The sequence below is a fragment of the Barbus barbus genome (assembly GCF_936440315.1).
Source record: "Barbus barbus genome assembly, chromosome: 24".
In the NCBI taxonomy this organism is placed as follows: domain Eukaryota; kingdom Metazoa; phylum Chordata; class Actinopteri; order Cypriniformes; family Cyprinidae; genus Barbus; species Barbus barbus.
This window is the reverse complement of record NC_136752.1, coordinates 9775936-10064293: the sequence shown is the minus strand read 5'-3', so window position 1 is coordinate 10064293 and position 288358 is coordinate 9775936. Positions and strand designations below refer to the sequence as shown.

Below are 288358 nucleotides of genomic sequence, written 5' to 3'. Positions count from 1 at the left end.
CTTTGATGAACAAGGCTCCTTTTAAAAATTGTAACCAAATAATATGCCTAGAACAAGGCCAGTAAATTATCTTTAGTCTCAACCTAAGTATGGTTCTGTAAGTCTCATCTCTAACACCATCAGGGTGAAGAGAATTAAGAAAAGCATCTCCCTCTTAGCTACCAACATAATATTTTGTTAATATCCATGAAATACAACTCATAATAGAACTATGATATCCTTGGACCTCACATTTTCCTAGTGTTGGGACAAAATAATATGTATGCACAAAAATCATATACTTCTGTGGCTGTTCCCAATAAAGTTCTTTCTCGGTTGATGAGTATATGATACAGGCAAACAATGCACAACATTTTGGTCTTTCCAGGCGGGAACAACACAGAGGTCCACAATGTTAATTGTTCCCCTTATGGAAAGAAAAAGTTATTAAACATGCAGATATCATATCAGTATAATGTAAATGTATTCGTGCAGCTTCTTCCACAATCTTAAGGCAAGCATTTGTAATCTGAAATTAATTGCAGAACAATTGCATCCCTGTAAAAGCTGCCATGTGTAACATTATGCATTATCTGGAAATTATTTTTTTTGTGCAGTAAAATAAGACACTTAATATAAACACATTAGATTCCTTGCACTGGCAACTCAGGCTCCAGAAGTCTTCTCATGTGAGGCAAAATTTGCCTTGCTTTACAATAAATGTATATGGATGCTTTGTCTTCCTTTAAAATGTTGACTAACGGTGGTCTTGGAGAAACATCCTCTCAGTTGGTTCATCTGATAATACACATATGTGACAATTAGTAAAAACAGAAATTACAAACAAATATCCATATTTCTTAATCTAGCATTTAATTGTAAATGCCTCTGTCACGTTAACCCTTTCACAAAAGTGGCCACCCCTTTGGAAGAGATGCTGGCCACAGTATAGTGTCCTTGGTGCTGACACACAGAGTCAGGAGAATCTCTGGGCCTCCAATTCTTCATCCTGGTGATGCCATCTACTGAGGCAGAGAATGCTAAAGTGATATTGAGACTTTGAGCACATACACAATCCCAGAGACACTTCTAATTCCGATTAACCTTTATTATTCAAAAACAATCCGTTTCATTGAGAAGTTTCATCTCGTTTACTCGTTTAGATGTGAGTGTCGATGGAAGAGGAGGAAGTAGGGACTGTGTCTAGTGGTGTGTTCTTTAGTTTGTATTAAACTGAAAAACTCCACCCTTGACATTAAATATTTGATATTTAATTTGATAGATTGATAGTGACATTCAAGCAGAAGTGTTATATTAATCTCATTAACTGTCATGTGTAGCTTGAAATCATTTTTCCGTTACCCATATATACAATTATATTTCGTTATGTATTTTATCAAATCACATAGGTTTGTAAGAAACTATTTAATTTTCCAAAAAGATTTTTAATTATAGTAATATAATGTACATGTTGATCAGAGGGATGTGGGTGGGATGTAATGCCAGAGTAAAGTAAAGCCAGAACTTACACAACAGTGTTCAGATCATCTTTTTTCCTGACAAAATCAATATAATGCAATATTTCTATCTGCTGAATGTAAGCTTTTCTATATTCCAAGCTTGCTTGCTGCACTGGGGACATCACATGCATGTGCGAGTCGTGAAAATTAATCTAGGAATTATTTGATTGTTAGTTTTTAAATCAGTGGGGTTGAGGCATCAAAAGTTACTAAGCTGTTTTATGGATAGTAACTGTAATATTATTACTGAAATCTTATTAGTAATTAGTTACAATTAATATTATAACAGTAACTAAATTACTAGTAATTAGTTACTGCCCAACACTGGATTCTATACACCACAGCAGGAAGGTGGAGGTCCCAGTCATTGTGGTTATCATTCACATACTTTTAAAACTTAAACTACAATCCAAGTTAGTTGTCTTCACAGCTAACAGTCTCTGACAGCTTTCCAGTAACTGGTTCAAATCAATTATTTTGAACACTTATTATATTGAGGTTGTTATAGGCTACATTTTATGTCAGCAGTGCTTTTACTGGTTGAGGGGTTTTCAGATATTTAGCGTCACTCGTTTATTCAAAGTCAGTGGTGTTTTTTTTGGGTTTTTTTTGCACATGTTGGCTAGTGTGAGAACACTTTAAAACACACTAACCCATATTGACCCACTCATCCACCTCTCCATCACACATCTAGGCCTAGTTTGTACAAACATTGTAAAAGCCTATCACTCCCAATCACACTTTTGTCCAGCAGTCAGTCATAGGGAGACATGAGGACACAGGGGAAGCCCATCTGGGACAAGAAACAGCAGTCAGGTAATTTCACCACGAAGGGAATCAAAAACTGATTGTTCGAAAATTGGGCTCTTTAAGCAAGCCAGCCACAGAAAGCATGTAAGAGTGTGATTCTCATTTGTTAAATAGAGACTGATAACAGATAAGGGGCAATAGAAAGGTGTTGGGACTTCTCTCTTCTCTCACCTTATCTCACTACACTACCTGAATCATCACATACAGCTACAAATAAATCATCCCGAAACAGGAAACAAATCTTAAAGGGATAGTTCGCCCAAAAATGAAAATTCTGTCATTAATTACTCACCCCCATGTCGTTCCAAACCCGTAAGACCTTCATTCATCTTCAGAACACAAAATAAGATATTTTTTATGAATTCTGAGAGCTCTCTTACCCTCCCATAGACTGCAATGTTATAACCAAGATCAAGGTCCAGAAATGTAGCAAGGACATCGGTAAAATAATCCACGTGACATCAGGGGTTCAACCGTAATTTTACGAAGCTACGAGAATACTTTTTGTGCGCAAAATTACGGTTGAACCACTGATGTCACATGGACTATTTTAACAGTGTCCTTGCTACGTTTCTGGACCTTGCTCGTGGTAATTACATTGCTGTTCATGCAGGGTCAGAAAGCTCTCAGATTTCATCAAAAATATCTTAATTTGTGTTACGAAGATGAATGAAGGTCTTACGGGTTTGGAACGACATGAGGGTGAGTAATTAATGACAGAATTTTCCTTTTTGGGTGAACTATATCCCTTTAATTGCCAAAAACCATACGTAATGGTAACTTTTTTTGTCCTCCTTCTGCTTTAAGTATGTACTACAGATCTCATTTTAATGGACTGAGAAAGATTTACTGGTTTACTTAAAGCCTTTATGTATAATGCATTATAAAGGGTTATTAAGGGATATAATGCATTATCATTATTCATAATGTGCGTTGTTATGCATCATATCATGTCGTAAATAATTATAACTGAATTTAAAATGCATAGTGTAACAATAAATTGATAAGTGTTATAATGCATTAACTGTGGTTACAATTATTTATGAGATTGTACAATGAATTATAAGGTGCTTTACAGGGCATAATTAACGTATTAAAACTACTTTTATAATGCATTATACATAAAGGCTTTAAGTAAAATGTTATCTCTAGTTCTTGCTGTGAGACGTTATTTCAGTCTTCAGCAAAGACACCTGCAAGTTCCCAAACACTTTTCGGAGGAAACATTGTTACATGTGGCTTTCCACTGAAAGGATGATCAGCTGTCCTTTATTATTTTATCTCATGGGTATAGACAGTATCCATAAATTAAAACAGATGCTTTGCTGCTTCAAAGCCCATGTTAGTCAGTGACAGTCATGTTTTTGGATGTTTCTGTAATGTTTCATATCAACGACTTCCAAGAAATCATAATTTCATGTATAATGATCTAGAAGAAATTCACATCAGCAAACAAAATCATTCTTTCAAGTTTTCTATGAGATGCTGTGTCAGTTTTCGTTTTCATTTTATATATATATATATATATATATATATATATATATATACTGTATATTATATGTACAGAATATATAAATCGTTTATTTGCAAAAACAGATAAATCCGTTTTTGAACATTTTCAAAAATCATGTTTCTTATTATGTTATTATGTTTTTATTGTGTTTTATTGTGTTAGTTAGCTGGGTTTTTTACTTATTTTTTTAACCCAGTCAAAATAACCCAACTGCAGTTTGATTGAGATTAATTGGAATGCACAAGGAAAAAACATGATTTCTGAGAATTGTTAAAAACGGAGTTAACTGTTTTTGCAAATTAACTCTTCATATATACATATATAATTTTATTTGACCAGTTTTTAAAAATGCATAGGAACTGTGATAAGAGTTTTGGTACTACAAAACAACACCAAAGTATTGAGCAAAATTACATTTCTTTTTTTCTTAACGTTTTTATATTACCCCAATCTTTAGCTTATTGTAATCTTAAACTTTATGCAGCAGTTTAAAAATTTCAAGCATGTGTTTTTAGAGCAGGTTATGTTTCGTGTTTCTTTCTTCTGTAAAAGGATCACTGAAACTTTGTGACACAGGTAAACGACTGAAGTACCACACTGAGAAACTAAACAAAAGCAAACATGAAAGAGAAACCAAATCTATGTGCTCAGAATGATCCATCCATTTACAAGGTGTTATACCTAAACCATGGGCTGCATGTGAACATCTGTGGGCAGACCGAGCTCTAACTGAAAGGTTGTCACCAAATCTCTGGTCGCTTCAGAGGGATTGTCCCTAACTAATGTAACTAATATACGATATTGTGGTATTAAGTAAGAACGACAGAGTTGCTAAATGACAGATGCGTGAATTCATGTTTAATGGGGATTGTCATTGCCAAATGTTTCCCCCTCATCCCTGAATCACACAGTCGTCCGTGTTAAGAGGTGTAAAAATACAGATATTACACTAAAAACAAATGGTGTAGACACAATTTTCACTCCGAAATGATAAGTAAATTTCACTATTAATTACAAAGTAACACACTGAAATAAAAATTGTAGTCTTGTAAAATGGACTCAAATAATCTTCATTTACAACTTCAAAAAAAATGTAATAATTTTTTTAACTGTATGTCAAAATCAAGTCTAATAACTTGATTAAAATACTTGAGTAAAAGTGTAATTGTACTTGTAATTGTAATATTTTCATTCAGAAATCACGAATTTCACAAGTAGAAATTTTCTCCTTTAGTATATTTGATGAAAATAAATATGAAAAAACTATGTAAAGAAACCTGACCAAATCACCATTGCTCTAAATATGTAAGATTTCAGATCACAGCTGATGTTAAACTGAAACCAACATCACCAACCTGTAACCTGATATATTTTCAGTTTAAATAAGAAGCAGATTTTACTGTGGTTTGACATTTGAATATAGAGGTTTTTCAGACTAATAATAAAGACCAAAGATTATTCCCACTTAACTGAAGTTCACTGACTTAAGAGCTTTGGGACCAGTAAACCAAAAAATAGATTTAATAACCAAGTTTGAATGACTGAATGATTTTATTTTATAACCCACAAGAGGAGTTATTTATAGTAGAATGTAAAAAACTGCTATTGTGTGTAGCTACAACAAAAGTAAATGAAGACTGTCAAGCTAGATTTTAGAGTCAAATATCAAATGTCAGCCTGTTCTTTGAATACTGTACATTATATATGGATTTCTTTTATGATGCTCTCACACTGATGTGCTATGATTCATGCTCTCCTACTTCTTTTGTAACTTGAAAGCCCCTGGTCCCCACCTGCTTTTATGATGTTTGGGAAAAGCACAAACATTATTCAGAACTTCTCTTTTTGTGATCCACTAAAGAAAATCGCAGGTTTTAAATGACAGTGATGAATCTTTATAACTATTCTGTTTACTATAATTCCTCTAAAAGAATATACTGCCATATCTGTAAAACATATTTAATTCGGTGTCTAAATAAAAGGAAATTTAAACACTTTGGGTGTCTATATTTGCATTGAGCTGATTTCCACTGTTTAAATTCACCTAAAGACAGAATGATACTAAAAGAAAAAATATATTATCTCAGCACCTGTCATTTAAGGGAAATTCCCACAACCAGTGCTCTCTAATATCTGACAAATGACAGAATGCAAAAGGTTTTTATTCACTTTCATTAACTGATTGGTGGTCAAAGGAAAATACTATCTTGTAAAAACAACAACAATGACTCGACAAAAATTCAATGAAAAATGTCCAAAACTAAAAGTTCAGAAATAAACAAAATAAATATCACAATTACCATTTTAATATCTAACAAACTACATATACTGTCCTCTTCCAGGCAGATTTGTAACATCTTTAGTTGATTAGAACTTCTTAATTATTGCCCTGATGGAGGAAATGGGGATTTCCAATGCTTTAGCTATTTTCTTGCAGCCACTCTCTATTTTGTGAAGCTCAATCTTGTTCGGTACATCAGAACTATATTCTTTTGTTTTACTCGTTGTGATGATGATTAAGGTAATTTGGCCTTTGTGTTCCTCATATTTATAATCTTGTGGAACAGGAAGTCATGGCTGGACAATTTCAGTCACCCTGGTGTGCTACAAAAAGTAAATATGAATGAATATACTTCAGAGATATTTTACTCATAAGAATTTCTAGGGGTGCCAATAATGGTAGCCAACATGCGTTGGAGAAAAACATTTATCTCATAATGTGAGTTTCCCCCACTTTCAATTGTTTTACTTCAATTAAAGTTTAGAATTTTGTGAATTTTTTGATTGAAAGATCAAAAAGATAAATGATGCAGATTTATTTTCACAGCCACCTTTGCTCATATTTACCATGGGTACCAATATTAGCGGATGGCACTGTAAAATAGAAGTGCGTGTACAATTTAAAAAATTTGTAAAAAATAAATAAATGTTAAATTGTTCAAGGTCATATCTAAAACATATATTCACACACACACACATTTACATTTATTCATTTAGCTGACGCTTTTATCCAAAGCGACTTACAATTGCTATATATGTCAGAGGTCGCACGCCTCTGGAGCAACTAGGGGTTAAGTGTCTTGCTCAGGGACACATTGAACAAATGAAATCAGTATCAATAAAATTAATCTTTGCAGAAGTTGCATCTGAAGTGGCATTTAGATGTTTTTTTCACATGTTAATGCAGCTTAGAGGGACATGGAATGCTTTAACTTGCAGTTAGAAATGCATAAATGTTTTGATATTTTAAACATGAAACATTTGAAATTATTTAAATAATGAAAAGATACTGTAAATATGAAATTTAAAGCGCAAGTAGGTGGCATCAAGTCACTGTTAATAAGTGAGTCATTGCGACTGAACCGATTCATTTAAACGATTGATTCATTCAGGATTCAAACACCATCATGTTGCACAGAGACGCAAAACAGTGCTGTAGCTGTGTTTGGAATATTTTCTGTTGTCGAAATAGCACAAAAACAGGCAATATGGTATCTAAAACTTAAGTCTCTTGATAGTAACTTATTGATTTTATTCAACAGTTCAATAAACTATATCACATTTGTAAGCATGCTGATTTTTTTAAGCGGCACTCTTCGTGTGATATTGATTAACTTAATGAATTGATATAACTATATACATTTTCTGCCCCCTTATCTTGAATTGTGATCATTCCTAATGCATATTAATAGACTGAATCATGCAGTAAAAGAACGCACTCTAAAAGCGCATGTGCACTAAGTTAGTCTAACCAGACTTCACATAGTGGTGTATGCGTGCACCCTGTAGGTCTGTTTTGTTTGGTTTTTGCAATATACTCGATAATGTCATTATGTCTCACGAGTTCGACCTATTTGCGCAGATTTGTACGGTGGCCGAGAGAGCTCAACGCGCTGCAACTTCAGAAAACACATGCAAATATAAAAAACACCAGCAAATCAAGAAAATATTTTCATCATTTTGACAACACATGCAAATGCTCACAACACATGCAAATTAAGAAACGCTGCAAATCCTCACAACACATGCAAATTGAGAAACGCTGCAAATGCTCACAACACATGCAGATTAAGAAACGCTGCAAATCCTCACAACACATGCAAATTGAGAAACGCTGCAAATCCTCACAACACATGCAAATTAAGAAACGCTGCAAATCCTCACAACACATGCAAATTAAGAAAGCTGCAAATCCTCACAACACATGCAAATTAAGAAAGCTGAAAATCCTCACAACACATGCAAATTAAGAAACGCTGCAAATCCTCACAAAAACGAGCTGCATTGACAACAATGGAAATGTTTCAAGGGGACCCAAAAAAAGTGACGAACCAGCTGGGATTTGCTTATTGTGCAGTGGCTATTGGTTGAGTTGTTGGTGAACTGAAAGGTGAGTGTTTTCTTATTGTTGTTGTTTATTTTAACACCCTGATTGCATGATTTCTTTGTCTTTTGGATATTATTAGATTAATCTTCCAGGCAGATTTGTAACATCTTTAGTTGATTAGAACTTCTTAATTATTGCCCTGATGGAGGAAATGGGGATTTCCAATGCTTTAGCTATTTTCTTGCAGCCACTCTCTATTTTGTGAAGCTCAATCTTGTTCGGTACATCAGAACTATATTCTTTTGTTTTACTCGTTGTGATGATGATTAAGGTAATTTGGCCTTTGTGTTCCTCATATTTATAATCTTGTGGAACAGGAAGTCATGGCTGGACAATTTCAGTCACCCTGGTGTGCTACAAAAAGTAAATACGAATGAATATACTTCAGAGATATTTTACTCATAAGAATTTCTAGGGGTGCCAATAATGGTAGCCAACATGCGTTGGAGAAAAACATTTATCTCATAATGTGAGTTTCCCCACACTTTCAATTGTTTTACTTCAATTAAAGTTTAGAATTTTGTGAATTTTTTGATTGAAAGATCAAAAAGATAAATGATGCAGATTTATTTTCACAGCCACCTTTGCTCATATTTACCATGGGTACCAATATTAGTGGATGGCACTGTAAAATAGAAGTGCGTGTACAATTTAAAAAAATTGTAAAAAATAAATAAATGTTAAATTGTTCAAGGTCATATCTAAAACACACACACACACACACACACACACACATATATACATACATATATATATATATACATATATATATATATATATATATATATATATATATATATATAAAATCAGCTGATTGCTGATATGGTACTGTGATTTGCTTATTGTGCAGTGGCTATTGGTTGAGTTGTTGGTGAACTGAAAGGTGAGTGTTTTCTTATTGTTGTTGTTTATTTTAACACCCTGATTGCATGATTTCTTTGTCTTTTGGATATTATTAGATTAATCATGACAAATTACACGATTAACGTTATTATGTAAGATGGCTAACTTAATCCTCAACTAAATATAATTTCAAGGTTAATGAAAATAAATTTGCAATGCTTCATTAATTTTTAAAACCAGGTCAAAATAAAAATGTCAGTATTTTAAAATTTATTCAGGCCCTTTTAGTAGGCTAATGAAAGAAAGGACATTTGCATGTGTTATGAGGATTTGCAGCATTTCTTAATTTGCATGTGTTGTGAGGATTTGCAGCGTTTCTTAATTTGCATGTGTTGTGAGGATTTGCAGCGTTTCTGAATTTGCATGTGTTGTGAGGATTTGCAACGTTTCTTAATTTGCATGTGTTGTGAGGATTTGCAGCGTTTCTTAATTTGCATGTGTTGTGAGGATTTGCAGCGTTTCTTAATCTGCATGTGTTGTGAGCATTTGCAGCGTTTCTTAATTTGCATGTGTTGTGAGCATTTGCAGCGTTTCTTAATTTGCATGTTCTGAGGATTTGCAGCACATGTGCTGTCAAAATGATGATGTTTTCTTGATTTGCTGGTGTTTTTTTCTATTTGCATGTGTTTTCTGAAGTTGCAGCTCTCTCGGCCACCGTAGGGATTTGGCTTGCATGAACTTCCCCAAGAAATGAATGAGTGAACATAACTTAAAAGTAACCCTGATTTGACAGCGTTACCCGCCACAGCTGATTTTTACCCGCATTTGGCGGGTTGGCGTGTGTTAATTTCAAACCCTGTATATATATATATATATATATATATATATATATATATATATATATATATATATATATATGTGTGTGTGTGTGTGTGTGACCACCCTGCTGCGTAGAGTTTGAGTCATAAAACTATCATAAAACTAAAATATTAAATTATTTGTATATATTTTATGTATTTATGTATGTCTGTCTATTTACATGTGTATGTAAGTTTAATTTAAATTAATTTAATGTGTTATAATGAGTTTGCACTGGACAATTGAGACAACTTAGTAATGCATCTGAATCATTGTCTGCCACGTATATAAGCCCTACTGTGTCACAGAGTATGCCAAGAAGACAGATAACAACTGACAATAGAGTGGGGGAACTATGACGTCACTCTTTAGGCGGATCAGCTGTTAGCATGAAACTGGTTCCCTCGACAAAAACCCAATAGGATTTTCCCATAGGCTTTTGGATAATCGCAAAAAATAAGCTCTGTGTTCAATCATAGTTCATGAAACTTACACGTGTTGACCATCGAGATAATCTTTACAAAGTAATACAAATTTTATGAATTTTGAAGACTAAATACAAGCACCAGAACTAAAAAGCTAACATTAGGCTATAAACAAACTACAGCACCACGGTCGCTCTCCTTCAACGTCACCACCACCATGTTTCCGACCACTTTTAAACTTATTTTTAGAAACATTTTCCATGATAATTATTTACTCTGGATGAATTTTAATCCAAAAGAGCACGAGACTGTAAAAGCGGGTTAGAATGAGTTCCTGTTCGGCGTGATGACCTTTAATGTCTCCGACAGCGCCTGTAGTCCCATTTAGCAACTTGTTAGCAACCGTCTTTTTAAAGAAACGTAACAGCTTTAAAAAATCACGAGTGGGGTGTAACTGGTGTGTTTTATGTCGTAGAATAAAACGTTAAAGTATCTTGAGCCTGTGTAAACCACGGACCTTATTTAAGGGATTTAACCAAAATACCATTCAAAAAACCCATTGACTCTGGGATGATGGAACCGGAAGTGCTAAAATGCTAACTCGCTTCCGGGTTTTCGCCTACAAAGTGACATCATAGTTCCACCACTCTATGCACGTGGTGATTCTACATCTGCGTTTCAGGGACAAATCACACCAGCAATGTGGCACAAAGACCTTAAAATTTCAGGCCTCATTGGTGAGCCAGGTCAGAAGGACAGATTATCATTTTCAAGTCTTGCACGTCAAATAGAAAGTGGGTTAAATAAAGGCTACCTTGAGCAAGATATTATTGATGCGGTCATCCGAGCGATCACACCTGGACTTCAGTTGCGTAGTTATCTTGAAGGCAAAGCAGACCTCACGCTTCCAATATTAAGAAGAATTCTCCGCTCTCACTATCAAGAGAAAAATGCAACAGAACTATTCAAACAGCTCACTGCAGAGGCCCAACGTGCTAAAGAAACACCACAAAGCTTTCTCATTCGTGTTCTTGATCTGAGACAGAAAATTCTGTTCGCTTCACAAGAAGATGAGTCTGGCTTAAAATATGACCCGGCTTTAGTTCAAAACATGTTCCTCCATACCGTGTTGACTGGCTTACAGAATGACCGTATTCAAAGTGACCTCCAGCCATTCCTGTCTGACCCCAAAATTTCAGATGAAGTGTTGTTGGAGAGATTAAATGTTGCATGTTCCCATGAGACAGAAAGACAAAATAAACGAAAGTCCGAACGCAGTGCTGCTGTGCATGTGACACAGTTAAATGAATCAAAACATCAATCAAAACAGACAAAAGTTGACCTGATGTCGCAACTGCAAAGCTTAAGCAGTGAGATAATGCAAATTAAAGAAACAATCCAACAGCCCTCACCTGCTTCTCAGTGTTTTGCTGTCAGTAACACGGGGAAGTCGTGGCCTAATGGTTAGAGAGTCGGACTCGTAATCCAGGTTGCGGGTTCGAGTCTCGGGCCGGCAGGGATTGTAGGTGGGGGGAGTGAACGTCCAGTGCTCTCTCCACCCTCAATACCACGACCGAGGTGCCCTTGAGCAAGGCACCGAACCCCCAACTGCTCCCCGGGCGCCGCAGCATAAATAGCTGCCCACTGCTCCGGGTGGGTGTTCACGGTGTGTGTGTGTTCACTGCTGTGTGTGTGCACATTGGATGGGTTAAATGCAGAGCACGAATTCCGAGTATGGGTCACCATACTTGCCAGTATTTCACTTCACTTCAGGCTCCAGCGATGACGACGACTCATCAGCCGCTACAAGATTTCTCACAAAGTTACCAGCCGGTAGCAGAGTGGAATAAAGAGCTGCCAAACCAAACATGGGGAATAAGTCACCCAACGTATGAACAACATCAGTATCCATTGCAGCCCCACTACCCTAAATCACAACAGAACTCAGTTTCACAACAACAGTATATGACATCACAGCCTCACAGTCTGCAACCATGTTCAGTGCCATTACAGCTACATCCAACGTCAACACAGTATGCAACGCAGCCATCAAGATATGCTGTCCCCCCACAGCCTCGCCCACCACAGTTTAATACAGCTTCCCAACAGTATACAGCAACATCGCCACTACCACAGTACCCTCAGAAGTTTCGACAGCCACGTCCCCCAAGGACAAGACAGTGCTTTTATTGCCAGCAAAGGGGACCAGAGGAACTATGCACGCATTGTTATTGTTGTGATAGCAGTGAGCACTTTTCAGCTGGCTGCAGAACCAGAGGTGTAAGATTTCAAAGTAGAACACCTTTAAACAGAAATGGGTTGCCTCCACAGGACAGGGAGTGACCCAAACAGCAAGAATGTCCCACCAACGTCCAAAATAGCACTTTGAAAATGTAGAACAACAGTCTGAGTTGTCTCCACTTTATCACATTTTAACTGCTTCATGTCAAGTTAACAAATACTCACCTGTCACTTCTCTCATCGGCAAACAATGTCTGGTAACCTGCTACTTACAAGGACACAAAACTGAGGCGTTATGGGACACAGGTTCTCAAGTATGTATTGTAGATGAACAATGGAGAAACAAGTACATACCTGAACTGAAATTGAAGGACATTACTGAGGCAACAGAAACTCCAGATGGCCTGCAGTTTGTGGCAGCTAATGGGATGAAAGACCCTGTGAACATACCAAAACGCACAGTTATGCAGATACCGTGTCAAGTTAAAATGCCATATATGAAGCAAGACACTGTTTTCTTGTTTGAACCACATGTAAACCCACAGTGTACAGATGGTCTAGAACCTCTGGAAACCCTAGTAACTCTTCAGAAAGGAAGTCGTCCAGTGGTCAAGATCAGCATACAGAACATTGCAGACCATGATATCAGGCTTGCAGGGAAAACTGAGCTTGGGACAATGCAGTCAATAAAATCTGTACTACCAACTGCAGTATCACATTGTGCAACAACAGCCATGATCAGTGAGGTTAAAAAAAACACCAATGCTAATGAAAGTAACAGTGAAGAATTGTGGGACCTAACTGCTGATGTAAGCCTCTTACCTTTTCACCAGCAAAATAAAGTAAAACAGCTACTATGAAAAGAATGGCATTCATTTTCAAGGTCAGATGACGATATTGGGTGCATCAAAGATCTTCAGCTAAGTATCTCTCTGACTAATGATACGCCTGTTGTCCGCATGTACACTTCAGTCCCCAAGCCACTGTATCAGGAAATGAAGGACTACCTGCATGACTTAATTGCCCAAGGCTGGATTGAGAAAACCCATTCTCCCTACTCTTCAGGGACAATCGTATGTGTTCGTAAGAAAGATGGCAGCCTTAGGTTGTGCATTGACTATAGAGACCTCAATAGGAAGACACTACCTGATTGCCAGCCTATCCCGAGAGTACAAGACATTCTAGACAGTTTAGGAGGTAATGCCTGGTTTTCAGTATTAGATCAGGGCAAGGCTTACCATCAAGGTTTTATGTCCCCAGAGAGCAGACCATTGACAGCATTCAGTACACCATGGGGTTTATATGAGTGGGTTCGTATTCCCTTTGGCCTCATGAATGCACCTGCAGCATTTCAGCATTTCATGGAAGAGTGCTTAGAAGGACTGAGAGATTAAATTTGTGTGCCCTACTTGGATGACATCCTGGTTTTCAGCAAGACATTTGATGGATATCTTGAAGCAATGAAAAAAGTGTTGCAACGTTTACAAGCCCATGAAGTAAAGCTGAAACCACGAAAGTGTGATATGTTCACGAATGAGGTTCGCTACTTAGGCCGAATTGTTTCCGCAGAAGGCAGTAGAATGGACCCTGCAGACACTGTTGAAGTAACAGCACTTAAAGAGAAAAAACCAAGCACTGTGGGAGAGCTACGGAAAATCTTGGGTCTACTGAGTTACTATCGCAAGTACATCAAAGATTTTTCACAAATTGCTAAACCCCTTTACGACCTTCTTAAGAGCAACGAGAAAAATGAGAGCACAAAGAAAAGAAACTGCAGAGTAGTAACCAACAGAAAAAGTAACGTGGTGCCATCCAGTAAGATGATTGAATGGACAGAGTACCATCAAGAAACATTGTCAAAACTGATTGATTGCCTTGTTCAACCTCCAATATTGGGATTTCCAGACTATTCAAGAGCATTCGTACTTCACACAGATGCATCCAACCAAGGTCTAGGTGCTGTCTTGTAGCAGAACCAGAACGGAAAGCTAAGAGTGATAGCCTATGGTTCAAAAACATTGACCAATGCAGAGAGAAACTACCACCTGCACAGTGGAAAACTGGAGTTTCTAGCCCTCAAATGGGCTATAACAGAAAAGTTTCGAGACTATCTATATTATGCACCTACCTTCACCGTGTACAGTGATAACAATCCCCTCACTTATGTGTTGTCCTCTGCAAAGTTAAATGCCACTGGATGCAGATGGGTTGCTGAACTTGCAGACTTCCATTTCACCATTCGCTATCGCCCAGGTAAAGAGAATGTGGATGCTGATTCACTATCCAGAATGCCAGTTGATATAGAAACAGCAATGAGAGAATTTACAGAGGAGCTTTCATCAGAATGTGTGGGAGCCACAATACAAGCTGTGGAGGTACAGCACGACCCAGACCCCCCCCTTACGTTAGTCTGTCAGTGTGCGCCAGCATGCATGGAGATTGGTGATGAACCCTACAAATCATTATCAAAAGAGGAGATCCGGCAAGCCCAAAGAGATGACACGAATGTCAAAGAAATCATAATTACTTACAGTCAGAAAGTAGACCTTCTCCAAAGCAGTGGCGGTCAGCCAGTCCTACAGTTAGAGGTCTAATGCGTGAGTGGGACAAGCTAGTGTTGGACGAGTATGGCATACTGCACCGCAAAACATCACAACGAAAACAGCTAGTGTTGCCTGCCCAGTTCAAGAGTATTGTCTTGAGGGAAGTGCATGATGAGATGGGTCACCAAGGTGTTGATCGCACAAGCAGCCTCATCAGAGATCACTTTTTCTGGCCCTACATGAAAAAGGATATCGAACACTATGTGCTGAGAACCTGTTCATGCATAAAGCAGAAAAAACCATGCAGAGAGATTAGGGCACCCCTCAAGAGCATCAAGACGACACATCCATTTGAGTTAGTATCCATTGACTTCCTTCACTTAGACAAGTGCAAGGGGGGTTACGAGTATATCCTGGTGATCATCGACCATTTCACTCGATTCGTGCAGGCATATGCTACAACTTCAAAATCTGGAAAAACTGTAGCAGATCGTTTGTTCAATGATTTTGCCCTGAGGTTTGGGTTCCCCTCGCGAATACACCATGACCAAGGCAGGGAATTCGAAAATCAACTCTTCGATCAGCTCCAAAAATACAGCGACATCACTGCCTCTAGAACGACCCCGTACCACCCGCAAGGAAATGGACAAGTAGAAAGATTCAATCGGACCATTCTGCAGATGCTCAAAACTCTCACAGAAAAACAAACTGAATTGGAAAGAGGAATTGAATAAGCTAGTTTTTGCCTACAATTGTATTAAAAGCGAAGTGACTGGATTCTCACCTTTCTACCTCATGTTTGGTCGCTCTCCAAGACTTCCAGTTGATGCGTTGGTTGGCCTCAATCCAGACAAAGGTTCCGTCGACCACAGTGAATATGTGGAGAGGTGGACAAAGGGTATGCAAGAGGCTTATGAGATTGCCAGTGAGCATGCAAAGAAGTGTACTGAGAGAAACAAAAGATGTAAGAAGTAAAAAAGTAAAAAGATGTAAAGATGTAAAAAAGTAAGATGTACTAGTTTATATCCTGGTAGCAGAGTTCTGGTGAAAAATCTGGCTCAAAAAGGTGGTCCAGGAAAACTTCGAAATTTCTGGGAAGATGAAGTCCACATTGTTATTCGCCAGGCTGCTGAAGATACTCCAATCTATGAAGTGAAACCAGAGCAGGGCAAAGGCAGATCAAGAGTGTTGCATCGTAATCATCTTCTCCCCTGTGATCACTTACCTCAGGTTACCACACAGACTCAAAATGCCACACTGAAGCGAAAACACCAACAGAAAAGCACAGCTTTACCTGTTGAGAGAAGGGAGGAACATGAGCCAGAGAATGACAGTGAAAGTGATGACGAGTACTATGTCCAAGTTGAACCCTACCAGTTCAGAACACAGCCGAATAGTCATCATCAGATGGAAAAGGAAACCCCATCACAACTGTTACATACTAGTGAGAAATCATCAGTTCAGTCAGAACAAATGCTTGAGTTGAAAGTGTTGCCACATCTAGCTGAACAGGAACAAGATGTAATAGAACATGTTGACTTACCTGCTGGAGAAGAACACTTACCTGCTGAGGAACACCACTTACCTGAACAACATTTACCTGCTGGAGAACACTGCTTACCTTAACAACACTTACCAGTTGAAGAACGACTATTACATGATCAACATTTACCAGAACATCACTTACCTGCACAGAGGAATCCTGCAGATGAACCATCTAGAATCCGACAACGACGACCACCAAAGAGGTTCACATATGAAAATTTTGGAGCCCCTACATGCTACAGTGTACAAAATGCAAGAAAAGACTTTAATCTACACCTCATACATACATGGACACCAAATATGAATTCTTGGGTACCAATGCAGATTCATTATTCTCAGCCCTCACTTATCTATTATCCAGCAAATTAAAGAACCCCAATGAACCTTCACTTGACCAGGTCTCAGGTGGCACGGCAGAACTGTACTGACAAACTGCCATCATATTGACACTAACTGCCTAACTGATTGCCCTTATCTGTTGCCAACAAAGGGACTGTGGCACTCATAGAATGAACTGTTGTTGGGCCGAAAAAAACAAAACATGGACTGTTTAAAGGCCCAGACAAATTAAATTAACTGAATGTCCTGAAACTTTCCTTGGAGCACCTCGGAGAATGGCTTGAAGTATTTGTTACACTTGAACTTGACTATTTCCTGTATGGACTTGATTCTTAATTAACATTCCTTAGTGCCTTGATTCTGGGACTGTTGTTTGGGGCACTAGCTCATTGAACTTGAATTCAGAAAAGCTCATAATGAGCTAACAAGGACTGTCTGTAAAACAGGAACATTATGATTGATTATTGAATACTGAATGTAAAAAAAAAAAAAAAAAAAATTGAGGAGAAGTATTGGAAAACATGACCTGGTACCTTTACAAGTGTGGAGTGAAATGATATGGACTGGTTTAGAACTTTGAGTGTATTGATGTCAGGACGACATTTTATTTTGTTGGGGAGAGTGTGACCACCCTGCTGCGCAGAGTTTGAGTCATAAAAATATTAAATTATTTGTATATATTTTGTTATGTATTTATGTATGTCTATTTACATGTGTATATAAGTTTAATTTAAATTAATTTAATGTGTTATAATGAGTTTGCACTGGACAGTCCAGCTGCATTAACTCTTGTCTCTGTCTCTCTCATTCACTGTCAAGAGAGTACTATATATATATATGTATATATATATATATATATATATATATATGTATATATATATGTATATATGTATATATATATATGTATATATGTATATGTACATATAATTTGCACAGACTCTCCATTTTTGAATCATAAACAGTTAGTCAGATTACAGACCAGCTGCAGAGTGCAAGTGACCAAAAAAAACAACCACCACACAGTGAGAATTTTTTTTTCATATTCAATGCCATAGAGGCTCCGCGGGGGTTTTTCCACAACTAATAATTGACTTTCTCAAGTGTTTTTTTTCTTTCTTTTTATTGAAAGCATGACCTTTTAGAACCACTATTTGAAGTGCTTGTCTGGATTATAGTTTCAGGGTAGAATAAAACGTTTGTTCCTTCTGAAGGGAGACTCGTGTGACTCAAATGCTCTAAATTTGAACTCAATTCCTTAGCTTTAGCTATCCTTACTGTAATGAGCACACTTCTGGGAATACACAGCTGAAGGAAGAGCTGTGTATCATTTCTTTTGCAGTCTCCTAAATATTCCCTCTGTATTGCTACTTCATTAAAAATTAATCCTTTGTCTAAATAATAATCATTATTGAAAATTGTAAATCTTAAAGCATTCAAACTATTTCAAAAATAATTCATAATACAAATTTTATATTATTAAAAATATAAAAATATTTTAAATATAAATAATCATTAATAAAATCAATAACACAGTAAATAAAAAATGTTCAACATGTTCAATATTTTAAACATTTCAAAAATAATAAAATTACATTCATTCGAATATTAAAGAGTTATTTTAAATATTTATAAATAATCATTAGATACTTAAAACAAAATCAAATAATAAAAAAATACTAAAATAATTAAATTATTCAAACAATTACTTTAAATATTAAAAAAATAATTATTTAAAAAAATATTAATTAATTTTGTATTATTAAAAATATACTAAAATGAATATTTCAAATATAAATAATCATATAAAATCAATAAACGACAAATAATTTGAAATATTTAATATTTTTAAAAAATTATTGAAAAATAAAAAAACTATTTAAATAGCAAACTATTTTAAATATTTCGAAATAATAATTTATTACTTAAAAAAAAGCTTAAAACAGAATTTCAAGTCATTCAAAATTTTCTTTTAAATGTTTCAAAAAGAATTATTGAAAATAATTATAAAAATAAAAAAACAAATATTAATTGTTCTAAAAATATTCTACATTATTTTTTAAAATATACAAAGCAATATATTGCTTTAAATATTTATTAAAAAATGATAATCGTAACAAATCTATAGAAAAGATTTAAAAAGTCTGCATTCACATTTGATTTTGATCATATGTCAACAAGTAGAGTGGCTTAAACAGTTTTCTCTTTTTTTTCTGTGAGTGATAAAGGTATTGTGTGTTGTGCGATAACTTCCCATCAGTGGGCTCTCAGCAGACCCCCGGGTTTCCCCCTTCAGTGTGTACGTCTCCATCTCTACTGAGAGAATGACCTCATTAGTCAATATCAGCCGCTATCTCAGGCAAAGCCCCCTTCCCACAGCCCACAGAGAGGTGGGTGGTCAAGCCCGACAGCCTCAGATAAGCAAGCGTATTTGAGGTGTCGAGATATTTAGGACAGCCAGTCAAGTTCAGAGGTGACTGGAGGGAGAGATAAGACGGACTGCAGCAATTGCAAAGATGGTGCTAGCCACACGTGCAACATTGCAGGCATGCTGGAAATCCCATCACCAAGCTAAAGGACATTTGTGTTTGTTTGTTCGCCAACAAACAAACACAAATCTGATAACGAGGTTAGATGGCAGAGAGGAGTTTTTATAACAATGATGTAAAACACTCGCTCATCAGGAATATCCAAAAACCTTTTAATCAAAACTCTCGCTGGTTTCACTGTTAGTCAGTGACGATATGAAATGATTAATGATATGCACCTCACGAAACATGAGTCTACTTTTGCACTTTATACCAGAGGTTTCCAGTAAACCAACAGTCAGAGAGATGATGTTGGTGATACAGCGGCCCTAAAACGCGCAACGAATTCCATTCCATTAACAAGGTATTAAACCACAAACGTTCTCACATTTCACATTTCTGGGCCATTTTTTTTCCAGTGACATTAAATGGTTTGGAAGGACATGATGGGGTGAGTAAATTATGGCAGAATTGTCGTTTTTGGCTGAGCTATCGCTGTAACTTTGAACATGATCCCATAAAATTTGAATAAAAATCAATCCGCCTGTATTATATTGGGTTGAAGGTTTTGCTGGAGCCCGTCCCAGCCAAAGACAAGGTGTACGGATGGCTAGCCCATCCCAGGACTCAAACACAGTGTCCAGTTATAATAATAATATTGTAATCATGATTATTGAACACTTAAAGGGATAGTTCACCCAAAAATGAAAATTCTGTCATTAATTACTCACCATCATGTCATTTCAAACCTGCAAGACCTTCGTTCATCTTAGGAACACAAATTAAGATATTTTTGCTGAAATCCGAGAGCTCTCTGACCCTCCATAGACAGCAATGCAACTGAAATATTACCAGACCCAGAAATGTAGCAACAACATCAGAAAAATAATCCATGTGACATCAGTGGTTCAACTGTAATTTTACGAAGCTACGAGAAGACTTTTTGTGTGCAAAGAAAACAGAAATAATTACTTTATTCAACAATTTTTCTCCCCTGACTTACCATCTTCTGCCATCTGTTGGCTGTGGAGTCAAGACATTTACAAATATGATTAAAAGATGAATATGAGACAAAACTACAGAATGTCACATTTTATTATTGGTTGATTCAACACATAGATGTTTTACCAGCTAAGAAGTTCAGCACTTTTAGAGTTTCATCCCTCTATCTGATGTGAGCATAAGTATTGGATCAGTTGCCTCACAGTTCTTTCTAAGTGATCAACTGTGTCCTGCTGCATTCATTCTTCAGATATTAAAAGCAGGGAATGTGTCGTATCAGTTATATCCATTACTTCTGCATTCTGAATCTTGCATTTGATGATGACACACAAACCAGGATGAAGATGAGGGAGCTGACTTTGAGAGAAAAGCATGCAATTTGGATGCTAAAAGAAAAGAGGAAGTCAATTAGAGCTCTAGCAAAAACAAAGGGCATGGAGAAATCAAGAGTTTGGAAACAACCAGCGACACCAGCAACCAACAACGACCTGATCGGCTGAGAAAACAACAGTAGTTGATGACAGACAAATAATAAAAGCTGTGAAAATGAACCCTAAAAGACATGTCTGTAAAATCATCAAAGTCCTCAGGAGACTTTGACACAGAATTACAGATGCTACACAGCAAGATGCAAACCTCTGACCAGCACCAAAAATAGAAAGACAAGATTAGAGTTTGCAAAAAAGCACAAAGGTGAGCCAGAAGAGTTTTGGAACTGTGTTTATGGACCGATGAGACAAAGATGAACCTTCATCTAAGTGATGGGAAAGCAAAAATGTGGAGAAAAAAGGGAACTGCAAATGATCCCAAGCATACAGCCTCATCTGTAAAGCATGGTGGAGGTGGTGTCATGGCATGGGCATGCATGGGTGTCTCTGGAACAGGCCCTCTCAACTTTACTGATGACTTAATGTATGATGACAGTAGGCGAATGAATTTTGAAGGGTACAAAACCATCTTGCCTACCAATATTCAAGAAAATGCCACCAGATTCATTGGGAAGTGCTTCATATTGCATCAGGACAATGACCCAAAACACCCTGCCAGTTCAGTCAAGGAATTTATAAGAGCAAAGAAATGGAAAGTCTTAGATTGCCCAAGTCAATCTCCAGATTTAAATCCGATTGAACATGAATTTCACCAGCTGAAGAGGAGAGTAAAGGCAGAAACTCCCCAAAACAAGCAACAATTGGAATTGGCTGCATTAAAGACTGGGAAAGTATTTAAAAGGATGAGACCAAGAGTCTGGTGATGTCTATGGGTCACAGACTCACTGCTGTGATTGTGTGCAAGGGATCTGCAACTAAATAATAGCTTTTAATCTTTTATATCTGCCTTATGTTCAACTGTCCCAATACTTATGCTCACATCAATGAGTGGGATGAACTCTAAAAGTGCTGAACTTCTTAGCTGGTAAAACATGTATGTGTTGAAGCACCCAATAATAAAATGTGACATTCTGTAGTTTTGTCTCATATTCATCTTTTAATCATATTTGCAAATGTCTTGACCCCACAGCCAACAGAGCAATTTTGTCTTTACTGTTCCAGTACTTATGGAGGGGAATGTATATCAAGTAAATTTTTCTGAAAATAAAGTTGCTACACCGTAAAAATGACTAATATTAACTGTAAAAGACTAAAATGCTATGGTAAAATCAAACTGTAAAAATCTAACGGGACATTTAATTAATTTTACAATGTCATTTTACAGTAAAATACCATACTGCTGAATGTACCGTTTTTGGATGTAAACAGAACGTCATCTTATCTACAATCAAAAAATGTAAATTAACATTCCCACATTTCCTTGGGAGCGATGTTTCATATTTGATGGCTTTTCATTGAGATATAGGTATGTTTCTTAGTTGTTGTTTTTTTCAGTTTATCAGTTATGTGCATTATGGCTACATCTGATGCTGGTGAACTAAAGTCTGTGTAAAGCAATATTAAATAACACCCGAAGAACACCTCTTATAATGTTGGGGGAGGGGCCATGCGCAGTGGCTCTACTGTATCACTGAGATATGATATCAGGCACGCCCCAAAAAATCCCAAACACAAAAATGGTGAGTGCTTAACGCTCTAACTCTACAATTCAATACTACATAATCATAGTCTTTGTAATGTGTTTTCAGAAAGACATTTGTAATGTTTAGAAACAATTCTCTGAATTGCCTTTACACTGACTTTAATGTTTATTGCTTTATTTTAGTGTTGTGCGTTACCTTAACGGTGTTTTGTATTTGTATTTTTGTATTTGACACTCTATGAACTTCTAAATGGGTCATTCGTGTCAACTCAACCCAAAGCTACCCAGCTCTAATTTTTGATTATGCTAATATTTTTTCTGAAGAAAGATAGTGATGATAGCCAAAATATTAAATGTCATAGATGAATATTTACCGTGTAATCCACTATTTTGTAGAGGGGGGTCAAAACGTTCATTTTCACCTGAGACTCAGAGCCAAATTACAGGGGGTTAAAAATGACTTCAGAAAGATGGCAGCATCATGAATTTAGCGCTGGGTGATATATTGAACGCGATTATCATGCAAATCTCATCAGTAAAGCCAGTTCTGTGATTAGCAGTAAGTCTCCATCACCTGCTTTCAAATGGAGCGGCATTTAAAGGGGTCATATGATGCTATTTTAAAGATCATTATTGTGTGTATTTGGTGTAACAGAATATGTTGACATGCTTTAATATTCAAAAAACACATTTTTCAAATACTGTACATTAAATCACTGTACATTACATCACTACATACTGAATTGTCTATTTTGCATATTGTCCATTTTCTAGATTTGTACTTTTTATTATTATCTGTGTCCTGTCCTGTCGCTGTGATTCTGTCGCACTGTGGAGCTACTGTCACTAAAACAAATTCCTGGTATGTGCAAACATACCTGGCAATAAAGCTAATTCTGATTCTGATTATTGCAGTTCCTCTATGCCCCAAACACGTCGTTTTCTACAAAGCCCCTCCTTCGACAAGCATAGTCTGTTCTGATTGGCCAACTGACCCAGTGCATTGTAATTGGCCGAACACCACAAGCATGGGTCTGAAATGTAACACAATGCAAGGTTCAGCTTTCAAAGTAAATATAAAGACAGTTAATAATGTCCTTAGTTTTACCATCAGTTCAAGCTGGAAAGGGGAACAGAGTCGGTGACAGACACAGTGATGATGCTTGTATATATTTGCAGTACACAAGCCGCGATTAAGACAGCTGACTCCACTGTGATGTGATGTAAATCATTCCTAAACGTTTGTGCTTAACTGAATGTTAACTACCCAGATCCAGCCCGTTTCCAGTCCAGATGGTGGATCAGCACCTAGAGAAGACCACAACATCTCTGAATGTCAGTGGAGACCATATCAACTATGTGCAACTCACTTGACAGACCTCTATTATAAAACTGTACATTTCTGCAATATGGACATTACATCGACAGTCATTTCTGACAGCAGATTTCTGTTCATAGTAAAAAAAAAACAAAAAAAGCATTTTATGTAAAGCTGCTTTGAAGCTATGTATTATTAAAAGTGTTTGTGTGTGTGTGATTTTGCTTCAGCACCTAACTATGTATATACGTTTGTTGAACATTCCCTATTCAGCATAATTCACTGCATCTTATCGAAATGATATGCATAATGCAAAACTATAGCTTGTTTATCACTCATTCTTTAGCAATATAGAAAATGAAATGCTTGACATTCCTTTGGCCACAGCAATATTGCTGCTCAGAGATTAGTAGTAGGTCTGTTAGTAAAATGTTGATATTAAATATTTACTAACAGGCCTAATTCTCCGGGCAAAAATAACATTGTGATGCTGCCATCTTTCTGAAGCCATTTTTAACTCCCTGTAATTTGGTCATTTTGACCCCCCTCAACAAAACAGTGGATTACTTGGTAAATATTCATCCATGACATTTAATATTTGGGCTATCATCACTATACATGTTTATCTTTTTTCAGAAAAAAAATATATCAGCTAAATTTGAGCTGGGGGAATGTCTGAAATTTGGTTGATTTGACAGAATTTGTCACTTCCCGCATGCAATATACTAATACACATCTAATCTTCTTTCCCAACTGTTGACATTCAAGACAAAATCAACTGTTTACATGAATACTGGCCAAGCCCCTCATTTGGACAGATTTTGAGTGTATTTGTGTGTAGTCTAGACCAAAAAATGTGCCGACAGCATGTTGCTAAACCACAGGGTTGCTGTCTCTGTCATTTTTGTACAGTTGTCTTTAAATAAGAAAGGGTGAGCAAATGCTTCATACACACAAACGTCTGTCAGTTTAAATATTAATTTTTAATGTTGAAAATGCCCCACAGCAATCTTACAATGCTGTCGTCTTCACCATCTTCTCTGAACATCAGTAGCAACAGCCGCCCAGCCCGTCTATCATAATTCATTTTATTTTTAGATCAATAATATTATTACTCAGTATTATTCAAAAGCTTGTTCTATATATACAATGTGGGAGATCTTCTCCAAAGCTCTTGTTAATAGTCTTCTGGATCTGTCTTCCTGAGTCTGTAGCTCTGGGAAAACTGTTAATCCATCTTCCTGTAAACAGACTTTGATGGCAAAAGAAAAAAAGAGAGTGACCCTAAAAGAAAAACAAAAACATCCTCACTCCATCCAGAGAGCAAGAAAAAAAAAAAAAAAACAGTATGGAGAGTCTTCTTTGCCTCTGTGGTCTGACTTGAATGTATCCAGTGAAAAACAAACTCCACTAGGTCGGCTCATAGGGCTTCTCGTGGCCTCTGCTTCTCTGGCTCCATAGCAGGAAGGCGAAAGGAGCCTGTGCATTAAGAGTCAAACACATCTTCACTTCCCTTGTTTCTCCAGTGCGTTTAAGGATGAGGCAGGTTCAGGCGGTCCTCGATCAGCGTGTTGTCGGCACCCTGCGTCTCCATGCACTGCCGCACGGTGGCCAGCACTCCATTGAGACGGCGGTCGAGCGCGGTGAGATGTGGCCCTGTTAGCACTGGAAAGGCGGGATCGTGGGCTGTGGCCTGTCGCATCGCTGAACTCAACACTCCACCTTTTAGCAGGTTTAGCCTGTTCCAGGTGGAAACACGGACCCTTTTGGATACAATGAGAGAGAGACTAATAACGCATCAAATTGTGTCTGGCTCATTCAAGAGCAAAAATGAAATGACAGGAAGCAACGAAACCACAGATGTTCGATGCACATTTGCATAACGCTGAGCTCGGCTCAACTTTGTTACATCATTTAATGGACACGGTTTCTCATGACACCTCAAAACGCCACCCTTTGATTGAAAATGAATGACTTGCGATTTATTTGTTGCGTGAAATCACTGTCAGTGTGAGAAGCCTTAAATTCCTATAGTCAGACAGGAAGTCTTAAACGCACATGTACAGTTAAAGCTATCAATATCTCATTAAGGAGATAAGTGGAGCACTAAGGCATTCTGGGAGCTAAAACTATAGAATATCCCCAAGAAAAGCCTCATTACCCAGAATGTTTGTACCTTTCGCATTTAATGTCACGTATCAGGAGCAGTTGTTGTCACAACAGGTGATTAAAGATAGTGGAACAACTGCCATTACTGAAATATATAACTGTACATTTCTGTTCAAAACTTCAGGATTTTTAAACTAGGAGTCTTTTAAGAGTCATTTGATCAGCGTGAAATATTACAATTTAATATAACTATTTTCTAAATGTAATTTATGAATTTTCAGCTTCATTGTTCCAGTCTTCAGTGTCACATGATCATTCAGAAATCATTCTAATATGCTGCTGATTCTTTAATGAATATAAATTCATTTGAAATAGATTTTGTATAAATATATATTTTTTTTTAATCTGTACAGTTATTAATGATAAATTTAATGCTAAATAAAAGCATTCTCTGATCCCTCAAAAGTTTAAACAGCAGCATATGTAGTATTTTCTTTTTGAAGCAATGTAAAAAAAAAATCTTTATTACAATATAAATGCAGTACTGGTTGCTTGATCATTTTTCCAAGGTAATTGCTGTTCAAAATGCAATTAGCTCGGAAACGATGTATAAAGGAATTGAAAACAAAACATTTATATTGGAAAAAAGACTACAGCACACCACTGATGGTGTCTTTCATTTAAATGTTTAACCTAAAATCTTGATTAAAAAAGAAGAACATTATGTGTGAACTATGTACATATACATGTTTCAGTAGAAACCTTGAATCACACTCGTGCAGGCAAAACCACTCAGAAGCTTGTTGCATAACTGAAGGTCAACAGCGGTCAGTGGTCAGAGTGAGAACAGAATGGGAAGCATTCATGATCACAGCCAGCAGATGAAGTAAGCCAGAAGTTAGGGACTGTCAGAAGTGTGCCATTCTTAGGAAACCAAAGTCGGTTGTAAGAGGAAGTCAATGTTTACTCAGTGTTTGTGTGTGAACTCACATGCAACACTGATAAAGAGGGGCGAGAATACTCCTCTCGTCTAGAGCTGGGTTCCCAAAACTGCAGGAAAAACACAAAAGTTCAAACCATCTTACGTGTGTCAAAAAACCAACAAATAAAACTCTCTCTCTTTATTTAAAACGGCTTCTCAAATGTTTTCTGGTAGAAGCCCAGTTATATATAATTACTTGGGTCTATCATCTTTTAGGTGACTAGATCTCTAGATTTCTTTCCTTCTACCTTTTGGCGTTGTCCAGAAGGATGAGCATACTGGCTCCTCCATCGTCTTGGAAACTCTCATAGTGATGGCGATCTGCATTACCGATAAGATAATCAAAGATGGCTGTGTCGATAACATCCAGGAGCCGTGGACCGGCATCGTAAGGAGGCATTTTCTTCACGGCCTCGCAGTAGCTCTCATCATACTCCCACCTGACACACACACACAGAATCATTGATCAACACAATCAATAAAAACAGACATCCTCTTGAACGTGTTCATCCGTTGACTCGCGTCTTGCGAGTCTCTGAGAAATCTCATTAGATTGTGTGTCAAATGTTTACATGCAGCATCTTTTGGCCCAGAGACATTGCATTACACGAATTCAAAGACAGCGCTGAGTACATGCACCATCTGCATCAGAATGTTATGATTGGCCCAGAGCCGTTGTAGTTTGAATTTCAACGGCTCTGGATTGGCCGGTAGTCTTACAGCCGCTTAGAAACAGAAGGGGGCTAATGGGAAATTTAAGAGCTCTGTACACTGAGACAGGACATTTATGTAATAAATATACATATAAAGATCCCATGCAGTTCATGTGAAAAGGAAGTAATCTGCAGAAGACTTTCAAAATAACATTTAGGGGAAAACACTTCAGTACAGGGACCAATTCTCACTATTTACAAGTTGCTTATTAGCAGGCCTATTGTTAACATATTGTCTATTTGTTAGTACTTACAGTGCGTGCATAATCCCCAAGCACCTTTTACCAATTCCAAACAACATCAATCTTAATAACTACTATTAATTTTGTATTTAAACATTTATTAGTGATATATGATTGTCGGCTGGAAGTGAAAAACTGCTTATGTTCAGATGTACATAATTATTAAGCAGGTTTTCTTTTAGAGGAAAACTGAGACAAAAAAAAAAAAAAAAAAAGATTTACCTCAGACTGAAAAGTCAAAAATGATTAAATGCCCATGAGAAGTGTAATTTTAATTAGGTGTACTTTCTGTATTGCACTAGTTTTGAATATTTCTCATGAGGGAAGATGGATAAAGTAGAAAATATTTAATAGTGCTGTAGGGATGACATTTTAGTAAGCATTTGCTTTTACATTACGGCAGAAAATAAGCCCTGCTGTGACCAACAAAAGTTTATGATTCTTACATGTTTTGTTTAACAAAACAATGAAAAAATTGAAGACAACTTTAATCACATTTGAAGCCTAAACACAACCACCATTAGTGATAAAGTTACAAAAAAAACAAGCTACACCACAGCTGCACGATCAACGTCACCATCACTAAACTTCCAACAACTCTCTTAACCTTTAAAAGCTACACATTGGAAAGTCTGAGTTAGAGTAGTTTGCAAGCGTATAAACACAATGCCAAACAAGTAGACTTGTGGGTAGATAAGTTTAAAGACACATTTCACCACTTACTAGCACAAGTGGGGTATTCCTGATGTATTTTGCATCACAGAATAAAACATAAAATATCTTGATCTTGTGTTAACCACAGACCTTATTTTTAGGCTTTTTACCAAAAACCAATTAAAAAACCCATTGACGATGGAACCATAAATGCTAAATACCAACTAAAATTTCCAGGTTTTAGGACTTGCTCCTGCAGCACTCTGCAAGGACAAATTTTGTGCAAACTGCAACCGGATAACAAATGCTTTCAATACCTGCATTTGGAGAACTGAAAGAGTTTCAGAGAACTTCAGACCAAAATAATTCATCCGTTACATTTTAAATAGCAGTCACAATATGAACCGATTAGTAATAGCCAATCTAGTCTTATGTTTCATTAAATGGCTGCATAAACCAAAGGTTTCCAGTAAAGTGACAGAGATAAGGTTAATGACATGTAAAACGTTTCATGCATTTCATACAGTTCTGCAACATTGATTAGCAATATACGGAGGAAATGCCCTCAATATATTCCAAGAGCTCTTCAATCAGGGTCAAAAACGAACACTTGCCAAGCACCAAATTAGAGTAAACATGGGCACTGGCTTCCCGTTTATTTGTTTGTCATATTTGGGATCATTTATTTCAGCAAGAGAGCCAGGCCAGCCAGAACACTCCAAACCTGTATGCATTTCTTTCATAGATATTCTGGAGTAGTGTTAAAAATATTTATTTTTCAATACATATTGATACTGAAATATCTAAAATGGTTTCAATACTCATGCATTCTCGGTCTCTTCTTACATACCTGTTGTTAAAAAAAAATACACATTTCACATATTTTACTCCAAACTTGCTTGATAAAGTCAGTCAAGTGTTTAAAACAACTTCCTTTTGTGATCAGATATGGCTCATCACAAAATGAAACCAAATATTTTCTAGCATTCTATATTGTAATATATGCTATGTCAGTTAGCACTGCATTATAATTACTTTATTCTTATGAATATAGGCAATGTTTTTATGAAAATGCCTGAGATGCCTAGAATAACAAAGATAAACCATATATTGTCGCAGTCGTGTTTATTGTCTTCTTGTTTAACCAGTTAAAGCGTTTTGATGTAGTGATAGCTTGATGCTTTTGTCCATATTAGGGATTTCCTGCAACGTCATAAATTATATTACTTTTGTGAGGCATATTTGGAGTTTTCTCTTTATTTTGGGTACAAATATGAAAAATAATACTTCCCTCTGAAGAAATTTAAAGTAAACATATACAAATATACCTCACTGTCAGATTCTAGCCTTGTTATATTTATCCTTCCATAAATAACTAACATTTTATGCCTTTAATGTTGTGGCAGTTGTTCCCTATTTTTCATATCGTATCGAAGTTACAAATTCCAGTATCATGACAACACTGACAAAATTATTAGAATTTTCATTTTTAGATGAACCATTCACAACAAGAACGCTAACTATAGCGATCAGGGCCAGATTTACCTCTTATCGTGACACAGGCAAAACTACATTTTTTCCCTATTAATATATAATATTACCATCCCAGCAAACAAAACTATTTCGTAATCAGTGGAAACCGTTACATTGTTTTCTATCGCAATAAGTGCTTGCATTCAGTCAATAAAGATCAACTGAAGTTCTTCATTTATTTGAGATCAGAGAACGACATCTTGGCCACATTACCACTTCAGGAGTGCATTATTTCTCTAATAATTTTAACGGCCTGGAGTCACATCCACACATCAAGACATTGTTCAGATTATTTCAAGACATTTGTCATGTTTCCGTCCTGAAATCTCATATGTGTTGAACAGATTTCTTACGCACCTCATAAACCTTCCTTTGCGTATTCCAAAACGTCATTTTAGAGCTAATAACAGAGGATTGAGCCAGGCTAATGCAGTTATTAATGCAGTCTAACGCACTTATTAGAGAGAGATACAGAGATTAAGCGTGTGTGAATATACCTGCGTCTGTGCGTTTCTCAGTAGCAGCGTCTACTAATAGCGAATTTTTAAGTTGAACTGCTTCAAGAACCTCCTACTGAATCTGAGAGCTGTCATGTAGCTTTTCAGCTGCGAAACTATTTTAATGATAAATTTGCAGGGCAGTTTCTGTCCGCTACTCCAAGTGTGTGCGAGTGCGTATCTGTACTGTTTGTGCGACAGAGAATGGGAGAAGGAAAGCATGATTTCCATACATAAAAAGATGGAAAACATTGAAATAGGCATTTGGATAATTTTTTACCCTATTGTTTATTTGCTCAATGTCTTCTGGGGTTTTGGTTCTTTCACTTTTGTAGCCGATAGTATAACAAAAATATTATATATTTTCATTGTGTTTGGGCCCCCCTGGACGAGCGAGCATAGGCACGTGCCTAGAATGCCAATGCATAAATCAAGCCCTGATAATGATAACAATATTAGCATGCATTTTTTGTCTTGTGTTTTTGTGTTCTGTCACTATAAACGCTCAAGCTCTTTAAAGTTAATGCTAATGCTAATGTTAATGTAAAGCTAATGATGCAAATGTTACTGTTCCTCTGTGTCATTATCATTATAGCTGTGGTGTGGACTTCACTATTCTTATAGAATTGGGACGACTATTACAATGATATAATTATAGCTATCGTCTTTGGGGTTCACTCCTTTTGCCACTTTCTCAATGCAAATTTGGGATTACCCGAGTACTCCCAAAAAAAATAAAAATTTCCAGACAAAGGTGGTCTTATGCAAACTTTATTTTAGAGTCTTACCAGATGCCAGATTTCCAACTGCCTTGCCAGAATTAACAGCATTTCCCAGACTCACTTTTGAATTGTTTACCATTACATTAATGATACTGGAAACATTCTTAAGACCTGGACAATGTAGTAACTCCATGGTTTTAGTTCTTTCAGGTTAACAATGTTTACCTCTAATTAATGAGTTTGGCAAGTTTAGCATTTAATAAGGTAGAAGCCAAACAGGCTTCCTTTTGAGAGGACCTTTTTCTTTTTTTTCTTCACATTTTACATAACTTATTTCACTTGTGCATTACTTTTATGTAAAAATAAAAATCTTCTGCTCAAAACTATAAACACAAAAGCAAAAGTAGTGTTAGTTTTGGTTTTGTGTTTGCAGGTTTGGAAAAAAATTACACCTCATTTCAGGAAACATGTCTTAGGTGGGAAAACTTGTAACCAAAAACCATATAGTCTTAATGCTAAAGTTTATTTTAATCAGCAGTTTCTGTGCCACGCAGAGCGTGAAAAATCTGCAGTTATATTCTGAATGCTGGACCATCCCATCCTTAGCCAACTCAAAGGCCAAGAGTTAGTATTGCTAAGTGAAAGTCCCCACTGACCAACAGTAACTCAACATGTACCTGTACACTCATTCTAGTTAAAGCATAAAAATAGCTGGTGAAGGGAGAAAACCAGTGAGAGAATTACAATACCTGGCGAGTTTGCCCTCTCGGTATGTCCGTCCCCATGGGTGTCTGTGTTTCTGTAAGGGCCAGACATCAGGGAGCCACAGGGTAACTGATCCCTCCATCACATCCCCCTCTGCACATGCAGGCTCAGTCTCACGGCAGTAATAACACTTCCCATAGAAACATGTATTATTTCCTACAAGAACAGAGACATTATCATCAATTACCATTATTAAAATGATGTCTGGAAGGACCGTGCTTCATGAAAGGAGTGTTTTGAAGGGACAAACAGTTGGTTATGAATCTTTTTATGGAATGGATTATGCTGCAGATCAGTAAAAGGTCAATCTGAACTCAAAAATATTGTTTGACTGATGAAACTGTTCAACAATGCAGACGTAGCATATATCATGTGCTATTTTTGGAACAATGGAACAAGATCATTCGATGGGTTGTAATTCCTTAAGCGCCATTCAAAATGGTAGCGACAAAAAGTGACACTGGGTATTGGTGACAGGATGTAGGCATGTCTAGCGACATGACAAATTCAGAAATGTTTGACTTTATGCAATGTGTGCCTCATGTCCCGAAAAGTGAAGCCATAATATTTAGATCGCCCCCTGGTGGCTGGCGGCAGTATATGTCATAAACCCTGCTGCCCTCTACATGTAAACGAATACACTACACTTTTTTTTGTTCCCAAAACACTGTTTCTGTCATTATCGGTAGTTCTTATCACACTGCTATATGTTAAAATGTTAATATTCTAGTGAGTTTGGTTTTAGTCTGTTATTTCATGCTATAAATAGGGTGTGTGGCGTCATGAATGTTATCTTGCGATAGGGTCTGCGTGACTTTGATACCGCAGCTCCAGCTCATGATCACAGCCCAGACTCGGGCTCCAAATGACCACATTGGCGCAAGATGACTTCTGGCTTTACTTCTCTACAGTGGAAGGAAGTGTCCAATCATGAAACAAACAAGAAATGTCTTTTCTGTGCTGGAAACATAAGTAGTGGTTCTAAATTAGGAAGGGATGATGAGAGAATGTGATAGAAAAGGAAAAGGGAGGATTATCTCAACAGACAGAAAGCATTGAAAGAATGACAGGGTGAAACTGACCGTGCATCAAGAAAGTGCTCAGCAGTTGATCTGTAGCTACTGGCTTAATCTCAGTGCGCAGATTCATAAACCTCCCCACCACCAGGGGCGCTCTTCTAAAACCTAGGATCCTGCAGGAAGAGATTGAGAAGCTCATGACACAAATATACAGCTGGTTATCAACACAGTTATGAATGTTTACGTTAATAATATTTACGTTGTCATATGCAGTGCGTGTGTGATTGGGGAATCCATGGGCATGGGCATAGGCAGACATGAGCCAAGATTACGTTGACTCAATTTGTGCCAAAAAGTGAAGCCAAAACATTTAGAACGCCAATATAGGTCATAAACCCCGTTGCCCTCTATATGTAAACGAATGTTAACAAATAAACTACACTTTCTCCCCCTCAAACACTGTTTCTGTCATTACTGGTTCAATTCGTGCTAATTTGTGTTCAAACTCCGTAGACTAAACAGCCAACTTAAGTCGCTTCTGTTTCTATTTCGGCTATATGTGTAAGGTAATAGCCACAATGAGCAGGAGTTATTCTGTTTACCTGATGTAATAGATTTAATGTGGATGTGGTTCAGATCGCAGTCTTTATGACAAGTGGGTCAAATAACAGGTCGGGTGTTCTGTTGAGTACAGCAGGTGCGGAGCAGGTGCGAGTTTACCAAACAGGATCCGTGCAGGACTCTGCTCTACGTGGTTTAGTGTTTCGATGACATAATGAATCATACATTAATCAATATTATGATTAGGAATTTTCAGTGAACTAATTGTGCACAGAAAAAAAATATATCTATAGCATTTGACTTTATTACTATTGACTGTTATTCTGCTAAAACTGCTATAGTTCTGACAATATATTAATATTATCTAATTTCCCAGATTATATTTTACACATTTTATTTTCTAGAATATAGATGGGCCTATAAAATACACAACTGTTCAAAATGTTGGGGTCAGTAAGATTAATTTTAATGTTTGAAATACATCTATTTATTGACAGCTATAGTTTTAACCATATATTATCTAATGCTATATACTATCATATACTATCTTTGCAGTTAATGTACACATTTTATTTTCTAGAATATAGATGGGCCTTTAAAACACAACGGTTCAAAATTTTGGGGTCAGCAAGATTTATTTTAATGTTTGAAACATTTCTTACATTTACAAAGGCTGCGTTTATTTGATAAAACAAAACAAAAAAACAAACAGTAATAATAATCATTTTTACAACTTAAAATAACTTCTATTTTTTGTTAAATAATGTGCTCCTAAGATTGCAAAGATGAATATTTCAGCATCATTATTTCAGTCTTCAGTGTCACATAATTTTGTCATATTTTGTGAAGTATATTATTTAATCTATCTATCTATCTATCTATCTATCTATCTATCTATCTATCTATCTATCTATCTATAGTGCCCTCCAAAAGTATTGGAATAGTGAAGACAAAATGGCTCTGTTGTCTGTGGAGTCAAGACATTTACAAATATGATTAAAAGATGAATATGAGACAAAACTACAGAATGTCACATTTTATTATTGGGTGAATCAACACAGATGTTTTACCAGCTAAGAAGTTCTGATGTGAGCATAAGTATTGGGACAGTTACCTCACAGATCTTTCTAAGTGATCAATTGTCTCCTGTTGCATTAATTCTTCAGATATTAAAAGCAGGGAATGTGTCGTATCAGTTATATCCATTACTTCTGTATTCTGAATCTTGCATTCGATGATGATACACACAAACCAGGATGAAGATGTGGGAGCTGACTTTGAGAGAAAAGCAAGCAATTTGGATGCTAAAAGAGGAAGTCAATTAGAGCTCTAGCAAAAACAAAGGGCATGGAGAAATCAAGAGTTTGGAAACCACCAGCGACACCAGCAACCAACAACGACCTGATCGGCTGAGAAAACAACAGTAGTTGATGACAGACAAATCATAAAAACTGTGAAAATGAACCCTAAAAGACGTGTCTGTAAAATCACCAACAACTTCCAGAAAGCTGGGGTGATGCTCTGACAATCTACTGTCCTCAGGAGACTTTGACACAGAATTACAGATGCTACACAGCAAGATGCAAACCTCTGACCAGCACCAAAAATAGAAAGACAAGATTAGAGTTTGCAAAAAAGCACAAAGGTGAGCCAGAAGAGTTTTGGAACTGTGTTTATGGACCGATGAGACAAAGATGAACCTTCATCTAAGTGATGGGAAAGCAAAAATGTGGAGAAAAAAGGGAACTGCAAATGATCCCAAGCATACAGCCTCATCTGTAAAGCATGGTGGAGGTGGTGTCGTGGCATGGGCGTGCATGCTGTCTCTGGAACAGGCCCTCTCAACTTTACTGATGACTTAATGTATGATGACAGTAGGCGAATGAATTTGGAAGGGTACAAAACCATCTTGCCTACCAATATTCAAGAAAATGCCACCAGATTCATTGGGAAGTGCTTCATATTGCATCAGGACAATGACCCAAAACACCCTGCCAGTTCAGTCAAGGAATTTATAAGGGCAAATAAATGGAAAGTCTAAGATTCTCCAGATTTAAATCTGATTGAACATGAATTTCACCAGCTGAAGAGGAGAGTAAAGGCAGAAACTCCCCAAAACAAGCAACAATTGGAATTGGCTGCATTAAAGGCTGGGAAAAGTATTTCAAAGGATGAGACCAAGAGTCTGGTGATGTCTATGGGTCACAGACTCACTGCTGTGATTGTGTGCAAGGGATCTGCAACTAAATAATTTTTAATCTTTTATATCTGCCTTATGTTCAACTGTCCCAATACTTATGCTCACATCAATGAGTGGGATGAACTCTAAAAGTGCTGTTCTTTTATTTGGTAAAACATGTATGTGTTGAAACAGCTAATAATAAAATGTGACATTCTGTAGTTGTGTCTCATATTCACCTTTTAATCATATTTGCAAATGTCTTGACCCCACAGCCAACAGAGCAGTTTTGTCTTTACTGTTCCAATACTTATGGAGGTATGGAGGGGACTCTATATCTATATATATATATATATATTAAGGATGTCATTTTCCGATCATTTCCACAATCGATCGTCGTTTAAACTAACGATCAATTAATCGATTAATCATTAACCTTAATACTGCAAAATGCGTCTATTGCAGTAGCGTATAGTCACCGGCATGACAGGATGTGCAAATGCTACTCAAAACGCCAGCTTCCTTACCCGAATGAAAGGGGTTTTTAGTCTAAATAAAAGGCTAGTAGCAGGATCGTAAAATGAATGGATGCGATTATGACCATTTGATAAAATGAAGTGAGCGCGGCGTAGTTACGCACGGAATCAATATTTTGTGGGCTGTTTCATATTCTGTCACGGAGACCGCTGAATGCGCCTTTTTTAAATGGTTTCATGGTGCTCATTGTTTTATTTTAAAACATCGTCGCAATGTATGCAACTGATATTATCGGGATTTAAAATAAAACTATCCCATACGCAAGTACGGCGCGTGGGGCTGCGACTCGCGGTCAGTGATCCGTTTCCAAAACCACCGGTGTTGCAATGGCAAAACACACTGTTACCCATTTGCAACATTTTAATGCGAGTATTATGACACAAGTAATATTACACAAAGCTTTGTTTATAATAGAAATAATTGGTTAGCAGGCAAATGTTACATAGCAACCATGTTTTTGGATTCATGCCGTTCGAGTGCATGCATACATTTAAATCAAGCTGTATGCGGCTTTGTGTTCCGTTTTGCCAGATGGTCACGAATTTAATATTATTTATTGTTTCTTTTCCCAAATCCTCACTGTCTCACCCTCTAGGTTCGCAGGTTTATTTTATTGTTGTTTTAATCACTGTTTTCACATCTCTTACTGTGGTAAACGTGAGGGGAAATGAAAGATTTCGTGGCCATGAATTAAGAATTTGTTACATAAACTGCTCCCGCATTTAAATTCATGTGTTTTCTAGGGAACAAATTAATGAAAACTGGACAGTGGCCACAAATTAATATGTCGTATGAACGAATTAACAAGTTTTATGAATGAATAGTAGCTATCTGTCAAAGCGAAGTGCCCGATATGCAACAATTATCTAGGGAAATTATAATTGAACATGACTTACTACATTTCAACACAAAAGAACTTGGATCACATTAAAAGCGTAGTTTGTATATTAGTAAATTATTTTTGTGACCCAGCCCCTTCACCGTCACTCACAGACGTTTGCACGTGTTTTGCACATGAGCCGCACGCACCCCAAAATTAAACTGCTTAATCGACCATCGCTTATCGACAATTAATCGATCGTCGATTAATCGTTGACATCCCTAATATACATACATACACACACTGCCCATCCAAAAAAAGTCACCACCTGGATTTAACTAAGCAAATAGGTAAGATCCTCCCATGGCTGATTATGTTATGTGCCCAAAGAATGAGGTCAGCTGACTACCTGAATATACTGAATGACCAGGTTATTCCATCAATGAATTTTTTCTTCCCTGATGGCACAGGCATATTCCAAGATGACAATGCCAGGATTCATCAGGCTCAAATTGTGAAAGAGTGGTTCAGAGAGCATGAGAAATCATTTTCACACATGGATTGGCCACCACAGAGTCCAGAGTCAGACCTTAACCCCATTGAGAATCTTTGGGATGTGCTGGAGAAGACTTTGAGCAGCGATCCGACTCTCCCATCATCAATACAAGATCTTGGCGAAATATTAATGCGGCTCTGGACAGGAATAAATGTTGTGACAATGCAGAAGCTTATTGAAATGATGCCATAGCGAATGCGTGCTGTAATCAAAGCTAAAGGCGGTACAACGAAATATTAGAATGTGTGACGTTTTTTTTGGACGGGCAGTGTATATATAGTGGGGAAAATAATTATTTGATCCCCTGCTGATTTTGTAAGTTTGCCCACTTAAAATAAAAGAAGGGTTTATCATTTTTATGGTAGGTTTATTTTAACTGCTAGAGACAGAATATCAAACAAAAAATCCAGAAAAAAACAGCATACAAATGTTACAATGCTGTGTTACAATGCTGTTTCATGCATTCAGAGTTATTTACACTGTTAAAGAGTTGGATTCTCATGCCAAAGTTTCAAAAAATGATTTGGAAGTATGACTGAGTATTTCTGTGGCAAAAACCTTCTGGGTTCGTACAAGTTTCGGAATTATTATTATTTTTTTTTTCAATCATGGCTCTCGCTGACATAAACGAGGGTGGAACTCCTTATATGGGCAATTCTCCCGGAAGAACGTGCCCGTGCACGCATCGACCGGAGCGAGAGCAAGAGCGTGTCCATCAACGCGCTTCATTCGGCTGCACTGCACAGACTCGCTCGGGAAGAATGTCTCTAAAGAAGTGTGTTTTTGGTTGTAAGGGAAAGATAACCTTGTTCAGCTTCCCAAAAGAACACAGCGTTACGTGAACTGTGGATGCAGTTTGTTTTTCCGGGGCAGCAACGGAGTTTCTCAAAGTGTGTTGGTTGACGAACGTTTTATAAACAAGGCCCAGTTCGACGCTGGATTTGCACATCGTTTGATACTGAAAGATGGAGCAGTCCCAGCTATCCCGGTCATGATTCAGAACTGCATATGGTAAGTGAAACGGCATCAACTGTCTCTGTTTTGTGCTCGGCTTTTTTCGGAGAGAATCATAAAGCTGTATCTTTCGTTTATAAATATGATAAAACTAAAGACTTTTTGGAGATGTGAAGGATGCAGTACTGCTCTATATAGGTTAACATGAGATTGGGTGAAACTGTGACATGTCTGTCTCTTGGAAACTCGATGTTTCAGCTCCCTCCATAGGATTAAGTTCTGGAGACTGGCTAGGCCACTCCATGACCTTAATGTGCTGCTTCTTGAGCCACTCTTTTGTTGCCTTGGCAGAATGTTTTGGGTCACTGTCATGCTGGAAGACCCATCCACGATCCATCTTCAGTGTTCTGGCTGAGGGAAGGAAGTTCTCATCAAATATTTTCCGGTACATGGCCCCATACATTGGCCCCTCAATGCGTTGAAGTCGTCCTGTACCCTTAGCAGAGAAACAGCCCCAAAGCATGATGTTTCCACCTCCGTACTTGACTGTAGGGATGGTGTTCTTGGGGTCAGCATTTCTCTTCCTCCAAACATGACGAGTCGAGTTGATGCCAAAGAGCTCAATTTTGGTCTCCTCTGACCACAGCACATTCTCCCAAGCCTTCTCTGAATCATTTAGATGTTCATTGGCAAACTTCAGATGGGCCTGTACATGTGCTTTATTGAGCAGGGGAACTTTGCGGGCGCTGCAGGATTTCAGTCCATTGCGGCATAGTGTGCTACCAATGGTTTGCTTGGTGACTGTGGTCCCAACTGCCTTGAGATCATTAACAAGCTCCTTCTGTGTAGTTCTGGGCTGACCCCTCACCTTTGTCATGATCATCCTTACCCCATGAGATGAGATCTCGCATGGAGCTCCAGACAGAGGGAAAATTACTAATATCACATAATTTAGGATGGATAGTGTGCACATTGGGATGCAGGCAACGATAGATTACCTTCCGCACTGTGATGACGGCAAGAAGTTGGGGTCAAACTTATCAAACGATTCATTTGCGTTAAAAAAATATTAAAAAGGGCTGTTAACGTGTTAACGCATGCGATTAATCAAAAAAAATATACGCGTTAATATATATATATATATATATATATATATATATATATATATATATATATATTTATATAATTAACACTATATACACAAGTTACATATTATTTTAAGACATTAGGTATTACATACACATATTACAAATATGAATGAATCTTAAGAAAAAACACTTCAATATGCATTCTTACCGTTTCTTAATTCACTTCCACCAACAATTTTCACCTAATAATAAACAATTTCTCCGAATCATTTAGATGTTCTTCAGATGACTTCAGATGGGCCTGTACATGTGCTTTATTGAGCAGGGGAACTTTGCGGGCGCTGCAGGATTTCAGTCCATTGCGGCATAGTGTGCTACCAATGGTTTGCTTGGTGACTGTGGTCCCAACTGCCTTGAGATCATTAACAAGCTCCTTCCGTGTAGTTCTGGGCTGATCCCTCACCTTTCTCATGATCATCCTTACCCCATGAGATGAGATCTTGCATGGAGCTCCAGACAGAGGGAAAATTACTAATATCACATAATTTAGGATGGATAGTGTGCACATTGGGCATATTGGGACGCAGGCAATGATAGATTACCTTCCGCTCTGCGATGACGGCAAGAAGTTAACACTATATACAAGTTACATATATTATTTTAAGACATTAGGTATTACATACACATTACAAATATGAATGAATCTTAAGAAAAAACACTTCAATATTCATTCTTACCGTTTCATAATTCACTTCCACCAAAAATTTTTCACCTAATAATAAACAAGTATACTAACTTTTGAAAGACTTTCTTTAAATCAAGAGTTTGAGAAATATGAGACGTATGATGTTGTAGGATTACAAATTTAAGAATCTGTTTAAGATCGGTAGATCCTGACGTAACATTATATGAAAAATGAAGGTGATCTACATTGTATTGGGCATTTAATGTGAACAATGGCATCTTTTTACTAATTAGATTCAATATAGTTTCTAGTGAGGGCTTCTGCTGGTGACCTGCTCTGATCTTCCAACCAAAAGTTAAAGACGTGAATTTTTTGAAAATGTCTGTGTGTGTTTGCACATTACCTGTCCAAGTGGAAAGCAGCAATTTCTGCATTATGCCGATCGTACCCTGCGTACGGCTCTCCTTCAACCACATAATCTCTAGTGTACCTAATAATAAGACAATGAAGAAGATAAAGACATAAGATAAAGACATAAGAGAAAAGCAAAAGATGACACAAAGATGCACATAAAAACATTGTTATCCATGTCCTAATGAATTCAGGCAAAAAAAAAAAAGTGTGCAAAGTGGGCAAGCAATTAAAGCTTTCTCTTGTGCACAAATGTTTTGTTTTAACCAGCTGCGACATGATTTTGCTGGTCTCCTGGTTTCAATTTCTGTGGTGTTGCATTGTGTGTACAGGCCTAAAATTTATTTTCATTGGTCCAAATTACAGTATATTGAACATCAGACATGTTCTGACTGGCTGTGATTGTGTGGTGTCACACAGCATTTTCACATTTAGTGTGGACACCGTTTTAGAGCAATGAGCCTAACTAGTCAATCCACTAACATAAATGCACATGTACTGCTTCCTCGTTCCTTTAACAGCAGAACGTAGTGAGCAAATATAAGATTATTTGAGTCTTCCAATATAAACCAGACCTTATAACCTTGACAGTATCCAACACACACACAACGCTCACTAAATGCAAGACCGATTTTTCAACATGGACTGTTGTCGGGTAGGTTATATAAAATTCTATATATAAAACCAAATATAATAAAGTGACTATTACACCCAGAGAAAACATGAATACTGTGGCCAAGCTGAGTTCGCTGCTCGGAAACCTGAAATAACATTTTTCAATCCAGAATTAACTGAAGTTATTGAAATTGAGAGTATTGCACTTTTTTGCATTTATTCTCTCTCATCATTTTGAAACTACTAACACTGCAGCTCATAAAAAAAAAAAAAAAAAAAAAAAAAAAAAACTGCCTATAAGGCTATATTATACTTTACTTCTTAATCTTGCAAACCTCAAGCATTAAACACTAGCATGGAATTCCCCTCAAAAAGTCTTGATTTTCTAACCTCTTATTTGGAAGATATCCCACACTCCACTTAGAATGGCACACAATATAATGTGACACGCCTGATTCGGCTGTTTGGAACCAAAATGTTCAGTGCAGATGGATTGAAAAAGTTCAGTCTGAATGTGAAGTCATCAGAGATAAGGTGTGTTTGATCAATGACCTTAGAGATTAAGGACACCAGGAGAGCTTCCTCACTTATCTAAAATCCCTGTAGATCCATGATAACTCTAATAGGCTCAGATAAGAGCAGACAGCTGAACTCACCTGAAATAATGATAGATCAGCCTTGTGTCCTAAGTGCACACAAGCAATTTTATTCCAGAAATATTCTGGTAACACTTTACAATTAGGGTGTGTTAACATCACCATTATTTGCATTACTACCTAATGCCTTAAAGGGATATTTCTGTCATTAATTACTCGCCCTCATATCGTTCCAAACCCGTAAGACCTTTGTTTATCTTCAGAACACAAATTGAGATATTTTTGATGAAATCCGAGAGCTTTCTGACCCTGCAAAGCCAGCCGCGCAACTGACGCAGCGCAACTGACGCAACGCAACGTTCAATGCCCAGAAAGGTAGTAAAGACATCGTTAAAATAGTCCATGTGACATCAGTTGTTCAACCGAAAACAAAAAATGACTTTATTCAAAAATTCTTCTCTTCCATGTCAGTCCAACGCACAATCATGAGAGTACCACGACGTGTGTGTGTGTGTGATGCCGCTGATGTTGAACACGCATGTGCTGTGCCTTGTTTAGGAGCAGAGGAATGCACACGCATGCATCATGGTACTCTCGATAACAGCAGCGGACGCTGATGCGGAAGAGAAGTTATTTTGTTTTGTCTGCGCAAAAAAGTATTCTCGTAGCTTCATAAAAGTACTAATGTCACATGGACTATTTTAACGATGTCCCTTCTACATTTCAAAAATATCTTAATTTGTGTTCTGTAAGTGGTTAAATGTTTATGCTGTTATGATGCAAGATTAATGTAAGCAGTAGGGCTGTATACCTTGGAGAACCTGGCGATACGATACATACCTCGATACACAGGTCACGATTCGATACGTACCTCGATACAGAGCGGTCTCGATACGATTTGATACAATGTGACACGATTCGATACGATTCAATAAAAATACATGGGCCAGAGCCAATTAGTTAATACATGGGCCAGAGCCAATTAGTTAATACATGGGCCAGAGCAAATTAGTTAATGCTGAACACATTTACTCAACAAACAGAACTCTGCATTTTTCTTCAATTTATTGAAGACAAAAGTGCATTATAACAAAGTGCATTTTGCTTAAATATTTGCAACTTTAAGTGCTCTGATTAATTGTACACAAATTGTATTAATCTGGAAATTACCACAAGTCAACATTTAACTTTCCAAGGGTACAGTCTGAGCTCACACAAGCACAAAATCTTCTTCTTATTATTCTTAACTTCTTATTAAATCTTCTTATAATTCTTTTTTGTGACACCATGTACTGCCATAACATATTTCACTATAAAATCACTTAAATGCTACATCTTGCTTTAACATTTTCCATGAGTTTTTTGAAACTCGCGGGCGCCGCTGCGCCCCCTAATGGCTGGGCGGAGTATCGATACTAAGGGCTAGAATATCGATACTGTATCTTTTTTTATTATATCGGTATGTATCTAAGAATCGATATTTTGAGCACACCCCTAGTAAGCAGCCTACTGGGAACACCCTTGTATTTAGGGCTGGGCGATATATTGCATGCGATGATCATATGCATCTCGTCAGTAAAGCCGGTTCCGTGATTAGCGGTAAATCTCCATAACCTGCTTTCAAATGGAGCGGCATTTAATATACAGAGCCGTTGATCACTGACAAGCTACGCAATATTGCGCTCATTATCGCAGATGAATTGCCTTTGATAATGAACGCGATCTTGTGCAGCTTGTCAGTGAACTACGGCTCTATGTAGTTAATGCCGCTCCATTTGAAAGCAGGTGATGGAGATTTACCGCTAATCACGGAACCGGCTTTACTGCCGAGATGTGCATGATCATCGCATGCGATATATCGCCTAGCGTAATTCAACTTTTTCGAACTGTAGGAATGATTATTTTATGTTCAAGTGGTGTGTGTAAGGAACTGGAAGCAAGCAGAGTATGGCTGTTTCTAAAGCAAGCAGTGCCCTCTGCTGTTAAAAACTAAGCTCAGAATGGATTCAAGAGAAAATCGCGATGTATTCGGAACATCTCTGAATCGATGCAGAATAATTACTCAATTTGCGATGCATGGATTTATTTTCCCAGCCCTAATTCATTTGTATATATTACTGTTCAAAAGTTTGGCAAGTTACAGTATGGACGCATTAAATTGATCAGCAAAGATATTTATAATGTTACAAAAGAATTCTATTTCAAGCATCACAGTTGTCACAAAAATATATAAAACAGCACAACTGCTTTCAACTTTGAATTTTCTGAAGGATCATGTGACACTGAAGACTGGAGTAATGATGCTGAAAATTCAACTTTGCTATCACAGTAATAGTTTATATTTTAAAATAAACTAAAATAGAAAACAGTTATTTTAAATTGCAAGAATACAGCAGTTTTACGGCATTTTTGATCATTAAATAAAACACAGCAGTGTATATGTAGAAATACATAAATCTGTAAAAGCTTTGTTCATTGTTAGTTCATGATACCAAACGCTTTTAACAAATGTTAACAAACTGACCCTCATTACCGATATCCTAAACAAGACAAATGAGCAATTCCAGCGTAATGGACGTGACATTCGCAGTCTAAACCTGAAATATAAATTCTCATAAATTGTATTATTTACCAATATATTGAACCATCTCTTTATATTTTTCTAAACCCCTTAAAATGCTGATGAGTCTTTGTATACATGTCAACAAGCTGAAAAAAATAAAACCAAAGTTTTTTGAGATAATGTAATCTTGTTAAAACTGTTTTCATAAAATTGGTATAGAAAAAAGTATCGTTCAGGAACCGGTATCGAACTCAAGGTATCGGTATCGAACATTTTTGAACGATACCCAGCCCTACCCGTCGGTATGCTTTAATATGAAGTGTCCGTAGACTACAATAGATTTACAATGCACAAACCAGAAGCAACAATATCTGCCGAATGGAGAAGGGTTGGTTATTCACAAAGCATAAAATATCAATTTTATTTTAATTTTCGTTTTAATGTTCAAGCACACGCATAACGTTTGCCACAAAGCACAGGCGATAGCCTAATGATTATGAAAAAAATTAGACAATTATTTAATAATATACTAATGTTTCTTGAGTCCTTGTCGGCTGCAAAGATAAAATTCAGGAAATCTCCACTGGACGTTCCTTTGGAGAGAAATGCATTCACAGATTACATAGCCTAATAAGAGAGTTTTTGATTTCATTTTGAATTGGTTCGTTTAAAAGTAGACTTTACTTAGATACAGGGATCTACAGTGTGACCATTTCAGTTGCATTTGTTGGCTAATTTGTACGAATTCATACGACCTCACTCGTACGATTTAGTATGATTTGTCTAAACCTCAGTGACGGGTAGGTTTAGGGGCGGGGTTAGGTGTAGGTCATTCGTAAAAATTCATACGAATTGGCAACTCGTAAAATACGTACAATTAAGCAAAAATCGTATGAATTTGTATGAGTGAGGTCGTACGAATTCGTACGAATTAGCCACCTCGTAAAATATGTACGAATTGCCGTGAGATCAGGCTGGAAGTGTCCGTAACGGTCACATCCGTAACGCATTATGATGGTGGATAAGAGCAAATAATGGAGATGAGCTGTTGATCATAATTAGCATGGCCATAAGTTGGCTTTGTACAGAAAGTTTCAAGTTAATTGCATTAATAATTACTATATGAAATAAACTTAATCTTTAAAACGTTACGGACATGACTAGGGGTGTGCGATATGACGATTTTTGATCGTGGACGATAAAAATGTCTCCACGATCTGCTTTTTAAGAAATATCGTAGTATCGTGCTACAGCACACATTGTCAAATACAGTTCTGGCTCCTCCGTCTCTATGTACTGTACAACACGACATACAGCAGTAGAGTTACTCTGACAGGACACTGCACTTATTCATGATCGCAAAAGTACATTATTTGCGCACAAGCCTTGCTGGTTAAATGTTTAATTCGCGCGCTGGTCTGATGTGCGCTTTTTCTGAGCACATACACCTGAAGCACGCGCACTAAAAAGCCTGTCTAACAGCGCCTGATTACTCAACTAACTTATTTTTTGCATTAATACTGTCAAAACTAGGGCTGCAACAACTAATCGATAAAATCGATTATTATCGATTATGAAAATCATCGACAACGATTCTCATTATCGATTAATCGGGTCTGCCCACAGTGCACGTCCAACTTCAGATGGTTAGTCAAATTACGGCACTGAATAATGCATTTCTATGGACAAAATGCATCTAAAAATAGTGGAGGAAACAGAATGAGATTCTGCCGGAGAAGCACGTGATCCAAGCTGCCCAAAACATGATAATTCTTTATTTTAAGCTTTAAGTTAATGCATAAGAGTAATGGCTTGCCCTGTCAGGCGCTTTGACAGATGCGTGTGCGTCCTCAGCGCAAAAACGTTCAGTTTACGGTCATATCCTTATCTATAAATGCCACAAATTCACGCGAGCATTTCCATTTTTGCATAAAGGTCCGTCCTGACAGTCTGTGTTAAGTTTAAAATACCGAATGAGCGCCGTCGCGGCGGGCGCGCGCACGCGCGTCAGACGGACAGAACACAGTAGAGAGGGAGACAATTAATAGGCTTTTCAGCGCAAACATATCCATTGTGCTGAATTATCTGTTGTTGAAAGTTAATTTAAGGTTTAAAAGTCAACATGCAGTGCGAATATTTTATGAGAGTAGGAACTTTAAAGGGATAACAGCGTGTAATTGTCTGTCTGAATATAAACATGAGACGCTCCATAACGGCCTTTTACAGGATAAAGAAATGACGAGGTGACTGTGATCAAAGTAGTTCCTGCAGAACATTACTCTTACCTGTTGGTTAACACTGAGTTTGTGTTTTTATTCGTCTTTATTATTATCTTTATTATTTTAATTTTTAATAGAGGTTTAAACTATATTCAATTTTTACAATGCTTAACAAATTTATGTAAGTTTAACAATGTGTTTATGTAAGGTTTGTGCCACTGCTGCTCTAAAGTAACAGTATTGGTGATAACCAAAATAATTTTTCGGCTTTCTGTACTGGTTAGTACTCCAATATGTGTAAGCTCTTTAGTAACAGTAGTAGGCTATTTTCAATGCTATAATATCATTATTGCTGTTATCTATGAAAGAAAACCAGAGCACTTTTTTTTTTTTGTATTTTTTATTTGAGTATTTTTTTTTCGCGATACCCAATTGCAGTCAAAAAGTACATAAACAATACCAGCAAGAATGCAAGCTGTTATGAGGCCATTTTTTATTATTATGTCCAATAAATGACAACAACATTTTTAAATTTAAACAAATTTTTGACAAATTTCTAAAATATGTTTTCTCTTTATTATGCTAAGTGGTCTAATAAATTAAGCACTGTATGTTTTCATAGCATTCAGTTGTCACGTTTGTTTGAAGGACATTGGGCAGAATGTGGAATAGTGTTTTTTTTGGTCAATATTTTTTAATCCGATTAATCGAAAGAATAATCGGCCAACTAATCGATTATCAAAATAATCGTTAGTTGCAGCCCTAGTCAAAACACACAAGGTTTACATACAGACTCAGTTGGTTATCTCTAAAATGAAAGTAAATAGTTAAGAGAGAAACGGATGTGTGCCAGTATATTAGATGTGTGCAGGTTTTAAAGGGACAGGACACTAAACATGCTGTTGACTGTCATTAAAGGGATAGTTCACCCTAAAATTAAATTTCTGTCATTATTTACTCACTCACATGTTGTCCCAAAGCTCTATTAATTTCTTGTGCTGAACCCAAAACAAGATATTTTAAAGAATGAGGGTAACCAAACAGTTGCTGGTCCACATTGACTTTGATAGCAGGAAAGAAAAATCCTATGGAAGTCACTGTGGACCAGCAACTGTTTGGTTTTCCACCTTCTTCAAAATAGCATTTATGTTCAGCAGAAGAAAGAAACGCATTCAGGTTTAAAACAACTTTTCAGTAAATGATGGTATAAAAATACAACATTATGACAGAATTGACAGACAGATGACAGAATATTTATTTTTGGGGGAACTATTCATTTAATGTTAACAAAACAACAAAACGCAAAGAGAAAAATCACTCACTATTCTTGACTGAAAAACTTTAATACAGTTGCTTTAGGAATCAGTCTATCTAGTGTTTTATTTTTATATTTGTTCATTCAATTTCATTGAATGCTCTGCTAAATGCACCTACTGTACCTGAAAATAAAGCACTGTTTGTTTTATTTGTATATTATGTGTATTTGTAATGTGTATCTTTGTTCTTATTTTTTAATAAGAAAGATAAAATGATGACAAAGATTTTTATCTTCGCCCACTTTGGCCTAAATATCTGCCATGCATCTTTGTCTTTCTAGTTTGGCTGTAATGCTCAGACAACTTGTAAAACCAAAATAGTAAAACCAACATGACAAAGAATCGTGATAAAATCGTGAAATTTCTCAAAAAAAAATCATGATATGATATTTTTCCTATATCGCCCACCCCTAGACGTGACACAGCGCTGAAGCATCCTGACGTCATAAATCTAGACCTTATAAATCCAAAAATCATCGCTGTTTAGACAAAGTGAGTATATTTACTTTTCAGACAGGCCTCCATCTTTCTACAAAATACTTACTGTTGACATAAATTTAAAAATGGGCAGTCTTTGATATCTCATTTGAAAATATGAAATACAGTCGAATGAAAATGTATTTTTACTATAGGTCCACCCCTCATATGTGGTGGATAAACATAGCGAGTTCCTTCAAATTTCTATTAAAGCATGTTAATGCAGTAAAATACAGACCTAAACACACAACTTAAACAGGGTTTTGTTCTTTTGGTAAAAACTTCATTTTTTCATGGTAAGGTTGACATTTGCATGGAATTGTTCATATCAAAGAAATTAAGACCATTTGAGAAAAGTTATTTTTCAAATGGTCAGTAGGTTCTTCAGCTCCACTGTTCCTAAACCAAAGGCTGGCATTTGTTTTTAATAAATTGGGTCACATTTTGAATTGCTTCCTGTTTGTATAGTTTTTTTTATTACTGTTGTTATGCTCTTTCTTTGCTCCACATTTTTATGCACGCTCAGGTCTCTGAAAGGTGCTGTATAAATAAAAATGATTATTCATTCATTTCTTTTTCTATTTCAGTCACCGGCTTTTTCGTTCTCTAACTCACTCACTCTTCCCCTCACTCTCCCTCTCTTTCTAAATCACTCACTCCTGTCATTTTAACCTCATTCACATTCTCATTACTTTCTCTCTCTTTCGTTCCCCATCTTAATCATCCCTTTCCTTACCTCTTGGGTTTGAATACCACTTTCTGTCCTCCGTCGAGCACCAGTAAGGCTTTCAGCTGGGTGCCTTTATAGCCCACGTCGGCCCTCTCCACACGAGCGGTGGCCAGGGCGTTCAGCACGGCAGCTAGCTCGGGCGTTTCGTCCGGGTACACCTCCCGTGGACCCACCCACTGGGCGGCCACTTCCCAGGGCGACTGCAGCGTGTGCGTGAGGCGAGCTCCCTTGGCCAGGGCCATGCTGGACTCCATTTTGCGGAAGGCCCGCAGGTCGCGGCGGCTGGCGGCCGATCCCTCCCCTCCATCCAGCAAGAAAACCTTGGCCAGGCCGAGGAGAAAGAGCACAGCGCACAGCACCACCACACGCTGCTTCAGCTTCATCACCTCCCGCAGCCGGATGCCCACCGGCAGCCCACCACACCGGAGTCTGCCAGGAGACACGCACTTACGCCTGGGGCATGGCACTGCCCGCTGTCTGACCAACACCACCACCGGTCAGGCAGGACAGGAGCGGGTCGAACCACCACAGTGTTAAAGAGTGAGGACGGATGACACTTCCTGTGAGAAGAGAGAGAGTGGTTGTCATTTTCAAGGAATAGATTTGTTGTAAATTTATTTAGTCGTGCAACATGTAGATGAGTTTGTTCATCAGAACAGATTCAGAGAATATTAGCATTGCATCACTTGCTCACTAATGGATCCTCTGCAGTGAATGGGTGCCGTCAGAATGAGAGTCCAAACAGCTGATAGAAACAATCCACAAGTAATCCACACCACTCCAGTCCATTAAATGATATCTTGTGAAATAAAAATCAGTGTTTTTGTAAGACACAAAAACACCAATATGCTTTTAACTCTTGCTTTGGGCTAAAATACTTAAATGCTTTGAGTGTGCATTATATTGTTTTGAAAAAGTCATCTTGTCTGAATCAGGAGAGAAATGCGCACAGATCAAGCACCATTTATAAGTGAAAACAGTTATAATCAAATATGCCTATGGATGTTGTTGAGAGGGAACAACAGGGTTTGGACATTTTTCACTGGAGGAAGTGTAATTATGGATTATGGGCCAGAAGCGATGGTTTAATGCAGCGGTTCCCAAACGCGTTCCTGGAGGCCCCCCAACACTGTAAATTTTGCATCTCTCCTTTGTCTGACACACCCAGTTCAGGTCTTGGAGCCTCTGCTAATGAGCTGATGATCTGAATCAGGTGTTTGATTACGGTGACATGGAAAACATGCAGGGTTGGGGGGCCTCCAGGAACGTGGTTGGGAACCACTGGTTTAATGTTAAAACATCCTGATAGATTTGTTGGTAACACTTTAGAATAGGTAACACTTATTAACTATTAACTATGACTTTTCCCTCAATAAATTCTTAATTTGCTGTTTATTAATAGTTAGTAAGGTAGTTGTTAAGTTTAGGTATTGGGTAGGATTAGGGATGTAGAATAAGGCATTAATATGTGCTTAATTAGCACTAATACATGGCTAATATTCTAGTAATATGCATGCTAATAAGCAACTAATAGGTGTAACCGTAAAATAAAGTGTTACCGATTTGTTTCTTACAAACATGCAGCTTTTCACGTCACAGGACATTAACTGATAGAGACACAAACTGGAGTCATGTGGATTATTGTGATGTTGTTATAAGCTGTTTGGACTGACGGCACCCATTCACTGCAGAGGATCCATTGGTGAGCAAATGATGCAATGCTAAATTTCACTAAAGAAACAAACTCATCTCCACCTTGGATGAGCTGAGAGTAAAATTTTTGGGTAAACTATTCCTTTAAAAGCACAATCTTTTACTCAGAACAGATCTATTTATATTGTACTGTATGGCTGCTGTGAGTCAACACAGACAGACATGACGCTGACAGGCGTAGAATAAAATCAGAGCACTTCACATAAGAGCACTCACTGATGTTGGAGAGCTTCCTCAGTTATAGAAGACGCTCCTGGTTGTGTCTGTGTTCGTGCTGCTTGTGTTTAATGTGACAATCTCTCTCACACGCCAACTCAAATCCTCCTAATATATGATTTGGAGTCCAGCCTGGTGTTGTGTGGAGGGTGGGGTGGCCACCTGTCTGCTCAGGTGTGTCTGGTCTGTTACTGTCTGGGCGAGCCTGGTTTCTGTGGCACCTCTGAGCACAATCTTGAACTACCTAAAGTAGGAAAAAGACATTAAGAATACAAAGCTTCTGGCACATCAATAATTCCAGGTGGGTGAAAGCATTCTAGATGTTTGATTATTAAAAAAAACACCCTAAAAATACATACAATGATTTGAATACACCTCTTCTGATGTGCATGTTTTTAATATCTGGATTAAAATTTCCTTTTGATATTTTTTCTGGGATAATTAAAAAACATCAGGGTTCAAACAACACCCAAAGATAGCAAACTTCAAAACATTTAGCTCCACTGCTCACAAAAGGACAAACTCAAATCTCAACAAATGCCAGCAATCAATATGCATAGCAAACACATGCAACATTCCTCATGCATCTCAGGGTCTACATTAAAGTGAAAGAGCCAGCCAAGCAGAAGAATCTCAGCTCAAACAGACTGCGGTGCTGAGCCCTGGCAAACACAGAGCAACACTCTCTCAACACTTCCTGATCGCAGCCTGGGGCTTATCTGGGTCTGAGAGCGCTGCCACTCCAAAGACTTCTACTAAACACACATACACGTTTACTACTGTGCTCTGCTCTCTTATATCTAGTATGTGGGATCAGCCCACTCATGACAACGGAATAAAGGCACACTTTTGGCAGACATCCACAAAACACATTGCTTAGATTATAGAACATTATATGAGACAAAAATGCAATGTTTTTTCTTTTTTTTCTAATGCTATATTGATCTGCATCGATACTCTCTGGTGCCTTTGTGAAGAGCAAAAATTGCATTTCTTTAGACTGGAGTCACATGACAAGTGCTCATCCAGGGCTCAATAATAAGGATGTTGTTATGTAGTCCGTTTGAGAGTTTCAGGCCACTAATCTTATTATGTGCATGCACTTTTATGCATTGCAAACGTATAAATGGGTTTTGTGTGATGCACTGAATGTAGTTGTGAATTCGGTTTATTTAAATACGTCACCAAGGTCAAGTTATCTGTCATGGAGTTTCATTACAGCTGTATAATTTCCAGCTATTATTGCAGTTAGGCTTCTCGAATTGCTTTTGGTCGAGCGGTATTCCAAGAGTGCCGATATTTAGCTCAACTGAACATTGCACCGGTGTTCCGGACCAGAGTATATGTGAGCAGAGAGAAGTGAGTGTTCAAAGGTTTAGTCTCTTTTGCTCACCAAGGCTGCATTTATTTGATCAAATGTAGAGTAAAATAGTAATATTTTAAAATATCATTACAATTTCAAACAACTGTTTCTATTTGAATCATCATTTACCATGCAATTTATTCCTGTGAATAATTTTAGGATCATTACTCCAGTCTTCAGTGTCACACGATCCTTCACAAATCATTTTGATGATTTGCTACTCAAGGATCTCTTAATTCTTAAATATTATTTTCAAAGCTGATATCAGTGGTGTTGCTTATGTTTTTACAGAACCTGTGACACATTGATTAAAGATTGCAAAAGAAAATGCAAAAGAACAGCATTTATTTTCAATAAAAATTTTGTAACACTAAAACGTTTACTGTTATTTTATTTATTTATTTTTGGTCGATTATATGTTCCTTGCTGAATAAAATATTTCTTAAAAAGTACTGAATCCAAAAATTTGAACAGTAGTTTATGTAACCGATGTTGTGATATTGCTTGATAAATGAAATGTGTGTGTGTTTTTATTTTTTTTAATTATCTATGGATCCTTTCCACAGAATGTGATGTGTCCCTACATCTCCACATTTTAGCTGTTATTCTTTATAATAATGTACATTTATAATAATATCCTTTGTATTACACTATCTCGGCATTAAATTGCGGTAAAGTAGTTAACACTGCTGTGTGAGTGTTTCTAATACAGCGCCTGAAGGAGAGATAGCAAAATCCTTCTCTTTTCTGACAACTGTAATCAATCTCCTTCAGATTTCTCCTCTTTTAGAAAGTCATAGAAACACTATCTTGTTTTTTTCTATTGGAGTAAATGGAATGTAAAAATGATATCCGCTGTAGCTTCCGTTCACCAAACTAAGATGATTTCTGCTTCTTAAAACCCTGAAATAAGAAAAGGGTCAATGCAGTGGTCCAGACTAGTCTAGAAGCACAGGACTCCAGAGATCTCCCCTGAGGAGCACAGTGGTCTTCTTGACAACACCCATCTCGCAAACTCTGGAAATGTTCTCACATGTAACGTTACCTCTAACAGAGAAGAGCGGTCACACACAAAATGTGTATTATCCATGCAAGAAGCTCTGGTTCACACACCAGCCAAGACCTCTGCAGATGTTTGGCCTTTAGTCAAGTGATCAGTCTGAAGACATGTCTCTCCTCATCAGACACAAGCAGGTGAGCAAGTGTACATTCATCATGAGACTGCATGCATATCCTGGCCACGCAGGCACTAATGACACACAATCAGCCATTCATACGAACTCCAGCTACACGCTAAACACACATTTCACACCTAAAACACAAACAGCTTCAAGTGTATAGTTATATACATGCAAATACAGCAGCTTTTACATTTAAGACGGCCAGTAAGGCGCTGTCAAGCGTTTAAACACACCTAATGCTGACTTTTATTACATTCACACAAATATAAGTAACCTGCTAACATAAGAGTTTAACAACTAAAAATGAATAGTGAAAGTGTGTCAAATTAAGCTCTCACGCCATTCTATGCATTTTATAAGCGAGAGTGCTAACGACGGCTAGCCAGCTAGCTCATAATTCCCTCGTTTTCTTCATATTATTGCGATAAAATAACCAAAGATATAATCCAACGACACAGTTCTGAGCTCACCGTAGGTGTACCTCTATTTATGAGTGTCTTCAGTATCTGTTGGTGAGTTGAAGTCCTAGTTTTTAGTCACAGCATATCCGCACGGCTAACAGTGAAACCGTGACATTTAAAGGCATCGACTCACCCTTGCGCTACTAACGACACATTTCAACAGAAAAACCCCAACGCGTTCAAGATACGTTTATCGTCAATATCCAGCCGCTTGTGGCTCAGCCTCCATTCATTGCTGCTGCTGGCTGTGTTTGTGTGTCTGATTCTCTGTGGCTCTTCCTGACACGCGCACGCACACACACAGACACGCGCGCGCACACGCAAACCCTGTAAGAATTCCGGTAGATGTTTTCAAATGTCACAAATTTCGAATAAACGCAATTATTATATTTGCTATAATAAGCTTTGTACATGTATAACTCAAACTCATTATGCACAGAATAGTAGGTATGGCATAGGTGTTGCATACACGTATATATAAATGAATTAATTAATATACAGTATTTTCTGTCTCTTAACGCTGGTGAACAGCAGGGGGAAAGCTCCATTACTCTCTTTGACTAAATGTCCATAATATAATCCATATTCCTAACATTGTTGTCCTGTGGCATGATAAAGGATGAGTGGGAAAGAAAAAAAGAAAACACTTTCACACCAATATTTCAGAATTTCAGGACACAGAATAGGACATGCTTATTCAATAACTGTTTTATTTCCTATTTGGGTTTATGTCTTATTTCTTTTTTAAGATTAACTGTTTTTTAAGCCATTGTTAGATGCCAGTGTGATTTGATTTCAAAAACAGCATAAGTATATTATATATATATAATTTGTGTTTAAGCTCAGAGTGATCTCAAAGTAAAAATAGGTGCTAAAAGTGATTTTTTTTTTTTTAATGGCTGTGCTTTAAAATTAATTGATCATAATTGGATGAAGTCTGACAGTAATTAGCATTGAGTACTACTTTAAGGTTAACGCTGCCTGCTTTAAATGTTTGAAAATTATTAAGTTTGAACATCCTTTAGAAATTTAGAAAAGTAATCAAATGTAATCAGTTACATTACTTTAATAAAGTACTAGGTTTTAAATAGGGTAAGTAACCACATTTTTGGTTAAATGACCCTTTTAAAAGCATCATTTACCCAAAATATGACAATTTTAGCATCATTTACTCACCCAAACCTCCTCTGTTGAACACAAAAGAAGAGTTTTTTTTTTTTTTTTTTTTTTTTTTTTGAAGAATGTGGTTCCTGAAAAAATACAATGTAAATCAATGGCTACCAGCAACTGTTTGTATACTCAACATTATTCAAAAATATATTTTGTGTTAGCAGAAGAAAGAAGTTCATACAGGTTTGGAACAACTTGAGGGTGAGTAAATGATGACAAGAATTCATTTTTGCGTGAACTATCACTAACCCTTCTTTATTCAAAAACAAAAAATCTGTCCTCAATTACTCATCCTTGTGAGTCATGCTCTTCCAAACCATCATTTATTTATTTCTCCCTAATTGTCTGAAATGCAAGGAAGCTAAATTGAATCGTCAAGCCAGAACATAACATTTATTTTTTACGATTTTTAGTGAATGACTTATTTGTCGATTCCTCACAATAAACTCTCATGACTTCAAGACTCTGTGTTGTCCTTCTAAGAGCTTGACAGCAGTAGTCACCACCCTCTGCCATTAGCCTGGGGAATAGTAGCAAAACTCCTTTTGTGTTTACTTCAAAACAAAACCTTTCTAGTGAAGCCCTTTGTGTGTAAAATGTAGCTTTTTCACACCAAAGGATATCAAAAACATTCTGTTCTCCTCCACCTCCCTATGTCTATTCCTTGGGCAGTACAGTTTGCTGTACACTGTAAATGCAGCTAAAAATACCCACTGAAAGACAAAGGATCACACATTTGAAAGTGGAGCAGCATACCTAGATGCAGAGATTTATAAAGAATCACTTATTTTACTTTAACAGTATAGAGACTACCGAGTTGTAACACTAGTTTAGGTGTGCAAGCACATGCAGATGTTCAGAATCAAATATAGCATATCGCTTGTAGTATATACACTGCTTATATTGTATACAGTGTGCAACAATACACATTAGTAATATAGTACATTGCTGTCACATGACCTCAGTGTTACATAAAAAAAATAAAAACTATTAACTCTGATCAAAGAGATATTAAAAGTCATGATGATTACGTTTTGGGATGCCTTGCTGTAATTACATTCATATGCAAATCCGAACAAAGCCACATCCTCAGCCAAAAGAAGACACAGGGACCACTGGATTAAAAAACAAACAACCAAAAGTGTTTATTAGTTTTGTCCTGTCTGGAACCCAGGAGCACATCTCTCAGGTCAAAGGTCATAGCACTACCCTGGGTCATGGGTCCAGACGGAGAGGTTATAAGGTGGGAGCAGGTGACAGGATGGCACAGAGTGAGACACGCGCACACACACAGGCAAATTCATTTCTTAAACAACTCACTACAAATCCGTATCAGTCCGCTGTAATACACCACCACATAAAACAAGTGATGCGGTGAAGTTCAAACAGCCAAAGAAAGCAGCAGAGAAGATGAGAAGTCCATCTGTCAATATCACGTGTGTGTGTGTATGATATCACACGCATTGTTCATATAAAGACCGAATAGTACAAAGTATGTTGGAGATATAGAGAATCTCACTGAAAAGACTGAACATAACACATTAAACTGTAAAAGGAAAAAAGACAAACCAGCAACAACACAAATAACATTTATCATTACTGTAGTTAGGGGGGAAAACATCCATGAAATAAATGTCAAGGACAATTTCATTGAAACTATTTCATTATTGTTCACAAAAAAAGAGAGACAGAGAGAAAGAGATGTAGTGTGAAATAATAAACAACTGGAACAAAAACAATCCAGAAAAGGTCCAAAAACGTATTAGATAACAGAGGCAGCTCAATCACGTTTCCCACCGTTCTTCTGTCTCCATTTATTAACCATACACAGTTTCTTGCTCGTACTCTTCCATAATGTCAACCCTCATCCGAACTTTTCGAGAAAAAAACCTAGAAAATGCCACAGAACCAACAGTATCATAATTTACTTTGGTCCGAGTCCCCGCTGGAAAAGGCTGGAGACTTGTCAAGATGCGTAACTCATTTCAGTAAAATGTCTGGCTTGATGTTCCTCTACGTTTATTAAGAAAAATTCCCATTTCAACACCTTTCTCCTTCGGTGCCGAGTTCATGTGGTTGGTCAAAATCTTCTGAAACTTCTCTGCCTGTGCTTTCACAACAGCTCAAAAATGACAATCCAGCCTCACGGCACTTTCACAGCTTGAACCAAAATAACATTCATATTCATTTTATCATGTAAACACTTCGTCGACAGCGTCTCATTTTGCTGATTGAATTCCATAGCTTTTTTTCCCCTCATATTTTATGTGGCAGAGCTTCAGATAGCTTTTTTACAACCCAAAGTGATAATACTTGATATTAAAGGCTCAGAACAATACAAACGCATGTAAACAAAAACTACCCCAGATCAGCTAACCTGTCACAACCATCATTTCTCAAATGCCTCAATATTGCCTGTGCTGGATGCCCCATTTCCTATAAAATCCTCCCTTTTAGGTTAAAGATACCTTACAAAAATATTATTTTAAGAAGACAAGCAATGCAAGATGGCCAGTTTCCCATCCTCTACCTCAGCATCCAATCATCTCCACTCAAATCCCACACAAAAACTCCACAAAGGAAATGGAGATAACTTGTTATTGAAGTCAGGCCGAGTATAAACCAGTTGCCAAGTCCTCCATTACAGTTTATTCATGTCAATTTGGTTTATTATTGTCTGTCAAACAAAAATGCCGCAGCACCTCGACACTCTGGAAGAAGTTTCTTGCAATTATCATCCAAGCAAAGCTGGATGCGTGTCCTTTATTACCCAAGATCTTCCCATTTGAAAAACGACTTTGATGTTCCACACGACTGGAAACAGTAGAGCTGAGCCTGGAAAGACACACTGGTCCGTGAAATACAGAAGAACAGGAGGATCTAGTGAAATCGAAAGATGAAGATGGATCCATCTAATCGAACGTCTTGAGACATCCTGGTCTGGCGGGATAAGGCCCCCAGCTCCGTTATGCCTCAGAACGCTAATCGTTAGTTCTAAGCTTAACCGACATCTCTTGTTCCCAACAGAAACTGATAAAGCTGTTCTCTAAATGAGCAAACAAGAAGCTTTATGACTCAACGAGAAGAAAGCCAAGTCAAGGTGGCATTACTTTAAAAATGAAACCAACAAAAACATACATAACGTGTTAATGTAACAGACAATTAAAATAGTCTAGACATGTGCAACTATCCCAGTAATACTGAAATAAAATAAATCAAATAAAACCACATTAAAGCAAAAGACAAAAAAAATAGCAGTGGGCCGTTGATGCAGAGAAAACACAAGCAGTGCCTTACCTCCTGCTCCGATTCCCACGGTTCACACTATTCCATTGGAAAAAAACTAAATATAAATGGGACTAAATACAAGTTTGAGGATGTAAACCAACTGACGTCTGCGCCCACTAACATTCACAGCTTGAAAGGTGTGTTTACGTAGGTGTGTCCTCATAAACGACTCAAAAAGCCAACAAACGTTACTGTTTGACTGAACCTGTGTAAACCGGTGTGCTTATTGCAGATGTTTTGAAGCTGTACGAGTCTTACCATAAAGGAGTGGCTTCAAACATCTCGTTCCTGCTTGATGAGCTCTTCCATTCTCAATCTTTTCTTCCTACACACCCTGCTTTTGAACATCTTGGGTGCCTTCAAGCAAAACAAACATGTTTGTGTGTGTGTGTTTGTGTCGATATGAGCTAAAAAGAAGTTAGGAGAATCCATAAAAGAGCACAGAAGTTGAATAGAAACATTCGGAAGATAAAGATTTTCTCTTCATCTGGAATTCGTCAAGTATCGGAGCCCTTTCTGGTTGAGTTTTAATAATTGAGGGACTTCCATTTGCTGCAGCTGAACCTGTTTGTGGAAAATCTTGTGTCATGCTTGCATTAGCCTAACTCAAGTGTGTGAAGACGCAATCAGCGTCTTGTGCAGAGCCGAAGAGTTTCCTGGGTGTGTTTGGTCAAAGAAGGAGAAGCGCTGATTAGATTTACAACCATAAAACTCAAGCAACAAATAAGGTAAAGAAGGTGTAAACAAACTCCAGAGGTCCATGAAGAGTCCTTCAAGAGCCCAAGAAGAATCCAAGTTCATTGCTTGCTGGGAATCAGATGGAAGATGCAGGAAGTCTAAATTAATGTAAAAGGAAGAAGGAATCGGGTCCTTTCAGGTCAAACCAGAGGAGGGGACACCGTTGCTGCTGGGGGCGTTGCATCGCTCTCTTTCACACACACATACACTCACACTCTGCTTGTTAAGGCAGTGGTGCTCGAGGAGTTTGCTGTGGGGTTCAGGCTGGGTGATGGCAGTGGAAAAGCTCCAACACACACAAAACACAAGTCATTTGCTCTTTTATTCATCTCTGGCCTCTCCTCCTTCCCCAGCGATCTTCATATTCCTCTGCTCTCCTGTCATCCAGCCGCTCATGAGCTCTCCATATGTTTGATTCGCCCTGGTCTCACTCATTCGAAGGACATTAGATTCGCTGGGACCTGAAATGGAAAAAGAGAAAGTGACAATGAGAAAATCTGAAAGCGCTATGTATGATTTCACAAGATCCTGTACTGATATCTACTAGCCTATTCTATTCTAGTCGAGATGGTGAATACTCTGGAGAAAGTTTGTAGATAAAAGTTCCATGAGGTCCTATCATTAAATGTGCATCCCGGCAAAAGTCCAAGGGCTTGAAATATCTTACAAATGCAAAAAAAATGCAACGTTTATAATTATAACTAATTATAAGTATTTGAGCGCAATCAAAATATGCACCAACTAGTCTGCAAATGTATAAAATGTATTCATATAATTCAAAATGAGAGATTTATATAAAGATTTCTTTCAAATAAATACCTACTCTTCATCAAAATATCCTGGAAAAAAATGTCTCAGTTTCCACAAATCTATTAAACAGCATAACGGTTTTCAACATTAATAAAAAATAAAACATGTTTCTTGCAAATCAGCATATTAGAATGATGCTGAAAATTCAGCTTTGCATCGCATCAGTAAATTACATTTTAAAATACATTAAAAACAGTTATTTTGTAATAATATTTAACACAATATTTGTATAATATTTATATTCTTTTCATAATATTTATTTATAATATTTTAATGTTATTTATTATTTAATTATTTATATTGTATGTTGTGTGTACACACACACACAAATATATATATATATATATATATATATATATATATATATATATATATATATATATATATATATATATATATATATATATATATATATCAAATATGGCGCTGATTAAATTTGACATTATATCATGATCTGATAACTACAGGCTCATATTTAAAAAGCCATAATAATAATTCCTGTAGTTCTAGCTTGCAATGTAGTTAACATATTTTCATAAAAGAGTAGCTTGGCTGTAGTTTAACCCTTGTAAATAATGCTTCTAGTTTCTCCAACACTGCACTTGAAGGAAGTGTCTAGTAAAATTCAAGCACTAGAGGGCAGTGTCATTGCTCAGTTTAATGAAAACCCAAACACCTGCTGATGCAACATGGTTTTGTAGTTCAGTCTGACCCATGTACTTGGAAACAAGAGGTTTCAAAAAGCCATTATGTGAAATGCTTTTAATTTAATAGATCCAACTGAAACAGTCAGTGATTTGCTGCTTCAAAACTGAAGCTTAGAGCAAAACGTTCCCACATTTATTGAACCCAAAGGATTTCAACACAATAGCATCTCCCGAGGAGCAATTAACATCTACAATTTAGCTTAGAAATGCATCCTTTGGAAACGCTCTGAACATTAAGTGCACACCGAAGGGCGCTGAATGGTTTATATGGTGCATTTTTTCTACAAAGAACCCTGTGAGATAAAAAGCTCTGAGCTGAATAAATCAACACACACACACACACTCACCTGTTGCCTGTTGCTTTGACAAGCTGCACTCAAGTGTTTGAACCACAGCAGAGCGTTCATTCTGTTCCCTGCCTGGAACTTATACGAGTTTCCTGATGGCACACACACACACACACACACAAAGAATAATTGCATATTATCATATACTAATTCTCAGTATCAACTGAACAGTGTTTTGTTAGACTTTATTTCAGTGATAGGTCATGTCTCTTTAATCAAAACTTGTGATTGGTTGCTGTCCGAGTACAAGGCTTGTGATTGGCTGTCTCACCATGCTCAGAGTCGGTCAGCAGGAAGATGTCTGGATGCTCCGGGTCATCTGCCATCATGGCCATTAAGCCCAAAACAGAAACACTTTTGCTGGCGGTAGACTTGAACTGTGAAACATCGTGAAAATATTAAAATGCTTTTAGAATTATTTATTTTTCTTAATTAATTTGAAATACTGTTATTATTATTTGTATATTGAACATTGCGGTCAAAATAAAAAAAAACCTGAAAATGGCAAAAACCCAACAAAAACTGAACATTGCAGTCAAAATATTTAAATGCTTCTAATCTTTTTGAATATAAACAATTTTAATTACAAATTAATATTTTTTATAGACATTCATTTAACTTGAAATACTACAGCTATTGTTATTATTAAAAATGAGAATTACAGTCAAAACATTAAAATATTTTAATAAACATTTACAAACATTTAAAAGATTTTAATAACAAATATCAACGACACAATACAAAAATGATTTATTTATATTTAATTATTAAAATGCTTCTAATCAAATAATAATAAATTGCATTTTTAATTTGAAATTATATTTAATTATTATTACTATTATTATTATTATAATACTGAAAATAAAATCACTGGAAATTAGGGTCAAAATATTAAATCCTTCTAATCTAAGTTTTATTTAATATAAACATTTAATTACTAATTATATCAAATGGCATTACAATTCTTAAAGAAATATATTTATATTGAAACATTATTATTATTATTACTACTACTTCCTATTATTATTATTATTTAATTACTAACTTGAAAAATGAAAATCAATTTAACTGTTTTAATATAAGTATTTCCACATACAACTTGGCTTCATTCTTGTGCACAATCCTGAACACACATACTTTTACTTACTTTTGTCATTTAGCAGACGCTTTTGTCCAAAGCGACTTACAAATAAGAAAAAGTAACTAAAACTAAAAAGTTACAACTCTATAAATACTATCTATCACACATGTATCACAAGTGTCAGCATAAGCAAGTAGCTTTGTATGTATAAACATCTGTTAGTGTACATGTGGATGTTTGGATATTAGTGTATGTTTGAATAGTGACAAGTGCGTCTCATTAACACTGATAATGTGTGATAGCTGATGATGTCATCCATCTCATTATTCAATGTCTGCAAACAGCTGCCCTCATTCAGCACTGAAGCCTGATTAATCAGCCATCCGGCATGCTGTGGTTAGCATCTTTCCTGCCTCCAACAACTCTTCCTCCCTTCTCTACACCTCCAGGACAGCGTCACATCTCTACAAACGCCACCCAAGCTTTCTGTTTGATCGAGTCCATTCAGCGTAACTGTTTCTGGCTCACAGGATCCCTGTGTCTCCCAAACTCTCCTGCTGGACGGTATTAGAATGAGCATTCTCCCATCAGTGTCATACTGAAGTGATTATGTGATGACGCATCGGGCTGCAGGACACAGTGACGCTCTCTTCCTCTCACATGAAGACTGTCATCATTTCATCAGCTTCAGATGGACCAACCGTGGTCTGTATAAAGTATACTGTACTCTAAAAATCAGCCAATTCAAATCTCACAGACGAACCACGATGAAACGTGGAAATGAGGGCGCTCGGGATTTTATTAGTCCAAAGTGGGACTAAGAAAAGATTTATGTTAGGAACATCACTTTTTACATTACTACATTTAAAAATTTCTATTCATATTAATTAATATTTATTCTCAGTAGAATCTAAGTGTTTTTTTTCTGTATTGCATAAAATTGACTAAAAAAGGATAGAAAAAGTAGTGCAATATTTTTCTTTCTTGAAATATATAGTTTTTTTATTTAGCAGGGACATATTAAATTGATCAAGTGTGACAGTAAATACTTTTAGAATTATTATAAAATGTTTGTATTTGAAACTAATGCTGTTCATTTGAACTTTCTATTGATCAAGGAATCCTGAAAAAAAAGTATGACAATTTCAATAATAATAATTAATTTTTTGAGCATCAAATACACATTAGAATGATTTCTGAAGGATCATGTGACACTGAAGACTGGAGTAATGAAGCTGAATTCTGCTTTGCATCAAAGGAATAAATTACATTTTAAAATATATTCAAAAAGAAAACCGTTATTTTAAATTGTAATAATATTTCACAATATTACAGTTTTTACTGCATTTTTGATCAAATAAATGCAGCCTTGATGAGCATAGTTTTGAAGGGTAGTGTATATTTATTTTAAAATGTAAATGTTTTATCATTTTTAATCTAATAATAATAATAACAGTTATTGTATTAATTAAAATCACATTAGTTTCTTTAAAACTATAATAACAATTGCTTAGTCATAAAAATATAAATCTTAATAGCCCTAAATAGGTCTTATCTTTTTTAAGCTTCTTAAATGTGGTAATTTTTTGCCAGAATAAGCAACAATATGGTTTGTGAGACTACTGTGTGTTGGTATCTGTAATAGTGTGGAGAGACTCACATGCTTCCTCTCTGTGGCCTTGAGGGACTTGGCAGTATAATAGTAAAGCTGAGTACCACAAAGAGCTACCCAATACTTAGTCCACGCTGCCACCTACAGACAATACAAGAAAAACCAAACATTAGTCCAAACACTGAAGCGTACATACCCACATCACAGCAGTTTTCTCAGAAGCAGAGCAGAGAAGTAAATATATTGACCATAAACAATTACAAACCTCTCAACTTGGTTCAATTAGACGTGTAATAATTAAAGATACACCGATTTAAATGTGCAACAGTCGCATTTTTAATTTCAGACGACTACCACAAACACCACTTCATAGGAAGCCTATAAGTGTGGTTGAAATATAAAACTGTCTTTCATAAGTACAAAATCCCCACAATGTCAGCTAAGCATAATATATCAAGCTTGTGTGTGAGACACATTTCCTGAGCAGGCTTAAAATAAAATAGAAGGCCAAGAAGAAATCTCAACATATCGATCAAGATTAACTGAATGATACACTCACTTAATTATACGCTTATGCAAGAAAACAGGGCCAAAACTGTACAAACATGTAGTTATCCAGTGTATGCACGTGCATGTTTGTGTAAAAGGTCTAGAAAGACAGAGATAGGCAGATTTAGTAGCAGATCAAGTATGTGCAGGAGATGTGGGTTTTTAAAGGCCTCTCAGCTCCCATTACTGGACTTCACCGCAGTATCTTTTACTGCCTTGGCTCCTTTCACACAATCCTCTCTGAGGAAACCACGGGGTTTGATGGGGCTAATGGAGAAATGACTGACAGTTAAGAGAGACTGTGGAGCAAAAGATGAAAGTGCAGATTATGATGAGAGGGCAGAGGGGAAGAGACCTAATGACAGAGATGGTGGAGTGCAGACGGAGAAATGTGCTCGAGCAAAGGATCCCAACTGGTTTTACACTGGACATCAAGTAGTGACCCAACAAAACCAAATTTGAATGCAAAAAAAAGTCAAATCAAGCAATATACTCTACAACTTAAAAGTCTGGGATTAGTATGAGAAAAACACAAACAAAAAACAAGAAATTAATACTTTTATTCCACAAAAGTGACAGTAAAGACATTTATAATGTTACAAAAATGTCTTACTTCAAATAAATTACGTTTGAGCTGTCTCTTCATCAAATAATTAAGAAAAAAGTGTCACAGATTCCCCAAAAATAAATTACATTTGAAAATATATTCAAACGGAAAAAAATCTATTTAAATTGTAATAGCATTTAAAAATATTACTGTTTATACTATTTTTAATAAAATAAATGAAACCGTCTATGCTAAATTTTACCAAGTGTTCACAATATTACCGTTTTTACATTTTTATTTAATGTTACAAGCTGTTTTTGCATATATAAGATCCCTGACGTTGCAAAAGAGATTGCAAAGAGTTATCCTTTATAAAAGTTAAGACTCGACCACGCCCCCCTAAAACGGCTCATTTAAACATGCCCCCACATGTCTACATCACGGTGTTGGAAGATTTGCATAACACTGCCCAAATGTATATGCAATGACAGAAGGCGGAACTATTATTCTCGCTGTAGTATTGTTGCTGGCGCCGGCACCATGACCTGGAGACGCTGTGTTTCGTTGTGAAAGCGAAGAGGACACAACTAGAAATCAGTGGTTCATTTGTATTTACAACAGTGTTCCAGAACAGTTCAACCCAAATATTAGAGTGTGTGCAGCGCATTTTACGGAGGACTATTTCCTGAACCTGGAAGAGTAGCCTTCAATGCTGGCTCGCACAAAGACTGTTTCTATAAAGTGGAGCAATTCCAACTTTGCAAGGACAGTCTGGCGCTTCTGACTCATAGCCTGTAAGTATGTTTCTGCTACTGACGATTCAAACGCGAGTTTTGAGGTGTGTAGAGGAGTGCTTGTTGTTTGTCGTTTCTCCGATCACAAATGCAGACATTTAATGTTTACGCAGCGCGATGCAACGCGACGCGTAAAAAGGCAAAATAATAAGTCATTATAATCAGTAATTATCTCCCCACTGGATGCAACAAATGCCTCATTTATGGTGGGTTTAATTGTTTTTGTGTCGTCGCGCTGGGACACAGCATCACAATACGGTAAGGGGCGTAACATTTCAGTCTCACGCTTGAGGCATTCGGCCAATCACAATGCACTGAATAGCTGGCCAATCAAAGCATGCCTTGCTTCTCAGAACGATGAGCTTTGTAAAAATCTACGCGTTTCAGAAAGGCGGGGCAAAGAGGGGCAACAATAATGTACAGTATGTGGAAAATATTGTGTTCTTTTAACCTTAAACCGCATAAACACATTGCATTACACCAAATACACAAAATAATGTTCTTTTAAGCAACGTCATATGACTCCTTTAACCCCGTTAACGCAGGGGTGGAGCTAGGGTTGGACACCCCACTTACAACGGCTGCTTCCTTCTCTTTTGTCTTGACAAGAATTGCATTTATTTAGATGCAGAACGTCTGTACGATCACATCAAACAGGAGACATTTCAGATGCACACTCCAGTTCACCTCAGTGCCAGATGCTAGTCAAACAAGCATGGAAAAGAACGAATGAAACTATGAGCATGTGTGCCAGATCCGCGTCACATTCAGTAGCGCCAGCTCTTAAAGTAATAGAAGCCAAATAACCTAATAACGCAGATGCTGTGATATTTGTTAATCAAAGAACAAAAAAAAAAAAAAAAAAAAAAGAGGAAATCAATAACTTTTGTAGCTTTGAAAATTCATTCATGCACTAAAAAATGCTAGGTTAAATAAAATTGTCCATATTTTACCCAGCGCTGAGTTGTATTTAACCCAGCATTTTTTAGAGTGTATTTAATTTAGAATTTAGTGTTTGATAATTTTATTAAATTTCTGTATATTTCCTACTTGCTGAAGGGCACATGTAACTAAATATGACATTTATTACAATGGGTTTACATGAAGATTTTTAAGTTCACTTAACTTAGTTGTTAGTTCACAATTAATGTAATTTTTTTAATCGACTGATAGCACTAAATATAGTATAATATAAAATAACTAGAAAAAGTGTAATACTGTGTCATACTGTGCCAAGTGTCAGATGAACATGTATCAAAATAGAGTTTTATTGGATACATAGGTTTTGTTTTCAAAAAATAGATGTGTGGAAAAATTATTTTATTTCTTTTTTTTTTTTTTTTTAAGAAAATGGCCTTCTTTATTTCGGTTTGCTAACAATGCATTGCGTTTAGTTGCATTTTATTATTTGCATTTGGCACTACTTTGGAAAATAACAGAAAAGAGAGTGATCGAGATCACAGGGAGAGTCTATGAACAGGAGACAGATGAAGAGTTGCAGCGGTGGTGTGTTCTCACCGTGGGTTTCTTGCCCTCCTTTAGGACTGTTTTCCTGCGTAAGACCCCCTGAACTGTGACGGCTCCTGGGTACAGATGCACCGCCAGCACCTCCGACTCTGCAGAGCTACACACACACACACACAGGTTTGACTGACACACGGGGGACATGTAACACTTTTTTTTTTTTTTTTTTTAAAGAGACAGAAACTTACAGATCAAGTGAATATATTTGAAAAACCACACCCCAGAGTTATGAATGTGAAGAAAGTGAGAGTGTTTGAGAGAAAAAGAAAGGAAATGAGTGAACTGTGAAAAACTGAATAGTTACTATTGACTAATATCCATCTTAAGGGGATAAGTTCACCCAAAAATAAATAGTCATTTATTCAACTCATGTCATTCAAAACGTGTATAAAGTCAATGATATAAATATTTAGACAATGAACTGGATCAACAGATTCAACAAAAATCTCAAAATAGTGATTGATCTATGAACTCTCATTAACCTGCCAAGTAGTTTTTTGCATCATTAAAGAAAGTGACAGATTCAAAATGATGGTGAGTAAATCATGACTTTCTTTTTTGGTGAACTATTTGTTTACTTCTGGTACATGTATTATTATTATTATTATTATTTGTTTCTCTGCTACTGCATACTGCCAAAAGCATTCTCTTTTCACAAGTACAGAAAGAAAGCAACTCCACCGCCAACAATGTTGTCTACAGACATTTCAGAGCCACAAAACATTCCTCTATTACTTATTTCTAAATCTACAAATAAAAGACCAACAGCCTTACATTCTTTAAGATCATTTTACCGTCTTGTCGTTCAGTCTCACTGAATTGGCTTTGATTTATTTTCATTTACAGTAGGATCTAAAAAAAACATCCCTCAAACTTAAAGCCTGTTACGTTACGTGCCCCAGGGAAGGCAGGAAACGGGGAGTTCTGTGACAATAGGCTTTAATGACACAAAGGTTCCAATAAACAAAGTTCTCAATACCAACATAACGTTAAGACTCGACAAACATAATCACCAAACTGAATGCTTATAAAGAATCGGAAACAAAGGAGTGAACGAGATGACAAAACACAGGTGAATGGACTTAATTAACTAATAAGGAACTAATGAGGAAAACCGGAACAAAACCAAATAAGGGAAAACGGGAACAGATAGATGAAACAGGAAAAGACGGAACTGAAGTCCCAACTCCTAACAAAGCCTTGACACTACCATATATCAGCATATTTCTCATAAACACACTTCTGTGGCATTTTAAAGTCCACTTAGTGAAGGTTTTCTTAATTCTGTTTCCATGCGCACTTCCATGTTGGCTACTGCACCTTTAAGACTTCTATTTGTAGATGACCTCTTTTATGATTGAGTAACCCAGCCAGATGTGAAGTACATAATACCGAAAAATTTAAATTGTTGATATGCAAAAGTAGGTGGTCATCTGTTAACCATGAGCACCATATGTGCTTCATTACTGAACAAGCTCTTTCTATTTATTTTATTTATTAAAAAAAAAATACCGCTACCAGTGTTTTAAAATGGATAAATTTACCCACACAGAAAAACACTCTGCGAGGGTTTTAGCGTGCGGTGCTTTGACGTGCAGTACTCTCAGCATGGTAAACCCCCATCTGAGAGGTTGAGTCTTAAAATTAAATGTACCCTTTTTAAAGCACCGCTGGGACCATCAGAGCACTGCTTGTGTAACAAATTCACCACATTCAACAATAAATTTCAAGACAATTACTGTCAGACTTCAAATTTTCTGCTGTGAGCAATGTTCCCTTTATTTTTTACATTATCTATAGGTCTGCATCTGAGGTTATAGCTATTTAGTCTATTTATTTGTTGAACATCTGGCAGTTATCCTTCTGCAGGGCTGCACTATTCAGTTTTTTAACCGTTCATTCAGTGCACCTTTTTAAAAAAAACATCAAGACCACTGCTCCATTGATTCACAATTACAATTTAATTGTTTTTGAACACAAGAACTCGTCTAAAGTGAAAAACCTCTGAGAGCTATGTCTGATTGGCCCATCTGTGCATGCATTTACTGATATTGTAATCAAAATGTCATAACTGGCAATGCAAGGCTGCAATGCAGTTTAGCCCATCGCATTCATATGTGTCTCTACTGCGGTATGCAAACACTCACATTTCACAATCCAATCAGCGGCTGATGGATAAAATCAAGTCCTGTCCCACATGATATTCTTGTTTGATAAGCAAAAACTAAAAATTTACTAATCTTCAGGCCATCCAAGATTAGTTTACATCACTTGCTCACTTACAGTGAATGGGTGCCATCAGAATGACAGTCCAAATAGCTGATAAAAAAAAAAAAAAAATTTGAACATCTATCATTAAGACCCTTTCTAACTTCAAACAACTGCTTTCAACTAAAATACAAGTCTCTTATTCATATTGTTTTCTCCAGTGAAAAAAAAAATTAATCTGGAGAGAAATATACACTGATCAAGCACCGTTAATATATATATGTATATATTTTTAGAGATTTATTTTTTGATGTTTTTGCCTTTTATTTGATAGACAGGAAACGAGGTTGGGGAGAGCGAGAGAGAGAGAGAGAGAGAGAGAGAGAGAGAGGGGACGGGATCGGGAGAGGTCCACGAGTCGGGACTTGAACACAGGACACCTGAAGCACAACGGCGCTACATGTTGACGTGCTGCCCACAAGGCTAATGTTCAATCCTAAATATCATTCATATTACCATGTTAATAGATGCTTTCTACAGGAATATAAAATGAGTTTGGAAATTTTATGCATTAGACTGGAACTAAACCCATTTTAGTCAACTAAATCAACTGTAGATTAAGTCGATTAAAATCTTTAGTCGACTAAAACAAACAATTCAAATGACTAAAATATGACTAAAACTAAACTGCATTTTAGACTATGACTATGACTAAATCTAAATCAAAAGTTTGTCAAAATTACAAACACACAGCTTTTCACAATATATTAACTGATGGAGTCATGTGGATTTCTTGTGGATTATTGTGATGTTTTTATCAGCTGTTTGGACTCATTCTGACGGCACCCATTCACTGCAGAGGATCCATTCGTGAGCAAGTGATGCCATGTTAAATTTCTCCAGTGAAGAAACAAACTCATCTACATCTACGATTGGCTGAGGGTGTGTGAATTTTCAGCAAATGTTCAATTTTAGGTGAATTATTCCCTTAGGATTACTAGTTTACTATTCATTTCTATAATAATCTAGATAATAATAATAATCTAGTCTTGTTTAGACAGTAACTAGTGAATTTCCGCACAATCCTAGTTTGATATCAGAATGTTGAATTTGTTGTTGTTTATAGGTGTGGTCACATTGGCGAACTCTGTAAGAAGCACAGCTGTTGGTCAACTAACTAAACCTGATGCAAAATCCATGTAGGAAATCTTTCGCCCTCGCACAAAATTGCCTATTGCAACACTAAATGTGACCACACCTTAAGGGTCGTTCACAGTGATGGTGCTTTTAGCGCTGGAGGTCGCCAACTGGCTGTGTTTTAGGGAATAAATCAACATTAGTTGTTCAAACCCTTATTTCAAAAGAGGAGCATTTCGTTTTCCCGTCATGCATTTCTTTATAACATTGCAGCAAGCATCGTGGTGAGAGGAGCTGTGTGTGTGTTTAGAGAACAGAAAGCAGGAGCAATCAGAAGAGATGCTTCAGTGGCTTTTGCGGGTTTTGATTAGTAGCAACAAGCCACGACTGCAGCATAAGAGTCAACATCACACACGTGATTCAGAAAAGCCCACCACCTGATTCCACAGCAAGAAAACACACACTGCACACACTGTGACGGCGATAGTTCCCCAGTTGTTCAGGGCAAGTCAGAGAGAGACCCGGTGGGGGTCGGAGGGTTGTTGAGTTACCTGCTGGGCCTGAGCACTCCTCTGCAGGAAATGCGGCCCACTCTGCTGACGGGGCCCAGAGAGTGGTAGAATCGAGTCCTGTAGAGTGTCAGTCATAGCGGGGCAGTGGTCAGTCACAGCCCTCACACATAACACACAGTACAGGCTGTGCTAGAGCTCTGCAGCATGGACTTTTCTTAGTCTCCTTCTGTGGTCTAAAGACTCTGGCTAAATGCAATACCTAGAAAGCAGGGTGACCAATGACCAATATAGTGTATAATATATTTAATATAACTACTGAATAATATAGAGCCAACCAGCTATTATAGCAAAAAGAAAGTTACAAAGACACCAAGTGCTTATTTTGCGAAAATTACTGGCAGACTAATATCCCATTAGTTACAAATGGCTAAAAAATAAATTAAATTAAATTAAATTCAAAGAATCCTGAAAAAATAATAAAATATTTCTTTCAAAAACATTAAAACATTTTGAATGGTACTGTAAATATCTGACCATAAATATTCAGAATTCTGCTGAACCAGATTTATGTAAATAATTATTAAATAAAACAAATAAATAAACAAAACCATAAATATAAACAACGCATTTTTACTCAAAAAACATTTAAAAACAGAAATTGTGCATTATTCATTAATAAATACAAAATGGACAAAAACAAATTTAATTAAATTAATCCCATATTTTTACTCAAAAATTTGTAAAAACGGGAAATGTGCATTATGAGGTAATAAGGCTATTGGCAGATTTTGGAATTGACACTATTACTCGGCCAAACTAATTTTGATCATCTCAAAATGGTCAAATTAATATACGATTAATTAAAAGACGATTATTTGTAATTTATTAAATTCCTAATTTTTTTTTATATAAAACAGACTAGGTTTTTAGAACACAGAAAGAGACAGAAAAGGGGGCTTTGACATGCATTTAGTGTACACCTGATGCAGCATGGTAAGCAGCGGCCGTCACAAATGACTCTCTCATACTCTGTTCCTGTTACAGGAAGTTTATCTCATTAGCTACAATAGAGGAAGAGCACTAATGAGGGAATATGATGATCATTTGCAGTCAGAGGAAAGCACAGGCAGCTGAGGGTCACAGAACACACTCTTCTCAGCCAAAAAACACACATTCTAGTGCAAAGGTCCATTTACATTCACATGCTGAAGCTTGTTTTAGCCCAGGTGTTCAATTATGGGAAACTAGACTCTCAAAGCAGGTTTATATCACGTTTGAGATGGTCAACGCATTATAAACAATCAATTACAGATTAAACAAATAATCAAAAGCTGTATTAGATAAAAGTGATATGTTAAGATGATGATGATGATGATGATGAAAAAAAAGTGCTGGAAGAGTCTCTGTTAAGGAGGGTTTGTGGGGAGCGGGAAGGGCTATGTTGGATTCCAGCATGTTCCATGATGACATGCTTTGTCCATATGTACTCAAGCATGTGGTCATGTTTTAGAAGACTCACCTCTCAAATGCAGGCCAAGACATCTCCTCACTGAGCTCCGATCCTTCACTGCTTCCTGAAATCATAAGATCATGACATATATTGATAAAAAAAGAACGATCCAGTCCATGATTCATTAGCTTCATGTGTGTGTGTTTGTGTGTTATACCCAGTGAAATGCCGCTAGACAGTGTTGAGCTCTCCGCTTGCCCTCGTGTGGGAGTGTGACTTTCCAGCACGCTGTCGTCCAGCAGGTGTCTGGATCCAGCGTTGGGGAACGTGGCGCTTTTAAACTCCACTGTGTTCGTTTTGTGGATAAAACTGCAGCACACACAGGAAAGAGATGAAGACAAGTTTGAAAGGCTTTCTTGATCAACAGTGACAAATCTGGAAAGCTTGTAAAAAAAAAAAAAAAAAAAAAAAAAAAAAGTATAAGGTAGATCCTTTTCAGGAAGTTTCTGCTTTATGCTACAGAGTCTTTCTATGAATTGTACTAATGAAACAGAGCTAGCAAAGCAGTGAGGTGAAACGCATCAGAAACCGGTCATTCAGATTTGTAGCCTGAATGAAAATTAGACTGAGGAACAGAACTAAATTTCAGTCAATGCCAAATTGTAATGCAGCTGCTAAGATGTCAGGCATATGGCACTTGCTAATAATACCATACATGATATGATTTTGGCCTATTCCAACTCCGCTCTAACCCTAATTTTGACATAATTCTGTTGAATTGATGTCAATTATTGAAATAATTAACTTCCTTTTTAAAAATCAATCATTCGTAATAATTCCCAAATAAAAAAATTCCAACAATCCTTAAAACTGGGACTCTCAAGCTGAACGTCTTATTTTTTAAATACATTTTATCTTTTTTAACAAAAAAAAAACAACAACAAAAAATCAAAACACAACACAACACACAATCAAAACAAAAATCATAGTCAGTCTCAGGAATTTGAGCTCTTTATATATATTTAGATTTACAGAACCTCGTTTCACTGACTAGTTGTAAATGAAATCTCATTTAAATAATCACCACAAAATCACTTTCACAGACTTTTAAATTAAATGTTCCCTCCTGGTGGAATGACCTGCCCAACTCAATCGGAGCAGCGGAGTCCTTAGCCATCTTCAAGAAACGGCTAAAAACACATCTCTTCCATTTTTTATTTGACACTCTAGCTCTAGCACTCTCTATTATAATTCTATTCTTTAAAAAAATAAAAATGTCCCTTTTAGACTTGCACTCTATTCATTTACTAACTGCTTGTTTTCTTAAAAAAAAAAAAAAAAACTAACACTAGCTTTTCTAATCTTTTTGTATTCTATTTGTTTTCTTTTTTTTTATTATACAATTAGCAAAAGCAAAAAAGGCATCTAATTGAAAATCAATTGAAAAAAAAAATTGCTACATGTACTGCGTTAAGCTAACGAAGACTTGTTATAGCACTTGAGTATCATTGTTCTTTTGTTGATTTTGATTGCTTCCATTGTCCTCATTTGTAAGTCGCTTTGGATAAAAGCGTCTGCTACATGACTAAATGTAAACACAAAGAATGACTAAAGGTACTGAAGCAGACAGAATAAACTCAGACACAAAGGAGTGGGTGATGTATACAAATGATCGGAGGACAGGAATCAAACGCACTTATAGCCGAGGCTGTGGCACTTCCTGTGTCCGTAGGTGATGAGGTTCCGGGGTGAAGGTGGCGTCGGCGGGACTTTAGGCAGGGCACCTTCAGCAACATTACCACGACGACCACATAACGGTGACGCAGATGTGTCTGGACCTAATAGCAAACACACTAATATTAACAAGAATGTGTGACACTGAAGCTTTGGGGAGGGAAAATCTGAACCAACGGAACTTCACTGTGGCCAGAGCAAACCCAGCATGACACAACATAAATAAAATCCAAACGTCTGATGAAATGTTGTCACATCATGGCTTCATCTGGTTAGGATAACAACTCAGAAGAGATGTATGGCATGACGCCTGGTTAGCGTCAGCGTGTGTGGGCCGCATGCGTTTCTCACCTGTGAGGTCCTCTCTAGAGGCAGTGGTGCGAGGTGTGCTGGTAGCTGGTGGCTCGATCTTTAAGGACAATCTGATACACATACAACCATGAGTATCCGTTACAAACTAAAAAATATAACGTACACTACTGGTCAGAAGTTTGGAATAATTACGATTTTTTTTTTTTTTGAAAGACGTCTCTTATATTCACCAAAGCTGCATTTATTTGATTAAAAATACAGTAAAAACACTAATATTGTGAAATATTATGACACAGTGTACTAACTACACGTGACGCTACAGCGACTTAATGTTTGGCTGTCCACACCTGACGCGAAACAACAGAATTGATAAAATACCACAGCCAATCAGAAGCGCTTGTGGGCGGGCTCTCTCTAGAAGCACACTGCACTGCACATTTTTAACATTATTAAATGTACATACTGAGTGACGGATATCATCTTTGTTATGGAAAACGCTTGTTGGTTCGCACTGAATTTGCAGTTTTAATGTACATGTTTTAGGGGTGTGCACGAATAGTCGAACATTCGGTCTGTAATTATTATTCGAACAATAAAAACAATATTCGAATTTTACTATGTTAATTTGCTGACCGTGAATGCAGGGAATCCATGATAAATCCTTAGCAGTTATAACTACATGCACTGGGCGGCACTGTGGAGCGTGTTAATGGTATTTGATCACAGAACGTCGTCATTTGCCTCGCGAAGTTTGGATTTACTTTGAACTAAATGATCTGACAAAATGTAATTACTTCTGATCAGATGAATTAGTGAAACTGATTTATCATACTAATCACCACCACAATGAGAAATCATGAAATCCAAACAGTCGAGTATATGTAGCCTGTACTGTAATTGGAACAGTCTGCTTGATTTTTCCGTTTGCTCTGCTTGATCTTAATGTATTTTTTGTTGTTGTTTACAAGTTTTCAACCAAAATAAAACCTTGCAATATAATGTAACGTTGTTGTAGAACATCGTTGAGTAACGGCTAATCATAAGCTTGTTCAGAAATCGTGACAAAAACTCTCATCAAACCTTATTTAAATAAACAAATTTTCGAATATTCATTTTTTTATGAGCCCGAATATTCGAATGCAAATTTTTGGGAAAATGCCCATACCTAACATGTTTGCTTTAACTTATTTTCAAGATCTGACGTAAACTATCTGTTGTTGCTTTCACTATGTACGGTGGCCGAGAGAGCTCAACGCGCTGCAAATAGATAAAACACCTGCAAATAAAGAAAACAACTTCCTCAATTTGACAACACACACGCTGCAAATGCTCACAACACAACCAAACAAAGAAACGCACTGCAGATCAAATTTATTTGGTTGTGCTGTGAGCATTCGCAGTGTGTTTCTTTAGTTGTTTGTGTTGTGAGCATTTGCACCACCTGCTGCCAAACTGATGAAGATGTTTTCTTGATTTGCTGGTGCTTTTTCTATTTGCATGTGTTTTCTGAAGTTGCAGCGCATTGAGCTCTCGGCCACCGTAACTATGGCTATAAATGTCACGCAGAATGATATTCAAACTCATAGTAGACACTTTTGGGACTGAATAAAGCACACAATAAGTACCTGAGATTATCATTGTCATAGTTTGTTGTTGTTCCAGCCGCTATGTAAAGCATTTCTAAAATAGAAATTTCGCATGTCGTTCATAATATTACTGGTTTTACTGCATTTTCCATCATGGTGAGCATAAGACACTTCTTTCAAAAACATAAAAAAATTGTAATTGTCCCAAACTTTTCACTGGTAGTGTATTATGTAATACACACGCAGCTCCTGCTCACTTATAATTGTCGTCCTCCACAAACTTCTGTAACTCCTCAATGTAGCGAACAGAGTTGAGATACTTCTGGACATGTGGCAATACTGGGATATCTGAGACAGAGGGAGAAATGAATTCACTGTTACTTCTGTTCATTTGCCAAAGTAAACAAACACACAATGTGATACGCACCATATTCAACGGATCTCTGCAGGTCTGAGATGATTCTCAGAATGTTGTTCATCAGGTTGGAACGCTGTTCGTTTTCCAGAATGCTGCCGGTGGAGGGATACGCCGAATCAATGTAGGTCAGATCAGACAGATATATACCTGCAAATACACAAGAAAGTCTTTTTTTTGGCCACAAACATCTACAGCAAAATGGTAACTGAAAGTCTTTTATTTTCAATTTTTAGGACTAATTATTTTTTACAGTAATCTTCTTTAATTTTGTTTTTAGCTTTAAATATTCTCATCTCTTTATTTCTCTTTTCTTATCAGAAATCATTTGTTCTCGTTCTATTCTTGTCTGTCTGCAGTTGGGAGGTGGACAGACAGGCTTTTTCTGGCACATCTACAGAGCGCTTATTTCATACTGAGTAAATATTTGGATTAGTGAGGAACATTATGTGCAGGAAGTATCTGCATTAGGAAGAAATATATGCAGCTTCTGGAGAAACATTTGGAACACTGACAGTGTGTGAATATTGATGATACGTGTTTGTGACAGCATGTTCTTAAGAATATAAGTTTGGGGACTGCAAACAAGCTCCGGTCCATTACAGACATTACATCAGAGCATCACATCTGTGATGTTCATCAAAAACAATAGTACACAAGCCACCGATGTGGATGACAGCACGCCAAATGAAAGATTCAGAAAATAATTAGAGGCAAATCAATCCCAGAATGCAGACTGATTTAAAACAGACAATGGAAGAGAGAGCAATGTAAGCGTTGTTTAAATTATCATCACTGTGCATCTCTCAGGAAATCAGGGTTAAGATAATAATTACAGTCCTCTGCCAGACAGCCTGCAGCACACACAATGTAGCAGAGCAACACTGACGTAAAAGCAGACTGAACTCCTCAAATAACTTACAATGACATAATGATTAGATAAGTAACACAGAAAACTGTGCTGTAGTGTGGGTGGACACAGAGCTGTTATTGAAAGTGTAGTGGGTGGAGTCAATCAAGTGACTGACAGCCCCAGATCTTTAAATCTAAACAGATGATTTCCTCAATTATAATCATGACTAACAAAACTGCTAACACTTAAATTAAAATTGTAAATAAATATATAAAATAATAAGAATACATATTTCAACCCACTATACATACTGTTCAAAAGTTTGTAATATTGTAAAATTACAAAAAAAAAAAAAAAACTTTTCTAATCTCAAAGAGAGATGGCTGCTTTGTGAATGTCAGACAAAGCTCAGGCACAAGCTAAATATTATTGTGGGAAAGCAAAATGGGAGAAAATCTCTACCGAACAGGAGACGTCTGTCCATTTCCTTAACACCTCATTTAATAGGGTGATGTCCAGCCATTCAGGCATCACAATTCCATTTAAACACCTCTGCAGATCCCACACACATACTAACTCAACATAAAACACAGATCCCACACACACATACTAACTCAACATAAAACACAGATCCCACACACACATACTAACTCAACATAAAACACAGATCCCACACACACATACTAACTCAACATAAAACACAGATCCCACACACACATACTAACTCAACATAAAACACAGATCCCACACACACATACTAACTCAACATAAAACACAGATCCCACACACACATACTAACTCAACACAAAACACAGATGCCAAACCCATACTACTACTACTGACCAGCGCTCAAACAAACAACCTGGGAGAAACACGTAAAAACAAAGGAAAAATTGTATAGTTGGGGGGAACATTTCTTTCAGTATGAAATGGTTTACATAAAGAATAATCAATTCTTCCTTGCGGGCAATAATTACAGAAAACGCGTTTGAATTGTCCCTTAGTTTGTAACAACAAATAAAAAGTGTTTAAAATAATGCAAATGATTACAGTGAAAGTCAAGCAGTTCTAGAGGCATTGAAAGAAGAAATGTGGAGCTTATATTTAACCTGTAAACTTAGAAATTGTCCTTTTTCAGTACAACTACTGTTCTAGGCTGAACCTCTGTTTAATGTGTTACTGTTATAATTTCTGTGAGTGGAATTTATTTAAAACTGTCTCTTTCTGGAAAAATCGTTTGTATTATATGAAAAAGAGGGTTCACTGCCATTACAAGCTCATGACAGGAGTTGAAAGACTGTATATAATGTTACATAGACAAGGTTAGAAAGTGATTTTATCTCTCTAGTCTCACGTAAACACATGTAATGTGTTTATATTTTGTGGCTGTGCAATCAAAACCATGTCTATTTTAACATTTATTCCAGCTCAGTGGCTCGCCCACATAGACCTCGATTCCTTTAGCTACGGAAAACTAACACTAAGAAACCTTAATGTACTTAAAGGGATAGTTCACCCAAAGACACAAACGGTGTCGTCATTTACTCACAATTATGTTGTTCCAAAAGTTTTTTAAAAGAACATTTCAACTGTTCTTGACCATACAATGAAAGTTAATGGGGTCCAAACAAACAAACACTGGACCCCATTGACTTTCAATGTGTGGATACATTTTTTTTTCCTTTGACTTCCACAGAAGTCAGTCAGTCAGACAGTCACAGATGAGTGAACTATCCCTATAAGGATCTCCAGCTTTCTAAAGATCAGATGAGAGCCAAACACACAAACATTTGTGACTGCAACCAAACAGCACTTTAGAACAACACAATGAATTTACATAAGAAAACAAGGGAAGGGCATTCTGGTGTCACTGGGCAGATTGTTCAAACATATGCTCCACACTATGTCCAAATGATCCTCAGTTTCCTTCTTCCATTTTAAACAAACATCTTAAAGACATGCGTGGGAAGATCATTATCTATTCAACTTGTGGCGTCCTCTCAGGACTGCTGAAAGCATGTGCGTTTAGCGAGACCACAGGAAGGAACGGTGGAGTACCGTGCTGCTGGGCTCTAAGCGAAAGCAGTCCTCTCTGTCTCCACATAGACCGCAAGCCTATTCTCCTTGAGTTCAGAGAGATCCCTCTCCCCCGCTTGCCGTCCCCTCCTCCTCCTTCCCTGAAGAATGAGAGATTTGATGGGAGGTGAAATTTTAGAAGGGGTCGAGTTATTCTGTCTCTATTTCAGCACCGGTTACATCAGAGGAGGGGTTAGGCCCTTCCCTCCAAAAAGGAGAAAAGGAAGAGAGAGAGAAAAAAAAAACAGGTCCTAATTCCCTCCATCCACCCCTCCCTCCCTCAACCTTCGTGAAAAACTAGAGTTGCTGTCCGAAAGTTCCTCAGTCTCCAGAAAACAGCTGAAGGCTTCCAGAGCCATGCCACTGCCCCAGATCCCGTAAACCCTTGGACAGGAGCTCGCTACTGGGCTGAGCAAGGTCCTGGACACTGGGGATCTGATACCACAGGAGCTTTGAGGAGGAGGAGGAGGCCTTAAAATCCTGGGATACAAGAGATGTGTGCAGCTTTAAGGACTTCTAGAGAGCCACTGGGAGAATAAGGAATCACGGAAGACGCTAAGGACCGGTGGACCCCAACCGAAAACAAAGGTCAGAAGACACCTGGGTAAAAGTTCTTCACTCACTTGTTGTGATTTTTCTTTATGACATTTCTCTGATATTTCACTCTTTATCCCTCAATCTGTCAGCAGCTGGAAGTTCTCCTTCATCTTTGTTTGGCACATGCCACTACCTGTACGTTCACCTCTCTGTTTTTGTTTTTCTGAACAAATTCCTCGGGTACGGGTGGGCCAAGCGGTCTGGTCAAGGGTCATTCTGAGAGTTTGCATTGGATTACTTCCGTGTTTCTTCACAATGCAGGGAAGTAGGACAAACATCAAAGGCAGAGAATCTGTTTGTTAGCTTTTCACTAAAAGAGATGGGTGTTTTCTGGTCCACTTCAAGGTCATGCAGAAGGGGGCAAATGCATCTGGATGGGTGTGTTTGTTTGCTTGGTTAAGAGCTGCTCTCTCAGCACTTTCGGAGCCCGATACTCTCACAGAGATTTCCAATATGCTTTCTAAAACAGTGTGGGCCACTCTGTGGGTTGTGTCTTGTGGCTTTTCTTGTACTACGAAAGCTGGATTTTGTCTTATTTTGAGGACTGTGGTTTGTAGATTCTATTGTAGAATGTTGTAGATGTTTCTTGGTTGCCTGGTGCTCCTCATGGTTTCTCTGGCTGAAGCTCTTGGGAATCTGGTCCACTGAGCGTCTACCGTTCTGTAGGGGATAAGGGACTCTATTCATAAAAAAATGGTTTTAAAGAAAAAAAAAAAAAACCTTCCAAGACAGAAGGTTGTTTTACGTTAACCACTTCCTCATGTAGAAACGTCTACGTTCTCACGTTGTGCGCACACACACACTTCTCTGATTTGACAGAAGGCTGATCACAAACCTAGTGTGTGTTGTAGCACCATTACCCACAGTGCCCTGCTGCTGTCGGACACACATGAACAGCACCAGTAGATGCAAATTGAGCAAAAGCAAATGTTGTCAATAAAGCCGAAATAAATGCCCAGAAATGGTTAGAAAAATGTGTTTCCTCCGAGAGTCATAAAGCTCACTAAAATCCGTTCATAGAAAAATAAGCTGCTCCTGGACGAATTTCCATGTCATTACTCTTCAGAGAACATTCCGTGCTGAAGTGTTGGCACATAGTTCACCTGTAGCACATGTGAAACGTCTTAAATTTCCAGTACGACTCAGTCTTTTTGTCTTTCACACTCATTGCATTAATACCTGCCTCTTCCAAAATTGAAACACTGTACAAGGAACATTTAGTAAACTTTTAGAAAGACACTGATTTTGGAAAGTGCATGAAATACACTATATTGCCAAAAGTATTGGGTCACCCCCTTCTAATGAACAGGTTTGACTACTTTACTCATTTAGTACAAATCTTAATGTTAAAGCATATATAATGATATTCTAGGGAATTGTGTGCTTCTAATTTTATCGCAACAGTTTGGACAGAAGCCTTTTCTATTCTAACATGACAGTGCCTCTGTGTATAAGGCAAGGTTCAAAAATAAATGATTGATTCAGTCGGTGTGGAAGAACTTGACTGGTCTGCAGAAAGCCAAGTCCTGATCCCAGCTGAACACCTCTGGTGTGACTTTAAATGCAGACCTTGAGCCGAAAACTCATCACCAAACACCAATGATTTGTACATACACTATATGGACAAACGTATTGGGACACCCCCTTCTTTAGAACAGAAGAAGGCACTAACAAAACTGTGGCAACAAAGATGTAAGCATAATTTACGTATTTAAAAACATAATTTCCATCTCTGTTGCATCAGTTTTGAAAGTGTCTAAAATGACTGTACCCATATACATGTCATTGGTGTTTGGTCATGAGTTTTTGGCTCAAGGTCTGCATTTAAAGTCACACCAGAGGTGTTCAGCTGGGATCAGGACTTGGCTTTCTGCAGACCAGTTAAGTTCTTCCACACCGACTGAATCAATCATTTATTTTTGAACCTTGCCTTATACACAGAGGCACTGTCATGTTAGAATAGAAAAGGGTTCTGTCCAAACTGTTGCTATAAAATTAGAAGCACACAATTCCCTAGAATATTATTATATGCTTAAACATTAAGATTTGTACTCATGGAAATTACTAAAGTAGTCAAACCTGTTCATTAGAAGGGGGTGACCCAATACTTTTGGCAATATAGTGTATCTGAATTGAAGACGTAGCAGTCCAATGTGATGCTGAGTAAATAAGGGCCTTTTAAGGCTAGCATTGTTCATATTCAACGGTCTGTTCCTGTGGGTACTGGTGATGAATTTCATCTGCAATGTTCGTGTGTCATGAGCTTCTATAAACATATCCAGATACATATTTGTGGCTGTCAGATCATTCATTTAAAATCATTGAATGGAAAATACAACACATGAATTCTCAAGTATTTTTTCAAATAACTTCTGGCAGCAGAACCTTTGGTAACTGATTCTACAACTAGATTTGCATTTCATGAAGGAAATATTACAGTGTGCAAACATTCCAGCAATGCCAATTGAAGAATCCCTGAACTTAATTTTTAAAAGTTCTTTAAAAAGTATCCAATAATAGACAGCACATCTAAAAAATTGTCTATAAAACAAGTTTGAATGTCATCTGGGATAAAGTTAATGCAGAGTGGAATTTCAATACAGCCTTGCACATAACACAGATAAGAGCCAAACTTGCTTCTCTTTCGAAGTGAGCTCTGTTTATTGTCTTTCTTTCAACAGGTTAAAACAGAAAAATACAAGCATTGCTTGTTCTCATCAGTGCCTCTAAGATAATTAGAAACATGTGGAGATGACTTCTGGCCTTTTGCAGATACACACACGGTTTCAGGATTTCAGGCTTCCTTCTTTTTTCTGTTGTCTGAAGCCACAATCTTCTCTCTGACAAGTTCTCCAAAAATGACGTTCTCTTGATATCGAAGCCCAGACTGACCTACAAGTTCATCTGCAATTGCCGTCATCTTATTCACTGAAACAGAGCTCTATAAAAATTCCAAGCTAAATAAGAGAAAGCGATTTAGAGATTTGGGAAGTGAATTTTCGTTCGCCTTCCCATAAAGCTCCCATAAAGCTTTGCAGGAAAAAGCACTCATTAATCTTTTCAGCTGCAGTAATTCTCTCTTCAGGCTGGAACAGGTAATGATGATTTTCTAGCATCTGCCACTGTTTCTTTGGTAATATGTGGGCTTACTTGCACGCACAGAATTCCAACAGATTTGCTGGAAAGAAGAGATAAAGAAACAGGGTTTCCGGAGTGTGTGATTGATTGTATGCTTGTTGAAGGTCACAGTCTTACTGTTGGTTGCTAGTAATGCTATTTGACTGCTGTGTTCTACTAAGGCCACGTACACACTACAAGTTTCAGGAGTGAGTCCCGTAAATTATCGTTCCATGTGTGTACAGAACAGCACTCACTCCCACATTTGTAACCATAGAAACATTCTGTCGTCTTGCAGGAGTGAGTAAAAGTTTAGCCGTTTTTGACTAAAGACTCTTTTTGTCCATCTATTTTAACTAAACTACCAGCGATAGACGTGCAGCGTTGTGTTTAGGCACGGAAGGCTGCTTTAGAGAGCGCTGTCTTGCAGTGTTGCCATGTCCTCATATTTACAAGCGTTTTTAGGCATGTTGTTTGGTCTTATCTTATAAAGATAGGCACTTTATGAAGTTAATAAAGTGATCTGTTGTGGGTATGAGATTTTTTTGGTGTTATAAAACAAAGCATTTGGGTGTTTGTATTTTTTCTGCTTGTCCTTGTTCGTTGTTGTTTTTTTTTCTATGAAGACCTGGCAACACTGACACGTTACCGCAGGGCTCATGAGTGCAGCCCCGTGCTAAGTTAAGACTTCTTTCACTGTTTTCTTGCATCTCACACACAGACGAAGACACCGATGCATGTTCAAATACGTCATTAACTAGTTGTTCAGTTCAGTTCCGTACACACTGCGTAGAATTTCTGTAAATGCGGTTGTCACTACCTGTATTTTTCATGAGTTAATGCAGTTGTGGAATGCGATTGTCACTTGCGTATTTTAGTGAATTATGTGTGTACAGAACACGATTAAGGAGTAAAAGGTGCACTGACAACCGAATTTAACTGCAGTGTGTACGTGGCCTAAGTGTCATCAAAATTAAAATACATTTTGATGAAAGTCATGTGGTGCAACCAACATGCAGAAAAAAGGTCAGTAAGTATTTTAAACCATTACATTTTCTGACCTTTTAATGATAAGACAAGGTTAGTACAGGATAGTAAAATGTCATGTGGTACAACTCACAAAAATCAATGGTATTTAAAAATTCGCAATTCCTTATTTGTAAACTTTTTACCTTTTAAAAATATAGTTTTTTATTAATGTGTGTAAACTTAAATGCATTTAAGGTTTAAGGATTTGTTACTTTACTTTTTGCTGGTTACACCACATTACATTTCAGTCAAATTTTCTTGAAAATGGTAAAGCAAATACGAGTGCATTTCTGAGGAACTTTGACCATGTTTTAAACTGAGCTTATTTATTTTCTTTATATGAATATTCTTATCTGCCACTGACTCTGCACCACTTTGCTCCATTGCAAGTCGTCTCTGATGCTCATATCATCTCAAATCACCATCCCTTACTTTGAGTGATTGACTTTATAGTTGCTTTGTCAATGCTGTCAGTGTGATCATCCCTCACGGCTGATTTAGCTTTACACAAGCAAACTGGAGAAAAAGTTCTGCTCTGTCTTTCATGACGTGCATGTTCCCGCATTTTTAGCAATTTTTGAGAGGAATAAAGCTTCTGAGAGGCTTTAAAAAGGGCTTGTGGGTGGCGATGAGGACCGAGGCCTGAGCCTTCCAAACCACGTTCATTGAAAAGCTGCATTCTCTAGGACAAAACTGCTGCTTTTTCCTGCTCTCTCTTTTCTTTAGCTGTGGGCTCCAAAATCAATTAAATTTCCCACATGCCCAAATCTCACTTCATAAATTTATTACATCATGCCCCGTTGGTCTCCATTCTGCCAACATTAATTTCCCTGGGATGGAAGGATGGAGTTACAAACGCAACTTGGGGCATGTTTTCCAATCTCCTATGACCTCTTTTTCCTCCTACCTTACTCTTATGCTCTTCTTCCATGTTTCAGATTTTGTCAGCACTTCCACCTGATTGAATAAGAGTGTGTCAATTGTTCCTGGTTTTCTGATCTCAAAATGTTGAGCGACGCTACAAATTAATACCATGCTGGAAACCGGGGTCCGTGTGTGACGCATTTCTTGTACAGACTCAAGATAATAACAGAAAGCTGCTGTTTGTGCAGTCATATTTTTCTCATGTTGTTCCAATAGCAGAAATTTCAAGAACAACAGCAGAACGAGAATTCTCTTCAGACGGTTTATTCTCGAAGCTTCTGATTCCAGCTGTTCTGCCTCCGCAACCTAACAAATTCACTACGGTCCCCCATTTGTCCCTCCTAACTGCTGTTCCCTTCTGCCCATTTTCTCATGTTGTTCCTCTTTTTTCTCTCTCATTATGGAATATTTCTGAAGTGTGTCTATGTGTTTACAGCCATCATCTTGGAAAAGTCTGACAGCCAGATGTGGAATCCGATATTAAAATGGGAAATACATTCTCTTTCAAGAAAACAAATTCCATATAACTACCTTTCACTATAGTTTTAGATCAAATAACCGATTTTTGTGTGTGTGTGTAAATGTATGTAGTAAAGCTGCAGCAATTACTGATGGGATGTGCCAGGTAGGATTGGAGTTGTCTGTTTACTTAGATTGACTTTTATGAGTCCTCTTTACACTATCACAACTGCTTGGTCAGAGTCGGGGCTTCTTGTGGACCAATTATGCTGCCAATGTAATTGCAGTGTTTAAATGTAACATCTTGGAGACTCATCTCTTAAAATTTTATGGAGGTAGTTGTTGGGTTGACTAGGCTCAGATCTGATTTCTTTCGTAATTCAGTGACTAATCATATAAACTTCAAATTGGTCGTCTTGCATAAACAGGAAGTAGACCTGGAACATGATTACAGATTTAGGTAAAATCAGTCACAACATGCTTTATTTTAAAACCATTTAGTTTGTCTTGGGATTTTATTTGATTTACAAATAAAATAAAAATCTTTACAAGCACTTCTCGCTTTAAGTCTTTCCCTGCCGCCTCGTCAATCCCCAAGGAGAACGGCGTTTTTAGCCGCTACATATCCTTGTCTAAACTTTCCAGCAATAACCTTTTCTTTCATAAAACTGCTCAAACTGACACTCCGCTTTCTGACTAATAAACTTTGATATGGGACCATAAAGTCCCATATTTTTCTTGCAAAGCTTTCTCAACAAGAGTGCAAACACCCTTGAAAAAACACCTTATATTACCCGCTGGTTTCTAGTTAAGCGCTTAAACGGCTCTCAACTGCCCAATCAAAGTTTGACATGAAACAGCTGACCAAATCCTTTAAAAAAAGCAAGTTAAAGGCTGAAATCAAAGACACTTGGCCATGAATCCTGCAAAAACAAGAGCACAAACTCTCTCACTTCAGAGGAAGTCACAATAATGTCATGCCAGACACCACAGGCTGAAATGAAGAGTTGGGTGCTAAGCGAAGAGTGAGGCAATGAGCTAATGACTTGGGCTCAGATCCAACCCCAGAACAGCCAAGGAAAAACAGTTCCTGGTGGCCCACAAAAGCAACCCAGCCAGAGAGCAGCGTTTGCCATTGTGAAATTATCCACCAAGTAACTTTAATTGACTGACTGGATGATTAGATGAATTGACCATGAATAGCTTGGCTCTTAAAGAGTCTTTTCATCAACCACATGCATATTCAGAAGGTTCTTATAAAGGCAAAGCCATAAATGCAAGAGAACAGATGCTGATGTCAGCATTAATTCTATGGTGTGTTGTTAAAAAGGCCAGACAAGAAGGGGCCATGCTGGACTCTTCAGGTCTACATACTGGAACTACAAATGACACTTACTGTTAAGACATTAAGTACATTAGATGAGATAAGTGATCACGTATAAATTACAAAGATGGATCAATAAAAAGAGAGTGAGAGAGAGAATTGGCCAAGCTGGCTTCCAAGACACAAGTATAAACAAATCTCAGTAGCTATCCTTCTCTCTAAACTGAGCTTCTCAATAATACTCTTGAGGAATAAAGGATTTTGGCAGCACTCTGTAAAAATATGGAATAAGTGAGACTTTATTACTAAAACAAATGTGTCCAGGCAAATACCCTTCTTCTGGGTATTTTCAAGATGGATAACAGAAGACAAAAACAGTACTGAGGATTACTTTGATCAACTATAAAATGAACCTTGGTACCTTGTTATCTGAGTTTTGTTTGTTCAGCAGTTTCCATAATGATATTCTATAGGGTTGTTTACACAGTATGTGTTATTGTGGTCTAAAGGCATTAGGAGCACAATGGAACCGAAGTGTCAAAAGTCTGGTAAAAAGTTTGTCATTTTTCTTTTCTTTCTTTCATTTTTTAAAAAGTCTCTTCAGCTCTCTTAGGCTGCTTTATTTGATGAAAAATACAGTAAAAATTATTACAATTAGCACCAATTATAGTCATGTGACACTGAAATGCTGAAAATTCAGCTTTGCCAACACTGAAATAATTACATTTCAAAATAGTTTTTTTTATTTTAAATTGTAATAACTTTCACAATATTACTGTTTTACTGTATTTTTCATCAACTAAATGCAGCCTTGGTGAACATACAGGACTTCTATTTAAAAAACAAAATCTAACATTTTAGAATAGGGAACACTTAACTATTACCTACGATAAACTCCTAATTTGCTGCTTATTAATAGTTAGTAAGGTAGTTGTTAAGTTTAGGTATTGGGTAGGATTAAGGATGTAGAATAAGGTCATGTAGAATAAGGCATTAATATATGCTTAATTACTAATAAATGGCTAATGTTCTATTAATATGCATGCTGATTAGCAACTAGTTAAGAGACCCTAAAATAAAGTGTCGCCAAAAAAACATTTGACTGGCAGTGTATTTTTAAAAGTTCAACATCTTTCAACTTGACTCATCATCTTAAACTAGGCACTGATGGTGTGAGATGCTGAAAAAGTTGTAAGACTTGTTGCAATGTCAGAGACATCAATCTAGTACATATTTCCAAAGAAATACAACCAGCACAGCTGGACGAAAGAACGTGTTTTGATTTTGCTTTTTAACTATGTAAAAATGAGCTGACAATGTTGCCTGTTGTGTGAGGTCTTGCTTCTTTTTCAGTGTCTTGCACATGAGAACTATTTTAAAGATTGCATGTTAAGTTATAAGTTGTTAAACTTTTAAAGCATACCAAGATCTTTCCACTGATAACTTCTGCGCCTCGCATTTTTAAATAGATGATGTTCATTGGACAGCTTCTAAATTCTGCTAGGATTTAGCCTTTTACAGCCACCATGACTGATGTTAGCATAGTCAAACCCAATGAAAACAAGAAAGTGGATTTAATGTTCATGTGCTACACTGGCCGGTGACATCATAACAGTGATCCTGACTTCGTAAAAACACCCAAGGAACCCAAGGGTATCAGAACAGTCTAGAGGAAGCTCTGTGAATTATGGCTACTAACATCACACGAAGAGCCAATTGGCTGGAACAGTAGAGGGTCACAGCTGTCCATACAGCACATCGAAGCTACAGAGGATGATGAAATGAATCACGGGAACAGTGGGAGGATTGTATAGTGTGTGGAGATGTATGACTCAGATGGGTGGGGAAAGGATAGGGAGCCTCTGGGGTCACCATAGAGCAGTGGTGGTACTAGGCCTAAGCCAAATCAAGACCAAAGTTGGCAAAAGGCACAATTAAAAACTAGTTATATTAACCTAAGCTTGCTAGCTAACTGATTGCCCCAGCTACTGACAACTCCAGTGTGAGAGCCAGTGAAGAGTGTGAGACCTTGGGTTAATTCTGACAGCTCAGAGAAGAGAAGCAAACCAATGATACTGGAAATTGTTATAACAACTGTCAAAATGTTAATTTTACATGTATTAATTTGGCAGACTCTTACTTTATCCAAAGTGATCTTCAAATATACACTTTAAAATACACACAGACTGTGTGTTTCCTGGGAATCGAACCCATGACCTTGGCATTGGCAGTGCAGCGCTCTACCAGCTGAGCTACAGGAACTGAAAACTGGATTTTGAACCACAAAATGTTGTTAAAGAAGAGTAGTTTGTTTCTCATGAGTTGTGGTACAATAGTTCTCATCTTGTATTTAGCCATGAGCAAACGCATACCTTAGCTGTCTATTACTATTCAATAGTGATGGTGAAAGGATGAGAGACTATGTAATGGAGACAAATGCAGTCGTCCATTTTATCGCTGAAGGGAGGGAGAGAAAAATAAGCAAATTAGAAGGTAAGAGTTTTCCTCTCAATCCCTCAGGTTAGCATTCCGAACCACTGCGTCCTGAACCGTTCTGTTTTGGCGCGGACCAACATTCCCACATCTGTTCTGGATATGTTAGCTGCCCATTGCTACGCAAAAGCCAAAATATTTTTAATTGTTTTTCCTGTGCGATTGTGAAAAATGACAGGAGGGAATCCAGTTGACTTAGTGTCCGTTGATAGCTAAAGATAATTAGGTTGAGTAAGTCAGGTCCCTGAAAGAGAGAGCGAGAGAAAGTGATGAAAATAGAGGGAGACACAAATGAAGACAAATCACCATGTTTCTGGGCTGCACAATATCTTCTTTTCCCATGAAGTCAGGTTCAAGGCCAGGTGTCTTGTTTGGCAGACTAGCCAGAGGGACGATTATGTATGTGACCCACTTTCAGCACCATAGCCCAGATTTTCCTTAAAACCTTGTCTTACACTCCTCACTTTCTAATCTCTTCACTCCACACAGCTTACTTCTCAAAGTCTGTAGCCTGCAGTGTCAAATTGCTCCACTGTGTATGATTAATTCAGCCCCGATTAGGCTGTGCCTTGAAAGAAAGAGTCAGTCGTTTTTTAAACCTACCCCTAAGCATTTCAGGTTAGCTTTAGGTTACTGACTACATCCGGTTAGAATCAGACAATAGTACCTTCAAGCAAACCAATAGGAAGTTATAATATAAAGGAACTGTTCTTATAGAGGCAATATGGTGTGACGCGGAGAGACAGTTTCACCTTTGTTATACACTATATTTGTGTAAGTACAACTGTACTGGATCTGCAGACACATCTTTGGTCTCGCGGCACAGATGGCAGAATTGCTGACTGAAAAATGTGTCTGTATAAACAGGGAGGGGAACCTGAGAGAGCACATCAAGGTATTGATGAAAAGCAGAGCTCAGCATGGATGGAAAGGTGATACTGGGATTAGAGGAGCCTAACGCAGCTTCCGGAGAGTGCTGCTGCTAAGCCAAATACTGAAGACATGCTGGGGTACTCAGAGTGGAAGATTGTTAAATACTGCACCCTGTAGAGTGGGATACACAGCAGGATGTTAGAGCACCTAGGAATTTGATCCCATGAACCCTGGAAAGGCAGTGAAGGGGGCAGTAAATTACAGAGCAGGAGGTACAAGGGTTGGAGAATGGTTATAGTCCATGCTAAAGATGGATGTGTGTATAAAATGCCATGGTGATGACATCAGAGGAGTTACAAACTGTTAGCAGAGGATGTAAAGCATCTGGATATGGGCATGTGTTAGTGGAGAATATGAAGCATCCAATGTGCGTTTGATTTAAGTGTCTGAGACGAGACTGAATAGCACAGCAGGGTGTCTGTGAGAACAGCAAGGGTAAAGGTTGTACACCACGTTGAACTGCTAATACTTTATGGCAGAATTCCATTAAAGGGGTCATTGGATACAAAATTCACTTTACAAGTTGTTTGAACATAAATGTGTGTTGGAAGTGTGTACGCATCCATTCTATAATGACAAAAATCCACCAAGTGCTTTTTTTTTTTTTAAATCCCTATTTTAAAATCCCTTTACTTAAATCAGGCTGTTCTGAGGTTCCTATCAGAATTACGTAGTTCTGTATAGGCCTGTACAGTCTTACCTTAGACTCACCCTGAGTGAGCTGAGAGCTGTCCGCCATTGTGTTGACTCTTGTGCAGGGGGCGATAAGATGTCTCCGATTAAGCGATTGAGGTGTTGTTGTTGTTGGATGTAATAATGAGCATAGCAGTCATCATTAACTCCCGACATCTGAGCCGCTGAAGATGCAGAGAATTAACGTTACTTCTGTTTTGAAGGGAATGCGCCGATCCCGATCTGCCTAATGTTTGTCTATGTTTGCATGAATCATTTGTGATCCAGCTTCATCTACAGAAGTAGTGAGTTTAAGTTTTTTTTTAACGAATCTTTGTAAATCTCCTTTCCTAATAATGTGCCAGTTAGCCAGTTTTGCGGCTAAAGTATACAGTACTGCTCGTCACCCCACGGAAGAGAGGGGCGGGGTCAGCAGAGCTCATTAGCATTTAAAGGAACATGGACTAGATATGGCTAATATGGCTTGCTAAAAACAGAGCTCATTTTGACGGGGTAAAAAAGGTCTTTTAACCAGAGTGTTATAGACTTTTCATTAACACCCTAAAGAATCATATCAACTCGTGGAAAATGGGCATCCGATGACCCCTTTAAAACACTGAAGGAAACAAGACACTATTCTGGTCTTGTCTGGCCCAATGACAGCCCTTGTGGTCATCCACTCTGCCACATGAACTGCTGGGTAAAGGTCTGTTGAGGAGTCCACACTAGAACATGCTTGGCAAAATAAAGCCCATTCTTTTTCCTTCTTTCACTATTTTTCAGTTCTCATTTGCAGTTGCCAGCAATGTGGATTCTTTGTCACAGCCCCTTTGGCTTAGTAAACAGGAAATTCTTGTTGAGGTTAATTCATTCCGTGGCTCTGGTTGACTTCTAAATGGCCCTTCTGAGAGTTTATATTCATTAAATCACTTACAAAGTGGTGTCTACAAAAGTAAAACTAAACATAGCTTGCATAAGACAAACATAATGAAGCTGATGATGTACATGACTGCTGATTGACAGCTGCTTTTTTTTCTCTTTATAGGTGAAGCATTGGATTTACCAGTTTGTGGAGGTGGAGAAAGTGAAGGGTAAACAGAAGAAAGAAACTAACAAAAAGTAGGTGAGGTGATAACAGAAGCAACCATGAGAGGCATAACATGGTGCATGGGCATCATGCTCTGCCTCTTCATCTGCTTGTTTGGCAAGAGCCACTCAGGATATGCACTCACGCAATCTCGACAAAGACGAGCACCTGCCGATGACTCCAAGAAGTGCTCCTACACTTTCCTGGTGCCCCAGCAGAGGATCACAGGTCCGATCTGCGCCTCTACCACCGGGCCCGAGCCAGACAAAGACCGGGTGACACGTATGGACATTGCTGATGTCCGGGAGGTCCTATCCAAGCAGCGGCGAGAGATTGAGATGCTACAACTAGTGGCTGATGTGGACGGGAACTTAGTAAATGAGATGAAGCTTCTGCGCAAAGAGTCTCGTAACATGAATTCCCGAGTGACACAGCTCTACATGCAGTTGCTTCATGAAATTATCCGCAAGAGGGACAACTCCCTGGAACTGGCACAACTGGAGAACCGTGTGCTGAACGTCACCACGGAGATGCTCCGACTGGCCTCCCGTTACAAAGAGCTGGAGGTACGTTTCGCAGGCCTTGCTGCCACAGTTAACAACCAATCTGTGCTCATCGCCGCCCTGGAGGATCGTTGTCTTCGTGGATATGGGCGTCAAGATCTGCCCGCAGTTCCGCCGCTGGTCCAGGTGGTGCCAGAGAGCATTCCAGCAAATAATAATCGCTTCACCAATGAGATTCAGAGAGATCACAACAACAGAGCCTTTCCTAGAGGATCACGAATGGATGCCCCAACACCCGACCCACTGGGAATCCCACCACCCGCACAGGGAACCCTTACCTCAGATGGTAAGTGACCAGGGTCAAGGGGATTAATGAGTTGTAGAAGAACTTGACAAGTGTAGGTTTTGTGTGTCGATTTTCACAATCTTATCACAGAAATTCCACATGAACAGAAATGAGACATTTTGACATTGACAGCTTCTATGGATTAACAGTCTTAGTGGAGTTACAATGCTTTCAGGGGAGATGTGGGATAGAGAGCTATGCTACCAGGCAACAAAAAAAATGTAGTAGTGACAACCCAGCAGTTACTATACATGCTCCAATACAGTTGGGCAAAAAAGTATTTAGTCAGCCACCAATTGTGCAAGTTCTCCCACTTAAAAAGATGAGAGAGGCCTGTAATTTTCATCATGAAGGTACACTTCAACTGTGAGAGACAGAATGGGGGGAAAGAATCCAGGAAATCACATTGTCTGATTTTTAAAGAATTTATTTGCAAATTATGGTGGAAAATAAGTATTTGGTCAATAACAAAAGTTCATCTCAATACTTTGTTATATACCCTTTGTTGGCAATGGCAGAGGTCAAACGTTTTCTGTAAGTCTTCACAAGGTTTTCACACACTGTTGCTGGTATTTTGGCCCATTCCTCCATGCAGATCTCCTCTAGAGCAGTGATGTTTTGGGGCTGTCGCTGGGCAACATGGACTTTCAACTCCCTCCAAAGATTTTCTATGGGGTTGAGATCTGGAGACTGGCTAGGCCACTCCAGGACCTTGAAATGCTTCTTACGAAGCCACTCCTTCGTTGCCCGGGCGGTGTGTTTGGGATCATTGTCATGCTGAAAGACCCAGCCACATTTCATCTTCAATGCCCTTGCTGATGGAAGGAGGTTTTCACTCAAAATCTCACGATACATGGCCCCATTCATTCTTTCCTTTACACGGATCAGTCGTCCTAGTCCCTTATTGACCAGGACGACTGGTCCATAAGGGACCAGTTGTATGACATTCTCCCAATCCTGGGAGAATATGACATTCTCCCAATCCTCTTCTGGATCATCCAAATGCTCTCTAGCAAACTTCAGACAGGCCCGGACATGTACTGGCTTAAGCAGGGGGACACGTCCGGCACTGCAGGATTTGAGTCCCTGGCGGCGTAGTGTGTTACTGATGGTAGCCTTTGTTACTTTGGTCCCAGCTCTCTGCAGGTTATTCAGTAGGTCCCCCCGTGTGGTTCTGGGATTTTTAATCACCGTTCTTATGATCATTTTGACCCCACGGGGTGAGATCTTGCATGGAGCCCCAGATTGAGAGGAGAGGAGCCTCTTAAAGAAGAAGTTACAGGTCTGTGAGAGCCAGAAATCTTGCTTGTTTGTAGGTGACCAAATACTTATTTTACCGAGGAATTTACCAATTAATTCATTAAAAATCCTACAATGTGATTTCCTGGATTCTTTCCCCCCATTCTGTCTCTCATAGTTGAACTGTACCTATGATGAAAATTACAGGCCTCTCTCATCTTTTTAAGTGGGAGAACTTGCACAATTGGTGGCTGACTAAATACTTTTTTGCCCAACTGTATGTGTAGGAAAGTAACTTGTGTGTCATGCGCAAATTTAACGGCTCATGTCTTGTTCAGATCTCACTTCCCATTCACTTAGTCCAGATCTTGGTGACATAATGCCTCATAGATTGTTAAACAGCAGACTTTTGTGGGGCCAGTATCACTGTGGGCTCTGCAAAAGTTTCCATCAAGGGTGTATAACGGCCGCAAAGGAGGCACTTCTGAAAACTAAAATAACAAATGGAACACTGTACATCTGCAGTGCTACTGAAGGTGTTGCATTTCCCCTGGTGGCACTACGTGTTTCCTGTAAAAGTGACACTTAGCCTTATCCTTCTAAAGCATGAACACACAGCCGAGAACAGACTGCACAGTGTTTTAATGCCAAAAGTTACTGAGACAAATCTCGGAATCCTCCATTCCGCTCCTGCACAATCCTCTCTGGCAGCCCATGAAAACAAAATATGAGCTCATGGATTCCTGAGTGCACACGTGAAAACATGCACCCACACAATACTCCCGGAAAAATCTGAAGCAGATTAAAGAGGGTCAGAGAAGAGTGAAGTGGATGAACTGTCAGTCTAAGCTTAAACTGAGCTTCTGTTTGTCTTCTTCATAAATGCATCAAAATGTTTCTGCCCAGTAAGTAGTGACGCTACACATAAAAACAAGAATATGCAACAAAATCTACAAGATGCCCTCTTCAAGCACTTAACCTGCAAAAACATTTTCCTCCTCTCATACACAAGCAGGATAGTGACACTGCCTCTGACAAGAAATTTTAACTTGAAAGCAGTTTCCACGATAATGTGTTCTGGCAAAACATTCGTTAGAAAAATGGGGCAAGCAGTTGTTGAAATTGACAGACAATGAAATAAATTCAGTTTCTGTATTCAGGTGCACATTCAAGCAGTCACTTTCAAGACCACATTCCTGTTTTACAGGCATGTAACTGTCAGTAAAAGGCAATACCATAAAACACAACTTTACAGCACACACACTGGACTACATATGAAATACAGAAGGGGAATGATGTGTGTGTGTATTGGAAATGAAATGTGTGAGTTTATTACTTAAAGTCATAAATTTTGTAATTTCAGGGAGAGTTGAACCATGTTTATTATGTGACAAAGTTACAAAGGCACAAGCGTCGCAGTCTTGTTCCAAAACTTAGTGAGCTACCTGGCTTTATACAGCCTACAAAGGGCTGTATAGAATTCTAAGGTCACAGAACCTCATAAATGACTGATGTGAAATGGTTTTTTAAACTCATTTCAAACTCTCAACTAATTTCTACTGGCAGTAGAATGTTTCTAAGCTAATGACTCGCAGCTCACTTGGTTTTTGAATAGCTAATGTCTTTAAAAATGAAAAATGACTCATCACATTACTCTAACTCCATGAAAACAATGGTAAACAATTTTCCAATTTTGACTTTGTCAGGAGAAGCACTTACACTTTGTAAGACCCCACACCTGGCAGGCCAAATAATGTACATGTGTGAGTGTCAGATGGTGGTTTTGGACTACAGCCTTTAGTGATAAAGCTTTGAGTAGGTGTATAAATATCACAACCACCAACCTCTCCAAACACAACCTCCATTGGTAGCTTTCTCCAATTCCCTTTCTCTCTCACATACACACACTTCATAATAAACAATCTCCACTGCTTATCCAGCAGATCTTCAGTCTCAACCCAAGACTTAAACATTGAAGCAAATAGCTCCAGAGTCCAGCCTCTCATGCAGTCAAGGCAACTCAATAGGGTCCGATTGTCTCGCAACTGACCACTAATGACAGCTCAGTGTAGCCCACTTCGCCCAGGACATGGAGAATTACAACCGCAGCTGACCAAATCAAAACATTCTTATAACCTCTGGGGTTGTACAGTACAATTTTTTATTTTTTTGGTCAATGAAGATGTATCATTACTGAAAAAACAGAAGCTGCTCAGAGAGTAGTCTTGGATGACTCTAAGATGCAGTTCTGTTTGAGGGTCCTCCTGGATCGAAGCAGAGAAAAAGCCCACTCTGCCGATGTCTGCCGCTCGAAACCGCCCGGCACAATGCCTATCTGTATGAGCTCAATGGCTGTCATTCATGCACAGGCGGTCAGGGCCACACTGGGACCTGGGTGGTTAACGCAGCTGTTTCAGCACAGCTAGAGCTACTGAAGAACTTCCTCTCAACACAGGAAAACTCCTCTTATACAACACACCAACCATACCGCCCAAAAGGGCCTTTGGCAGAAGGGAATCTCTCTTTCTTCGTCTCTACATCTCTGGCTCACCCCTATATGACTGATAATGATTTTAGCTTAAGCTCAAAGTAAAGAGGAAAAAGAAAAATGAGCGGAAAATAACCAAAGGAAGAGGGACTCGCACAAGGCCTGAGCTGCTGTCTGGGCATGGTAACTTCATCAGGACAGACCTGGGTATTAATCTTTCAGCCAAATCTGGAGTGCTGGGAGATCTCTTGTACTCTGGGCAGAAGACCCTGCGTGAAGAGCTTTCAGTTAAGACAATAGTGTCTCTCTATGGTCAGGAAAATTCTCTAAACTGATCCGAGACCTCTATATTATGTGTTCAAAAAACAAAAAACTGCTGGTTCGAACCACAATGAAACCAGGTAGGCCTGTTCCAATAAGAACGTTAAGTATAATGACACCTAAAGGGACATACACAACAACAGATGATAAGGTTGTTATAATGAGCTATTCATTGTTAAATGGCTATCACTGGTCATTAGCTGGAAAAGCTTCTGAAAGTCCAATGTTATTGTTCCTCCATGACATTATCATTATAGCTGTGATGTGGACTTATTCTCATAGAATTAAATGATTAAAATATTTTAATCATAGTTAATACTACTGATGACAATATGACAGAAAGTCCAAAATATTAAAGTACAAGCATTTTTTTAAGAAAAATATAAAAAGATCAATAGTTTCAAATATTCCAATCGACCCGCTTGAGCTGCACAAGTTTAATCAGATACACAGTAAATACAACCCATTTCTGCACAAAATTACGCAAATGTACAAGAGAACTTGAACTAATTTATGTGCTAGTCACATTGTGAATGCAAACTGTCATTATCAATGTCACTGCATTGGTCCAGATATGATATACTGAATGAGAACCCCAGTTTTCTTTTCTCCCTGTCTTCCTCAGGCCCTTTCAGAGACTGTTTCCAGGTGCGGCAGGCGGGACACATCACCAGTGGGATGTATCTGTTGAAGGCAGAGGGCAGTGATAGACTGATTCAGGCCTGGTGCGAACATAAATTAGACAATGGAGGCTGGACTGTTTTTCAGCGAAGGAAAGATGGCTCTGCAAACTTCTTCAGGAACTGGGAGAACTATAAGGTAAAAGCCCACAACACACTGGCAAGAGTATGCTGCAGACTAACGGACATACAAAACTACGGCAATCAATTAGCAGTGAAGTCATCTCTTTCCTGACTGTTTATCCAAATTCAGTAACTGTAAACTTCTGATAAGAAACAGGGAAATAGGAAGACAGCCACAATGTCTGCATTTACATAACTGCCCCACATCCCTGTCGTGCGAGCGTGTAAGTGAATTAGTAAGATAGATGGAATGTGTGATGAGATTCCCAGTAAGGCTTAGTGATTTACTGTAGGTCAGTGGTTCTCAAGACTTTTCAGGTCAAGTAACACCACAGACTTTTAGGGCAAACAGAATGACATCCTTCACCTTTGTCAACTGACCCTTTTTTGACACCTGAATTCACCTGTAGTATGTATTATTTTAAAATTTGTTTAAATTGAGATTGTTTAATTGTGTTTTTCTTTACCAAAGTAACATGAAAATTATTATTGGTTTATTCAATATTAGCGAGAGGATTGAAAATATTAGTGCATGGCAATAGACCATAAATTAGAAGTTATAGTATTGCATGCTCTTACTACTGTATGCCACCATACTAGATAATACAAAGATATGCTTAAAAAAATCCAACCTATTAATTTCACAAAACGTTTTCTTCAGCATTAGGGCTGGACATTTCCCCTTTAGTCTATGAAACCAAATAACTATAACTGATATATAAGAGGCTTGTAGAAACAAAGCACATAATTCAATCCTTTTCCAAGAGCAATGGACCGAAAATGACCATTTCCCCCCTGTACACTGCTGAAATCAGTGGAAAAATCCAGTTATGACTTTATAAAGTAGTTCTCATGTTCCCTGCAAAGTCCGTCCTGGGAGTGTGACTTCACCGATTTAGTCAAAGTTAAGTGTATTCACTTGCCAGATGAGTGAATTGTAACTCCAGAGTTGAAGGCCTACAACAGAAATATACCTCAAATCCTGCTCAGTGACACAAATGAAATGAAAACAGCTAGAATAACTGCACACAGTTGGAGAAAGCATATAAATCCACTAAACACACTCAAGACTTAAATGAACTATTTCCATTGGAGAGAAGATCAAACTTCTCGGTCACATACTCTGTCTCTATTACGGTTTCTCTCGTTCCCTCCCTCCTTCTCCCACACAGAAAGGCTTTGGGAACATAGATGGAGAACACTGGCTGGGCTTGGAGAACATCTATAATCTAGCCAAGCAGGGGGACTACAAATTGCTGGTGGAGCTGGAGGACTGGGTTGGAAAGAAAGTGTACGCAGAGTACAGCAGCTTCCATCTGGAGTCTGAGAGTGAGGCCTTCAGGCTGAGACTGGGCACCTACCAGGGCAATGCCGGAGACTCCCTCACAAGCCACAATGGAAAACCCTTCACAACGCTTGACCGGGATAAAGACGCCTTTACAGGTTAGATGCTAACAGACACTTAAAGCAGGGCAATTGCTGAAGAAAATGGCAAACTGTCCATAGCTATAAGGGTTGGGTAAAATACAGAACTGTTTGGTTCGTTCAGAGGTCCTGTTTAAACCTCTTTCTGGTTGATTAAAAAGCTTAAGACTAGTCTTAAAACTTAGTCATCTATTTCAAATTGGTTCCAACAAGATCAAAAGCTTCTAAAGTGTTCTATCATTCCAACTCACTGCATTCTCTTCTCCATCTTCTTCTATGCCAGGCAACTGCGCTCATTTCCACAAAGGGGGCTGGTGGTACAACGCGTGTGGTCAAACGAATCTGAACGGTGTGTGGTACTCTGGCGGTGTGTACCGCAGCAAGTTCCAGGATGGGATCTTCTGGGCGGAGTATGGAGGCGGGTTCTACTCACTCAGATCAGTCCGTATGATGATCCGACCCATAGACTGAGGTTCACCCCAGGACCTCACCCGTTTACCAAACCCGATTGAGTCTAAATTGCTTGAATGTACTCATAATTCACTTCAGCACTTATTTATAATCACACATTCATGTTTATGAGGACTGACATGTATAGCCCAGTATAGTCGTCATTGGTACAGCACTGATAAAAATTCAGAAAAGGAGTGGAAGGATATGCGTTTCTCCAGACTTGTATACCAATCCAAATGCAGAGAAGACAACCTAGTAAGAACTAGAAGTTGGATGACAACATGGTCAACTTCAGCATCTCCTGCTCTTCTCCAACTCCAACTCTTCCTCACTTCCTGGACTGAAGACCTCAAAACCTCAAATCACAGGTTTTTAAAACAAAGATCTTTGCAACTAACCAGATTTTGGCTTTGGAGGTGTGTCTGTAACAATAAGGACCGGCACTGGGCTGAACTGTTCGTCAGGCCCCGTCTGCATTCGGGGGTAATGTTGGTCTGTAAATATACTTTGTTTTATATTTGTTCATTTTTTGTAAGAGTTAATTTAAGGACTCATCTCCAATCCGCAGTAATCATTTGTTATTTATATATCAGTGATCTGTATTTATGACAGTTATAATCCTCCAATCATCTATTATGATGTACCATTGTGCTTTTGACAAACTTTTGTATACTTTTACCAACAGAGAGAATATTACATTTGACTCCAGAGTTGTAATAATCATGTCCCCCAACATCTATCTTAGAGGTCAATAAGTATGCATTAAATTCAGTGTTATTTTCTTTATAATATGACATTTTCGATTGAAACAAGATATTCAGACAAAAATGAACTAGATTTCATTCACTGGGAGTTGAGTGGATTTTTAAAAGGAGATGTTAAATACCATAATAGAGCCAAACCAAATGCTTTTTTTTTTTTTTTATTAATTTTTGAATACCCTGTGCAGCCTAAATGATGTCAGAGATATAGTTGTTTCAGAGCAAAATGAGGAAATCATTGCATCTTAAATTAAAGATTCAGAATTTAGAAATTGGCCTCCTTTTAATGAATGAGTTTGACTTTGAAGTTAATTGGTCGTACAAAACAGAAAGTGAATTGGAATTAAAGGAAATGGAATTTATTTTATTTATAATTAATTAAAAAAAAATAGTATAAATATTTGTCTTTAAGGCCTATAAATAACATAGAAGGCCAAGAGACTTTTTTTTATAACTTTTAGACATGGCTTTACCAAGTCTTTTTTCTTTTGAATAATTATGAAAGTAACCGATTTTTCATTCGGTCATTCAATCTTCAATATTTGGATACACCACTGACTAGCTCACAAACACACATGCAAAACCAGAAGAAAAAAAAAAAAGCCTTTGAACTTTGTAGAACTATTGAATTTATGCTAGACTTCCCTCACAAACATACGCATAAACAGACACAAACTCACTCATCTCTGTAGTCTCTGATGGGCACTCATTGACAGGGGGCAGACACACTTATGCCTGAATGTAATTTTGGTACAAACTAAGATTTTGTGTAAATGATCTCGGAATCCACTCTTAACGCTGCTCCAAAACTGAATAAAACAGCGTCCAAAAGTCTGAGTGAAACTTTTTTGCACAGTATATATGGAATCACAGCCGGTTTTTCTATTACACAATTGATTTTTCTGCAATATGAGCAGGAGTATGTGTGTGAGTGAGTGAGTGTTTGAGACTGAAAGAAACAGAGATTTCGTGTCAAAAGTATGCAGACATGTGAAAATGGGAACACTACAGCACATAGAGACAATGAAAAACACATTTTGGCCGTCCAGTCACGAATGGAGGTGAGAGAGACCGAGACGAGAGAGAGAGGGAGGGAGAGAGAGATAGAGACAAAAGAGCAAGACATTCCTTCCATATAAAGTGCTTAGGTTACAGCTCCACAAAAGTGTATTTCATAAAACTTATGCCTCCCTGTTCCCGGCTTCCCCAGCGGGACTATCTTTCAAAACCTCCTCGTTCACTCACAGCCAAGCATCTAATTCTTTCAGGGGAACACGGACACATGCGCTCATAGAGGAGAGAGACACATGCAGATGAAGTTTTGAGAGCGGTCTGCGCTCTAACGCGTTCTCTAAAGAGCTTCTGTCTGTTTCCCAGCATGCATCTCCCCATGAGACACAGATCACAGGCTTCACACATTCACGCACGTGGCACATCAGAGTAAATACTCAATCTTAGACAATAAGTGCAGTCACAATCCGGCCATAAACTTGTTTTTTTGTCTCGTAAAAGCTTTTGTTGGATAGAGACTGATGACCGCTAAAATCATCAGCTGTGAAAGTGGTAAATTTAAGTTTTGGCACGTCACGGGCTGTAAGTTTCTGAAACCCCATTACACTGACAACGATTCTTTACTACACGATGCAATGAATCGTGTGATATGAATTCTGGTCATGACTGGGCTTGATCCAGTTCAGGGTTATCATCATCATATCAACTTTAAAATGATAAAAATATTAATATTATATTCATATTAATAGTACATAAATCATACTAAAACACCACCAATCCAATTTTATTTTGATGTGATTAATCACATTTAAATCATATTTATTAATTTAGTCGAGATGTTTTTCATAAAAACATGACATGACTAAAAATTCAACAAATTAAATTGAAAACTGAATATATAAAAATAAAAGCTAATTTAAAATAAAATTTATTTTGATGTGATCAATCATGATTTATTTATTAATTCACGAGATGGTTTCCAAATTTTACAACTGATTCACAACTTTACCACTGAAAACAGGTCCTGAACAGACATGAATGTGTAGTTATTATGAAAGAGTATTACTATAGTAATTACGATTAGTCATTTAATAATGCATTCAATGCAAGATTCATAGCTAGATCAATGTTAAAATTTTTCCAACAGTATCAGCTGACCCCATGTGAACTTTGCAGTATGTGGGTTGATAGGAGTTCCAGATAATGTCTCTGCAGGAGGTACTGGCATTACGCGTGTATGCGTGTTGTGTGTGTGCTGTGGTTCAGCCAGTGGGAGAACTGAGCACCTGTCAGCATCCAATCCAAAGGAAAACAAAGATATTACAACTGTTTAGCCGAGGAAGGTCAGATTACACATACACACACACACACACACACACACACACACACAATTACTTATCTAAATGAGGACCACAGCCGTCTGTTTTTTTATGCTAATTATGAAATCTGCAAACTAAGCTTAACCCAAACTGCATTTTTGAAATAAACACAACATTATTTAAATATATCATTTATGTCATTTGTTGCCATATATTACCAATAGGAAGCCGTTTCAGCTTGCTTCTGGGCACATTTCCTCAAAGTACACACACTCCAGAGTGATAATGGTTCAGATCAGTGAATATTCACAAGCCGCTCAGACTTAGTCCACACACACACACACACACACACGTTGGGTTTTGTGGTTTATGGGGACTCTCCATAGGCGTAATGGTTTTTATACTGAACAAACTGTGTGCGCTATTGCCCTACAGCAACCCTACACCTAAACTTAGCCCTCACAGGAGACTTTGTGCATTTTTAGATGTTCAAAAAAAACACCATTTAGTATGTTTTTTAAGCCTTTTGAATTACGGGGACATAGGCAGTGTCCTCATAAACCACCTTCCTATTGTAATACCTCTGTCATTATACAAATTTGTGTCCTCATAAACATGCACGCACACACACACACACGCGCGCGCGCACGCACACTATCAGATGAAAGGCAGGATCTGCAATCATCTATGGAAAAGACACTTAATCCATAAAAATCAAGACAGATGGACAGATAGACAGGGGTAACAGGTGAAAGAACATCCAGCAAGTCAAAAGAAACTGTTTCAGTATTACGGCCAAATCTGAGAACACAAGAGATCCTCTGCCTCAAATTCCTCCATCTTGCTTTCACTCTCTTATTTTTTACTTTGAGCAGATTTACAAGGAGAGTGACTGGCAGTTCTTTAATGCAGTTCAGACCTCAAGTTGTACAAGAGAGCAGTATTTTCCTCTTTGCCTTCCAAAGAGCCTGGGAGTCCTCCAGCCCCGTACCAAACACACCAGGGCAAACACACATAAACATGACATACGTCCAGCTTATAGTGATAAATATGGTTCAGTTTGTATAAAGTTCAGTTAAGAACAAGACTGCCTTCAGCTAAATGTTAATTCGACCAAAAATGAATATTCTGTAATAATTTAGTCCCTCATATAATTTCAAACGTTAATTAATTTCTTCCTTAGTAGACTACATAAGGTATTTTGAGAAATGTCAAATTTGTTGTTTTATTGTCGCATTACCAATTTTGTTGACCAATCACAGAGCAATCAATGGAAGTCAATGAAACCCTATTGACTTTCATTGTATTTTTGGGTGACAGAATTTTCACTTTTCAGAGAATTAAGTGAACTTTGGTATCACAACATAATGAAATTTAGATATCAGCCAATAAATGCCTGCTATATTTTGCATCCCTACACCAAACTAATCAACCCAGTCTGTGACTTGGCTACAACTTAGCTACAAAATAATACATAAACTGCATATGAAATATGAATTAAAGCATGTGATGACACTCTATGGCAGACAGTATTGTCTTTACAGTACAGTAGCCTTACAGTATTTAATCCGCTCCAGTAAGCAGCTGTATGAACAGTACAATTTCCCGACTCATTGTAAATATGGTTGTTAATCTAAAACACTGATTGTGTAAACGCAGCCTAGAGGAACTACAGTGGATATTTATTTTACACTTCTTTCTATCTTAAGTCATTTGAATGTTAACACATGATAAAACACATTGGAGAGAGGCACAGCGAAGGACAGAATATCTCTTTCGCAATACAACATATCCATGCCAAAAAGATACAAGAAAACAGACACATCTACGAAAAATTTGATTAAAGTCAAGTGGAGAGTCAAAACACATATCCAATTTGCTCAAGACATTTTGTGCTGCCAGTAAAAAAAAAAAAAAAAAAAAGCAGCAGCATAAAAGAAAAACAGTGAAAAAAGGGGAAGAGGATTTTGCTTTAACTGATGCATGCCTGTAGCCAATGGCTCAGGAGCGTCACCCATCGTCAATCTGAGCTCTAGAATCCCTAAACAGAAGAGAACTGGGAAGGCATTCAGAAGATGAAGTAACTCCAACACACAGATACAGAGCATAACTGCTAATAACGATGCCAGTTTTATATAAAAGAGTATTATAAGCATGGCACTGAGCAAAATGCACGTAATGAAGCGTCTAAGTACATGAGTGAATGTGCTTTGACAAGCTTGTAAGGATGACATTTCACAAAAGCATGTTTACACTACAAAGGAAGCACACTGTCACAGGCAATTTAATTTTGCACATGTATAATATAATATAATCAAGGGTGCACATAAGTGGTTCGCATGCACGACTAAAATAAAAAATGTGATGGATAAATCCACTAGTCAGCATTTAAGGTGGATCAAAACCTTTCATCAAAGTTGTCCAAAACCCAAAATGCGTTCTTGTCTTAGGACAACTTCGATTAACTTTTTTGGTCGACTTCAAATGTTGACCACTGTATGTTCAGTCCATGCATTTGCATACCGACATGTTTGAGAGATGTTAATGCACAATCACCACTTTAGATCGATTAACTGTGAGACTGTATAAGATTTACATTCAAGCTGAAAGCATAAATCTAGTCTATGCGCTGCCGGTTTCACAGCAAAATGCAAAACTTCATTCACAAATGCGCTTCACGTGTGCTCTTCACTCAGCAGCACATTTACTTACTTGTCGGCAACCCACCAAAATAAAAGCTTGTTGATTTTAGGTTTGAAAATGATGAAAATGTATATAAAATTAATAAATAAAAATGAAAATAAATTAGCATTGTATTTTTAATTGTACTATATATTTAATACTCACTGTTTATTTCAAAATAGCCTATAATAGCATTAAATCACACTTTATTATTTTATTTTAAAAAAGTGAAATAAAAAGTGCAGTAATATTATTGTGAGCACCAAACCAAATCTCGAGGTGTTCTCAGGGGTTCCTCAGGGGTCAACCCTAGGGCCATTACTCTTTAGTTTGTTTTTGAATGACTTTCCAGATGTTTGTCCTGATTTACATCTTCAAATGATGGAGATGACACTGTGATTTATGTACATGACTAAATAAAAGAACAGGTGGCACAAAAATGATCTATCACAAAGACAACAATTTTAGATTGATTTACTCAGGGCTGCTTAACATTAAATGTTTGTAAAAGTGCCTGTATGCATTTTAAAATTAAAAAGGAGGAGGTCCAACCAGATATATTAGTTAATGGTGAAAAATTACAGATTGTACCAGATTTTAAATATCTTGGAGTTATCTTAGATTCTCATTTAACATTTGAAAATCATGTTCGAAAAATAGTCCGTGGAATGACACCTCAACTTTAAATTTATACGGTGTCAACTTTCAACAGAAGCTTCAAGAGTGTTTTTGAATTCTTTAATCTTTTCTCATTTTTCCTATTTTATTACTTCATGGTCACAAGCAAGAAAATCTACTCTTAGACCTTTATATATTTTGTATAAACATGCTTTAAAAGTATTTGACAAGAAACCTAACCGATATCATCGTTTGATTATCAACAAGTACAATTTTTTTTACTTTTGACAATTTTGTTGTGTTCTAAAATTGTTGTTTGAAGTACAAAATTGTTAATAATCTTGCACCTTCAAAGAATGTGTATATACAGTAAGCCAAGAGGAGGCTGGTTTTTCTTTGCAGTAAACAACTTGGTTCTCGCGAGACAACAGATTCTCACTAAAGCTTACGCTTTTTTATTGTATGTTTGATCAAATAAATGCAGCCTTGGTGAACATGAGACTTCTTGCAAAAATATGGTAGTGTATTTTATTATATTATATAATATTGTTCTGGTAACATTTCTATTGTTTACAATATTTTACATATACCATTAATTATGTTTATAACTATATAAATATAGGGATAAGACGCATAGTGGGATATTCGTGTATAAAGTTAATGCAACAGTGCTATTTATTGTCTCACCTACACTTTTCTCTTCAAAACAAAGCTGTGATAAATACTAGTTTTTGTTTAATACCAATATAAAGCTGTAAGATATGACAGAAACTGGTTTCATGACAAATCACGCCTGTCCCTGTAACAGCCTGAGGGGAACAGCCTGTGTTTCTTCTGCCAGTCAATCATTTTTCAGAATGTCAACAAATAATAGAATGAAGTAAATGTAATTACACTTACATAATTAATCGCATGTGTCAATGTGTTCATTTTGACAGCTCTAATTTACACAGAAATAATAACTGCACAAACAATGAAACGAACTCAAAAGGTAATATTCAAGTTGGCTATTTAGTACAAATCATCCACAAGTCATCCCTAGAACTTTGAGGATATCTAAACAAGATAAAAATGTCTTAAATGGGACAATTTAATTAAAATCTTTAATTGATTCCAATTTGAAAATGTCTGCAAGACGTGAAGTGTGTGCATTTATAATTTCCTTGGAAATTGGAACAGGGCCTCCCCACAAGGTTATGTTTTGTGTGTGTGCAAATAAGAGAGGAAAAAAAAAAATACCCAGATACGGGATGCAGGATGTCATGCTCTGGCTGCTGATGTAATCTCTCAAGCGTTTATAGTTGTCTTCTTTAGACATGAGATACTCCAACCTCTCAAACGTAGCCTTGTCCTTTCGACTCAAAAGCTGTGGGAAACAGAGTTAGAAAAAGAGATTTGTTTCTGTAACAAAAACAATGAGTGAGTTCTTTTATCGGTCTATGATAAATGCCTTTAAAAGGAAGAATCTGGGTTCAATACAAATTTGGCTTTATTATCAGCATCTGTGACATGCAGAAGTGCAGCAACCCTCAGTAGACAACATTCAGACATTTTTTGAATGTTTTATCAAGTCCGCGTGTGTTTCTAGACACGCAAACATTTAGTAAATCAGGGTTTAAATCATCTAAATGAACTAGACTGTAAACAATCCGGTCTCTAAGAACAGATCTCAAGAGTGCTGATTTTTAGTGTCTGTGCTCATCATCTCTATCGTATGCCAGTAATCATTCACAGTTAAAGTGATTTTTGTTTGTTTTCCATTTATCAACCACTTGGCAGTGCAATCGTAAACACAATCGCATTCGGGACGGCGTAAAATATCGCCACCTGACCAAAACAACAGAAGAGAAAAACTGAAAACTAATGTTTAGTGTTTAGTAATGTTCTCAGCAAAAACAAAAGTGGGAGAAACAAAGGCAGCAAACAGATCAGATTAAATAAGAGCTCTGCAAACAAAGGAAAAGCTGATAGAGCTGAAATGAAGTCAATTCAAATAAACCTAACCAAATTAAGAGCCATCTGATGTGACCTCTCACGCAAACACACACAAGTTCTCAAAAATCATTCTGTTTGCAGGTCCGTGTGTGGATAAAATTACTGCAAATGACCCCAGAAGAACAGCAAAACTTCTTAGCAGGAAGTTTGTAAATGGACTAAATGTCTTCGAATCGGTTTATTTGATACAAAAATGAAAATACAATAATATGAATACAATCAGAGTTATATTAAAAATGTCCTGGCTCTTCCAAGCTTTATAATGGCAGTGAATGGGGGTCGAGATTTTGAAGCCCAAAAAATAAAAGGCCTTCTGAAGCGAATCGATGCATTTGTGCAAGAAAAATATCCATATTTAAAACATTATAAAGTGTAATCTCTAGCTTTTGCTAACTGTCATGAAAGTGTGGTGTTCCAGCGGATGACGTAGTACGTAGGCGTAGCGTAAGCTTTAGTGAGAACCTGTTGTCTCGCGAGAACCAAGTTGTTTACTGCAAAGAAAAACCAGCCTCCTCTTGGCTTAGTGTATATCAAAATTCTGACATTTTCCTTTACAAGTATTGTACTCCTAATTCATGACCAGAGTTTTGTTTTGCTCTCTCCTCTGTGCTTACGCTAAGCCTACGACCTACGTTATCCGCTGTAATGCCACTCTCTCATAAATGTGTGTATGACAGTAAGCAGAAGCTAGAGATGACAGTTTACAAAGTTATAAATATATATTTTTCTTACACAAACACATCAGTTCACTTTAGAAGGCCTTTATTAACCCCCTGGAGCTGTGTGGAGCACTTTTTATGATGGATGGATGCACTTTTTTGGGCTTCAACAGCCATACACTGCCATTATAAAGCTTGGAAGAGCCGGAACAACTCTGATTATATTCATCTGAAAGAAGAAAGTCTCAGACATCTAGGACAGCTTGAGGGTAAGTAAATCATGGGGCAATTTTCATGTCTGGGTAAACTATCCCTTTAAGTGTAAAATGGCAAAGTCACTTATAGTCAATAAAATGTCTGTTGGGGGACCATCAAAATAAATAGTTGGCAGATATTAAACAGACAGTCTACTAATAATGTAATGACTGGTAGTTGACATGTAGTTGCAAAGTTACTTGTTTAAAGTGGACTATCAAAAAGTGCAACCAATATTTTTAAAATCGAAAGGTTGAATTGCCACTGAAGAACAAGATGCTATTTGGATTATTCTCAAATCATATTGGATAATGCAATTTATAAGGGAAAATATTTAAATAAATTACAAAAATAGCCACACAGAAGTATGTTCAGAGACCACTAAATGGAGTGTGTGCTTTTGGCTATGTCTGAGGAAAGCTAGTCTGAGAAGCCATGGGAAACACAGACCTGACAGAAAGAGCGGGGGAGAGGAATATTCCAGTTATGTAAGACTGAAAATAGTACACTAGAGACAGTACAGAGGAGGGGGATGCTGGCTGTGACTGAAGACAAGGCAAGACAATATTTCCAAAGAAAAACGGATACACCGAGATGCTGGAGAGCCTGATCCTTATACAAGTTTACCATGGTAACCATAGCTCCCCTCAAAATAGAAATAAATACTGCTTGCACATGCAAAAACCGTCACCAAAATGCTAAGATGTTGCTGCTGGCTGCCAAGGTATTGTCTTGTGGCTTCTAAAACGTTCAGAATTGCATGCGTGTTGCTAGAGTCTTCTGAGTGGTTTTAGAGCATTCTATGAGGTTCCTTGGGCATTCCAGGTGGCTCTTTGGTGGTTTTGTTCTGGTCGAAAGAGAAAGATAAAAAAAAAAAACACTGGGAAATCTGAAGTTGCTAATGCTAATGAATCTCAGCAACCCACATGCAGCACAGATGCTTGTCTACAGAATGATTTGTGAGCAAACATGCTGTGAAGTTATAAAAACCTGAGGAACAGGTGTCTGTTTTATGATAGTTGCCCTATTTTATAGTAGAAACAGACGAGTGCTTGGGAAACCCCACTATTAGCTTTTAGTTTAGCGCAAGCTAATGATCTTTAAAGAAACTGAGGCAGTCAGTTCATAAGGATATCATTAACAACAACTTCTCCATCATTTGAAAGAAAATATCCACTCAAGCACCATCATTGTATGCTATTTTAATAAATTACAGGGGTACAAAAATCACTACAACTATTGAGTGTGTTCAAAGGGAGGGTCTAATGTTTGGGAAATTAATTGCATGATTTAATTCCAGTAAAGATTGAAAGTGGAAAAACTAAACAGAGTTCCTTGTTATTCATCAGTCTATTGGAAAGAAGCAGCTCAAGGTTTCACAGTGATTCATTTGTTTGCAGTTTCCAGCCCTCATCAATAACTAACTGAGAGCGTGTTGGAGGCCTGGATAATTTCACAACCTATAAACACACCGAGTCTAAAGAAATTTGGACACATACAGCAGCTGGGTTGGACAAAAAGATAATTGAATGAAACAAGAACCCAACTGACCCAAAAACACACACAATGCTTTGAAAATAAAATAAAAAAGTAACAGATAAATAAAAAAATTGTTTAAAATGTGCAAATTATTTTCTAATAATTACCACAAAAATATGCTTTAGCAAGTAATTTAAAAACTAGTATTCAAAGTATTAATAAGCAGTATATTAAATAACTCACAGCCCAGGTCTTGGTGAGCCTGAAGATGGGGGCGCTCTGTAAAGCAGATATTACTGCCATCACTGCATGGAGATTATTCATGTCACACAGTTTCTGCAAGAAGAGAGAATAAAGGTTAACAAACTGGTATAATCACTTAAGTACACATGTGCTGTATGGAGTGTTTTTTACCTTTGCTGTTCTGATATAGAGGCTCAACACTTCTGCCCTGATCTTCAGAGTTTGAGCATGAAGAATCTCCCTCACCACCCAGAAACTCACCTAACATTAGACAACACCATAAAAACAAAGACATATTGATAACTGATCGATACTGCCATAGTCAAGATATTGTTTTTCAGTAGGCTACACTACAGTTAACCTAAACATGGTGGGGCAGTAAAATGTACATGTAAACCCATTAGCCACATGTGCAGAGACGCTGCACCAGTAAGGTCAAAAATTCAACTTTGTGTAGTAAACAGTAAGGGGAAAATACAAGGTGACAAGAACAAGAAGAAATTAAGAGCCAAGACAAAGAGAAGAGAAAATGTGAAAAGAAACTAAGGTGAGACAAAACAATATGAAGACAGGACAAAAACAGAGAATGAGATTAAGTGAGACTGGAAAATAAGAGACAAAACCGTGAAGGTTAAGATGGGGTGAGATTCAGAGGAGACCAGATGAGATGAGATGAGAGAAACTGACATGAGAAGAGACAACATGACAACAAAAAGGAGAACGTGCAAAGAAAACAAGAATCAAAGAAAACAGAACAAAAGGAGATGAGACTGGAAACTTCAAACAAGAGATATAAGGATAAGAATAGAATAAACTAATAAAATCAAGAGAGAGAGGAAATGAGACAAAGACAAAGACAATGAGAAACAAGAACTGAGGTGAAAAAATTAGACCAGTGGATAAGCATGAAAAAATAAACACAATTAGAGGAGAAGAGACATGGAGAAAATGCAATTAGAAGAGATGAGACTGCAAGAGAAGAGACACAATAAGGAGGGACAAGATAAAGAGACGGAAGTGAGACAAGAAGAGAATGAGTACAGCAGGAAAAACAGAGACCAAGACTATGAGACTAGAAGAGAAGAGACCAGACCATAAAGGGCAAGATGAGAAAAGAAGAGATGAGGTAAAAGACTGAGAGGAGATGAGTCAAGAATGAGAGGTACTGACATGAAAAGACAACAAAGACAAGAGAATAATGTGCAGAGAAGAAACAAGACAGAAGAAAACTAGAGGAGATGAGACTGAAAACTGGAACAAAAGTGACAAGAATATAAGAGAACAGATCAGATAAAGAATACATAAGACAACACAAGAAGACAAGAGAGTGAGATGAACTGAGATAAAAAGAGACAAGACAAGAGAACGAGAGGCGAGAAGACAATGAGAGGAGAAGACGAATAAGGGACACAAAGACAGTGACAGGAGAGAAAAGACAAGGACCAAAAACAATTAGGAGATGAGACTGTAAGAAAAGAGACAAAATGAGAAGAGACTACACTCTTAAAAATACACCGATTCCACAGAAGAACCATTTTCGGTTCCACAAAGACCCATTCAGTCAAAGGTTCTTTAAAGAACCATCTCTTTCTTACCTTTTTATAATCTGAAGAACCTTCTTTCACCACAAAGAACCTTTTATGAAACAGAAAGGTTCTTCTGATGTTAAAGGTACTTTATGGAACCATTTAGACAAAGTTCTTCTATGGCATCGCAAAGCACCTTTATTTGTAAGAGTGTAGTTGAGACAAGAAGAGGAGATGGAAATAGAAGACAAGAGACGAGACTAGGCCATGAACCGTGAGATGAGAAAACACAACGGGAGTCAAGAAGCGACTAAGGACAAAAAAAAGAGAAGGAGAGAATCTGAGATGAGAAGAGATAACATGAGACAAAAGGAGGACAAGTGGAGAAGAAAAGAGAAGAGAACAATAGGACACGAGATGGGGAACTGGAAGAAAAGTGGCAAGACAAGAAGAGAACAAAATAAGAGGGAAAGAGACATGAACAGAATGAGACAAGTAGTGAAGAAAAGAGAATGAGAGGAGATGAGAAGCCAAGAGACAAGAAGAAACCTTGTATTTTAAGCTTCAGACGTTATGTAACTTCAGACATGGATTGTTGAAATATCACTCTTCATCTCCTCCAACCCCTGCCAACCTCAGCCCCCCATTTCCATTTCTCCTGTTGATTTTCCAGACCTTTCCTTCCCGCGTTCCCTCTTTCCCCATCCCTCCCCACATGTTTGATGCTGGGACACACACACAGTGAGGTCATTGTTTCACCATCTCCCCTACTGTGTGTTCCCTTGTTTGTTGTTGTGAGATGGCTTCTTTGGATGAAACCAGAACGCCTCAAACCAGTGGAAAGAATTTAATTCTAATGACTACTGAAGAGAAAAGGCAGCATGGTATTGCAGACATTTATACTCGAACACAAATACACCGTGCAAAAACTCCATCTCACGCATGAGCACATATTCACACCAGCTGCTGCATTACACACACCTGCATCTGCATTACACAAAGAGGAAATCCATTTTGTAGCCTGATTATGAGCCTCTAGTCATGCAGATCTTCCCCCCACATACTCCATTAGAGAATATTTCATCTGCACTCTCCTCTTATTTCATCTAAGTCAAGGATAACATGACAAAAAAAGAAAGAAAGAAAAAGAACAAACTGAAATAGGGGGCAGGACTGAAAAAAAAAAAAAAAAAAAAAAACGGAACAGAACTTATGCAAATATCCCCTGGTAAAAGATACACGTGCCTAATTTTTAACATCTGTCCATGAGTAATCTTTAAGGTCTGTCTGTACGCGTGTGTTTGCATAAGTGTATTTTTATACAAAAGTTTGCTTCCATTATTTCCTGTATTGAGCACATAAGAGTAAATGTAATTTGAATACACTCCATGTTTGTGCATGACAGACCAAAAAGTATAGTTCCTAGACATATCAGCCTAGAAAATCACAGCTTTTCATTTTCTGTCAGTCTTAGTACACGATGTAACTACAGAAGAAGTTTTAATAGGAAAATAAAAAAAATTGAGCGAGATGCTAACGGTCTAATCCGATTCAATGATCTATGCTAAGCTAAGCTAAAAGTACTACCGTCAGACCCGGAGATCGGCTGAATGGATTCAAAAATGGTAAAACTCAACTGTTTAACTCTAGGGGAGTTGGAAAATGAGCCTATTTAAAAAAAAAAAAAAAAAAAAGTGGAGTGTTCCTTTAAGAGCTGCTGCTGCTGAACATGACGCAAATCTCAACTGTCCTTACCTTTTCTGACCCATTTCGTCTCTACTAATGAACTGACGAGTTGAATCGGGTGTGTTAGATGAGGGAGACAGTACTGGGCTGCTCCAGGACAGTTTGGAAAACCATTTCAGAGACGTGTTCTTAAATGTGACTCATATAAAATATATTACATGCATGCACAGTTTTAAGGCAGCTTTATTTCACCTTTTTGGCAACTTCATGACTTAACTGACCACGACATTGCATGCACTTAGTTTATTTTGCGCTTTGATATGCAATGATAAAAGCTGCGAGCACAGTACTGTTTCTGTACTCGTTTGACTCATGCCTGGCGCTGAGGTGAAGCTGGAGTACATGTCTGAAATGTCTCCTGTTTGATGTGGTCGTAAAGATGTTCTGCGAATTAATAAATGCACTTCTTGTCAAGAGAAAAAGTGACAGAAACAGCAGTTGTGAGTGGGGTGGCCAACCCTAGCTCCACCCCTGCCTTAATTGCATTTAATATTTTTTATTTTTTTTCATTTAATATTTTTAACGCCTTAAGCCGCGGTCACACTAGACTTTTCATTCCATTGACTTCCACTCTTACGGATGCGAATGCGTCAGACCAGAAACGCAAGCGAAACAATTTGCGAGACAATTTCGCAAGCTCAAAGTCTAGTGTGACTGCAGCTTTAAACTGAAAAAGTAATCGCTTGCATTTACGCTCTAATTTTGACAGCACTAATATAAACATATAGTTCAATGACATTAGCTAATGTAGCTAGAGTTCAGTATGAATGATGAAACTAAACTAGTGACTGTTAAGCAAGCCATTGAAATACTCACTCAATTAATTTGGTCAAAAGCACCAATTCATTCAGGAACAAAACAAGACTTCCTGTAGGAATGAGTCTTGAATCACTCAAACAGTTATAGTTTATATAGTTCAGTAACCTTAGGACATTACGTTCCAGTTTTTTTAGGACGTTTTGTTCTCGCCTTTCTAAGCATCTTCCTTCAGAAAGTACATTTGTGTTGGCAGGCGAGTGCGTGTGGGTTCCTGAACAGCCGCTTTAGCCGTTTTCAGGATGTATATTGAGAGAAGTTTCCACAGAACACAAATTCCTCACTGATATTCTCATATTTATTACACAGCGCTAGCCATATTATCAGGGGAGAAAGTCTGTGTCTGTGAGGGTGTGTTTAAGTCTTAAAGTAGTGCGGTGCAAAAACAACTTCTGCATTGCATATAAGCTTAATCAATAATCATTCCCTTCTGGTTACAGACTATCAGCTTCTGCCAATTATGAAGCAACGATTGCACACAAAAACTTGCACACACTCAGAGGAGGCCACATATTTCTTCAAAGGTCAACTGGATCAAGTCAGTGTTTCCCAGCCCTAGTGGTGTGCATCCAACATCACACAGGCCTCAGCGCAGTGATAAGCTTTTCAAACATTGCAATTACCTGCTCACAGTAGAGCCAAAATGTAAATGCAAGTTTAGTTTCCCACTTGTCTCGTGCACCTGGAGTGACTGTGACATACAATCACAACGTGTTGTGTTAGCATAGAGACCAAATTCTGTTAACAAGAACCTTGACGGCAACGTAATTTTCCAACTTAGCCAATCCAAGGCAATAACGCCAAGAGATTTAGGCCAGAAACATACTCATTCGCAAACATGCTCAGCCAGCGCATTACAAGCATGCCAACCCTTGGAAGCTCAGCTACTAGAGAGGCCTCCACCCCTCGTGACCCGAACATTTACCTGGACCAACACTTTTCTGCACTTTAATGCCCAATCCCTAACACAAACCACTTGGAAACCTTATTTTCCGCTTTGAAGGATTTGAAGTTTTTATTTAAAACAACTCCATCACATGTGGCCACAGAAACAATAAACATGTTTCCTGTCTTAGTAAACCGGCTGACCACACACATATTCTGAATGTAGAATTCTGAATGGAAAAGTATATTTTAAAAAAGCAAAATAAAAAGCTACTGATTAAAAATATAATGTGCAAATTGGTTCTCCAGTTTAGCTTTCTTTCTTTTTTTATTTGAAAAGTATGTTTCGGAAACCACACTTTACTGCTCAAAAGTTTGGGGTAAAAAAAAGAACAGAAATAGATACTTTTATTCAGCAAGGATGCACTAAATTGATCAAAAGTGACTGCAATGACTTTTACATTGTTACAAAAAACTATATGTTAAACAAAAACGCTCATCAACGAATCCTGAAAAAATTACAGTTTCTGCAAAAATATCAAGCAGCACAGCTGTTTTTTGATGATAAGATGTTTCTTGAGCAGCAAATCAACATATTAGAATGATTTCTGAAGGATCATGTGACACTGAAGATGAATGAATGCTGAACATTTAGCTTTACATCACAGAAATAAATTACATTTAAAATATATTAAAGTAGAAAACTGTAATTTTGACATTAAATTTCACGTTCTAACTATTTTTACTATATATTTTTGATCAAATAAATGCAGCCTTGGTGAACATAACACACTTAAGTTTTTTGTTTTTTAATTTGAACTTTTATTTAGTTTTCTTTTGGATTTGAATCGCTCACTTAGCACATGCATCATTTGGATTCAAACTAAATCGTAAAAATAAAACAAACTAAAATTATAGGGGCATTCACTATAAACAACATTTATTTGAAACGTCAAGCATACACAACTTATTTAAAGTGAAAGTGAAACTAGCCTGTGTGAAATGCGCTAGGCTATACTGTGCGCATCTCTCTCATTCTGCACAAATACAGCTTTAATGTGATATTAAATTAAAGATGAAGTACCATAGATGAAAGAAATAGACAGCCTAAGTAACAAAAGCTTGTAGATTACATTGATTTTAATGAGCATAATTAAGTGTGAAATTAACTGATGGAAATATCTAATTGCTAAATGAACTAAGCCGACTAACATTATACATAGTGTTTTTGATTCTGTAGCCAGTACTTTTTGATGGACTGGAATGGTAACAAAACCTCTATATAGTCTATAAAATAAACTATTAATCCCTTCATTCTCAAAGAATTACATTTCTTTAAATCTTTTTTATTACTATTTGTTCATATTTGTGTTGTTTTATAAGCTGTTGTCATTATAAAATGTAATTAAACTGTCTTCATGTTTATTTAATTTGCCAACAATATGACCCCCATGCCCCCTGCCAGTCCACGGACCCTTGCAAAAGTGCTTTAACCTTTAGATGATTTTAATTTACTCAGACAGATGCTTACAGCAATTGTGAATTCCAATTTTTTTTTAAACTAAAACTATTCCAATAGTGTTTATTTCAACCTCCTCAGCTGCAAGTGTACAGTTAATCACTATCTATATCCAATCAATGGGGCAACAGCAAAAAGTGTCTGTGGTTTACCTGGTTAAAGCGTCGTGTGAAGGCCACAGCATTGGGTGCTGAACTGTGTTTCTCCTTCTTGTTCCAGCCACAACTAGAGAGCTCCTGCAAAAATAACAAGAGAACAAAAAGAGTCACGTAAAAAAAAAAAAATCAAGTTCCAGTTGGTTTGAGATTGGAGAAACTGGACGGAAACAATCAAGTCAATCAAGCACAGCAGGAGACGCGAATGGTCTACAATACCAAAAACAAATCAACTCGGGACACTTGAAATTGGGTGAGCATGACTCATGACCAGTGACCCTAGAGAACATCATTAATGGGGCCTCTGAGAGCAGATGTTTGAATCTTTCTCAGTCTGTCACGCTTTGTACACTTAATTTTGCATCCAAACACAGAAGTCATCTCAGAATCACATGCCAATCGTTCGAAAATCGTGTTGATCCTCCGTCTCGCTCGCATGGCGTGACTGATTGACTGAACGAGAATGGAAAAGCTTTTAACATAACATTTAACGATGTGTATTTGGCAACAACACCATTGAATAAACATCAATCTGACATGCTAAATCTCCAAAACGCGAACATGAAAACTCAACTCCGCCTGTTCTGCCATCTAAGAAACGGCTAAGTGCCAATACTAAAGCCGTCGTGACAGTCTAATATACGACATATCGGCCACGCTTGGAAATTCACATTTGGAAACTCCAGAACATAATTATGCAACCGTGCGTTGCATAATTACGCCAATCGCTCAGATATTTTCCAGTAGAGAATCGGTTTCAAACAAGCTGTTAGCACCATTAAAACACAAAAACAAACTCTGATATGCATTCAACCACACACAGAGAGATTTAATTTCCGTCAGCTGTCAGTAATGGGAGAAGAGCTGCCTGATTCCATGATGGGACTTCAAGAACAATGAAATTAACCATCAAACATATTCATCGCGATTGTCCATCGTGAACTTAAACCCGGCAGCAACACAACCGCAATCTCTCATGAGGTCACACTAGCAAACAGTAACTTAATGAGTCAGCAACCTGTGGAGGTAGCAGCTTAGCAACATACACAAACACAGATGTGAGTGCACGAGCCAACACACACAGAGCTAAGTAAGTGCGCTTTCTGCATTGTGTCTCCAGCACCAACGACCACCGAGACGTGCCAATGAAATCGCTTCTGCTGAACCAATTTCTCCATGTGTAACAAATCTGAGCCCCCAGCGTAGAGTTCAGAATCTGTGATGAGGAAAATCACCTACTGAGATTTAAATGAAATCAGTGGCTCCCCACTCTGAGAACAAAACAAGGTTAATGGCAGATTTCCGTTCTTCTTCTGTGATGTAATGCATTTCAGAGACTACGGTAGAAGTGAACCGGACAGGGACTTTATTGAATTTAACTCAATGTAATTATTCCAGCTGGCCAGTTGTCAAGGTTATCATTGAGTTCTTCAAACAGGGACAGCACTACCACAGGCTCCAAATGGTAGTAGTTTAGGTAATATTTGGGCTAGTAACCAAAAAGATGTAGGCTGGAAACCCCAAAGAGGGATATCATCCTCAAATAACTGTGTTCATGTTTTACCTAAATCATATTGTACACTAAATTGGCAAGACCTGCCATTTGGCTGGAACAAAAGAAAACAAAAAACAAGACCAAAAAAAAAAAAAAGAAAAAAAATTGGTTAACGGGGTGTGTCTTGCAATGATAGAGAGAAGAGAGTGCTCAATTTGAGAGCACAGGACAGATATTAGCAGATTGATTATAGCAATGGCAGATAAAAAAAAGAAAATAAAAAAAAAGGAGGAAAATATCAGAGAAACAAAACATTAAAAAGAAGTGTTACTATCAGGCAAAAGGTAGGACCTGTGTAAATATCGGAGCAGCTTTCCAGCGGTAGAGAGAACTCAAGGAGCGGGAAGGGCTTGAATCGGACGCAAAGGTTGTGTCGTTTCTTCTTGATAGGTGAGTAACGTTGATTTTGCTTCGTTTCGCACTACTTATCCATGTTGGCTTTTGTTTGAATATGCTTGTGTGTCATCTTCACTTGTTTCCACGATCATCGTTGCCATAGTTGCGTAAGTACGTGTGGGGCGGAGATTTCAAAATAGGGACGAGGTCCTGTTGGGGTATGGGCGTGTTTGTTTTGCTGCTTTCAAATATCAACATCGCTTGGCAAAAATCGCTTGGTGCACCTTTAATATATGTATAATAGTAAGTTTCAATTCTTGAATCTGACTGGACAAGCGGCTTTCCAACATTAGCCAGGTTTCCATTATAGATTTGCGCAAAACTTTTTTGATATCTTATAAATGTCGATAAAAAACTATTGCGAAATGACAGCATTTCCATTAACCAATGCTATGTGACTAAAATTTAATTTTTTCCTTGTGATAAGTCATGGTGACGGATGTTGGTAGGCTTACGTATAATCACAGCCACTGCACTAGCCATTGTTTTTTTATCAAAGGAGACGTAGATGTTTATCTTTAGTGAAGCAGAGTGGACAGCCACTTCTGGAACGCTTTCAGAAATGTGCCGTGGCGTGGCTGATATAAACAAGCATTGACTACAGTGGCCGCGATCAGCTCCGGTGGCCGTGTCGGAGCCGTTTTGCACCACAGACGTGTGCAGTGTAAATAATACCTGAGAACGGCCATGTGTGAAATGTTTCTTGGAGGTTATAGTACATTAAAGAATGATCATGTGACTTATGTACACCAAGTGAACTGTAAATGTGAAAAAACTGTTTCCATTGCAGTTTTGCAAAATATTCCTTTTTGGAATTGCCTGAAAATCCACCTCATGCAAGCGTAAAAACGTTTTTATGATACATGGGAGATTTTGCAAAATTTCAATTTGCGTAATTTGAAGGGTATCTCTGCGCTCATTTTACACAGGCTGTCAGTCAGTGCAGTTACATTGTTAAGCCAGGAGGCTGCTGCAAAGGACAGTCTTTACAAGTGACTCAACTAATACATATAAAAACATCATTCTATGAAACAAGGTGTTGAAATTAATTTAACATTGATCGCCACTTTTCAATGGTCAATTGACAATCAACGCATGAGTAATGCTGAAGCTGATGTTTCACTTCATAGAGAACAATGTCATTGATTCAGTGCACTGAACGGTCCTGACGCCAGTCATGAGAAATCCCTTTAAACGTTGAAAGGATGCTATGACAAAGATATAATTTTATCTTCTGACAGCTGATGGCAAACTGATTTTTTTTCAATGAATATATGCGTTGACCTGAGGAGGACAGACGCAGGTATTCGTACATGTTCAGCCAATCTTTCTATTTCTGTTCAGTGCAAATCTACAAAACCTATGTACAAATCATGAGCATGATATTACAATATTGTGGTTATTGCGACAGCCCTACAAAAAAAACCCCAAAACAAAACAAAACATGACACAAAAATACGAGACGCAAAACCAAAACAATGCAAAAAAAAAAAAAAACAAGACAAAAAAACAAAACAAACCAAGACTTTAAAACAAAAAACACACACACACAAAAAAACAAGACATGCAGAAAACCCAAACAAACTTTTTTTTACCAAGCAATAATGCATTTGGATCTGCAGTTGTTATATATACAGGGTTTGGAATTAACACCCGCCAACCCGCCAAATGCGGGTAAAAATCAGCTGTGGCGGGTAACGCTGTCAAATCACTAGCCAATTTGGCAGGTTACTTTTCATAAGTTATGTTCACTCATTCATTTCTTGGGGAAGTTCATGCAAGCCAAATCTGCGCAAATACCGAACTCGTGAGACATCATGACATTATCGAGTATACTGCAAAAACCAAACAAAACAACTTGCGTTCTTTTACTGCATGATTCAGTCTATTAATATGCATTAGGAATGATCACAATTCAAGATAAAGGGACAGAAAATGTATATAGTTATATCAATTCATTAAGTTAATCAATATCACACGAAGAGTGCCGCTTAAAAAAACAGCATGCTTACAAATGTGATATAGTTTATTGAACTGTTGAATAAAATCAATAAGTTACTATCAAGAGACTTAAGTTTTAGACACCATATTGCCTGTTTTTGAGCTATTTCGACAACAGAAAATATTCCAAACACAGCTACAGCACTGTTTTGCGTCTCTGTGCAACATGATGGTGTTTGAATCCTGAATGAATCAATCGTTTAAATGAATCGGTTCAGTCGCAATGACTCACTTATTAACAGTGACTTGATGCCACCTAATGGCGCTTTAAATTTCATATTTACAGTATCTTTTCATTATTTAAATAATTTCAAATGTTTCATGTTTAAAATATCAAAACATTTATGCATTTCTAACTGCAAGTTAAAGCATTCCATGTCCCTCTAAGCTGCATTAACATGTGAAAAAACATCTAAATGCCACTTCAGATGCAACTTCTGCAAAGATGAATTTTATTGATACTGATTTCATTTGTTTAGTAACAGCCTAAATGTATTATTATTATTATTATATTTGACTGATTAAATGTAAAAGACTCAAAAAATTATGCACACTTTTAGAAAAAATGGCTTTATAAAGTTAAAAATGCCCATAAAAAGGTAAAAATCAATTTAAAGTTTTTGGAAAAGATTAATTTCCCTCACTGCTGTGAACTGACCGAATATGAAGAATATCAAAAACATTAGGAGTCAGCTGTCCACAACAGTCCTTAAGATACCAGCACAATAACACACTCAGCCAAATATCATCTAGATACCTTTATCGATAAAATCCCAGAAAATGTTTAGATTATTTTTTTATCAATATTTCACACCCCTAGTACTGACACAAAATGATTTGCAACGGTCGCTTTGTCACTTCCAGTGTAGACAGCCTCAAGCTGTTGGTTTATTTCGGGGGTTTTTTTGGCTGGTAGAAGTTATGAATGGCCGGTAACTTAAAAATTTAGTAGCCAAATTGGCTGGTGAGTGAAAAAGTTAATTTCAATCCCAACATATACACACACACACACACACACACACACACACACACACACACACAAAGAAAACAAGTAGATGGAATAGAAAAATAATGTAGAAGCTTGTTAGCGTTTTTTTTTTTTTTTTAAGAAAAACAAGCAGTTAGAAAATGAATAGTGTGTGCAAGTGATAGTCCTTTTAATAAAAAAGAAAACAAATAGCTAAAATAGAATTAGAATAGAGTTAGAGTGTCAAATAAAGATGGAAGATGTGTGTTTTCAGCCGTTTCTTGAAGATGGCTAAGGACTCAGCTGCTCGGATTGAGTTGGGCAAGTCATTACACCAGGAGGGAACAGCTAATGAAAAAGACAGTAAAAGTGAATTTGTGCTTCTTTGGGATGGCACAATAATGCGTCGTTCACTCGTCGCAGCAGAATTTTTCTTTTTTCTTGCAGATTTTCCGGACCATGAACTAGGAAAAAAAAGGGAAAGCCGGCTAAAGCATTAGTATGCTGATGTCAAATACTGTGCCTTGTTCTGGCAGTGACAGATTGAATAATGCACAAAGCAATGAACCCAGGGAAACTCATGAAAGACAGCAGAAACAAGGGAAGGAAAAAGACAGGGAGTTTGAAGCGAAAAACTTCTGTGACTCTCCGTTTCATAGATTTCAAGCCTTCAAACAAAAAAAGGAGGAAGTCAGTTCTGTTCACAGGGAGCGTTGCTATCGCACAAAAGTCTTTAAAGTCAATGGAAATGGGATCATAGCTGTGTTTTATGTTCCCTTTCTTCCACTTTCTTTTATGCCTACTGAAAAGGCTTGTACTGTTTCTAAAATGCAACATAATTTTAAGATGTAACAGCACTGATGTAGCTATGTGAATGCAGATGCACAGACGCCCACTAAAACTACCAGAACAACTCGTCATGTCTTGAAAAGACAAAAGCAATTGGCAGCTTTACAGATTATATTCAAACTTTTGTTTTTTTTTCCCAATTTAAACAATAAAACAGGCTGTTCTTATATCATTCCGGGAGGTTTTCATGGAAATAGATTAGCCAGCTGGGAATCAGGCATAAGATAGGGCAGATGAGCAGTAAAGGAAGAGCACTTGGCAGGGGTGACAATGATTAACTGTACGTCAAACTCTGACCTTGTGACGAATTCAGGATATGACACTAATTCACTTTACATTAACCGAACCTCAATATCATCACCTAGTCTGGAAACCTGGAGCTCAACCATCTAGCCACAGCTCAAAATCAGACAAACAGGGGAGCTGGAAATCAAAAGAAAGAAAGAATTACAGTCGGCAAGGAAATAGACGTCTCTAGCCAGTACTATATGGACTATAAAAATATATGTAGATTTAATACTAATGCTCACAGAATGGGAGGGCAGTAACAGAGATTTTCCATCATGGCATTTAATGTCATCATTGTGGCAAAATCTAACCATCATCCAGTATTTTATGGGTTTTCACGCTTTTTCAGGGGTCTAGGAATGATTTAGAATTTGTGAGTGCTCCAGACAAACCCAAACTAATCTAAAGCAAAGTGAACTCACAATAGACCACACTGATCGTCCCGAGAGGTTTTCAGATGATAATATGCAATTAAGTCCTTTCGTGTTCCCCAGAAAAAAAAAAACTAAAAAAAACTAACAGCATACAGGTTTGGGAAGACATCAAGACAAATAAATAATGACAGAATTTACTGTAGAGTGGACAACTTCTTTCGATTAGTTAACTGACATCACAAATCCTACAAGCTCAAGCCAGATAGCCAAGAACATACTTTTTCACATCTAGAAAAACAAGCAATTTCTGCATGTGTGTTTGAGACAGATCCTCACCTGAAGATTATAAATCTAAAATGGAACAATTTTCTTAGAAACTGTGTTCCAGTGATTCCCTCTCTCTGCTGCGAGAGGTTTTGCCTTGTAAAAACAGCACAAGAGAGAAAGTGAACATGCCATATGTAGAGTCCATTAATCTGAACTGCTCTATAGAGCCTGGATCACACGGCATCCCGCCAAGCAAATGCTACTATACAAATGTGTTCAGAATGAGGGAAGATGGGGGACTTGACTGGGGAAAAGACCTTGTGGTCCAAACTCTCTTTTGCGAAATAGAGACACACAGTAGAGAGGAATTGACTGAATGGTTGCACCACTTTAGCATGCTAGATTTTTGTGCAAATATGCTGTGTCCTACTCGCTAACCATCCGCAACAGTGTTTAACCAGGAGCTAAACGTTCTGATATACCACTGAGTATTTAAATTAAAGAAATAGTTCACCCCTCAGGACATCCGAGATGCAGTTTAGTTTCTTCATCTGAACAGGTTTGGAGAAATGTAGCGTTGCATCACTTGCTCACCAATGGATCCTCTGCAGTGATTGGATGCCATCAGAATGAGAGTCCAAACAGCTGATAAAGTGCATTATTGTAATGTTTTTATCAGCTGTTTGGACTCTCATTCTGACGGCACCCATTCACTGCAGAGGATCCATCGGTAAGCAAGTGATGTGATGCTGAATTTCTCCACATCTGTTACGATGAAGAAACAAACTCATCTACATGTGCTAAGGGCGAATACATTTTCAGCTAATTTTCCAAGCAAATTAAGCTTATTATATAAAAAAAAAAGAAAAAAAAAAAAAAAAAAAAAAAAGTGTCTTAGCAGAAATGTAAATGAAAATGTGTATTATATAACAGACAAGGATCCACTTCTTGTAATGTGAAAACCTTATGGTTTTTCAGGATTGCTGGGCCCTTGACCACCTTTTTTGCATTTCCTGTATAGCAGAACACGAAGATAGAGTGCAAGTTACTCATGTCATGCATCACATCCATGTGTCGGGCAGACTGCCATGTGATCTGCACAGCTAGCTTGTAACTGGCTCATGTGTGTCTGTAGTGGTCTTTTCCGAGACCCTACCAGCATTCTTCACGATAGTACGTATGCAACATTTTGCTCCGTCCCAGCCAAAACCGGCCAGACTGAACAATAATGTGCGTCATAGTCATGAAGGCCAGAGAAACCCACTGGTTCCTCTGTTAATGCTTACAGATGCATTACAGTACAACTTACAGGGACAGTTTTACAATTGAACATACACGTGCACCATTCATGTGGCTCTGTGCAACCAAATTGATTAAAGATGCTGATCTATTATCCTTCAAACCCAATGAAAGCATCTCCTGAGGCAATACTGCAAAAGGAAACCACGGGTTATCAAAAACTAAACTAAAATCAGCATCTCTACCACATTACATTTAAAGGGATAGATCATTCAAAAATAAAAGTTCTGTCATCAGTTACTCACCCTCATGTCGTTCCAAACCCATATGACTTTATTTCAGTGGAACACAAAAACGGCAAGTTGTCAAAGCTGCTTTTATCATAGAATAAAGGTGATCTAAAAATGACAAAACCTCCATAAAAGCATTCCTTAATATACTGCGACATTATCAATATCAAAACCACAGCAAGTTTTAATTAGGAATTCTGATAAACATTGTGTTATGTCTCATAACCAGATAATATTTGAATATTTTTTTATTTATTTTTTATATAGATACAATTTTCCAATCTTTTAGTCAATTCCAGCCTGTTTCTCATCAGTGTTGTTATTGTTAACAAATTCAAACTTGTTTTCGGTAACAAATAAATTAAAATTAAATATATTACATGGGGGAAAAAAATAAATAAATAAAAATTAGAAATATTAGCCTAACTGCTAAAGACTACAAAATATTGGCAAGCACTTACAAATAAAAATAACTAAAGCACACAATTCTTTTACAACTTAAACCGAAATATAAAAAAATGTAAATATAATATATATTAATAATTAATAAACATTATAAAAACACAAAAATCAAAATTGATAAATACTGAAAGAGTATGCATAATACAAAAATAACAGCTACTCACAAAGGTAAACAAACATGGCTTCAGAATATGTGCAATATAGCACATTAGTCATGTACCACTTTAATAATATTTTTGTCTATGTAGAGCCTTGGTCACTATGCTTTTATTCTATGGGAAGGAGCAGCCTGTGCATTCTGCAAAATACCTACTTTTCTCTTTCACCGAAGAAAAACAAACTGGTTTCGAACAACAAATGTTTAAAAAAAATTTTTTTTTTTTAAAAATCCCATTATTTTTCTTCTTTTTTTTTTACTTCTCATTTTTGCACACAGATGGCGAAGCGGCCAAGTGACCTTCAGATTGAAGATGTCACTGAATAACAAAGAACCAATTGTGCTTCTTTATCTCTTGCTCTCTCACACACATTTCACTTTAGTTCAGCAGAGCACAAATCATCGAAATCTCTCCTGCTTCCAGAGCCTCAAAAACAATTAAATTCCCCTGCAAAGAAACACACACACACAGTCACAAAAACACACACAGACAATAGAAAACTCAATGAACTGCAGTCGACCCAGGCACAAAAAAAAAAAAAAAAACATCAGGCTTCTGTTACAATGCGTTTTAATAGAGCTACTTCATCAAAAAAATCTTTAGCAACATCTGCAGAGTTAATAAAACCACCATTAATTAAAGCAAACCAATAATAACAGGCTGGACTGCCAGTTCTGATATCATTGCATTATTCCACTCAAATCAAACAAACATCTTCATTCCACCCAGGGCATTGTGGGTCAGAGCGTGCTTATAAGCGCCTGTAAAAAGGCTAATGGGGTGGTACAGAGAACAGACCGGAGATGTTTGCATGCACGTAGGTTGGAAAAAGTTACGTAATTTTACACATCACTCTAAAAGACATTTCATGAAGTTTTACTGTTTTAATGCATGTACAAAAGCCTCTGGTCTGCATTACAGCAGTGAGCTCATATTGCTGCCATACAGTATCATACTGCAGATGGACAGGTCACTTTGTGAATCTCTAAACTATTGCAAACTTCTTTGCCAAAATGTCACTGTAATGTTACCGTATGCATGTTAACTTGGTGCCTCTAATAAAACTTCTGAATATCTTTTAATTAAACCAAATCATCACCAGAACAACATATTTTTGTCAAAATAAGAATACAGCTACACTACTTTTGTCCTGGCACTAATACACAAACTTTACAATGTGCAATATCAGAAACAACAGTGCATGATAAAGCGGTAGCCTGACATTCACATTCATATTACATCACCCTCTGCCTTTTACTCTCATTTTACACAACGACGCAAATGGATGTGCTGCCAGATTCAGAGAAAGCGGAAATAATCCTTCAACAAATCCCTTCCACATTATACTAAAACTGCCAGATACACACAAAACGAGACAGAAAGCCAGATCAGACCCAGAAAATCTAGAAAGAACCATAATCTATACACATAATTTGTCGACTGATACGAAAGTTGGCTAAACCGCCAATCCCAGACATTTTGAAAATCAGAGGTTAGCTCAGTATCTTCTTCCAGAGAGCCAGACCTTGTCTTTTCAAAGAGACGACCTGCAATTTCACCCTCTCCTCTCCAAGCATCCAAAAAACTGCTGCAAAGACAATCAAAGCCAAACAACGCCGCTGCATAATCAATCAAACCTCTCATCGACAGAAAACAGTAGACCTAATTACACAAATTACTGTAATTACCATAAATAATGACAAAAAATGCACGCCAACCACAGTAATTTCCCACAAACGCATTAAACAAATCTGACATTTAGTTCCCCTCAGTCGTCATGATCTTGTCTCTTACAGTTAGAAAAAAAGCCTCACATGCTACATTAGTATTCAATGTGTGGTAGCCTCATCAAATGCTTTATAAATCACGGTCTGTGTGGCTGAAAGCCCAACCTTACAGATGGTGGATAAAACATGCCTGCGCTAATAAATCGTTCAAAGAGCACAGAGAGAGAGAGGACAACATGGAGGGCAGTGAATGGAGACCCAGCCCCAGATGTCAATAAGAAAAATAACCACAGATATTTATTTGGTACTCCATATAGCTGTGGGTTTCTTCTACAGACGTACTGCCTCTAAAGTTCGTTCACCAAGTCTTTTGTAGATATTTATCACAGTTTTTTCCCCATCCATGTGCCATCACATGAGTAATATTCTTCTCAGTTAAAGGCACAGTTCACCCAAAAAAAAAACCATTGTCATTATTTACTCACCCTCATATAGTTCCAAACCTGCATGAACTGCTTTCTTTAGCAGAACACAAAGAAGATATTTTGCCGAATGTTGAAAATCAAATGTACAAAACAAAATAAAACAAAATGAAAAACATGCAACAAAACAAAAAGTAAAACAAAAGCACAGCAAACCAAAACACAAACAACAACAACAACACAAACAAAACAAAACAAAAAACACAGAGACATTTTTTCTTTTATGTTCCACAAAAGAAAAAAGTCCTACAGGTTTGAGAAATTATGACAATTTTTATTTTGGGGTGAATTATTCATTTATCCACTAAAGCACACATATCTGAAACAAAATTATTATAATTTTGTATGTTTTTGTGGCAGATGCCATTTTATTGTGAGATGGAGGCTGACTCATCTCGAGTATAATGCTGCTAGCGCAATAATGCTTCTGCCGTAATGAAATGTGCTGTTTGTCACAAATATTTAAATAATAAAACACAGCTACATAATCCCCGTCAAGCAAAAAAAACACAAATATTTCAGTGTAATATTTTATCTGGTGTGGGTGTTTTAAAGTATACACTCAGCCCAATGGAAGCAGTGGATGAAGAGCCTAAAAAACAGAAAGATTTCACTGTGCTTTTACTGCCCTCTTCTGGGAAACTCTGGAACTGTTACAGCAGTGGCCACACACAAACCAGGTCCAAAAATCATGGGCTATTTTATTGTTAGTGGCTGGCTTTATTGAACTTGTCCAAATTTAACACACGGTGTATGGCTGACAGTGAGAGTATGACACTTCAGTCGGCGACAGCCCTGTGAGTCAGTCACGGTAATCTCACAAAACGACGGCTTTCAGCCACTTCAGCTAGTTTAACCAAGGAAACATTTGCATACTTCAGAAAACCTTGACCAAAACAAACATTCTGAAAGTGCTAAATGAGAGAAAAAAAGTGCCTCTGGCATGTAAATAAAAAGTTACTCACCAGTTGGCTGCTAACTGTATTAGTAACAGCAATATTATGTTTTAAGCAGTCTGACCTCACCTGAATCACCAGTGAGTTATTCAAATCAAACATAACCAGCTACAAAACAAACGCAACTTGCATTTGAATTTGGATGCTGTACATAACTTACATACTATAAGTACATACTATAACGAACAATAGACTTACCTCAGGTTGGATGGCTTTGAACACTGGAGCATCCATGAGAGTGATCTGACCCTGCAGGACAACACAGATGATATCAGCACACAAACTATAACATTATAAATGTCACGTATGATGGAAGACACTGTTGGCACCCATTATATTTGATTTGAAGAGGAAAGTATTTTACTTGCACTATTTTTCTCACTAGACATGACATAGATGCTACCTTAAAGATGTTGTAAAATAAGCATTTATTACAGGAGAGTTTCTTTATTTATGGGCTTATTTGAAACCAGACTCAGCTTAACTATCCATCCTAACATGAAAGCGTGTGAATGGTCTACACACTGTCGAACAGACACATGAATAATAAACCATCTTTTGTCCACAGCTCAGTTGCCATTCACAAGACATTTTCCACACACATGCATGAATGTCGCGTGTGTGGGGTCATCGTGCGCATAAATAACACACACTTCAGCACAGACTTGAGACTGCGACTGGGATGATGTACTGTATATAGGTTAATGGGTTAGGCCATAAATAAATAAAGCTCAGAAAGAAACTCTGTACCCCAGATAAAGACACTTTCAGGCAGACGTGTACAGAATCAGGTCAGTGCATTTACATCAGGTATGCAGAGGTTAGAAACACAGAGAGTGTCCCCTGGTGATACTATCAGACATGTCACATGTATTTATTACACTGCTTCCACCGGTAAGAAGCTTTGCTTGGTTTTGGACATCTGAATAGAATTTACAATCTAGTTTTGCCTTTCGTAGCAGAGGTTTTTCATTATTATAAAGCTGAAGGAAACTGATGCTAAAAAACCACCCACATAAACATTTTAACATTATTTGTGACCCTGGACCACAAAACCTGTCTTAAGTGTTCATTTTTCAAAATTGAGATTTATACATCATAATAAATAAGCTTTCCATTGATGTATGGTTTGTTAGGATCGGACAATATTTGGCCGAGATACAACTATTTGAAAATTAGAAATCAGAGGGTGCAAAAAAAATCTAAATATTGAGAAAATCGCTTTTAAAGTTGTCCAAATTAAGTTCTTAGCAATGCATATTACTAATCAAAAATGAAGTTTTGATACATTTATGGTAAGAAGTTTACAAAATATTTTCATGGAACATGATCTTTACTTAATATCCAAATGATTTTTGGCATAACAGAAAAATGGATAATATTGACCCATGCAATGTATTTTTGGCTATTGCTACAAATATACCCCAGCGACTTAAGACTGGTTTTGTGGTCCAGGGTCACATTTTAGTATTCAGCATTAGGCAGGAAGAAAAGAAGAAGAAAAAAAAAAAGATTCACAGAAGCTTGTTTCCACTACAGGTTAAAAAAATTAAATTAAAAAGGTGATTGTTTCTTTTATCTCAAAATTCTGATTATATTTTATATTTTCCCCATAATTGCAATTTTATATATATCTTACAATACTGATGTTTATCCTTAGAAATCTGAGATATAAATGTGCAATTCTGAGAAGAAATGTCAGATTTGTCAGATAAAAAGTTATATTAAAAAAAAAAAGTATATAAGTGTTTTGAGATTTTATCTCTCACATTGCAGGCATTACTTTTCCTCCGAATTGTGATATATAAATCAGAACTGTGAGATTAAAAGTCAGAATTTTGGCATATAAACAGAATTGCAACATGCAAGATATAAAAGTCAGAATTGCACATTTATCTCTCACAATTCTGACTTTTTTCTCAGAATTACACACAAAAAAAAAATCGTAACTTTTTTTTTTATTCCAAAGCACAAACAAGCTTCCCTAAAAATAAAAAAAATACCAAAAAATAAAACACTTAGGCCTACTGATAAAATTACAGTTTTTATTTGATAAATCTGATATTAAGAAAAAAACAATCAGAAACTGATGTTTTAATTCATTAGAAGTGTGAGAATTGTACAGTCACGCAGTTTTCTGACTCATTGGTTTCACAAGATGGATTGTGCTGCTCTAAATTCTTTAAATGTTCTCCGCTCTCTTAGAAAATAAATGTGGGTAACTTCCTCCATGCAGCTCGTGTTATATTTGCCTGCCCTTATCATCCCCTCAAATCAAAATCAAACTGAATTGAGAGCTTGCAAGTCAGAGTTGAATCAAATCTGCCTTTCATCATGTGAAGAGATTATCCAATCATACCAGAGATCCTTTACATGAAGTCTAAAAGGTACAGTAGCAAAAACAGCCTGTTTGATTTAATTCTGAGGATCATAAAGTAAGTAGTAAATGATCATGAAAAACTCATTATGAGTGTTTGTGGTGCAAAAAAAAACTTTAGTAACATTAAAAGCGGACTATAAGGAGAAATAAAATGCTAAAATCAAGTCAGTTCTCCAGCTGCGAGTGATTGGCCACAGAACGCTGCTTGATTAAAGCAAGTATGAGTCAACAAGTGGCTGTGTATCTTCACCTCAAGTTCAGAAGAGAGTTCAGCTGGGAGTTTCATTTGAAAGAGAGTCCTCGTATCACCGGAGAGAGGAGAGCTTGATAGCCTTGCTCAGATTCTGGTGTTTAATTTAAACTCTAGAGAGCATCGCTGCCTGCACAACTGTCTGCCAAAGGATCATTAATTATTACTGAAACTGTACTGAAGTATTTACTACTCTCTGTGTGTGTCTGCGTGTGTGTGTGCTCAAATCGCTTCCTGTCCTTCATCTCTTTCTGTTTTCCATGAGTTTTTCTTAAGTTTACATCTGGTACCAGTGCCATTGTTGTGGGTGGTTGCCCTCCTTAATGTCTTTTGAGTATGTTATATCGTAGAGGACCTTTGGACCCCTTCATTATAGTGTCTGTGATGGATTAAGTGATTGGATCAAAAAACATTTATACATACATTATAGGATTGGACAACCTGAGAATGTTAAATGAATAATTCACCAAAAAAATGAAAATAATGTCATTATTTACTTTTTGAGCTAAATTTTCCGTCATTGTACTGTAAAATAAAAATGAGTATTTAACAATACTACTACGACTACTACTACTACTAATAATAATAATACTAAAAGTCTACTGAAAGTAATTAAAAATAATCAATCGTGTTATTATTAAAAATCGTGTTATTTTTAAATAAAGAAATTATTTTTATAATTATTATTACTATTAGTATTATTATATACACTATTTTACAGTATAATAGTATTATTGCAATAGTAATATTTTTCAATAATAATAATAATAATAATAATAATAATTTATTATTATTATTATAATATTGCAATAATATTGGACTATAAAATAAAAAAATAAATATTTAACAATACTACTACTAATAATAATAATAATAATAATAATAAAAGTCTATTAAAAGTAATTTAAAATAATATTATTATTATTAAAAATATTTTATTATTTAAATTGTAACACTTTAAAAAAATATATAAAGTAATATTACTTTGGCAATAATATCACTGTACTATAAAATAAAAGCATTTATAATAATAATATTAATAATAATAATAAATATTATTATTATTATTATTATTATTATTATTATTATTATATACTTTTACAGTAACATAATAGTATTAGTGCAATAATAATATTTTTCTTTATAATAATAATAATAATAATAAACAATAATTTTCATTTACAGAACAACAGTTACATTACATTTACAATACTAATATTTATGGCTGTCTTAATTTTTTTTGCATTAAACTAGATATTTTATATTGATGAGAAACTGCACTGAGTCCTTAAATCTTCTCTTGGTGACAACAGATTAATAAATGATTCTCATTAGGAATTTTGGGGAAAAAAAATCTCTTTCATCTTTCTGTATCTTTTAGAAACAGCTATGTTATCAGCTAATGGCAAAAAATAAGGAAACCCTGTTTTTCCCCATTCAATGTGCCTGCACAATCTGAGAGAATGAAAAGTGAAGAGTGTACAAACACAAAAGTCTCTCGCTCACAGAGGCAAGTCTGACTTACTGCATATTCCTCCGGCGTGACCTTCAGCACGTCAAACACCACAGCGTCAAAACTCTTGAGCTCTGAGGGGCCCTTCTCACTGAGGGACTCAGAACTGCTGCTCCTCTGGAGGAAAGAGTGACAGGATAGGGGGAAGAGAGATGATGAAACACATACAAATGAGTGAAAGACATGCAGCATTTGTGCGTTTACTGACCTCTGAAGCTGGGGTCGTGAAGGTGGAGACGCTGGGCTGGCCATTGGGGACATCCATTATTACCAAACCATCAGACACTACGGCAAGAGCTCACTCACCATCGTCATCCTCATCAGCTCGCCTGTATGGCCCCCTGCACACACAAACATCACAGAGAAGTTGTGGATTTTGGCTTTGGCGATTCCTAAATGCACAAATCTAAGTGTTTTTTAAATGACTGCAAGCTGCTCAGATCCACAGGCTCCATAAACCCACCCAAAACTATAGCACTCCCACTTCAGTGCTTGGATAAGATTTTGTTGAAATATAGTTTTTCATCATCACCAAACAATGTTTCTCATTTATGCCAGAAAGGTCCACTTTAGCCTCCGCTCTCATTCATCAGCAGCACATTCATCCAACAGTTGTTTTTGTAACACTTGAGAGTGAGACAGACAGTAATGTTCTTCTGGAAAAAAAATCTCTTTTTCCTCTTGAATTATCTTTTTGGAAGGAATCTCTATTTTATCCTTGGCAGTGTTTCCAACAGCATACAGGTTTTTCACAAGAAATCAGTTCCAATTACATACAAAAATATATATAACTAAATAAAAAACACTACTTACAATACAACATTTAATTGTTTTTATTATACTAACATTCATACAGTATATTAATGATTGTGTTTTTTTTCGTCTTATTAAAATACCATTAACACTACAGATTTTGAAGTAATAACTTGATGAATAACTTGTGGGTTTGAGAGTCTTTTTGTTAATTCAGTAAATTAGATAATTAGTTCATTCAAAATAAAATAAAAGGATTCATAAACTGCAAACTCAGATAACAAAACCCAGGAAAACTAATGTTAACCGAATTACAATGAATTTTAGTTACACAAGCTCTCCTTATATAAAGTTTCCTTTATTTGTATGAAGCTCTTGACTGGATTTACAGCAGCTTTGAAAAGCTTTAGTGATGTTTTAGCAATGCTTTCCAGTCAATTGCATCAGCAAATCCTCGTCTTAGAGCCTCTCAGAGTCGTTTTGGCTGCAGATTTTGGATGGAAAAAAAATTATTTATAATGCTCTGAGACAACTCGTGTCAAGGTTTTTCACATTTACTTTTTCAGACAGAAGGCATACTAAACTCCTTCTAAGAGTATATTTAACAGATTTTTTGCTTACTATGCATGCAGCTTTTATGACCACATGAAAAAGAATATTCCATGTCCAGTAAAACATTTATCAACAAAATTTGTAGAAACTAATATTATATATATATATATATATATATATATATATATATATATATATATATATATATATATATATATATATATATATATATACACACACACATATACACACACACACACATATACACACATATGATTATTTTTTATATATTTATTATTACATTATATACATATATGATTATTTGTCATTTGTTCTCATTATTTTTATGGTAGCTAAGTTTCTAGGCATCACAATTTATTGTTTATGTGTTGAAGCTACACTAGAGAAAGTATTTTACATTTATAGATTGGCCCAAATCTCTTCATTAAAAGTGCACTGTAACCCAGATTTTTGCTATTTTAAATCAAAATAGATTTTTATTCTAATCAACAATATTCCACAAGTGCTGTTGATTTGTTTGTCACAGAATGATTTAAAATGAACACAATGCTCAACATATTCCTCACCTCTGAAACACAACAGGTGTAGTTTAGTAGTGTGTTGCTAATCTAAGGTTTTTGTGAAGCGATGTAACTGTACACCAAAGAACAACGTGCTGAGTGACGTCGATAAACACTACGACTGTTGGCCTCACTATCAAAACACCGCTGTCAACATTTGGTTACACGTGAAACAAAAGCAGGCGTTCAGACAGCAATGGGACTGACAACGACAGCATGTGTGAGTGTGTTTTGCTCTGAGAGTGAACAGGTGCTTCGGAGCCATTAGTGTCTGTCTGTGTGTCTGTGTGTGTGTGTTTTAGGGTTTGTAGTAACAGGTGTTGCGGAGAGTTTGACTGACTTTATGGCACTGCAGACTAATCCTAATCACAGCTCCAATGCAGCCATCACACACATATATAGCAAATAACAGCAGCACTAATGCTTTCATTTGCCAAAAGGCTGAAAAACAACAGTTTATATAGTGTTTTAGATGAACACAGACACACATAGAATACATTTACCGGGTATTTGTCAAATGCACATGGCGACAGCTCTGCTGCGTCCTCCGCTGCACTCACTCAGCTGTGTTCACTCCAAATCCTCTGCTGAACAAAACCTGCTGTGGGAAGGATAAAGAGAAGGAGAGAAAGAGAGAGAAAAGACACGTTACCAAGCCGAACATATCTTTTATCTCACGACTACAGGAGTTTGAAGCAGTTGCAGCATTCAGTCAATATGGAGTTTACAGTGGTTGTTTTATGCAAATAACAGATTTTTTTATTCGTATTTTATATTTTGAAAACTTTTACCATGGTTTTGTTTATTTTTGCTACTTTTCAAACTTGATTTTCAAACTTTTCAGTAGATTTTATTGTTTTACCCTTGTCACCCAGTAATCCATTAAACACAAAGAATATCAATGATTACAAATATTAAACGATGATGATCTAAAGAAAAAAAAAAAAGATTCAAATTAGCCTAGCCTAAACTAATTAAATATTAATATTGTAAAATTATTTATTAATTTGTGGCCTCATTTCCACTACGACAAATTTGGTGAAAAAATAAATAAGAGAGAAAATAAATACATTTTTTCTTAAATGAAATAAATCGGAAATTAAAAAGGAATAAATATTAGACAAAAAAACTTCAGTTAAACAAAAATTAGAAATGTTGCCATGTTAACTGAAATAATGTTGACGCACAATAATTCCTAACTGGATATAAATGACGTTAAATGATGAGTTAAATATTTAACTAACCAAACTAACTAAATACTAAAACTTAGAAATATGAGACATGAGATGAAAAAGTTAAATCAAGGTAAATATCATTTGCGAGCAGGATCGTTGTTTTTTTGTCGGTGTCAATTGTTTGTTTGTTTGTGTCAATACCAATCAAGCTGTAATTCGGTCAACATATACAGAAAATGTAAAAAAGTGTCCAGAAAGTTATTTCAAGGAACTGTTCACCCAAAAATTAAAAGTCTTTCATCATTCATCTAGCATTTTATTTCTAATATGATTAAGATGTCAGTTTCACCACAAAATGAATGGTGATTCAAGACATGGTGAAAATGGCATTTGTTAGAAAGACCAAATTCTCTAAAAATTCATGTATAAACATTGCTGTACATTGTTAGCGGTAATAGAGGGCACATTAAATAAACTAGTAGTAAGTAAGAGGTCGAGAGGTGTGTTATGAGTAAATTTGACTCCTCAAGAGAGCACAAATTGGACATAGCTTGAAGAAACATCGACAAACCTGACAGACAAACTGTGTATATCAATGAGAAAGCCACTAGGTGGCGCTGTGCATATGGAAAACAGGACTGGAAACAACAGCAGCTGCGTGCTGAAGTTTCAGAGAGTTCAGTCTCAGGTTATTAGAGAGGACTGTTTGGGACACTACAGACACCACATGGCATTGTGGGATGGGTCAGATGCAAAGCAGGACGTCATGCTTTCTTTACCTCACGTACATGAAAATAGGCTTTAAAAACATCACATGGCTGAAGCAGTGCATATTAAGGAGAACAAGCTTTCTCAGTCTATAGACCGAAGGCTGACTGAAACCATTCGCTCTGAGCCTCTGGCATGTCACAAACATGCAAAAATGTGACACGCTTAAACAGTTTTAGAGCGATAACCCACCGATCTCAGAGAAATAACCCAATCACCATGCCACCTGACTAGTTATTGTGACAATCAAAAATAACTAATGTCATTGCGAGTCATGCGAGAAATGAGAAAAAACGAAAATAAAAATATTAAATTCTCAACATATGCCGCTATAGCTTTTGTTTCCATGATGTTATCATGGAAATAAGAGGATGTCTCCACAGAAAGAAAAATGCAAAGCAGCACAAACTGTCTTATAAGCAGACCCACACGAAACCTTCGCCCACAGAGCCCTGCAGGTTTCAAACCGCAAAAATATCAAATTCTACATCTCATTTATTAATATACACTTCGGTCCAAAAGATCACTTTTTCAATGTGAAAGAAATGTTTACTTTTATTCAGAAATAATTCATTATTACAATGATCTTATCTGAACTTTCTATTAAAAAAAAAAGGAAAAAAAAAATGTTTCCACAAATATTAAGCAGCACAACTTTAAACATTGATAATAATAATAACAATAAACCATTCTTAAGCAGCAAATCAGCATATTAGAATGATTTCTGAAGGATCATGCGACTGAAGACTGGAATAATGAAGCAGAAAATTCAGCTTTGCATCACAGGAATAAATTACATTTTAAAATATATTAACATAGAAAACAGTTATTTTAAATTGTAATAATATTTCACAATATTACAGTTTTTACTGTATTTGTCAAATAAATGTATATGTATATGTATATATATATAGAACTGTTGAAACATAAATACATTAAAGTTGCAGTAATTTAACAGAACTCTACGTTAAGTCAATTTTGAGAGGAAATTTGTGGAAACCTGAAATCTGTGCAATCTGAAAACCTTTACTTCTTTATTCTTTCTCTGAAATCTGCCAAAATGCCTTGAGGGAATCTAAGAGTAATGTACTCTAGCTTATGTTGCTGATAACACAATCAAATTAACTAAAATATTTAATGAATGTGAGAAGCAGGGGATTTGTAGAATTATGGGTTACAAGTGAATCTATTTAGCTTTCTGTAAGCTTGTCTGTTTATGACATGACCTTGTTTGATCAGTCTGTGGACAGATGAACGAGAGTGTAAAACTGCATGTAAAGACTGTAAATGTACTATTGTGATTGTAAAGATGTATGATCTAATGTAAAGATTGTGCGTGTTCGTACCCTCTTCATGCGTCAGAAGGGCAACACAAATCACCTTCACATGTGTCCGTCTTGCGAGGGAACGTCGGGTTGAATGTTTGCGTGGTGGGGCTGATGGTGTGACGGGAATGATTAATGTGGGAGATCTCGGAAGGCTGTTGAAAGAGACTGTGGAAGGACACTCAGAGACACGGATGAGGCTGAATGAAAGGCGGAATGGAGCGAGGGATAGATCCGGATGAGAACAAGCGTAGGAGGTGTCGCTGTCTTGTTGCAACCTGCCGGGGAAACAGTGTACAGACACACTGAGCCTGAAGGAACGAGTTCAATTAGTTGAACAGCTCAGTTTTTCCCACCGTCATTTACATGTGTTCCCCCTCAATGTGTCCCATAAAACGTCTTCATTAATATTTAATCTCCCTATACCTTTTTCTTTTATGTTAAACCTAAAATGTATGACCTTTGTCGTTATTGATGTTATTATTCCTGTTTGTCCTTCTATAACTTAACGTCAAAATTAAGAAAAGATAAGTTTGCTTTGTTGCAATTGGTAAATCTCTTGGAAGGTAATACAAAACACACTGAAATTGTTTTTGCTTTTAAAAACTGTGAGACGTTGAGTAGTGGAATTAAAAGGCAATGCTTTTTAAATTTGACCACTGCATGCTGTGAGCTACGCAATACCGCGTTCATGATCGCAGATGAATAGCATTCGATTATGAACGCGATATTGCGTAGCTTGTCAGTGATCTACGGCTCTATGTATTAAATACCGCTCCATCTGAAAGCATGTGATGGAGATTTACTATTAATCACAGAACCGGCTTTACTAACGAGATGCACATGACAATCGCATGTGATTTATCGTGCAGCCCTAAAATATAGTGCATTAATTTTATTGAGAATAAATACATAAAATAAAATTAAAATCTGTTATTTCTGACCACCTCGTGAGCACCAACAGAGAGTTAATAAAGGAAGAAAAAAAAAAAGGTCATAAGTTCGTTAAGGTGTTTTTATAACAAATCAGTTGAGTGAATAATTCAATGACTCATTCATAAAACTTCAAAATAACCTACTGAAAGAATCACTAAATGAATCAAGTGACATCAGTAGATCATCACATCACAACATTAGCAAAGCAGCAGAGGGTTGTCAGTACGTTAAAAAACATGTTGTCCTTCCTAAATACAGAACGTATCCTGTCTGAGCATAGCTTCAATTTCTGAAAGGAAATGTAAGCTACTTGACTGCTATTTGACCGTTATAACAGCATGTGTAGGGTCATTGGTTGTTTGTTAACCCTCTTTTTCACTTATGAACAACCACACACACACACACACACACACACGCTTTGCTCTGAGGCCCCTCTGAGCCCTATTCATCCATATTTCATTTGACATTCAGAGGGAAAGAAAAAGAAAACACCCTATGGAATAAGCCTTGAGGGAAAAGATAAGAGGAGACCGTTAAAATGGAAAATATGATCTTTTGTGGTCCAGCGAGTACGAATGAATAAGAACAAGTGTGCTACTGTACTGTCTCTGTGTAACGATAATAACAATACGCTCATGTAAGCACGTCTCCAACAGAGAACAATGGCAGCCACTCACCAACACAAGGAAATATCAACATACTGCAACAGAAAAAAGAAACACAATTGCTGTTTGACACAGCGTCTACACAAAAATTCATAGTTAAAATAATATGTAACGGTTCACAACATAAACGCCCAATGGTGTGTCCCTCCTACTACGTGAGACATACTGTGTAGGTGTGTAATAAATATCACAGGTTTGATCAAGAGACCACCCAATCACACACCCACAGCTAGGATTCAATCGCCTCCATCCCACCAGAACAGAAAGTAAATGCGTTGGTGGAAAGTCCTGGTTTCCTGGAGTTGTTCATGCACCAGGCTCCTCGGATCATAACCCTGCCAGCTCTCACTACGACCGCGCAGAGTACAACCGCTGAACAGATGAAATAAAAAGCACAGCTCTCAAACAACTTGTGTCCATCCTTTGCTCTCATATCACGACACAGTTCTCAAAATCTATTATTATCATCATATCTGTGAGGATGAGGTGAAGATTTCGATTTAGTTGAAAAAAAAAAAATCCTCGACACAAATTTATAATCAAAACATATTTATATAAAAATACTTAAGATCTTACAGATTATGCAAAAGGTATGCAAACTTTATTACATTTTTATTTTGGGTATATATTTGGTGTATCATTCAAAATAAATGGGAAAATATATATATATTTTTTTTTTACATTTTACAGTACAACTAAAAGCTAAAAGTTAAAGCTCAAAACTAAAATATCTAAAAGTTATGGCTGTCTCATTTCTTCATTTTCAAATGTTAAACCATTGGTGGAAAACCACAGGGAGCTCTTAAAGCTTCTCTTTTGTTGACAAAAGCCAGTTCATAAGTGCTCCTCATTACAAGTTTGTGATGATAGTTAGCGCATGTTACATTCCCAAATGCATGTTATAAGCAACCCAAAGAACATGCAGAGATGTAGTACACGTGGAACAGCATTTACTGCAAACCAAGCTTCTCTCACAGTATCACGACCAGCTCACGTGTAAATGCTGTGCTTCTCTAAAACCCACAGTGCATTTAATTCAATGGCAGCCCTTGCTATGATTTTGATCACACAGCCCTAAATGTGCAACCCTTTCACCAATGAGTAGCCTAGAGAGTAAGTGCAGCACAACTGAATGGCTTTCAAGTCAACGCTAAGATTATTTTGCCACATGTTCTCTTGCTTAAATGTCATCCAGTCGTGTATGATTGAGTGGGTCTTAATTTAGACAGACAGTGAGAAACATGCGCTGTAGCTTCATGCGCCTTGAAGTGAAATCAAAAGAGAAATGTTCAGGCTTGAAAAACTGTGCATGAAATGACAATGAAATTCATGCTGCACTGAAGCATCTCACAGGCCTGATTAGTATCAGACGGATGAGCCAAACAGTTTGTGTATGTCTGCATGTGGCTGTCTGCCTGACGGAAAGCAAACAGTGTCTACCAGAATTCTGCGGTAACACGGGCTTAAAGTTAAGGATGTTAGGAGAGACAGAAATAGAGCGACAGGTCCAACAGCTACAGCACATGAAACACAAATTTGAAGGAAAAGGATGTTGATGCTTGTCCTGAAGAGACAGTAGCGGGTAGCTTGTTTAACAGCAGATTGTGTGTGTGTGTGTGTGTGTGTGTGTGTCTGTATAAAAAGGAGGTGAGAAACGACCAGCCTGTCAGCATTCTAATTATCATCCAAAGAGAGAGAGAGAGAGAGAGAGAGAGACTATAAAAAGCCAAGGTCACAGCACATGCTATGGCAGAGTGCTGATCAGAAGCAGAGGAATTTGACGAATGGAGTTGAGTGTGATGCTGATGGCTGATGATAGGCCTGCTCTGTGTCTGCATGTGTTTACAAGCTGTCTGGTTGAGGAGGAACACAGCCCTTACAGAAAGAATAACAGGTATTAATAACAGTTATTTTATTTTTTATTTAGCCTAACACAATCAGACTAAAACTATTTCTTCATTAAAACATTCTTCTTATTACAATATAATTAAGTTTTTAAAAAGTTAATATGCACTACTTACTGCATATTGTTTGGAGTCAGTAGCATTTTTAAAATACATATATATATATATATATATATATATATATATATACATATATATATATATATATATATATATATATATATATATATATATATATATATATATATATAATACTTTTATTCATTAACACATTTTTAAGAAATAACAGTAAATATTTACATTGTTACAAAAAATCTATTTCAAATAAATGTTGTTCTTTCAAACTTTTTACACATACACAAATATTAAGGGCATAACTGTTCTCTACACTGAAAATAAGGGACACAAATTTTAAAACATTTAAATAGTTAACAAATATTTTAATATTTCACAGTATAACTTTTTTACCGTATTTTTCAACAAATCCTTGGTGAACTTAAGACTTTGTTCAAAAAACAAAAAAAAAAACAAAAAGAAATTAACCCCAAACTTTTGAACAGTAGTGTAAATTAGTCAAACTTAATTAAAATTAATAAAAATTTATTCCACACAGTACCACAAAAAAAAATAATAACTACACATTTTAAAGAATTAAAATAATAAAAACACAGTTTGACATTTAAGTGTTGGCTACATAATGTTTAAATTACAAAATTGAAATGAAATAAACATCTATAGGTGGCATCTCAAATAATGATTATTCATTTCATTGAGAATTTTAACCATATTAAACTGCAGTTGAATGACGTTTTAATTTTTCATTTACTTAAATTTGCAATTATAATTGTTCATCATGTCTGAAGCCATTTCAAATGCATCAAACATTCATAAACTGTAAATTGAATTGGACCTTGGAAGTCCAAAAAAAGTCACATTCAGCATCTTAGCGGCTGATGGATCAAAACCTTGCGGGTGAGGCGTTTGAGGGTCACAACTGTCACAACATCTATGAACTGCTGACTGGACAATTTCCCTGTCACATGGACAAAGAAAAAAAGAAAAGATAACAGTAACCTGTGCTCGCTGTCCTTCTTTTTAGTGCGATTCAGTAAAGATCAATAAGTGTGTGTGTGCCGGAGGTTGGCGGTGTCAGCAGTCCAGTAAGTGGGCAGCAGCAGGCGACGTGCACGTGTGTGTGTGCTGATTGAAGACTCCCGTGGGACGAGAGCAGCTGGCCTGAGCCCAGATCCGCTGCCTGCATGGTTTCTTTCCCCTCTCTCTCTTCTCCCCCTTCCACTCCCTCGTCTAGCATGCCTTTAGTTTTTTTTTTCTGTGCCCTCTCGCATGATTTAATGCACTTGGTCAGCCGAATGCCCCATTCCTGCCTCTCTATGAGCCCGATTCAGAAGCCAACAGGAAACTCCACAGGAAACAAGGGATTCTGAGAGGAAGCGGCAACTGCTGTGCCGACCGGCAGCAATAGGAAAAGGGTTATAGTCATAATGACTGACACGCGGTCATGGCACACGAGCACACATTCACGCTCTTAAATAAACAGCACGGCGGCACTAGAGGAAATGGCTGAGTTTGTTATCTAGTGTTGGCGTTTATAGTTGTGGTTTTGAGTGTGGAGCAGATCAGATAAGCAGAAAATCTATGGCATTAATCAACTGACAACATTACACCACAATTTTGAATCGCACCATAGCAAACCACAAACACTCATACACCCATCCTTGTTCATACTAGCTAGTGGGGTCCTAATGTCCTCATAAATATAGTAAAAACAGAAATATAGTACTTTGTGGGGTCCTTTAGTTGTTAAAGCTTTCTTATATAAAAATGTATAATAATAAAATAATGTTAGATATAAGAATGTTAAAACGTCTATGTTTTAAATTTAACAGTACCTGCTGTACAGCACTTTGTTTGCCAAAAAATTTAAAAGGTTAGTTTCATTTTCATTTGATTAAATGATAAATAAAATGACAATGAAAATGTTGTATGCCTTAATTTGATTACTAATAAATAAATTAAAAATAAGTAAAATATACAACACAGAATTTCTGAAAATTCACAGGGCCCTACAACTGTAATAAATAATAACAACAATAATAATAACTAATGTTATCTAATTAAATTATAAATTAAGTCATTTTTTATTAATTCAAAGATATGCTTTTGGTTATTAAAATTTTATTTATTAATACAGAAATATTAAAACAGAAAACATTTCATAGGGCCCCATCTAAACTTCAGCAAAAAAAAAAATGCTGTCAAATTATATATACACTCACCTAAAGGATTATTAGGAACACCTGTTCAATTTCTCATTAATGCAATTATCTAATCAACCAATCACATGGCAGTTGCTTCAATGCATTTAGGGGTGTGGTCCTGGTCAAGACAATCTCCTGAACTCCAAACTGAATGTCAGAATGGGAAAGAAAGGTGATTTAAGCAATTTTGAGCGTGGCGTGGTTGTTGGTGCCAGACGGGCCGGTCTGAGTATTTCACAATCTGCTCAGTTACTGGGATTTTCACGCACAACCATTTCTAGGGTTTACAAAGAATGGTGTGAAAAGGGAAAAACATCCAGTATGCGGCAGTCCTATGGGCGAAAATGCCTTGTTGATGCTAGAGGTCAGAGGAGAATGGGCCGACTGATTCAAGCTGATAGAAGAGCAACTTTGACTGAAATCACCACTCGTTACAACCGAGGTATGCAGCAAAGCATTTGTGAAGCCACAACACGCACAACCTTGAGGCGGATGGGCTACAACAGCAGAAGACCCCACCGGGTACCACTTATCTCCACTACAAATAGGAAAAAGAGGCTACAATTTGCACGAGCTCACCAAAATTGGACGGTTGAAGACTGGAAAAATGTTGCCTGGTCTGATGAGTCTCGATTTCTGTTGAGACATTCAGATGGTAGAGTCAGAATTTGGCGTAAACAGAATGAGAACATGGATCCATCATGCCTTGTTACCACTGTGCAGGCTGGTGGTGGTGGTGTAATGGTGTGGGGGATGTTTTCTTGGCACACTTTAGGCCCCTTAGTGCCAATTGGGCATCGTTTAAATGCCACGGCCTACCTGAGCATTGTTTCTGACCATGTCCATCCCTTTATGACCACCATGTACCCATCCTCTGATGGCTACTTCCAGCAGGATAATGCACCATGTCACAAAGCTCGAATCATTTCAAATTGGTTTCTTGAACATGACATTGAGTTCACTGTACTAAAATGGCCCCCACAGTCACCAGATCTCAACCCAATAGAGCATCTTTGGGATGTGGTGGAACGGGAGCTTCGTGCCCTGGATGTGCATCCCACAAATCTCCATCAACTGCAAGATGCTATCCTATCAATATGGGCCAACATTTCTAAAGAATGCTTTCAGCACCTTGTTGAATCAATGCCACGTAGAATTAAGGCAGTTCTGAAGGCGAAAGGGGGTCAAACACAGTATTAGTATGGTGTTCCTAATAATCCTTTAGGTGAGTGTGTGTATATATATATATATATATATATATATATATATATATATATATATATATATATATATATATATATATATATATATATATATATATATATATAAAATCATTCCAGAAAAAGTCAAATGAAAAAATTACACACATTCATAACAAAGTCTCTTAAACCATCTGCTAAGTAGTGCGGTCAAACGATCAATTGCGATTAGTCGCATACAAAATAAGAGTTTTTGTTTGCATAATATGTGTGTGTTCTGTGTATATTTATTATATATATGTATATATAAATACACACAAAGTATGTATTTTAAAAATATCTATGTATTTATGTCTACATTTATATTCATATAATTTATATTATAAATATATTTCATATATAAACAACACTTTTCTATAATATATGCATGTATGTGTGCATAAATATACACAGCACACATACATATATTACATAAACAAAAACTTTTATTTTGGATGCAATTAATCGGTATTAATCGTTAGCAGCACTAGCTAATTTTATCTTTTTATTTTAAGGCAGCGCTTCGTTCAGGTTATAAAATGGAATGCGGTGAGATTCTTAATAATTCATGTTAGTCTTTAACCTAGAAAAATATATAATAACTTTTTTGAAAATAATGATTAAGTACCCCTTTTACTTGACATTTCAGCACATTACATTTTTAGAGTGAAATCTGAATTGAGTGAATTGAAACTTCTTGAAAAAGGCATTTTAAAAATTTCAAAACCATAAACCAATATAAATACTAAGTCCATTTCTCACAACTTTCCTTCATGGTCAAACACAAGTGCATTGATGATAAACGCCAACTAATCATCCAGACAGTCAATTATGAAAATACATAGTAAAGCTGCACAATTAATCGCTAAAAGACCGCGATCTCGATTCAAACACCCACGTGATCTCATTTCTCAATGTCAACGATTCACCCGGGTCTATTTAACCTTTGAAAAAACCTTGCCGGAACATTCAAATCTGCGTTCGAGCTGCCGCTGGTACAGAGAGAGCTGTTATCATGTAGGTAAGAAACAGCTTCACAAACCGCTTCTCTCAACTACACAGTATTATTTCTGTCTTACAATTCATTCATATTATCACAGAAATACTGGGATGAAAGTTTATATTTTGGATATAAACATTTATATCTATAGTAGCGATCAAAATAGAGCAAATCACCTTTTAAAAGTAATTTGCACTTCCAATAACGTTTGTGTAGGTTACACTGTTTAGCCACTAGGTGGAGACAAGTGACTGCTAAAAATGTATTTATTGAATCATTCATTCAAGAGATTTGTTCAAAAATGCTGACTCATCCAGTAATGAAACAAGTGAAGTATTTGAGTGTCATTGAATCATTCATTCAAACCAATTTTTCATAATTTTAATATTAAAAATTGGTTTAGTTAAATATATTTTAAATATATATTTTATATATTTAAATAAAAAATTAAACACTCTTAAACTGACTGCAGCAATTAATATTTTGTCTCAGCCTTTTGTAAATTATGCGTTAATTTATGTTCAGAATTGTGTCTATATCGTAATCTCAATTTGAGACAAAAAAAAAAAAATCGTGATTCACAATTTATCCAGAATCATGCAGCTCTAATACATAGTTTTGCACATCTTTATCCATGACCTCTACCCTGTTATGAAAGGAGTGCATTTCTGAATCATACATAGTTATTAAAAAAAACAACAAAAAATATATAGAGTAAAGAATAAAGAGCAATGCATTTAGAAATCAATACAAAGGAAGTCCTGACCCTTCAGATTACTGTGACTGCATTATTGAGTATTGATCCACTGATTTAAAGTTAAGCTTTTCCGATACGGTCGCCATTGCAGCACGTCTCACTTGGCCGTTAAGTAACATGTCAGAGTTCAGAGGTCGCACCGCCTGATCAGTTTACAACCTTTATTGAAGCTCAAATCTGATGTCAGATCAGTTGTCCAAAAGGGACAGCGCTATCCCACTCTCAGGAAAGAGTTGGCATATGGACCCCATACTGGCCCTCAACCTGATAAACCATCATGCTGCTCTGTAAAGCCGTCCACCAGCTGAGTGTGATTAGAAGGAAATCAGCAGAGGCTTCAGATGAACACATGGCCAGAGGATTGCATGACTATCTGCTCAGGAAAATCCAATAAAGCAAAATTTAACCCCACTGACTTGTTGGTATCACAACAACACTAGATTTCTCTGCAGAACTATTTCCTTAGAGAATGCATGTGTGTTACTGACACTCCCTCTGCAGAACTCCACAGTATTTTTCATCAACATTAATTCCATGAGTCATCATCATATTTTCACTGCATGTCTCTTTTCTCAACCCCTCAGTCACAGGAAGACGTCTCGCAGCTGGGGCGAAGATGAGACCAAACGGCACACTGGCTGCATATAAATCATGTACACTTCACTTCTGTCCTTTCATTGTTCCAAACACTTTCATTTGTTCTTTGACTTGCTTCCCTCACAGCGGTTTTCTGACTCTTTCGTGTCTCTCCCTTGAGATAATTCCAGTTGGTCCCTCAGGGATTTGTGGGAGAGACGGGAGACATGCTAGAGCCTGAGAGAGCAGGTACAGACACAAAGACACAGCAAACAAACACACACTCGACACAATCACAGAAACAATGCCCAGAAAAGAGCTAGTCTAAAAGAGAGTGTATCTGTTCCAAAAGCTGTCTACGTCAAGGCTACTCCAAAAGGTTACAAACTTTAGAATTAGCTTTCTGACCCTCCATAGACTGCAATGCAACTGATACATTCAAGGCCCAGAAAGGTAGCGAGGACATCATTAAAATAGTTCCTGTGACATCATTGATTCAAATGTTATTTTATGAAGCATTTTGATTACATCAAAAATACCTTAATTTGTGTTCTGAAGATGAACGAAGGTCTTACGGGTTTGGAACGACATTAGGGTGATTAATTAATGACAGAATTTTCATTTTTGGGTGAATCCTTTAAATATCAACATTTCATTCTGAAAAGTATTAATACAACGTAGTTCAGTGTAGTCAAAACTGGATTTGAGCTGTTATTTTACAGCTAAAACTAGCTGGAAGCAGATGTAGGGGTTAAAGCAAAAAAAAAAAATCCTGAGCCTGAACTTTTTTCCGGGGGTGGGCCGGGCTGGGGTGGCGGGCTGGTGGGCAGCACATGCAAAGCATGCAATGACTGTTGCAACTTAAACACCTGAAAGAATACTATGGCACAATTATTGCGGTCCTTATTCAAACTGATTTTTTTTTCTCTTGAATATATGGTTGACCTGAAGAATGAAAGCTATATCATACACTTGGAAAATTATGAGCTATATCACCGCTTATCAACACTAGGGGTGTGACAAAACACTAGAGACAAAATTCAGATACTTGGTTCACTAGAATGAGACAATATTTTATTACTATTTTTAATAAAATATTTGTCTTTTAATTACAAAGTCAAACAATGCAGTTGTAATTTGAAATTTTTTAACTAATCTAGGGCTGTAACTAATGATTATTTTGGTAATCAGGTAATCCACTGATTATATTGACAATTGAGTAATCGGATATTTTTAGTAACACAAACAGGCCTAAGTGAAAACCAGGCTTTAGCATGACTGTTTACTATTTATATATAAACTAACGATGAGGCAATAATAACTGGCTCAAATAAAATATCAAAACCAAGTAACTGCATGGTTTTATTTAAAAACACTGTTAAAATACATAAATGTAATATGCCTATACATAATGTTAACATAACCAATTTAATTACATTATGTATTATAACAAATACCTGCAGAGGGCGCCACCAGCCTGGTGACGTTTCACTTTACAGCGTGATTAAACAATGTTTAAATCCATTAAATTTTAATATTTGGCCACATGCAAACTCAGAAACATTTATTTTGAAATTGCGATGTACAATTAATGACATATTTAGAAATAGTGAATGAGTGAGTGAGTGAAGTGACATTCAGCCAAGTATGGTGACCCATACTCGGAATTCGTGCTCTGCATTTAACCCATCCAACGTGCACACACACAGCAGTGAACACACACACACCGTGAACACACACCCGGAGCAGTGGGCAGCCATTTATGCTGCGGCGCCCGGGGAGCAGTTGGGGGTTCGGTGCCTTGCTCAAGGGCACCTCAGTCGTGGTATTGAGGGTGGAGAGAGCGCTGGACATTCACTCCCCCCACCTACAATCCCTGCCGGCCCGAGACTCGAACCCGCAACCTTCGGATTACAAGTCCGACTCTCTAACCATTAGGCCACGACTTCCCCAAATAGGTTGATTTATAAACCTTTGCCAACACAGGAGAATACATGATTTACGTTACAAATCTAGTGAGATGCACACTGTTTTCCCAGATGAACTTTAAGCTATTTAAATTCACAACATGTGCAGGCGATCAGTTTAGCCCCTTTCACACATACAGTCTTTACTGGTAAATTACCGGAAAGTTGCCGTTAAGAGATCACGTATGAACAGGACCTTTTCAAAAATCCCGGTAAATATATTCTGGCAATCATATCGTTCTTATGGAGATGACACGATTACTTTGAGCTGTTAACAAGGCTCCGTTGCTTTCTAGTTGTTCCATGTTTATTACAGTCTAAGGTAAATATGCGCTAGATGAACATCTGATCATTGCACTCGCAGCTTTTTCAACGTGTCGCGCTTATCTATTCATCAGGACTGCAGCTCTGCTACTGAATACTATTATGCACTTCTCGTGTTAATCTCGTTAAGAGCAAAAAAATCTGATTGCCTGGTAATGTTAGTCTGGTTGAGAGTGAAAGCTGTGCTCCTCTCATACCATTGGTAGGCGAACTCATGGGCTCGAAAGTGATAAACAAGTTTTTTTAAATATAGGATTTTTTTTATTAATTTTTTTCCAACCAAAACGCTGCAAAACTTTAAGCCTTGCAGATGACACCAGAAGTCAGACATTTTTAATTTACAAATGGCCAAATCTGCTCTAACGGGAAAAATAAGGTGGATACAAACAAGTGTATTCCATGCCAAAGATCACGGACGATCATTGAGTAAGTATAATGTTAAAATCAACAGACAAATTGCTTTTAAGTGGAATCTTATTAAATTGCGTCTGGTATATACCAATGGTGTGAGTTTATGGTTAAAGTTTTTATTTTTTCTGCCAAAATTTTCACTGGCCTCACTCAAGTCAAGCATATTTTTTACAACATAATTTTTATCTATAAACTATTTAATAAGAAATTGTATTTGGCATTACATAATTGTCCTAAGATATTCAATGCAGGTCTTCTGAAGTGAAGGGATTCCTCAGGAAGTGTGTGGTTATGGATCTTGTCATCTCCACCACTTGTGAATTTCCTTTAACAAATGCAGTTCAGTGAAGAGGAACGCAAACTCTCAGTGACCCAAATCTGTTTGTTCTCCTAGAGGTCACCAGGGCAAGGACTGCGTGTTATAGCATTACTACGCAGTTACCAAGACTGTTCTGGATAGTTAGAGCGTCGATAGTTTGTGCTAGTCTTGTTCTGTCATGTTTGAGGTGGTTGCTTACAGACCCATTTCAAAAGAGCCCATCATCAATTCAGTTTGAAACATATGTGATGTACTCCAATCCTGAGAGCCATCATTATAATTTCACTCTTCAATCTTTTGTGTTTTTCCCCTCTGAATCTGACCATCACAGAACAATGTTTCATTGTCTGTAAGTGTGTGTGTGTGAAGGAAAGCAACAGCCGGGGCTAAACAAACAGCTGTATCTCTTCACCCTCGGTCCTCCTCCTCTCTTGTTCTCGTTCTCCCAGCTTCCCTTGAGAGCACTCGCACCTACGTTTTCAAACCGCTCCATGCACGTATCACACAAACACAGATTAAAAACTCCAAAACCCAACAGCATGACAGGCTCGGACAGGACCCGAAACAGCCTCAAAACATTGATTTCAACTCCCTAAATATAGACAAGACATTGTTCTCCGCTTACGTGTGCATGTGCGTGTTCACAGCCCGTCCACTCCCACATAGGACAAAGACTCGCTCACAGCTTTTGAATCTCTCGGCAGGACAGATAATGGGTAACCCCGGGTCCGCCCCACACCCCCTCAGCGTGTGTGCCTTGTTTGGGCGGACGCCTGAGGCTCTGAGCGACGTGTGCAGGCAGAAGCTAACTAAAAGCCCCAGAGGAATAACCAGAAAACGCCTGACTGCAAAAGACAGCGGACATGAAAAGCCATTATGAGGTGAAGAAGATAAGAAAGGAGAGAAAGACGGATACACTTCCCAAGTTGTTATTGACACACAAAATCAGACTCAAGCAGGGAGAGAAAGACTTTTTTACTCCTTTCCCAAAATATATCTCTTCCCACAAAGGGAAAAACAGTCGCTGTGTGTGTGTGTGTGTGTGTCTGTCTGTTTCAGACAGGAACTTTGGGATACTTAAAGCAGCAGAGTCAGAGAGGACATTAAATAGTGTAACACAGCAAGAACTCACACAGGCCTTGTGTCTGAATAATATGCCTGCTTCACTACGATATAGTAAGTGAAAAACAATACATAAAATAAGCATGTCCAAATTCATAGTACTCGTAATCAGTAGTCCCTGTTTTAACTACTTCAGGCAAGATTCTGATGTGCACATCTGATGGACATTTTACTCTCTCATGAGGCCACAGGAGAGTATTTGTGAATGGAAGTGACAACTGATGCTTGTAGGTCTCACGAGAGTGACAACATGGAAGACATTATACATGGAATATATTATAAGTGGATTGCATTCAACACACATCCTTAATATACAGAACACACTTTAACGATCGCAAAGTTTCTTCTCAAATACAGGAGCTACTCAGACAGTAGGCCTATATTGTTTCGTACAACCTCAGGCTGTGTCCCAATTGACAAAAGGAGACCTATTATGTCCCTTTTTACAATAAAGTCACAGGTGTCCCCAGGATGTGTTTGTTAAGTTTCAGATCAAAATACCCCACAGATCATTTATATAATTTTGAAAGTGCCTATTTTGAGTGGAATATGGGCTGTAACTTTACAACTAGTTCCTCAGACACTCTGCAAACATCTGTTTGGTTTTGATTATCATATCTATCGCGCTGAAATCATGTTTTAAACCATATTAGTTTAAACACGCAATCAATATCTTAATACAAAACGTTTGTAATAACATAAGGTCTGGAGAGAGGATGTGAATGTTATGAGGAACACAGAGGAAATTTAGTCACACTGAGTTCTGAGAGCTTACACTGGGCGTTACCCACAATCCTATGTTGCAAACCTGTGTGTGTGTTTTCTGGCAGTAAACTGTGGTGGCCTAATGAACTGCACATTTCTCTGATGGCAACATGTGAAGAACCCAACACAGAGAAGACTAATCTCTCTCTCTCACACACACACACACACACACACACACAGAGAGAGCTGTTGAGTGTATTAAGAGCAGTGGACTGAACACAGGTGAACAGATTGGAAGATAATCTGCCTCAGAAAGAGAAAGAGAGAGAGATTTATACATGTATACAAGCTTAATCACATAAACAGTACATATCAGAAACACTACTAGAAAAGTAGATTTGAGGAAGGCAATGAAATAGCACAAGGGAAAAAATGAAGATGAAAGAAGCACAAGGACAGTCCAAGTTCATCATCTCCATATGGCGGACAGCAGAGGCTCATGGGAGAGAGTTCTGACTTACCCACAGGCTAGCACACTACTATCTGACACTCTGCGTAACTAACTATATATCATTCAGAGAGAGATATAGATATATATATATATATATACACACACACACACACACACACACAGGTGCTGGTCATAATTAGAATATCATGAAAAAGTTTATTTATTTCAGTAATACCATTCAAAAAGTGAAACTTGTATATTAGATTAATTCATTACACACAGACTAATATATTTCAAATGTTTATTTCCTTTAATTGTGTAAATGTTTTCAACATCTGCCACATGCAATGCCAGTGAAGCGACGCGAGGGACCAACAATTCAGTTTGGCAACGCTTGACGTCACTCCATTCAAAGTAAACGAGAGGCGTTGACGCCAACGCCCCATGTGAATGTGAATATTTTTATTTATTATTGTTAATGTTCTCTTATGTTCAACAACTTACAGCTTTAAAATTATTCACTTTAAGGGGTCTAAAATAAAGAAAAGAGACAAGTTTGTTACTCCAGCACTTTATTATACTGAATGCCCTGTGTTTTTTTTTTTTTTGTACTTGAGTGCAATACATTTTGGTTGAAAAAAATGAGAATCGTGTAAGAGAATCGTGATCTGAATTCCCATGGAGAAAAATCGTGATTCACATTTTAGCAAGAATCGTGCAGCCCTAACCTCTAGTAATGGTGCTGAATTCAGCTTTCAGCTTTCATTACAGGAATAAATTACATTTTACAATATTTTAAAACTGAAAACAGCTCTTGAGTTGTAATAATATTTCACAGTATTACTGTTTTTACAGTGTTTTTAATAAAACAAAATAAATGCAGCCTTGTGAACGTGACTTTTTTCAAAAACTTTTTATAAAAAAATTATAGAAAAGTAGTGTACACACAAAAGGAATGACATATCAATATGCTTCTGGAAATGACAACAAGAATGACAACCATGATAAAATCAGGCCATATGTAAATGTCACAGCAATGTAGTGCATCCTCTCATTCCTAGGGCTGGGTATCGAGTTCGATACTTTTTAGGCACCGACCGAATTGCCTCGATACCACCGAGTATCGAAAAACGTCTTGTCGTTCGGTACCAAATTTCGATACCTAAGGGGTTAATCTCATCACCGTCAGTGAGCCAATAAGCCTGCAGCACTAGGTGTGTTTGACTAGAAACGGTGCGGCGCTGATAGATCAGTGTTTGACATCCGCGAGAGCGTTTCGAAAGCGCACGGAGCAGTCCGCTCTCTATATCGCGCAGTTTGTTTACTACACACAGACTGAAGCTTGCGTGACGCTCGCGGTGATTTCAGCGTCTGCCGCCTAACTAAATGAGGACATAAACACATGAACAACAGCTCCAGACCTGCTCTGAAAGTCACTTCATGAGCATTTTACCGTTTGATTCGAGGAAAACTAGCGTCATATCATATACACACAGAACTGTAAAGGTATTCCAGGCAACCCGTCAAAATAAAAGTTCGGTTTAACTTGGAAGACACTGCGGCAGAAATATATTAATATTGTTCAGCGGACAGTACATACTGCTACTACTAGGCTACTATTAAAATTATAAAAAATTTTTTTAGTAATGATCACACAACAGTTATTCCAATTTTTTATTTTAATAGTTAACCCCCCTTGTTTGCCAAAATAAATAAACTTTGATTTTCAATAATTTAAAGAAATTAAATTAATTTTTTATGTCTTCATTTGAAAACCAGATACAGAACACAGAATTTCTAAGGAAAAATAAAACATTTCATTAGGCTATTTTAAGAATAAATTGAAATAAACTAAATTGTTTTTATGCATTCAAATAATTAGACATACTACACCAGAATTTAATAACAATAAAACATATGGTGAAAGAAAATAAAACACCCACTTGTGGATGAAGATTTAAAATTTCTTGAAGTCTTTAACAACCTAGAAATGATGTTGTGTTTTAAAATGAACACGCACTCATGTAAACGTAGCCTAACAGATGTGTAAACTGAAAACAATTTGAACTTTATTAAAATTATTTATTTATTGTGTTGGATATATTTTGTTCCTTTGTGCAGTGGCTCAGGAGATGAGGCTTTGAGTCTGTATAAATATCAACATTAAAAATAGTTTTTTGAGATAATGTAATCTTATTAAAACTGATATCGAAAAAAGTATCGTTCAGGAACTGGTATCGAACTCAAGGTATCGGTATCGAAAATTTTTGAACGATACCCAGCCCTACTCATTCCGCAAAGATTTCTCATATAATTGCTATATAAATTCTCTTAAAATTCTGAAATCCCCTTCAATTTGATGTTATGAACATCATAAATTCCAGATCCAGGTACCAGTTCCTCCTCTGACTTTGTATCCCAGCAGTGTGATGAAAATGAGCACTTTAATAATGAGCACTAATATCAAAGTCAACCAATAAGATTGGAGCCTGCTGTTTTGCCATTTTTACGAACAATCTGCACCAACGATTCATGACGATGTGTGTGCAATGTGTGGGTTTGTCACCTGGGACTATCCATATCATTATACACCAGAGGAGACCTACTTCTGCTAAAAAAAGAGCAAGACAAACAGCACCAGTGTTGCATGTTGATAACAAGCTATGGACTGACATTTCCCCAACACAGAAGTCCAATACAAGAAATGTTTGTTTTCATGTAGGACAGACGACAGTAGGCTAAAGTTGACATGTCACTGGGTGTGTGAGTAAGAACAAGAAAGAGCAGCCCTCCTGTTACAGGCACTCCCGTTCTTCTGAAGTACACACCAAAACACACACCCCACACAGCTGTGAGCGAGCGAGCATGTGTGTATGCGCAAGTGTGCGGTCAGAGAGGGGAAGCTAGCTCTCACCAACTTGCTCAACTGTGACATGGTTTGCGCTCAAGTGTTAAGTCATGTGATCTCTTCCTAAACATCGTGTTTGAGAGTGAGAGAGAAACTTGCATTTTGAAGTTGATGTTTGCAGTGACTGGGAGCCAACAAGAGACGATCTCTGCAGTCAACAAGCACCAGTTTTGGTAGCCTTGACCTATTTTAGAGATATTCAGCACAGCCTTCATGTAAATAGCCGTTCACTGCTCTCTTTACATCCACCTCTTTCACCTGGTGCTTCAGATATAGGTCAACAAAACCGCATTCTGTACAGTCGCATATTTTTATACACACAGATGGTTGATATCCACTGATATCTTTTTGTCCAGATCTATTAATTAAAAAAAAGTGACAAATGTAATTCATACATATAATGACCAGAATATATCCCTCTTATGATTAGTATTTTTTTAATTTATGATTTTTTATTTTTTTTATTTTTAGGGGAGACGAGGTCATATATTTTTATAGACACACATACAGCTGATATCCACTGATAACTTTTTGTCCAGATCTATTAGTTTATCAAAAAAAAGTTCTCACAGAATGCTTTGCATACAGATGTTTTATTTTATTTATTTTTTAGGGGAGATATCAGAGATATCAACTTCAGGATATCAATTTTCATTCAAATAAATTATTGAAAAGAACACTTGATCAGCAATTCATTAACTTAAAATCAGTCCATTTTAAGAAAACCGCTTTTCTGCTTATTATTTTTGTCAGAATAATCAGTAATTTGGTGTGACCAAGAACATGCATTAAAAAATAATTATAAGAAATTATATTAGTGATGAGCCTTCAGGAGTATCTCAATAGCCGGGTTTCCATCCAAAATTGCAAATTTAACTTGCGCAAAATTGGAATATTGCATAAAATATTTACGAACAAGCACAAAGTTTCCTTCCAACGAGTCAAAGAGAACAAAATTGTCACTTCCTGGTAAACTGGCACTAAATAGCCTATAGAAAACTAGGATAAGCTACTGAATCCAATGTTACACACGAAACACAATAAATGCTGTCATTGCTTTCGGAGGTGAATGCTGCTGTTTGGGAACACGGTTATGTAAGACAATTATACAGAAATACTTTGATGACAGACTTTTCAGGCATTTCAGAACGACCGTAACAACATTTCAGATGCTGTGAACGAGATCAGTCCGCTGCTAGTCAAGTTATCCAGTCTCGTAGCACAGTCACAAGACTTTTTTTGATGCGCTTGGAAGTTATTCGCAAAATGCATTTCCATCTCCTTTTATTTGCATTAAGCCTTTTTCGCACAAGTCAAAAACCACCTCAAGCGAGCGTAAAAACTTTTTTGCGAATTAAGGGGTTTTTATTTGAAATTTGGCGTTTCCATCACTCGTTTCTGGTGATCGACCGATATTGATTTTTTTCCATAACCGATACCGATGCCAATTATTTGCATGTTTATATGTGCCCGATAACCGATATGCAGAACCAATATTTATTTACTGTTAGAAAGTAAATAAATGACTGCGTGAAGTAAGTCCATACTTCACTTTGGTTTTTCCTCCTCGCAGTCATCTTAACAAAAAATTTTTTGAGAATTAGCAGTCTTTCATGCAGGGCTCTAGACTCATTCTTCCCACTGATCTCACTTTTGCGACTAACTTTCTCAGCTGGTTGCACGAGCACATAATTTGGTTGCAATTTGTTTTTGCTACAACATTTGATTAATCAATGCATGCTGATGAACTTTTATCATAGTTTATAGTTATATGGTAATGAAAGTGTTCAACATTCAACTCGTTCTTTTTCATCGGTATTATTTGCAATTTAAATTTTGTGAACAGGAATTCCTTTTTTCGTGCGTTTTTACTTTCAAATTTGCGATCTTGGCGTCACATTTAACAAGAAAAGATAATTGTCTGTTTTGCTTATATCTATACACCTTTCACTTTTTAAGACTAAAACAAAAGATGGATTCATTGTTATTCTTAATTAAAAAGCACAACAACAATAAAACAGTACGTTGACAATGACAAACTAGCTTACATAACATTTACTAACAAAAATTAATAAGGAGAGGCATGGCACAGGACACATCACATGCTGTACTATATACAGAGTATATTACAGAATGTTTAGCAAACTCTGAGGAAGCAAATAAATATTCATATATTTTTTTTTTTTTATTAATTAAGGAAAGCCTCCATAGCGTAACGTGAGGTAAACAGCAAAGATAACAAGCTTCTCAAAACGAAAACAAAAAGAAAACTAAAACTAAACTGGCTGTCGCTGACAGGACTTGCATGTTTTTTTCTACAAGAATACCACCATGTTCACCTTCTCTGGTTTAAGAAGCGGTCTTTTACTTTAGTTTGAAAACAAAATCCTCCGTTGTTATTTTAACTCGCAAAAAATTACCATTTTGGCCGCAGTCTAGAGCCCTGTCATGTTAAATTTAATCTTCGTATTACAACAATTACTAATGATGAGCATATAGACAACAGAGAGAGAATTAAATTCAATGCTTTTATTTCCAACATGCAATCATTCATGGCTGTATTATTTAATTCATGCAAAGTTACGTCTGTATTGGGAGAGGACTTGACGGATTACCTACATGACTCCGACTTCACGAGACTAATAGACCACAGAGAGAGAATTCAATTCAGTGCTTTTATTTCCAACATGCGCTAATTCATGGCTGTGTTATTTCAGACAAAGTTATATCTTTATAGGGACAGGGCTTGACAGAGTATCTTATTTATCATATTTCTTAGAGCCAAGTTGCATAAACTACATATCAGGCATTTATGTAATACATCTAATTTGTGCATTAATGACTGTAATATTAAATATTTTACTAACTACAGCAAATCAAGTACCTGCACGCCGTTGTTGTTGTCTCGTCTCCCCTCAGATGCGCGGCAATTGCGATCCTGCGCACAATTCTCAAAACACCCACAAGATGCCGGTGTTTATCGGTGAATCCGATATTACAAAACCGATATCCGATTTTGGAAAAATACTTAAATATCGCCAACTAATGTTGGTGGTGCCTGAGGTCAATGTCAGGAAACCGTGTGAATGTGCCGTTGAGTGACACCATCATCAGTCCATATGTCATTATTTAAATTCAGTTTGTGGTAGAACAAAACATGGTTTAACTAAACTAATTATCTACATTAAAGACCAGTCGCTCTTGCTCAGTTCCAAAACATAGTGAGCTGCCTACAGCATTTTAAGATTCATAAGTGATCTCCTGATTTAAAAACTGTTCCAAAAGTTAGGTAACCTAGTTTGTAAGATACTACATTTGACAAATTCTGAGGCAGGATTATTTGTTTTCTTCATGAAGAAGCAAAGAATGAATTATGGCAAGATAAAATATTAATCAAATTGTTCTTTCGCATTCAATTGTTTCCTAATCTAGCTTTCTAATAAACTTGAAATCATACTATAAATATTGTTAGCTCTGTGAGAGATTGTTTGTGATATTCCTCATATGCAAGCTACTTTTTAAAAGTGTCTTCTAAACAAATAAATGTAAATGCTTATGACGGGACGAAGTGAGAGAAATGTCAATCATTGAAAATAAACATTTATAATTTGTCAATAAATATTTATAATTTCGCACAATATTGTATTTGGATTTATGCTTGTCATGCTTGTATTGTTAGCTAGCAGCATGCTAAAATTTGAAACAGAAAACTATGAATAAAAAAAATTGCACAATATTTGTGCAGTGCATTTCATGCTAACTACAGTACCTTTAGCTTAGCAGCATGCTAACATCTGAAACAAAAGTATCAAAAATGTGTTATTTTATACAATATTCATGCTTTATTTTTAGAGTGTCGTTAGCTTAACGACATGCAGAAAACAGAAAAACAGAACTCTCAATAAAAAGTTTTTTTGCTGTGAATGTTATGTTTATTACAGCACAATTAGTTTAGCAACATGCTAACGTTTAAACAAAGCATCAACAGAAAAGCCTCACTTTTTACACACTATCCGTGTCGCACATTTTATGCTCATGAGAGTGTCGTTAGCTTAGCGGTATGCTAACATTTCTTTTGATTCAAATATGAAAACTTCTGTCAGAGAAGGTAAATGGTGTGTGAACAGTTTATATTTTCACGTGATTCGCTCTGTCAAACTAAGTGTGACAGACCATAAAGATGTAACAGATGACAGACAGATGACAGCTGGTTAAAATTCCATTACAATCATGAGACAAAGGAGCTCTGAGATCAGCGTGAAGGTGTTTTGTGAAGTCATATGGGCCTCTGGTAACTAGTGTGGCAGACAGACCAGACATTTCTGATAGGCCCTCATCACCTCTCACTTCCTCTGTGGGCCAACTGCATGACTCGCACTCACGTTACCCTGGAAACTACTTACAGCACGTCAGTCGAGAACAAGAGTGAATGCCTGCAAGTTTCAGAGGTTTCTGTTGCAAAAAAAAAAAAATCAGCTGTTATACAACAGGCGGTCGTGACTGCTACCCAAAAAGCAAGTTCATGGCTATATTAGCACTGAATACTGCACATTGTGCAACAGATCAGACCAATAATCTATTGCTTCGTCCCAAGCATCAGTAGGACAAGATGATTGACAGGTCATTCCACGATTGACAATATGGCGTATTCAACAATAAACATTTCACAATTTGGTCACATTACATTATTGTTAAGTTCATTTCAGTGAGTGGTGTCTAATTTTTATCTCACCAATAAAGGTTATTTTGCATTTTTTAATTGCATATCTACTAGGGATGCACCAGTTGACCGTTTTTTTGTCTTTTTTTCAGTGGATTTTCCCAGAAGTTCGCCCGCGTGCACACTACATTGTAATCATTCACAAACATATCTTTTGTGAGGAAGACATTTGGCACAAGCACAACAAACACAGAAAAACAGATACCAAGAAGCGAACAGCCATTGATGTACTGGCGCACAAATAAGAGCCGCTTTCCTGCACTCGCTGAAGTTGCGCGAGCGTATCTGTCCATGTCCTGCACAAGTGTAGACAGTGAACGGTTGTTCAGAACCACTTCTCATGTGTTGGATGAGAAACAAAACAGACTAACTTGTGACAAAGCTGAAATGCTTCTCTTTGTAAAGAAAAACTTTGCACTTTTGAAAAGCCAGAAGTAAACATCAGTTCTGTGCAGGATGATTATTTTTAGTTTACCTTAAAATTACATTGACTTAATTTGATTTTGAGGTAGCATCTTTGTTTTACTTGTTGCACTAAACATTTGATTTAACATTTTGGAATTATTTATATAGCCTGCTTTGGTTTTATTTAGTTTCACTGGTAAAGACCTTTTTTCTTTACACCAAATTTAAAAACGAAAACAAATGCTGAATGCTGATTACATAACATCTTTGTTTGGACTAGGGCTGCAGGATAAATCGAAATGAAATCGAAATCGCGATTAGACAGAAGCTGCGATTGTCATGCGTATCTTTCAGTGAAGCACGGTTCTGTGATAAGCAGTAAATCTTCATCCGAAGACCAGAGGGCGCTCTCACGCGGAAACTCCAAATAGGCCCCGCAGAAGAAATCCAGGAAATGCCTATAGAGTGGGGGAACTATGACGTCACTCTGTAGGCGGATCGGCTGTTAGCATGAAACTGGTTCCCTCGACAAAAACCCAATAGGATTTTCCCATAGGCTTTTGGATAATCGCAAAAAATAAGCTCTGTGTTCAATCATAGTTCATGAAACTTACACGTGTTGACCATCGAGATAATCTTTACAAAGTAATACAAATTTTATGAATTTTGAAGACTAAATACAAGCGCCAGAACTAAAAAGCTAACATTAGGCTATAAACGAACTACAGCACCACGGTCGCTCTCCATCAACGTCACCACCACCATGTTTCCGACCACTTTTAAACTTCTTTTTAGAAACATTTTCCATGATAATTATTTACTCTGGATGAATTTTAATCCAAAAGAGCACGAGACTGTAAAAGCGAGTTAGAATGAGTTCCTGTTCGGCGTGATGACCTTTAATGTCTCCGACAGCGCCTGTAGTCCCATTTAGCAACTTGTTTTTTTAAAGAAACGTAACAGCTTTAAAAAATCACGAGTGGGGTGTAACTGGTGTGTTTTATGTCGTAGAATAAAACGTGAAAGTATCTTGAGCCTGTGTAAACCACGGACCTTATTTAAGGGATTTAACCAAAAAACCATTCAAAAAACCCATTGACTCTGGGATGATGGAACCGGAAGTGCTAAAATGCTAACTCGCTTCCGGGTTTTCGCCACAAAGTGGCATCATAGTTCCACCACTCTATTGCTGCAGATGAATAAACAGAAGATTTAAATGCTTTCATTGATTCAAACATGACTATGGCAATATACGTTTTATCTGAGTTCTTATCATTATAATAAAGTATATTTATAAAACAGTGTTAGTCGACATAGCCTTTATCACTGCTTAGAATACTATGAAATTATGTTGCTTGCATTATTCTGTGTAAGAAGCCACATCATCTCACAGAAGGATTTATTTCAAACACTCGGCTGACGTTATGAAGTGAGTTTGGAGTAAAAACATGTAATTAAATGTGGTGTTTTCACATGCTTTCAGATGTAGCAGCATTTACTACACAGAGCCATAGTTCACTGAGAAGCTACGCAAACAGCTGTCATTATCGCAAACGATTTCATAATCGTACGATTATATCATCTGCAATTTGTTTTGCGTAGCTTATCAGAGAACTACGGCTCTGTGTAGTAAATGCTGCTCCATCTGAAAGCAGGGGATGGAGATTTACTACTAATCACAGAACCGGCTTTACTGACAAGATGTGCATGACAATCACATTCGATTAATCGTACAGCGCTAGTTTGGACTGTTGAATGTGTGTTGATTGTGTTGTTTGGATTGTAACTATGCAGATGTTGTCTTTAATTTCATATGGTTACAGTTAATGTTTTCATTTAAGGCCAGTTTTATGTAGTTTCAACCCAATTTAAAAACAAAAGCTAAAGTTACTGCGCAGTTCATTTCAGATGGTTACAGTTATTGTTTTCAATAGCCAAAAGCCAGTGTGGCCTGTTAAATACCAAATAAACATCTTATGTATTATTCCATTCTTTCTTGTTTGTTGCTTAAAGAAAATAAAAATTGAAATATTAATCGGAATCGGCCAGTTTGATGTAAAAAAAAAAACATTTGGTATCAGAATCGTCCATGAAAAATCATGATTGGTTCATCACTAATATCTACAGTGCCATGGTGACGGAAACTATATTTTAGAATATAGTTGTGATCCTTTTTTTGAAGTAAACTTTGCAGTTTACATTTATGCTTTGTTGACCATGTACAACAGAATATTGACAAGAAAACCTTCATAGGCAAACTTTCCAGGCTGCATGCAAAATCAAGCATACCATGACTCTTATGAATCATTTTTCTTAGTAAATATTATTAAAACACTCACAAGTTCAAGAGGTGCCTTTTTTTTTTTTTTACTGCCACTCACTGACGGAATGGCCCTTCAGGAGTTACCGGTTTCAATCACTCTGACGAATCTTTCACTGAATGAATAAGTGATTAGTGAATCAACATATGACTCACTTATAAAACTGCATAATGAAATTGAGAGTTGTACATCTTAAAATAAAGCAAATTATTTTTTAAATCACCATTCAAAAGTTTGGGGTCATTACGATTTAAAAAAAAAAAAAAATTAATTAATACCTTAATACAGCAAAAACATTCACAAAAGGTTCCTATTTCAAATAAATGTTGTCTTCTATCCTTCAAAAAATCATGAGAAAAAAAATAATATTTTAAAATAAAATAAAAAATAACAGTTATTATAAATAGGGCTGGACGATATGAAAAAAAAAATATATCTTAGAATTTTATGCTGAAATGCGATACACAATACATACCTTAGTATTTTCAACAATTTTCTATTTGGGAAAAATAAACTTCATCTATCTATCTAGTTATCTATGCACAACAACAATACTACTACTTAAATTGTAACAATATTTCACAAAATTAATGCTTTTGCTGCATTTTTAAACAATTAAATGCAGCCTTAGTGGTCATAAGAGACTTCTTCCTACCCTCAAATTTTCCAACATTTTTTTCAATGTCAAGGAAAGCATTGTGGAACATAGTATTCCTCTTAGTTTATATATACATTTTCTAAAAAAAAAAAAAAAAAAAAAAAAAAAAAAAGAGTGTGAGCACAGTGTAACTACAACTACAACAAAAGAGCAGTATGGTAGTTTAATACTGCAAACATATCCTATGATTCCTCTGAAACAGCTGTAAAAGCACTCAAGAAGAAACTTCTATAATCTGCACTGTTAGCCTCATTGTAACTACAGGTCTCTGAACAGTCCTCTAACTTATACAGTTGCAGTGATGAACAGCGCATAAAAGCCAATTCTACTGACAGATGAAAATGGAAACGGCAACCGTTTGTGGACAACTTAGTAATCACTGCAGTAATGCAAAGACACCGATCGATTCTTAAGTTACAGGGAGTCTGGGATGCAACAGACTAAAGAAACAGCTGCCATAATGTCCAACAAGATCATAAGACTAATTAAAGAGTCTCCCTGCTTAACCTCCCAGTCTATAGGACCAACAGCAGAAACACAAATAGTCACAGACACAGACACACGTGCCCGCAAATGCATGGCCAGCAACAGATGTTAGGAAAAAGGCTTCAAATGACCCCGCAGCTTAAAATATACACATCCTGTCTGGTTCTCCCTACAGCACACACCATTACGTGCCGTCCGAACATGAGACGCGTGCAAAGAAGAGCGATTTACACACATTACGGAATCACCAATGGACAAAATGTAAACGTGAGGCCTCATTCCACTGAGCGATTGCACACACACACCCATCCTGCGAGGCTTGTGTTTCAGAAAACCCCTGTCATTTGAGCAGGGAAGCAAAGCAGAACAAGACCTGCAATCCTCACACACACACACACACAAGGAGAAAAGGTAGGTCCTTGTGGAGCAGGGGGTCCCGTTTCACAAATGTAATCTGTGAATAATCGCATTTCTTTTGTAAAGCAGAGAGCACAAGGCCAGATGGGTCTCGCATATAACAAGACACGTCAATGCAGACTGTGTTCAATTAGGAGTAGATCTGGCCAAAAGAATATTTTTCTAACTAGGTAAACCAGTTTCAAGATTTAAGTGTTATAGCAAACTGGACCGATGTCAATAAAGATGTTTCTGCCAGCCTGGTCGGCATTATTCATTTAATTGTTTCTGGCCAATTCATTTGCTCTCACCTGTTTGTTATATGCTACAATCTCTCTGAAACTTTTTTGTTGTTGTCTTATTCTTTAAAAACAAATAAAATGATGAAAATACATTTATTGAAACCATATTAAAATATATTATAATGAACAAACTTTTCCTAGAAATAAATAAATAATATAAAATACTGAACTGATTCGTTTATCACTTTTAACCTATTCTATCAGTGGCTTCCAAGGTTAACTCATTAACGGTCAACTTTACCTCAGCAGCATTAATTAGTTTCATTTTATTTATGTAATCAAAATTCATTATTATTATTATTTTTTATAAAATACAATTAAAAATAAAATAATTATACAAACTCAAATCTGTCACATTTGGGATGCCAAACGTCAATTTAGGCTTTATTAACACAACACTATAGTGTAAAGTATGAAATATTGACAAGACTATTTATAAATCAACTGTTAATAATAATTTGTTTTAATTATTGCCAAATAATGGTAGAATTAATCTAGAACTAATCAAAAACACAATAATTAATAAATAATAACACCAATGGTTGATAACCATCCCTACAAATCACTCTTACACTGCATGAGTTCAGGATACAGCCCTAAAAACAGTGAAGTCAGAAAGGAAGGCAGAGATCAACAAAAAGAAAGAGAAAGGAATCCCACCTGTGCAGCCATCTAAGAAACAGCTGCACTGGAGCAGTGTTTCAGCTCTAAGCAGTATACCTAGCAGTATAGTTTGAAAAGGACAAAGCTTTCTTATGTAGACAAGAAGTGCTCAGACAGACAGAAAGAGAGAGGGAAAGCAAGACAGTGACGAAGCAAGAGTGTTTATGGAGATTAAAGCAATGCCAGATGCTGGCTTCAACTATAAACAATCCTGACAGACAATACAATAACACTGCTAATATTTAAATCATATAACCCATAAAACCAAAAGCTAAATTTAACAAAGCAAATTAAACCTTTGCATACAGTTGTGATTTGATTAACAGAGCGATTCAAAGACATTGATACTTCTCCTTTAGGCCAGAAATACTCTGGTGTGCAAAAGCTTGGCCAACTCTATGCAAACTCACGGTCAAATTATACCTTTGCATGCATTCTTGTAGTGAAAACAACCTCAGTGCTTGAGAAGGCAAAGGTCACTCAGTTCACGCTAAAAGCGTTAACGATAACAATAACTATTAGCATCCACACCAAAGCACAGTAATGTTCTGATCTTTACTCCGATAATGTTTTCTGTCCCTTTAAACGGATAGTAAACCCAAAAATGAAAATTCTGTCATTAATTACACTCATGCCGTTCCAAACCTGTAAGACCTTCGTTCATCTTCGGAACACAGATTAAGATATTTTTGATGAAATCCGAGAGCTCTCCTCCATAGACAGCAAGGGCCCTACCACATTCAAGGTCCAGAAAGGTACCAAGAACATCGACAAAATGGTCCATGTGACATCAGTGGTTCAATCGTAATTTTATGAAGCTACGAGTCTACTTTTTGGGTGCAAAAAAACTAAAACGTGATTGGTTATAAAAAGGCACACGTGATCCAAGTTGACAGTTAGATTTTCTCCAATAGCAAGTAATACAGTGCCTCTCATCTCCTAATAGGAAGACAATCTCTGGTATCACGACACATGTGCGTATGTAACATTGTGATACTCTCAAATTATTGCTCCACCATAATGAAAAAACTGACAGTAAAAGAAGAATTTAACTAATAACTGTGACAGCGCCCCTAGTGGCCACACTGAGAATGCAACAATTATTACTCATTTACTTTTTAATGCCATGCCAGCATAGAATGCAAAATAAAATGGCACTATGATTTGCAATTAGGAGGCGTTTAAACACCATTTTCACCATTGGCCTTTCATTTACACAACAATGGCATTTTGGGGGCCTGAAAACACAAACTTTACTGGTCTGTTATGCATAATACAGCGTTTCTAATCATTTTAGCAGATCCAGATCTGCCATTTTTGGCAATATCATAGTGTTTTAAAACAGAAAACATTTGTCAATTATGTATTTTACCATATGCATCAAGAACCTCAACCGTAAAATGTAGTTCATTCTGTACATACTTCAGAGAGAACAATTCAAGGTTCAAAATCATGCATAAGGAACCAACCTGTACTGACACATTTGATTATGAGTCGTAGTTAGTCATAATAACCCAACATATCATGAGCATATCATAGCCTCAGACAACTTGACTGCCCGCTTATCAGAGTTGTGGCTAGTTTCCTCTTTTGATCATTACAGTATCAGGCTACTTAACATGACTTTGATTTAGGGTGATTTCATCACATAACAGTGCTCTATTCAGACAGAAGGATCCTGAAAGACTGTCCCAATTCTATATATGATCAATAAGTGCTGAGGCAGACATAATTAATGTATTTTAGCTTGAGTTTACTGTAGAAAGACTCTGAATGGATTCAGTGCTATTGACCAGCAACGTTCATGGTATAAACACATTCACTGTGGCTCAGAACATAGTGAAGTGTCTGCTTGCATACTGGCAAATTGGGGATCATAATTGATAATTTTGGAACATTTATAATGGGTTAACAATAGATGACTCCATTCAATCTCCATTTTGATGTTTTCTGTTGATGCCTGAACAAAACTCCATCAACCATTATTTGGAGTGTGCATCAATAATTACAATAAACTTTGTTGATTTTCATATGAAACGAAATATCAAAAACTTTCAAATTATGTCAATTTAATCACGAAATGCATTCTTTAAGGCGCTCTTTAAGGCGGTGCGAAGCCTCCTCAGTTCAAGCGGAAACGCAAATGTTTGTAAACAACTCCGTTTTTGAGTGTTAATTATTACATCGAAAACAAACAGCAATTTAATAGTTTTGACTCTTTTGTTAAATTTAGCCTTTAATATCACAGTAATATACAAACACACAGGGTTCCCTGAGCATTAGTTGAGCGTTTGTTTTCTTTTAGGAAAAATACTAAGTTACTAACTTATCCAGACTAACGAATCGAATCTAGCTAGTGAATCGGAATCGAATAATAATAATAAAGGTTAAGATATAAATACAGCCTAAATGTTCAATAATAACTGATTTGGTTTTGATTCACCAAAAAAAGCGTTTTCGGTTTTTTCTGAGATGTGCAAAAACACACAATAACTGTTACTTTTAAACATATATTCCGTTAAAATTGCCTATGATAACATAGCTACAACCAAAACATACAAGTTTGTTGTGATGACAGCAGTGGTAGAGTCGAATTAACCCCAGTTTGTGTGTGTGTGAGACACACCCCGATTCAGACTGGGGTGGGGGGCACGTGAAACCCCCTCCAGACACACAACCGTTATCCTGCATTGATCCACTGGCAACAACCACGAGAATAAACTTAATCTTGCAGATTATTACACACACATGAACACGCCAGCCGCAAAACCCCAGTTTATTATGATCAGAACCGAGCGTAGATCACGCAGACAGCGCATGACACACACACGCACATCAATTCCCTCCTAAACAGCCGCATCTTCAGTCCGTTAACAGCATGTCGCCGGTCAGAGCGGCTCTAGTCGCTATTAATCTCATCATAGGAGTGCTGCTGCTGTAGCCTGCTAGCTAACATCCCGCTCATAACAGCACACTGCGCATCACAAGCAACTAAACAGCGTCAAACTCACCGCTTCACGATCCGTGCTCAACTCCTGCGCGCGTGGGGATGCTGCGACCGTTACTCCGTGCCGCACGCGATGGTCCAGCAAACTAATATAAACAACAGCCGAACGCCTGTAATGTTCCAGCAGGAGCGGCGAGTGCGCGTTGATCCGACACGGGGCGAGGCTACGGGATCAATCTGATCCTGCTGCAATGTTATTGGAGGATAGCGATTGGGGGGCGGGGCTATTGGCTCAATCTGAAGCTGCTGCTGTGTTATTGGAGAAGAGCTGAGAGAGGGCGTGGTTTCATTCTGCTGCTGCTGCTGCAGTGTCATTGAAGGTGAAGAATGCCTGAGCATCGTAGGAATCATATAAAATGTAACGATGCCATAAATGATTCTTTTAGTGCTTTTAAGGAAGACATTTTTGGTCAATTTTGATGCAATTTTACTGTATCTCCTGCCTTCGGGAGTTTGTTGCCAAATGCGTTTATTTAGTTTTCAGACCTCAACAGCAATAATGTATTCACTGATAAATATAATAAAAATATTGAACAAAAACGTAGTAGCCTAACATTAATTCAGTTTACAAAAATGCATTGTCATTTAATATACAGTATGTCATTTACGTTTAAAAAACTCAGTTAATGGACATTTTGAAACATCAAAATATTAAAGTCTGTCTCGATGCATAAATTAATGTTCAGATTGCAATCTGTTCACCATAGTAAGAGGCAAGCAGTTCGCCAGAAAACCTCAAATGTGCATGCGAAGATTCAATTTAACTTGAGTATGCTTCCATCTAGTGGTCATTTTACGCACAGCACCAGTTACAAGGATTCGATTCTAATTCAGACCACTAGAGAATAGTAGAGTTCTTTAATTAAACTTTAATAATAAGTCTTTGCCAACTCTCACAGTCTAGGTTATCTATAACAGTTTCTGTAACTAGCTTATATTAACACCATCACTCTCAGACATAAATCATCACAGTTACAACAAAAAAAGTGTCATAGAACACCTTTATTAAAATAATTTATGCTGTGTTTACATTAGTGATATCAAAACAGGAAGGTTTCTCACTCCCCAAATTTCAGTTGGCGTTCTTTCTGCTGTCCGTGGAGTTCTCTGGCCCTGTTCTTCAGCTCCTCTGCTTTCTGATCATCCTTATTTGTCCCATCGCCCAGTTTGTACATGCGACTGGCATTGGCGCAGCCCCATACGTGTCCTAGCTCGCAGGCTCGCAGGGCGTACTTTAGAGCCAGCGGCATGTTTTTTTCCACCCCTGGAGATCCCTGGATTAAAAGAGTGCTCAGGTTGAAACAGCTGGGGGCAAAGCCTCCCTCACAAGCCTTCTCGTAGTACTGCTGAGCCACCTTCGCATCAACTCCCCCTTCCATGGCTCGCCCATCATGGGCAAGCAGAGCTATGTTGTGACAAGCGTCCACTGACTTCTTTCCTTTGCTGTTACACGCCTTCATAAAACAGGAGTATGCCGTCTTTAAACACTCCGTCACACCACCTGATGTCAAAAGCAGCACATTGAAATACAACATATGAAGAGTTTATTTGCAAAAACAGATAAATCCATTTTTTTAATTTTTCAAAAATCATGTTTTTTTCTTATTGTAATCATGTTTTTATTGTGTTAGCTAGTATTTTTATTTATTTTTGTTATTTTACACCTAATCAAAATAACCCAACCGCAGTCTGAGATTAATTGGAATGCACAATGAAAAAACATGATTTTTGAAAATTGTTAAAAACCGAGTTTGTGCTCAGTGCTCAGTGCTCAGTTTAACTGTTCAGAACAAACAAGGGACTCATGAACAACTAGGGCTGGGCGATATGGCCAAAAAAATGATCACAATAGTATAATTTTATATCACGATACATTATCATGATGATTTTTTTCATATCAGTCGATATCGATAATTATCATGATAGATGTTAAAACTTTATTTCTTTCAAGTTTAAAGCAAGAATAAAAATAAAATAAATAGAAAAATTAATTTCTTAGTTTCTGCATGTTCTAATGAGTGATATTGTTTCAAATCAAGAAACAGGTTTGGGTTGCCTGGTAATATTAATAATAATATCCATTTTTTGTCTCTTAGAAATGCACATTGGATAGTAGCTTGAGTTAGGATGCAGAGGTAAAATTTATTCCTTTTTATTCCATTTTTAAAGTCAGTAACATCTGTAAAAATTGTACCAACCTCAGTTTTATATGGTTAAATTTATTCTGACCAAGTTTTTTTTTATATTAAGCTTATGATCTCCCATAGTTGCATACATTTAAATCATGATGATAAACAATTAAAACCACACACATTGTACCTCAATACCATGGTAAAAATATAACTATATGGTTTTTAGGTACGTTAGCCTGTTTGTATGAAAAACAGTAGTCTAAAAACATTCAGTATAAATGCACACATACTATAGCTTAATCACAAATACATACTATAATTAGATACCATTACTCCTGTAATAAAATTCAATGTGAATATCCCACATTTCTGCCACAATACCTTGGTGCAGTGAGTGTTACTACAGTAAATCCATGGTAAATGATGGCGATGTGTAGCTTGAAAAGCCTTCTGACTGTCTCGTTGCACACAGTGTTTCTCCTGTTCGGCTATAAACTAGTTTAAATCACCGAGTCATTTGTGTTCATCGCTGAATTCAAGCGCTTCACGCTGGAGCTCACAGCGCTGTTTAGTGCTCGCGTGACCGAGTAAACGCATCCGCTCGAGTGAGTTCACGACAGCAGTTTGAACTGTTTTTCGTTCCGCTTTTGGCTTTTGAATGTTTTGTGTGCTTTCTGTGACGTTTCAATTTGATTTTGATTTTACAGCATGTTTACGAACAGATAAATAAAAATAAATATTCAAAAAAATATTCAAAAATTTAACTAGGATTTATAGATGTAAAAAATAAAAACATAAATTAATAAATCATATATAGGCAAGTTAAAATCATAGTAATTTACTACAGATTTGCTTTGTTAAATATCATAAACGAATAATAATTTAATGTCTAAATTTTGGATTAAATCTGATATTTATCAAACAAATGTCCTTAAAATGTCAAAAAAGGTCTTATTGGATCATTTGAAATTCTAAGAAATAAGAAATAGAAAGTTATTTGATCCTTTTAGGACTAAGTCAAAATAATAATATGATTTCTATTTTTTTTTTTTTTTTGGAGGGGGAGCAGTGAAGAAACAAGTTTTTAAGATATACACTTGTATGTTAATTAAGTAATAATAAGTATTTATTAAATATTCAGTATGTATGCGTGTGTGTACACTCTAAAAAAATGGTACTATATAGCACTAAAAGTGGTTCTTTGGCTCGTAATCATAGGGGAACCACTTTTGGTGCTATATAGAACCAAATATTGGTGCTTCAGTGGTTCTTCATTGGTTCTTTGGCATGACTGAAGGGCTATATAGCACCGCTACCATATACAGAACCTGTTAAGCTCCTGTATGGTTCTTCAGTGGATATTTGGGGTGATTAAGGTGCTATATAGCACCACTGCCGTACAAAGAACCTGTTAAGCCCCTTTAAAGGTTCTTTATGAGCCAAAGAACCACTGTTGGTGCTGTTTAGAACCATTTTTGTTGAAGAAATACAGTGCAATATGGCACCTCTTATAGTTCTACATAGCACCATTTGACACAGGTGCTGTAAAAGATATGGTGCTATATAGCACCAAAAGTGGTTCCCCTATGATTACAAGCCAAGAACCACTTTTAGTGCTATATAGCACCATTTTTTTAAATGTGTGCCTGCTGCTTATCAATCCATCTTAACCATATGCAGTCCAAAATGAATTATATTAGTACTGACACAATTCTGCATTTGTAATTATAAAAATACATCTACAATTTTGACACATGAAGCAAGCTTTTATCTGCATGATCCTAAATTCTAGCAACAAACGCTGGCTTTACCTTTGCCGGTGACATGGTAAGCGCCGAGCTTATAGCAGCTCTCTCCATGGCCATTCACCTCGCAGTTGTGCTTGAGAACCTGGGCTGTGGACTCATAGTTCTTCTTCACACCCTCCAAATAATCTGCTAACCTCTGACAGCCTGACAAACACAAGAAACACAGATGAACGAGATCATGAAGCTGTTCAGCACCCGCGAGAGGGGGACAGCGCTCAACCGACCTTCAGGATCCTTCTCCCGGTAACACTGATAACTGTACTCCACTCCTAAATTATCCAGAAACTGCTTCACCTCCTGTTCGTCCTCAAAGTTAATCAACCCGGCCATGAGGTAACAGATTCCCGATCACTTGCACACACCTGCTGAAGGTCTCGCGTCCACAACTCTTGACCTTGCTCACTGATTAGTTGTGCAAGAACTTGCAGGAAAATGTATTTTTTTTAAAAATAGGAATAGGAATAATAAACGCATTCGTCCAAAACATAGAGATTCGTTTTAGCTGAATTTAGACATGTGTTGTCAAATATTCATAATTATGAAACAGTTACAGAACAACGTGCTTACGCTACACATGCAACCGGAGATCGCTTCCTGCTTCGCTCAAAGTCACCAACGGGCTTCCGTAGGCCCCGCCCACTGTACTGTCTTACGAAATCATTTTTATTTGGCGGAAATATTAAAAGTACGATTGTACATCTTTTTTTTTCCTTTTTTTTTTTGTGGATGTATTTGTGTTAAAGCTTTGTGGAATCTTAAATATCATAAGATCACAAATGATCTTAGACCTAATTATTTTAACCAAATAATTCTACATTTACAATGTGAATAGCATAAAATAAAACCTGTACATACTGCATTTTGCAGGTTATAGAAAATAAAACTTAAAACTTGAATATAAATATTTCTAAAACTAAAAAATGTGCACCTTAAACTTAGGAAACCATAAAATTACCAAACCTTTATGGTCTTTGTGGTCAAAATATTATGTATTTATTTATTTATTTTGATTTTTTACTTATTTAGTCATTTAGCAGACGCTTTTATCCAAAGCGACTTACAAATGAGGACATAAGAAGCAATCAAAACCAACAAAAGAGCGACAACGTGCAAGTGCTATTACAAGTCTCAGTTAGCCTAACGCAGTACAGATAAATATTATTATTATTAATTTTTATTTATTTATTTAATGTACATGACTTACTGTTAGTAGGAGCTTACATAGGCCTACATTATTTACAAATACTGTTCTATATTTACTCTAGCCGTTTTTATATTTTTGTAATAATGCAATTTAATACATATCTTGCCCAATTATCTTACTTTGGCTGAATTCAGAAAATCAAAATTTTTATAAGTCAGAAAGAGTCTTTATATACGTAAATATGTGTATATTTCGATTTTTAGAATTGTATAGAGTATAAAATAACATTTATGAATGTAAAATGTACTTACATAAATGCATCCCAAAATTATGAAACAAAACTGTATTATTGTTATCATAATGCAGAAGCAGCTCTTCCGAAGCCCCGCCCCCTCTGATGCAGATCCGTTTCCCGTGACGACCTTGTTTACTTGTCAAGACGTCGCTGCCGTTTCCTCCCGAGTCACGATATAAAACCCCGTCAAAATGCCTGACAGCACTTAATGACCGAGAAGAAATCCTCTAAACAACAATGCAAACGAGGAACAAAGGTTACGGTGGATTTATAGCGGCCCGTGTTCTTTTAAACACCGACTAGTAGGATCTGCAAATGTTTGAAGACAGATGTTTGACGGCTAACAGGCTAACAGGCTAAGAGCATTTCAGTCGGATTGTATTTGATCTACACCTCACCCCACCTGCCATTATCCGCAGAACACGAGCGTTTCTTTCGTTTTGATCCATCTCTTCGAGACCATGGTAAGACTTTAGATGTCACACTACTGTACGTTATGTAGCAAAAGAGTGCAGTTCGCCAGATGATTCATATCATTCCTCAGATGTGAAACTACTGTAAGCCAAGCTGTTTGTTCAACGCTGAGGTTTGTAGGTCATAAAGTGTGCTGCATTAGGGATGACTGACTGTTTAGGTCTAGGAGATTCTTCTACGATGTTTTCTCAGTTCTTTATTGTGCTGATCATAAGCTTGTAGCTACCAGAAGGTTATAAGCTCAGACCCTTTAAAGCTTTAAAGCACCATTTTGTTCCTTGAGCAAAACACCAACACTTGCTCCTGCTGTCTGACTAAATTAAGGGGTTTCAGTGTTTTTCAGTGGCCCACAAAACATGATACGTATGAAAATGAAATTATGTAGCTGCCAATATGTTCTATGCTGTGTAATGTATACTATATATGTGGTATACTAATTTTAAATATTTGTAAAACTTTTAGTAACTTAATTTATATTGTTATGTTCAACTTGCTGTAATATTGTATTGTTTACATTCATTATTGAAATCTAATTTTTACGTATTTTAATTAAATTTGTATTTATTTAAACCTTTTATTTATATATATATATATATATTATATTATATATATATTCTGTTATTTATGGCGTCCTGCACATGACGTGTACAAAATATATTTATCGTGGCCACGGAAAATTATCGTCTTCGTGTGTCAGATATATTAAAAGTAGTTTGCTAGTATGCTATTCTCTATGCTATATTACATTATAATATAGTATACGACCAAATATGCTTATTTTCAGATCTCCGAAAAAGTATAAAATGGCATTTATGGGTATAAAATGTACTTAAAATACTGACTATACATTATTAATAAATAATATGTAACTTATAAAGAAATGTATCTTGCTGTCTCAAATATAATAACAATAAATGATCTTATTAATAGCCAAAAAATGCATTTGCAAAATGAGAATATCACTAAGAAATACTTACATACTGTATTTTGCAATACTGAATTTAACAATTTTTATTCCATTCCCTCACTTTAATTTAATCATGGCCACAAATAAATTTTTTTCCCTTCATTTTAGTAAATCGTGGCTATGTTGTACTGGTTTGTTTCCCTTGGTTTTCATTTAATTAAAATGAGGGAACAAATTAGTACAATGTGGTCAGGATTAAATTAAAATGAAGGGACAAATTAATAAGTTGTGGGAACTAATTCTTAAATCGTAACCACTATATATATGCAGGGCTCCGTAGTTATTCATTTTTAAATTTTACACAGTTTTCACTAATCTTTTCCACATACTCCTGTCCATAACCCTTCCCTGTGGTCCTCTGTGGGTCCCCGGACCCCAGTTTGAAAACCCCGGGACTAGTTTATATAAAAAGATCTATTATCCAGTTAAGAGACTGGTTTTCCACTCATTACTTACAATATAATACATCAAAGGATTCATTTCCTAGGCACTGTAATGAAAGAAAACTTCTCAACCCTAGGAAAAGAAAGGCGTATGAGGGTGTGTCTGATTTGATGTTGTTGTTGTTGTAGGACGAGGCTTCCCCGCCGTCTCTGACCGATCTGTGCATGACTCTGGTGAGCTCCAGGCTGGAGCTCTTCTGTGAGATGCGTGATGACGGCTCGCTCTCCTTCCGTGAGCCTCTGGTCTTCCCGCAGGAGCTGGCCGACCAACTGCTCTGCAAGATGGCCACTGAGGGTGAGTACGAGGCGTCCTGTGTTTTGACGAAGGCTGCACTAACATAGGATGACATTCCTGCACTTGGAACAATGATTGTGTGTTCTATATAGTATTCTAAAGGGATAGTCCATCTAAAAATAAAGACTAAGTAATTTACTCGCCTTCATGTCACTCCAAACTTGTATGACTTTCTTCTGTGGAACGCAAAAGAAGATATTTTAAGAATGTTGGTAAAAAAAACACTGAGACGTTTCTCTTTTTCATTCTTGGGTGAACTATCCCTTTAAAAAACAGTTTATCATCAAGAGGACAGAAAAAACATTGTAAATGTTTATCAGTAAAACAAAACACAGGAATAGTTCACCAAATATTAAAATTCACCCTCACCCTTGAAAAAGAAGAATAAACAGCTTAAAATTTGTTCATATTCATTATCACTTTGTATAAGGAACAGACCAAAATGAAATTCAATAATTCTGGTTCCAATTGAGTGTAATGATTCTATTAAAATATTATATATATATATATATATATATATATATATATATATATATATATATATATATATATATATATATACATACATACACAGTGCCGCCCACTAATATTGACACCCATGGTAAATATGAGCAAAGGTGGCTGTGAAAATAAATCTGCATCATTTATCTTTTTGATCTTTCATTCAAAAAATTCACAAAATTCTAAACTTTAATTGAAGTAAAACAATTGAAAGTGGGGGAAACACACATTATGAGAGAATTTTTTTTCTCCAACGTATGTTGGCTACCATTATTGGCACCCCTAGAAATTCTTATGAGTAAAATATCTCTGAAGTATATTCCTATTTATACTTACATTTTTTAGCTCACCAGGGTGATTAAGAAATTGAACATGAAATTGTCCAACCATGACTTCCTGTTCCACAGGATTATAAATATGAGGAACACAAAGGCCAAATTCCAATAATCATCCGTCACAAGTTCTGATGTACCGAACAATAAAAGTTGTTCGGTGCATTGTTGAGCTTCACAAAAAAGAAAGTGGGTGTAAGAAAATGGTTAAAGCATTGAAAATCTCCATTTCCACCATCAGGGCAATAATTAAAGGTGTCATAGAATGCATTGATACAATATTTTAAATTTTTCTCTGATATCTAAATGGAAGGTATGTGGCTTAGGTAAGGGCAAAAATTCTCCAGAAACGGTTTTACATGTCCATTTACAACCCTAGGATTTCTCCCTAGAATGAAATGGTATGTTTTACCTTATTTGGAAGGGTCATGAATAATAATGAGCTCTGCTCTGATCGGCTGTTTCACAGTGCAGCTCATTTCAGTAGCTCACACAGAAGGAAACACAGGGAAAATATACATTTTGTTACTTTCTCGCGCAGTTATATCGTTGGGTAATTATACTGTAAATAAAATGCGGGCATCAGGGAGCCGCTATTAATATGCACAATCTTTTTTTAGTTTCACTTTCACTTTCGAGATTCACGATCGCACGTGCTCTGTTTATACTATGGAGCAGCAGTACTTACCACACATTTACAAGATCAGATGCTTGTCAGTGGTACTCAGGATCTGTAAATCATTCGCCATCATCCTCAGTCATCTCTCCTTTCTCTGTTTATGTGGTAAGTGAAATCTTATGTACTGTATGTAACAGGCTAGCAAGGAGCTAACCATGTCCCTTTAGTGGCTCGCAATATTTTATTAGAATGCGTTATTTGCTTTCCGTGCCTTTCTGAATAAAGACACCAACCCATCCCTGCACTTCACTTCCCCTGCACAGCCTGGAACATAACATTTATTTCCATGATCTGCCATATTCGCTGTTGTCCTCGCTTGTTTCTTCACAATACCTGCAGAACTTCTGATGGTTCGGCTGGCAGCTGGCCTAGAACATGGGAGGGTAGACGTTATGCAAATGTTGGGGGTATAACTATTAGTGATCCCGACTGTTATGTCACAGTCGGTGTTATGTTCTGAGTCGCCTATTTTTCATTGGTCTTTTGCATTCACGAGATTTACATAAGAAGGACGAAACAATGGTGTTTGAGGCTCACTTTATGTCATTTCCATGTACAGAACACTTATTATTCAACTATGCCAAGGTAAAAACAGTTTTCCATTCTGTGGCACCTTTTAAGAGGTTCCAATCAACTAAAGATGTTACAAATCTGCCTGGAAGAGGACATGTCTATATCGTCCTAATGCAAGGTGAGGAGGAGAGTTTGAGTGGCCAAAGACTCTCCAAGGATCTAGCTGGAGAATTGCAGAGTCTCGGGGTCAGAAACCTAAAAAAAAAAATCAAACAGCCCCTATATCACCAGTTGTTCAAATGGGTTTCAAGAAAGAAAAAAAAAACTCCTGGCTCATCCAAAAACAAACTCCAGCAAATTCAGTTGTCAGACACGACTGGAACTTCAAATGGCACTGGCTTCTTTTTTTTTGGCAGCAAACCCACCAGATGGGTTTGGTGCAAACAGGGATAAAAAGTACCCCATGTCCACAGTTAAATATACTGCTGGATCTATAATGTTGTTGTAGGGGCCTGTTTTTCTACCGGAGGTCCTGGACATCTTGTTCAGATGCATGGCATCATGGATTCTATAATATACCAACAGATAAAAAATCTAAACCGACTGAGCTCAAAATGAAGCTTCTGCCATGGCTGTGTCAGTTCCCTGACCTGAACCCTGTAGAAAATGAGTGGGCTGAACTGAAGAGAAGAAGCACCAACATGGAGCTGGTATTCTGAAGGATCTGGAGAGATTCTCTGATCTCTTGTCAAGTGTTCTCTAAACTCATCGGGTATTATAGGAGAAAACTCAGAGCTGTTATCTTGGGAAAAGGACGTTGGAATAATTGGGTTCCAATAACTGTGGCTAACGTGAACTAGAGAAAAACATTTATTTCATAATGTGAGTTTCCCCCCACTTTCCATTGTTTTACTTTAATGAAAGGTTAGAATTTTGTAAATGTTTTCAATGAAAGATCAAAAGGATTAACAATGCAGATTTATTTTCACAGCCGCCTTTGCTCATATTTACCAAGGGTGCCAATATTAATGGGCGGCACTATAATTTTTTTATTTATTTTTTTACTGATTTTCTATTGGTACAGTATATGGTGGTTTAATTAAAAGTATTTTTAAAATAGTATATATAATTAAAGTACCATATACAGTACCAATACCAAATCAGTATTATTTATAAATTAATGTTATTTATTCATACATTGAATTAGCTTTTATATATTTTCCTGTCTATTTAAATTTTTATTAATATAATATAATTATTGTTATTATTATTATTTTTGAACCTATAAAACTTTACAATTTATTTCATTTTAGTAAGTTTTGAACTTATTTCACTTTGTTGCCAAGGCAACAAATATTTTTTTTTTTGCTTTTAGTTCACATTAACGTTTATTCACAAACTCTAATTTTGATCGTCCGAGTCCCTATTCAGTTTCATTGTATTGAAAATAACATGAGCAAGAGTGTAAAACAGTGTAAAATTTCAGTGTAAATGGGGCCCGATCATAGTAAGTTTAGTAAAATGAAACTAACATGTTTTTTAGTTCTTTTATAAAGTTATATTTTTGGCCTTTTTATGGCTATTGGATAGAACCGTGCAGAACTGAGAGGGGAACAGGAGCTGGAAATTAAATTATGCTGCATGTCAGACGAAATTAATGAATCTGTACTAAAAACGTTGACCATAATGGCTCTCTTACAGGCCTGTTGAATGACAGCACGGTGGGAATCTTCCGAAGCTGCCAGCAGTTCCGGTTGCGTCACGCCTGCATCCGCACCGCGCGCATCTCCGCCGAGGCCTACCACCGTGCCCTCTGCCCGCACCGCCTCGTGGAGCTAGACGCTTCACGGGTCAACGCTGACCTCACCATTGCCGACATCCTTCGAGGTTTATCATCCAATAAAACCTTGCAGGAGAGTCTGCAGCGGCTCGTCCTGAATGGCCTGACCATGTCTTCTCTGGAGGAGCCCAGCCGTCGCTGTTTCAGTGCCATGCAGGGGTTGCGTGCGCTCAGCGTGTCCAGCGTGGACTTCTACGACTCGGGCTTGGTTGACGTGTGCGCACTGCCTCGCCTGGAGAGTTTGGATATCTCCAACACCTCAGTGACGAACCTGACCCCACTCCTGGGCTTAAGGAGCAGGCTGCGCTACCTCACCATGCACCAGCTCAAGAGGCTGGAGATGACCACTGCTCATCTGCTAGCTGTGCTCAGTCAGGTCAGCTCTCCATGTGTTTTTATGCTGAGGTCACTGAGGTTACTGTTGTGTCTTTCAAGAAACAAAGGCATGTATAATTTAATGTCTCTAAAAATGTCATGTGAGGTAACTGTCAAATCAAGATTCTATATTTTTCTTGTATCTTTAAATATATTTAAGTAAAAAGGTGGGGTGGGGGGGGTTTGTTTGTTTTTTACAAATATCATAAATTATGAATATCATAGACATTTTTAGGGATAAAATTTAATCACATTTAAAATGAAACCTGAAAATACACAAATGAATGCTAATGCAATATATCAAAATGTTAAATAATATTAAAATAAAACGGACTCAAATGCTGTTTTTACTACTGAAGTTATGCCTTTTATTCTTAACATGATGCTAGTTTAAAGGCATTTAGGAAAAATTGATTAAAATCACTGCAATATTTATTATGTTGCTTTTACATCACAAGCAAAATCATCACTAGTATATTACAAGACATTAATAATTCATGATATATTTTTTTTTTACAAATATGAATTATTAATTTATTAATATCATGAAGTTTTTAGGGACATTTTACAACCTAATATTTTCAGTGATTTACTGACCTTGAAACAGTCAAAAGGATCTGAAGACTTAGAATTATTATGACTAATTATTTATTTATTTTTTGCAATAGATACTGCTATATGAGGAGGGGGGGGCTTGAACAGCTAAATTTGGAATTCATACTAGAACAGTTGAGGTGGTGTTGTAGGGGAGTGCATTTGAATAGAAAATAAAATAATTTAAAAAGCTGAAATATTTACTTTAAATTTTTTAATTAGTTTTAATATTTTGTGGTTTATTACTTTATATCAATATTAAAATAATATTTAAAAAGTTAAAATAAGTTTTAGTATAACTAAAATTACAATACTAATTTGTCTGAATATTCAGTGATTAAACAATCAAGTTTTTAATTATTTATCTTAATTTATTTTATTCATATTAAGAAGCAATGAAGCAGTTAGATGGACAGACAGATAGATAGTTGTATCATCCTGATATTTTTTACTTAAAAATATTTTAATAAAGAAATTGAAAATATCAAATCATTATAGATGCGAATTGCATTTCAAATCTATTTTAGAGTGAATAGCAGAATTTATTTTTTGACTTTAAGAAATTTGTCTCTCTAGCCAGAAAGTTCATCATTATGCTTTTTTATGATGATATGTAATTGTATGCACATTATTTTTCTGTTTGTCCAGCTGGAGGGTTTACAGCACCTTGATATCTCAGACGATAAGCAGTTCACATCCGACGTGGCTCGGCAGCTGCTGGAGACTCCTGGCATCCTGCCCCAGCTGGTGTCTCTGGACGTGTCTGGCCGTAAGCAGGTGACTGATGCAGCGGTCAGGGCTTTCGTGGAGGCGAGACCGGGCATGACCTTTGTTGGTCTGCTGGCCACCGATGCCGGATTCTCTGACTTCCTGTCTGGAGAGGGCAGCTTAAAGGTAGGTGCTCAGATGCAACAGCAAGATGTTTTGAAAAACTATCCTGATTCTATGTTGCTTCTTTTTAGATGTAGTAGGTGATTGTAAGATCGTGATTTTTGTTCGGTTTTTGCAGGTAACTGGAGAAGCCAATGAGACGCAGATCTGTGAGGCGTTGAGAAGATACAGCGAGAGAGAGGGGTTTGTCAGGGAAGCTCTCTTCCATCTTTTCAGCCTCACTCATGCCATTGAGAAACCAAGACCTGACATCCTGAAGGTACGCATACTTGCAAAGATCACTGCGTTTATCCATATTAGCACTCATGTCCCTGCTCTCTCCATCTGCAGTTGGTAGCGTTAGGGATGAAGAATCATCCGGCCACACTGAATGTGCAGCTGGCAGCCAGTGCCTGTGTGTTCAACCTCACCAAACAGGAACTAGCCTTTGGAATCCCTGTACGACTCCTGGGGAACGTCACACAGCTGCTACTCGAAGCCATGAAGACCTTCCCCAACCACCAGCAGGTACATAAATACAAGACTGTGGTGTAGAAAGCCCATGACAGCTGAAATAAAATTATAGCTGACAATATTTAATGTATTTTTTGCTCTCCACGTGTAACCAAAAAATGTATTAATAATATCATTGGTCTAATTATGTTGCCAAATACATTAAATGCTTATTGCAAAACATATGCACTATAAATCTAGTTTATAATAAGCAAAACATGTTTCACTAAATGAACACAAGGAAGAATAACATTTACTAATTTCTTTTACTATGCTGAATGTATTGATGCTTTATAATAAAGAGCAGTTTTTGTATTTTATACTATATATTATTTAATATAGCTATGTTTATATATATATTTTTTTAGTTCATTTTGAATCGTTTTAGTACTGAATTCATTTATTAAAATGTACAGTTTGAACAGGGAATAAATCAACCTTACCTATTCAAACCATTATTATAAAATTAAAAATGTATATATTATTAAAAACCATTTTGGGTTAAGTAAATATTAAATGAAAAACATTTGATATGAAACTAAATTAAGTTTAAGTTGAATACTAAAATTACTCAAATTGAAATGGAAGCTAAAAAAAATTATTAAAAAGTTGAATTAAAATTAAACCTGAAAATATACAAATGAATGCTAATTCAAAATATTATTATAATACTAAAATAAAAATAAACTCAAATGCTCTTTTTACTACTAAAGTTAAGCATCTTAACATTGAACTAGTATAATGGCATTTAGGAAAATTGAGTAGATAATGCATTAAAATCACTGCAATAACTATTATTTTGCTTTTACATCACAAGCAAAATCATCACTTGTATATTATGAATATTTCAATATTATTTGGCTCAAATTGTTTCCCTCAGCGGATTAATAAATTAGATTGTATGATAAGATGAATGTGTTATGTAGTCGGGTCACATTCACTTGTGTCAACACTTCTACTGGAAGTACACTTTTCACACAATAAGCATTTGTTCTTCCTGAGAACATTCAACATTTACATTTTACATGATCATTCAGTTCCCCATGATGATGAATCATTTTAAGAATGAGGAAAAGATTTTACAGTTGCCAATTATGATTTCTCTCCGTGAACAGTTGTTCTGTTTTTGTGGGGGGTTTTTTCCAGCTGCAGAAGAACTGCCTGCTATCTCTATGCAGTGATCGAATCTTGCAGGAGGTTCCCTTCAACAGGTAGCACACTTAATTTCTAGTTAAAAATGTTGCAATAATAAATCACTCTATTTCAGGTAATATCAATACATAAAGTAATTTTAAAGAAAAAGCTATCTAAATATGCATGCTATCTTCATCTGTTTGCCTGACCAGTAATCGTCTGTTGCTCTTTTCTTGTATTTGATTGTTGTTTTATGAAACTACTCTTCAAATGTTAGAGGTTAAGTTTTTTTTGCTCACCAACTGAATTACTGCAAACAGTAATATTACAGTAAAAACCGTAATATTGTGAAATTTGTACTGTTTTTCTATTTGAATAGATTTTAAAATGTAACTTATTCCTTTGATGCAAAGCTGAATTTTCAGCAGCATTACTCCAGCCTTCAGTGTCACACGATCCTTAAGAAATCATTCTAATACCAATATTTTTGGTAATGAATAGAAAGTTTAAACGGCTGCATTTATTTGATTTGATTTTTATTTTGTAAGATTCTAACATTATTTGTAATATTATAGTCTCTTTTGATCTACTTAATGCATCCTTGCTGAATATAAGTATTATTAAAAAGTATGTTCAAAGTAATAATGTGGAGTGTGTGAACTTTAAACTCTGATTACAGACGATTATCACCCTTGGAAAGTGTGTCAGCCAATCAGAATGTAGAAAAACAGTTCTGTTTAGTAAATACAGAAGTCAACAATTTAGACACACCTAATCATGACTGTTTACATTTCTAAAATAATTCAAGCATAACATTTTAGATGAAAAGATTCAGATAAATGCTTTCAGTGTTGTCTTGTTGACAGATTTAGATGTCACACCACTTTATGCGAGTCAATTATGACGTTTGTTTGTCCAGGTTCGAAGCTGCCAAGCTGGTCATGCAGTGGCTGTGTAACCACGAGGATCAGAACATGCAGAGGATGGCTGTAGCTATTATCTCCATCCTCGCTGCCAAGGTGAGCAGCTGCAGTCTGTGGCTGAGAATAGGTTTAACGCAGAGAGGAAACATAAGCTGGGAGGCTCCCACAAAAGTTTCGGAACATTCTATCGCGGTGATGCATCATGAAATGCAGTGTGACAGAACTGAGACGGGCACATTGTCCCCGTGTCACGTCAGCCCGCTGATGTCTGCGCAAGTAGGGCTTGCTGCAGTCCACAACATCCAGGGGGCGTGATTGGATCCACATCTAGGGGGTGGAGATTGGTAGGTTTAGGGATGAAGATGGGGTGGGTTTAGGGATCAGGGGGTGTAGATGGGTAGGTTTAGGTATAGGCAGGTGGGAGGAGTTGAATCTATATCCAACCACGCCCCCTGGATCTTGTAGGCTGCAGCGAGACATTTCTCTGTCTGCGGCGGTTAGAGGAGTTTATCTGTGCTGCTGTCATGGGCTGAATTAGTGTTTTTTTTGTTTTCTTTTTTTATTATTAATTAAAAGTTTCTTTAATGTTCATAACATAAAGCTCCCTTCCCATGCACTGAAAACTGTCTGCGAAAAAGGCGTATTACTTGAATATCCCGATACTTGTCTATTCCTAGTGTTTGATGCACAATTCAAGTACATTAAAGTTTTTTAAATCAATCCAATGGATACATAGTTGTGCAGAGAGTAAAATAATGTGTTCGAGTGTGTACATATATAAGATAAACTCTATGTATATATTTGCACATACTTTATAAAGTTATTGGTAGAAAATAGGATTACTGATGTAAAATTGTATTTTATGTATACAAAAATCAGAAAAATTGCAACATAAATAGCTAATAGTGGAGATATGGTAAGAAAGCATGAAGCTCAAAGTGTCAGAATGTCAGTCAAATCCAAAGCAAGATGGAACCCATAGCAACGCGTTATGGCAACAACGTCTCCGGTAGTCTGACGGCAGATTAAGTAAACTGTAAATGAATGAGTGATCGTTACAAAAGTGCGCATCAAATACACTGAACATGGAAGCTCAAACGCATGTGATACGCTAGAACAGACCTCACTGGTTCTTGTGTGTTACACATAGACTGTTTCATATTTCCAAAAGGATGTTGTGTCCGTGACGTCACCCGTAGGTTTCTGAAGAGCATTTTTGAAGCCCAAAGTAGGCGGAGTCGGCTGTCGCCATCTTGGCTGCGCGTCACTCCCGGATAATCGAAAATGGGCAAAAAGGCGGGATCTGGGTGGAGCTGGTTGCTGAAACCACGTCCGCCAAGTGCGACAGTGGTGACCGCAGCGGCAATCCACCTGTCACTAAAGTGGCCACGCCCTTAATTATGCAGAATTTTAAGGCTTGATATATTTTAAACGGATGAGTTATTAAAAAAATTCACCCCCCTCACAGTTGTCATGAAGGGCAAAATTATCTATATAGACCAAAATAATTTTTGAACCAGGCTGTAAACGTTTTTTTTCTGCTGTAAAGTTGGGTATTTTAACATGGGGAGTCTATGGAATTGACTCCCTTTTGCAGCCAGCCTCTAGCGGCCAGTTGACGAATTACAGTTGAAGTCACTTCCGTGTTCGTTTCAAGAGAGGGAGCGGGAGGTTGCCGCTTGGTGTTACGCCCATGCATTTCTTCTTCTTTTGGTTTTAATGGCAGCTGAACAGGCACATTTGAGAATCTTATTTTCCTGGTGGTTGGCAAATCTAATGGAAGGCGAATACTGCCACCTACTGCACGACACTGGCATTACAGCTGCCATAAAATAAGGATCGGGCTGAGGAGAGCCAATAACGATCAGTTAAAAAAATGTGAGATCGGCTTGGGACATCCCTAATATCAATTCCTTTTTATTACTCTTGTTACTTATTTCGCATGCAGAGAGGTTAGCCAATCATCAACGGGCACACTTACATATAGAAGCCTTAAAGGTACAGAGGCGAGGTTTGGCTGAATGCGAAATAGCTGTGTGAAACGACACAATCAAATGCAAAACATATCAGATGTTTAATATACATGGTGGAAAGACCCCTAAAATAATTGTTGCCCCCTTGTGGCAGTCGCACGGCATTTTAAAATTGATTGTTAATCTTCGCCTATTCATATGATAATATGAATAATACGAGACGTGGTGCAGTGGTCAAAGATGTCCATGTGCATATTTACATAGAAAGACTAATAAAAAGCAGCAGAGCTTACTGTAAACAGCTCAGAGTAATCATGTCATCTCCATAAGAACTTTAGTGGTGGTGATGGCGCAGTGGATAAGACACATACCTTTGGTGTGAGAGACCCGGGTTCGAATCCACTGTGAGACACCAATGTGTCCCTGAGCAAGACACTTAACCCCTAGTTGCTCCAGAGGCGTGCGACCTCTGACATAGCAATTGTAAGTCGCTTTGGATAAAAGCGTCAGCTAAATGAATAAATGTAAATGTAAATGTTTATGACTTGCCCAAAGCAGACTTCATTCGTCAGCGTGTTCTGACTTTGTGCGTGCTCATACCGGCAATCATCTTTGTGTGTTCACACACCATATCATACAGGGAATTTACTGGTATTGTTACAACTTGCCTTTCTGGTAAATTACCAGAACTGATTTACCGGTATTTTTAAAAAGGTCCTGTTCACACATGATCTTTTACTGGTAATTTACTGGTAAAGACTGTATGTGGGAAATGGGCCAATTGTTAGTAGATTAATAGATAGTTTTAATGCCCTCCGAAAACACATTCACAACAGATCTCACCAACCACTTCAGGAGGTGTTTTGAGACGCACTCCAAGTGCAACCGGACAAGAGTAAATGAAACCGGTTTTTAAAACCACATGTAAATTTTACTCCTCCCAAAATGGCAAAAAAGAAACAACACGCATCTCCAAAGATATAGCTCGCTGAAGATGAGCATCTCTCTTCAGCAAACACATGAAAATATATATAAAAAACTTTTGGACAAACGCTTGCAAGCTTCCCTAAACACTTCCCCTTGGGGGGAATCCAGCCACTACTTTGAATTGCGCACCACTTCATCAAGTGGATAAGGGAAGTTTATAAGGACAAACCCTTGACCCTTCAGATGTGTCTGAGGGAGTGAGCTCATTATTCATATGTACACCTCAGACAGCTCCATATCCTCCTGAGACCCCCCCCCAAAAACATTTTTGACGAATTTAATTGTATTAATTTTTTTTTTCTATGTCCTCTGTAGAGGACACTAGGACTAAGTTTTTCTAAAAATAAAATAGAATGAATAGACATCAAAAAGGCTAAAACAATGGGATTTTTTTTTTAAATCACCAATACATTTTTAGGTTTCAGGATTTTTTTCTTCTAAACTTTAAGGATGATTCTCAACTATGTTGTAAAATATATAACAAAATTATTTGATATACCACTTTGTTTTATGCAATATGTCTGTACAAATTTCCATAAACTGGTTTTCCCTTTAAACACAGTGTATCTATACTGTATCTAATTTGCATATTAATGGTTTGCTGTTGGGACAGCATGTTGAAAAAAGAATTGTCATAATGGGAGTAATAATTGGCCAGATTTTCATAATATCTAATATTTCATAACAAAATAGATATATAATTTATTTTCCTATTCAATTGTTATGTCTCCCAAAATGCATCATAAACATAATTTTAGTCCTGGTGTCCTCTACAGTGGACATGTATGAAATGATGTCCTGTTTCATAACAGGAAGTCATATTTGAATTTGAAAACCCATAACATTTTCCTGAGATGTTGCTTTATGACAAACAATTAGAAAATGAATAGTAATCATATCAATAAAAATATCCAGTTTTTTAATAATCATATTTCCATAAGGATGTAAAATGTTTCATTAAATTTAGCCATCTTTAAAGACCTAGGAGAGGGTGTGGTCATGGTCAAATGTCCAGTCATTTAGTATCTCTATAAAGCCCTGAATGTGCTCTGGACAGGACATCCAGACTTACAACTGTGACATGTGAGGTCTCAGAGAAATTCACTGAAATAGAATGTCCACTACAGAGGCAAAAACTCCATAGCTGGGTCTCAGGAGGATATACCACAATGCAACACGAATGTGACATCACAGCAGACCACAATTAAAGGGATAGGTCACCCAAATATAAACTCTGTCATGATTTACTCACCCTCAAGTTGTTCCAAACTAAAGTAAGTCATACATGTCTGGAACAACTTGAGGGGTGAGTAAGAGTTTCTTTCTTTTGTTAAAAACACAAAAGAAGACATTTTGAATGATATTTTGGAATATTCGTAACCAAACAGTTGATAGTAGTCATTGACTTCCATAGTAGTTTTTTTTATTTACTATTTCCATGATCTAACTTGACTCTTTTGTGTGTTTAATAGTTGTCCACTGAGCAAACTGCACAGTTAGGAGCTGAGCTTTTTATTGTAAAGGTAAGTTGTTGTTTTTTTCCTCTCAAATTTAACATTTGTAACACCTGAATGGGAGGAATAGTGGATACTTATCTTTCTCACATTCTTCACATCATAGCAACTCCTGCACATTGTGCGGCAGAAAACATGTCAGGGTATCGTGGATGCCACATTGAAGTTCACACTCAGCGCTCTGTGGAACCTCACAGATGAATCTCCTACCACCTGCAGACACTTCATAGAGAACCAGGGACTAGAGCTCTTCATCAAAGTACTCGAGGTAAACACTTCAAACCTTTTTATAGGATTTTCAGAAGAACGCAACTGTACATTTTTAAAAATCTGCCTTGAATTCTCATCTCAACATGTCTCTTTTTCCAGTCCTTTCCATCAGAGTCATCCATTCAACAGAAGGTCCTGGGTTTACTGGTGAGAAACAATCTATACAGTGGGAGTCAAAGGTTCACACTGGAAATGTGGGATTCAAATATGTATTTAAACCTTAAATTTGTATTTTTTTTAAGCGCACACACACACACACATTTGTCAGAACAAATTAATCTCGATAACGCCATCCTTCTGTTAGACCAGGGGTGTCAAACTCAGTTCCTAGAGGGCCACAGCCCTGAAGAGTTTAGTTCCAACCCCGCTCCAACAAACAGACCATGTAGTTTTCAATTGAGCCTGAAGGACTTGATTAGTTGGATCAGGTGTGTTTAATTAGGGTTGGAGCTAAACTCTGCAGGGATGTGGCCCTCCAGGAATTGAGTTTGACACCCCTGTGTTAAACTGTCACAAATGAATTAGGTTGAATAGCTGTCAGCTGTTAAATTTAAGTACACAATTAGATAATACCAATTTAGGTCAATCAATTACCATGCAGTGCTTAATTTTGTTCAGTCTGTGGTGTAAAAAGTTTGCATTAGCAATTAAAGAAAAAACACTTAAGCAAAACATGGTCAGGTCAAAGTGTCAGAATAATTTTTGGTCCCAAATTTATCAATTTTACTGGTAGTCCACTGTATGAAGAATTCTTGGGTTTAATATGTCACAGTTTACTTTGTTATCCATAACATAAATGAACTATAGTGTCCTGCACCCACTAGTAAAAATAAATAAATAAATTAAAAAAATATATATATCAAATTACATCTGGTGTCTGAATCATTTTTGGTTTGACTGTATATATATATATACTTTTAGTCAGCAAGGATTCATAAAGTGACAAAGATGTTTCCTTAAAGATGCTGTTCTATTGAATTTTGTACTCAAAGAATTATAAACACATTTTCCAAAAAAAAAAGCAGCACAACTGATTTCAACATTGATAATAATAAGAAATGTTTCTTGAGCATCAAATGAGCATATTAGAATGATTTCTGAAGGATCATGTGACAGAAGACTGGAGTAACGATGCTGAAAATTCAGCTTTGCATCAGAAATAAATTGCATATTAAAATATATTTAAATATAAAGCAATTATTTAAAATTGTTATAGGCTAAAATTGTTATATTGGATTTTTGATCAATTATATGTAGCTTTGATGGACTTTTTTTAAAACCCCAAAACGTTCGAACACTTGTGTGTGGGCATGCATATGTGACATCAAATAGAAGCAATTTTTGTATGAAGCCTCTAATAATTCTGTGCTGGTTATGCGCTGGAGAAAGAAATACATATTGCAGTGTTGTGCTCTGGTGAAATTGAATTGAGGTGAGTGATTCTGAAGCTGTGGGCAGCACTGATAAAACGCCTTCTCGTGTCAAAGGAAGCACTGCTGAGGGATTATGCTAATAGTCTCCCTTAGTTAGAAAGTATAATGAGACTATTTCACTTTGCATTCAGTTGTATTTTTGGAGCTGTGGTCCCCCGTGTTGTTGTTGTCCTTTCTCTATCTTGTCTAGTTCTGAATGTTTTGTGTGATTGTTTCCTTTGTATTCAGAATAACATCGCTGAGGTGGGGGAGTTGCACGGTGAGCTGATGGTTCAGAGTTTTCTGGATCACATCCGCTCTCTGCTGCACAGTCCAGAGGTGGAGGTCAGTTATTTTGCCGCCGGCATCTTGGCCCACCTCACCTCACGGGGCGAGAAGGTGTGGACCCTCGACCTGTCACTCAGGGCCACGCTGCTGGAGCAACTGGTGCGTGTTTGCGCAAACACAAGTATTAAGTAAATTATTTGGGTATTATTGCACCTGAGGCCTGAGTAAATGCTTTAATCATTATGTATCTATCACAGCATTTGGCGATTCTGAATTGGCCAACGCCGGAATGTGAGATGGTTGCGTACAGGTGAGAAATGACAACATTACTTCATGAGAAACATGCTTCACTGAATATGAAGCAAAAACAGTGTCAAGTACTAAAGGGGTGTGCCACACAACAACAGAGTTTGTCAGGTCTGGTTTTGGTCATTTTTAAAGGGGTCATATGATGCGATTTCAAGTTTTCCTTTCTCTTTGGAGTGTTACGAGCTGTTTGTGCGTAGATGAGATCCCTGAAGTTGCAAAGACTAAAATCTCAAACCCAAAGAGATATTCTTTCTAAAAGTTAAGACTCGACCACGCCCTCCTAAAACAGCTGATTCAAACGCCCCCATGTCTACGTCACGGTGTGGGAAGATTTGCAAAACACCCGAATGTATACGCAAAGAAAGAGGGCGTGATTTTTATTCTCGCTGTAGTATTATTGCTGGCCGTGTCCTGGAGATGCTGTGTTTCGTTGTGAAAGCGAAACTACTTTGTTTGGGCTTCTAAAAGAGGACACAACTAGAAATCAGTGGTTCATTTGTATTTACAACACTGTTCCAGAACAGTTCAACCCAAATATTAGAGTGTGTGCAGCGCATTTTACGGAGGACTATTTCCTGAACCTGGAAGAGTAGCCTTCAATGCTGGCTTGCACAAAGACTGTTTCTATAAAGTGGGGAAATTCCAACTTTGCAAGGACAGTCTGGCGCTTCTTACTCACCGCTTGTAAGTACGTTTTCTTATTAAAAGAATTTGCCACTGGCTATTCAAACGCGAGCAGTGTAGAGTAGCGCTTGTTATTTGTCGTTTCTCCGATCACAAATGCAGACATGGCAATGTTTAAAAAGACAGTGTTTCCATTTCATAGAGCACTATTATTGTTAAAATGACGATAAATTATTAAAGCTTTGAATTCAATTGATTAGACACCCTTTTAATTATCAAAATATATTTAAACCATTAAAACAGGGCCTGAGAATTTGGGGGAAAAAAATTAAATGAGTTCATTGGGCACTTAAATCCTCAAACTTGTATTGAGTTTGGGCTTGAAATTATTTAAAAATATATATGTATTATAAGATAAACATGAATGGATTTATTTTTTATTTTATTTTTTATGGAAAGTAAGTGAAGAGAGAGATACAACCTTTAGTAAATGTTATATGTACCACAGGAATAAAGTTAATAATGCATGAGCCATTTTTTCCTATTATTTGAGGACATGAAACAATTTTGACTTAAATGTACAAAATGTCTAAATAAAATTTAAAGTACAGATTTGTTATTTTTTTCAGTCAATAAACATTGAATAAACATTTGATATGCTGGTAAATGTGTAAAATGCATAAATGTATATCAAAAATAAAAATAAAGTAATAAAAAATGGCAACAAGTTTGTAATTAACTTTAAAGTTATTAACTAAAACATTGACCGTACAGGTTGTGTTGAGCAGTGTTATTTTTGTATTATTAATATAGTATTACAGTAATTTTGTTATTTGAATTATTATTAACACAATTAATATTAATTATGTTCAGTTTTATTTCCATTTCTTAATTTAAGAATTCAGTTTAATTAACTAAAATTAATGTGTGCCTTTTCCCTTTATTTATTTTGTTTTATTTATTATTTTAGTTTTTCCATTATTTTATTTCTTCTGTTATTACACTTTTTTTCAAACATTTCTAATTTTCAGTTTGTTTTTCATCTAATATGTACTGTATATGTACTTATTTCAGCTTTACTTTAAAAAAAGTTTCAGTTTACAAGAACACTTGACATGACACTGGTCTTCAGTCACATCAAGAGATTTTGCTTATAGGAGACCTGTTGGGTTCGGGCTCCAGTCTAATGCTTGTGCAGACCCCTCTTCTAATTTGCCATTCATGCTCTAGAAAGAAAATGATTTATAGTATTATAAAGTGTTTAGTGTACATCTCAGTTTGTCTTTTCCAGGTCGTTCAACCCTTTCTTCCCTTTACTGGAGTGCTTCCAGGCCCCAGGAGTCCAGCTGTGGGCCGCATGGGCCATGCAGCACGTCTGCAGCAAAAATGGTGAGATCAGCACTATAAACCCAACACTTCTGAGCCCAGAGACTGTGTTTTTAATTTTATTTCCTGTACTGCTTACATGAATGCAGCGGGGCGCTACTGCAGCATGTTACTGGAGGAGGGAGGACTGCAGCAGCTAGAGGCTGTGAGGTCACATCCAAAAACCCACAGCGACGTGCTGCGATTGGTCGAAAGCATCCTAGACAGTTTACATCGCCACAGAGCACGCACCGGATACACAGGGCCGCCCAAAATACACACACATAGAGGTACGTGTCCACAGAAGAACGAAAGTAAAGTTCCTTTTAAATTTTAAAGGGATATAGTAGTCAACATTTGAAGTGGATCAAAAAGGTTCATCAAAGTTGTCCTAAGACAAGAATGGGTATTGTTTTGATCCACTTCAAATGTTGACTACTGTAGTTCACCCAAAAATAAAAAAGTCTTTAAGTTTCAATTCTGTTCAGTTTTAGAACTAAAGTGAGTTTTTAATTCCACATTTCTTTTTGTTTTCCAGAGAAAAACGTTCCATGATACAATTAGTGGTCTCTGGATAGGATGCCGCTAAAAACTGGAAGCTATTTGTACGTGTTTGTGTTCACTCGTGCCCATCCGTATGACAATAATGCTCTGCTGCGCTTCCTGTTAGGAGGAACGTGCGGATGAGTTACTTTGCATATGTTTGCACACGACGGAATCCGTTATTTATTTGACCTAAGAATTAAGTCTCCGTGATCTGAGGAAATGTTTATTTAGGTGCGCAGCAGCTCAGAGAGTCTGTTTATGTTCAAATGTGGGACGTATGTGAGAGTTTATATGTGTGTGCATGTGTGTATTAAGAGCATGTGCATCAGATTGCTATGTATGCATATTCAGATTTGAATGCAACTCCATAGGAAATTTCATTTATGAAACATTTCAGTCCTGTTGGGCATAAATTGCAATAATACAAAAAAAGACACAACAAATAGAGTTGTGTTACATGGAAATACATGAGCTGTTTGGTAACGTTAAGTGCGGAATGTTAAATTGCGTGTATATGAGAGAGGGGGGGGGGGGGGTATTGAACAGCATGAGAGCTTTAGGGATGAAATATATTTTTATAGACTGTATATCAACTGTGGCAGATGACAATGTTTATGATGTAGTGTTGCACGCAAAGTATTATGATCCAGATTTGAGTTTGTTTCAAAAATGGTACTGGACTGGACACTCAAGAATCCAGAGCACTTCAGAAGCAAACGAAATGGGTGGAGATGAATAAAAATAAAGCTTTTGCCTTTGCTGGAAAGCAGGAACGCGTCAATAAATGGATTGCCTTGTAAACCACGTTGAGAAATCAAGCATGTAGACATAAAAATGGCACCTTGTAAAAAAGTCAAGAGGAAGAACTTTGTTCTCATCGTGGCAACTCTGGAGTGCTGTTGATCTGCCAAAAGGATTTGCCTTCTTGCTAAACATACTTGCATTGAACTTGAAGTTTGATTTAATTTAACACCAATGAAGCTGTTAAACAGCAGGTTCAACTTGTCTTGTTTGAAATTGCAATTAAAAAAATATAAAATTTTGTTCCAGTGATCTAAAGAAGCATTTTTGTTTTGTATATAAATGTTTAATTTCCCTGGATGTATATGCTTCTTTTCACAGCATGGATTTGGTTTTCTGTTCATAACTGGGCCATGTATTATGATGAGATGCTCCAGCAAAGGTGCTTTGTTCCAGAAAACCTTATTGTATCATGCAGCTGTTCTTGCAAATTGCATGAAATAGATGTATTTGTTATAATTTGCACTGCAATTCTAATTCTGTCTGGCAACTTTGGCCAGGTTTACAGACCTGAAATACTTCACAACATATTCAGTTTTGATATTAACAAATATTGATGTTAAATTTAATCAAGCACTGTAAATGGACCATATGAGTTCACTGAACTTTACAGGCCGAGCGTGGAGACTCTCATCATGTTCATAGCCCTCCATGGGGACAGAATGTGGTTTGTGCCGTACTGTGGATTGAGCAGCAAAACCAGAGTCAGCTAGTGTCATACTGCTGATCAGATTCAAAATGGGGAATAAAGAACGTAAAACCCCTGCTGCTTCTGTCTGCTGTTAATCTTTATTAATACATTCATTTAAAAGTATTTTTTCATTTGAATAATTCAAAACAAAAAAAATCTTTACAATTTTAAGAATATCCTATCACAAGTTTTTTTAAATGTAATTTTATTACTTTTTAAAAGTATTTTACGATCTGTATTTTCATAATTGAGAGAAAATCGTATATCCAGAAACATGTTTATAAAAAAAATGAAGGACGTGACAAAGTTTTATATTATATTTATATTAAGCTCAGATTTCTAAGGAAATTGAAACCCAACACTGGTTAAAGTGCCGTAACGCAAGTACAGCATGTTCAACATGTTTGTACTGTAGTACATGTGGATTTGAAACAAGTTATGCAGGTTTAAAACCTTCAGACATTCACTCTCCAATGTACCTTGGAGGCCTCTTCTCTATAAACGCAGCCATGCCCTCTTGTCTGTCCCGTGTAGGAATGAGCTGAGAAACCATAAAACCTGCAGTCAAACCAAGCACGCAAAATACTACAACAAAATGAAATGCAGATTTGATTCGTATGGTTTATGTATAACTCACCCTGGCGTAACACATTCCCTCAATAGCCATTCCTGAAGAGATGTCCACCTCAGAGCCTCGATTTAAGGCTACTTTAGCCATTCGCACGGCAATCGGGGCCTGGGGTGGAAGGAAAACAAAAACTGTTAAAACATTTGAATTTTTTATTTCCTGTTATGTACAGTGGAGATCAAAATTAGAGAACCTACAGTTTCCTAAGTTTCAAGGTCACTGCTTAGTCCTATTTGAAGTTATCCTAACCAGAGTAGAAGGGCAGTTTTTTAAGCATATTTCATAAATTAATTTTACTCTGAAGTACAGTATAAAAAACTTAAATGAGATGGTTATAAAAGAACTCTGATCAAAATTAGAGAACACTCCAAGTTATTGGTGTTAATCTGGCTCCTGGTGTTATTTTCCTTATTTTCATGACAAACCTTATTTAACTGCCAGCATTCCTCCAATTTTCCCTGAGATTGTAAGATGGCGGGCTTCTCTAATAATGAGACTGAAACCCTGTGAGAGGAGATTGTCCAAATGAAGGGTAAAGGAAGACCCTTTCAGCCACTGCAAGAGAAGCTGGTTGTTCCAAATCTGTGATTTCTAGAATACTCCAGCATTACAATGACACCATTACATGTCGTCCACGTAAGACAAATGCACGTGAAGACAGGATAATGCAGAGACAGAGAATCGCTTCAACACTGCAGCTGGAATTGCTTGCCAGTTCACTTCTGAACAGGGTCTAGATCTGTCTTGGGACGTTTAAGAGAAGTCGGAGTGAAAGTGCAGATAAAGCAGTTCCTTGAAGCTAAGAACATTGAAATAATGAAATGGCCAGCCCAGAGTCTTGATCTAAACCCAACTGAAAATCTCTGGAAATCCTTGGCGATAAAGTTATGGCAAAGAAGCCCACTACAGTCGCTGAACTATGCAAGAGACTGGAAAAAGAGTGGACCAAAATCACACCAGCGCTGCGTGACAAACTAGTGATGTCCTGAAGCAGCAGATGCACTGAAGTCATTCAAAGCGAGGGCCTCTACACTTCCTACTAATTTCTGACAACCCTTCCATATTTTAGTTGTAATCTTTTGTGCTACAGTGGTTACTGTTCTCTAATTTTGATCACTGTGTTTTCCACAAATGGTTTTTGTTAAAATACCTTGGAAATGTTGTCAAACGTGTATTATCGTCAATACCGATGAAGATTAATAATACTATATTCTGTTTATTTTTAGTTTTTGTTGTAGCTTTAACACCATTTATGAACAACAGTAATAGGAATGTTGGCAAGAATTGTTGACAAGAAATGTTGACAAAAATAATACTTTTTTTACAACAATATATAGTGCCCTCCAAAAGTATTGGAAGAGTACAGACAAAATTGCTCTGTTGTCTGTGGAGTCAAGACATTTACAAATATGATTAAAAGATGAATATGAGACAAAACTACAGAATGTCACATTTTATTATTGGGTGATTCAACACATACATGTTTTACCAGCTAAGAAGTTCAGCACTTTTAGAGTTTCATCCCTCTATCTGATGTGTCATTCCACTGTATTTCCTTCAGAAATCACTCCAACATGCCAATTTGTGATACATTTGTGAAACTGTAATACATTACTCAGGATTCTCTGATAAATAGAAAGTTCAAAATAACAGCATTTATTCGAAATAGAAATGATTTGTATCAAGGTAAATATCTTTTCTGTCAATCAATTAAATGCATCCTTGCTGAATAAAAGTATTAATTTCTGAAATAGTATAGTGTAAGTCTGCCTATAATACAGGCCTCTGTTTATTATCTTTCACTGCAACTGTAAAATCTGCACTGTATCTAAGACACACAGTCACATAATCATGACACAGTTAAGTCAGGTGGGCAGAAGTGCTGACATAAGTTATTGTGGCATGACGTGTCTGAATGACGTTCCCACACTGACCTAAGTAGGCCATCTTCATTTTAATCTAATATAATGACTTGCCAAATCACAGCGAAAACCAGAAAAGCAGGTTGTTCTCATTGTCACGAGAGTTTTTAGTACAGTACAGAAGATTCCAGTTCCACAAATCCACGTGCCAAGTCACATAATGACGATGATATGACACGTATTTTCAGATTTGCTCCAAAGGCAATGAATAACAAGGTCATGCAGTTGATTACGCACGTGTCTTCTGTACCAGTACGTTGTTTATCGTGTTAATTGTGTGCTCTGGACACTAGTGGGCCTTAGGGGAAGACTGTGATGGCACATTTGAGCCAGGTCTGTCTTCAGGCCATACATATTCATGGCCAGCCTGTCGACTTGAGTCATGATGGGAGACGCTTGCTGTGACAGTACAGTGTCACATGATGCAAATGAGATTAAAGCACACAATGAAATGCCTGTGGGTACAGCTGAACTAGTATGAGAACAATTTCATAACCACAAAAACATACAAACATGAATGTAAACATACACGCATAAAAATGTTATCTATGAGCTACACTTGTTAAAGCCGCAGTCCGTATGTTTTGCCTCTTTGTCGCCATCTCTGTTTAAAAACCTGGAATTGCAGCTCTGTGCGGAATTATCTTTCATGCGTGGGGATGTACTCTGGCACGGCTCTAGCATGGATGAATATAATGTTTTGAGGAGTATGTGTGTCAGCCTGTCAGTCACGCACCGGTGTGGATACTGTACTTAGGAATCACAGATTCTAGCCTACTTCTTGGAATATATGACCCAAATAAGAATTGTCACCATATATTGCCATCTGAACAAGTAAGTAACAAGTCTGCCACATTTATTCTGACCAACTGAGGAAAAAAACATTACAATAAATCGCGCTACCAATGGTGATTAAATCTAACGATCGGTTAGCTCATATCACATCTAACCGCGCAAATTATTATTATTGTTATACTTTATTCTCAAATTATTAATGTTAACAACATCAGCATTGCAAGACTATGAGTATAGTGTGTATTAGCGTGTAGATTTCAAATTCTGTACAGTCTAATCTCTAATTGTCATACCATTCAAATTTCATATTAAGAAATTCTTTTTGCCCAATAAGCAAACTATGCTCCCTTCGATCTGGTTTTCTTTAAAATTCAAATCTTGTGTAATCCCAGGCTATCTGTAATCAGAAGCACATTTAAAACTGGAATGTAATGTAATTGAATTTCATTCACATGTGTTTCATAAACACAATCTTTTCTGGATTAAAAACCGCCATAAAAATGATACATATAATTATTCCAGCTGCTGTGAGAAAAGGCTATAAACAATTTACAGAATAAACAATATATTACAGATATATATTATATATAGGGGTGTCGCGGCCTAAATGTATTTGTACTGAAAATGTTCGGTACAGGTCTTTCGCTTCAGTACGCATTAGTACTGAACAAATCGTTCCATTTTTTTAAGAAATTCAGACAATGAAAGCAGCTTTGGCGCTCTTTGAAGTGGCACGACAGATTGCCATACAACGCCTCAGTTCTAACAGCAGCGTGGAGTGTATTACTAGTTATTACTAGTTTTAACACAAAGTAAACTTGAATGAACGTCTCGCCCCTCACGTAATCGCTCAATTAGTATTTCAACCGTGGAAATATGTCAAGCTTGTAAACAAAATGTCACGAGCATTTCACGTACACTGTAAAAAAAAATCTGTCAAATTCACGGTAAAATACTGGCAGCTGTGGTTGCCAGAATTCTACCGTATAAAATACAGTTGCAACGTTTTAGGTTTTACGGTTTTAACTTAAATTTACAGTTAAATACCGTAATTTCTTTAACTGATATAATCTTAATATACTAACCTATTAAAGTACTGAAATCTGTTTTGTTCTTTTGAAATACACTGATAACCACCAAATGCAGGTGATGATGAGAAAGTCACATGATGAGCCAAAGCCCATCACAAGCAACTTTTAAACAATAGCATTTACAGAAGGTGCAGATGCAGTGTCATTCATACAAGCACTAAACACCATCATGGTGAGACTCCTTAAAATGAAATATGCTATAAACATTAATTTAACAACATTAGATGTAACATACAACCCTAATAAACATAACTGATAAGAAAAAACTAAGAAGAAACATAGTTATTTCAAAGAAAAAACGTCAAATTCAAACAGAATTTGAAATGGAACGCAGGGAATTCTGGGAACATCAGTTTACGGTTTTTCCCTGTAAATTTTACAGGAAGTTTCCGTTAACCATGTAACAGGTTTTTACCGTAGCATTTTCACAGTTTTTTACCGTTAAATCACGATCATTTTTTACAGTGTACCTCATGCAAGTCATCAGTGTCTACAGCTGGTTATTCGCTAGAGAAATGGAGTCTAGTGAAAAGCATTTTGCGAAATATTAGACTATATACTCCATTATATAAGTCATGTCTTAATTATTTAATGTATAAATTTAAAGACATATTTTATGAAACAAGTAAATTATTATATTTCAACAAATAGAAATTGTATCATTTAGAAGTTAATTTAAAAACAATTTACATGCTTGCATACAATTTTTTAATTTGAGTGTTGATTATTATAGTTAAAAATAAATAGTAATTGAATTTAAGTTTGGGCTCTGTTGTTAATTGTAACCTTATAGTATTGTAAAAGGGTATAGTTTAGAGCAGAGGCCGAGATTTTTATCCCTAAGAAATTTTTAATTATAGCTGAATTTATTTAAAGAAAGAGCAATTTGTTCATTACACCATTGTTTAATTAAAAACAAATATATAATATATAATATATATATATATGTTTAGTTAAAATGTATGTATAATTTGGGGGAGAGTGTAAATCAGTGAGACAGCAACAGAGGCAAGAAAGCATCTCAGAGAAGAAGTAAATGTGGATGGAAATGTCCTGCGGACTCACCTGAGGCAAGATCTCTCGTGCGAGACTAAGAGCCTCTTTGTGGGCTGCGTTTCCTGTCTGGTTCTGTGGCACGGAGCGGTTTACCAGCCCCAACTCTGCAGCCTGTTCACCCCCGACACGCCGGCCTGTAAAAATCAGCTCCTTTGCGATGGCAAAGCCAACTGTCCGGGGCAACCTTTGACTGCCTCCTGATATATATACACAAAAATTATGGTTTAGTTATGATGCCTTTAAAATGTAATCAGACACTTCATTAAATGTTCCATTTTACAACAAAATTGGTTCTTTGTACTTTGTTTTACTGAAGTGTATTATTATTTATTATTAATTTTTATATGTGACATTACATTAGAAAAAAAATGTAATACACACACACATACATATATATATATATATATATATATATATATATATATATATATATATACAGTCCCCTCCATAGGTATTGGAACAGTAAAGACAAAACTGCTCTGTTGGCTGTTGAGTCAAGACATTTACAAATATGATTAAGAAATGAATATGAGACAAAACTACAGAATGCCACATTTTATTATTAGCCGTTTCAACACATGCATGTTTTACCAAATAAAAAGAACAGCACTTTTAGAGTTCATCCCACTCATTGATGTGAGCATAAGTATTGGGACAGTTGAACATAAGGCAGATATAAAAGATTAAAAGCTATTATTTAGTTGCAGATCCCTTTCGCACAATCACAGCAGTGAGTCTGTGACCCATAGACATCACCAGACTCTTGGTCTCATCCTTTGAAATACTTTTCTCAGCCTTTAATGCAGCCAATCCCAATTGTTGCTTGTTTTGAGGAGTTTCTGCCTTTACTCTCCTCTCCAGCTGGTGAAATTCATGTTCAATCGGATTTAAATCTGGAGATTGACTTGGGCAATCTAAGACTTTCCATTTCTTTGCCCTTATAAATTCCTTGACTGAACTGGCAGGGTGTTTTGGGTCATTGTCCTGATGCAATATGAAGCACTTCCCAATGAATCTGGTGGCATTTTCTTGAATATTGGTAGGCAAGATGGTTTTGAACCCTTCCAAATTCATTCTGCTGCTGTCATCATACATTAAGTCATCAGTAAAGTTGAGAGGGCCTGTTCCAGAGGCAGCCATGCATGCCCATGCCATGACACCACCTCCACCATGCTTTACAGATGAGGCTGTATGCTTGGGATCATTGCAGTTCCTTTTTTTCTCCACATTTTTGCTTTCCCATCACTTAGATAAAGGTTCATCTTTGTCTCATCGGTCCATAAACACAGTTCCAAAACTCTTCTGGCTCACCTTTGTGCTTTTTTGCAAACTCTAATCTTGCCTTTCTATTTTTGGTGCTGGTCAGAGGTTTGCATCTTGCTGTGTAGCATCTGTAATTCTGTGTCAAAGTCTCCTGAGGACAGTTTGTTGCTGGAAGTTGTTGGTGATTTTACAGACATGTCTTTTAGGATTAATTTGTTTTGTTTTTGCTAGAGCTCTAATTGACTTCCTCTTTTCGTTTAGCATCCAAATTGCTTGCTTTTCTCTCAAAGTCCGCTCCCTCATCTTCATCCTGGTTTGTGTGTGTCATCATCGATTGCAGGATTCAGAATAGAGAAGTAATGGATATAACTGATACGACACATTCGCTGCTTTTAATATCTGAAGAATTAATGCAACAGGAGACAGCTGATCACTTAGAAAGATCTGTGAGGCAACTGTTCAAATACTTATGATCACATCAGATAGAGGGATGAACTCTAAAAGTGCTGAACTTCTTAGCTGGTAATAATAACGGCTAATAATAAAATGTGACATTCTGTGGTTTCGTCTCATATTCATCTTTTAATCATATTTGTAAATGTCTTGACTTCACAGCCAACAGAGCAATTTTGTCTTCACTGTTCCAATACATTTGGAGGGCACTGTATATATGTGTGTGTGTGTGTATTATATGTATATATACACACATGTACATAAAAAATAAAGTATAAAATAAATAAAAATAATGAAAAAATATATTAAATATATATTTAAAAAACTGTTTGGGGCGAGTTTGTTCCAGTTTTTATTTTAACTTTTGTCCATTATAATTGTAGAGATTAGCTAGATAGATAGATAGATAGATAGATAGATAGATAGATAGATAGATAGATAGATAGATAGATAGATAGATAGATAGATAGATAGATAGATAGATAGATAGATAGATAGATAGATAGATAGATAGATAGATAGATAGATAGATAGATAGATAGATGTTTTCATTTTATTGTTGTGTATATTTTTCAAAATGACATGTTTAAGTATACAGAGATTATATAAGCTTTTCAAAAATTGTTGTTTCGCTCTTCCATTTAAGTCTATCTGTCCTGTTATGACTGTTAACTTCCCGTTTATCTGTCTCTCTTCTGTAATGGGACTGCCATCTAGCTGTCTGTTTGTCTTATTATTTCAGTTGCTCTATCTATTCATTAATTTCTCTCACCAGCCCCTGGGAGTAATCCTCGCGTAGTTTCAATCAGGCCCATCTGAGCTGAATGTGCTGCAACACACACACACACAATCACAGAAAAAGGTCAGATGAAGGACCCAGCCTCCTCCGCATGCAGTGACCGCAGAGATTCCCCACTCCATGACGTGCCAAACAGAATGACTACAAATCACGCAAACCCACACCCGCAGCCGTGATACCTGTCGTGATCTATCCCCAGAGGGTCAGAACAGCCGCTCACCTGCAGTGCGAAGGTCACACGCCAGAGCCAATTCCAAACCACCCCCGAGAGCAAAGCCGTCCACTGCTGCGATTGTTGGCATGGGCAGCGCAGCTGGCACATAATGGACACACACACGGATCAGACAGGTCATAGTTCATATTAATGAGAAAAGGCTTCAAACAGCTGGACCTCTCAACACTCAGCTTAATGTGTTCAGTGCTGACACACTTATATAAAGAGGGGACACGTTGGAAAAAATGGGATTTAAAAGGTAATTGGAAACCTGGAAATAACTGAAAAGTTACTTGAAAAGTTAGGAAAAAAGTTTTATTTATATATGTATATAAATATGTATAAGTTTGTTTCAAATAATTGTTTTCAGTTTCTCAGAAAACCTCATTAATACAATTCTTTATTAATACAAGCATCAATAAAATTCAAAATAACTTATCTATTTGAATATATTTTAAAATGTCATTTATTTCTGCGATGCAAAGCTGAATTTTCAGCATCGTCATTCCAGTCACATGATCCTTCAAAAATCCCAGAAATATGCTGATTTTGGTGCTCAATAAAAAATGTCTTTATTATTCTCAATGCTGAAAGCTTTTTTAAGCTTGCTAAATGCTGTCAACAAAACAATCTGTGTAAACATTGAGCAAAAATTGTCTTCCTGTCGTGTTGTAAAAAGGGTCCAACTGATATCACTTCCTGGGTGACGTAATTATGGAGTGTTACATTTTTTGTAATGGGAGAAAATCCTGTAGTAACTAGATTGCATGCAATAGAGTTTCACAGATACATATGTTTACGGTTATTAAAATAAGTTGAAACTGAAAATTAACTGAAGAAAATACCACATTATACTAAGAAATTTCGACAATCATGTTAATTATTTAATTCAACTGTTATGCTGTTAAAATTGTTTGTAATGAAAAAGTACAAGTATATATATATATTAAATGTTTAAAATTAGAAGCATTTCACTCCATTGCATAATCACTAATTTCTGTATTTCTGATAAAATGCTACTAGAAAATTGCATAGAGAATATTCTTCCTCAACCTTCTGCTTATAAAACAGTAGCATTTTCCTAAATGTTATAGGCAAAGCTATGCAAAAATTGAGGGCACAGAGAAAATGCACCTACTGTGTGTTTATTATTATGCATATCCTATCATTCTCACCTACAGCCATAATCATATTTGCAGCTGGGAGACAATTACCTTTTCAGTACAACACTATCAGAATTCAGAGTTCTGTATCATCACTTTCTGAACAGGATTATTGTCATTTTTCAATATTCATGAGAAACATCACCCTTATGTCTCACCGATGTCATTCATTAGTGATCGTAGGCCATGTACAAACAGCTCTGCCTCAGGGTTTCTCATCTGAGCTCTCTCCTTAAGATCTGCACCTATCAACACACAAAAAGACTAATTATGACATATGCATATACCTGCTTCGACTCCTCTTTATTATACTGATATTTCCTGTAAAACAACAGCATTAAGTATTTTTAAAAAGACAACATCTTCAAAAGTATGCTGTCAATGGTTTCGTATGATGGATTCCTTTACAAACCTGCACAAAAGACTCCAGGTATCAAACTCTTGAAGATCACCACACGAACCACTGCGTCATGATGCAATGATGACACCAGCTCTCTCATCTAGAGACAGATATAGATGCACATATAGACAGAGAATGATAAAAACAAAAGATATTGATTTGAGAAAGAATTCCGGGAGAGATATGCCCGGTATTTTTGTCTTTGTGCACTGTTATTTATTTAAGGCCTGACACACTTTTGCCAGACCTTCTTTTGATAAAATGATCAAAAAAAAAAAAAAGTTCTTATACTAGTTTCTGGAAACAGAAAGAAGAAAATAGACACAAATGGAACATCCATTACTCAAGAAAATTAAATTCATAAAGTTTAAGACTATGAACACTGTCATATCATACATCCTTTCAAATGTATTTATCTGTTTACATCAATCTGTTATCTCCAAAGACCACAAAATGAACTTCTCAGGTTATGTATGTAACCATGGTTCCCTGAGTAGGGAATGAGACACTGCGTCCTCTAGGGGTCGCTATGGGGAATGCCGTCAGCGTGACCTGTGTCTGAAGCATACATACAAAAACTCCACATGTTGGCCAGCGACAGCCTATGACGTCACTATATTCACAGTATATAGGGACGCTGGGAAAATACGTCATCCGCTTCTTCGTCTGAAGCTTGCGTCAGAAGCATGGCACAAAGCCTAGAGAACGCAGTGTCTCGTTACATACGTAACCTGAGACGTTCCCTTTCAAGCATGCTCATAGGTGACCCTCTATAGTGAGGGGAGCAATGCTAGCTCGACCAACAAGGAGACCAACAGGGAGGCATAGAGAGGCCTAACAACCTGAGGCTGCTGAAAGACAGAGCTCTGGAGAGCGGAGAACCCAACTCTCAGCATGAGAGGGAACTCGGACGCTCAGAAGGGAGCGACATGCTCATAGGTGACCCTCTATAGTAAGGGGAGCAATGCTAGCTCGATCCAACATGGAGAGCAACCTAACAGGGATGCAAAGGAAATTCAGACAGCTGAGGAAATTCAGGGTCTCACCAGCAATCCTGAAAACTTTCTATTCAGGGACCATAGAATGTGTATTGACTCAGTGCATCTCAGTGTGGTATGGAAACAGCTCCAATCAGGACTGCAAAGCACTACAGAGAGTTGTGCGCTTAGCTGAGCGCATCTCAGGGTCTGCTCTCCCCTCTCTGCAGGACATCTACCTCAAACGCTGCAAAAATAGAGCTGTCAAAATAATCAAGGACTCAAATCACCCTGGTAACCAGCTATTCACTTTGCTTCCATCTGGTAAGCGCTTCCGTAGCCTGATGGCAAAAACTGAGAGACTTAGGAGGAGCTTCTTCCCCCAGGCCATCAGGCTCCTAAACTCTAACTCTGTGTCATAACATCACTTGACTCCATGTAAATATCACCATATCAATAAGCTATTCATAATTTTTCTCTACCTCATATTGTTGCTATTATATACCTACAACTTTTTTGCACATTATTTTGCACATTCCTCTTAGTACTATTTAAGTCAACAACATACTGACCTGCACATTTATATTTATATTTTTTATCTATCTTTTTATTTTATTCTTTTTATTTTATTTATTTTATTTTTTTTTATTTATTTATTTTTTTTTCTACTTTTCTTCTCTTAATATTTGTATACTTTATAATTGCACTGTCCTTGGAGCGGACCTGACCTACATTTCACTGCTGGTTATACTCTGTATAATTGTGTGTGACAAATAAAACTCTTGAATCTTGAATCTTGAAAAGAGAGGCCTAACAACCTGAGGCTGCTGAATCAGAGCACTAGGAATAGCAGCCACAAGAGTGGGCTATTTACTTACACCCTAGCAGGGGAGAAGCACACTCTAGGCAAGGGCTCAGGGAGACCGCTACTTTAAAAAACCCCAGGAAGGGGAGCAGTCCCTGAGCTAGCACATAGATATCCTCAAATAGCCATGCACCTAGGAAAGTTACCAGAGAGGGACCGACTGAGACTACCCAGACCACAGAGAGTGGGCTGTCTACTTAAACCCTAGCAGGGGAGACAGCACTATGTAGGTAGGGCTCAAGGAGAAAGGGATCCAAGCCTCAGAGCTAGAAGCACTTAGGACCCGAAAAAACACGTCTCACTCAAGCCTCAGGGAAAGAGTGTACTCAAGCCCACTCAACAGAGGGGTGATACACTGATTCAACAAAAAAGCAGTGTAATACACACAAACGACAGGTCCCAGAAATACTGAAAAGAATGGCTAGCAGTCAGGAAACACAACATACCATTGCGATTAGAAATGGATCGTACTCACCCATCCATGGTTCCAGCGCATGAGAACAGTCTCGGAGGCGAAGTCCGAAGAGTCAGGTCCGGGCCATCAGTAAGGTAGTTTCTATAAACATAGAACCTAACCAAAACATCATAGGTCCAGCATAGAGACTGCGATGTGAGCGCAGGAGGTTCCCACCTAACCTCAGTCAGGTGGAGTTAACGATGGTTGCAGGGGAATTAGAGAGGGGAAGATGAGGGCCCCCTGAGGGAAGGGAGTAGATGTTAAAATTTTACTCTGGTCCAGACGAGAGCGTTGAGAATGCCGCGACTGGATCACCTCCCTCAGGTCTTGCTTACCTCTCTTTGACCCGCGCCTCCCTCTAGCCCTACCCGCAGGCGGGGGAGGGGCACGAGCCGCAACACTAGCCTTCTGCACCCATCTCTGACCCTCAGACCGAGATGGGCCAGGACCCCTGCGTTGTTCGGGCTCAGATCTGGACCTCCTTGGAATGAAGGTTTTGAAGGCTGCTGAGCGCGCCTTCACCTCCCTAAACTTCTCGACCACCGTCTCAACGGAGGTACCGAAAAGCTCTGAAGGCGAAACTGGAGCATCGAGAAGAAAGCCCTTCTCTTTCTTCCCAATATCTGCCAAGTTCACCCACAGATGTCTCTCCGTTACCACCATAGCCGCCATAGGCGGCCTGCTTAGTGGCACAGAGAGCCAAATCTGTGGTGCGGCGCAGGCGCAGTTCAGCTACCTCATCAGGTGACAAGCCCTGACCCTTATCCAGGTCTTTCAGCAGATCAGCCTGATATGCCTGAAGCACCACCATAGTGTGGAACGAAGTGACAGCCTGACTTGCTGTTGCGTATGCCCTGCCATTTAAGCGAGATGTATCCTGAAGGGGCTTAGATGGCAAAGAGGGAGCCTTGAGAGAGGATGTCTCGCCCAAAGAGAGATAGCTGGCTAGCGTCTCTTCTACAGGGGGCATCTGCTCATAACAGCTTTCACGCATCCCCTCAATGTTAGCATAACTAGTATACTGGAACCTATGAATGCGAGAGGAAAACGGCTTTTTCCATTCCCTCTCAACCTCCGTATGGAGATCAGGAAGAAATGGAAGGCTCACTCGAGCTGGGGGGCTATGGCCAGAGAGATAACGCTCATCGAGATGATCCCGCGGCGCCACCAACCTGACCCACTTCCACGGCAAGTCAAGTCTCGCCGTGGCGCATTCCATAACCTCCAACAACTCATCAACTCATCAACAACTCCTGCAGGGCAGGAGGATTGAGAGGGCTCAGTCTCAACTTCTTCGCCCTCAGACATCTCCTGCTCTTCCTGGGCAGAACCCAGCAGAGCACTAGCCACTGGATCAGATGATGTCAGTGAGATCACATCATCATCATCCAATGGCTTGCCCTCATTCGTGGCCGACGAGCACGTGAAGGAAAGCCCCCTCTCTAACTCATCGGCCAGATCCGCCTGTGAGCCCCACGAGCTCATTCTCCTCCGTGCCTCAGCAACGGCAGGTCCTGAACCTTACAAAGAGAGACAGACAAGAGCGGAGCTTTCTCATAGAAAAAAGCTCACAGTGAACGCAGATTGCCCCCTCAAGGACATTGCATGCGTGGTCCTCGCCCAAATAAAAGACGCAAAGATCGTGTGTCATCAGGTGTCACATAACGAGGACACGGATCCACACATCTCTTAAACGCCTTGCTAGTGCTCGCCATGATAAGAGTAATCATCTACCGTTCTTACCAGTAGAATGCACGCTTCAAACAAAACAGTCACTGAAGACAAAGAAGAGGATGACGCATTTTCCCGGCGCCCCTTTATACTGTAGTCGCGCCGGTAGTGACGTCATAGGCTGTCGCCGGCCAACATGTGGTGTTTTTGTATGTATGCTTCAGACACGGGCGTTCCCCATAGCAACCCCTAGAGGATGCAGTTCAAAGTTCCCTTGAAAGGTAATTATTTCATTATGACTTGGTGGAAATTTCATCCACCAGTAAGATTATTAAGAATTGAGGGGCTTTATCATCATTATCAATCGTGTAAATTGGAACAAAGGGTGGATAGAAAGTTCATGGACTAGATCTTCTGCTTCTTGCACATTTGAGTTTGATGCATAAGGACAGGGGGTCTTCTGCACACTCACCTGACCTACAAACACGTGTCCCAGAGAGTTCCTCGCCCTTTCACGACACATCAGCACTTCCACAATACCTAACCATTCAAAAGAAAAAGAGAAACTGAAGCTGTGGCTACAGTTGTAGTTCTCAACTGGAGGGTTGAGACCTAATATGGGTGGCAGGTCTGTTCTGATGCGATCACAGATAACACTGAAAAATGATGCCAAATTAAATTAAAAGTGATTGCACTTTTGGCATGACTATGGCTAAACTCCTCACATGGGCTGTTACAGCCCATTAAAATGTACTTTAATTTTTTTTTTTAAATGTACGTTAATTTTTGTGCTGTCAAATCAAGGAAATTTCTGTGAAATTTTGAGGGCAAAATAGATGCATTGTCTTCTGTCAATAGTTTAGTGATGTGTGTATCCCACACTGAAGTCACTTTTCAACCAAGCAACTTTCGGTTAGGCAATATGTGAGCATGCTGTTGCAAAATCTGCCTGAGGAAGTATTTCACCTTTGTGAAATTCCAGATCACATGTATTATGTGAAATGACAGAATTTTGTCAATGTAAATACACATAAAATACTAAATGTGACCAGTGTGCTTTGCAATGTAAATCCTGCTTGCAACTATATTCTTTACCTCATTTAAATATTATAGTATTATTAATATTAATACACTTCAGTGTTTAATATTATATATAATTTTGTTTAATTTGGCACAATAAACAATTTTGGTTCTAGGTTGGGTCACCACTCAATATGCAATATAAAATCTGTATCCTGAGGTAAAAACTGACCTACATGACATTCAGAAAAGAGTCATTTTTTTATCCCCATAAGAGGGCTTGTCATTATCAAAATGAAACCATCTTGAATACAAAGTTTCTAATCTGATCTGAGATCAAACTTTCATTGTGGAACCTAAACTACCCTTCATGGGTCCTTATAAAAGGCTACAAGTGTAAGAAATAATGGATGAAAGGTGATTAAGCAGCACACCTGTGTCAATGCATTGTGTATCATACTGGCATCCTGATATATGATATAGGCTAGTAGTGTGATAAAAGAGATATGATCTCGCCTTGGCCGTTGTTGCCTTAAACATTGTTTATCACATTGCTTCACTTCTCAAAATTAAAGACCGAATAACAAATACTACCATGATGTATAAATATTTATTTAAAAATTTTGTTTAAAAAAAATGACCATCTAACAATAGTGGTCCTTATTCTTTTTTTATTCTATCTACTTGTTTTCTTTTTTTTCATTTAAAAAATAACCTTGCTATGTATACTGTGTTCGGGTAACCGAGACTTGTCAAAGCACTAACATATTATTGCTCTTTTGTTGGTTTTGATTGCTTCTATTGTCCCTTTGGATAAAAACATCTGCTAATTGCCTAAATGTAAATGCAGGCCTAAATACCTTTTTATTGTAATTATTGTAATCCGTATTATACATGATACTTAAATTATAAATGCATAAATTGATAAAGAATACATACATACACACACACACACACATATATATATATACATATATGAAGTTAATTTGCAAAAACAGATAACTCCGTTTTTAACAATTCTCAGAAATCATGTTTTTTTTTCCCTTGTGCATCTCTATGATTTTGCCATAACACTTTTGTATTCCACGACATTCCACATTATGTGAATACAACTTGAATCATAAAGTCCCCCCCAAAAAAATCAGTTCGCTTTCGTTTTCAAGGTTTGGGAAATTAAGTTAACGGCCCAAATATACCTGTAAGTTGTAGTCAGTGTTTTGTACGTGTGTACTATGTGACAGTACTATGTGATGATTTACTTGATGCACCTTACCGTTGTCTTCACCATCAAGCCGACTCAGCCGTACTTCAGCCTGATCGGCAATGGGCCCATCAGAGCACCACGAGCGGATCTGGGTAAAAGAAACCTGGGTGGAAAGACGCTTGATCGGCCTTGCAAACACACCGCGGGCTGCCATCAGCTCCACGCTGGGCTGAGAGAGAATCCTCCCGGACCTCATGACCGCTCCGCGCACCGCGCTCATGATCAACAGGAGGTCTTTACGCAGGCTGTACTGTAACACTGATCTTGTTTGCTTAAGATCAACACTGAAACCGTGCAACCCGGAATTAAACCGGAGTTGTTTCGGTTAATAATAAGCCTTGTGGGAGATGAATGTTTTGCGAAACACCATCACCACAACCACACACAAGTTTGTTCTTGTTATTCTCCTCCTCACATCCTCAAACAAACTTACACATTTCATCTGGACGCTTGCAGAGAAACAGTCTATGTGCTTATATGCGCACATTCATATTTAACGTTTGCGTGTGTATCATATTACGAAACTGAATGGTTGACGTAGACACCCACTCGACCAATCAAATACCTCTGTGATGCGTCCCTTTAAACGTGATTTGAGATGTAATTTGTCAGTCCACTACAACACTGTAAAGGTGACCATCAGCAGAGGGCGATAATGTGATATGATGGTCAGTTTATAACTACAGCAGAGCTCTACTCATGAAATGAAGTAGGCCTACAATGATTATGACATTACACAGAGAAGTATCTGACAGAAGATGCACACTTCTGATAAAATGCAAAACAAAGCAGCTTTGTTGATTGTTTTTATTATTATGATTAATTATTATTATTGGTATAATTTCTGCTGATAAAAAAGTGTTAAACCATTCTTTACTGGTTTGTTTCTTTTAGATATCAGTCATAAACATATTACAAGGTCCTTATACTTTGTATTATAGATTTATAATGTCTTTGTAATTAATCATGTTTCAATTATTAACATATATCAACATCTAAATGGATTTTATAAGTGTGTGTGTGTGTTTCAGTTTTCAGCAGAGGAAAGATCAAGGAAGATTTTGTACTGTTCGTGAGTATGTGTTTCGGTTTGTGTGTTTTAGCTCAGCGGTTCTCTCCAAAATGGGTCACTGGTCTTTTCTGATAAGATCACAGACCGCAGCAAAAAAATGACAGTAAATGCAAATAATCAAAGGTTCATTCACATGTTGAAAGTACTGTAATTATTTACTGTAAGGACATCATACAGTTTAATGGAGCTTGCACAGACTTGGATAAGTAATGTCTAATATCCTGCTAAATAAGAAATAAACTTTAAAAGTTTGTTAATAAGGCATTTTGCATAATGACTAGTGTTTCCATTATTTTGTTGGCACAGAAGAGCATAGCTTGCATAAAAAGCACATAATATTAAGCCCAAAGTATACTTCAGTTTTATGCATACTGCGTACATAATGTGCATACTATAGTGCACGCTTACTCACAGATTTTCTAATTGTAACTGTCTCATTTTGAAAGTTGAGGTCTACAGGGTCACATTTTTGTTGGCCACATAAGGCCAACATAATCTCATTTAAGAAAAGTAATCATGTTGCAAAGTAAGAAAAAAATGACACAAAATTACATTAAAGTCAATTAAGACACTTTACAAAGGTGAAATTTGCTAGTAAGCATGTGTCGAGCTTAAAAAATATACTTTGAAAGGCTACACATTCAGCTATATGCATACGGTAAATATTTGCATCACAACTGAGATCTACTTTGGGATTTAAAGGGATAGTTCACACAAAAATGAATATTGTGGTATTAGTTACTCAACCTCGTGTCGTTCCAAACCCGTAAGACCTTCGTTCATCTTTGGAACACAAATTAAGATATTTTTGATTAAATCCGAGAGCTTTCTGAACCTCCATAGTAAGCAACGCAGCTGGCATGTTCAAGGATTAGAAAGTTAGTAAGTACATTGTTCATGTGACATCAGAGGAATGAACACACATGCATCATGGTACTCTCATGAACGCATGTCGAAGACTGACATGGAAGAAGAAATTGTTGAATGAAGTCTTTATTTTTGTTTTCTTTGCACACAAAAACTATTCTCGTAGCTTCATAAAATTGTGATTGAACCACTGAAGTCACATGAACTATTTTAACGGTTGTCATCGAGTAATTACGGTAATTGGTACGAGTTCTCCAAAAATATGACTATCAATGCCGTTATACATACCACAGTACATATAACATTGGGCACTGTGTTTGGTCGCAACTTGCTGTCCAGTGGAAACTCTGAACCTGAAGCAAAACCAGTCAAGAACCACTGCTTTAGTGTCTCAATGAGCAGGAGCTCTTGAATCCTGGGCAAATATCTCTCGTACGGTGAGTTCTCGCTCACACAGCGGTTGTCCTCGGTGTCTGATGTATCTTGCTTTTCGGGCTTCAGCCAGTGCATGGGCAAAGATTGGTAACGTGTGAACTGTTCTTAAATGTCCATCTGGAGCCAGCATCTCAGAGGGGAATAAAACAGGAGAGGATGGACACCTATTCCTATTTATCTCAGTTCCTCTTTCATTAACTTTCTCTCGTTCCCTTAACAGCATCCATTCCCTATCTTCCTGGCTGTCTTTTTCTCTGTCCCTCACTATGTCCATGCGGGCCCCTCTGTCTCTGTCCTGTTCTCCACCCATATCTCTCTCCTTGCTCTCCTCTCTTTCTCTATTTGTGCTCGTAGCGGTGAGAGAGGTGGCAGGCTGCCGTTTTAGGTCTGGCAGACAGAGCATCTCAGAGGAGTGTTCTGCCCATTTCTCCCCACTGCTCATAAACTCCTGAACACGAGCCTGCAGTGAAGAGGACCTGGAGACATTGAGAAGAGATGGAGAGAAATAATTACTTAAAGTGTAAAAGTCAGCAGCATGCATGAATAAAATTACATCCTGACAGTGCTAATTGGCTTTACAATGACGTACTCGGTTTATTTTGCAATGTAAATCTTCATTGCTCAACTTTTGTCTGAATATGCAACTTGTTGAAACTAAGAAAGCTGCTTTTTTCACTCATAAGATGAAGTTCATGGCATCTACGGGGATAGGCTAACTGAGCCATGCTAACAAGCAAATCCTTGACTCGTTAGTTTTCACAAATATTAAGGACATGTTTGGCAGGGTTTACACTTGGCAACATCAACTGATTCTCTACCTGGATAACCGATCAGGGGTGGGTTTACCAAAAGCATCATTAGCTAACTATGATAGTAAGTTCCATTGAACTCTATTGGTAATGATGGAACTTGTGACCATAGTTGCTTTTGGGAAACGCACCCCAGATCGGTCTTTTTTCTGACACACTGGTCAGATAACATTCTGATCAGAAGCGCATTTACACTTGTCTTTTCAGTGTGTATGTGGACAACAGGTTGCATGACAAATGCAAACGCAGCCTTTATGTGAGTTTTACAAGTTATTAAAATGACTGTGTTTTACTATTCAAGTAGACAGAAATTGTTCTTGGATGCCCCAAATTGCTTCCAGTAGGCATTGCAAATATGGCCACCGAGTGAACCGACTTTCCTTGAAATGGACTTAACTACCAATAAGAGTTTAATACTCCCAGCTCAGCAAATTTATCAAAATCTGTGCAAAAACCAGCCAGTACATTCAGTCTGGGTCTGCTTATTAACTTTCCGTCAGGTTGATGCCACAGAAGACAGCTGCCTTTCCAGGTAGTGGACAACCTGGCAGTTTTCTAGGTTTTGGCACAGAAATATTGTCTTGCTCAACAGAGTGCTGGTAATGTCACCACAGTTATACTCGGGACATGTCAGGAATCTCAGGATCGTCTTTCACTTCTACTGTCATCCTTTTAGCAGCTTCTGTTTTTCCGACATTCAATTAGGAGAACATTTAGACAGGTCCTAAATGTCTTCTCCCTATAACAACGTGCAGCTAACAAACCATTACTATCTAAAAAGACAGTTGAATGCAATACTTTCAAGAACTCAAGTTCACTTTAGTTTCCTGTGGCAGTATGACTGACACAGCATGAGGTTAGTTGTTTTGATCAGCTGAGAAAGTTCAGACAGGCACGGTGGCTTCATGGCAGTCTTGTGCGGCAGTTTGTTGTCCATATCCAGGGAGCACTGATTGGCTGGCTTAGGTCATGTCAGGACAGTGCTGAGGTAAGCAGTAAATCTTACACCCCTCCTCATCTCTTCAACCTGCCACACTAGACAGCAGTTGCAAACGCTAAGAGAGAGAGACTATAAATTTGTTGCAGGTTGGCAAAGGGTGGTATGATGGAAAATAAATGGGTTGAGAAGTGTGTAAACCCAAAGGTTAAATGAGGCACCGTTATTGCTTAGGTGACATGATGCTCTTTTTTTGTCTGTATTTAATCATTTGTTCAATGTATCTCAATGATAGTTAATGCATTAACTAACAAACGAGCGATGCATTTGTTCAAGTATTTATTAATCCGTATTAACATAAAAAATGAAAATACAAGTGTTTACTGTTAGTTCGTGTCAACAGGTCCATTAAATAATATTAACAGACACAAATTTAGATTTTAGAATAAATATTGAAATTAACATTAACTAAGATTAATAACCTTTTCATTGTTATTCATGTTAACTATGTTAAATTATGTTAACAAACAAACTCTATTTAAAATACTATACTATTTCATTAAAATAGTAAAATATTGAAAAGTTTGGCACCTTTTATTATATAAATAAAAAAATAAATATTTGCAAAACTATTTGGAAAAAAAAATTGTGGTGCAACCAACAGGTCAATAAGTCGACAATTTGACCTTTTTATGATGAGGCAAGGTTAGTTCAGGTGGTGCAACTTTCCAAAAATGTAATGATAACTAATGATGTTTGTAAAGAAATACCCTCAAATGTATTTGAAATGTAATGAAAATTATATTACTTTTTAATTTACATTTTTACAGATGTTAAGTTAAAACCATTTTTTTTTTTGATGCTTCATTGTGACAGATTTTTTAAAGAATTTTATTTTCTTTTATTGTGGGCAAATATCCGTATGTAATCTTGACCCTTAGATTATGTACATAATCAAACAATAAAAAAAATATTGTAAAAATATGTGTGGAAACATATCAGGTCTGATGTTACATGGAATGTGCGGCTAAAACTTCTAGTATCACAGAAAGGAGGAGGAGATGGGAGAGACGAGGAAAGAAGAATGAGAAGAGGAAACAAACAAAAAAGACCGTGTCTCTGTCAGAGAGTGAAAAGAAAGAGAGAAGAAAAACAGGAAATAAGGGGAAGTAAAGTGAAGTAGGCACTAGTTGGTTGCCTACAGGCTGTCTGCCTAACAAGCATAAAGATGAAGAACCACCAACATCACTTCAGGTCCACAGAGAGACAGAACAGACAGACAGAAGGAGGCTGCAGTGGATGTTACAGGAAGTGCAGACAGTACATGTGGGAGAGGGAGACGGTCAAAACACTGGCTATTTCCGTCTCTCTTGTGTCTTCCTTGCTATTTAGCAGATTCCTGTCATCCAAAGCAACCTTGAGTTCACTAATTGAATGGACAGTTCCAGTGGAGCAACCTGAGATGTGTCTTGCTCAAGGGCATAAACTGGAGAGCGATTTCTCTCGCTGTCTCATTAGCAGCCCAGATCTTTAACTGTTAGACGACCATGGCCTATCCCAGTTTCTTTGGTTCACTGACATTGCTTCTTAAATCTTATAGTGCCCTCCTCCGTCACTCTCATTCATTCCTGTTGATCGAAAATCGGAGAGTCGGACAGTGTAAATATATTAATAGATGAACATATCAATGTAGGGGGCTAAAACCTAATAAATCTTTTACTAAGTCATTTGTATGTGTTTGAGGATGGATGGCTCTGTGTGTGTATGTGATTATCCCATCATCAGATTCACTGGTGCAGTTAACTGAGGAAATCCCCTCAATCACAGATGCCCATCACTGCACACAGACTCTAATCAGAAAGCATTCATGCACATACATAACCGACCACACACACACACATTCAAAGCACAATCCGATTCAGCGTTCATTCCCAGCAGGGACCCTAAAACCCACATTCACATTCATACAGCACATATATGCAAGTTCGCCATCATATGCTAAAACATAATTTGATCCTCTCACACAATCCTAACAGTTTGCCTGTGCAGAATCAAATGCTACTTACTGAATACTTAATGTAGATGTTTTCATAATACATGCAGTCCTTAATATAGAATAGGACTATTCAACCAGTGCCCTGTGGACCAAATGCTGCCTTTTTTTAAATCCTGTGGCTCACATGAGGTTGCCAGTGATTTATCTCAATTTAAGAGGTAATTTAATAAGATTACAGACATATTAGCAAATTGGATCAAATGTTGAAGGTGGCCATATTAGTCTATTTCCTCACTGACTTAAAGGAATAGTTTACCCTTAAAATTTGCTCAAATTTGACTTTTACCGACCATCCAAGGTGTAGATGAGTTTGTTTCTTCATCAGAAGAGATTTGGTGAAATTTAGCATTACATCACTTTACGTTCACCAGTAGATCGAATGGGTGCCGTCAGAATGAGAGCCCAAACAGCTGATAAAAATAACACAATAATCCACAAGTAATCCACACTCCTCCAGTCCATCAGTTAATGTATTGTAAAGTGAAACGATGCATGTTTATAAGAAACAAATTCATCATCCATATGTTTTTAACTTCAAACCATTGCTTACAGCTAAAATACACAGTCATCCATAATATTGTATATTTTTATGAGCTGTTTGGACTCTCATTCTGACGGCACCCATTCACTGCAGAGGATCCATTGGTGGGCAAGGGATGTAAAGCTAAATTTTCCCAAATCAGTGCTGATGAAGAAACAAACTCATAAACATCTTGGATGGCCTGAGGAGGTGAATTTTCAGCAAAATTTTATTTTTTGGGTTAGCTATTCCTTTAAGCCCAAAGTATACTTCATTTTTGACGTGAACTCTTAGCACATGCGTATACAGCCAAACACATAGCCTTACAAAATACTCACTGGCAAAATATTCTTGCTCAGCCCAAATTTTGATACCTGAGGTAATTTATCAGGTTCCATTTATTAACTACATTAATTAACATGAACTATTAAAAATAGTTCAAAAGCATCTATTAATCTTAGTTAATGTTAATTTAAACATTTACTCATACATAATTAAAATCAAAAGATGCATCTGTTCATATTATTTAATGGTCCTGAGCTAACATGAACTAACAATGAAGAGTTTATTTTCATATCTAACTTTAACAAACATTAATAAATACTGAAACAAATGTATTGCTCATTGATAGTTAGTTTTAGTTGATGCTTCAACCAATGATAAAAATTCTTACATGCTTGTTTTAGTTGTTTTTACTACATTACACAAATCTGAATTAAAGATCAATATTACACGAAGAATAATATTACACACTAAACATTACAACTTACATTTAACACAAAAGTTTAATAATTAAATTTGTTGTAATGTTATTAAGGTAACATTCAGATTTTAAAAAAATGGCTGTACCATATGTCTTTAATTGTTTTTTTTTTTTTTTAAAACCCTTCCTCAAAAGTTACACCATTTGCATGTCCAAATTTTCTGACATTTTGTTTTGAGCTCCTTTAACTGTAAACATATTCCCTGTTTCCATTGCTCTATCCTACACACAACTTTTTGAATGCAAAGTGGGTCTAAGATACAATATCAAACATTTATAGAGGGAGGTGTCTAGCTTCCTTTTTAGAATCATACCCTGAAGCAGAGATCCTAATTGCAACGGATTCATTTTCTACATTCTGTTTGAAGTTGTGCTGTGTCAAGTATCAAGTGGAATAAATTCTCTCATTCCATGTTGAAAGCCATGCCAACCCCAGCCTAACTGCAGAGTGGAGTACATGCCACGGCTGTAGCTGGGATACAGGGGAAGACAAGCTGGATAGTCATGTTACATAATGAGGCACTAAAGAGATTAGCTTCATCTTGGCACATCACACTTTCTTTGAAATCCATCAGAATTATTAGGGCCTTCGCTGACTGAAGAATATAGAGTTGTTGCATACAGCTATGAATGTTTATTGGATAAAAATACCTGAAAGAATTTTGTTTTTAATTACCTTAGTTAGAGATGCACAAAAATCTGTACTATATAGTTTTTGCCATATACTGTACTTGCGATTCTTTCATTTATTGGTATGAGTCAGTATTGTTCACACACATTTCCATTTTTGCTTGTAAATCTTGAAGATAGTGAATTTGATGATAATGAGAAGACACAAATTCATTATCATCAAATAGTGAATTTGATGATAATGCAACCCCCCCCCCAAAGAAAACCCTGGTCTCACCTGTGACTGTCTGTCTCCTTTCCTGCCATTGGGATGATGGGTAACAGGGTCCTCTTGTAAGATGCAGCAGGACGACCAACATCATGGTTAGAGGGTCTTAGCCCCAAACTGTTGAGTCCTCTTTTCCAGGGATTACCTGACAAGAAAGAGATTTGGTTTGATCTATTAAATGCTCTAACTTCTTTTAGAGAGATGTAATCCCTCACATACCTGTTTTGATGGAGATGAGGTCTCTGTGAAGTCTGAGCTGTTCTCTGGTCAGTGTGTTGAGGTGGTAATGTTTAGCCTGGTCGAGTCTCTGCAGACCCTCAGCCAGTCTGGCTTCGGCCCTCCTCTCGTCTCGTCTCTGAGCCTCACCGGGCCATGGCAACCAGTCTCCGCGACGCATGCCTGATGATGATGATGATGTTTCATTAATATATTTGTTAGTAATGTCACAAAAATGATAAAGCAATACCATAACATAACACACAAAAACCAGCTGAAATCAGTACAGCACAAATGCGAGTATTGCTTTCATACAACAGTTCAGTAAACAAGATGATATTAAGTAACTTGCATGTTATACACAATATTGTCAGTTACTTTTCTCTATTTTTGCTCCATCACAAAAAAAAAAAAAAAAATTGTGTGTGTCCAAGTTTCTGAATGAATCATTGTTTTTGAATGACTTGGTTCAATGAATGAAATTCCATTACCCAAATCGTGCAAATTAAAATTGCAAATTGAAAATATGCACAATGGAAAAACGTCAATTTAACAAAAACTCCCATATATCACAAACATTTTTTTACTCCTGCATGAGGTGGTTTTTCAGGCAATTCAAAAAAGGAATATTTCACAAAACTGCAATGGAATTTGTTTTTTGTTTTTTACATTTACATCTCACCTGTGTAATGAGTCGTCAGAAGCGGTCGGATCCATTTGCAGTGTTTATTAAGATCAAAATCAACAGCAGGCAGTGGTCGATCAACAGCATCAAGAATGTCACAGAGAACCAGAATCATAAGATTTTACCAGGCTAGGGTCAGGGCAGGCAGCAGGCTGGGAACAGGTCAGGAACAGATCAAACAATCAAAGGGCAGGCGGCAGAGACTCACAAGGGTCTAAGCAGTCCAGGATCATACACAGAATAAACAATCAAGGTAAACGCTCAGAAATGTCAGATGGGGCTAAACAAGACTTCGCAATGAGGTGGAGTGAGAGTGTGGCTTAAGTAGCTGAGGTAATGAGAAACACCTGGCGTAATCAGTCCTAGGTACGTGGAGAGCTAATACTCGGGTGAGGGTGCCCTCTGGTGGTGATCGTAGAGAGCCACAGAGGCCTGATTTGTGACAGAGCCCCCTCCCTGCGAGCGGCTCCCGAAGTGAGAACGATCTGGTCGCCGAGGTCTTCCACGGGGTCTTGGTGCTGGTTTATTAGGGTGGTTCTAATGAAACTCAGTGGTGAGGTTGGGATCCAAGATGTCCTGGGAGTTTACCCAGGAACGTTCCACGGAACCATACCCTTCCCAGTCTATGAGGTACTGGAGGACCCTGCCTCGGCGTTGTGAATCTAGGATGTCTCGCACCTGATAGGCCTCCTCGCCGTCCACGACAATGGGAGGGGTACTCTCTGCGGCACCCTCCTCCTGGTCCCTCTCTCCTCTCGAACCACTGGCGGGCTTGAGCAGAGAAACATGAAAAGTGGGTGAGATACGGTAATTTGCAGGTAGTGCTAAACGATATGAAACTGGGGGGATTTGTCTAAGGATTTTGAATGGCCCCACATACCTAGGGTTGAGTTTCTTGCAGGGACGGCGGAGCTGAAGGTCTCTGGTTGAGAGCCATACCCACTGACCAGTGGTAAAACTTGGTCCTGCTCTGCGGCGACGATCAGCCTGTTCCTTTACTCTCCAAACTGCACGTTGTAGGTGTATGTGGGCTGCGTTCCATGTCTCCTCACTCCGTCTTAGCCAGTCGTTGACAGCTGGAAGATCTGAGGGTTCACCTGACCAGGCGAACATTGGAGATTGGAATCCTAGAACGCATTGAAAGGGGGTAAGTCCGGTTGCTGCCTTCCTGAGAGAGTTCTGTGCATACTCTGCCCAGATCAGATACCGGCTCCAATCATTCTGGTTGTTGTGACAGTAGGAGCGGAGGAAGCGGGTGAGTTCTTGGTTTAATCTCTCAACCTGGCCATTGGATTCGGGGTGGTATCCTGAACTGAGACTGACATTGATGTTTAGCTGTTGACAGAAAGCTTTCCAGACTCGTGATATAAACTATGGTCCCCGATCAGAGATGATGTCCTCTGGGAAGCCATAAAACCTGAATACCTGTTGTATTAGGGCTTCAGCCGTCTCGAATGCTGTGGGTAATTTCGTGAAGGGAATAAGACGCCAGACCTTGGAGAAGCGGTCAATAACCTTGAGTATGGTGGTGAAGTGATTGGAGTCAGGTAGATTGGTTACAAAGTCGATGGCGATATGGGACCAAGGTCGTTGGGGAATGGGAAGAGGCTGGAGGAGACCTGCCGGTCGATGATGGGATGACTTGGAGACGTTGCAAGTGTCACAATTCTGCACGAAGCGGGTTACGTCTGATTGGAGGGTTGCCCACCAGAATCGATTAGAGAGGAGTTGAATGGTGGCATTGATACCTGGATGATCGGCGTTGGGGAGTTTGTGGACCCACTGCATGACCCTTAGACATAGAGCGGCGAGAACGTAAGTTCGATCAGGCGGGCATTCGGCTGAAGCTGGATCATTGATGAGGGCCTCGCAAATCTCAGTCATGATATCCCATTGTACAGGTGCTAGAACAAGTGTGGAAGGCAGAATGGGTTCGGCCGTGTTTGAAGTGGGGAGATGGTCGAACTGTCTGGATAGGGCGTCCGCCTTGCCATTCTTGGAACCGGGTCGATAAGTTACTTTGAAATCAAAGTGTGAAAAGAACAAGTACCATCTGGCTTGTCTGGGGTTGAGTCGTTTGGCGGACCTGATGTACTCGAGGTTGCGATGATCTGTTAACACGAGGAATGGTAATTTTGCCCCCTCCAACCAATGCCGCCACTCTTCAAAGGCGGCCTTCGTGGCAAATAATTCTCAATCACCCACATCATAATTCCTCTCTGCGGGGTTGAGTTTGCGGGAGTAGAAAGCACATGGGAATAGTTTAGGTGGATTACCATGACGCTGAGAAAGAACTGCCTCGATTCCAGTGTTTGAAGCACCCACCTCTACGGTGAACTCCAGGTCCGAATTGAGATGATGTAAGATGGGGCTGAAGTAAACCGCTCTTTTAACTGTTGGAAGGATTGTTCACTGGCATGTGTCCAGTTTAGACATGGTTTACCTCCTTGAAGTAGAGATATGAGGGGGGCCGCGACCACACTGGAATTCCTGATGAAGCGTTGATAGAAGTTTGCAAATCCAAGGAAACGTTGAAGTTCCTTTACCGTTGTGGGTTTAGGCCAATTGACCACCGCCTGAACCTTACTGTCGTCCATGGTAAGCCCCTCAGGGCTGATGACACAGCTCAAGAACGAGATCTGTGTCTGGTGGAACTCACACTTCTGTATCTTGGCGTACAGTTTGTGCTTGATGAGCCGCTGGAGTACTGCCCTGACGTGTTGAACATGGGTTTCAAGGGAGTCGGAGTATATCAGTATATCGTCAATATAGACGATGATAGTCAATGCGGATGGTCAGTTCCATAAATTGTTCTAAGGTTTTCCCTTCATCATAGCATGCCAGCTCAGACTGAAGCTCCACATTAAGTCCACATTAAATCTGCCGCGGTGCTGTTGCCCTGGCGTAGAGCGATCAGCTCCTCTCCTACCTCCTTTCCACTGGCCGAGTGTTCGAAAACTTTGCGGAACTGACGAAGGAAGGTGTTATAAGAAGGAAATGACAAGCGGTTTCCCTCCCACGTCGCTGTAGCCCACTCCAATACTCTGCCGGTGAGTAGTGAGCAAATAAACGAGACTTGGCTGTCATCCGTGGGGAAAGTGAGAGGCTGTTGGTTAATATAGAGGTAACACTGCATTAGAAAACCCTTACATCTTTCCGGGGATCGATCGTACTTGTTAGGAAGCGAAAGTCGTGGGTTTTGCGGAGTTGGAGTCGTTATGGGAGTGGTTGGCACCGGCATAGGTGCGGGCAGCGTGGGGTTTGATGGCGGACTCACTATGTGGGGATTTTGCAGCGTCCTTACTAACTCCTCGGTAAGTGTGGTGAGCTTCTGAAACTGTTGATGATGCGCGGCTAGCATTGAAGCTTGGGCTGATACCTCTGAGGAGAGTTGATTTAACACTGCTGGGTCCTGGCATGGCGAAGTCTTCTGTAATGAAGAGTCAGAAGCGGTCGGATCCATTTGCAGTGTTTATTAAGATCAAAATCAACAGCAGGCAGTGGTCGATCAACAGCATCAAGAATGTCACAGAGAACCAGAATCATAAGAGTTTACCAGGCTAGGGTCAGGGCAGGCAGCAGGCTGGGAACAGGTCAGGAACAGATCAAACAATCAAGGGGCAGGTGGCAGAGAGTCACAAGGGTCTAGGCAGTCCAGGATCATACACAGAATAAACAATCAAGGTAAACGCTCAGAAATGTCAGACGGGCTAAACAAGACTTCGCAATGAGGTGGAGTGAGAGTGTGGCTTAAGTAGCTGGGGTAATGAGAAACACCTGGCGTAATCAGTCCTAGGTGCGTGGAGAGCTAATACTCGGGTGAGGGTGCCCTCTGGTGGTGAACGGAGAGAGCCACAGAGGCCTGATTTGTAAAAGTCACATGATCATTCTTTAATGTACTATAACCTCCAAGAAACACCTCATGCATGGCCGCTCTCAAGTATAAGCTGCTTTCCTTGCCATTAATGCATGGATAACCCCTTATTTACACTGCACATGTCTGCAGCACATTGCAGCTTTGACGCGTCCACCAAAGCTGATCACAGCCATTTTAGTCAATGCTTGTGTTTATACCAGCTGCACCGCGGCACATTTCAGAAGCGGCTCTCTGTGCTGCTTTGCTAAAGACACACCGACGTCTCCTGCATTAAAATATAATGGCTAGTGCAGTAGCTGCGATATACATAAAGCTATACCAACATCCGTCGCCATTACTTGTTGCTAGAGGAAAAATATATATATTTTAGTCGCATAACTTTGGTTAATGGAAACGCTGTCACTTCACAATTATTATTATTTTTTTTATTAACATAAAATCTGTAACAGAAATGCAGCAAAAAGACGCAAAAGCATGCTAGCCATTACCATAGTAAACATGGTAAATAGACCTCTTGAAGAAAACAGACAAATCACAATCATGTATTTATTTAGTAGCATATTTTAACTGTCAGTAGGCTAAGTCTCATCTCTTTATACCTGACCTTCTGATGTTCATATTTAGCTCTACGTATGGCATAAAATATAAAATCATAGTTTTTATTCGGGAGCTCCCTTTGCTACTCAGGCTGTATTTTTGATGGAATAATTATAGAAATGATAATTCTTTCTAAATGTGATGTATACCGTGACTACAAATAAACAGAAACAGACAGTGGAAAAGCGGCTAATGATTCAGTGTTTTGAAAGAATGGGTCGAGTGATTGTTTCAATGACTTACTCTTTTTTTATTGACTCACTTGTAACATGTAACCTGCAGAAAGCACATTAAAAACAGTGAAAAGTCACATTGCTTTTGGAATAATATCAGGGCTCTTGGAATATCCGTCACATGTTCCCAGTTTTGTCTTATGTTTGGAATTGACACCAAAGTTTACTGTGTTTTCAGTTCCTCTATTCTCCATTTCTGCCATGGCTCCCTGATCTGTCGGCTCCATCGTGGTGGTCTCCTGATCCCCAGTGCTCTTCAACTCCACTGACTCTCCTGTGTGCATGTCCTCCAATTCCACCTCACGGGCCTGGAGACCAAGGTGAAGCAGGGAACCAAAGTGGAGCAGGACACCAGCACACCCACAGGGGACCACCACGGTCAAGCCACGCTAGAACTGGTAGATCAGGAGACTATGGCAGAATAGGATGAAAAGGTAACATAAAAGTACACAAGACAAACCCGGGAACATGTAACAGCATCACTCAGCCATAATGGTGTATATAAAGTCCAAATGTACCAATAATCAGAAATTGTGCAATTCAGGGTCATGCAGCTACAATGCATGCAAAAGGTGAAAGGCGGAAGTTCTGTCTCCACAATTTCTCAAGTTTAGCAATACCTCCCTGGTCTGTCTTTCATCAGATGTATCAGTACACATGCACTTAAAAAAGCAAACCAAAATATCAGCAACAAATTCATTATTTATAAAAATGTCTTTCAAATACATAATCCAAAATATAAACCATGTAGGCCTAACATAACAGCACCGGGGAAAACACATACACCTACATACACAAGCACTGATATTCAGTATAGTATATTCTCTCGATGGGCTTTCTGGGATGTCAAGCTTGACTTCGTTACTCATTCCATTGTTATGCATAACCATATTCAGCACATCCATCCCACTTGCCAAGAGAATATAATTATTCAAAGTATCTCATTCACTCAAATCCCCATTTGCTTTTTGACAACTGGGTGAGCTAAAGAGATTCTTAATGCTGAATAGTTGGGAACACTGTACTGGCATTCTCTGCTAAAACCAATGAGAAGCATTAATTCAGCATTTATAGTGCAGCTGTCGTGTTTAAAGTGACCCATGTTTCTTCAAGATCACTGGTAAGGACATAAATGCTTGGTTCCAAAAACTAGTGACCTGTTTTAATTTAGACAGATTAATATTTATATATTTTTAAAGTGTTAATTACCATGTGATAAAGTTTTCAATTCAATTAAATTCAATTAAATAACCCTATTTATAACATATGTAATTTCGGTTTTCCGCAATTTTTTCTGTTGTAATTGTTAACTAAAGCTATATAAGGCTGAAATAAGATAAAATATAGATATTTTCTGAAAAACTCAAACTTAATTTTTTTTAAAAAATAAAATAAAATAAAAGTGCTAAAATTACTATAAAGCTAAATAAGAATAATTATGCTAAATAAAAAAATATATAAAAACAAAACTATTACAAATGAAAAAAGCAACAAAATTACTGAATGAAACTAAAATAAAAACCTATAATGATATAAAAGCTCATTTAAAATATTAATAAATACTATAATACTATAATGTGAAATAAATAAATTAATAAATACGTACATACATACAACACTACCATGACAACCAGTGACAGGCTTCTGTGAAGATTAGAAAATGAATACAATTTGGTCTTAAGTAGAAAGTCAGTCTGACGTGACTTAAACACCCAATAATTTTACAAGTTTTTAAAGACACATGTAACATGTTCAGAATGTTTTTAGGCCAGCATCAAGGATTCAAGAGAGAGAGACAGGCCCCACAGCAGGATAAGAGATACAAGCTTTGATGAAGCACTTCCTCCACAGTGTTCATCAGTCAGTCGTGAGGAAGCTGCTTTCAGCCTGTTTGGGTCATTGTGGATGAGTAATGTGCTCGAATAAAGCAAAATAGAAGCACTGCCGATAAAACCTTAAATCTCTCTGTTCCATCGGCCCTACTAGCTTGTAATTGATTACAAATAAACTATCGGAGTCTGGTCTTTAATCACATGTTGTTGGCCTTGGTGTAACTGATCAGGGTTGGTGATACATAATAAACCCATCTAGAATAAGTAAAGCATTTTTTACTGTCCTACTTAAGTTTATATAGTCACAGAAGTTCAGATCAGTTTAAGGACAGGGGGATATTGCTATCTGACGATATTACTGAAGTATTTGCAAGCCTGAATTCTACAGTAATTTGTTTTAAAAAGTGTATATCCATAAGGTGACTTGCTAAACTGGTTATTATGGAAGCCTGTTTCCACCATGTGAAAACATGGGTAATTGTGACTTTTTATCTCACAATTTTGACTTCTCTCAGAATTTGTGACAAAAAGTGACACAATTGTAAGGTATAAACTCAAGAATTGCAAGAAAAGATTGTGAAATAAAAGGTACAATTACCTTTTTCATTATTTTATCCTGTGGCGAAAAACAAGCTTCCACAGGTTTGACTGTGCATGTAAAGTGAAATGTCATAATAATCACTTCTGTAAGCAATTTTGTTTGGTTGTTTGCTAATGAACACCTCTATATCAACTTTTTGATTTTCTAAAACATCCCTTGAACTCTCTTTAATCAAATTACTGATCTTAATATGTTTGTGTCAGTAAAATATTCCTCCTTCTTCCTCTTACCTCCCTTGCTCATACCAGGCCTCTGTGGCAATATTTACCTCAGGCCAGCTCATTCACAACTGTCAAATATTAACCATCAAGAACCTTAAAGCCTGAAATACCAAAAAAAAAAACAATAAAAAAAAATTATGAACAATTATGAAACATGATTCTGTGTTTTTTTTTTTGCAGTGCACATTACTCTTCAGCTAAGATAGCAGCAGCAGATTGTATTATGTTTGAAGAGGCCATGAAGAGCAATTAGTCTCAATCATAAAAGGATTCCAGCGAGAACAGGAAAATCATTTTAATATACCTGCTTTAATTAGCGATCATTACCACCATCTGAAATAAATTCCTCATCTTCAATCAAATCATTTTACGGTCGAGTCCGTTACTAAAAGCATAATAATGACAAAAATTGCTTTCCCCCCACACACACATCAAGAGCTTCAATGACAGTCTCCGGTTAAAAAGGCTTTTGTGCGCACAGCTGAGAAACAGCAACGGTTGTTGAGGTGCTCTCATTAAACAAAAATCCTTTTTTACATAGAATTATGGTAAGGTTTGTAGCATTGGCAAAAGAAAAATCATGAAAGGAACTTACTTTAAAGTCAGTCCAGCTTGATGTCAGTCCTGAAAAGTGACAGATTTCAAACTAAGAAATACGATTCATCTTCCAGAGCTAGAAAGTGAAAAAAGTTAACACTTTGACCCTAAATGTAATGAAAAACAGCAAATCATCCAAAGTAATCTTTAGTTTTAACTAAATGCCCTCGGTGCTGTAGTTCCTCACAATGAGATGCACACAATGTCTTCTCTTTAGTTTGTTATTCAGACTCTTCTATCACCCAGATGGTTACTAAGGGTAACTAGGGCTCTTGACAAAATAATGACCAGTGACCAATGACAATGACGAGCTCTCCATGGATACCAGCACACATTTATATTGGCCGGCGTGGATAAAGAAGGGAAGATCAAAGCAGCTTTATAGCCTGTTCTTTTAATGTATACATCTTAAGGGCAGATGTAATTCAAAGCTTTTATGTTGGCAAAAGTTTACAGTTAGTAGCATATAAATCATACTATAAGTGTGCAATAATGTTTTGTAATTGCATTTAACACTTTAATTGCTTGTCATTATGTAATCCGATAAATTAGAGCGCAATATTGATTTTAAAAGCATGTAACAATGTAATGGTGTAAATATATCCCATTATTTACATTTATCATAAGGTTTCATGAAAAATATACGCAGCCTAACGTGATCTGGTTGAGTTCCCTCTCGCTGACACTTTCTTCTTTTGGAGATAATTATTACTTGGATGTAATGTGATCAAACGGTGTTTGCTGTTGTGTGAAAGTTATAGTTTAGTTACAAAAGAAATACAATAGCTATTCTCTAATGAATGCGTCATCAGCATATCCAAAAAAATGACCAAGCTCAAGGCCTACAAAGTAAAACTACAAAAGTCTTTTAATGGTTTTGAAAGAAGCCTCTTATGCTCACCTCTGATTTAATTGATTAATTATAATGTGGTGAAATATTATTAATTTAAAATAACTACAGTCATGGCCAAAAATATTGGCACCCTTGCAGTTCTGTCAGAAAATGTAACCCTTCTCTCAGAAAATTGTTGCAGTTGCAAATGTTTTGGTACTCACATGTTTTATTTATATATATATTTTTTCTGTTTGCATTGGAAAAAAAAAAAAAAAAAAAACAGAAATGCACTGGACAAAATTATTGGCACCCTTAACTTGGCCCTCTCCCAACTGCTGTTTTGAGATCTCTCCACAGGTGTTCTATGGGATTCAGATCTGGACTCATTGCTGGCCATTTTAGATCTCTCCAGCGCTTTGTTTGTAACCATTTCTGAGTGCTTTTTGAAGTGTGTTTCGGGTCATTGCACTGCTGGAAGACCCATGACCTCTTGTGTAGACGCAGCTTTCTGAAACTGTCCACTACGTTGTGCCCCAAAACTCTTTGGTAATCATCAGATTTCATGATACCGTTCACACAGTCAAGGCATCCAGTGCCAGAAGCAGCAAAGCAACCCCAAAACATCTTTGAACCTCCATCATGTTTGACTGTAGGGACTGTGTTCTTTTCTTTGGAGGCCTCATTTCTTTTTCTGTAAAGAGTGCCATGATGTCCTTTACCAAAAAGCTCTGCTTTTGTCTCATCTGTCCACAGTACGTTCTCCCAGAAGAATTATGGCTCTTTATCCACCATTCGAAAAATCCTTCGTTGTAATTTTTCATTAACTTTGCTCTTCCGTCCACGTCCAGGGAGGTTAGCTACAGTGCCTGGGCTGTAAACCTCTTTGATGATATTGCGCACAGTGGACACAGGAACAATAAGATCTCTGGAGATGGACAGACAACTCTTTACACTTCTTTCTTTTCTCCATGCTCAGTGTGACACACAACACAAAGGTTGAGTCAACTTTTTTAACTGCATTTTAACTGGTTGCAAGTGTGATTACTATATTGCCAACACATGTTGCTTGCCAAAGGTGTGTCTAAATACAAATTGCAGGAACGTCACATGCTTGAAAAGCAATTATTTCTTACAATTTTGACAAGGTGCCAATAATTTTGTCCAGTCCGTTTTTGAGTTCTGTATGAAATTTGATCAAGTTTGACTTTTCTTCTCTGTTTTTGTGTTGTTGCAGTGCAAAAACAATAAGCACGTGAATACCAAAACATTTGCAATTGAAACAATTTTCTGAGAGAAGTGTTGCATTTTCTGACAGAATTGCAAGGGTGCTGATATTTTTGTCCATGACTATATTTCCTGTATATACTTTATATGCAATTCAATTCACGGAATCAATTTGTGATGGCAATGCTGAATTTTCAGGAATCATTACTACAGTCTTCAGTGTCAAATGATCTTTCAGAATCAGCATTCATAGGCCTATGCTGAATAAAAATTATACAATAAATCATCAATTATTATCAATGCTGCAATAAAACATTTGTGCTGCTTAATCTTTTATAGGATTTTTTTATATATACTGTATATATACTGACCCAAAACTTTTGAATGTGTATAAATGTGCGATGCTTTACATTACATTTACCAATAAGTTCCCTATTATGTAAATTTGTCATTGATACTTGCATATGCAAAATAAATACACATTATTAGTTCTATCTGTTCTATCGCTTCACAATATAGTGTGAGTCAAGGAAAAGCATGAGAGTTGTCTTCTCTCTCAAATTTTGATATAATTCTTTGATTCTCAGTTATATGAGAGTTTTCAAATAGCACAAATGTTGCTGGAGGTTCTCGAACTGAAGAGTTTCTTACATCCCTCTTATGTTTAATTCAAGGTATTTTCTGCATAAATTACCTTGATGATATTACCTTTGAACACACCATGTTTTTCCCAGTGAGCTGGGTTTAAGTTCGGTTCGTGACGCCTCTCTCATTCAAACATGATCAGCCTCAGGCTAACTTATAATAGGATCTGACCAATTTGGGTCAGTCTTGTAATGGCAAATCTCTAGTCCCATTGAGAATCACACTAAAGAAAAGCCAAAAGTGCAAGTGTTTATCAGTAAGCCAGCCTGGAGCACTGTCATCCCAAACTCTGGATTAATGGTTAGGGTTAGAGTTAACTGGCACATGTTTAGGAAAGATAACATTAGACTCACAAGGATGGCAACATTCATCCTGTAACAAACTCAGTTGGGGAGCAAACAAACTAAAGTGCAGATTTGTTTCAAAAAGTAATACATAAATACTCAAATAAGGACCTCAAACCATGAATAAAATACCAGCAAGTGATAATTGCATACAATACTTCCAAATAAAAGATATGAGCATTCTTTATTTTAATTCTTTTATTTATTTGAATTCTTTATAAAAAAATTATGATCAATGACTTATACTATATTGCTTCAGAAAACTTGGAATATAGCATATACATAGCTACTAAAGTGCATAAGCCATACAAAATAAATTGATTGTATGTTTGGTGTTATTTGTCGTTTAATGGCCTATTCACTCCAAGAAAGATCTATAACTATAAAGTTTTAATCGTTCTAATTATGTGAGAATAAGGTACAATGATACTGACACAGAGGAATATTTTAATGAACGATTAGCCAATCAGAATCCAGTATTCGAGCATTTAAATCAGAATGAATGAATCAAATTGCGATTTAGTTTGATTCGTTCATATAGTTCAGTTCACACACGGAAACGTCTGTGGTTTCCAACATCATAACGGGTAAGTTGTGACAGAGAAACAAAAAGAGCAGTAAATGAGGTGGATATTTAGCCTATACTTCAAATCAGTTGTATGAAGGAGCATCTCGTCTTATACCGTGCTTCAGTGATGAAGCTCTTTTGCAGCTTGTGAACGAGCAGCATACTCTGTAAGGACATATATACATCCATAACAGTATTGACGCAAATGACAAAACCACCAGCAGAGTGAACTGTTGACAGTCAACACTCTGTTCCTGAATCAATCAGTGTTTTGGAGTCAATGACTCGCTAATAATGACAGTCAGTTGTTGCCACCTACTGATGTAATGATAAACTACAGAAATAGTCACTAAATAGCCACTGTTGAATAACTTACATGCTTTATATCAATCAAACACATTTTTAACAGGGGCTCATAATTTTCATCTGTGTTAGGTAAAGTAAATGGTAGTTTTGAAAAGATGTGTCAGGTAAAACCTGTATTTTTTTTTTTTTTTGTAAAGATCACAAATAGCAACATTTCATACTTGTAGGCTATTACTTTTTCCAGAAGTTGCAGAGCTCGCACACAAACACGCAGTTTCGCCCACAAAAACAATTATATTTTCATCCAAATCAATACTTAATTCCCTCAAGAATGAGTGATGGGCCCATCAGTGGGATATACGCCTTTTAATTTTCGGTTCTTCATAGCTCACTCTGTTCTCATATTGATCCTGAAAGCATGGAACAACAGGCCTGTTTTTAGCACACGCCTGCAGCACAGGGCGAGCTTTCTAACCCCACCTCTCTCGCTTTCTCTCGGCTACCCCCAGTAGCTTTCATGTGAGCACAGTTTCAAGCTACTTTTATGCACTATTACAGTGGCTCCGCCAGAGGCCTTCGATGAACAGATTATTCCAAGCACTAGGTTGAAACGGGCTTGTGTGCTAAATAACCAAAAAGACTACAAAAGCTGGAGTGATTTGATGCATTTTTAAAGTCTGTGTGAAATGACTTGAGTAGCTTTATTTCCTGCTTCATGTATGGTTTCTAGTTGTAGGTCCTTTCATGATAGATAGATAGATAGATAGATCTGATTTGAGGCCATTTCTAATTCACAAAACATAGTGTTACAACTCACCCTGTATATCAAGACTCCTTGGTCTCCCTTGAAGCAAAAGAAAGACAGTAAGATTGGGTCAGTGGTTTGCATTATGCTGGAAGCTTCTGCTGATTCAGCTCTTCAAGCTATAGAGAAGAGAGCAAAAAAGAAGAGAACAAAAGTTCTCCAAATACTCCTGCTAAACACTATGACACAATGCAGCACTACAACACACACATGCACTGCAGCACATCCAATGCAGTGAGATCCGTCTCAGTTCACTATGCGATGTGGAGACATGCCAAGGTGCAGAACATACTGATTGTGCCTATACCAGTCCTTCTTCTTACTTTTGTTTTAGTGCATTAGTCATGCCATGAATGTTTTATCACATCTTATCACATACCTTGTCTTCGATGCAGTGATCACATGCGTCCAGTCAGTGTAAATGGACGTCTGTCATCTGGGCATTGTTATTGCTGATTTCTTACACTGCTGATGTAGCATAATAGAGTCACATGCACTGGATAACCGACGTCATGTTGGATGACCCATTCTTACTCACACTCACACAGTTTTTGATTCGGATGTCAGCAAATGCATCTCTTCTGGCAGTCAAATCAGATGCAGTATATAAGCCATATGGCATTATGACAAAATTATATGCACCAAACTATGATTCTTAAAGGTATAATTGATCCTAGAACTCACTCTGTAGTGTGTGTGTGTGTGTGTGTGTGTGTGTTGTCCATATTAGAGCTTGAAAGACATACAGTAGTTGCCAAACATGGAAAAGATCTACGTGATTCTTTAATTATTTTTGTGGTGCTCCATAGTGCAAAAAAATTATATACAAATAAAATAAAAATAACAGCATACAAATCATTTTCTGTTTAATTTTTTTCAAAGAATACTGAAAAAAAATGTATCATGGTTTCCAACAAAATATTAAGCAGCACAACTTTCAACAATGTAAGTGTTTTTACTGTATTTAAAAAAAGTACAGTACAGTCTTGGTGAGCACAAGTGACGTCTTTCATTAAAATAAATAAATAAATATTACATTAAAGAATCTTACCGACCCATTTGGCCACATTTTTGAATGGTAGTTTATACTACACTAACATACAAAATATGAAAGTAAGTGGGGATTTAATATTTACATAGTTGCATTGCCTATACTGAACAAAGCATGGATGACAAACATGCATATTTTTTGTTCTTCTCATATGCCAAATGTGCATTATTAACCTGAAACATTAACACAATAACCTAAATGCTTGGATAAAGCAGCTACCAAATGCCTGATGGAATAACAGCATTTCTGAATATAATTATGTAGGATGATTTTAATATTTATTATTCAAACTAGTTTACTGTGTTATGGGGTGGTGTAGAGTGATGTTAAATAGGGTAGACAGCCAGTCCTCAGTTTCTAAAACATCACGTGTCTTTTTTTTGCACTGACGCTGATGAATTTGGGTTATCTACATACTTCAACTCTGCTATACACTGCAAAACACTTTATAGCCCTGAGGGTCACTGTGCATGTGTGTGCGTCACAGTTATATTTAGAATATAATTGTTCCGTGATAATGATAGATATCCCTCACCGCACAGTGTATAAAACACTCAAGGAACAGAATGACATGCTGGCAATAGCAACCGCATAACGTACATAGCAGCAGTCAGATAAATGTTGTAGCTGTTTGTTCAAGATATGTATCTGTCAGCAGTGACCCTGCTCCAATTATACAGCTAATTATTTGATATCAGCTTAGAGAGTTGCACGTTACAGGCCTCCACAAATGAATCCTGTGTGCTGAGTGATAGATATGAGTTTAAATGCATCAATATGTCAGTACAGCTGTACTTTGAGATTACGTTTATATTTATTCAATTGGCATGTACTGTTTTCCATAGTGAGAACTCATAGAATGTATTTTTGTATTCTTTTCCATGTAAATATGCGCCAGACGGACGTTTCATTCTAAAAACACACCACTCAAGTTAAAATAATGCTGCGTTCCATTTGTTCTTGGAGGCTGGAAATTCCAAGTTCCCAGTGGGAAATTTTAACTGGAACACACCCTCTCAATTGAGTGTCAGAGGAAGCACAACTGACTTCAGAATCCAATATGGCTGTTCAGTGCATCAACAGGAGCAAAACAGTAGTAATATATTGTTTATTAGCACTTCTGTTTGCCTCTGTCTGTGGTGCACACAATACTATCCAACCTCTAACTGTGGTCATGATACTACAGTGTTAGCTGTGCAATATACTGCCTTTTATGTGTTTTTAATCGATTGGTATTGCTTACAGTGGACACGTCCATATTGGTTTTCCAACTTCTGTACTGGAACACGGTCCACTTGGATGTGACAACACTACCTCACAACCAATTAGCATGTATTTTACAAATTGACTAATTCGTTCAACCTCACTGGTACGATTTTTGTGAAGAGTAGGTTTAGGGGTGGTCATTCGTACGAATTCCTACGAATTTGCCACCTTGTAAAATACGTACGATTTTTCACAAAACGTGCAAATTTGCACGAGTGAGGTCGTACGAATTTGTATAGCCATCTAGTAAAATACTTACGAATTTCCATGAGATCGGGTCGGGTGTGACTCCATTCCCAGCTCTGACATCTTACTTTCGAGGTAAAAAGCATTAGTTCAGCTTTCAAAAACAAGAATTTCAAGAATTTCAAGTCTCAAGAATTTTTTTCTCCTTCCATTGCTCATGTTTGCATTTTTAATGCAAAAAAGTGTTGTGTGCGAATGGTATACATTATACATTTTGTTTGTTTCCTGATATTCAAACCCTCTGCCTTGGCATTGCTAGTGCAACACTCTACCAGTTGAGCTAAAGAATCTTGAAATTCCACTTTCCCAGAACAAAAGGTACAAAAGCTGTCATTGGGACAACAATTTCAAAAGGTACACCTTTGTACCTTATTTACCACTAAAGGGTATATATTATTATTTTGAAGGCACGTATTTGTACCTAAAGTCATATTTTAGAACCAAAATGGTTTCATGCTAGCAACTATTGAAAAGCTACCACAGCAGCTTTTATGCCTTGTTTCTTAAAACTGCTAAGTGAAAATTTGTCTGATCAACCATAATAAAGCGAAGAAAGCTATGAGCTTATCAAATGTTCCACTGTGCGTTGAGAAAGTTGCATATATCTCGATGTCATAATGAAGGAAACGTTGCATTGTATTTGTAGAGGTGACATAGCAAATGGCTTGCATTAGCAAAACTCATTAAGAGGCGGATGTTTCTCTGTCCTACAATCTCTGTGGAGTAGTTAAGTTAGGAAAGAGCAGAGATTGAGGTGGGGAATTCTTGCCAAAGCCGTCCAAATCGGGAAAAGGTGCCGACCTGCCAGAGAAAGATCCCAAACGAGGATCCAGAGAGCACCCAAAGGATGTGCAGTTCTGTAATGAGCTTTGTTCTCCAGGGAGGAACCTTCTCTATTAATGAATATGGTCTGCTATAAAAAGAGCAAGGCACATGGAGAGGAGAGGGGAGGGGAGGTCAGACCAGGGTGTCTGTTGCCTACTTTGGGGGAGTGTTGCCATCATGCCTGGGCAAAAAGAAGTAGATGCCAAGGTCGTTCAGTTTTTCAAACTGCTTTTGTATTTTTTTCCTGTTGCTCAATTGGTAGAGGGTTGCACTAGCAATACCAAGGTTGTGGGTTTGGTTCCCACATAATAGAATATACAAATACTTGATAAAAAGTACATCCTGAATGCACTTTGTTTTGGGTTAAAAACTCATTGATGACTGGTCAAATGTATTTTTCCCTGTTTTCCCTCACATTACTTAGTACTTCCCTCCATCCAAAAGGCTCAGAGCTGGATTGGGCCCTTTTAAATAGAATTTGGGGCATTATGCCAACCTTCTGTCTCGTATTAATAACTTCTCTCAGTTCAGCTCAACGTTCTGAGGATTTACTGGTTTAGCCCTCTGTTTGACTGTAAGCATTGTGTGGGTGTGAATGGATCAAAAACATTTCAGTTTTCCAAATTAAATGTCTTTGTGTGTGTGTAAATAAATCTGGGATTGAAGACGTCTCTGTTTGTGTGTGCATTGATGTGGTGACTGGATTTGTGTGTTTGCCATCTCTGCCCCGCTGTGCCATTGTCCTCATGACACACATAACTGTCAGCTGCGATTGTGTTTCCAGTGAACTGGCAGTCGACACAAGCCCTGGAATACCCCTGTGTTTGTGTGTTACGCATTTCTAGAAGAGAAGGAGGGAAGAAGAGGAAGATAAAAGAGAACAGGAAAGACAGAGGCAAAACAAAATATGAAAAAGTGCAATGGCCAATGTACAGGGGCTGTTATATGTCTTAGCCAGAAATGAAAATTAATTTGCTCACCCTCATGTTGTTCGATGACGTGCATTCAATCTTGCAAATTCAAATTTGTTGAATCAAGATCCTTCTTGCCAGGTTTGATGTTAATGTTGCCATCATCGGTTCTTGCTTTTCGTAACCAATCACAATGCTGCAAGTTCGAATATGCAGAATTGCAAATGAGATTTTCAGTGAAGAATGACTTCAGTTTTGATTTTCCTCACCCAAAGCTACTGTATTACTTCTGAAGTGTAGAAATATAAAACTTGTCAGCTCATCATTGTTTTTTATTTACAGATATAAAACTGTAAAGTTTCTCCTTCCACCTAAACATGCCCTTTAATACAAATACTTGTCTGATAGTAACCAAGTGTTTTAAGCTTTGCACTGCCCATGAGGAAGTTATAACCTTTAGTTCCTCCAGGGTGGTCTTTTGTTTGTGTCTGTGCTCTGACCCATTTATCTGCCACTATGACTCATATTATAGCTGAGATCTGCATGTGTACATATTAACACTCCCAAGCACTGGCCTCCATCTCTGGGTGCTAAACTTGCAAGGCAACCACAGAAAAAGTATTTGCAGTACAGTGTCATAGTTCAACTACAAGCTCAAAGGTTGGGAAACAGGATTTTTCTGTGTCTTCTTTTCAGATGTACTATCAAAGGTTCTCCTCAGTTGAAATTTGTACCATAAACAATTGTAGTACTGTGCTAGGCTACCACTTGTCCAATAGGCCAATGTAAAATTTGGTTCATTTATGTCTGCAAGAAAAAAGGTCCAAATTTGACCTTTTTTTAATTTGTTAAAGCACACTACTTGTCAATTAATCGGTACAAGTTAATCAACAGAAAAAGTGAAGTTGGTTACAACTTTTGGTTTGAACAGACTTGAAGGAAAATCACATTCACAAAGTTCCCTCAGCACCAAAGACAATTTATAGAAACTAAGCTGCATAAAAGCATAATTCAGAAATCATCATGGTTATAACATATAACTGCCCACATTTAAATTTGGACATTTATTCAGTAACTTGACCCACCTTGATAAATGACAAACTATGCAAGTGATCCAATCATAAAAGAGATCATTTACATACACAAGTCTTAAAGGTACAGTGGCAAAAAAAATAGCATGTTCAATTCTAAAGCCAATTATTATCTCCAATAATTGTGCATGATTGTTGCATTTCACCCCTAGTGGCAGATACATGGATCTTTGTATGATCGTGAACCACCCTCTGTTACCCTCTGCTTATTCGCCATGGTAAAAAAAAAGTAATAATGATTGTATGAATATATCCACTAAAACATTTTCAAGAAAAACATAGTACCGTAGGTTTTCTACAATGAAAAAAAAATTCCCTTAGAGTTCGTTAGTAAATTTCATGAATATTTATAAATTCAGGGCAAGTAACACGTTGAATTAAAAATTAATTTTGAAGAAGAAATATTAAAATAATATTTTAAATCAGATCCAAAACTTGTGCGTATGCATATCCACACGTACTACTTCCACTGGAAATGAATGACTTTCGGCTTGTTGTTTGTTGGATATAGGGATAAAGGCGGTTTAATATACAGGGAAAGAGTGAAAAAATGGTAACAAACAACTAAATGACTGTTTTTGGTGCAAGAAACTTGTTTCAGCCTTTCTTTGAAAAAAAAAAAAAAAATGCTGTGCTGGCCAAAAACAGATGTATGTGTTTGTGTGTGAGCGTGAGTGAGCGTGAGGACACCTTATTGTTCACTCAAATGACCTTTAATGTTATAAATACAAAGTTGACAGGCATGGACACGTGAGCCACACACACACACGTCCGGCCACAGGCGCACACACACACACACTCATGCAGCTCACTTTTTCAGTCTAAGTGCCTCTGCACCAAAGCAAACGGGGCAGCCAGAAGAAACCTATTGATCTTGTCTGCCTGCGTCTTCTTCATTTGTGCTAATACAGGTGATGTTTCACACCAGAGTAAGAAAATAAAACAGCAAAACAAATCAACAACAAAAAAGTCCATAAACATATTCTATTATTTTCTCTGTTTTAGTAAAAGATATATGTTACTTAATATAAGTTACTATAGTTTTATTAAATAGACAGATCTTCTTGCAGAGCTGGAAGAGCCCTAAATGTTCATACGGTGAGGAGTTTCTTGACTTGGTTTCCTAAACACCAAAGTGTGTGAAGCATGTGTACTTTCCCACTTCACCAGTCCAGTACAAAGCCGAATCCCATTACAACAGATCAGATAAAGACCATGTTCATAAAACAGCGACATTACATTCAGCATCTGCTTTACTGCAAGGATGGACATTGAGGTGCATTCAAGAACCATTAAAGACTGAAGCTGCAGTGAGATGGGGATTTTATTGTCACTAAGGTACATATATATTATATACTGCATGATGGGTAATTAAAATGACAGTTAACTTAAAAATTTTAATTATCATCATTTACTAACCCTTATGTCGGAACAAACCTGTATGACTTTCTTTCATCAGTGGAAAACACAAAAAGATTTTGAGAAATGTCTTGAATTATTATTTGTCAAAACAATGGAAGTCAATAGGGTTCAATTCAATGTCATTTTAGACCCCATTGACTTGAAAGTTGTTCTTCGACATTTATTTTCCACCGAAAAAATAAAATCATACCTGTTTAGACAAACTTGAGTAAATGATGCAAGCTTTTTTGTATGTGAACTATCCCATTAAAATGAAGCCTGGTTGCTATTGAATATTAAAGTTTTTGCACATTTTGGTCATGAAAGTCAAAGTGCCATTTGAAAGTGCCAAAAGCATAATAACAGAGGGAACACATAATACACCAATATCGTCGCTGTCGGGCGGAAACCTCCTATGTCCAAATTTTGTCAATTTCATATTTTTGGATATAAGCCTATCTTTGGATAACTCTATCTGTTTTTTAGACAATAACGAGTGAAAATATTTAGGTTAGATACATTTGAGTAGGCCTGTTCTGTTAAAAATCGATAGCTGTAATGCTTCGGTGCAGATGGAAGCCAGTGAGCAACGAAGGTAAATTTGCGAGAAGATTAGGCTAATTTCCACCTATTAGACAGACTAGTCAGCTCATAATTTTTTGTATTGCATCACTTATAGCTCTTAAACCTTTAAAATAGAGTTTAGGAAGATGTATGTAACCACAGTCGTTAGCTTTTGTTAACTATTGAAGCCTTTTCTCTTGTAAAAAGGCTCAACGCAACCGCCAACTTTGTTTGCATGCAGATTAATTTCTGCCTATTAGACAGCCTAGTCAGTTTATCATTTTATTTTGGTATTGCATCACTCATAGCTCTAACGTTTAAAATAGAGTTTAGGAAGATGTATGTAACCACAATCATTAGCTCTGATTAGCTCTTAAAGCCTTGTCTCTTGTCAAAAGGCTCAACGCGACCGCAGACTTTGATAAACACTGCGTGGCAGCAGCGACGTCTGTGTCCGTACCATTCTTATCAATGACAGCGTAATCTCGTATCTCCCTGCTCCCAAGTCATAAATCTTGTATCTCCGATTAAACATAATTTTGGGGAAATGTTGTGTTAATGTTGGTACACAACAGTATATGATAGCAATATAAGGTATAATACCAACTTTAATAACTCAAAACATATGCCGTTTTTTTTATTTCCTGAAAAATAATGGTTTTGGAGATGCGAGGATTCCGCCAGACAGCGACGATATGTTGACCAGGACAACTAACTGACTGATATTTGGCTACCTTGAGATTATTGCCATTTCTGATAAACATTTAAACTTGGCCATTTTAACTTAAATGTTCTACTAAACATGTTCTACTAAACTACCAACCATTTTCTGCTTTCCATAATTGTGGGCCACTTCTAACAACATGATGATCTCAGTTTAGATTTCTAGCCATTCTCACACATTCTCCCTCATTTTAGGTACAAATCCCTAGGAAGGTTGAATTTGTGTATGTTTTTTTGTGTAGAAATGTGACAGACTCAGTGTGTGTGTGTTTGGCTGTGTGTGACCAGTGGGGTAGGGGCTGTAAATAGGTCAGGGGCCCCCTTGGGCCCCTGTGTGATTCTGTGTGTCACCCCTTACACAACGAGCAGGCAGCTGTCTGAGAGATTCACATGAAATCCCTACTGAATGTGCAGTAGTCAATGTACGCACAAGCACTTGCATTTAAAGAATGGGCTGCTCAAATGCAAATGTCAGTAAGCAGAGATTAAATGCTTGTGAATATTTCATGTTCTGCTCTTGGAAAACAACAGCAAATGAAAAGACTCTCCACTTTCTCTCTTGTCGTAAAACAAATTTGACATCTTCCAAGGTCTCAAAGTCACCTGTTTATTGCTCCTGGTAGGCAGACCATGTGTGTGTGTGTGACCATGTTATTGACTGATTACATCAGAAGCTTTGATTATGCCCGAGAGACATCCTCAACTTTAGCCATCCTGACTGCAGTTTTATGAGCAGTGTTGTGGAGGAACTAACTAGTGGTGATGCTACTAATTAACTACATTTTTTCAGTAGAGTGATTTTTCAGCTGTTTTCAAAACAGAGATATGGGTGTTTTACCTGTGCTACTTGTTGGAAAACATATTTGCATGGGATGTCTGATTCATTTTAACCAATGGTTCATTAGCATGGTATGTTTAAAAAAACATTAAAAAACAAAATTTCAAGTTCAATTCAAATAAATTAAAAGTGCCAAGTAAGTTATTATGATTATGATTGCAAGGTTAGGCAATCATGGTTTAATGGTTCTTATGATAGGATTGCAAATCTAATAAACCATATGATATCTAATGATAACTAATTATATCCTTTAAAAGATATTTATTGTAGGGAAATGTGCCTGTAATTTAGCCATTCTAAATGATGACTAGTGTGTAGCTGGATAAGCTGCAGTATCAAAGTAGCTTCTGAAACACTGATTCTGAATGTGCACCAATAGCACAAAGACACAAAGAGGGGAGAAAAAGAGAATAACTAATAAATAAAAGTTTTCAGTCTGCCAGAGATGATAAAGGGCTGATCTGGCTCTGTAGTCTGTGTTTGTGAGCATCAGCGTTCTCGTCTTGCTCTAAGCTGTTGTCACACTGCAGTCGAGCCTCCACTGTGTTACAGGATGCCAAGAGCTCAAGAGGGGTTATCAGAAAGCAGGACCTCTCACACACACTGAGCAAGTGTTTGGCAAGGGAGGTGATCTGACTCCACTAAATTCCCCAGTGAACTGTCACACTCCCCATAAAAATGATCAGTGACCATATGTGTGGGACTAATGTGGGAGATGTCGTTTCAGACTGGAAGAATGTTCCGCAAATGATGTTTCATGATGTTCCATATACAAGGTCATTATGAGAACATATAGTGCTGAGAGCAGCTGTCATACTTTCCTCAGGAAGACTAACTTTCTCTTCGGAAGTCTGCAGCAGACATTGCAAGAGCAAGGTTGTGTTTAAATTGGATCATAATCATGAAAAAGTATATATATTCTAGAGGTAAATATATATATTATAGTGGTAAAATGTTAAACTGTCTACACTCACCCAATTGCTAATGGGAAAATCAACATGACGCTTGAAGTGGATGAAAGCATTGTGAGTCAAGGCAGAGGAAAGTCTCTAAGCTTTGGTTCCCAGTGGAAACCTGTCATTTGCTCTGATTTAGCCCTCCTCTTCCTTAAGACAGAGGAAGACAGCTTACAGCAGCCTTTATGCCATCACCCTGACGAAACCAGCACTGCAGAAATACTAAAGAGAAGGGCAGAGTCAGAACAGAGGTATTACTGAGCAGCCTACTGCTGAAGAGACAAAAAGAGACTAGATGGTACAACTAGAGATGAGACTAAATGAAATGAGATGAGAGACAAGAAGAAGGGGAGGAGATGAGATTCAAGAATGAGACAAAACAAGACAAATGACAAGATAAGAGACGATATGGGAAGAGACAAAACGAGGCGAGAGACCAGAAGAGGCCAGACTAGTTGGGAGATGATAAAAGAAGACAACAGTCAAGACTAAATGAGACAAGACAAATGGCAAGAGGAGAATAGAGGAAAAGAGAGGATGAGACGAGTAGAGAAGAAATGAAAAATGAGACAAGTAGAGGAGACAGGGAGGAGAGGAGAAGACAAGAGATGAGACAAAACAAATGATGAGAGCAGACAAAATGAGACCAGGAGAACAAGAAAGAGACAAGATAAGACAAAATTAGGAGAAGATGAGACAAGGAGAAGGATGAGGAGAGGACAGAACAAGAGATTAAAGAAGACAAGAGAAAACGAGGATAAGACCAGACAAATGTGAACAGAAGAGATGAAACAAGACTAGGAGGAGAAGACAAGAGATGAGACAAGGAAGAGAGGAGACAAGACAAAGAGAAGACAGAACAGGGCACAAGATGAGATGAGACAAGGCACAACAATCAAGAGAAGAGAAGAGAAGAGAAGAGAAGAGAAGAGAAGAGAAGAGAAGAGAAGAGAAGAGAAGAGAAGAGAAGAGAAGAGAAGAGGTGTAACGAGACAAAGAAGAGAGGACAGTAGATGAGAGTAAACAGACAAGACAAATGATGGGAACAGAACAGATGAAAGGAGACAAAGAAAAAAAAAGACAAGATAAGGAAGAGAGGAGACAAGATGAAGAGGAGAAGACACAATGAGATGAGATGAGATGAGCCACAACAGCGAAGAGAAATAATGTGATGTAACAAGACAAGGAAGAGAGGAGACAAGACAAAGAGAAGACAGAACAAGGCACAATATGAGATGAGACAAGGCACAACAATCAAGAGAAGAGAAGAGAAGAGAAGAGAAGAGAAGAGAAGAGAAGAGAAGAGAAGAGAAGAGAAGAGAAGAGAAGAGAAGAGAAGAGAAGAGAAGAGAAGAGAAGAGGTGTAACGAGATAAAGAAGAGAGGACAGTAGATGAGAGTAAACAGACAAGACAAATGATGGGAACAGAACAGATGAAAGGAGACAAAAAAAAAAAAGACAAGATAAGGAAGAGAGGAGACAAGATGAAGAGGAGAAGACACAAGGAGATGAGACGAGTCACAACAACGAAGAGAAATAATGTAACAAGACAAGGAAGAGAGGAGAGGAGAAAAGAAGAGAGTGTTAGCGACTCTCAGTTGGGAAAATTCTGCAGAGCTTCATGCATGATGGATAGAGCGTGACGGACACACCTCCGCAGACAGCAAATCGATTTAGCAAATCTAAAGTCTCACAGAGCCCAAATTCAGTCCTGTGCACTACAGCAAGACCTGCAGTCTGCAGCACTGCCTCTGGTCCCAAAGCTCCAATCCAAACCAAAAGTAAAAAAAAATAACTCAGATCAATATTATTTCCTAGACTTTTTACTAAAGGCTGAACCAAACACTCTTTAAGTCAGCTACTCTCTGCACGCGAATCTAATTTGAAACTCTACTGAGCCTTCACCCACAATTTCATTTTGGTTATTGGCACAACAAGAATGTAAGAGAACAACTTTGAGGCTGTGTCTCAAATCCTAACTAGAATGCATCTACATTGATGGGAAAAATTGATAAAAGTTGTACCTTTAGGTGCACAACAGCTTGTCTCTTTAAGGGTACTGCCTCAGTGACAACCTTGTACCTAAACCTTATCTACCTAAAAGGCATACTATTATGAACCTTTTATGGGTAAATAAGGTACAAAGTTGTCAAAGTTGTTGAGGGACAAGCTGTTGTACCCATAAAGGTAGAGAGTGTACGAGGCCTAAATTGCTAATTGTCTATCTAGAGAGTTTAGTAGGTAAGCCACAGTGTTCCATTCAAGATTGGTCATGGGATTTTCCTACTTCAAATGTCAGCTTTACAACCATAAGTGTTCTGCTAGCAAGGTGATGTATAATGAAACAAAATCTCAACACTCACTTTGTTTGCAAGAGCACCAACTCTGCACCAAGCAGGAAATGAAAAATTATGGTATCATAAACAATTTGTTAGACAAGTTGAATAATGTTCACCTTACACCAAATGAGATTTCATTGGCTAAAAGAACTTACTAAATTCATAACCTGATTAGAAATCATATGAAATTGCTTGGTTTACTTTGTAGAAACTATCAGAACTCTCAGAAAACATGCACAAATTTTACCTTTATTGGTACAACAGCTTGTCACAAGGACAGTAACCAGTAAGGAGGTGAGTAGTACCATAATGGTTCATACGTATTACTACTCTAAAGCCCGAGACACACTGCACGATTTTCAGCTGTCCCAGACAAAAGATTGGTATCGTGAAACAATCGTGGTGATTTCTGTGATCATGGCTCCTAATCGGTGATCCTGTGTCGTAGAGTGAGAGAGGTTCAAAGACGGCATGGTCATGGTCTTGCAACCAAAGATAGCCTACGATACAGCATGATCATCGCACAGTGTGTTTGCTGCTACGATCCACGTTTACTGACCAACCAATAAAAATGCAACATAAAATCTATGCGACATGGTGCTAAATCATAAAACTGCTTACCTCAAGCTGTTATGCCTTTCTCTTTCGGCGCTCCCACTTTTTGTCAGAACACATAAAAACTACAACTGTTAAAGTATTGTCATGGTCTTTTTGTTTACCACTAGCGCATGCTGATGGCGATTTATTCTTCTATAGTAATGTGTGTCGTAGCATACGAGTCAGTAGGTGTCCTCATTATACATTCTAAAAAATGCTGGGTTAAATACAACCCAGTGCTGGGAAAAATATGGATGAACCCAGCGATTGGGTTGTTTAGACCCAGCGGTTGTGTTACTGCCCAGAAGTAACATTTAACCCAACTGTTGTTTAACAGTTAATAATGTTTAACATTATTAAACATTTAACCCAACTGTTGATTCAAAACATCCCAGCATGTGTTCTGTCCAATATTTACCCAGCACTGTGTTGTATTTAACTCAGCATTTTTTAGAGTGTACAGTCTACACAAACTTCATAGGCAAGTTTTTTAGATACATGTCGCACAGTGTGACATGCAATGATCTTATGGGATTGCTAAAATCGTGCAGTGTGTCTCGGGCTTTAGGTACCAATTTGCACCTTTTAGAGGTACATAAGGTACATAGTTGTGCCTTGAAGGATACTGTCCATGTGACAAGTTGTCGTATCACTAAAGGTACAATTGTTTGCACATTTTTATGAGAATATAACCAAAGATATTGATTTCTTGTTATTTGTTTTGCAACCCAACTAGATTAGCACACTGCTAACTGATTAACCTGCTAGCTTACTACACATATCCTTTGAGACCTAAATGTAGATGTGACACCTTTCAACTTTCCAACTTTCCATTAGCTACAGCCACAGATTAGCATGGCCAATAAAAGCTAATGCTTAAAATGATAACGCTAATGACCACTGTGGGTTCTAGCTGCATCTGTTTGAAAATGTTTTGGTGTGTACTACATATACTTCAGCCTCTATTATTAACACTCTGTTTCACTGCTAACAGCTGAGGTTTTGTTTGTGCATTCACAAAGATAAAGCAGGAGTTGTGCTGCTAGTTCATTAGCGTTCTGTTGAGTGTATGTGTGTGAGTATCTCTACAGATCTTCCTGACACAGGCCACCCCTGCTGCATTGCTGATGGTGCTTGCGGTTTTGGAGCTGAGCAGACTGCAGTTTTGTGGCACTGTTAGTGCCTGGAGACTCAGATAAAGTCCTGCTCTTACGCTGATCTTGACTATCGGATAGCACTAGGGCTCGTCCCATTTATCACCTGTTATATTACACATTAATATTCATAGAGGAATAAAATACCAATACAACTCCTCCCCAGTTTCCCTCTTCTTCTAAAGGGGCGATGACATAGTCACGCATGATCACTCTCAGAGTTCACGGCAGGTGAAAACGGCACACACTCTGCAGCGTGTTGGTATAAAGTTTACTACCTCTGCTGTCCATCCTTATATTGCCATGATGCTGACATCAGCATGATTCATTCGACCTCTACTGTATGTTTCTGTCGCAACATTTTTAGCAGTATTTTTTTTTTTTTTTTTGAGGAAGTCTCTCCAGGTATTTCCTAGCTCAACTGTACACACACAATCCTGTTCCCCTGAAGACATGGTATTATTAGTCTTTCTCAGGATGGGGTTAACACTTTCAAAATAATGCTGACATGGTGACATCCCACTGTAACCTGTAATCTAAAACCCACCTTCTAACGAGTGAGAGAGGACAGAATGAGAGAGGGAGAGAGAGAGAGAGAGAGAGAGAGAGAGAGAGAGAGAGAGAGAGACGATGAATTAGAGGCTGAGAAGGAGGTGAGATAGATGTGTCGACACACACACACACACACATTCAGTCCAGGGTCGTGACCTGAAGTTGAGACTTCGCAGATGAAACGACCAGCTTGTTGGGTTTTGGATTTTCTAGACCTCTTAATTCAAATCCAATTTCAACCAATTCAAATTTCAACAAGAGTTTAGTGAGCATGTGCAGGTTTTAAGACACAGTATGTAATTTCTGCACCATTAGAGACAGAGTATGTCAGATATGAGAAGCGGAGCAGAGTTGCATCCTTTTGGCTCAAGAGAGGAGTTTTTTTTTTTTTTTTTTGTAAGCCACTACCTCATAAGAGCAACATATAATGGGTTAATTTTAGTATTTTTTGATATACTAGAAACTCTTTGATATATTACAAAATATATTTATATAAGTAAGTAACAGTAATATTAAATATTATATTGCCCAATCTCTGTCACTCTTCTCTACTCACATAGTCTTACTACCAGCATCAAACACAATTGCTATTTGATTGTTATAGTGGCCCATCAAAGCAACACTGACTTAGCCAATGGTGTTAGTTTGGGGCGGAACTATCTGTTTGACTGACCAATGGCAGATGGGAACAGAACCCTTAAGGGGGTCATGGTGATGGAAAACAATACCAGTTGGAAGGAAAAAAATTAATTAAAATTGTGTTCTTTCGCATTGAATTATAATTCATATTTTCATTCTCTTGCATTGAAATATAACTTATTTTTACAATCACCATTTTGCTTTAAGGGCTCTGTAAACGTGAGTGTCTGGGAAGCCAGTTTGGAAAAGGTCATAATTCTGTTGGGTGCCACGAGTTGTGCAGAAATTACCCACTGCGGCTCCAAGGAAAATGGGGAACAAGAAGTCAACAGAATATTAGCTATAGAATATATAGATTTTTAAAAGCAGCAGCTGAGATATTTTTGAGAGCAGCCCAGGCCACAAGCATTATTCCCTTAAGCTCTTTAACCCATTACAGATGGATTTAGCAATCCTCAATCACACAACACCCCAAAATTAGCTTTCCCTCTCTGCGAAAAACTCCAGAGATGAGAGGACGTTCCTGCTCTACACATCTCTTTCTGAGGTTGAATATAGGGATAAAACATGCTAAGACAGATGGGCGAATTTGCTAAAAGAGTTGTGTCACATTTTGTATGTGGTAATTCAGGAGTGAAACTGCTTCTTTTCACTAAACACCAACAATCCAGCATCTCACCAGGTGCTAGCTGTGTTGGTACAGTGCTCAACCATAAAGAAGTGACAAAAGATGCTGCCATTTGCCTGGAGAAATTAATTTTGTCCTATTGCAACTGACAGAAACCAATTTGGTTTAAACAAGATTTTTGTGTACATCTTCTAATGATTATGGCAGCAGTAATTCACCCAGTGATGGTCAAATAATGGAGGATCGCTATAGATCTAGACATGTTGTGCAGCAGAAAGCACTTTTAGCATTTTAAAGAGACAATTCAGGTGTCTGGATTGCAGTAGTAATGCTGCAGAGCAAAGTATGCCAGATTGTAGTAGTCTGCTGAATCCCCCACAACCTAGAAGATAAGGAATTGTGCTGAATTCATAACAAACTATTTTTTGAATGGGCCATTATCATAATTTCTTTATGGAAGGCACAATTCCCTCCAGTGCTGATGGTGCAGTGTGAAGAGAGAGGGGTCACTTTAGCTCTGCCCTTGAGTGGCATGATGGGAGGAATCACATTTGATTAAAAAAATTAAAGCCTTGCCAAAATTACAGAATGCTGACATATTTTATTCTTCCCCACCTATAGCGGTTTTACTGTGCCACACGCACTCACTCACTCACACACACTCACTCACTCACTCACTCACTCACTCACTCACTCACACACACTCACTCACTCACTCACTCACTCACTCACTCACTCACACACACGCACTCACTCACTCACTCACTCACTCACTCACTCACTCACTCACTCACTCACTCACTCACTCACTCACACACACACACACACGTTTCCCTCTATTGCTCTCAGTACCACCCGGAGGTGTTATTGCTGGACTGGTTACATCTTGTGTGTAAGGCTTTTCGGTGCAGTGCATACAGGCTTACTGAGATCAATAATATGTCCCTTCCAATACAGGGCTCAACAATAAGGATGGTCTGATGGCCCGGGGCCAGTGAGAATGTTTCTGGCCACTTCACTTGCCCTGTTGGGCCAGTGCATTCATTAAGCATCTATGTGTGGTTTTATGCCTTGCAAACTTGAACATAGTTTTTTTTTACATTTGCTATATTTTAAAATGCAATTTATTCCTGTGATGGCAAAGCTGAATTTTCAACGGCCATTACTCCAGTCTTCAGTGTCACGTGGTTCTTCAGAAATCATTTTACTGTGCTGATTTGGTGCTCAAGAAACATTAATATTAATCAATGTTATTTTTAATTATTATGAATAATATTTTCAATGTTGAAAACAGTTGTGCTACTTAATATTCTTGTAAAAATCGTAATACATTTATTTTTGTTTTTGATCAATTTAATGCATATTGGTATTAATTTAAAAAACAAATACTGACCCAACCCAAATTTTTAATTTGACAATAAAAAAATGTATTTTTAAAATTTATATTAAAATGCTGATATTATAATTTAAAATGTATATTATAATATTTTCTTGTAATTTGCCCATATAATTATTATTCATCAACATTTATATAATATTTTTCAGGGTGAAAACTACTAACCTGGCAGGGCAAGCAGAAAAAAATCCTTATTGTAAAGCCCTGCAATAAAATGTTATCAATCCAACATTTGAGCAGTCAGTCAGTCAGTCTGTGACCCCTTAAAAAGCATTTTCAGCCTTCCACGGAGCTGTGCAGACAGTTTAGAAGAGTCTTCCGTCTTCTATTCGTTCATTTCACACTGCATGAGTCTGGAGAAACTGCCTTGCATATCCTCCATTTATATTCCTTTCTTTGACCGAGATAGTAAATAAAAGCTGAGATAGGTTACTGGATATGTCTTCAAGCCTCTCTACCTATCTGTCTTTTTCCCTTTTCCTTTCTTCTCAAGGTCTCTCTCTTAAATATGAAACACAGTGTTGTCACCCTGCCCCAATTACATTACTAACACTGGGGAGAGCGTTGTGTGTGTGTGTGAGCATTAATTCTATGCTTTTAACCAAGACCAACCCTCAGATCTGTCAGAAACAGCGATCTTTTTCAGCTGAAAGTTTACTGTGACCCTCTCAACTGTCTCTCTGGCTCTCTGTCTGAGTCCACCTATAAGAATAGAAATACATCTAATCTGTCTGCCCTGCTCTGCTCATCTCTTAATCTAAAACTAATGTTGACACATTCTAAAAAAGTGCACTTTAAACCTCTTTATATAAAAGAAAACTCCTTCGCTCTGTCCGCAGCTCATTGTCTGTTCATCAAAGATTTCCCAGCGTCCTTCTGTCCTCTGGTCACACCTGCATGCCTGGTTTGCTCAGGTCCCCATTGCCATGGTTACCCCCTCCTCCTCCTCCTCCACTTCCTGCCCCTCGGGTGACTGTCTCCTCCTCGTCCTCGCTGTCGAACTCTTCGCTCTTCCTTTTGCTGTAGCGCTCGTACAGGACCATGAGCACGCCCATCACCCATGCCGACACTGTCCCGGCGCTGAAGATGACGAAGCCGATGGCGATGAAGAACAGGTAGTCCCAGTAACCCAGTCCCTGGTGGCATTCCGATCGCAGCTGCATGCCCACCTCCGCCAGGCGCTGACCCAGCATGTCCGGAGGCCCCTGGCACACCGTCTGCCCCTCATCTAGACGGAAGTGAGAGGAGAGGATGGGTGAGGATGAGGGCAGGAATAAAACAACAACAATATAAGATTTTTGCTTTATAAGAAATTAATATTCTTATTCAACAAGGATGGATTTTAATATTCACTTTATATTCACCAAACAGTCCTGAAAAATGTATCAGAGTTTCCAAAAAAGGGTAACCATTTATGTTTAATGCATTATAAAGGGTTATTAAAGGGTATAATGCATTATAATTATTCATAATGTATGTTGCAATAAATCATATCTTCTTGTAAATAATTATAACCAAATTTAAAACACATAGTGCAACAATTAATTGCTAAGTGGTATAATGATTTATATGCAATTATTCATACGATTGTACAATGCATTATAAGGTGCATTGCAAGGCATAATTAATGCATCAAAATTACATTTATAATGCATTATACATAAAGGCTTAGTAAAGTGTTAACAAAAGAAAAATTAAGCAGTTGTCAACATTACTAATATTATTTAATAAAGTTTTTGAGCAGCATATTAGAATGATTTCTGAAGGATCATGTGAATGAATGAATCAATGAATGAATATTGCATTTATATAGCGCTTTATTTTGTATTGCTGTACACCCACACTGTAAAAAAAAGAAAAGTTGAGCCAACTTAAATAGTTCACTGAAGACAGTAAAACATGTAGTAAAACATGTTCTTGAAAAATCATTTAAAAATATTATATTAAAAATAGTTATTTAAACTGTAAAATTATAATAAAATTTCACAATATATATTTATATTAAAAGTATGTTGGCCTTATTAATATGAGGGCATTATGAAGACATCTGGGAATGACTAAACATGATGATTTTGATGTTATATACAAAGAAATATCTAATATACTGCTACAGTACGTTTCATATAAATGTACCAATATATATATAAATATATAAATACACAAACACATAAACAATTTTTTTAAACATATTTAGATGTAAGTACAAAGGTACATTTCTATACATTATATTATATTATATTATATTATATTATTAGTTGTTTTCTTATAAAACCGACAGTTATCTGAAACATTATCATTCTGAAAGGAACCTTAAGAATCAGTTATGAATTAAGTTACAATTTAATACAGACATTCTTATGATTAATAATATAAGTGTTTATGTATGTACATTTTAGCAAACATACTAAAACCTGAAAAATAACGTTTACTATTAAAGATGCTTAACTTAAGTTTTGTTTCTCATTTTTTATTCTGACACAATTTCATCCTCCATGTCACACACACACACACACACACACACACACACACACACACACACACAGACACAGTGTCTTGAGCTCTCCAGCAACGGCCCTGAGGAGCAAACAGGTCAGTAACCATCATCCCCATCTTTAAGTTTGAGCCCAGCAGAGCATCAGCCTGTCAGCTCAACATATCAGCCTGACAGAATGATCCACAAAATCACTCACACCGAGACTGAGGCCGGACACAGCTCAGCTTCTGTGATCTTCAGTTTCTAATTACACTCGGTGGGTACTCAATAAAAAATGCAGAAAAAAAACTTCTCTTTTCTTCATTTGTCTTTCTGACATTACACTCAATATCTTTTGTCTTATTAATGTCTGGCCATTTGGCGATGTGAGTTGTTAGGAGAAATGATGCCACTTCACCTTTAATCAAAAAGCACTAATTCCTTCATTACAAAGATGAGAAGAGACTGTGAGAGAGCAGGGGTGGCAATAAGTCACCTCTGGGTTTGATTGTCCTGGAAAGAGTCCTGCATTCGGCAGAGATTTAATGAGCACCTTGACCAGCCAAATGTACTTCAAATCTCTGTGTTCAGTCATTACGAGATGACAGCACACTTCATTATTTTTTAAATTAAAAATAAAGCCAAAAAATGAACTAGCACACAGGCAACGCAGGCAACAGTCAAGCATGATAAATGTATAAAGTTTCTTTAAAATCGTGTTCAACTTAGTACGCATTTTTGAACTTGGGTGACCTTTAACCAAGTGTTTCAAATGCTAGATTATTTAGTTGAGATGGTTTGGATACCTGAGACAAACAAATGTATGCCTCGTCAAAACACCTATAAAGAATGTGTAACAAGCTTTGTTTTCAAAATGTTTTGTGATTTACAGAATCTATAGCAGGGATCCTCAAATCTGGACCTTTCCTGCAGAGTTTAGCTCTAACCCTAATCAAACACACCTGAACATGCTAATCAGAGTCTTCAAGATCATTAGAAAATCACAGATAGGTGAGTTTGATCAGGGTTGGAGCTAAACTCTGCAGCAGATTGGACCTCCAGGGTAAGATTTCAGGAACACTGATCTATAGGAATGTCCATATATTAAAATAAATGTCAACGTTCCAAACATTTAAAGTGCTCTCTTTTTAACCATTGAACTTTCATGGCATTTCCTCGTGATTTACTGAATCATTTTTTTTTCTCTCAGAATTTCTACCAGTCAAATTTTTATTGAGTAGAAATTCTGTTATGTTCTGCATGTTCTTTATACAAATGCCCATGGCGTTTTATGATTTAATCAATTTTCATGAATTTTCCAGTTCTAGAAATTAATTTTAATGCTACTTAATACATACAAAGGTTGATCTTGGAAATCCATCTGTAATCCATCTTTATCCATCTGTATCGTTTTATTTGTCATTTGCTGAAAATCTTCCGCTCAGCAATTTCAGATCTCATTCTAGTCCATTGAAATATGTTGATTGGTTACAAGAAATGTGAGGATCAATTATGCTTGATGTCATTGACGAAATCATGAAAGAACTAATGGAATTACTTTTTATGTACTGTATCAATTTTCTGTGTAGATTATGAAAATATTTCCCAATAGGATCAGTTTTGCAATTAGTTCCAAATTACAAAAATGTTAGAATCCCTCAAGCATTCCATTAGGCTTCTTTGCCTGGGAACTTGTACATAAACAAAACCCAACATCTGACCCGTGTTCAAAGGAGAAGCGTGGAAAAGACCACCTGGTGCTATAGACAAGGATTACAGGTAACTAATCTCTTCCCATACAGGCAAAAATAGCAGACAGACATTATGCAAGACATTATGATGATTAGTGTGTCCCATACCCTGTGAACTGGGCCAGGAACAACCACCTGCCCCAGCAGAGACACTGTGACCTCTGGGCTTTATTTGCTGTCAAGTTGGTCTCCGACTACAGTCATGAGCCATGAGGTTATATCAGGACAAACAAGGAAAATGTGGAACTATCTGAGGCACTCTGTGCTTTTATATTAGCCACGTTTTTCAGATTAGATTAGATAGTAATCCGATTATTAAAAGACCAAGTCTGAACTTTCAATGCCCTTCAAGATGCAATCAAGTTGCAAAAGGATTATTCTGAATTAATTTACAGCTCAAATAGCACATCTTTCTACAGAAGAATTAACAAAAATATGACCTGCTGTCAATCCCCTAAAATGTTCATGGTATGTTCAATTTTTATTTTATCATTGCATACAATACCATTTAAAAGTTTGGGGACAGTAAACACCATAGACCGATAATGATAAAGCTAACTATAATGATAACTATATTTCTATCATGACAACTCTAGGAGGGTATGGTGATGTGTTTGGTCGTGGCGGAATAGATCTGCTCTACCGAGATTTGCTACTGCCAATACATCCACAACATGCTGCTTTGAGCATGTAAGAAATACTGCTGCTGAACATATAACACATATGAAAAAACATTGTAGCATAAACAATGCTCCCTATAGCAGAGCTATACAAGTGGAGCTGGGGAAGGTGGAGGGTTTCTGAAGTGTGCTGCAACTGCTACACCAAGCACTAACCAAGTATTTGAATGTTGAGCAGCAGCTCATTGGTTACTGATACAAGAGAGAACCAATCAGCTGCACCATGTGATGATGTCATTATGTCAGACTGAGTTAGACCTATCGGACTGCGCCTTCTAGAGTTTCATGACAGAACTTTGGATCAGAACTTAGATTTGGTTATCGTTACAGGTGTGGTGTGGACTAAATTTCTTCCTTTAAATTTAGAATGATTTTTATAACTATCCTTATTTTTATCATTCATGTTGTGAATGGGCCTTAAGACTTTTTAATATTTGTGAAAGAAGTCTCATACTCACCAAAGCTTAATTTATTTGATTAAAAATACAATAAAAACTGTACTATAGTGAAATATTATAACCATTTAAAATACCTGTTTGTTATTTTAATATATTTTAAAATGTAATTTATTCATATGTTGCACTGCTGAATTTTCAGCATCATTACTCCAGTCTTCAGTGTCACATGATCCTTCAGAAATCATTCTAATATGCTGATTTGGTGTTACTTTTGTATTTTTGATCAATTTAAAGCACAATTAATTGCATATTATTGCTGTTGTTGCTATTAATGGCAATGATACTTTTTATATATTGTTTTATATAATAATTGAACCCAGAACATTCCTTTAGACCACAAATCTGAGTTATATTTGACAGCACATTATAAATGGCAATAAGATTTTCCAATTAGCTCTATAACATAACTGTCTTCCTATAAGCACATGGCTGAATGAGGAGCTTGTAAGTCTCTGCTCTGTCACGCACATCCATGCGTTGATTTAAGCATTCGTAAGACTATTTGAGTTCATACTGACAGGACATTAGATTGCATGAGTGTATATTTGGCTGTGTTTTAGGCACATGCACTAGGGCTGATATGGTTTGGTCTGACAGGAAGCACTGCGGTGACAGAAATGAATGTGTTTCTTAGTGTCGTCATTGAAGCTCTGCATGGATCAGAGATTAACACAGAACGCATTTGCAAGATGCAAACAGAATGTGACACTGAACGGACCTCAACGCCCTTAAATGTTTCTTTCCCATACACACACACACTCGTCTCTCAAAGCCTTGCCCAATGTATGACCTTACATTACATCCCAGACTAGAGGGGTTTCTGTGTGTGAGGACACATCACTTGCTCTCATTATCGAAAGTCCCATAACCATAACTCTGTCATTTATGTGTAATCTGTCCTCCTCCCTAGCCTTTCTTTCTCCTTTCCCTCTCTCCATCCATCCTTCTTTTCTTGAGGGCATATTAGTTCAAACCACGGTCTCTTGCGTCATCATCTGTGACACACACATGCTGAAAGAAGGCGATTGCTCATTAGATTGCTCAGAACGTGTCATTACAGAGATAATCTCACTATGCCCGCCATCAAATTACCCACAAGTCACCATTTCCCCTTACCCCAGAGTTACAGCAATTTTTCTTGCTGTTTTTGATGGGACATTATCTGTAAAAATCAAAGCCCTGTACTATGTGTGTAAGATAGAGACTATGTAACACACATACAGACAATATATACAGTGGTGGCCAAAATGATTAGAACACTAGTATTTTCACCATCTAAAAAATGGTTAGTCAGTTAGTTTCTATATTTTGCTGTAGTGTGTCAATAGGAAATATTAATTTACATTTCCAAACATTCATTTGGCCATTAATTGTAATCATCTAGTGAGATTTTTTGCACAAGGAGTAGGGATGGGTATCGTTAAGGTTTTAACGGTATTACTACTCTTACCGATACTGCTTATCGATCCGGTACTTTAACGGTATTCTTATCGGTACTTTTTGTTTTACTTTGTTTCTTTGTTCATATTCTTACAGTATCTTATCTTATGTATATAAAACACTAAAAATGCCTGCACTTCATCAATTTGTAAATGCACCAGTGTGCAGGTATTTTTAGTGTTTTATATACATAAGATAAGATACAGTAACAACATGAACAAAGAAACAAAGTAAAACAAACTGACAAATACAATAAAACAAACACACAAACGAAATGAAATAAACAGTGCTTTCATTTTTCCATGAAGGTCTACTAATATTAATGTTCAGGTAAGTAATAGTTACAAAAGTAATCACATGTAAATGAGCAAGCATAGTTTTCACTGTATGTACTGATAGATTTATGTTTATTAAAGCTATAACGTTGTTCAGATTAAGAGCTGTGGGTGATTTTCTCTTTGTATTTTGTTCTTTGATTAACATTGATGGCTCAAGCTCCAGTCTGACACTTTAAGACAATATACTGACACGCATCGGATTTTCTCCCAGCTGTTCTCGTCCACTTAACATAAAAGTGAAGACTCTCATAACCGGCCATTTTGACACATTGTGTGTGTATTTTTTGGCATATTTTTCTGTTATTTCGACGCGCCCGAAGCTCAAAGTGTACTTTGCTTGTCCGTTTTGGAGCACGCCGCCGCGCAAGCACACGCGCGCACACACATTTCAGCTGGGGAACAGCATCACTTGTGCAGATTGTACTTTCAACGTTTTACTATCAAATATGTCCTGCAATGTAGCAACAGTAAAGACGGCATTTTATAACAATCACTGATTGAGCTGATTCAGATGTTAAGTTTTGGTTCGGAGGAACGAATCCGCGCCGCTATGAAGGGAAGGGAGTTGTGCTAGAAGAAATGCGGCTATAATCCTTGGAAGCCAAAATCGAAAAAAAAAAAAAAATACTTAGCTTAATATAACAGCCACAGGCCTAAAGTGTGAGCAGATGTTTGAATAGTTGGTTCTCTCTTCAATCATAATTAAACAGGACTTTCATGTTGCGTGTGCTGAAGCTCCTCCGCGTGAGCGCGATCTGGCTTCTGAATTGCGCATAGCAAAAATGCATCATAGACAAATGTTTGAATATTATTGCACATAAAAACAGCTGGCGACATTATATATATATATATATATATATATATATATAGAGAGAGAGAGAGAGAGAGAGAGAGAGCAACAATAAATGTATGTGTGTTTTCTTAATTTCTCCAATACCGACAGAAGTACCGATAACATCAGAGCTTATCGATACTCCGGTCTTTCAGAATTTAGCCCCGAGACCGATTTAATACCGAGTTTCGGTACCCATCCCTAACAAGGAGTCTGGCAACAGCCAGTGCTCCACACAGAGATCTGATCTGATCATCATCCAGTCTGTCTGGAATGATATGAAGAAACAGAACAAACTGAGACATACTAACTCCAGAAGAACTGTGGCAACGTCTCCAAGATGCAAAGCTACAGTAATATAAAACGTTTTAGGCACTTGTGTAAAAATGCTGTAAAATGAGGATCAAAAATAATTTCATTTGCAAAAACAGATAACTCTAGTTTTAACAATTTTCAAAACTCATGTTTTTTCATTGTGCATTCCAATTAATATCAAGCTGCAGTTGGGTTATTCTGATTAGGTTAAAAATAACAAAAAAACAAAAAAAATACAGCTAACTAACACAATAAAACAGTTATGTTCTTGCAAACACACACACACGCACACACACACATATATATATATATATATATATATATATATATATATATATATATATATGCAGTTTAAATGGTTTGATTATAATAAAAAAATTAATAATAATTCAAATCAGCATATACAAATGCTTTCTGACGAATCCTCTGACACGTTATACTGGAGTAATGATGGTGGAAATAGCTTTGCCTCACAGGAATAAACTACATTTTATAATATATTAAGAAAGAAAACTAAATTTAACACATTGCTTTACTTAAGGAAAAATATTAATTCATATTAATAATTATAAATAATATATTAAAACAGGGGTGCCAAACTCAGTTCCTGGAGGGACATAGTCCTTCAGAGTTTATGCTGAGTTCCAACTCCAACTCCAAAATGTTCTTTACAAAATGAAGACTTCTAAGGGCATTTTAAAGATGATCAAACATGAACAAGGGGCATCAGCAGCAAGCAGGGTTAACCTAGAAGCCTGTTCTTTAACGTCCCACCAGGTTCTTGGAGCAAAAATGAACAGGGTAGCAAAACGTCCTGGCTCTAATGAGTAAGAGCCTGTGTGAAACCCGGGCAGAGAGGGAACTATTTTAGTGAAACACCCTGCATGGGTCTAATAGCAGCCAGATAAATCTGAACAGAGAGTGACATCCTGCCTACTCATTCAGCTGTAGTAATTATGGTCTCAGAAAGGGGTCACTCCCGGCAATGCCACGGGGGACAGCCCTGTCAGATATGCCTCCTTCAAATGACCTGGGCACTGCTAGGGTAAATAGAGCTGCAAATTGGAGTGTGAACATCTTATTATGGGGCTGTCTGTCTTCATATAGCTGCATACTTAAATGAACACACAGGCTCAAACTGATGCTCGAAATTGTATTTTTCATAACTAATTAAACTTTTAAGTTATTAATCATAACATTCTGAGTTTTTTATGATGTTTTATTAACAAGGTTCGGGAGGAGCACGATCAGATAATCAACTAATTTGGTGCAGGTGCAACTCGTTTAGCTAACTACCCTAACAAACACAATATGTATACAGGTGCATCTCAATAAATTAGAATGTCGTGGAAAAGTTAATTTATTTCAGTAATTCAACTCAAATTGTAAAACTCGTATATTAAATAAATTCATTGCACACAGACTGAAGTAGTTTAAGTCTTTGGTTCTTTTAATTGTGATGATTTAGGCTCACATTTAACAAAAACCCACCAATTCACAATCTCAACAAATTAGAATACTTCATAAGACCAATAAAAAAAAAAACATTTTTAGTGAATTGTTGGCCTGCAGGAAAGTATGTTCATTTACTGTATTTGTACTCAATACTTGGTAGGGGCTCCTTTTGCTTTAATTACTGCCTCAATTCGGCGTGGCATGGAGGTGATCAGTTTCTGGCACTGCTGAGGTGCATGGAAGCCCAGGTTGCTTTGACAGCGGCCTTCGTGTCATCTGCATTGTTGGGTCTGCTGTCTCTCATCTTCCTCTTGACAATACCCCATAGATTCTCTATGGGGTTCAGGTCAGGCAAGTTTTCTGGCCAATCAAGCACAGTAACACCATGGTCATTGAACCAGCTTTTGGTACCTTTGGCAGTGTGGGCAGGTGCCAAGTCCTGCTGGAAAATGAAATCAGCATCTCCATAAAGCTTGGCAGCAGAAGGAAGCATGAAGTGCTCTCCTGGTAGATGGCTGCGTTGACCGTGGACTTCAGAAAACACAGTGGACCAACACCAGCAGATGACATGGCAGCCCAAATCATCACTGACTGTGGAAACTTCACACTGGACTTCAAGCAACATGGATTCTGTGCCTCTCCACTCTTCCTCCAGACTCTGGGACCTTGATTTCCAAATGAAATGCAAAATTTACTTTCATCTGAAAAGAGGACTTTGGACCACTGAGCAACAGTACAGTTCTTTTTCTCCACAGCCCAGGTAAGACGCTTCTGTCTCTGGTTCAGAAGTGGTTTGGTAGCCCTTTTCCTGAAGACGTCTGAGCGTGGTGACTCTTGATGCACTGACTCCAGCTTTAGTCCACTCCTTGTGAAGCTCTCACAAGTGTTTGAATCAGCTTTGCTTGACAGTATTCTCAAGCATGCAGTCATCCCTATTGCTTGTGCACCTTTTCCTACCCAAATTCTTCCTTCCAGTCAACTTTGCATTTAATATGCTTTGATACAGCACTCTGTAAACAGCCACACCTTTCAGTAATGACCCTCTGTGACTTACTCTCTTTGTGGAGGGCGTCAATGATCGTCTTCTGGATCATTGCCAAGTCAGCAGTCTTCTCCATTATTGTGGCTTCAAAGAACAAGAGATACCCGGAATTTATACTGTAGGGATGGTCAATATTCTAATATTTTGAGATACTGATTTTTGACTTTCATCAGTTGTAAGGTCTAATCATCAAAATTAAAACAAAAAAACAGTTTTACTTTACATGCAATGAATCTAAAATATATGAAAGTTTCACTTTTTGAAATAACTTACAAGAAAAAATGAACTTTTTCACGACATTCTAATTTATTGAGATGCACCTGTAAATATGCAGCCTGCCTACCGCTGTCCTATGACAGTTTTCTGGCATCCTTCCTCCACCCCAACTCCTCACCCCTAATCTATTTTTATTTATTAGGGATAGGGGAGTTCTCTGGGTTCGGGCCATATTCCAAGCTCGGAGCCCTCCCCCAGGACAGCACGCCAAAATATGCTTACTATTTGCTATCAGATTAGATCTCGTGAACTCGTGAACCACAAAAAAGTCAAGATTTTTCACAAAAAAATATCAACAGCACTAATCATAAACAATAGGGGTGCAATGTATTCGTACCGAACTGTTTCAGTACGGGTCTTTCGGATCGGTACGCATGTGTACCGAACGTATACAATATTTATTTATTTATTTTCAGGAATTTCAAATAATGAATGGCTTTTTGACAGTCTTTGAAGTGAAGTGAACTAGTGAAGTGACATACGGCCAAGTATGGTGACCCATACTCGGAATTCGTGCTCTGCATTTAACCCATCCAACGTGCACACACACAGCAGTGAACACACACACACCGTGAACACACACACCCGGAGCAATGGGCAGCCATTTATGTCGCGGCGCCCGGGGAGCAGTTGGGGGTTTGGTGCCTTGCTCAAGGGCACCTCAGTCGTGGTATTGAGGGTGGAGAGAGCGCTGGACATTCACTCCCCCACCTACAATCCCTGCCGGCCCGAGACTCGAACCCGCAACCTTTTGGATTACCCTCTCTAACCATTAGGCCATGACTTCCCACAATACCACATGATGTGATGTGAATTTGATGTGACATGACAGATCGCTGTATAAATGCCTTGGGGAGCTGCTTCTGGGACGGTTCAGAAACATGCTGAAAAAAAAAAAGTTTTGGTTTTCCCCCTGCTGCACCGAAATTATACCGAACTGTGATGTTAAAACCTTTTTAAAACTTTTATAAACCTAAAATACATTTTGAAAAATCTTTGTTTTTTTTCCCTATTGCTTTGTCTCCATTTAGTCTCATTGCTATTTATATCTGTTTAGTGATGCTTGACAGAAATGAGACAATTCACCTTTAATTAGTTTTCTTTCCTTTATTTTCTATTCACCTACTGAAACCAGTGAAGGACAAGTTCCTTTTTTCAAGCTGTCGAACGTGATTTACTTGTTATTGCTAATTAGATTTTTTTGTGGTATTTGACTGGACAAAATATAAGTATAAGGTGCAAGATGAGCCATCAATATTTTGATAATATTTTGATAATAAAAAAAAATATGATATGGGAGAATTAGAACTAATTGTCTCTGTGTTCTCTCACAAAAGTTTTGCATTCCCCAATAATTTTTGCATTTGCTTGCAAAACCTTTCAGGAAAGATTCCAGAGTAAACACTTTTTTGAAGGAATGAAAAACTTTTGTTAGCAAGAGGAACACAAAACTAGTGTTGGGTCTGAGTCCAAGTCCTTAAGCACCTGAGACATTTATTAATGTCTAATCTTAATTTTACGCTGTTACTTATTTATTTTTGATGTTACAAAATGTCCGTGTCCGTGTTCAAGTACAAGTGCATCTGAGGTCATTTATAATTACAGTATAAATAAGTCGAAGTCCAAGTACCCAACCCTACACTTGGGGTCATGTAAACCTTTTGCAAATAATCAAAACGTTTTCTGGGGGAATGCAAAAGCAAAACTAACCAATTTGGCTGCTTTTAGCTGGTCATCCAGCCTGGTCATAGCAGATTTGCAGGCTGGTTTTAGAAGGGTTTTGACCTCTTCATTTGCTGGTCAGGCTGGGAGTCCAGCTAAAACCAGCTATACTTTCAGCTTAAACCAGCTAAGACCAGCTAACCAGTTTAGGCTGGTTTTAGCTGGGGGGTTTATCTGCAGGGTTTGATTTAAAGTACCCTTTAAATTAACTTTTTATTTCTCTAATTGGGCCGGTAGCATTTGAATAAATATAGTACTATCTAATTTTTTAAAACATGCATGCATACAAAAAAATGTATCCTCAGGGTATTGGAACTGTTAATTGGTATGGCCAAAAAGCGTACCCTCAGCCTAATTAGATCATTAGTACTTCATTATTAGTAGCAGAAGGATGTAGTGATGCTAATGTTCCAGTCAAAGCTGTCACATACCTTCACACACACATATACACACACACACACACACACACACACACTGTATCAGAGCAAGATCCGCTGTATCTGTCAGCTCCTTACAGGAAACGGTCCACAGATGGCGTGCTGTCTACAGGAAGCTTTCATCTTGTCGTTATTTTCATTATTTTTATTATACACAAACAGCTGCTACTATTATAGAAGATATATAATGGAACATCTGCTGCCATTTGAAAAAGACTGATTAAGTGTTTCAGACCATCGTGTCTTGTTTTATCATCAGCAGTTCTTTCAAATACTAATTATTTTAGGTCTGTGGAGCCGGGATGTTTTTTTATTGTTATCGGACATGAAGTTCTGGAAAGGTGCAGGCAGCAGGTCTTAAAAGAGACTGTGTAATTATTTCATTTTGCAGACATATGAACAGCAGGTGACTACCAGACAGAGAGAAATGATATCAATAACCATCTGTTTTGACAGAGAACTGATGAGTCGAGTTCATTTCATCAGTGTTTTTCAACTTTTCATCAGGGGACTTAAACAATAAAACTTGGAAAGGTCTCTTATTTGTCTTATCGTACAATCGACAAATGACAAGTTCACTTAAAGGGGTCATTCATCTAAAAATGAGAAATCTGTCATCATTTACTCACTGTGATCTCATCCCAAACCTGTATGACTTTCTTTCCTCTACGGAACACAAAATAAGTTATTTTTGGGTGAACTATGCCTTTAAACACCAAACCAAACATTTCTCTATTCAGCAATAACTGAGGTGCCACAGTGGTGTTAATTGCTAGTGTCGATAGTGCTGAGTGTGCAGTGTAGAGACTGTCCCGTCACCCTCAATTAAAGAACACCCTGCGGCTTTACCGTTAGTCTTGCTTCAGCCGCTACAATATTTACGCAGAGCTTTGGAAAGGCAGAGATGGGGCACAGGATGCATGCAGGGGTTTTTTTCAGTCTCAGTTAAGCTGCATTTGCTGATTGCAGTCTGAAAGAAACTGGAAAACAGCTAATGATTAGGTAAAGGTTCAGGCAGTGTTAGTTAAGTGTCCAATTAGTTTCAGGATGAGGACAGGCGATGCTATTTTATCACTTAATTACAATTTTTCATTGCCTTTGTTTGATTGGCAATAATATATAAGAGAGTGCATTACAAAGAAAAGGCTAAATAAAAAAACCTATGATATTTAAAAAATCTGTTATTAGAAATGTGCTTTTTCAATTCACGGAGTAACCTTCATACCATTTTCAAGAAATGTTTCACTTGAATGATCCTAAAACATGTCATATGTCATGATTTTCCTTACACCTTGAACAGACGCAAGTGTATATGTTTTAATCATAAAATGTATTTTATCATTTATAAACAATTAATTCAGAAATAAAATTCAACTAAAACCTGATCTAAGCTTGCTGTATCAAAGAAAGGTCAACTTATTTTTAGAAATGTATTTATAGATTATAATTATTTTTACTATTATAATCATTATTATTTGAGGGGTCGTCTCTATGATGTCATTTCCTTTTGTTCTACTTGACTCTAAAAAGCTTTTGGCAGACAAAAGTTTTTTAGGTATTATTAAGATGTGAAGCAGGTTGTATATATTTTATTTACTTATTTTATGTCAAGTTACCTAATTTGGATTTCTTTTCAAGAATTTAATTCTTTAATGACTTTCTTTTTCTTCAGTATGATATTATATTATAATATAATCTTTATTTGATACAGAAAATAAACATTGGTGGATGAATCCGCAGCAGTGTTTTCAGATACAGTATATGCTGCTCTACTGCATTTTCTAACAGGGATGTTCCTCCGAGATCTCAGAGAGACTGAAAAACACACACAGTTCAATGCTTATTAATATGTGCTTCAGGAAAAATGACATCATCCAAAACATGATTCATGAATATCTCGGTGCTTCCGTGGCTTTCATGACTAAATCCTTGTACCGAGAAAATCCACAGCTTTTCCTGAGAATGGCCTGCCCACCAATTACCAGTGCAGTTCAGCTTAGACCTGAATGCATTTCTAGCTCCAGTCTGGTTTATCACTATTGTTGTTCACCAGGAAAAAACAAAAAAACAAGCACAAGCACAGTCTTTCTAGTTAAAAAGCCTGCATGTTCACCAGCATGTTCGGTACCAGTATCCAACACACAGCATGTGCTCATCTCTTCAAAAAAAACCTTATGGCTGTCAAATATCAGATGCCTGTCCACTGGGTCCTCTCCTGCCAAACACTTCATGGCACAGAGAGAGATATTATAATACTTGACAGTACTGCACTCACATGCACCTGTTTGTGGCTCATGAACTGCGCTCGAATATTTTAATACCTTGAGTTTATCTCTTTCATAACAATATACTGATGAAATGTCATGGCCACACTTTTTTGAAACCATTCACCTAAAGTTATTTTCGTGCTTTTAGAAGACCTTTCAAAATAAAATAAACTATAAAAAATATATTAAATATAATTAATATATTAAATCATATATTAAAACTAAATAGTACACAACAAAACAATTATTCTCCAACACTGTTCAGTTTATTTAAAAAAAAATTTTTCATTTAACACCATTATGTTAAATTTCCCATTAATACAATTGCATTGTGTTAAACTGACTTGAAACAATCAATATTTTCATTTTGAAAGAACATAAATGATTTTACTTGTATAACTAGGAAGTGGATTTCCCCTTCCAATCATGCTTTGCACAGGGCTGGATAAGGAGAGTCAATCTTGAAATAAAATGTTATTTTAGGCATTTCTTATTTAGATGATCAAATTGGGAGACTTGTTAATGTTTAATGCTCGTTTATGTTTGTATATAAAAGAGTTTCTGGTACGTTAGTGTTTTGGGGGGTTACAGTTGTGGTAAAGTGTAGAGCATGTGCTTGGGTTGAGGACCTGCTAACATGAAGCAAAGTTGTTTTAATGATTAAAAAAACCCAAATATAACATTAGCCAAGTTATATAATAACTTGGCTAATGCCTAAAGTTAAATAAATCCAACGTATCATTTTTTTTCTTTGAGTGTAGAAGGATGTCTGCCAAATAATTTATTTTCCAGTTAAATGTTTGAGTTCAACAAGCATAAAAAAATCACTTTATCAATGTATCAATTTCATTGAAACTATATTTGATCACACTGAGTTGGCCCAACTCAATTACATTTCATTGCATGAATTAGTTTTTTATGAGTAAGGGCTACACATATTTATTGGATGGAAATCCTGCCCTCAGTTAAATTGAGTTCATCCAATGAATTGTTTTTTTTTTTGTGTGTGTATATGATGCTCTACATTTAAAATTTAATAGAAGAAAACAAGAAAATTACACACACTAACCTAATATGACCAATTTCCCATTTATGTTCCCTAAATGGCAGCATTTTCTAAACATGCCTAAGTTCTTTAGCAATAGTGCATGTATTAATCTAACACAGATGAGTTCAAATGCATTCGGCCTGCTATTTTTAAAGCCCACTAATTATGTAATTGCATATGTTAATCTTTAAGAGGATGGAGTGCTGGCAGGTGGGAGACTTTTTCCCACTCTCATTCTGAATCTCAATGAGGATGGACTTTCTGATAAGCGTGCGGTGGGGGGAAGATTATTGTACAGGAATTAGCTCAGGCAGCAGCGCTTTATAAAGTGTGTTTTTAGAAAGTCTCTGTTGCGTTTTTTTGGTGTAAATCACAGTTGTGTATGGATGTGTGATGATGTACTGAGCTGTATTTCCTTTATCCTTGTAGTACAGTGTGAATGTGTACATCTGGACTGAGCTCTGAGCGGTGTAGTCTTGTATAGAAGCACACTGGAGTAAAAAGAAAAGTTAAAAGTAAGAAATAAAGTCACACTGCAAGATATAACGGCAAATTACATGAAACAAAGTAACAATTACAAGATACACAGTCACTTTGTGAGATACACTACCATTCAAACACTTTAGAGGTTAGTAAGATTTCTTATTATCATTTGTTATCTTTTCTCACATTCACCAAAAATACAGTACCACAGTAATATTGCAAAATACTATTACAATTCATTAAATGTTTTCTTATTTGAATATATATTAAAATGAAATTTTATTCCTGTGATGTAAAGCTGATTTCTTTAAAATAACAAAAAAGAAAGCAAGAAATTTACTGACCCCAAAGTTTTGAACAGTGGTGTATATTGTAACACAATATTTCTATTTTGAATAAACACTGCTCTTTTTAGCTTTTTATTTACCAAAGAATCCTAAAAATTCATATATGATAAATTGTATTACCAATGTTGACAACAGTTGTGCTGCTTCATATTTTTATGGAAAACATGATACATTTTTTCAGGATTCTTTGATGAATTTAAAGTTATGCATATCTTTACTGTCACCTTTGATCGCTTTAATACATCCTTGCTGAATTAATATATGAATTTAATGTAAAAACAATTCATTTTGATCTGTATTGTATAAGATCTTATTTGCAATGATGAAGAATAAAGACAAAAATTATGAGCAATTAAAATTATGAGCCATAAAGTTCTAGTTATGAGAAAAACAAGAAACAAAGTCATAAGTGATGTAGTCACGCTTATAAATTCACATATAAAGTCGCAATTCCATAAAATTGTGTTTTATATACACAGGATGCAAAATTAACACTTGCCAAGTACCAAATGTGAGTAAGAACCGTTGCTATTGAGTAAAAAAAAAACAATTGCAACAATACATACTGTAAATTGTAATATAAGACTGATAGCCAATGATAATAGCACAAGCAAACTGAATCAGATGTTTATGCCATGGTACTTTTGCTTTTTTATTTGAGTAAAATTACTTTATAATTTGGTAAGTAGAATTCAGTGTGCACTATAACCGTGGCATAAATCTCTCCTGAATGTCAACTACAGGTACTACTAAATCAAGGCCCTTGAGAACATGTATATTATTCGTCCCTACCAAAGACATCTGCTGAGGTAGATTACATTCAGCGTCTGTCCGGTGACCTTCCTCTGAGTCTGTGGAGTATGAGCTGCCACGGCGTATTCTGCCTGAGGTCATTACCAAACAAATCACACACTGCGTCACATCTAAAAAACACACACCTGCATCATGACAATGAGTCAATAACAGCACTGAAACATTGAAATGCATCAAGAATCATGTGGAATCTGATCTTGACTCACTGAATCGAAATCAAATCCTGCTGTGCCTACAAATTCCCATGTGTACAAAACAACTAAAAATCTATTTTAGCTATCATTCATAAAAACACCATTGACTAGCAGAGGAAATGACAGAAGGTATCTGCAAACATCTGCTTGACATCTAATCTTCATAAAAGCCGTAACGTTCCACTTCTGCATATCTGCTTTTCTCTATTCCCTCTGACTTGTTTTTTTCTCCTTGTGCTTTGATCCCGTTCTTCATGAATATTTAACTCTCATCCTGAGCCCGCCCACTTCTTTGGCTCCGTGCCTATGAGCCTGGCCGGACCAGAGACCCTTCAGCCAACCAGTTCACTTCATCAGGGTGAGATGGAGCGAATAACAGGGCAAAAATCAAGGGATTGGGACGGAGCGAAAGCAATACCGTACTGCAGAGAACAACATAAGCATTCAGTGAAATAAACTGCTGCTCTCTTTCCCTTCAAACAGCACTTGCTGGAAGGCATCGCTCTCACTGCTGCAGATATGAATCTAATACTCTCTCCAGATCGGCCCCCTCAAAAAACTCACACGTACACAACCGTTCACACATATACTTCAGATATCAGAGGACACGTGAGCTTGAGAGCATTCAGTCACTTTCCCAGTATGGATGGAGGTCACGAGACTAATCTATTGTCCTTCTGAGTCAATCGATATGCGGTGTAATGCATAACAGTTATGAGATTAGTATAATACAGATCTTCTGACTATATGCTGCAGTTCAGAATACAATGTCATTATCACACAACGCAGTATCTGAGTAAATACTACAGTAATACAGTTACAAGCATGTTTTGTGTAGCTTTTATGTTGTTATTAAACAGTGTTCATCAGTTCACCTTCTTTTCAGACAATCAGTCATCAAATATTGTGATTCACTCACAGGTAAATTAACGTTTTGTGTCATTTCAAGTATATTTTGTGTCAGAAGTGCCCAAAAGTAAGTCTAGTTCTACCAGATATATTACGTTTGAGATTTTTTTAAATAAATGAATACTTTTATTCAGCAAGAATGGATTAAATTGATCAAAATTGACAGTTAAACTTGTACTAATTACAAAAAAATGCCTACTAATCAAATATATTCCACAAAAAAATGGTCCTCAACGCTGATAATAATGAGATGTTTTTTGATCACCAAATCAGCATATTAAAACGATTATAAAATATATCCAAATAGGAAACCGTATTTTAAATTGTAATAATATTTTATAATATTACAATATTTTTGTTCAAATAAATGCAGCCTTGGTAAATATAAGAGAGACTTAAATCGTTCAGACCCAAACCTTTGTATATACTTTTTTATTATATAAAATTATATATTATTTTATTATATAAAAATTATCAAATCAAACAATAAATGAACCAATACGAAGTACAACTAAAACAAAATGACTTTTATTAAATATTTAGGGCAACAAACAACTAAGTTTTAATGTTTCAAATTGTATGTACATACTTCTTTAAAATATCATCCTTTATGCCTTCGTAACATTATTTCTGCTCAAATTATGAGTCACATCTACAATAGCATCCTTGTAACCGCGCCCCCTAGTGGACTGCATTACCCATGAAGTTTACATGTGGTGCTGCCTTGGAAGTGGACAAAACAAGGTCGTTTATAAGCAAGCACAGTTTTACCGCCTTCTGTTTGGAATTGTATTTCCATCCATTCCAAGTCTAACATGGTGCGTAGGTTGGCAGCTCACTAGAGTTTGGACCGGAGCTAATGTGTCTCAGAGATTAGGTGATTTGAAAGACGTCACATGGAAATAAAGTTCTCTGGGTGAGTGTCAATCAGGAAGAACGCTGTTCTGTCAGATGGTCCTCTCTCGCGCTCTCTCTCTCTCGCTCTGTTAGTCAACACTGTGAAAGTGCTGACAATGAGGAGACCCATCACCTCTCCAGCAGCTGATCCAGAAACAATAGAGCCGCTGAGAAATATCATCGTCTTGCATTCTGATACACTACATCACAATTATACACAATCAAATCACATGGACTAGTTTATTACGAGGTACAGTAGATGATGAGCCAGCAGTTCGTATCCTGATGAGACCCTGGGTTATTAGTTTTGCTCCTAATAGACTGAAACAGTGAGAGGTATGCAATGAGCTGCCACAATTCAATAGTCAGAAAATAAGGGCATGCAAAGTATGAATACCCAGTAAAATGACAAAAATGTGAATCACAATGAGTGTCCAGAGAATGATTAGCGTTTTGATTGTGTGGTTGTCAGTAGTCCTGTGTAGCCACACTTTTGACTGTCAGCATAAAGTCTGTTCCACCTAGCAGCTTATTCTAGCCGCAGGAAGAGACACATGTCATAGCTCTAGGAACTAGCCAGCAGCATGGCAGTTCCTAGAGAACCAATTTCCATTTTACTGGTTGCATTCGCACCGGCAACAGGAACTCTGAAGCGGCTGACAGCGACGTCTTTTTAAACGGCATTTACAAACGTCATTACAAACACCGGTGAATGGAGAATGCCGTGATCGGAGCTCTTTTGTTGTGTATTGAGGGTTTTGTGATAAAGGAGATGGAATGTAAATTAAGAGCACAAAAATTTGACTAAACCTTCTATGACAACTTGCAGTGTTATCGTCGAGGCTGAGAAAAGAACAAATGCTGTAGACAACAGGTATCAGGTAGCCGTTATCGCTGTTTTCCATGTTCGTGAAGTAAATATTTTTACACGACTTTTTAAAAATGCCGGGTAGCCGGTGTTTCGTATGCATTTGTCCAATCAGCATATGCTTATGTCACTAGTAGTTCCTATAGAACTGTTTTAGACCCTACTCTAGAAGTAGGAGCTAATTTAGTTCCCTCCAAACAGAGGGCCTAGAACTAAATACATTCCTAGTTCCTGCGGTGCAAACATACCCAAAACAGGAACTTCTGCCAATAGTTCTAGGAACTATGAAAAGTTTCCTCCGGTGTGAGAGCGCTTATATAAAGTGCTCATTAGGAAAACATGGTTTACAAAATAAAAACTATGCTAAGTGTCTCTTCATTTTCGTTGACGAAAACGAGACGAAACGAAATGTTATAATGTTATTTCGTTTAGTCGCGTTATTATTATTATTATTTTGCAGTATTTCTGTTTCCTGTATCTCACTTCTGGAGCTGCATCAGGTTGCACTGCGCAGACGCAGGCGACGTCACTTCCTCAAGCCCCACTCGTGGCATTATTTAGAAGACGACAACAAACATGTTAACATGTTTGGTTGGTAAAATAAATGTTGTAAATTCAAATCAGAGCGTCTTCCTTGTCTGGCATGGATGTATTCTTAAGTCTATAAGGTAACAATAATATAATAAGATAATCTTGTTTGAAATGGGTTTGGCTAAAAGAAAATTTTGGTTTCGTCTATACTACTAGCGCAGTGGTGGGCCGTCAGGGGAAGCAGGGCCTTCTCTGCTGGCCCTATAAAAAATTAAATTGTGTGAAAAATGTTTTTATTGATTATTTAGGTATCAATTTCATTTGTGTAATGTCCACTAAATTGCCTATGATTAGTTTAATTGAGGTTGAACTGGAATATCCTACATAAAAAAAAAAGTCCGAGGCCAGTACTACAGATAGTGCTACCCTTTTGTTGAAAGACGTCACATCTGATTTGTCAGCATTAGTGACAGAATCATCAGCCAATCAAATTTTGATTTTCAATGACAGCCCGCCCTCTGGGACCAGCTACGTGCCCAGTGCTACCCCCAGCGTTAGACCGCCCCTTTAATCCGGGATTTCCAAGGAACGAACATGAAAGTAAACGAAAAGAAAATGACAGCTGCACTCATTGGCGCCTACACCAGATCTGGTTGCCGATCTACTAAAATCGCCTTTCTCAAGGCGCTCTTTTGCAGACAAAAGAGAATAAATGAGAAAGGAAGACCTACACCCAAAGTGAATTCACTAACAAAGGCCAGCAAAGGTTTTATGCGTCTTTTCAAAGATTGCAACTATGAGTGGCTAACAGCTAGCACCGAGCACAAGTTATGTTGTTGGCTGTGTTTACTTTTAAATGCGAGTAAAGGGGCATGGAACGACAGACCCATGGACTTTATTTACAAGTGAAAGGTGAGTGCTTTATTATTTGATGAGTATTGTATCATGCACATTGTTATGGAGGTGTAGGTGGTGTGTTGACAATACCGTGGTGTGGTTTGTGGATGTCCGACTCCAGCATTTGTACAGTTTTGCTGCTTTGGGCGCGTCGTCATTTTAGAGTGACATGAATGCGCATAGTGACCTGTGTATTGGCGTATTACTTTTACTGACCATGTAGGGAAATTTACTCTGCATTTAACCCAACCCAATCTAGCCTACTATTAAAATAGTTGATCAGCCGTCATTGTTTGTTGAGAGCCTGTGTGCGGCATAATATGTGCATTATATGCATATAGCTGCGTTAGCTGTAACAGAGATGTGTAAGATGTGTACATGTAGTTTACAGTTGCTTACTGAAGGCCCTGACTAAAACCCCACGGTATGCCACTGCTACTAGGTACTTATACTATATTGACTGGGTTAAATAGAATTACTAAAAAGAGACTAAAATGCAATTTTCATTGACTAAATCTAGACTAAATGTCATCAGTTTTCGTCGACTAAAACTAGATGAAAATAGTCATGGATAATTCTGACTAAAATAAGACTAAAATGCTCAGACATTTAATTGACTGAAACCTGACTAGACTAAAACGAGTATGAACATGACTAAAACTAATAAAAACTAAAATGACAGCTTCACACAAAGACTAGACTAAAACTAAAATTAAAACAGGCCGCTAAAAACAACACTAGTAAAAGGTCATAACAGAGTATTGTGCACGGAAATGCACTAAAATAAGTCTTTGTTCTTCAACAATCTGCCACTGTAATCATAATTTATGTGTGAAAAGGGGAAAAAAACTTTTTAGTGTTTTACATGCCACTAGTTTTCATTTCAGGTGGAAAGTGCAGTGACATAGATACATTTTTGTAGTTTTGCAAAAATGTAGGTAGAAGCACTTTGTCTTTCATTGTATGGACAAAAACAGCTAAAATATTCCTCTTTTATATTTTTTAGTTTTCTTGTAAACTCAAGGGGAAAATTCAACAAATAGCTCTTGGCTGAGAGGCCGATTATAGCAGCCTGGGACTTCATAAACATGACTTTGTTTCCTCAGAAGCCAGCCAATCAGTTTGGGACTGGTGACATCAGTCAGACCTTGGACTGTTTCGGCCACGAATTGAATATAAACAATCTGTTTAAGTGCCATCTGAGGGTGTTACTCTCCATCTGTCAAGTGCTAAATTCCTCTTAAAAAATGGTAGATGCAATACATATGACAAGGAGCCACTGTGACCTGCTGGGTGCATTTTGTTCCCAAAAAGTGTTTTTTATTCAATGAAATGTGAATTCCTTATGTGCACAAATTAGAAGGAACTGTATTGAATGTTTTTTTTACTAAATTAAATGCTGACTTTACATTTGTGTTGTCTTTGTTCTTTCTGCTCAAAATACATTAAAGAAACTGCATTTTGTCATGAAATACTGTATTTCAGGTCACATAATTCATTCTGTTCATAAACACTATCATTCAAAATTCTCTTGTGTTCACAGACAGCGGCGGCTCGTCAGGGGAGGCACAGCTTCCCCAAAATTTTGAAGTGAAAATGGGAGGAGGATGATTTAATGTAAATAAAATTCACAATTCATTTCACTTCATGTCTCAAAATGTGTATTTTTTTTGTTAGTAATTTCACAGCTGTAATATCATAACATGCTGCTGAAGTTGGAAAGCGCCGCTTTTCTATCGCGAAACGCCAATGTGCCGAATCTGCTGATGTAATTACAACTGCTAAGGGATAGAGAAGGAGAGGGGGAGGCCGGGGGTGCACTGAGCTCTCATATTAGCCAATCAACATCGAGCATTCACTTTCAGCGCTGAGGACTGTTTAAGAAGTGATGGATTTTGCTGCAAGTGATAGGCCAGGTAAGTGAAATTATATTATCTTGCTGTATGAGTCCTTTTCTTTACATTTTCTGACTAAAAGCAACCAAAAAGCCATTTGAGCAACCAAAAAGCCAATCCTGTGATGCAAAGCTATATTTTCAGCATCATTACTCCAGTCTTAAGTGTCAGATGATCCTTCAGAATTCATGCTAATTGGCTGATTTGCGGCTCAGTTATGGTGCTCAATTATTAATAATGATTCTTTATATAGCAATGTTTAAAACTGTTTTTACTAAATAAAATTTAGAAATATTTTCAAGTTTCTTTGATGAATAGAAAGTTCAGATCAACATTCATTTGAAATAAAAATCATCTGCAACATTATAAGTCTTTACTGTTATATTTGATCAGTAGAATGCATCCCTAAAAGTATTATTTTTGTTTATTAATAAAAAAACACACACTTTTGAGTGGTAGTGTATCACAGTTTCCTCAAAAATACTAAGCAGTTCAACATTGATAATAATAATACATGTTTTTTGTGTAATGACGCTGAAAATGTTGTTTTGCCCTCACAGAAATAAATGACATTTTAACATATATTTAAATAGAAAAGACTTTATTTTACTGAAAATATATTTGCAAATATAAATGCAGCCTTTGTGAATACAAGAGAATTCTTTCAAATGCAATTAAAATTCTTAATTATTCCAAAAACATTTGACACATACTCAATAGCATAAAACATTTGACACATACTCAATAGCGTAAAACATTTGACACACTCAATAGCGTAAAACATTTGACACATACTCAATAGCGTAAAACATTTGACACATACTCAATCGCGTAAATGGTGTCTCTAAACGTACTATGCACGATTGTCGCATTAATTTTTCATGCGCTTAGTGCCCACAGAATGAGGCGGCACTTAGCGAACTTATCGTGAGCCCCAGGCTCGCCTTTAAATCAGACCCTATTAGCAGAAGCATCTGGCGTCGCCACATGCCTCTGCATCCACTCAGTATGCAACACCCACACTCCCATACGCTGCATTTACTATGCCAGAGGAGGACTCACAATTACCTCTCACATCTGATCATCCAAACACCCATATCCATGTGTCAACACTTCAGCATGTTACAGAACAAAAACACGGCTGCAGAGAGCAGCACATAAGCTGCAAGTTGGTGAAACTTAGTTTCTCAACACAAGTCGCCTCACTGAAACATACTTCACACAAACACACAGTAAACAACTGGAGCAGAGCTATCCCCAAAGGAGGAAGTCTTCAATGTGTGAGTTAATGAAACTCGTGGCTCTCCGAGGCCCAGGACAAATAGAGAAAACAGATGAGAACAAACACACACACACACACACACACACAAATACAAAATTAAGTAATCAAGCCAGAAAACATAAAACATCATAACAGAGCTGCTGTTGGCCTGTGTTTGTTGTCACTCTAGAAAAAATTTAATGACCAAGCCCAGATGGAATTTGCAGACTTTATAGACATAGAAAAATTATGTCCCACACAGTCCCAAACTCTTCACTGAGGAGTCAGCAGCTATCCTGCACTGAAATATATGGAGGCCCTTTTCCACCTCATACCAAAAAATTTAAATGGTAATCGGGACAGTTTAAAGTCACAATTTTGAGAAACTGAGTTTGTAAAATCACAGTTATGAGATATAAAGTCGCAATTACACAAAATAAAGTTGCAACTAAAAGTTATGAAGTCAATTATCAGAAGCAAAGTTGCAACTGAGAGATTTATAAAAACTGAGATTTATAAAGTCACAACGAGAGACATGATAAAAATAAGTCACATTGTGAAACAAAAAAGTCATAAAAAGATGTATGAATGAATGATGTATGACAGTATGATATGAATCAAACCCAGATTATTATTATTAATATAAACAGTTGCAATTACTAGAAAAGTTGGATTAAGGGATTTAAAATATGGTCATGCAGAATAAGACATTAATATGTGCTTTATAATAATAAAGAGCCAATATGCACGCTCATAAACAACTAGTTAATAGTGAGAACGGGTCCTTAAAATAAAGTTTTGCCAAAAATAAAGTTGCAATGGATAGATATAAAGTCAATTGTGAGATATAAAGCTGCGGTTGTGAAATATGAAATCACATTGCGAGATATAGTCACAATTTTGAAAAACAATGTTGTAAATCGCAGTTGTAAGATATAAAAATCACATTCAGGCAAAATAAAGTCGCAACTAAGAGTTATAAAGTCTTTTATCAGGAAAAAAAATGTTGCAATTAGTAGCAATGTGACAGTTAAGAATTGCAAGATTTATAAAGTCACATCGAGACACATAAAAAGTCACACTGCGAAAAAGTGACATTGTAAAATATAAAAAGTCATATTGGGAGATATAAATCAAACCCAGATTAGTACAGTTATGCTAAAAATTCACAATTACTACAAAAGTCGCAAATTACAAGAAATTAAGTTGCAGTTACAAGATCAATTGTGAGATATAAAGCTGCAATTGTGAGATACAAAATTACAATGTGAGATATAAAGTTACAATTTTGAGAAACAAAGTTGTACATAAGAGCTATATGATATAAAATCACAAGCAAAATAAAGATGCAATTGACCATTCGCAGGGAGCTTGATTGACAGGCGATCTGCCCAATCAGAATGTGGATAATATGTGCAATCGTTGCTATCTGCCATCTCGTCCTATAGCTACGGCTGATGTTGTGCCCATTTTCGACTCCCTGCCAAATTATTACCCACCTCGTTGAAATCGCTACCTGATTGCCTAATGCTAACCCCTCCCCCACACCTAACCCTAAACCTACCAATACTAGGTGGTAATAATCTGGCGGGGGTCAGAATTCGGCACAACACCAGTCTCCATTGAAATCCATGTTGAAACGGGGTAAAAAAGCTTGACTGAATTGAAACTTTTCAATATAACTAAATAGAAAAATGTGCGCAGGGTTAAGCTGTGCTGTTGTTGGCTGCCACAGTAACGGCCATCAGCTAAAGGAATTCTTTTAAAGTACTTGTTTTGCGTACCAGAAAATCTGGCATGTCCGGCGCTATATTCATGGCTTGCGGCGCTTAAGTTAAAATACTGAGTGTGAAATAAAAAATAATATGTTAAAACGTATGCTCTTATCATTCTGTGGACAAAATCCAATGAACTTCGCCCCAGTCGGGAGCTGTATATGCACATGTGCACTCAGCTGTTTTCAGAAACTTCGCTTCACTTCATGTCATTAGGTCCTTTACTGCAAAAAGACAGTCATTGTTACACTGTAAAGCAGTGGTCTCAAACTCAATTCCTGGAGGGCCACAGCTCTGCAGAGTTTAGCTTCAACCAGCTCCAAATCACACCTGCTTGGAAGTTTCTAGTGATCCTGAAGAGCTTGATTAGCTGGATCAGATGTGTTTGATTAGGGTTGGACCTAAACTTTGCAGAGCTGTGGCCCTCCAGGAACTGAGTTTGAGACCAGTGCTGTAAAGTGATGAAACTATGGCGCCATGTGCTTTTGCAAACCATTTTCAGTTTCACGTTATATTATCGGATTGGAAAAAATGTAAATGTGAAACACCAGCGACTGGAAATGTAAAGCACCGTTCCAGTCGGACAAGAAAAAGGTGGATTAGATTGTGTTTTATTAACATCTACACCTTCCCCAACCATAAACAATAATGCAAAAACAGTAATCATTGTTGTACAGTGTGACAAAAATTACGCTATATTATACAACAAAGTTGTAAATTGTAGTTATAAGGCATAACATAACAATTATACAAAATAAAGTCTGATAAAGTTGTGAGCTATAAAGTCAATTATCAGAAACAGTTGCAATTGAGAGACATATTGTAACACCGAGAGAAAATGTCACATTGACATATAAAAAGTTGCAAAGTACAAGAAACAAAGTTGCAACTGCAATAAAGTCAACTGTGCAAAATGAAACTCTCATTGTGAGATATAAAGGTGCAAAGAGCTGGAAATGGGTTTCCATAGTGACATGGAAAGCAGCAGACAAGTCCACAAGAGTAAAATCACTACTATAGCATTATGTTGCTTGCTTATTTTCATTTAATCAGCCTAATTCTGATTGACATTATACTTTTGGGCTCCAGAGGATGTTGTTATAGTGGCTAACTGGGTTGTAGCAACTAACCAAATACCAACCCATTACAAACCACCATCAACAAGCAAGTAGCAAAAGCTACTGGCTGTTTAATAATAAGGACAAGACCTTCAATATGTCCTCTTGTTTCAACAGTAATTATATATACACAGGAAAGAAATTAATTAATTTACATTCCTAAAGTCAAGGGGTTGTTAAGACAGCACAAGCCAAGAGTGATGCTTTGTGAAACCAAAGACACTGCTTTACTTCACGTAAACGTCTCTCAGTGCATATGAACTGCAGGAGAGATCTTTGAGAATCAATAATACCCAAAGCTGAAGGAGGATGGTGATGGGTCAGGATTTCATCCTACATTTATAGCTCAGGCTGACGTCAATTCTACAACATTGGTTTCGGCCCTTTCTCTTCTTAAGGAACCCTGCGCTGAGAATTGTAATTAGCATACCGCGCTGGACTAAGACATTGATTTAAATAGAAGCATTTTGAAGGCCTGTTTGCGAATATTTCAGGGTGAAAGAGAGAAAGAGGGAGGCAGAAAACGCTAAATGACTCACAGATGCTAAAGTGGTGTGAATCACACAGAGTGGTCACTCAATCTGCACCAAACACACACTTAATAGACTCTATACACACCAACACACACACACACACACACACACACACAAAAGAGTATTATTGCATTCTTTAGTGTTTCTTTCTACATTTTTAGTTAGTAGACAGATGAGAGTGCATTAAAAGAGCAGCTCAATATAAAATGAAAACTGTGCAGAATTCCTCCATTTGTTTGGCACAGAGTAAAGAAAATCATACAGGTTTGGAACGACTACTTACCTTTATGTTGTTGTAAAAAACTACAATGAATGTGGACTGGAGCTCTCAGTATAATAATATAATAGAAATAGAATAAGTTTATCAATTTTCAACCAGCTTTGTATTGTCGGTATGAAAAATGTGAAACTCTTTTTGCCCATGTTACCTGCACTCACATATCCACATATATTTTTTGGCAGAAAATGTCCATTGGATTATGCGAAATGTGTCATTTAGCATAATCTAACTGGCTTTTGACAGCACCAGGACTTTTGTAAAAACTATAGATAAAATGTATGCACAATTTTTTTTTCCTTAACCTGCTGTGACCTGATTACTGAGTGAGTTGAATTCAAGAACTGGAACAGTCTGATTCACTGTAAAGATCAGATTCATTAAATCAGACATCACTTCTCTCAAGTCGAGATAAATCACTTTAGAAGACTCGAAATATAGCACACAAGTCATATTAATCACTTTTATGGTGATCTTGCATCTGATTAAAGCTTGAAAACTCATATTCTCATCCTTCAGAATTTCTCTGTTCGTGTCACACATGTTTGCAGCAACATCAGGGTGAGTAAATGATGACAGTGTTTTAATTTTTTAGTGAACTATCACTTTAATACGCTCACGCACAAGTATTCTTGTCTGAAGCTGGTGATATTTGGTGATTAAGAGAGACGCACCAGTGCTCTTGTAAGCTGGTGCAGCCAGAGTGCTTGGACAGGATTATATAATGGGACAAGAATTCTCATATCCACTTTAAAAAAAGACATAATTAGCCATCTGCTCTCAGTGGACGCAGCAACACCAAAACGTCAGAGAGTCTAATCAGGAGAGAGACAATGAGCAGACAGACAGCGCATCTTTGAATAGACCGAGAGAAATTAGGTTTTTGCATTCTTGGGGTTTTGTTCCCCGATAACAGAGAGACCAGAGCTTAGGTTCAATCTCAACGCCTGGAAAAGCTCCATTTTCTCTATTAAGTTCTCAGACTACATTGACTTATTTCTGGAAAGATGGATTGGACAGATTGTGAGCATTGTTATTCTTTCTATACTTTCTTATGTTCTATCTTTAACAGCTTCATTATGGTCTAACAGCTGATAAAGCACCAAGAACAAAATTGCTCTGCAAAAAAAAGGAAGTCTGTGTTCAGACAGTCCACAAAATCAGATTTTTAGCACACCCAAATCAAATCCATTCAGGTCTGAATAGCAAAAACACACAGAAGATCTAATGTTCACAAATCATGATTTTAACCTAAAGATTCTCAAACAGGGGGCCGGGGCACACTAGGGGGCCTCAGCAAGCTTCCAAGGGGCCCAATAAGTTTATTTACATTTATGTAAATATATACATATGTACATTTAGTTAAGACAAAAACATAAATAAGTACAACATTAAACTTTATCTGGTACATATCAGATGTGAGGGCCTATATTGTCTTTTTGAGGGTTGTTATTAAATCTGATTTATTTGGAATGAGTCTGAAATGTCACGAACAACGATGTTACTAAGTGCCTAACTAGTACAATGCATGGAGAAACTAACTAGTTAGTCATGAGTGTTTCCTGGAAAATGTAGAACCTTCGTAACACATTCAATGTTTGAACTACGTTGTTTAAAACATTATAATGACGTCAAGCAGGAGGTGGAGCATAACTTCTGCTAATTATTCAGTTTGAGATCAAATTAATGTAAGATTATTGCTGTAAAAAACAAACACGGCATCTGAGGACTGCTTCGTTATTTTTGTTCTCCATTATTTTGCGGGTTTCCTTACATCACTCCAGGCTTCACCGTGGTACTAGAGCACCTCCACATATGCACACTCTTAAAAACGGTGCTATAATTAACAAACTAAAAGATGTAGAATAAAGTTTGTATATGCATCGAATTAAAGATATATATTGGATTACATGTTAGCTTGCTTATTACGCTTACATGCATTCTATTTAAGTCCATATATCATTCTATGTCGCTTCTAACCACAGGTCAAGAGATGCAAAACTTTGAGACTCGTAACTTTGAAATGCTATTTTCGAATGTTTGTTGGAACTATGGATTTGGGAAACGACAAATCGTTGAACAATGTCGGTAGAGGCGGAATTTGCAAACTTTGTCGTTGTTTGGAAATGATACAATATTGTCTGGAGATGTTTCTAAATTCACTTGAAGGGAACCACTGATGTCACATGGACTATTTTAACAATGCTCTTAGTATGTTTCTGGGTCTCAGAACATTTTGGTTACATTGCTGTCTATGGAGGGTCAGAAAGTTCTCAGATTTCATCAAAAAAGAATATTTGTGTTCCAAAAATGAACAAAGGTTTTACGGGTTTGGAATGATATTTGGGTGAGTAAATAATAGCAGAATTGTCATTTTTGGGTGAACCATCCCTTTAAATTTGCTCACTGTTTCCTATAGTGAACTATGTGAATAGTGATTGAGTGAACATGTTAATAGTTCTGGACACTGAAACTCTCATTTATTAGCAATCAGCCAGATATTGACATATTTTGTCACTTTCAAAATGCCAGTGTAGACTAAAGATCCTAAAAAAGTTTTGAGATCAAACCACATTGAGAGGAAATCCAAAACCTATTTGTAGTGTAAATGCTAATCTGGCCTAATGCATTTTGGACGACACCGAAGCTCTTCCTATTACCTTGTCAATCAATCATTGCACTAAAGCAAGGTTTTGAACTGCATGGAAGAAAGAAAATAACTATCCACAAAAATTGGATAAGCCTATGAACACGCATGCATGATTCATATACAGTGACATGGATCATGTGAAGTACACACATCTGAAGTTCAATTACAGCTGCTCGACTAAAAATAACGATGAGCATTCAGCTCAAAATGTCACGTTTGTGCAGAGATTAACATTTAAGTACATTTGCCCTAAGATTAAACTGGCTTTAACTGGTTTAATTTAGTCTAGCTGGCGTCCAAGCCTGGCCAAGCTGGTGTAGCCTAAACAAATGAAAGAACCCAAAACCTCTCTAAAATGAGCAAACGACCAGCAAAGACATACAGTAACACACTGATATCTTGTTTTTCTCACCAAACATATTGTTCTAGTCTACATCTTTCAATTCTTTTGCCGTGGCGTTGTAAACAAAGCCAGTTTGCCCTCTAAAGCCGCAGTGTTCACAGGGTCTGCCTGTGCCCTACCCTCTGTTCCACCGAGACGCAGTCTTCAGATCAAATTAACAGCCTGAATAACTCGATAACGCAAACTGGGGTGATAAGACTGATAAAGACCTTTTCACTCTTGAGGTCTAATGGTGGAGATAATTAGCTGGCCTTTCCTTCCCTTCCCCTCTCTCCTTCACTCTAAGGTCATTTGTTGGGCACCAATACTGGAATGAATTGAAATCACCTTAATATTGTATTTTTTTAAATAATGATATTTCACTGACAACTATTTAAGAGTGAGCTTTTATATTCAGCGGTGTAGCTCGAAGGGAAAAGAAAAAGCAATGCTAATGTATTCCAGTGTTTAATTTAGACTGGTTGCTGGTCAGACTTCAGTGCTCAACTAATTTGAAATGGTTGAATCTTAAATTATTGCATTTATATTATCCAACCTGGAAAATGTGGTTACTTCATCGCTTGTTAGTGGTGACACACAGTGCCCTTGATCGTGAAACATAACTCTTTTTGAAAATTGCCCCTGGGAGACTGTATAATATGTGTACGAGGACACTGTATAAAATCATCAGCTAAATGACTAATTAACAATTAGCACTTCCATTATTCTCAATTATGATGCCTGGAGGAAAGGCAATAACATTTGTTAATGCAGCAGTGGTTAAAGACTTTGGTTCATAGCTGAAAGAGATGATCATAACTTGCTCCGGTGTGCTTTTCTGTAATATGTGCTCTAAGTATCTTCAAATTATAAGTCACTTAATTATTAAACAACAAACTTACTGGCAATTTTGTTACATTGATATGATACACAGTCAAAAAAACCTTGTTCATAGTTTTATTGTTGGGCCTAGACTATGGAATGTTTTATAGGCGTTAATATTTCTAGTTTTGAAGCTCGGCTAAAAACCTATTTGCATACTTTGACTTTTAATTAGGGGTGTTGATTTGTTGTGTGGTGTTTTAATGTGATGTGTTATGTTTGTCCTTTGAATATTTCATGATTGTTCAGCACTTTGAAAACTGCTTTACCAATATATGGAAAAAAAAAACTATTATAAAAAAGTTAATTGGCTTTATTTGACCTACCATACACAGCAGAAAATATTATATTTTAAAAGATAACACAGTCAATGTATTGTGAAATATTGTAAAAACATTAGGCCTAAATTACTGCATAACCTACAAACCTGTGCATTTTGTGGTACATTTTTATTGAAATCATGTTTTTTTTTTTTTTTTTTAAGGAAGTAAAATAGGTATTGCCTTGTAGTTTTTATGTAGAATTTCCAGAACCATATGTGACCCTGGACCACAAAAGCAGTCATAAGTAGCAGGGGTATATTTGTAGCAATAGCCAACAATGCATTGTATGGGTCAAAATTATCAATTTTTCTTTTATGCCAAAATCATTAGAATATTAAGATCATGTTCCATGAAGATATTTTGAAAATGTCCTACCATAAATATATCAAAACTCAATTTTTGATTAGCAATAGGCTATGCATTGCTAAGGACTTCATTTGGACAACTTGAAAGGCAATTTTCTCAATATTTTTTTTTTTTTTTTTGCACCCTTAGATTCCAGATTTTCACATTTGTATCTCAGCCAAATATTGTCATATCCTAACAAACCATACATCAATGGAAAGCTTATTTATTCATCTTTCAGATGATGCTCAATTTCAAAATGACCCTTATGACTGGTTTTGTGGTCCAGGGTCACATATTTGTGCTCCTGTATTTATAACCGGGCGACCCAATAGCTGGAGTCATTTTGATCATATTTTAATTATTATGTAGACTTTTATTAATCCACGTGTGCTTTTATCAGTACGCTTTACAGTAACAAACACTTTAATAAAGCAAATCGGTTGGTATTATAGCATTATATCACTAATGGCAAAAACAGTTCCCAAAATGCCTATAACATCGTCTGTTTTATACGCTAAAGTTGTGGCAAGCACGGCTGCTGGTTTTTAAGCCATAAAATGGACTTGGAAAGATTTCAGAGCAGTTAAAGACAAGAAGCGCATCTCACCTTGGAACTTGAAGCCCTCTATCTGGATCCAGAGGCACAGGTCCTCCGTGTCGCAGTCGCACCTCCAGGGGTTCCCGCTGAGCCCCAGCGAGCGCAGCGCCGGCAGCGCGATCAGAGAGCTGATGTTGAGCACCGTCAGGTTGTTGCGGCTCACGTCCAGCACCTGCAGCGCCGCGCTCTCCGCGAACGCGTCCGCGTGGATCTCCGACAGCCCCGGGTTATCCGTCATCCTCAGCATCACCAGGCTGTTCAGCGGGCCAAACGTCCGGTCCTCGATCTGCGTCAGGCTGTTGAAAGACAGATCAAGGTAGGCGAGCTTGCGCAGGTTGCCAAAAGTAGACTCGGAGATCTCCGTCAACGAGTTGTTGCTGCAGTCCAGGTACACCAGGTCCGACAGGTAGTTGAGCTGCAGCGCCGGCAGGTCGCCGATCCGGTTATTGGAGATGATCAGCTGCCGGGTGGCCAGCGGGAGGTCCACGGGGAAGTCGCTTAACTGTTGCCCGGCGCACTGGACCACCAGCTGGTCGTCGCACACGCAGCGGTCAGGGCAGCCGGCGGTCAGAGCCGGGGACGGCGCTACATCCATAACGAAGACGAAGAGAAACACCAGCCGCAGTGACTGCGCGCTCGGCTCGGGCAGAACACGCATGATCCAGCCGCCGGCTTCATCGACTGTGCGTGCGCTCGCGCATTCTTCATTGATCTGCGGGATCCGGTTCGGTCGTTACTGCTTGCCAGGGACGTGTTGGTGCTGCTCTTGGGATCCTCTCGCAAGTCTCCTTAACAGCGAAGGTGACCGTGCTTGGCGCGTCTTTGGTCCCCTCTGTGGAGATCACCATGAGCTCATTCGTTGCGGTGTTGGTTTAGGGTCCTGGAAATGGTTTGCAGTCCATTTTGCTTAGTTCAGGTCTGAACAATTGAACTGATTTGCCTCACAAGTCCGTAAGTTTGATTGCGTGTTGAAACGCAGTTAAGTTGCGCGACGCGGTCCTGAGGCGCACCATCGCGCTGTGTGCTGCTGCTGCTGTACACCGGCTCCACTCTGGTGTGTTGGCTGCTTCTCTCTGCAGCTGTGAGTGAGTGAGTGAGTGAGAGTGTGAGAAAGAGAAAGAGAAAGAGAGGGAGGTTGTTGCACTGAGTCTGACTAAGTCTGTGTGTCCCACTAATTTGCACAGGAGAAAAACACACATTGAATGTTTTAAACACAGATGCCTTTGCGCTCATCAGAGAGCATGCAGGTGGATGAACTTTCTGTAAGGTTAAATAGGCCTAGTTTAGAACATTATACAGTGCCGTGAAAAGGTTTTTACCCCCTTCCGTTTTTTTTTTACATATTTGTCACACTTAAAATATACAGATCATCAAACTAATTTTAATATTATGCAAGTAATGCAAGTAAATACAAAATGCAGTTTTAAATGATGATTTCATTTATTAAGGGAAAAAAGCTGTCCAAACCTACCTGGCCCTATGAGAAAAATTAATTGCCCCCTTAGATCACGAAAGAACTGATTATTTTAGAAAGCTGAGTTAAATTTCACTAGCCACAACCAGGCCTGATTCCCGCCAGACTTGTTGGATCAAGAAATCATAGAACCTGTCTGACAAAGTGAAGCATGCTTAAAGAGCAACACATCATGCCGCGATCTAAAGAAATTCAAGAACAGATGAGAAACAAAATAGTTGATATGTAGCGTCTGGAAAGGGTTATAAAGCCATTTCTAAGGCTTTGGGACTCCAGCGAACCACGGTCAGAGCCATTATCCACAAATGGAGAATTACTCCAAGAGTGCAACAACGGCTCCAACAAAGGAGGTCATAAAAGAACCCAGAACAACATCTACAGAACTGCAGGCCTCATTTTCCTCAATTAAGGCCAGTGTTCATGATTCAACAATAAGAAAGAGACTTGGCAAAAACGGCATCCATGGGAGAGTTCCAAGGCGAAATCCACCGCTGACCAAAAAGAACACAAAGGCTCGTCTCACATTTGTCAAAAAATATATTGATTATCCACAAGATTTTTGGGCAAATATTCTGTGGACTGATGCAACAAAAGTTGAACTTTTTGGAAGGTGTGTATCCCGCTACATCTGGCGTAAAACCAACACAGCATTTCATAAAAAGAACATCCTACCAACAGTCAAACATGGTGGTGGTAGTGTGATGGTCTGGGGCTGCTTTGCAGCTTCAGGGCCTGGATGACTTGCCATAATTGATGGAACCATGAATTCTGCACTCTATCAGAAAATCCTGAAGGAGAATATCCGGCCATCAGTTTGAGACCTCAAGCTCAAGCGCACTTGGGATATGCAGCAGGACAATGATCCCAAACACACCAGCAAGTCCACCTCTGAATGGATCAAAAAATAAATAAAAAAATTGAGGTTTTGGAGTGGCAAAGTCAAAGTCCGGATTAAATCCAATTGAGATGCTGTGGCATGACCTTAAACAGTCCATTCATGCTCGAAAAACCTCTAATGTGGCTGAATTAAAATAATTCTGCAAAGAAGTGTGAGCCAAAATTCCTCCACAGCGATGTGAAAGA

The 288358-nt window shown here is 37.4% G+C and overlaps 8 protein-coding genes across 16 annotated transcripts; 2 read left to right on the top strand and 6 right to left on the bottom strand.

Annotated features, from left to right (window-relative positions):
• Positions 1–23206: 23206 nt before the first annotated feature.
• On the bottom strand, positions 23207–54662 carry LOC306844131 (glycosaminoglycan xylosylkinase). Of its 3 annotated transcripts, none has more exons than XM_079376062.1 (9): positions 54366–54633; positions 51352–51595; positions 49429–49982; positions 40899–40985; positions 33179–33288; positions 32081–32252; positions 27219–27410; positions 26979–27038; positions 23207–25642 (listed from the first exon to the last, which is right to left on the bottom strand). In XM_079376062.1, exons 3-9 carry the CDS (start codon positions 49803–49805, stop codon positions 25411–25413), a joined length of 1230 nt encoding a protein of 409 aa, XP_079232188.1. In that variant the 5' UTR covers positions 49806–49982; positions 51352–51595; positions 54366–54633; the 3' UTR covers positions 23207–25410. The 3 variants fall into 3 exon arrangements, with proteins under 3 accessions (XP_079232188.1, XP_079232187.1, XP_079232189.1); XM_079376061.1 differs by having other exon boundaries at positions 24843–25642; positions 54377–54662; XM_079376063.1 differs by having other exon boundaries at positions 24843–25642; positions 54490–54656.
• Positions 54663–56264: 1602 nt separating this feature from the next.
• On the bottom strand, positions 56265–169694 carry LOC306844128 (ras-specific guanine nucleotide-releasing factor RalGPS2-like). Of its 4 annotated transcripts, none has more exons than XM_079376054.1 (21): positions 169521–169694; positions 136232–136329; positions 134051–134183; positions 133855–133959; positions 129898–129948; positions 117686–117769; positions 111213–111302; positions 111042–111134; positions 107650–107776; positions 76890–77027; positions 76720–76810; positions 74916–74986; positions 74527–74668; positions 73048–73199; positions 72900–72954; positions 71420–71497; positions 67518–67623; positions 64158–64250; positions 61688–61793; positions 61417–61508; positions 56265–60013 (listed from the first exon to the last, which is right to left on the bottom strand). In XM_079376054.1, exons 3-21 carry the CDS (start codon positions 134105–134107, stop codon positions 59984–59986), a joined length of 1761 nt encoding a protein of 586 aa, XP_079232180.1. In that variant the 5' UTR covers positions 134108–134183; positions 136232–136329; positions 169521–169694; the 3' UTR covers positions 56265–59983. The 4 variants fall into 4 exon arrangements, with proteins under 4 accessions (XP_079232180.1, XP_079232181.1, XP_079232183.1 ...); XM_079376055.1 differs by having other exon boundaries at positions 136232–136326; positions 169521–169651; XM_079376057.1 differs by lacking the exon at positions 71420–71497 and having other exon boundaries at positions 136232–136326; positions 169521–169656.
• LOC306844130 (angiopoietin-related protein 1-like) lies at positions 80106–101152 on the top strand. 2 transcript variants are annotated; one of them, XM_079376060.1, is made up of 5 exons: positions 80106–80410; positions 92400–93290; positions 97964–98157; positions 99314–99584; positions 99850–101152. In XM_079376060.1, the coding sequence occupies exons 2-5, from the start codon at positions 92501–92503 to the stop codon at positions 100035–100037; spliced, it is 1443 nt and encodes a 480-aa protein (XP_079232186.1). In that variant the 5' UTR covers positions 80106–80410; positions 92400–92500; the 3' UTR covers positions 100038–101152. The 2 variants fall into 2 exon arrangements, with proteins under 2 accessions (XP_079232186.1, XP_079232185.1); XM_079376059.1 differs by having other exon boundaries at positions 80130–80394.
• Positions 169695–169928: 234 nt separating the features above from the next.
• Positions 169929–175116, bottom strand: LOC306844152 (cytochrome c oxidase assembly factor 7). 3 transcript variants are annotated; one of them, XM_079376094.1, is made up of 4 exons: positions 174024–174085; positions 173681–173877; positions 173460–173600; positions 170367–171017 (listed from the first exon to the last, which is right to left on the bottom strand). In XM_079376094.1, the coding sequence occupies exons 2-4, from the start codon at positions 173784–173786 to the stop codon at positions 170575–170577; spliced, it is 690 nt and encodes a 229-aa protein (XP_079232220.1). In that variant the 5' UTR covers positions 173787–173877; positions 174024–174085; the 3' UTR covers positions 170367–170574. The 3 variants fall into 3 exon arrangements, with proteins under 3 accessions (XP_079232219.1, XP_079232220.1, XP_079232221.1); XM_079376093.1 differs by having other exon boundaries at positions 169929–171017; positions 173681–174089; XM_079376095.1 differs by lacking the exons at positions 173681–173877; positions 174024–174085 and adding an exon at positions 174912–175116.
• On the top strand, positions 174997–196202 carry LOC306844149 (protein zyg-11 homolog). Its single transcript, XM_079376091.1, has 16 exons — positions 174997–175359; positions 176909–177074; positions 180801–181315; positions 182557–182802; positions 182918–183058; positions 183130–183306; positions 184438–184502; positions 185345–185444; positions 189781–189831; positions 189929–190090; positions 190192–190239; positions 191754–191951; positions 192050–192102; positions 194017–194114; positions 194201–194380; positions 194629–196202. Exons 1-16 carry the CDS (start codon positions 175357–175359, stop codon positions 194643–194645), a joined length of 2220 nt encoding a protein of 739 aa, XP_079232217.1. The 5' UTR covers positions 174997–175356; the 3' UTR covers positions 194646–196202.
• Positions 196134–212676, bottom strand: echdc2 (enoyl CoA hydratase domain containing 2). The gene is made up of 9 exons (XM_079376092.1): positions 212176–212676; positions 210355–210422; positions 205925–206012; positions 205671–205757; positions 204356–204448; positions 204109–204165; positions 201630–201817; positions 196766–196864; positions 196134–196669 (listed from the first exon to the last, which is right to left on the bottom strand). The coding sequence occupies exons 1-9, from the start codon at positions 212384–212386 to the stop codon at positions 196592–196594; spliced, it is 969 nt and encodes a 322-aa protein (XP_079232218.1). The 5' UTR covers positions 212387–212676; the 3' UTR covers positions 196134–196591.
• Positions 212677–214496: 1820 nt separating this feature from the next.
• LOC306844182 (uncharacterized protein) lies at positions 214497–220920 on the bottom strand (the record flags this gene model as incomplete). The annotated part of the gene is made up of 3 exons (XM_079376131.1): positions 214497–215016; positions 220533–220668; positions 220743–220920. 3 exons carry the CDS (start codon positions 220918–220920, stop codon positions 214497–214499), a joined length of 834 nt encoding a protein of 277 aa, XP_079232257.1.
• A 31253-nt stretch (positions 220921–252173) lies between these two features.
• On the bottom strand, positions 252174–286459 carry LOC306844382 (leucine-rich repeat-containing protein 52-like; the record flags this gene model as incomplete). The annotated part of the gene is made up of 2 exons (XM_079376473.1): positions 252174–252514; positions 285811–286459. 2 exons carry the CDS (start codon positions 286457–286459, stop codon positions 252174–252176), a joined length of 990 nt encoding a protein of 329 aa, XP_079232599.1.
• Between the last annotated feature and the right edge of the window lie 1899 nt (positions 286460–288358).

Coding starts and splice junctions, on each gene's coding strand:
- LOC306844131 (XM_079376061.1), bottom strand. CDS start 49,805: ATGAAGCTGAAGCAGCGTGTGGTGGTGCTGTGCGCTGTGCTCTTTCTC. Junction 32,253..33,178: donor GAGCACTTTCTTGATGCACG/GTCAGTTTCACC, acceptor CTGTTCTTGTAG/GAAATAATACATGTTTCTAT. Junction 25,643..26,978: donor CCTCTTTATCAGTGTTGCAT/GTGAGTTCACAC, acceptor TGTATCCAAAAG/GGTCCGTGTTTCCACCTGGA.
- LOC306844130 (XM_079376060.1), top strand. CDS start 92,501: ATGAGAGGCATAACATGGTGCATGGGCATCATGCTCTGCCTCTTCATC. Junction 93,291..97,963: donor GGGAACCCTTACCTCAGATG/GTAAGTGACCAG, acceptor TGTCTTCCTCAG/GCCCTTTCAGAGACTGTTTC. Junction 98,158..99,313: donor GGAACTGGGAGAACTATAAG/GTAAAAGCCCAC, acceptor TCTCCCACACAG/AAAGGCTTTGGGAACATAGA.
- LOC306844128 (XM_079376054.1), bottom strand. CDS start 134,107: ATGGATGTCCCCAATGGCCAGCCCAGCGTCTCCACCTTCACGACCCCA. Junction 73,200..74,526: donor TGCCACAGCCTCGGCTATAA/GTGCGTTTGATT, acceptor TGTGTGCTGCAG/TTTTATCCACAAAACGAACA. Junction 64,251..67,517: donor AGGAGGGCAAGAAACCCACG/GTGAGAACACAC, acceptor TATTGTCTGTAG/GTGGCAGCGTGGACTAAGTA.
- LOC306844152 (XM_079376093.1), bottom strand. CDS start 173,786: ATGGCCGGGTTGATTAACTTTGAGGACGAACAGGAGGTGAAGCAGTTT. Junction 173,601..173,680: donor CCGGGAGAAGGATCCTGAAG/GTCGGTTGAGCG, acceptor TGTGTTTGTCAG/GCTGTCAGAGGTTAGCAGAT. Junction 171,018..173,459: donor TTACCATGTCACCGGCAAAG/GTAAAGCCAGCG, acceptor TTTTGACATCAG/GTGGTGTGACGGAGTGTTTA.
- LOC306844149 (XM_079376091.1), top strand. Junction 177,075..180,800: donor CTGCAAGATGGCCACTGAGG/GTGAGTACGAGG, acceptor GCTCTCTTACAG/GCCTGTTGAATGACAGCACG. Junction 189,832..189,928: donor CTGAGCTTTTTATTGTAAAG/GTAAGTTGTTGT, acceptor TTCACATCATAG/CAACTCCTGCACATTGTGCG.
- echdc2 (XM_079376092.1), bottom strand. CDS start 212,386: ATGAGCGCGGTGCGCGGAGCGGTCATGAGGTCCGGGAGGATTCTCTCT. Junction 196,865..201,629: donor CACGAGAGATCTTGCCTCAG/GTGAGTCCGCAG, acceptor CTTCCACCCCAG/GCCCCGATTGCCGTGCGAAT. Junction 196,670..196,765: donor AGGGAATGTGTTACGCCAGG/GTGAGTTATACA, acceptor ATGGTTTCTCAG/CTCATTCCTACACGGGACAG.